Here is a 288,358-nt window from a genome sequence, read left to right on the forward strand (position 1 = left end):
GATCCGGTGCAAATGCAAACACTAATGCGCCAACGTGCCCGTAAGTTTCTGATTTTGTCTCTCTGTAAACATTTGGTCACGGAGGCCTGATTGCACTTTAATTGTGGACAGAAGAAGAAGCTGCCGGAGGGAACAGGGACACGAGGTGAGCAGAAGGGTGCGAGAGGACGATGAGTGTGTCTGCTACTTGTAGAGAGCGAGAGCGGCGATGGGACATGGAAACAGAGAGAGGTAACAGCTCTGCCCTCCCGACTGGCCGCGGGGGGAACACAACAATCTAGGCCTCCCCGCGGAGCAACTGTGTTTACTGGTACCGCTGTTCAGCTCTGCAACAGTGGATCCTTACTGCTGGCCCGGCGCTTCCCCGTCGAGACTGTGAGTGTTAATTCAATTAACCAGGCGCTTTGTTGGGGCTCTGCATCAAACATCTGCATGTGAATTGACTTGCTCACCTGACTTATGAATTCTGCATGATTACATTTGCATGCTGTTGCACCGCAGACGGGTTGGCCTGTGACAGATGTGTAGTCTGGCTGTGCCGCACATACATTTAATGCGGGTTAATATTTCACAGCACGAGCCACACAGCGGGGAGGAACCCTGTTAGAAACGCTACTCACTTGTCGTGGGCCACGACGGGTCGGAAAGGCAGACCCGCGTCTCGTATCCTTCACTCCTCCGGTCGAAGAGGGAAGAGAGCTCCACTCGCTCTCTGTGTCTGCAGGTCTTCAAGGTCCTAGACCGGTGGGCAGCGAGAACGGATCTATATCTGTGACCAGCTAGCCTCGAAGAATAGAGAACATGATGGACGACCGAGAAGGGAATGAGAAAGTAGAGAGGGGAGAATACAGTCGCGGGGCAGCGGAACTTGAAGTGATGGAAAGCAGCGCAGAGTGGAAGTTGTGTGACGCACGCTGAGTCACTAATGAGACTTGCGTTGCCGATGGTGGCTCAAGAAAATATTCACATATTTGAAATGGCTGAGATGAATCTAGGTAGTCGACCTTTTTTCCCCCTTGAAGTAGTCATGAATGTAGATATATCGTGTGCTGGACAACAGTTCCAGCTGTTGCTCCTCTGCTTGTCCGTCAGTACGTATTGGTGTGATTTGCACCTGATCGCTCATCAAACCACCACTCGAGTCTTCTGAGGTGACTACAGCAACAGCTGGAACTGTCCAGATGAGGAGACACATCCGCTCATCTGTTACTTGAAAAAAAAAAGAAGAAGAAGAAGTTCTCAAACTGCAGCACGAAGTCGATAATCATGTTAACTCTCCAAGCTCGGCCGCGGAGAATAGATGCAGTCGAGGTGGACTGTTCTGACTTTGTCCGACTTCATGCGTCAAGTATGAACATACTGACGCCAAATCAGACAACTTCTTCCTGTAGCACGTCCGCCGACGACAACGGCCGATCTGAAGTCTTTTTTTTAGTATTCATTCACAAACAACATGGTCACCAAAGGAGCTTTTTTTCTTCTTCTTCTCCCTTGTCAGTTTAGAATAAGGCGTTGTTTATTTTCAGTTTCCCTTCAGGAGAGGCATTGGTTATTTTTTTGTTTTGTGATCATTTAACTACAAATTAATGAAATTTAACCTTAACTCAGCATTTAATGATCACGTTCTCTTACAATTAGTCTTTTTCAATTATTACTATTCCCTCCTCATAACGGCTAATGTAAATCTAAATATTCAAATAACACTCTTAAATTGAAGTAATGATATAGGGTGTACTGTTCACAGACGGACTGATCTTGATATTTACCAACTCCTCTGTGATTAACTGTTCATTCTTGACGCCATGAGAGGAGAAAGACAGACCGACCGACAAAGACGGCCAAGGGCAGTGACGACGGCCGACAGAGACACTGGAGAAGGGGAAGCTGGAGCCACGGTGGGGGTGTTGCCACTCTGCCCCGCTTGTCCTTGCATGAGGCTGAAAGATAATCTGTATCCAGTGGCGACAAATGAGCAGAGGCAATTTAAATTCTTCCTTCGTTGCATTGTGCTCTCGCTCACAAACGGGCGTTGTACTTCATCATCGTCGAACACCCGTTAAATGCACAGCTGATCAGTGTGTTGCCCACACGGTCTGTTGATGCCCAGTACACTGAAGGCCTCCGGGCTATCTTAGATCTGACTGACTATCCACACAGTGACCACCATGGCAACCAAGGTCAATGTGGGCGGACTGGACGGAAGTGGGATTTAATTACAATGCACACAACTTCACACGTCTACCTGCAGTAGCACACATTCATATCAATGCATCTACATGTAATATAGAGTCATGCATGTGCACTGACATGGATGATAAATACATGCAGGCGTTCGCATGGATTCAATTTGTCACATACACACGGAAACATGCAGAAACACAGAAAAGGACGAATGATCACAAATGTACAAATGCATGGATGAGTGCGTATAAACTCACAAACACAGAGATGCATGAATATATACTCATACTCCACATTGTGCACACTTTCTATGACTCATCTCACATGCTCTCCATCACTGAGAAATGCAGACACCGGCCCACAAACACAAACACACACATCTGTTTATCTGCTGACCAATCTCGATCGGAGCCCTTCTTCCTGTCCACCTCCCGTCCCGTCCCTCCCCTCCTCTTCCTCCTCCGTCATCCGAACATTTCTTCCCTCGTCTTTTGTCCTCTGCCCACCTCCTCTGTATTTTCTATTTCGGCCGAGTTGAGTCGACCTTTTCTCTCTCCGTCTATCTGTCGGAGAGATCCAGAGATCTCAGCGCGGCCTCTCCGCGGTCCCCCCTCCCGCTCGGGTCTCACTCTCTTCGCTCCTCTCGTCTCCTCTGTCTGTCCTTCTCCAGTTCGCCTTTGTTCTCCGTTACACCAAGTGAGAGGGACGGAGGGTTGGGACCTGCAGCGGCGGCGGCTGCTGCGGAGCAGAGGCTTTGATCAGACGGGAAGCCACGAAAGGTCGCTGGCAGACTGTTAGAGCTCATCCTTGGCAGCCTTAAGACGTGAACTGTAGCTCAATCCATTAAACACACGGAGGAGAGTGTGCATTACACAGATAACAGGGGGGCTGTGCCTTTAGCTGTGCTACTCATACGTAGTTTTGATGATGATTCACCCAGTTGCTTTCTTTTATTATACGAAATATGTGTCTCATAATTCAGATCAGCATTCTTGCGCTGTTGGAATTACTGTTCATGTTGCACCACAGGCTTTCTGAACGTTTTCATTTTCACGTCACAAAACAGCGTATTACACACTGTAGGTTCACGTTACCGAGAAGCCGCTAACTATTTATGGGTTCAATTGTTAGAAATGATAATCTTAGCTCACTCCGCTGAGACTGTTTCCAGGCAGACAAACAGACCCGAGGTAACACGACAGGAATCGCAAACTATGGAGAGAAAGTCAAACAAGTTTCCAAACAAATCAAACTGCGGGGGCGGAGGTTTTGAAAAGTGGCACAGAACTTAACTCATATGTTCAGAGATTTGAAAAGGTTCAGTAAATACTGTCCTTTGATACACAAGTATACTGTTTATTATGAACTCATAAATCTTCCCCTTCATTGGTTCAAGTTTATTATTGTGACCAAAAGGTAAACTGAGTTATTGTCGGTGACTGTTTGATTAAAGCCATGTGAATTTCCACAGCAGTTATGGGAAGTGAGGAAAATCTTGAAAGTGACCGAAACTTTCCTCAACACTGGAGGAATCACTGAATATTTAGTTGCAGCCTTCCCGACTTACTTTGAAACTTAATTAAGATGAGTAGACGTGAACTGAACTCCCAACAGGAAGCTGCAGAACTAGAATGCTAAGTCAGATTTCTTTATTCCCCAGTGATCGGGAAGACGCCAATGATGTTGTGTTTTTTTTGTTTTCTCCTTCAAGTCTATATGAATCCCTTCTTGCTTTATGTCCGTCTCCAAAATGCAGCCGTTGACAAATCACAAATATCTTTTGCCAACCGAGCAAGTTGCAGCATGAAGTCCTTATTCCAAAATATACACGACAAAGAAAAGGCTTGTTCTGCCTCGGGGGCCTCGAGTCTACTAACCATAGGTGCTTAAGCTGTTGTACGTCATCTTTTACTGTAAATAAATTCTCAAATGAGGAGTTGATAATACCTTCACTCTTCCCACTGCACTGGTGTTTCAGCTCCTACTCTGAAACTTGCAAAACGTGATTTGCCTCCCAGTGCCTGCAGGGATAAAGCTGCACGTTCACACGGTTCAGAGTTCAACGTGATAAGTCTTTTACTACTAGCTATTAGAAGGATTTTTAAAATGTACACATTAGTCTTTTTTTTCTTTCTCCACTTCAATTATAATCTTAATTCTGAGACGAAAGGCTCCATTTAAATGATGTATGGTCTAGAGCACATGGTGCAGGTGCATCTAGGGAGTGTCCAAATTCAGAAAACAAAAGTCCCTGCACCGGGTGCACGGTTCAAAGGGACTGTACGTAATCTCTTAATTAATCATGTGTGTTTTGAGCATAACATGCAATAAACTTATCAGTGTCCCATCTCCTATACCCTTTTAAAATCCAGGTGTGCTCGCACCTTGGCGGATTCCCATCATAAGGGCCTATATTTGCCTTGCAGGAGAAAAAGGTGACAACGTTTATTTGTAGAAGTTTAAAAAGTTTAGTTTCTTTTGCGCATTCTCACGGTCACAAGCTCACAGGCAGACCTGTGTGTATGACCATCACAGTGTTGGTGTGTTATTGTGTATATTGTGCCCCGTGGAATTCTGCGGCATTGACTTCAGAACAGGTTTTTTGTCGGTCGACTCACGCTCCGTTGCCTCAGGAGCAACGCACCAGCAATGTTCCTGACCAAACCTAATTGTCAGACCAATAAGCCCACGGGGAGATTCAGATGGGCTCAAGTGCATTTGCTTTTTTAAACAACTTGAATGAGAAAATTACAACGGTCTGTCTGAAACTTGCGAACGCACTTGCATCATGCTTCGCAGCAGGTGTAAGACCTAAAACTACTTGAAAAGGGAACGTTTTTGACAGCAGAATATTAAGTTCACCCAAAATTGCTAAAAGCTCCCAATTCCCACAAAAGAGAGAGACATAGCTGCACTGAGCAAAATTACATCATCAGTTTTTAGAATGACAATCAATGACTATTATCTACTATGGCAAAATATGTCTGTAGGGAACAACAAACAGTATTTTCTAAGTTTTGCTGACGAGATATAAAGGACAGGACGGGCCACTGAATGTGTATCTAATGTCCAAGGTGAGGCAGAATACAGGAGTCGGCATTCTGCTGCTCTCGTACTGAGAAGAATGGCCTCCACACAGCTCCAAGGTTACATACATCAGGTCCAGAAATACCTGAACGCTGTGTGCGCAGCGTTTGTCAAAGTGTGTTGTACCAACATCACAAGTGCTGAGTCCAACAAAGGAAGAGGCCTGTTGAGACCTGCGGAAGTCGTTCTAAAGGTGGGACAATTAGGATGCTAAGAAAAGCATCTGGAGCAAGAGACAAAGGGAGGAAATATAATGAACAACTGGAAAGTGAGAGCGAGGACGAGCGCTTGTGCGAGAAGTGTTGTGGAGGGTTTCACTCCCACAGGGCAGCCGGGGCTGAGTCAGGACGGAGCACAGGTGAGTGCTGGCCCAGGTGAAGCTGTAATTTCCTGTCGGTGGCGTGTGTGGGCTTTGCACCTGCAGAGAGACATCCTGGAGCACAGCTGCTCGCCTTCAGTGGAGCCCAGGCCAGCGAGGTGATAAAGATGGTAACAGTACGACCAACTCACATGCTCCCATATTTAGCTCCAATCTGTGGCGTTCATCTGAAACCCTGAGTGTCTCCAGTGTGCGCTGTGCTCAACGTTACGCCGCCAGTTGACTGTTCCGTTCAGCAGCCCGGCAAAGAGGAAGAGGAAGTGGCGCCAGACCAAATGGTACATTTGTACTGAACAGCACAGACACATCGGCCTTTTGGTGAACATTAAGCAAATGCTTTGAACAGCCGGTGTAAAAGAAACCAATCACAGTTGGCGGTCTGGAGAGAATACTAATGATGTGGTTTGACCATTTGAACATCAGAGAATGATCCAGCGACGCCTGCAGAAATCAAATTAAAGGACACTTGAGGCTGAATAGCAGAGGAGTGGGTCTGTCAGTGCTTTTGGGCAATTAGAATGGGCCGGGTAACTTACATCATTAAAATGCTTGAGATCATTTTTTTTTTTTGTTCAGTCTCACAATTACCTTTTGCATATGTAAATGGAACATATGTTTAGCCAGTAGCTGTATCTTCTAATGTGCTGTAATGCTTTAGTGCTGATGTATTAGCTTCATAAAATGATTATTACATTTAGTTCCATCCCGAGTATGCTAATCACCCTGAAATGTTATACAACATCTGGGGGAGAATCTTCAAATGATATCACTGCACAGTCCGCTTTGGTGTGCATTTCACTGGTATGAATATTAAAACAGACACATACACATGATAAAATAGTGATGATTGAGGCGGGGCCCTTAGATGTGGCTGGAATCAGAATTGTCAGTTGTGCACTGGGGAGGTCTATAGGAACATCAATAGACAATAGGCCCCGAGGTGTGACTGAATAATTCACAAAGTGAGGAAGTGACGTGAGTTGCCTTCTCTCTCCCATCAGGGAGACACACAGTGTAAGAGCTTGGCTGCATTGCCTTTGATCGCTTCCTGTTTCTGGAAGGGGAAAACAATTAAAACCATGAATTAATAGGAAGCGTGTCCACTGGAAGGATGTGTTCTTTAATCCAGTTAGGAGTATTAAATGTGTTGGTGTTACAGGGCTGGACTGGCCTGGCAGAAATAATACATTCCCAGTGGGTCAATAGGCCTTTTGAGTGACAACTGCCCATTTCTATTCTTAAATGACACTGGGCCGGCCCATTCACTTCTTGTGAACCCCTCCCTCTATGGGCTCAGTGCCGTCATTAAAAAGCGCATCTGCAGAAAAAAGGAGTGCCAAAATGGATACGAGACAAAACACAAGGGAGGCGCCGAGAAACCGAGGGGCCAAAAAACAGTCAGGGCCAAAAAACAGTCAGGCCCTTCAGGCAGATGCTGCCGAATGTGCAAATCTCATGTTTGCTGCAGGACCTTCTTCAGCAACCGCAGCCAGGGATGGTGGTGGCGGGCACAGCGAGGGGGGCGAGGACAGGGAGAGAAATGAGGGGGAGGGTGGAGGGAGAGCAGAGGCTCACAGGGCTGCCTGCCTGGCCCAACAACATGCGATGTTAGGTGATGATGCTTAGCGTTGGACTAGGGCCAAGATGAGCAAAAAGAGGTGCAAGCGGCAAGTCAAAATACGACAAATTGAGACATCCATGCATTTATTGATTTGTGTTTTAATAAGCTTTTACTCCTCTTTCACCTCTTCGTCAATGAATCTAATAATTCTGGACCTGATTGCATCATTTTGCCATGTCCCGTTGCACCAGCTCGAGCAGGCATCAAGAGTGTCCGACTGCGGCCCTGTGCAGTTACAATAGCACGTCGTAAAACACGCTGATAGAGATCGGCCGAGACGGACAAACGGGCCATTTCAGGATTTGCTGACAGCAGTAAACAGTAACCATCTCGCACTGGACACACTTTACAGGATAGGAAAATAAACTTTGTTTCCCGTTTGTATATTTTATTTACAGCCGATGTGTCGTAGCCTCGTTGGAAATCACTGTAATCCTCTTGTCCTACATTTCTTTCCCACTGCTGGAAACAAGCCTCAGAGAAAAGGATGACACTGTTTCCCCTCACACTGTGTTCCCAACCAGTCCGTCTTCCTCCCCTCAAACTATATATATATATATATATATATATATATATATATATATATATATATATATATATATATTTATATATATATTTATTTATTTTTTAACAAAAAGGGTTGTTCTATATTTTGATGAAAGCAGTTTGTGTTTGCATCGGGTCAGCGTTTTTTTTTTAGTTTTTTTTTTACTGCTGGCTGCATGAAGCGAACATTTTCTACCGCCTGAGGCAAAGTACTCCACTGTTTGATCAGCTTCAAAATGGCTCAATTTTCCTCAGAACACTGGAAACAATCCCCAGTCACTGGCCTCCAGAAATAGTGGCCGGAACAAGGTGCAAATACAAAAGCAGCTCCTCTTGGCGCATTTGTCCGTCCGATGCGATCTCCGTTCCACGAGCCCTTGAGTGTATTTTGCCCGGAGTGCCTGTTAATTTTTTGGGTGAAAGCAAAACATTGGAAATACTGACTGACGCTAACAGTTCCACCTCGTCATCGGCGCCAGAAAATAAACCCCCTGCTCTTGCTTTTCACAGTTTCTCGTTTGTCGTTTTTTTCCCTGTAACTCAGCAACCGACTGCCTTTCTGTTTGCTCGGCTCGCGCCCAGTGGACGTCATGGGTCACGTGATAGACGCACGTTTTTCAGGGTAGGGACGGACATTCAAAGTGATACGGAGCTCTGATGCTCGACTGGACACAGATCGTTTTTGTAAGGACGCAGCCCAGCCTGCAACTCAGAGGCCTCCTCAACGCGCCAGAAAGAAAGAGAAATGAATGAAGACAGGTTGGAGGAGGGAGGGGCTTGGAACTGGCGGAGGTGACAGACGGAGGATGAAAGGAGGAGGGGGCCTCACAGTAAGTGGTGCTCCTGCGCAGAGGAGGTGGGGGGAGAGGTCAGGAGAGGGCTAAGTGAGGTAATTGGCATAGGATGCAGGTGCAGGTGTTTTTTCCCTCAGCTTCTCAACTTGAAAGCTCAATTATACACACACACACACACACACACACTCGACGACGGTCTTATAAAAAGCGAAATGCCTGCCTATTCACCAATTAGCTGGTGGTGAAGGTCAGCGTGTGTTCGAGAGAGATAAGTTTCCTATTAATGGGTGAGTACCTGTACTTGATTGTAGAGGGTCTGAGTCACACACACACACACACACACACACACACAGACACACACAGAGACACTTAGCGTAGGTATTCGTGCTGAAAAGGCATTCTTGTATTCAGCCATTGTTTTTGTTTATTGACTTTCCCACAGCGCCAGCAGCAAGTCAAAAATAGAAATGTCTTTGAGACAGAGTAGAGCCGACTATGCGTCTCTGTTCAAATGATCAAAGAGAAATGAATCTGTCGATTGTGTGATACATCTCTGTTTCATAGCTGCCATCACATCTTACAGTGCGTTTACCTTTGGTTTAAAACCTATTGTTCCACATTTATATTTGACTGATGATTGATTTTCCGTTTTTAAAGGAACCACAACTTCGTCACAGTTCAGAGAATGGGGCAGTGGAAAATAAACCAAAACAAATATCTCACAAATATCTCTTTGTATCCAGTTAGGCTTGATATCTGTACGGGCCGTTTGCAATGCGTTGCATCATCCGTACCCTTATACAAGCAGATGAGGAAATATGAGCATGTTTCCAGACTGTTGCTTGTTTTTATTAATATTCACCAAATATCAATGGCGTTCGGTCATCACACAGTATATAATCACAGAGAAACTATATTACTTACTTTAGTTTTTAACATATTCATGGATTGATTTTGTTTTTACATGCACCTTTTGGGTTGCGGGTATAATAAATAGGTCATATTGGGTCGATCAGTCTGTTTCTGGGTTGAAGATTTTCTGCAATAATAGGCTCTTGATTTGTCAACGGTGATATCTTCACATTCTGTATCTGTTGTTTTTTTATGAGAATGTATGCACTGTTGGAGGCTTTGACATACTGAATGTTCATTCTTTGTGGGATTCTCCTTCTCTCTATCTCACGGGGTCTCTTGTGTCCCCGCCACGTGAAACAACACAAAAGATTTAGTAAAATGTCACTATACTATGCCACAATATGATCACAGTCTGAAGGGAAGCATCTGGCTTCAGGTGTTTGGGATTCGACAGAAATCAAGTGACAGGATCACCTGCTCACATGAATACAGCAGCTGTGAGTTTTCTAGACACTTAAATGAATATATATATATATATATATATATATATATATATCACAGAAACAGAGCTGCAACTTTTTTTGTCCATAAAATACAGACCTCGACAGACACAAAGGGCCACACAAACACTCACACTCCCGCAAACTTCCTCTCTCTTGTGCAACTTTATTCCCCAGCTCTTCCCGCTGCTTCCCTGCCTTGTCACATACGTTATCGCCCTTTATCACTTTCTCCCTCCTCCCGCCCACATACCACGGGTCTACATCAGCTGGTCAGAGACGAGGGTGAGGGAAGAGAGAGAATCAATAGACTCTTTACCCTGGCCTGTGGCAACGCTCCAAATCAATGGCAACGGGAAATGAAGTTGTAGTCTTTGAATAAATGGAAGACACCGGGGCACTCAGAAGAACAGCTTGGTGCAAAATGAGCAAACCTGGTCGGATTAAAATGTAAAGGAGGTTTGTTAGGCTAATCTGGAAATACTTTTGAGTCCAGAGACTCTATTTGCTCCTGCGTACTGTCTGAGGGGAGATACCATAGGCCTTTGTAATGCGGGTGTCGGGGCATAAAAAGATAACCGGTGCACTGAGTCTCCCCAAAAAAGAAGGAATGGGTGAGAAAAATCAATGAAACTAGAAACACCAGGCCGTGTGTGACAATACAGGTAATATATATATGCCAGCCAAGAGGGAGTCTTGATAACGGAGACAGCGTTGTGTCGGGACTTGGTTCTTTCTCACCTGTTTTACTTGCAATTCAGACTCTCCGTTTATAAAAGACAAAATAACTCCCTCTGGGGTTCGAATGACGGAGGCGAGAGCGACGTGACATCTTGAGCAGAGCACCAAACTGAAAATAAAAGAGACACTCTCACTCAGTATTTTTCACAGTGTTGGGTGTGAAGAACAAAGGATGCTATTGGAAACTGCTCTATGAAGTTAATTTAGTATTTACTGAACTAGTCATGCCAAGAGGGTGAGCGATGACGACTTGTGGCGTGGTCTTTTCTTCGCCGATTAAGAGGTAACTGTGAACCACTGAAAATCTTGAATAACAGGAGTTTACCCATCCCTTCAAAGTCTGCACCATGATCAATAATTCATTCCAACCCTGGCAGTTTATTCAAATCAGTCGGCTCGGAAAAAGAACATAAACAAAAAAAAAGGGGGGGAACAAGAGAGCGAGACACAGGCGGAGAAGCAGCAAGAGGGAAGGGGGATAGAGAGATCAGAATACTAAAGAGAAAAATCAGAGAGACAGACGGAAGAGGGAAATAATAATAAGACAGAGAAGGAGGGAAAGAAAGTAAAAGTCAAACAGAGGGGCTGTCAGCGTGTTGACTGAGAGAAAGAGTTAGAGAGAGGTAAGCTCTGTTTTTTCTCCGAGGACCTGTGTGAAGTAGCTCATACTAAGGCCTCTGGCACCACATCACTCCAAACTGCTTAATTGCAGTCCAATGGGAGTGGAAAAGTCTTGTACAAACCCAAAGGAAAACAGCACCAGAAACCAGGAACTGCGTGTTGCGTAACCAATTATTCTTATACAGTTTCCAGGATTTAAAAAAAAATTAATTCTGCCTGATATTTTTTTTCCCCACAAAGTGAAACTGGCAATATTTTCCACAGGTTCAACTTTGTCACTGCACATGTTTGGAGGGAGGCTGGTGCTCATGGAGGACAGGGGTCTTCTAGAGGTGGTCAACACAGAACTTTGCTGCTAAGTATTCAGGGCCATGTGAATATGCCACCATGCTTCAGCTACATGTTTAACATTTTTGGACGATCCTTCCAGATCACAAATGCATATATTATCATCAAAGATAACCATTGCTACCAAGTCAAAGAGCAGACCACTGTGACATTGACTTGCAATTATCATCCTTCCCTCCATCAGTTATACTGCTGTTCCTCTCAGGGTCGCAGGGGGGCCGGAGCCAATCCCAGCCGACACTGGGCAAGAGGCGCCGGCCTATCACATGGTCTGACACACTGTAGAGACAAACAGCCATTCATATCCTGTGGAAGGAAACCGGAGAACCCACAGAAAACACATGCAGGCATGGGGAGGACATGCAAACTCCACACAGAGAGGCCCCGCAAACAGAGCTTTCTTGCTGTGAGGCTACATTGTTAACCACTGCACCACCTCCACTTCCTCCCCGCCGGATACGGGTGCTGCCATCCTGCTCTGGTGATGCCGTTTGGAGCCAGAGTCTGTGTAGTAGTTATGGTGAAGTGTCAAGGTCCTGCTGATAGACCAGCACGACTGTCAGTGTCCCCGTTGAATCATGACATCTCTCGACAATGTTATAGCATCAATTAACTCATCAAAACAAAAAATGACAAAAAAAAAAACACAAAACAAACATCAGAGTGACGAGTACGAAGAATTAAGAAAATTGTATTTGGTGCCCGCGTCCCATCTGACAGCCTCCAGGGAGCGATCGAGCTGTTGGGGAAGCTGTCATGTCGTCCATTTTTATCTATAGGCATTGGCACTACCGTGCTACCCAGCAATTATCATCAGTCTTTGTGATTTCATTGCATCAGGAACCAAAACTACGGCCAAAGATACCGCTGAAAAAATATGATTTCTTTTTTACACATTTTTGCTTGAGATAAAAGCAAAAGCAGTGATAAAGATGATTGGGAAATCCTGCAACATCAGCATGTATACGTATTCAATGTAAGGCCTTTGAGGGTCCCCAGACTAGACGAAAGCGATAGCAGAGATATGAGTCCAGTTAAAGAATATTCATCACTGTCATCCCCCCACATACAGTACAGACATCTGTGGCCTGGAGGCTACTGGTTCCCAGCCAAGGTCTGTGGTTTCATGCACGTATATACTGTATGTCGTAAGAGTCATGTGGCTTGACGGATAGCTGGCGTCTGGAATGTGTCTGAATTATTGAGCGTCTCTCAGAGCAGAGGTGTGATACATGTGTATGGATTTAACTATGCGTGCGGCGAAAGCTCTTTTACAGACAGCGTCGGTATTTCTGAGAGAGGTCAGCATGGTCTGCCAGCTGGTGTTTTGACTTGGTGTTAGATTTCCGATTTTAGTCTCACTGTAAAAGTCATGTAGCAGATGTCTGCGGAAGAGTCGTCTTGCATCCGTTCTGAGCCTCTCTCCGCCCACGGTACGATGCGGTTTTGAAAAAGTAAGAAGCGGCAGGTGTGAAGAACAGAAGAGAGGCGAGGTTCCGAGACTGGGCCACGTCAAAGAGAGAAGAACGGGGCCGGCGTGGTTATTTTACACACTGCAGAGGGACGGACGGGGACGGTCCAAGCCTCTATGGGGCCCAAAGGACAATTTGATATGGAGGCCCCCATCGCCTCGGTGCCACCAATGCATTTTACATATATAATGAACAAATTAATATATAGAATTTAAAAAAATATCTTTCCTGTAATATTTTAAGCACTCTTGGTGGCCATCTAGTGACCACAAGCTGTTTAGGTGCTTAATTCACTTACTTTTAAAAAGTAAAAACCATCCATGTGTGGTTAAAAACATGTATCACAGACAGTACACTACAAGAAATTCAAAACGCAAATATCCATAGAATAAGATAGTTTGTTAGCACCTTCTCAGCAGCATCAGCGGTGATAGAAAAGTGATAACGGTACCTCAGCCTTGGCCGCAGTATCATTTTATACAGCAATCTTTTTGGATTAAACGTAGTTCTACGCTATCTACGATATATTAATAGAAACCGTTTATTCTGGCATTCAGAGAACTTATCTGTGAGAGACGGGACTAGTTTGTTTCAGCCCACTTGACCCGTGTGTCTTCAGGTGGTAGGGTGAATCCCACAGGGGACGCTGGGGGATCATGTAAATTCCACACAGAAAAAAAAAATCCCAGCTGGCAATGTTGGAGACCAGGACCTTTTTTTGTCTGCAAGGCCATTGTGCTGACCAGTGAGTGTCAAAGTGGTGTATTTGAAGCTGGATCATTTGAATAAACTCTTAGTTTGACCTCCTCCTCTGCTGTGCCAACCTTCTGCACCCATACCACTTCTTTAATCTCTAACTCCTCTACTCTCTCATGCTAGTACTGATCCAGAGCACTGTACTTTCATGGCTACTCTGTCTTTCTCTCTCAATGTTTTCTTACTGTTTTCCTTTCTGGTCTGTGTTTGATGCCTGGTTCTGTGATCATGTTGTTCTTCTCTGTGACCTGCTCCTCCAGCAAGCTCACTTTCTGTCCCACGGTGTCATGACCCTTTTAAAATTGTTCCCGAGAGGAGCCCGGGTCCTGTTTTTGTCCTCCAGACAGGCGTGACCCTGACCATGTCTTCCTTCCAGAAACCATCCCTCCGAGGGGATTGCAGTTCCTTTATATTCTCTCTGATCTCCTCGGCCTTCTTCCTGATCGTGATTTCAAACTGTTCTCGTCTGGCCTTTCATAACCTGCCTGACATCCTGTTTACTGTATGATGAACTTTTTCCGCTGAATAAATAGTTTCTTATCTTCCGTTTATTCATTTCTCACTCCCACAGACAATCATCTTCCCCGTGGCTTTATTTCATCTGTTTCCTTGACCTCACAAAACCAAAACAAATCTCATACTATTGGTGTTCTTAAGAGTATTAAAAGGATGTTCATAATGAATCTTTACAAAATTGTAGTAACATAATGCTCGGTGATGAATGGATGGACAAGAGATGCATACTTTGGTATACAGAAAACACTGTTATGTTGCTACACCTGCAATGAGATGTCTGCTAAGTACCCAGAAATTGAAGCATCAACATAAATTAGTTCACATTTGAGCGTGACTTTAACGCATACAGCTATGACAGGTACGCTTTTCATCATCTTATTACAAAGGTAGACAATGAGCAACATAATCAGGAAACTATAGGACACATTCATCTGTATAGATATTGCTCATCTACTGAGCGAGACTAAATTTTCAAGTCAGTGCAAACTGGGAATGGCAGAACAATAATGGGCTTGTGTTAAACATATTCAGCGTTGTCGTCCCATAGGCACATTCTATATGTACTGTATGCACAAATTAGATTTCTTCATGTTGTGTATGTATGTGTGTGGGTCTATGGGTGTGTGTGCACACAGGGAGGATGCACATTAGAAATGTCATTCTCTGCAAATTATGGGCGAGGAAGTTAATTTAGTTAGAAGCTAATTAGCATGAATAAAAGATTGCTCGGAGTCCCTCAGGGTACCACACACTGTCAGGCTTTCCTTCAGACTCCCTCTGCTTCCCCCAGCCCCCCCTCCCCACCCTTCTTCAAATCCAGTTTGACTACATAGAAGGCACATTTGGCTTGGACAACTGAAACTTTTTGACTTTACAGTGCCACTAATGCTCCTGGTAGTCATTTGGTAAAAATAAATGGATAGTCAGTTCATCAACAAAATGTCCTCATCCTTTAAATTGACTAAGCACTACAGTAAATGGGCCAAAGCTTCTCATTGGTCGAATCACATGAACTCACAAGTAAATGTCATCCTCAGTTTTTTCCCTCTAAGAGAAGTGCAAAAAGATCAACATCTTAAGTTAATTTCTTCATCTTAGAACTAATCCTTTGATATTACATGAGAGCAAATATAAATAAGAGAAGCTGCAGTTACCAGTCATTGCAGTTAATAAGATGTCATCCTGACTTCTTCGGGCAGACCCACGACAAAACCATACCAGTGATTTAACTGCAAAGCCAAAATCTGCGGCAGGGATTTCACATTAATCAACAGCTTTATTTACTTTCAACATGAGTCACAGTGAATCTAAGTGTTTTAATTTAGTGAATATCAAGTGTTGTCATTGGAAATATTTAAATGACTGAGCAGGAAATGTAATTTATTAAACATTTAATCCTTTGAACATAAAATGATTGCTCTCCATTCCAGGGCAGCAAATATTTGATGGGAATGTTGTGACCAAACAGAATGGGTAAACAGCTATCAACCAACTCTCAGTTCAGTTCTGCAGGTTGTGTTAAAATTAGGGAAGCGTTTTAAATCTCTCTGTCAAGTGGGCTCTTTCATCTGAAGGATCTGATGAAATCTCACAGAGCCTCCGGTCTTTGCTTTAATACCGAGCGGGCCCTTCGCAGTTTAGCCCCCGCAACTCCACCAATACCAATCACCCTCACATAAAAGAGGACAAAAGCAAGTTTGGATTTGGATGGTCTAAAAAAAAGTCTTTTAAACTGGGAACAAAATATCACTTGACATAGGATCTCGCTGATTGGAATCCAACCAAAAACAAGAAATTCTACATACAATCATCATAGAGTCATTATCATGATTTTACTTAACCGAAACATTTTCGTATCAGTTGTATAGATAATAAAGTCTGTAATCAAATTGTTAAAGAGACTGCCAATACCCAACCTGGATTTGTCTGCAGTTTCTAATTGTCTGATTTCCTCTATACTGATTTTTCATTCAATAACTTAATATATGGACGCTCCTTCTCCGTTAGAACAATCCATCCAATCGATGTCATATGAAAACTCTTTTGTTTAGTTTTGTTATGTACAGCACTTTAGTGACATTTCCCACTCTCTTCCCTACTCTGACATTCCAGATTCCAGATTCAAGAAAACTTAATTTATCCCCAGGGGGTAATTAAGGTAAGGCACGTAGAGCAGACAAACAACAACAAAAACAAAAAACAAAAATGACTAAGAATAAATAGATACATTTGTATGAACAGAATAACATGATCCAGGATTGGCATAAAACAAACAATGAATAGGTTGTCTTATGATTGGATGATAGAAGTTGCATTGAAAACGAAGCCCCAGTCAAGCCCTGCTGTCATGCTTTTAGTGGCACCGTATCTAAAACCAACCATCACGTCATTATATACCAACAGTAACATAGCATATAAAGTCAGGTACATAAATGTTGATTACAGATCTGTATCAACAGGAGGGTCATGCCAACGGACTTGAGGTAAGTTTTATGATCCTAATTACAGCCCTGTAGCTCCAGGAGGGTAATGTTCCCGGTAGTAGGGATGCAACAGCAGATGTGTGGTGTTTCTCTGTCATATCTCATGTCTTCCACTGCGTTCTGCCTGATAGATGCGATTTATACATAGCATGGGGGAAGAACACTTCTCCCCTCTGACGTTCACACCCACCACACTCCTACGAAACGCGCACGCCGCCGTGTACGCGCTCCGCCGTCTGTTCACAATTCCCAAATCTGACATTTTGTTTCCGCTGTTTTGCATTTTCTGAACTCTGCCGAGATAATTCTCACTCGCTTCCCCTTCCGCCTTCCCTCCATCCCAGCAGGCACACGGCAAGGTGACAGCATCCATCACCCATCAACCATCACATATCATCTGCTGACTGGTGTCTCAGAGTGAGGAGTCTTCAATAAAAGTCACATTCATTTCCAGGAATTGGATGTGAAACTTTGTGTGTGTATTTATGTGTGTCTGTATTTGGCCCATCACACCAATGAGTGTGTGCTATATCCCCTAGATACCCTCCGTAATACATGCAAGAATGCCTGAAACACACACACACACACGATCACATTCCTCTCTGTCCTTGTCACATAGCTGTCAATTGTGTCATTGCCTGACCTCCACGTCCGCTTGCATACGTTTGCTCTTTTCCTTCATTAGCATGATCAATAATGGCTTTCTGCATTAGAAGATGAGTCAGAGTGTGTGATGAACGAGTGCGAGCAGTGAGTGCACAAGGACATGGAGAAGCACAAACAGGAGAAATGCTCAGTAATCCCCCACACATACTTGATAAATTAATACAAACACCTCTATGTCTTCATAAAAATGTGTGTCATTATACCTTCAAAGTGTCAAAAAAATCCCACAGTTTTTTCAGTGTTGCTGACAGGGAAGGGATGCAGGACTGCTGGTCTGTCCAAGTGCCTTTGGTGAGGAGGAGGAGGCTGCCTCCTCTGAGAATATCACCATGTTTTGTCCGTCGCAGACACGCTGCCCGGTCGAGACAACAACCCCCTGACAGGCAGAATGCAGTGGAGACACACAAATTCTCACCTTCAGTCTGAAGCCGATAAAGAACTGGGCAATTCGTTCAAAAGCTGCACGTGAAGAAGCCTGTGGACAGCAGAGGAGGGGAGAACAATTCAGCTACAAACATCCCCGGAGCGAAGCAGTAGACGGAGAGCGGTGACACATGAAGGGCTTAATTGGCCATTTCAGTGAAAGAGACAAACTATCACTAAGCTGACATCTTGGCTGACGTCTCTGGAGCGCAGCGTCATATACAATCGGGATGTGTACAATAGGCAGACTGACATACACGGACACAGAACTCTGTACATCCACTTAACCATCCGCAAATGAGATGTATGACATTGTTCTCAGTAAACATCAAGCTGGACCAAATGATGAAGTCCGTGGGCTTATCTTGCAAAATGTATTTTTAAAGGGTCAGTTCATGAAAAAAACCAAAACAACAACTACACTTTGATCTCTATTTTTCCTCAACTTTTGTTGGTTTCTATAATTTTTTCTTTCTTTTGGGGACAGTTTTTCAGAACCAATGATTACTATGCGCAGTGGGATCAGGGGAATATTCGGAGAAACTGGGACGTGGTTTCTGGAAAGAAATGTTGACATTAAAAATTTAAATGCAATTTTTTTTCAATTCTGTGAGCAGCACATTCAATTTCATTCACCTCCATTACACTAGGAAAGTGGTAGGAACCACAGAGAGAGAAGTCTCAAGACCATCTGGCGAAATAAAACTCAAAATAATCCCAACAGTTAAATGCATCTAGGGGAGTCGGGTTAACTGAACCCTGAGATACATACATGCAGGTCTGATAGGAAAAGCATCAATTCATCCCAGGCTGCACACAGGTTTTAATACATATGTGGTTGTTCATTTCATTCCAACTATTTGTGTGTTTGCATTCCAGTTGCGTGTGTTTGTGTGTATATTCTCCTATATGTGAAGCACAACAGTAGCTTGGGAATGAAATAAATCGCTTTTGGGTTTGTATCCTGTATGTGTGCATGCGTGTATGAGGCTTTGTGTGTATTTGTATGTGTGAAGCGTATGCTCTTAAAATGCGTGTGTGTGTGTGTGTGTGCGTGTGTGTGTGTGTGTGTGCAACCCACTGTATCAGTTGGAAGGCCACAGCAGCTTCATATCCAGGCCCGGAGATGGGGAGCTACCCAGAGGGATCACCTGCTCTTTAAAAAAAAAACACAGCCACACAATCTCTGTCAGTGGAGCACAAACACAACACAGGTTTTGTGATTAGAGAAGGAGGGAAGCTGGGATGGGATGAAAACAGTCGAGAGAGACGAGATGACGAAGAGACGAGCGCTGCACTGGTATTCCCATGGTGCGCAGGAATGTGGAAATGGAAAGAAGATTAAAAAGAGAATTTGACATTTCACTGTCCCCTTTTCTACTTGAACGCCTACTGAGGGAAACATCAACACAGCTATTTAAAAACATGCCAAAATGCCTTTTTACTGAAATTAACAAGAGCATACAGTATTTTTCTTTTTCTCTTTTATTTCATACTAAATCAATCGCAATGTTGTTGGCAGCCTCGGGAGATTGAAAAAGAAGAAATCTGCTTTACTCTCTTTTCTGTTTGATGTGTTGTATTTTAGACCTTATCACTGCAGGGAGTTGCCTAACTAAAATTGAATAATTATTCTCTGTCAGTCTCTACCCGTTTCTATTATCCCATTCTTACATTCCTACACCCTGTCGGCCATCATAGGCTACGAAGACTCAGCTGAGTTAGAAATAATTAGCCTCCACCCCCCAGCCCCCTGTCCTATATTAAGGTTTTCCTGAAATTCGCTGGAGAGTGACGATCTCTGAGCACAATCTCTACAGCAATGCTAAATATAACAATGGATGTTCTTGTAATAAGTGCTTGGAGAGCAAGACTGAGCGGGTTGAGGAGAGGGGATGGTGGTGGTGGTTGGAGCAGCTGGCGAGACCTGATCTTTTAACATTTCTAAGGTCAAATGTCATGTCAAGTGTTTATAACAGCTATCAAAATCAAAAGTTCAGGTTGTAAAGATGCATTTTAAGCAGACAGAAGGTGAAAAAAAAACCATAAATTAGAAGTTGGGTAAATCATTTGAGAGAGTACTTAAGCTAAATGCTAATTGTGGCATGAATGCTAACATGCTTACAGTAGCAATGTCAACATGCCAATGTTTACAATGTCCCCATCTTGGTTTAGTTAAGTTAGTTTTGCTTAGTTGAGGCTGATTCATTCCTCAAGGGAGGAAGGAGGAATTCACTGTTCATAAACCAGAGCAGATTGAAGTCTTGACTGGACGATGGCTCAGATGAGGACCATTAAAGTTCTAACAAGACACCATGTCCTCCTCAGTCAGGAGACAGCAAATGACATGGACATTAATCTGATAGTTGTTATTGATATTTAACTCAAGAAAAGGGGGAGAGAGGAGCGAGGGGGGGAGAGAGAATACAGAGAGATACCAGGTTGTATAAGTGTTGTTTTAAAGCACTGTCAGACTGGTTGTTATAATGACGATCACAACTGCAATATCCATAGATATAATGGTGTGAACCACTGCAAACATTGTTACTGTCATCAGTATTATTGGTTGAGTTGTAGCGTTATATCTGGATCCTGCAGCTGCAGGGTCAGAAACACCTGCAGAACGAGGACAGGGAGGAGAAGCACAAACTACAGGAGAGGGCAAAACACAGAGTTAATGACTTACAGTAGTGTGATATAAATACATGAGGGAGAGAAATACAGACAGAGAGAAAGAAAGAAAGAAAGAATATGTGCAGCATGGGAGTTTCCCCCAGCAGTCTTGGTCTATAGCAGGATAACTAAGGGATGGTCCAGGGCTCACCTGAGCCAACCCTGACTACGAGCTCAATCAAAGAGCCTGTAACCTTTAAATGCAGAGAGGATGTCTGCCTCCTGAGCCCAAACTGGGACAACCACAAGTTACAGTGGGCTTTAGAGAGCCAAGTGAAATATTTAGAGTTCTGTAAGATATGATGGATCTTGGTCATTAAGGATTTTATATTTAAGGGGAAGAATTTTTTTCCATTCTATTCTGAATTATACAGAGGGACAGTGCTCATGCTGCAACACTGTGGATCATCTGGATGAGTTATTGGGACATCCTGATAATAAGGACCTGCGGTAGGTTAGCTTTCTGCTTTCTGGATATAGCCGGTGAGAACTATAAGGTACAGTCAGGTACTGACAGGGTACAGAAATAGCATCTATCCACCTCCACTTCACCCGTCAGTCAGGGACACAGTCACTTAAAGCACCTGGATCACAGTGGGCGTCGGCGGCGCCCACAAAACCCACAGCTGTGAATCCCTGGTGGCTTTCATCAAGGCAACCAAGCTGCCGACATCAAGCCAATAATCTGCATACATAAATATCCCCACATTACGCTGTACTCCCCCATGCCAGAGGAAGACCTGTGATTAAATTGTACATCCGGATATAGATCACTGTCATCCATCTTCGTGAATCGCTGTCAGAGGAGCACTAGCCTTACTTTGCAGTCGACAGCATTCTCTTGTCCCAGCCTTGTGGAACCCCCCTCCGATCATATCTGCTCAAATATCAACTATCAAACTATGATTCATTAATAAAAAAATCCACGCAGCATTGCTGTGAGCCTCGAGCCTCCAACCTCAACATATTCCACTGTTTAGCAGAAGCTGCTTAGTGAAGAACAAGTACAATTGCTCACTGCACGCAAGAGTTAAACTCAGAAATAATTACCCAAGTCAATGGGTGCTGCTATCTCCGTGAATGGTTGAGTGCTCAGGCGAAAGCTATTAAGTTTTTCTTTCAATTTTTTTTCCACAGGATTTCAATTAAAAGCTGTGGGAAGTGGTGGGCCTATCTTTAAACGATAGACCCCCAGTCGAGGGAGGACCTATTGTCATGTCCTCATCAACACTCCAATTAGAGTTTCCCTATTATCTTTTATCAACAAAAAAAAAGAGGGTATTAGTACAGAACCACCGTATCCTCCTCTCCTAAAATAACTCTTCAGCTTTCACCCCATAATTCCATTACAGGAAGATAGTCATTCATCAATTAGAATGGTAATTTTCCTTAATGACGCCCGGTCTCGCTGAATATTGAATCAATTGTCCGTTCATTTGGATCTCATGCTTTGGCTCAGTAATATCTCATGTATATATTATGAGATATGAATGTAAATACTGGGGATACATGTGTGAGAATGCAGGGCAATTGAGAGAAAAACAAACAGTGGGAAGTAAATGTAGAGGACAGTTATATGGCGACACTTAACAAATCCTCCATATCAAAGTTCAGCCAGGACCCCTGAAGTCAAAATGTATTCATTTCAATGATCAAAATAAGTTGTATTTAGTGGTATGGCTCTGTTCTGGGACCTCCCTGCCCGTCCATGTTCACAAGTGGTAAGCATGAGGGGGGGCGAGCACCCCTCTCTACCCTCCCAGGAGCCTTCATGGATCGTGAGGTAGGGAGAACAGCAGCTCAAGACCCCTGGCGCAGAACAGAGCAGGCATCAATGACAACACATGACAGTGATTATGTCAGATACTGCATGAAAACGCGGTGCCGGGTCAGAGGCGGGTTGTGAAGTGGCTTGCAGCTGATGTGGTCTGGCATTTTCTCAGCTGATGAACTGGATCGTGGCTGAGCTTGACTCCGTGACCTGACTGACCTATATGCTCAATTATTATCTTCATACTATAATTAGCTTAGCATTCTGTTTCCAGAGACTTACAAACCATCCTTGCTATTCCAAGTTTCATAAATATATTTTGACCCTAGATGACCTACCTCTAATGCACTCTCTGTACCTTAGTAAGCATATTACAAGGCAACATTTATTGAGCCAACATCCATCCCCCTTTCACAATTTTCTCTATCACTGTTTGAGAGGGCAATCAACTCTCAGTCAAGTATTTCCCTTCATCCGTTCTACTCAAACAGAACTCTCAGAACACAATCCAACGTGAGAAAAATGAAGTGTTCAGGGCAAATAAGCAAACGGCAAATTCGAAATTTGTCATTGGTTGTGTTTTCTCTACGTCTTTTGTTTTGGGTTTCTTGGTTGAAACACGTCATGGTGATGCCATTGAACGAAATAGCCCTTTTCAGAAACAAGAAAAACTGTGAGCGTGACTCTGCCTTCCGGAGATGATGAAATGAATTTGTTCCGAGGCCTCGAGGACGATTGCTGAGAGCACAGCCTCCGTAAAGTGGAGGTAAGTCAATGCAGAGGGCTGCGTCACCGTGAAAGAAGCCAGACTATCAGAGGAGAAGATGTCAGGGAGGCAGCACGAGTCACGTCACTGGTGACTTTCTGGAATGAACAGAAATGGTTTGGGCTTCATGAAAGACACCTGCTACCTCAGAAGACGTCCTCAGACTCATACACACAACATCAAGGGATGCGTGTTATCGGTTGTGACACATGCTGCTTATTTGTTTGTCTCCAGTAATTTGCTGCACAACACAGATTTTCCCAGCGGCCCGCAGGTTTGTGTGCAAGTGTGATTTGTGTGTTAGTGTGTGTGTCCTGCTGAGGCACCAGTCTGGGGTGTCTATTGGTCCCTCAGTGCGAAGGTTCCCAGCCTCATTTGAAGCAGTTTGACTGTGCGTTTCTGCGATGTGTTTACCGACTCACATGCGATCCACGGAGCGAAGTCACGCTCCCCATACAGAGTGGAGGGCAAGTAATGGCCGCCTAATCGCGTTTGGACCCACTTGGCCAACCTGGTTTTTACTTTGACACGGTGCTGTTATCTGATTTTTTCACATTGTTGTTGTGTCTCATTGTCTGTTGATGTATTTATATTGAGAAAATGTTTGCTTTGCATCCCTTTGTCCTAGTATTTTTGTTCTTTACCTTTCTTACTCTGAAATTTTAAAATAAAAACCGAAGATCTGTTTCTGACCATACAGAATATGAAAAGGATTTTTTATTTTTTTTTATAAATGTGACCAAAATTCAATTTACCCACCTGTCACTAAATGCACCGTAGCGTGATCAAATGATGAATGTTGCATTAACTCAATGCACTGGCACAGTCCGTGACCCCTGTGACACAACATCAGTCAAACCACACATCTATCCATCACCTCCGAGAAATGGTTCTGCCACCCGCTTGGAGAGAGAGATACACCTTTCCCACCTGTTTCCATTTCCCTCTGCGTGAGATGGAGGCAGGAGAGCGAGGAGAACCTGGAGAGGAGGAGGAGGCGGAGGCGCAGCGGTGGCGGCGGCGGCTTCGGGTTGAAGGCGTGCTAACGGGGAGAGAGAACAGTCTTCCACACATCCATCCCCTGTGCTGTCATGGAGCATCAATGTGGAACACTGACGATGGGAGCCTCGCTCCCTCCCCGCCCCGACACCTGCTGCTCCTCCATCTGCTGCAGCCACACGGCCTCATGCTTCTCCGGTTCACCCCCGTCTGCACATTCATCCATACATCCATTCATTCACCCATCCTCATCAACAACCAAATGAGAGAGGAGAAGTCCTGGTATGCAAAGGAGTTAGGATGAAACGCTTCAACCGGTGGTACAAACTTTCAAAGACTCTGCTGCAGCTGCTCCCGGATCCCGTTGCGTATACTGGAAGAGTGACACGGAAAGTACAAGCAGGGAGTCACATCGTCCGCACAGGCTGCACACTGATGTTGAGGAACTGCCGTTGAGTTCATGATTTGGCCCTCAGGTACACACACACAAAAAGAAAAGGCAGGTACTTATCAGCCAAGACATTCGCATCGCTGCTTTCGTCTGAGACTAAATGAGAAGGAGCAGAAGAAAGAAAAACACACCTTCATGATAATCACAGTTTGTGCACCGAGTGGTTGACCGCAAAGAACGGGTAGCATTTGTGTTGTGCCTGTGTAGCGTCTCGTAGCATCAGGTGTAGTCGGTGCCTCTTTTCATCACAAGCCCTAATGAGCAGCTGTACCGCGGCGAGCGTGCGCTCGCCGAACCCCAGCTCGACTCCTTGAAGAATGCGCCGTCTCGGCTTGATGGGTCCGATGAGAATCTCGAAGTTTCTTACAGGGTCTCTGCAGTGGCTGCGACAGGCTGCATGGCTTCAGTTATAGTCCATTAAGCCCGGGATTCAAAGAATATCACAGTCCGTGGGATTGTGTGTATGTGCGTGTATATATTCAGACTGGCGCTCTCTCCTGTTCTGTGCCTGTCTGAGTTGCACTCATAATATCGGGTCTAATGAATAGGTTGCTAAGAGGCGTCGTTGTTTTTTTAACCAAAGCGAACAGCGTGAGCGCATACTGGGGAACTCGCTTACCCCCGGAGCAAGCTTTAATTTTCTCATGAATAATTTGCGCTAAAACAACACCATTTTCAAACCAGCACCTCAGATTTTATGATCGAAAAAGTCCTAATTCATTATTGAATAACTCCCACCGAACCGCGATTAAACATTTATTTCGACCCAGTGGAGAAAAAGCGTTGTTGTTGTTAATGCTGCGCGTCACGGCACCGTGTCAGCCCTAATACTACATCGTGTAGTCTATTGTAGCTGATGTAATTCAGTTTAATCGTGGCAGAACGTTTAACACGGCTGATATGTTTACACTCGCGGGCAACGAGAGAAGTAGCAATGCAGCTGTAAGAGTTTATGTTGAGTGTTTGTGTCATTTTGCCTGGTAGAGGAAAATAAGTCTGGTTTGTTGGCACAAGGTCTGACTGAGGTCACCTCTCCTGACTGCGTCTGTCTGAACTTTTGGTTTGTGGTTTTTCTAATAGAAACAGTTCAGCTGATCCCCTTTGCCAAAGGTTAGTCTCCCTGGCTCAAGGGTAAAACTACCTTGGGTTACTCACTGCACACACACACACGCACACACACACGCACACACACACACGCACGCACACACACACACACACACACACACACACACACACACAAACACACACACACACACACACACACACACACACACACACACACACACACACACACACACACACACACACACACACACACACACACACACACACACACACACACACACACACACACACACACACACACACACAGGCTCCAGAGGAACAGTGACAGGCACAGATGCCCTTGGTTTGACCTGGGAACGCTGCTGCCATGAAAAGGGTGTGACAGCCTCACTGAGCCCTCGTGTATCACTGCTGGTTCATTTAGTAACACATATCCGGCTGCAAGCACAGATGTACACACAGGCATATGCAGTCAATGTCACCACACGCACACACACACACACACACACACACACACACACACACACACACACACACACACACACACACACACACACACACACACACACACACACACACACACACAACCCTCTACAAGGCTGTACAGTGACTTAGGCTGATGCGACTGTAATACGTTTATATTGACAATTTTAACATGCAGTTAATGTTTTCCATATTCTCCATTTTAGTTTAGCACGAAAGCAAGCACAGAAAAGCTTAGCGCTCATTTGCACTGAACAATGAGTACAATTGAAGCTAATGTCTCAGAGTTATACACTAAAATACGAAATGACATATAGATGGAAAGTAAAGAATCACAAAAGCCAAAAGGATGCATCACCTAGACACGATGGATGTTATTTGTCAGATAATTCTCCCATACGATACGTATGAATGTATTGTTTTGAGATTTCTTTCACTATTTCTCAGCACTAAACTATCGCATGCTTGTTCTAAACCCTCAGTCTTGGTTGATGTAAGTTATTTGAGTTATTGGTTATTTGGCTATCTCACCATGTGATGGACTTGGAAATAAATGGATGAAAACAATGTGTTTTTCCTCGTAGAATAGTAGGGAGCAGAAATATGATATATACCATAATCAAAAAGGTGGATCACTTCAGTGACTCCCTAGTCGGTCCAATATCTAAATGTGTCCTTCTGTGGCTCCCTGGCTCTGTTCTTTTTTATTTTCTCACAGTGAGTCCACATGCTGAGCGTGATGAGCAGAAATCTAATGAATGCGCCGGTTATTGCAGTGCTGACGGGCCGGGCGGGTCAGAGGCAGGTGCGCCGAGGAGCTGAAGCCCTGCAGAGCAAATGTTTGTTCTCCGTTTCACACAAGGAAGAGTCAACACGACCGGAGAAACCCACTGGACCTTCGTCAAACATCACTGACCTCTGTCTCTTCTTCTCTATCTGTGTGTGTGTGTGTGTGTGTGTGTGTGTGTGTGTGTGTGTGTGTCATACGGGGGGCGGAGGAGGGCGCATAAGTAAGAAGGACCTTGAAATATTTAAATGCAGCTAAACCTCCTCCTATGCATGACTCTCCTACCCCTGCTTTTTAAAACCTAATATCAGGCTCCGTCGGATGTATTGACAGATAACACCGCGACTTTGCGTGAAAACCAATTCACGGCTTCAGGTATTAATGGAAGTAACGTCTTGCATCTGTCTGCCAAATGTGGCAAACGTGGTGTTTATGAATTGCTGATGTGACCTCGTCTGACTGTGTGTGTGTGTGTCTGTGCATGTGAGCACGTAGTTAATAGTTGCAGGTTTGGCATGTGACACGCGGCTTTGTCTTCATTAGAACAACATCGGGCGCATGCACCATCCGGCACAATGGCTTCATTTAGCCCGGCGATCGGCTGAGAGCTGCTCTGTAATAACACAGGTCAGGACCTGAGTGGGGAGCGAGGCGTCCCACTGCCGCCCTCCCACCTCCGTGATGAAAGACGCTGTCAACAATCCCCTTCGCTGCCGCGCTAATCCACGCTGCTAATACACGGTGTGTGAGCAGCATCCTTCCCCCCTCTCTCTCTCTCCAAGCTTTCCCTCCTCGCGGTGCTTCCGGCTCTGCCTCTCTGTTCTCCGTTGCCGTATCCCCGCTGCCTTTCACTCTCATCTCTTATCTGCCGCGCTTAATCGTTCTTTTATTCTGCAATCTCCCCTTACACACTTTCCCCCCCCCCATCTCGTTCTCTATTCCCTCTTGAAGCTTTGCCTCCTTTTTTCGTTTTCATTCATTTTCATTCAGCCTTTTTAAGTCACTTTTCTCTATCTGCTTTCCTCGACTCCTGTTACTTTTTCTCGGTGTGCTCTGCTGCGCACAAGAACAAATTCGGCTCCTCTGGTTCTTGCTCGTCAGAACTTGGAAAGTGCCTTTAACAGTAAGTGCGCGAGCGTGCTTGTAGGTTGCTTGAATATCTCCATTTGGTTCAACTTTCTACTTATTTCACAGCACAGGCACATTTTTACGGTTGCGGTCGGCTTTGCCTGTTCGAGACATGTCAACGTGTATTTCAGAGCGAGTCTTTGAGTGTCCAGCTCACAAGGCAACATGCAAGTCTGTCAGGTTTCTGAATGCTGACCATTAAAATTTGACAACTTTTGAACAGCTTCCTTTCAATGTGATAACAGTATTATCTCCCCAAGTCATGCGACTGTGCAAGACCTGTCTACAGGTGCCTGGTTTGTTTTTTTATTGACCATGGATTATACCAGGTCAATAAGGTGCTGAAGCGGATACAATCCTATCGATTAACCTAACCGTGAACAAGGGTGGTCGGATTCAATGACATCTGAGATATCTACAGGATTAAAATATTCCTCTCTTTAATTATCTTGCCGATAATTCAAGCCTTTTCTTTTCAAGGGAAACTTCTACTAATTATTTCTGCTTCAAATACTAAAATGCACTCACTGCTAACTACCTCAGGATAGTGCTTTTGTTAAGACCTGTGTTTGTGCTCTCGCTTCTTGCACATCTATAAATGTGTAAAAGATCTGAATATGTCTTCCGCCACAGCTGTAGAGGTGACATTACATAACGCTGCATGACACTGTATCTCAGTCAGTCAAACAAATTTGTGTTTTGTGTTGTAGAAATGTGAAGTGGACAGTCTGATACACACTGACAAGGCTGACAAAACAAGTGGAGCGCTGAGACATGTACACGACTTCTCTCTCCGCTGCTCCGAATGTGATGTGTTCAATCAGAAAATATCAGTCTTTCTTGTCAACATTCATTACCCCGACTCCCTGCCACAGGATTTTGTGCTGTGTGCAAGGCAGCGGTCATAGTGCATCTTTTTGTACTTGTGTGTATGTGCATGTCCATGGTTGCGTGCACGTGCACGTGCACATGCACACACGCACACGCACACACACACACACACACACACACACACACACACACACACATTATATAAATCGAGCAGGATTGTTCCTACTCCCTGATGGATAAAGGTCTTTTACTCCAGATAGTAGCTTTCATAGAGATTCATGAGCACACACACGATGACAGTTGGAGAGATGGGTGAGCTTGAAAGGAATGAAGGGGGGGGGGGGGTTGGAGCACGAGGCAACCTGTGAGCTACTAAGATATAAACAGGTGAATGATTTTCTGTTCCCCCTCAGATTGTCTCCTCATCTCTCAGCCTGGCCCCGGTCCACAGAGAGACGGGCTGGAACTGCAGTGCCTTACTAAGCAGCCTTGGTGGACTATCTGGCACAGACATACAGCTCAGCCACTGTCGCTCCTTCTTGCGTTGCTGGCCGCCGTGCGCCACTGGCCAAGCTGTTAAAATGTACAGCCTTATTCCCGGCTCTGAATCGCATTCGCTCTGGGGCTGTCGTAAACTGATACAAGCAGCAGCCCTTAAAGGTACAAACACAGAAGAAGGCCGTTTGTGTGCACACGTAGTCTTTCACTTACACACACACACACACACACACACACACACACACACACACACACACACACACACACACACACACACACACACACACACACACACACACACACACACACACACACACACACACACACACACACACACACACACACACACACACACACACACACGTGCACAGTTACTCACGCATACACATGGTTCGGCCTCAGACGACTGAACATGAAGAGCATCCCGGAGGACTAAATGCTCTGACCTTTTGCAAAGATTCATCTGATTTCCTTGAAGCACTTTGGTTTCGTCTCCATTTTCCTTTCCAATTTGGCAAAAAAAGAAATACATTAAAGGGAAGTTTGATGTGAAATCCGGGAGTTACTATTCATGTGGTCAGATCCAATCAGAGTCACTATGCAGTGTGGACAATGAGATTTCCAGAAAAACACCTGCTGCAGGTTCAGCTACTGCAGGGACCGAACAACATCTTTTCTTTTCTCTGACTGACTGAGGGAGTGTTGGAAAGTGAAGAAAAGCCGTAACAAAGTATGAAACTAATCTAGTTGGTGTGTGAGTGAGTGAGTCAGTGAGTGAGTGTGTGTGTGTGTGTGTTTCAGGAGGCAGATTTCAAGTCATGTGTAATAAAAGTTGGGTTACTTACTACTGACTGCAACTACAGCTGCTCGCACCTTTGTCTGTACACTATTCACAGCATGTGTGTGAACGTGATTCTGCATTTTGTATGCGCATGTTGCTTTTGCATATAGTTGGTAAATCCTTTAACTGTGTAAGTGTTTCATCTTTTGTGTGTTTCTCAATTACCTCGGGGATTACATCTTCTCAAGGGGAAAATAGACGTTGGTTTCCAGGTAAAATCAGTAACTACCAAGTACAAGATGTTTGAACGGGGGATTTGTGTTGGGAACGAGGCTTTCTTCTGTCCCGTCTACAGGAAGCCACGGTGAAAAGACTAAGTGAACAAACAGGCTGAGACAACAGCCAGCCTTTCAGACGGAGTGGCGGTGACACCTCTCTCAGCTAGTCCCCGAGCTGTCAGTCCCGACAGGGCTGTCACCTCCCCCCTCTCCATATCATTGACTTGCCACTGACTTAAAAGCAACGTTTGCCAAGCCCCCTCTGAAGTGATGCATTGTGCTGGAGGAGTTATCATAGGGGACAATATTCTCCCGAAACACAGTCTGTAAGTGGAGCTGAGAGAAAGAGGCTGGCTACTTCACTTTCTCTCCGTGGTTGCTAGGTTGGTTTTCCACACAGGATCACTGGGGCCTCCATGGGCAGCTTGGCGCCCTGCGACAGCCCCCCGCCTCCGACTGCCTCTTGACTGTGTGTGTGAGAGAAAGGGTGGGCAGCAGGGAGAGAGTCATTGCTCTCACTCAGGGTGGCGTGCTAGGACTTCCAATGTCCCTGCCACCCCCTAATACCCCCTTCCCTCCAGCGGCACTCCCACAAGTGTGGCTGGTTCCTGCCGCTCTCTGGCGCTGACCTCAATCCGTCTTGTTAAACCATAATTGGAAATGAGCTAGACATTTACCTCTCTGGATATATATCTGTGAACTCGCCCCTCATCTGGGAAATGTACCTGCGTGCCCCTCTCGCTAAATCAAAGGCTGGGATTTCTCACCTCCAGCTAAAATCATTTAGGCAGATCTGAGCCGAGGGGGAGGCTTGCACTGTCACAGGGAGATACAGTATTTCAAAGAGGCTGCCCCAAGGCACTATTTTACAGCTCCAGAGACAAAGGGGGCAAAATGACTCTGAGTTACCACGCGGTATTCTTTTAGATGACAAATTGAGGTGGGATGCTTCACCCTACTCTAGCTTTTTGCCATCATAAATGATTAAAAAAATGATGCGCAATCGATGCTTACCGGCGTGCTGTTCATTCTGCGACAGTAGACGTGCTGCTTTTCAATATTCTGCTCTGCTGCATATTACATGAGGAGATGTCCCATCGCTGGGACAAAGGGGATTCTCGTTGCCCTACAGGCAACACTAGAACCAAAAAGCAGACACTGCAGTATCAGACTCCTGCGTGTTAATATTCATTAGTTAAGTTGCGCTCAAATGGATCTGTGTTTTAACAAGTGAGCGCTCTCTTGTCATGAATGCAATAAGATGTCGGAGACAAGGATACATGAAGGGACAGACGGACACCTTTTGTACACACACACACACACACACACACACACACACACACACACACACACACACACACACACACACACACACACACACACACACACACACACACACACACACACACACACACACACACACACACACACACACACACACACACACCCTCTCTATGATGCTGCCTTTCCATCCCTTTCAGAATAATCCAGTATACACCTGCAGACTGACCGCCTCCGTCAGACGATCGATAGCAGTGTCCTTGGATCCTAACACCACAAGGTCAGCTTTCCCCATCTCTTCTCTGGGATATGTATGTACACAATATGCAGGTCGTTCAGTTTTTTTTTTATGTGCATAATCAAACGAGCGCAAGCCATATACGCAGTATGTGATAGAGCACTTGTGTGTGTGCATAGACTAATAAATTAACAGGATTTCTCCTTTGCCTTTTCCAAGCACCACTTCAGAGAGAAACATGTCTTTATGTATGCATGCGCAGTACATATGTAAATATTCATAATTACTTGGTGATGAATGATTTGAAGTTTGAAAAATAATACTGTGACTGGAAGGACAATGGATGGAAATACCTACAGAATGTTTGCGTAGCTCAAAATGTAAAATGTTTGGTGGCTTGAATATGAGAATCTCTCACTATTCAACCAGAGAAGACAAATCTAACAGGCTGCCTCTTCCTCCCGCTGCTCCTACTTTCATTCCATTCACTGAAAAAGCTCTTAAGCATCCACATATATCATGTAAAAAACCAAAGCAAACATAATTGGCAAACATAGAATTACAGATATTTTTCATGGGCATAAACATAAAACAATGACTCTTTTATCTTGACTCTGAACATCAAAGAACACCATTTCTATCAGGGTGAAGCACCCTGAGATGAATCTCACGCCTGAATAATAATAAGCACATTTTTCTAAATATACGGACCTGTTTATCCCCATGGCTGAGGAAAATACATATTTATATGCACATTGCCGTACACTCATTCACGGCGCATGATGAATTTATATCTAATCCATATTTTGTCTTTATTATTGTTTGGGCCATAAAGAACCCGATTCAGCCCAGCAAATCACAATATGAGCCACAGTGAGGGCATTATCAAACAGGTGAAGTCAAATAAAGCTATGATTGGTGTGTGAAATGAAATTTATGTTTGCTCCCTCAGCACCTTTACTGTCGCAGGGAGCATAGAATATCCTGTGCAGTGTTTTGCCAGAGGGGAATAGTTTGTATGCGTATGCGATGGTGGTTGCATATAAATGGACTTTTATCATATCTTAGCTCTCTCTCTCTCTCTCTCTCTCTCTTTGCCCTTTGTCATCTCAGCTAGAAAGCTGCAATCACACTGCTATACGGTGTTAATTTAGTTTTAATGTGAGAAAATGTAAAAGTTAGATATTTTTAATAATTTAAATTGACGAAATGTAATTATTGCAAGTAATTATTAAGAAAAAATTAGGTTTGATGATCAGAAAGATCAAATTTCCTGCCTCCTCCCAGAAACATAAGCCTCTTCACTCTCCTGAAACCAGCGACTGACCTATTTAAGCCTCATTACGATGATGAAGCTAATGACGAACTAACGACCAATTCCCTTTTGCAATAGACAGAGCTTCCCCGTATGGTGGTGCAATGGCGTCGGCTAAATGAACAAGCGGCTAAATGAACAAGCCGGCATCGGTTGTTGTCTGACACACTCGTAGTCATCCGCCCACACCGTCCAGCAGGACATAGTAAGAATCAAGATCATTTCAAATGCAATTCATGTGAATCAGCCCGCTCTCATCTCACTATAGACCCAGCTAGGTTTCTTGTCGCGGGCCGAGGCGCTGAACGCATCCGATGCAGAGTGAAGAGGAAGACGAGGTGGGGATGGAGGGGATAAGGGGACGTTAACTGCTATGCTAAAGCAAGACAACAACCCACTCAGCACTCGTTACAAAACATCAACCCTTTCTGTTTATTTATGCGACGATGTACAAGCATTACTTCACTTGCCCCCGTGCGATGTGATGCGTGTACATCGCTTTGTAAATAAACAATAGATGCACTTTCAGTCATGCCCCTGTCTGTTCGTTTTTGTGGCTCGCATCCGATTCTGCCCGTGCTGCACTGTCACTGTCAATCTGTTGCCGGGCTTTCAGTTCCGCTGCCATATTGACAGCTGATCTGAAACCATCTCGTCCAGGGGCCTTCGGCGGAGCCGAGCATCACAAGACGCGGACGGCCGCGCAACACAAACGGGGGAGATGACGCCGGTTGTCAGAGCTAGTGGAGCAGACGAGACGAGCTGGAATCGGATTAGTCCATTTTGATCTGTTTAGCTGCTACTCGGGGGAATACAAGTGGGCCCGCGTTTGGATGGCACGTACAGTGCTTGAGTGCAAGGGAAGGGTTGGCAGAAACTGCCCCTTGCGCCATTTTATCAGCGAGACAGAGCAGCAAAGAAGGACGAGATATGGACTGGTGAGTGTGAGAGACAAGACAGAGACAGAGAACGATTACCAATTCTAGTTCTGAAGTCTGAAATATTTAGCTACTAACTCCAGTAACTCTCTTACTCCGATATTTTGGGAAGCAGGCTGATGTGTTGCCTGGAGTCGGGCGGAGGGTCACATCTCTTTTTTCCCTGGTTTCATCCTAAAATCTCCTCCTCTGACATTATTCCACAGTTCAGAATAGAGCGGAGGCTGTGGCCCACAACTCTTTGTGCTCACTTTTCAACCAAGTTCATCCTTGTCCTATCCTCACACAACTGCAGCCATGTGTTTGAGACACTGTTAAAAAGTGTGGGCTGTTAAGCCCATTTGAACAATTATAATGTTTGGCCATTTTCAATGATGACAGGTTTTCCACCCTGCCTCTCCAGAACGGGTCTTAAATACGCTTGTCATGGATTCCCCGCCTTTTCAGGGAGCAGGGGCTGGAGACCAGATGATGTACCTTGTCTCTGCCAACAGAGGAAAAACACACCCGTTGGTGATTCCAAATTTGCTGTAATTACGTGATAGTTGTTCTGTCTAGTAAATTGCAGGTTCATCCGGCGATCACCTGGGTTTGGTTCAGAGTTGGGAAGGTGGGTGGGTTAATGTGCAGCTTCATTGTGTGAAGGCACTTTCACAGACCTGGACTGAGTTTGTGAACTGATGTATACTACGATCTAGTGCACTAATGTGATTATCCTCAATGAATAATTAATAATTTGTAACACTTTCCAAGTAACTTCGCCCCAATTTCAGCGACACAGGCACCAAGAAGAACGACTTCTGTCTCTGACTCTTTACTCACATGCACCCATACAAACAAGAAGGGCACTGTATTGAGCATCATAAACTCACAGTGTCTTTAAAACAGTTGGTCTAGCAGGGCCGTCTGCCCCACCTCCCTGTACCAGTTTCTCTTTTCATACTAACCATTACTCATTCCCTTCAATCCCAAATGTTCACACAGTCTCGGCCCAGACCACTGGGACGGTACTGCAAGCGTATTTCCCTGACGGGAGCCATCTGCCTGCTTCTCTCCTCCTGTCATTATCCCATCTCTGAGATGATTCCCAACACATATCATTGGCTGCAATCTGTCTGTCTGCCTTTACCGCCAAGCGAACATCTGAACAGCCGAACTCTCTGATGGGTGGAGGGCTGGAAACTTCTCCTGTCCGTCTGCCTGCTCCACCATACCTCCCCCTGTTTCTCCTCATTCCACCTCTTCATCCTTCCTCATCTCTCGACAAAACAACTTTTGTTTTGCTCAGTCATCTCCAACCATGTTCTAATTTCTATTTCTCTGTGGCCTTCCGCCGCTTCTGTTTCCTATTCCTCCTCCGTCACCCTCCTTCCCATTTTGTTCCCGCTGGCAGGGCGCAGCCATATATTTGCCTGTTCCTGTGAGGGAGTGAGCGATGTGCGTGTCGCCCATGGTGGCAGTGGGAGCAGCAGAGCCTAACGTGAACATACGCTGTGAGAGCTCCCATTTATAATGCCTTCTCCTAATGAGCAACACGCTGAACGCAACACGGATGCAGTTGCAATCAGTAACTCATTTTCTAAGGGATAAACAACTGTCGTCACAAAGTGGAAAAGTCAAAATGGATGCTAATGGCCCCCTGGCAAAATAATTATAGGAAATTGAACTTCCACGTTAAAGAGGCCAGCACTTGGTCTGTGGTAGATGGGTTGCTCTCCGGATCCAGGCCTGGCAACCTGAAGCTGGGTCGAGTCACAGCCAGTTTTGCCATCTGCATCCCTAACCTCACAGTGTGTGTCAGCAGGCAGGCTCGGACCTCCCTCCTCTGCTCAGTCATCATCGCTGTTACTGTTATCTTGCTTGCTCACATGAATGGATCAAAAATTCATGGTTTTTGGGCTTGGAAGTTAGTTAAATATCTTCTGCTCCATGTTACAGTGCTGAGATTTTGTGCTCAGATTTTCTTTGCAGGACCAGATGGAAAGAAAAACTCATTGTTTGTAAAATGTTATGTTATTTACAGCACAGCCAGGCTAAAACTCTGTCTGTGAAATAAAACACGCACAGCAAAACAGGTAGGTGTGCATGAGTCTGCATAAGTCTCAGAAAATGAGAGTGACCACAATTAATCCTCACGCTTCAGAGCTCAAGTGGCCAGTTGTCATCTGTCCTTTCTTTCCCCCCACTTCCACTCCCCCATCCCCACCCCCGAAATGTACACAGTAAGGAGGCATCAGTAGGTTAATTAGCAGGAAGAATATGGTTGGGGGCTTGGAGACGGTGGAGACAGACAGGAGGTACTCACTCTCCTTGGCCCCTCTCCTCGCTGGCAGATGCTGCCTTTGCCAATGCCACGACCCCACCCGGCACACTCCCGGAGAGAAAGGAACTGATGTTTCAAGGGAAAAGGAAACTGTTGGAGCAAAAGCAGGGTTGGCCATGTATTAAATGGATGGCTAGAGAGATTTTATCAGTTTCCCCTGAAAAGGAATTAGTCTTTATGTCGTTTATGCGGAGTGATGGTAACGGAGCCATGTCCATATGGTCGACTTGCATGGCGAGGCACTGTAGTGAGAGACACAGAGGCTCCCCAGAGGACCTCACATTCTGACTGGGCTGTACGGCTGAAGGATCTCAAGGTCATTCAGTGGAGAACCATACAACATGACAAGACAACAGAATATTAAGTGACAGAGCATCATTATCAGTCCACAGTGACGGACGGTGTGTTTTCCCACCACGCTGGTTATGAGCTGCTGTGAGCTCTCGTAAAAGTAACAAGTTACAAGTGAAAGACAAAATATGCAGCAAGAATGAATGTTGTCCTTAAGCTGTGCAATGTAGCTCGTCCACCACCGTGGTCTTTTGTCCTTTTAGTGAGGAATTGGGAGGTGGGTGGCAGGTACATTGATAGAGTGGCTTCATTACCTCAAGTGAAGGGCAATCTTGCTTCATGTAGAGAGGGCGAGAGAAAAAGAAAGAAAGAAAGAAAGCACGGTATTTCTCTCACCTTAAAGATGTTTTACATATATTTTACTGTAGTTGTCAGAAAAGACAAAACTCCCTCGCATTAAATGTATTTTGTCAGTGAATGTGATCCATGGATTTGCTGGATTATTTCATATCGGTGTTCTGTCTGATGACAGGTTTGGATTTCGAAATGTAGCCACTACAACTAAGAACAACAATTATTGTACTGTGATCAGCTTTAAGTCTTCACACAGATCTTATCTCACTGTCTTGGGCTTCCATTCCGGCAAACAAGAATTGGTGCAGGCAAGGTTCTGATTACATTATTATGGGCACACACACAGACACACATGCACACATGAAGTGGAAAAGTAAAGCTATACCTCCATGGATAAACCTTTGTCGATGGAGTAATGGGCTTCCCTGATGGCAAGGGACCATAATAACCTCTAAAGAGGTTAGAGCTGCAGACTGGAGAAGGAAGAATATACAGTAGTGCTACGTGGGGGAGGGGAAATACCAAGACAGACTGTAAACACCCAGAGACTGGCTTCAGTCTAGCATCCATGATAAGTGATGTGCCTTTGTCTTCCATATCTCATTGTTGCTGTAAGTCTCCTTCTCTGTTTCCTCTGCACTCGCCTATGAAGAGGCAGCTCACTTGGCATATCCAGAGAAAAGTAATGATCTGTCTATCATTGTTCAGCCACTGGCCACAACTCATTCAACTGTGGAAGCGGTACGACGCCGGAGGAAGAGAGGGAGGGAGGAAGGAAGAAATCTAATGGGAATAATCAATGCCACTATTTCTGATGACTTCATTCGCTCTGCCTGTTTGCTTTGATTTAAGTGTGCATAATTCCGGCAGCGGCGAATTCATTGAATACGACGGTGAATCGATGAGACAATAAACCGTGATGAAGGAGGCGCTGTGGTCAATTGGAGGGTACACTCGGGAGGAGTGAACACTTGAAGGATACGAGTGCAGGCGGCCAGGAGAAGGCGAAATTTGTCGGCCCTCTCATCTTGGCCGCTCTCACACTCTGCTGAACATCATCAGTGCAGAATTACGACTCGCACTGAAGCAACGCACACAACTCGCTCTCTTCAGGTCCAGATATTGTCATTATCGGAGAACAGAGTGAAACTCATCTGCGCTAGATGACTCAGATCATCCAAATGAAAACTCACTGGCCAGACGAGATGACATTGTGAAACAAATTTTTCGGGGGGTTGGAAATGAGGACGAGACATGACGCAGAGAAGATATCGCTTCATCTTTTTTTTTTTTTTTTAAACAATGAATCAAAACAAAGCGAGTCCACACAGACAATGTAAAATCCAAATCCTTTTGGAAGGGCTGCTTCTGTGTGAAGCAGGATGTCCCTAACAAGGCATGGCATTTAAAGGGAATGGTAACCAAGTGTGTTCTCATGAGTCGCTGGCCTGATGCAGAACAATTCCATTAGCCCTCCTCCTCCTCCAGCTGAGAGCCCTCTGTCTGTCATTCATCACCAGCTGCAGCACAACACAGTAAAGAGCAGCGATGACAATTTCCCCGCCGCACTCATCCCTTCGTCTATCTCCCTCTCTCTATCCCCTATAACTTTCTCTATCATAACTAACCTCTTATTCATGCCGTTTCTATTCCGCGTGTGAATAACAAATGGGAAATACTGTCTTCCCATGACATCTGGCCACAAGCTGCTCCCTCTTGATACTACAATTACAAGGGGGAGGGCGGAATATCAATACCAACAGCATCGGCTCCAGTCCAACCCACTGCATCAGGAGCCGCTTCTGTTCATGAAAGTGTAGTTTCAAACAAGAGAATGACAGGATACCACCGTCAGTGGGAACAGCAATTGAACGTGCTTAACTTGTAGAGCGGCCGCGTTTCTCTGTGCCAAAAGAATATGCAACAGAGTGTAACTCTATGACAGGCTGTCAACACACAGACACACCTTAAAGCTCATGACCAAGTCACTCGCTCATTTTATATTATCGTCCTCTCAAGTTCACACTCTCTCCGTTTGTCATTTCTGTCTCTCACCTTATTTCTCCATCGATGTATCTATCGATGTACATCTCTTCACCCTTCTCTCCCTTTACCTCTCTGCGGTCTCCGTTTGCCATGTGAGTGACATATTTGGTTCGTGGTTCAGACGGCGAGAGGCTGGTTCTATTTCACAGGCCTTCAGTTCATTCCAGTTGGATCATGACTCGGATGCGGTGTGATCCGAGGCGCTGCTCCACCTCTGAAATGTTGTTTTAGACTATCACGAGAGTCTGTGCGGAAGCCGGGAGGCCGTATGCGTGAACTGTAAGTCGGTGTGGCTCCAGGCTGAAGAGATGAAACAACATATGCAAAGAGGGGTTGTGCTGAAACATCGTTAAATAGTCAGTTTGCTTAAATCATTTTACACAGGAACTCACCTTCACCTGCACACAAACGGACACACTCAAATTAAGATTTACTTATATTATCATTCTATCTATATCAGCACATACTAAGTTAAACTGTTGGCTTTGATTTTTCAGAGATTTCCCATTTTAGTTTTTGTGATTTTGATTTTTCTTCCCTGAAAGTCATCTTGGGCCACTGTGGACTTGTTAAGTGTGTAAATCTCATGCTGCTTAGGAGCTTACCCATGCACGTGTGTTTGTGTGTGTATGTCTTTGCATTTGCACACCAGTGTACATCTAACTGGGCCACTGGGTGGCCATAAACTCAAGGACACGTTAATTAACAGTTAGAACGTGTGCGACGGGGTTGCATCATCCCGGAGTGGCCATGCAGCCATGTGTGCACAACGGGGAGGAGAGCCACTGTCTCTGAAGGGCAAGAGGCAGAGCGGTCCCTGGCAGCTCCAGAGTGGAGCCGGTCCAAACAGTCCTTTGGCCCATTGTTATGCAGGATAATCCAAAATCTGGCAACCAGCAGCAGCAGCACCAGGTGGTCCCATCAACACACAGAGGAAGATGGACTGGAAACGGAAACGGAGCCTGCCGGGCCCTGGAGGAGCGAGGGTGTCTGAGCAACACCAGCCGACACAGGAGGACATAAGACTGATGTGTGGCTTTTAACTGAAAAATTAGATGGCACATGTTTTTTGCATTAGTGAATAGGGCCTGGTCAAATGTGGGCCTCTGTGTATATATATGCATGGATTCATGTGGGAATGAGCAACGAGTAGAGCAGAGACCATGTTGGTCGCATCACTGTTACAAGAAAAATGGGAAACAATTTATGTGTGTGTGTGTGTGTGTGTGTGTGTGTGTGTGTAGGGTGGTGGTATATTCCTGTAAATAAAGATTGCTGTGTAAGATTGCTCTGACACAGACTGAATCCAGCTCTAAGTGAGTGTGAAGGAGGGAGCGATCTCCAGTGACTGTACCGCAGTTCTGCAACCTCGGGGAATGTCCGCGGAACAGCTAGTAAACAACAGCAGGGGGAAAAAGAAAGAAAAAGAGAACACATGACCTACAAGCATGACGATCCTAAATCCACCATTTCAGGCAGCTGATGTGAGCTGACACTGGCTGAATGGGCAGCGGGAGAACAAGAGGGGAACAACAAGAAAACGCAGCTTTGAAGCAGACAACCTTACGCCCATGGTGGGTCACATGTTGCGAGCTTGTCCTGTGCTTGTCAGAGGGTGAGGCCGAGGAAAGGTGAGTTTTGCCTTTCAGGCGGACAAACCTTGCACGTCTGAGAGTGTTGCTCTTTACTTGTGGGTATGACTGTGCTCTTATTCAAACCAGCCTTGGACCGTCTCTGATGTCTTTGGGACACATATGTTTGCTCTCCGCGCGGCCCAGTATAAATGATCCAGCCAAGTGGAGCGCTCATTGCTCACAGGCTGCGCTCATATACCGTTAGTCAGCCCCGATCGGCTGGATCTCCACCTCCCTCCCCGTTTGAGGGAGGCAGGAGGAGAAATGAGCAGAGATAAACAACCAAACAGCCAAATTCAAAGAGCTGTGGGAGCGAGGGAGACACACAGAGACGAGGAATGGGAGGTTAGAAGAAAACAGCGAGAGACAGATACAAGGAAGATGCGGCAGATGAAAGGCTGGTGGAATGGATATCATTTACTCAGAGAACAGTGGTGTTTTCCTTCCGTTCGTCCCCTAAGAAAATAACTAATTGATCTGTCCACTGTGCGATTACCTCTCATCATGGGCTGACTGACTGTCTGTCACACACGCTCACTCTCCGAAGGCTCAAATGCACAGGGCATCCGTCTCAATCAACCGCACGCACCGCGCGCGTGTACACGCGTGTGTGCACTGAAACGCACGGGCCCTGACAGGCACCTATCACACGTCAGCATCAGTCCCACTCCTCTCCTCCTGCAGACGCAGGGAGAGGAGACGGCGGCGTTTGACAAACGACGACAGCATTGTTTAGATGGGTGACGTCGAGATTGTGTCCCAGACGGGCTGACACACGGTGGGCGGTACGGGACATCACCTGTGGGGAAGGGGATGGGCTGGAACCAGAGACAAACACTGGTACACGGCAGATACATTTTCAAGCTGAATTACCAGTCAAGAAAAAATGAAAAACTGACAGAGAGTGAAGGCCTGGCATTGAAACCTGCTCAAGATTGACACTGCTCATTTTCAGCTCAGATGCTCTATTATCTGACCTTGAACCAGCAGTAGTGGCACAAGTTTTTTTCCAACTCTGAAAGAAATGAAAGGAATTGCTTTGGTTCATGAGCGCAGCATTTGTCAGTCTGAAGAGCACAGGCTGAAAATGGGTTGACCCCCGAGGTCAGTTTGAGGTGAGACTTGCTGTGTCAGGGTCAACTGAGCTATGGATGTTTGCTGACGGAGTGGAGAGCTGCGCAAAAGAGAGGAAGGAAAAAAATATCTAATTCATCCTCTGACAGCTGAATGTGACCCACAGAGCAAAGACACAAGCAGCATATTCCATAGCCTGCGTGGAGAAAACAAAACGTCAAAAGTTTCGAATAAATGCATAGATGCATGATCAAAGTTTGTGCTTATTATAGACGGAGAGGACAGCAGAGTCCAGAGCTAAAGAAAGCCTGCAGTACATTTCAAGCGAGTCAGTGTAATGTAATTAGGGCTTAGCTGGTTTTGATGTCTGTTGACATTGAGAATCTCCGCGTCTCAGCTCTGACATATTGCATGCTTCACGCTCCATTGTTCATGCAGTCAGAGGGAGTTCAGGGGATCGCTGTCAGAGGCTCAGCCCTTACAGGATGACTGTAAGGGTCAGAGGTCATGTCGGGATATGGATAGTGGAGGGAGATGCGTTTCCAGGCAGTAGTGTACAGTGGCTCAGAGCTCCGTTTCCGGGCGGAGGACGGGACACACTGACTGTCTTTCCTCTGAGCTCCCCACTGCCCACAAGGCTGTTATCATACTGGCTTAATCAGTCTGAAGGGGCCTCAGCAGATAAAGTAGATTCAAATCATCCAACTGTGAACGGTTCGAGGCCTAGCCCATGAGAAGTAGAAGATATAAACTGAATCTGACCTGATCTGAATGGTCAGCTCTATTATTATCTCTCTACTATTTTTCTTAGTCATGATCTTGTTGTGCATCTCAGAAGTTCCAAACACTGACGTATTTACTTTACTGTGTTGCGGTGTCAAATCAAACTTGTGTTTGTACAGTTTTGCTGATCATTTTGTGAAATAATGTATATTTTTCTTATATATGAGGCAAAATGGATTTAATACCAGACTACCGTAGACAGTGGCTGCATCATTATTCTTTACCTTATGTTGAAAAATGTACTTTATTAATGCTAACTAAATTAAAATCCCTTCATAATAACGACAGTAATTATTGTGACTGATTTATGTGGAAATCTACGCATCACTTGTGTTTTTCTCAGGAGTCACCGAAACAAAAGCAGACAAAAGGGGTTTAGTTTAAGACACCGAACATACGGCACACACATCTGGCATCTGTTTCCTTCTGCAACTATGCCAAAACTTTTTCCAAGGATAGCGAGGCGACTGGAACTTGGTAAGGGGTGTGCTTGAGTTCCACTGGTCCTCTGAAACAGGAAGGAAGAGAAAAAACATATAATGAATGTGAATGCTCAGAAACACAAAGCCGCTCAATGGCAATTACCACGCACTGCCTGGCACAGCTGACAGTTCGAGAGAAGCGCTCACAACGCGTTTCAGTCCTCGCGAACAAAGGACAAAAGACAGTCTTACGCAGATGTAAAAGAGCTCAACTGCCAAAGCAGCTCACAGACTGTAGTCTATTCATGCAAAAAAGAAAAGAGAAGAAAAAAAAGAGTTAGCTGAGTTAGCCGGCGACCCTGTACATGACCCCTATAATCCCCTCATGACCTCCAAATTTTTCTTTTTCCAGCGGAAGTGTTGGTGTTGCCAATGTAGGTCAAACCTAGAGACACAAACGTCTTCTTCTTTCTTTGAAGTGGATTGTCTCTCTGTCTTGACAACTACCTGAAAGTCTCGTCCGCTGTCACTTTTCACCTCACGCCAGCACCTGCTGCCATCACATAACTTCCCTCCCACTCCTCTCAGTCCGGTGCCACTCCATTCCCCCCGGTTTACTCCTTCGCGTGTTCGTCAGCAGCTCTGACTAACTGCGACCAAGCGCCTCACTGCTGTCTTTGTCTCCCTTCCAACCCCCTAACCTTTGAAACCCGCCACCTCCACCGCCTTTGTCGCCATGGCACGTCAATCCGAAAAATCACACGCACCGATGTGGGAATCGGAGGGGAGGCATCGGTGTGGGTCGTCTCGCTGCAGCTTCTACTAATGAGCTGTAATGGTGAGCAGCGGGAGGCGATGCCCCATCAAGGAAAGATCGCTGTTCCTCAGTACATTTGTTCGCTAACAGAGAAGGAGGCAGCCGATCGTAGGTGCTAATTTCATCGAGAACAAAGGAAGCAGAGGGAGATGGTGTTAGGGGAAAAAAAAGGAAAACTTTGATCATTAGTTTCCTGTGACATGGGGTCTATTTTAGATGGAAGGTGAGCAAGCTGGGCCAGTAGGTGGAAGCAAGAAGAAGTTCAGAAGTGGTTGCTCTGTGTCAAATATGCAGGTCCATGGATCTTACATAGAGTCCCCTTCCCCTAGTAAGGATTCCTTTCTCCAGCACCTCCATTCTTTTTAATGCAAAAAACCCCACTCACATCTGCTTTTTCAGGACAGTGCGTCAGACCCCACGTTTGTACCACCTCCCCACCGCGTGTCCTTGTGTTTCATCACCCACCAGGTCCGTCTCCGATGTTTGCCACCCAGCTCAGATCTGCTCGCCGAGGGAGGCGACAGAAATGCCAAACGAGGCGGATGAGCTTTCAAGAAAAGAAAAAAGAAATAGATATACGCCATCGTGAAATGATCCCTGTTATTCATCCGCAGCCTTGAAAATACGACGCCACCTGCGTGAGGGGAGCAGGAAAAATACGTTCCATTGACAGCATTGACTGCTGTGGATGGAAAAAAGGTGTATGTCCACAGCGACGAAATACTTTTTTTTTGGATTCAAAACCTGCCTTGGAAAAAAAAGAGGAAGTGTCACTAGGGTACCAGAGGAAAACAAAATGCTTCAATGGAGAAGGATGAAATGAGGAGAGGGCAAGAAAGCAGGAGGAACAAGCAGAGGGAGGCTGAGCAGTTCTTTCCACCTCAGGGTAGCTCGCTAAAAGCTATGTGCTCCCCTGGTGACAGAGCACAGCACAAGTTCTGAGGCTGAAGAACAGGAGCTTAAGATAGGCTTAAACGCGCACACGCACACACGCACGCACACGCAAACACACACACACACACACACACACACACGCGCACACGCAAACACACACACACACACGCACACGCAAACACACACACACACACACGCACACGCACACGCAAACACACACACACACACACACACACACACACACACACACACACACACACACACACACACACACACACACACACACACACACACACACACACACACACACACACACACACACACACACACACACAAGCACTCCTCCCTTACCTCAGTCTTTTCACCATCAATCCCCCCCCCCTCTTTTCATCATTTCCCATACAGTGGCTTAGCCTGGCCCTTCACCCGGCCTGTCAACACTTCATTAGCAGGCATCTGTTAGTCAGTAATCTCATCTTTCTGCAGTAGAAATACCAGGCCTCACACACACGCACACACACGCACACACACACACACGCACACACACACACACACACACACACACACACACACAATTCTGCTACCCAGAAGCAGGGAAAGAGCCGGGGCTCCAGCGGCAGCCGCAGTCGGCTTCAGCCACAAAACAGAATCATTCCTGCTTTATTACATGTCGGCATCTCTTCCTTTCATTTTTTTGTCTGGGGGAAGAGTTTACGCCCCTGGCCAGAAAGGCTGTGTGTGTGTGTGTGTGTGTGTGTGTGTGTGTGTGTGTGTGTGTGTGAGGGGTTGTTTGGTGGTGAGAGGAAGACGAGAAGGGGAAAGCTCTGGATCTCTCATTGCCCAAACCACAGGTGTTTCTTTAATGCCTTTCTTTGTTGCAGGTGATGAGGAAATGAGGGGGAGCCCCCCCCTCCCTCCCTCACCTTGCTCCCTCCCTCCAGGGCTCCATCACATTCTCTAGATTTCTCTCTCCTTTTAGACAAAGCCAATTTCGTCTCCACTTTGCAACATATGGTGCCGCCCTCCCTCCAACACGCCTGTCGCCCCGCGCACAAAGGCCACTTTCTCAATACATTTTGCTCCAGCTATTACGAGATTCATCAAAAATTTAAGCGGCAGTCAAGGGAGGCTTTAGGGGAACACAAAACTCCCGAAGCGGGATTCGCACTGCAGCTACGAGAGTGAGGAGACGGAAATCTGGTCCGCTTCCCCAATGTTCGTACAGAAGCACACTTCCACATATGGTGGGAGAAAGCTCGGTTGCCCTGTTTGTTGCTGGCAGGCTGTAATGTGTGACTCACTATGTTCATATTCAACGTGCCGCGCTGCTGCCACCCGCCCTCCTTCTCTTTCTCATCTCACTTGGTGATAAATACGAGTAATAAAGGAGATACATTAGCAGAAGATTGTCTTTTTTTTCATTTAACTGGGTGACAGAGATGGATATTGATCACGTGGTGAGACATTGTCTCAGTGGGCCAATCGGTCTTGCACGGCAACTGGTAACACATCAGCAATAATGTACAGTGCTACAGGGGAACACTCGCTCTTCTGTACGTGTTGATATTTATTTTTCACGTTTTGCAGAGTGTCAGATTTTTTTTTTTAACCTTTTTATGACCCTCATACATTAGAATCTTGACCTTACACCACTCTCTGTGCGTTCCAGGTATCTGTTTATGGATTTACTAATGTACTGTTTCATATTCATGCCCTCTCAAACTTGGAATTGCACAAACATTTTATAGCCCAGGGATTGCTGTGCTCATAAATTCTGCAGGCAGAATCTTTGTTACTCATTCCTCCTGTGACAGAGGTAAGACCCAGAGCTGCATCTCATGCATCCTCTCTGATGTCCAATCGTATTTTGCATAAATAGCAACCGTGGCTGTTTATCCATGGTTATGGTGTAGCAGCAACATACCATGAAACCATGAATTGATGTGGCAAAAGTTAAACTCTGTGAAGATGAACACACCAGTTTGACAGGTAATCCGCTCACACAATGCACTCACACAAAAAAAAAAAAAAGAGAGGAGGAGGAGATTATGCGCGAACAGGCGAGGATTTTTACAGCTTCAGCAGCAGGAAGCACCTGCGCCACAAGTGACCTTCTGGATGTGTCTGTCAAATCTGCTTCCCAGGTGGCAGCCTAGTGTGTGTGTGTGTATGTTTGTGCAGACGTGTGCATGAAAGCGCTGTTAAAATCTTGTTGACGGAGTGTGCACACCTGTCTGCATTTGTTGGACAGGCAGATCTGTTCGTGTGCCCTTGTGCCTGCATGTGTTGTGTGTGTGTGTGTGTGTGTGTGTGTGTGTGTGTGTGTGTGTGTGTGTGTGTGTGTGTGTGTGTGTGTGTGTGTGTGTGTGTGTGTGTGTGTGTGTGTGTGTGTGTGTGTGTGTGTGTGTGTGTGTGTGAGAGTGTGTTCTGTGTGTGTGTGTGCGTGTGCGTCTGTGTTTGACCAGAGGTGTTCACCCAGTGAGGGATAGACAGAGCTTATACACGGGTCAAGCCTGAAGGCAACCAGGAGGACGTGTGCACCGAGCTGTGACCAGTTTTCTAGGCCTTTACCGTCTCCATCCCTTCATCTCTCTTTCCTTAACATCATCCCCCGTTTTCTGCGCGAGCTACAGTAGGACACAGACGGTCTCACTCCATCAGCCAAGACTGTCCAGCAGCAGAAACATTTCCTTATGTACTGCTCCTCTCGGCTCAACAGGTATACCTGCAGACAAAATGTCAGAAATACAAACGCAATGCTCTGCCATAGTTCAGCGGCGCCTACGCCCCCACAAATTGAATGGGAGGCCGGTCAGATCCATCTGCCAGAGACAATTAAATATGAGCTTGTTGATTGTTGTGGGATCCATGGAAAGGGGAATCAAAGATGAGGTAAGGGATTTAGTGGCCATGGAAAAGAATGTATTTTATCAACTTTGGACGAGAAATAAAAAGGAGCTCACAATAAGAACTATACCGTACAGAGTTCCACTCCATTTTACATGTAGTAAAAACATTTCAATGATTTCAAGTCATTTCTCTGATCAATGCATCTGCAGAATTAGAGCTGTGGCACGTTTGTGGCTCCACAATCACTTAAGATAATCAAGTGTCACTTTTGATTTATTGACTTAAGTCGGTCATCGGTCAGATTTGATTTGTATCTGTCAAAGCTCAACTCCCACTCAGATATGGAAAACTGACACTTGTGCAGGCAGTCTTTAGATGGTCTCAGTCAGCCGTTGGTCAGTTTTTCCTCTCCATTTATTTGACTTTACAGTTTAATTCTGCTGCGGATGATAACAGCTCTGAACTGTACATGGCGTTTCGGTGACTAGTGGGTGAAAACACGTCCAGGCATCTATTAAAACTGAAAACCGGTGGATGACATTCATACACCTTAATAGAACATTTTCTCATCTTTATCGTGACGTATCATGATGAAGGAGATGGAGATGAAAGAAAGAGTCGATGCCACAAGGTCTTATTTGACAGACATCCCAAGCATCTTTTGGCGTTACACCACATAAATCTTACATCTTACACAACATCCAGATAGTTTCTGGAACTTTGTTTTGATTTTGTCCGTCTTCATTTATTGTCTCTCATCCAACGTTGTGAGGCTGAGGCTGTAACCGTGGAAGGATAAAGTGGTATAGATGCAATGCTTCTTTTTTTTTTTAAACATCAAATGTAGAAGATTGTGTTGCAGCCAGATAGTTTATTTGTATCTACTGCAAAAGGAACATACGCCAACAACACTTTTGTATTATGCAAGAAGCTTCATGATTTCAATGCATGAAAAATAATTTCCGCACTCACAAAGGGAGAGACGCGCTGTAAACAGAGCGCCAGACAAGTCTGAGACCAATTAAGGCGTGTATTTTCAAATATAGCTGCAGCTAAATGTGTGGCTCTGTTGCCTACAAGAGATTCTGCTTGTCTCCTTGAGAAATGCGATGGATTTCTTTGTATACAAAATCTTTCACTTTTTTTTTCCCCTCTTTGACTGCTGCGCTCCCACCTGAAGCAGAGATTGAACTTTGCAAGCTCTCCTTGTTTTCCCCCCACTACTCAGGGTGACGGGACGATTCCACATTTTTGGACGGAATGCATTTTGGCTGCCAGGCAAAGGATGAAATGCACGGCACCCATTGTGAAGGCGTTGTGAGGGAGGCACTATACCCATCCTACAATTCAGCATTCATGACAGTATGTTCATGTGGTTTCACTCACCAATTAAAATTCCATTTTTAACAAAGTATTGTGTGCAAAACACGTCTGATTTCTTCAGTCCAACTAGTCCAGCAGACTAGTGGGTTGATCTTAACAAAGAGCCACCTGGCAAATATTCCCACTCATAGAAGTCAGCGTATTTATGTCAGATTATACACAAAGAGATATATTCACAGAACCATCGTTCTCCTGCTTGCACATAAGGGGATTTGATTTAAATGGATTCTTAAATGATATATACAGCTGTAAATCTCCACGCCTGGAGAGCTGCAGAAAGCACACAGGGACTGCCAGGTGAAAATAGAGGAGTGGGGGGGGGGGGAGCCGATGTTATTCATGGTGACGACAACGCTTCCTTTTCCAGTAGAGGAGACAGTGGCTGATCTCGAAGTATGCACAGCGGGCAATGAGGAGACGCCTGCAGGGAGAAGTTTCCGTTCACCAGTTAATTGTGGAAAGGTGAAAGAAAGACGGACCAAACATTTCATGTCACACCGCTAGAAACTGTGCTGCCTGTCCCATTATTAACGAGGAGAAGAAATTATGTGAAAAGGAAACATTCCTTCGCGTGATAAACATCATGACCATTTGAGTTATTTGCGCTCTCGTGAAATCTTTTGCTTCAAGACAAGGCTACCTCCCATCTCAAATTTGCTCCTGCTGCTCCCAACTTGGAACGGCCCTTCTAGTATTTCAGTCCACCGACTATAAGTTGCCTTTAAATAAGGCATACTTCAGTGGCTATATGTAGTGCTGCTGCGAAGCAAGGCTGATATGTGTCAGAGATCATATTCATGTCTCACATCTTAAAAGCCATATCAATATTCCATATCCATCGAAGTGTCTGACCATGAGGGATGATTGATGCGTTTTTCTGTGGCAGTGGTTAGAAACTGAGCCTGGGGGGGATGTGTGGGGGCAGCAGTGAGGGAGCAGGCCTGCCCAAATGACACAGAACTCCATTTAACCACAACACAAACACAAGACGGATCGCTCAGACGGTCCCAGCGTTAACTAATGTGTACGTATATGTGCGTGTCACTGCTGATAGATGTACACACAGCATGCAGACGGGGGAATATGCGAACGCTTGGGTGATTCATGGACAACATGTGAAATGTGGGATAATTATATATTCATATGGCTGTGCTGCAGATACTACTAGTCCCTAATAGCACTTTAGATGACTGTTAATATTTAGCATTCTGGAGACGTCGCAGCTCACCAGATTAAATATTTTTAAAAAAAACATTGCATGCATTTGATCCATGTCAGGGTTCTTATGCAAAATGGACAACCCAGGCTCTGGATGTATAATTACAATCATTTGTTATCGATGTTTGCAACGTGTCTGCACATGGAGTATACAATATTAATACATAGAAGAACAGTTCAATCATGTCTACAGCAGCTATGGTTGGAAATTGCAAAAACATTTTATGTATTTTTGCGAGATTATTAGACAGAAAACGTAAAGGTTTGCTTAAGTATCCGTCACTACTTCACTCGGGCAGCACACACACATGGGCGGCTTTCCAGTTTTGAACATATTTGGATGCATTTGTCGTGCAACACCTAAGGCCATCCGGCCTCGGTCAAAGCAGAGGCAACATGTCACTTGAAATTGTTTTGATAAATATTAAAGTACGGCCGAGCCCAAAGGGCTCAGATCGAAACCAAGGCAGCACACAGAGGGAGGGAGGGAGAAAGAAAGATCATAGAGATGAGAAGACAACACATTATGACATAGAGTAGCCAACATTTATAAAGTTGTCCTGATGACAACACATGAAAGGTCATGAATGTTTTTCAGTTCATGCATTAAAACATGAAGCTTATGATGGAATCAAGTGTGAATACATACTCTCTAATGTCATTTTTAGATTTATTAAGATCTTTACAAAGGCAAAAAGCCCAGTTCCTCTGCAGTCACACCATTCAAGTACAGTGTCTTTGTGTCAGAGCCCAAACTTCGCTGTATCAGTCACAGTGTGAACTTTCACATGACTATTCTGTTTGATCTGAGCACAAAACTGAACCTCTCCCTGTATCCAAGTCTGAGCTTTAACCTTCCCCACGGTCTGAGCCCGAGACAGTTTCTGCTTCTGAACATGAGCCTGAGACTGTTTAAAGCTGGTCAACATGTGCCATGATTGATTTCTGCTTCCTAACCTGAGCCCACTTTTTAAGAAGTGTCCATTCCTGCTTCTCAGCCTCTCTCTGCTCAAAGAGCTTGTCTGTTCTGTCCATCCGTATAAGACTATATCTCTCTATCTTTATCTGCCTACTCTCAGAGTCTGCTCCAGTCTCTCCACCAAACTTATTTCATGTTTCTTCACCAGTGGCTGCTTCAAGCTTTGGTCCAAATACGCCGGTGGCCAGGAGTTTATCCTTCAAGTCCAGTCCTCCAACATCCATTGATTTTGAGCCTTGTTATCTTGACTATAGGTTCTTCCTTTTGTTCTGCATTTTCATTCTCTCTCTCCAGTGTGGCAGCTTGCCCTTTTGGGATGTTTCACATGTCACTCTGGCCTTGCAGTGATTCTCTCAAGATTTAGATCCTCAACCCCTTGGTAGCCTTTGCAAACAGTCCTGTTCTGCTAAATCCACTGACCTCTACAAGGCCCAGGATGCCTCACAGAGCACTCAACCAGCTCCTTGATTGGCCAGAAAGGCCTTTCGTTTTCAGACACTGCGGCTCACCGTTACAACCTCGTGCAACAGGGTTGGTTGTGCTCCCACACCCTGTCACTTTTTATTGTATCCCACAGGCTGACACCATAGTTTCTGGGGCTTTTTACAACTTGGCGAACACTGCCTCCTGCAACCAAATTGGTCCATTGGTCACTCATCCTAGGATTCATGTCTCCTGGGTCAAGCTTGTCCTTCTTGGTTCTCATCACCCACATGGCTTAGTGCTCAGACCCAGCTTAGATTGTATGGCTTTCATCATTGACGCCCTTGAGCTCCCACCTTCTCTGTGTCTCTTCCAGTGTGTCTGTTCTGGGATTTTCCACATCCTGACCTGCTTTACTTGTCCTCCATTTGCCCTCAGTCACTCTCCCCCCTCTTGAGATCACCTGACACACTGTATTTATACATGTAAGTTTTCAGAGAGTCTTTACCAGATGGTCTCTGTTGCCATCTAAGCTGCTATACCTTTCCAGCCATTCCTCACCTCTACCTGTTGGCCCATTACCTGCTTATCTGTTTCTTGTCTGATTGCGCGATTGCCTGTTGCCACCGTCTTACTACCAATTACTTGACATCCTACCTCAGCCTCTTTGTAATCGTTTGATTGCCTGCCTTTGAGCTCTGACTGTTCTTTTAACCTTAAGATGTTGTAATTCCTGTCTTATACCTCCTTCATCATCTGCATTGGCTCCAGTTACAGAACTGTAACATGACTCTGCCTGCAAGTCTTTTTCTCTGTGTTTTCCACACAGTACAACAGTGGCAGAAACAGCAAGTAGTAGCAACACGGGTCTTAATGAAAGAAAGAGTCCGAAATCCAATAAGTGCATTGTCCACAGTGGCCAGCCTGTTATGGGTTATCTGTTCAGATGTGTGCGTTGGATTCTTTTGTTGTAACTCCCACTTTTCTTCAGTATGAGTCATGTACATCAATACTCCAGCCTGTACCCGCTCGCCCCAACTCTCACACAATTACACCGTATGCACTTCTTGTAAGGCCATAGGCACAGAGAAGGAAGGGGAGGGTTGTATGTGGGTGTATAGGTAATGTTAATGGGAGACATGGGTTGCGGAAAGACAGTGCTACAAGACAAAAAACAAAGAAAGAGAAAATATTTTCCTTGCAGCCAAATTAAAAAATGTTGCCCTCAATCCTAGACACAGAGACGGGCTGATAGAGCTGCGTTTTGATGGCCCACTCCTGGTTATTCCCTCAGAATGTCCTCTCCTGCCATGTACAGTCCTTGGTGCGACTTGCAATAATCAATATCAAGGACCACACTGTTCGTAATGAGAAAATAAATGCTCTTGGATAGTTTTGATGGATAATGTGCAAATCTTACAGTGGCAACATGCTGGATTCATCCATTTGTTAAATGTCATTACATTTCCGCCCCACATTCTTTCTTTTCTATGTTCACCTGATACCACATAAACACACTGTTCCCAAAAACAATCACACATACAAACCAATGCATGCAAACAGGGAGAAGGAATTAATTATATTGTGTCCATTAAAAAAAAGGGGTCTGTAGGAGCTTGAATCTCCATTTAAGCACAAGCTCTTACTCATTACTTATTATACAGCAGCTCTTGGTCGATATACACATAGGTCCGTTTTTTTCTTTTCTTCAGACATTGAAACTGCTACAACAAAGGCTTCTTCCCTGATCTACTGGCACAGCCCTTGTATTTGGAGCCGTGTGTATTCAGCCGCCTTGACAACATATCTGAGAAAGTTTACGATTGATCTTGCCATTTATTCAGCTTTAAAAATCATTATTTTACAATAGATAATAATCAAGTTGGCTCCTGGTTGGGGATTTAATCTCTCTAACAATGCCACACTAAGAAAGCCCAAGTACAGCTGCCTTCAGATCAATTGATCTTGATGGCAAGTAGAAAGTATTTGAGGAAGCGCTCCTTCCCGCAGTCATTGGTTTTAGCTGCACGGCTCTAATTAACATATTGAGTGTACGGCGTGATATCGAGCGTTACCTTAGCCATGATAAATAACACTAGCTTTATCTCACACACTCCTTTCCCCTAATTGAATCAACAGAGAAATTGACATTTTTTTTGTTCTTGCTGAACAGGACATTCGATTTCTTTCTTGGTCTGATGGTGAGAAAAGCTGCGGGGACTGAGGTGGTCGGATGACCTCTGGGCGTAGAACAATGAAATGACCTTGGCTCAAGAAACAGGAAGGAGCAGACGGAGGAAACACCCAGTTTGAGACGTATGGGGCGGCTTATAGGACACTCTCTCACTCTACGACTCCTGTTTACGGTATAGACGCTATATTATGAACACTAACATCCATCTAGTGGAGGAAAGTCATAGCTTACTTCTGTAAACCTAATGGGTCTGATTTGAATACTTCTGTGGATTTAATTTTACCCATGTCACAGTGATTGATAGTTAGAGGGGGAAAAAAACATGTCTGTGCTACAAATAACTGTTGCAGCAACACAATTTCACACAAATCTCGTTTCAAATTTTCGCTGCAGTCATAGTGCCAATTTGTTTTTCTTTTTTGTAATCTTTCATTAGAGGAAATCTATTGAAATCAGGCTCTAATTTCTTGTGCAATTAAAAAAACATTTGTAACACTTGAATTGAATGCGGCTCCAATCCTTTCCACAGTGCCGTTGTGGTCTTTATGGTGTCCAGCTGACGGAGCTACAGACGGGTTTGGATTGTAGTATTTGTTATGACAGACTAATTGTTGAGTGTCATGTGTATTTACACCGAACGAGCACAAGTGTGATCTTGTTTTGAGGCTCAGCATCTATTTGACCTAGTTGTTTTAACATTCCTAAAATAGAGACAAGGAAATAGACTCGGGGCATCCAGGGGCTCCCATTTATGAGCACTTCACTCGCCAGTAACATGTCACAGCAAATTCAATGAACTAAAATGGACTAAACTGGGATGCTGAGTGCCAGATGGTGACGTTATTGCTGAGCCCCCCCCCAAAAAGCTTTTTTAATATCTGTTTTTGTAAGAGGGATCTGCTCCAAACTGCTAATTTTCGATTGAAACATAAATGATCACAAAACTACAACAAAATAGCTATTAATTCTAATGAAAAATAAATCAATCTTAGTATTTTAAATATTGTCGATGTTTTCACATCTTTGCCTCCTTTACACTACAGTCTCCCCCCTCTTCCTGTTTTGGGTGACTGGATTTCTTTACATTCTCTTTAAAACCACACTTGCGATTTGAATTTCTGCAAAGGAGGAGCTGGGGAATTTCAATGTTTTCTCCGATCCAACCTGCAATTAGTGGAGTGTTGGGTCGCGTAAAATTGGGAAGAGGAGCAACAGTTAAACAACATGCATGGAGATCTATTGATGCAGAAGCACAAAATACCTCAAAAGCAACCAGTTCTAAAATTACGGAGCTTTTATATAAAGGATTTACAGTATTATGTTGCACCAAAATGCTTTTCTCATACTCAAGAAAGCCTATTTACCACAGCTATGCACAGGAAATGTTTTTTCAACGAAAGAAACTGTGGCTGTGAAGTACGGAGCCAGACTGCACCAGCATCCGCCCACCTGCATGAAGAGAGATATCTGTAAACATCATTCATTTACGCTTCAGCTATTTTCATAACACAATACGAATAATGAAGTTCAAGCAGGAAATGTGGAGAATCGAGACACATTTATTTTGTCTTGGTTGTTTTTCAAAGCTTTGGCCAACCATGAAGTCAACTAATATTAAAACCATGTAAGGTCATAAACTAAAAAAAGCAATTTTTTTTTTGTACATGGAATGGACGCTGCGTCTCTCTCATCAAACTTTAACAAAGTGATGATCTCCTCCTATAAATAATAAGTGTTTTGTGATATTGGGTATACCGTCAAAATACAAATTATGTACCATTAATAATTCATCCAGTTCTAAATCACAGTCACATCATCCCAACAAGGTCACCTCATAGAGCGGGAGGGAACAGTAACATCTGTGTTTAGCTTGGCTAAACATCTTATGGATCTATTGTAGGGCTGCAAATAACGAATTTTTTCATAATCGAAAAATCTGTCGATTATTTTCTCGATTAGTTGTTTGGTCCATAAAAATGTCATAAAATTGTGAAAAATTACGACCCTTTCCCCCCCAAACACAAGATGATGTTTTGTTTTGTCCACACACCAAAGATATTCAGTATAATTTCATAGAGGAGCGAGGAAACCAGAAAATATTCACATGCAAGAAGCTGAAATCAGAGAATTAAGACTTTTTTTTTCACCGATTGAACCGATTATCAAAATAGTTGGCGATTAATTTAGTAAGCGATTACTGATCGATTAGTCGATTAACTGTTGCAGCTCTAATCTATTGTGTGATACAAATATAATCGAAAGAAATATTTTCAAATAATTGAAATTCCTTAAATGTAAAAGCAGGACTATTCCTCATTATGAATATTACAATACTATCAGAACTTTTTTTCAATGCTGGACAGTGGAGATCATATAGACGGCACACACACACACACACACACACACAGACACACACACACACACACACACACACACACACACACACACACACACACACACACACACACACACACACACACACACACACACACACACACACACACACACACACACACACACACACACACACAGATGGCCTTGTGGTAGATTTTATAGATTGGGTTACAGGACAGAGGGAGGACACAGCAGTAGAACATTACAATGCCAAAACAATTTCCTCGACAACTGGCCTTAAACAGCCAGTCAGCTGTCCTAACTTATTAGGATTAGGAGTGACTATGAGACACATTTGGCCCCTTACACCTGGCACTGTTATTCATTTTCCTTTCAGCAGGACAGTTAAAAAATGAATAAAAAACTACAGTACACAGCACAACAAAACATCGCATCTCGCAGGACTGCTCCAGTCAGGGAGCTCAGGCTGGGAATCACAATCCAGCTCCAGCTTGGCTTTTTTGGCAGCACCCAGGCTGGCAGTATGTAATCTATCATAGCCAGACTATCTACATTAGTTAGTGCCTGGCCGGGGTGAGGGGCAGTGGGAAGGGACATGCAAGTGCTGGCATGGAGTAAAGACGTGTCCTGGTTTGCCTCACTGACGTGTGCAGTGGAGACATCACAGCTCCACACGCATGCAAACAAAACAAGAGGTTCTAAATCGTAACCTCATGAACGAGAGGATCTAATGTCTGTTTCAACAAAGGGACAGTGAGGTTGGTGTTGCCACGCCTGCGCTGTTTGTTGGCGAATTACTCTTCTCTAATGCCTCTCGAGCGGCGCAGCAAGATCAAATAGTCATCCACAATAATCACATCAATGGCCATTAAACAAGGCCAGTGATTAGGCCTGGGAGCCATTTGGGAGATTTGTAAACGAGTCATCGGCCTTCCCCCCACCTCACAGGACAGGCACGGCTCTGCCGCACTCCCGTCTGTCCAGAGATTCCTGCATGCATGTACAAAATGCATTGGGTGGCCACTGTGCTCCTTAGAGAAGTCAAGTGTAATTGTCGGGGGCACAAACAAGAAACGGTTTGTCCTAAAAGGGTATATTCACTCTCCATGGTCTGGTAACTCCCCTTTATGTTCCCCAGACTCAATCATAAATGCAGTTTACAGTCCCACAATAGTTGGTGGAATTGAAGCGTGGACAGATATCGTTCAATTTGCTCAAACTGATGAAAGTGATCCAGCAAACCCCAAACTGACCAGATGGGTTTTGGAGGTTTCCGTTCATCCTAAGCAAATTCAAATTAATCAAGTAGCAAGAGTTTGTGGGGTGATCTTGTGGATTGGACTGGATGAAGAAATCAAACAAAGCAAAAAATATCAGACAGTTCAAAAAGCTGTACAAAGAAATTATTTTTGAGAGACACAGGAATGAGGAAGGTGAATTTAAAGCACACTAATGGGGATATTGTTGTGGTGATTTGGATTATTATTATTTATTTTCTACACTTGAATATGATATAGAAACTATTGATTATTGATTATTATCAGTTTATTAAAATTATAATTGTTTAGAATGGGGGTAGGACTGGATAAGCATGTTGCTTCTACTACTCCCTTTTGGACAAAAAAAACCCAATGTATTTATCATTTCTATTTTTTTATGTTTGTATTGAAGTATTTCAATTCAATTCAATAGTTTGCAAATTCTTGACAAAAATTTAATGACTCGATTTCTTTTCAGTCCATACTTGAAATGAAAATTGAAGTGACATTTTTTTTAAGATTACCTGACTTACTTACTTACTTATATTATGGAATATCTCCGCAGATGGCATGTGCTAAATGTGCACAAACGACAATTACCCATAGTGTAGTGACAGATAACATAAGATAAGATAATCCGTCATTAGTCCCACTAAGGGCACATTTGTCGTGTTACAGATAGAAACATCAGTAATGAATAAATATATATATATAAATATTTATTAGAAGGGTAAGCCCCTTAAGATGAACCATCTCATTTTCAAATGGGTAGACATGCAATATGAACACATGTAAACAGAATATATGCAGAGTCAACAGGATTTCACATGAGACACTGAAACTGCATAGGTGGAAAATGAGTATGCAGAGTTAAATTGAGGTAAACCTGAGAGTTTTGGGTGCAGATCCAGAATCTGGTGTTGGTGGACGACTGTCAGCAGCTGCATGGAGGAACGACCTGCGATGCCTCTCCTTCAGACACACTGGGCGTATCTATTAACCTATTTAAGTACTATAATATTCTCTCTCACCTTTTCACCCCAGCAAATAATGTTCTCCAAAAATCAGTGAGCAACACTATGCTCGACTGTGTGTGTGTGTGTGTGTGTGTGTGTGTGTGTGTGTGTGTGTGTGTGTGTGTGTGTGTTCTCCACAGGCTCAGAGACTCCGACACCAAGGACGCAATTTAATTAAGCCAGGCTTCAAACACCGTCTAAACAAACAGAGAAGCTACAAACAAACAACAAGTCCAATTACAGCAGTGTTAATATGCAGGGCAAAGCAGCATTAGACAACCACGAGAGTGGGAGGCAATAGGAAGAGGAGGAAGAGGAGGAGCTGCTTTGATCCACGCTTGGAGATCGGAAATCAACGCCGCTGCTTAGTTCAGCGGGGATTCGTCTAATCCAGAGAAGAAATAGTCCTGTTGCTAATCAAAGGGGCCTCGTTGGATGCTTCAGTCCAAGAAATCCTTTACAAATAATGGTCAAAAAATATCATAGAGGAATTGCAATCAGAACCCTGGAGCTGTAACACATTTGCAGAGGGGAGGGAAAAAAAAAATCAATCCAGAGTTTGAAATTGTGGCGATCACAACAGATAGAAGCAGGTAGTTTTCCTCAATCTTCCTTCTTTATCTGGTAACACCACATACTCAACTCGTATTGATCCGACGAAACTTGCCCTTGAACTTGAAATGGCTTCATGGGAGAGCCTCTACAATATCCTTTAACTTTAAAAGGAGATCCACTGGTATTGTCCATAATAGGCCAGGGGTGTATCAATTCTTCTGATTGGATATCAGGGTTGTGGCCTGAAGGGATGGAATCATCCGATTTATGTTTGTTTTTTTCCAGTGTGCAACATTAAGAACAGGCACAAACACACACACAAGCTAAATAAACCTATTACCCTCAGAGGAAAAAGACGTGATGTGATATTAAACTACGTTTTCTAATAACTGAGAAAATAGCAGTTAAGTTGCCTTCTGATATTGGCTGATCTTGATGCCAGAGGCCACGTCAAACTGTGCCATTACTCCTCGACACTCGAAATGAGCATCGCACCGTGGATGAAAACCGCCCCGAGCCGCGTCTGCCCAACTGCTGACCCAAACAAGGATTTCATGTGTGTCACTGACACTCATGCGATTCCGTACACGGGTCCAATTGTGTCAGTCTCTTTAAACGCTGTGCGCATATGTGCATTCATGTGTGTTCTCCTTGGAGTATGTAGGCCGAATGTGGCATTTTGAATTTTCAGATACACCGAGGTTAATAAATATACATCTTGAGGCAAACTAATTTAACTCACGAGAGACTCCAAGTTCATTATGTGTATGTGCGTGTCTGTGTCAGTGTTATCTTTGGCCTCATTAGGAGTGAGTTGATGGGTTGGCAGGGTTAATGGAGATTCATAATCTAAGCACAGCTGCAACCCCCACGCCTGTATAGGCTGGTTTTACACTGGTGTGTATGTGTGTGTTTAATCTTCATGTGTGCTTATAGTCATGATGATTTTTTATGGGTGTTTGTCTCTCATATTTGTGCGGCTCTGCGTGTGCTCCATAATCTGGTTTACAGAAAAACACATCCTCGCCACAGCCAAACACATGGTCAATTTCCCCCGACCAGTCCAATCATTAGCCCGGGGGCCTAATCCTTACTTATAATTCAGATGATGGACTCTGTCAGTGGGGGCAGGCTAATAAGTCACACAAATCACAATGTGAATCTGAGACTGGGTGGAGGCCCCCGCAAAGTCGGCCATTTTCCCCATCTGCAAAGCTCAATGATCTCCATGTTGCTTGATGACCAGTAAGGACCTATGAAAAGGGCAGTTACACCACACACCCACACCCACACCCACACACACACACACACACAGACAGAGTGGCAATATAAAACAGTTCATGCTCTGAATACTGAGCGTGGTGAAATACTGAAGGAGTGGTGAAGCTGAGCAGTGGGGGTGATTCCGCGTTAGCGTGTGGAGAATGCTGGATGGATTACTTTATTCTAGCAGAGAGATTTATTTTTCCCACACTCCAAACTATTTTAACAAATTTAAGGATCAAAGCAGGTCATTCGAAATGGAAAAGAAAACCTCCCTGCCTTCATAATCGCTTTCTGTTATTTTTCGGCGACAACCTGCCCCAGCTAATCCATTTTTGCATCTTATGACTGAGTCACCTTAAAGTAGGTTCAGGCTTTTGTGTTGTACGAGATCTCGTATCAGAAAAATCCCCCTGTGTTAGAAACAAGATTAACAGACCCGCTCTGATATGAGATTATCGCGGCTCTCTATCAGTCAAGGGATGTCTCCGGATTAGATGACACACCAGAGATTAATCCAGGACAATCTGTTACGACTTGATTTTGTACAACAGGATTACTTCTTTGACATGTATTTCACTTTTTTTAAAGATCTAAAAAACGACATTTTTGTGAAATTAACCCGGCAGACAAAATGTTCTCCCGTCTCTTGGGATTCACGCGAAGACAATGTCCTGTGTGTTAAAGCCAGCGGAATCAAAATTCGACTCAGCATCTCACCTCACTTCATTTGAAAGAGTTGTTAAGTCCCTTCCGTCTGAAGTCGCTCCGAGGCATGAGCTGCCCGAACTTTACAACGGCTGTCCAGTCTTGCAGAATGATGAAAGAATAGAAATGTCAAATCCATCAAGTTTTAAATCTTGTCTGAAGTTCTCCCAGGGAGCAAGATTGCTTATTAGGAGCTAACAGGTGTAAAGAAAGGATGTCAAGGTTTATAAGATCAGTACACATTAACTAATATATATAAAAGAGAATTAAGATTTAATCCCTCATTTTATGCAGAAAGGAATCCCAAGGTCACATACTTGCTGGTTTTTTCGGAAGTGTTGAATAAATTCCGATTTCAGAGCTGATGACACTTGTCCTGCCATAATAATTTAGAATCAAGATGTTTGAAGAAAAGATTTTAAGTGAACGTTCTGTTGTTTTTCAAAAAAATCGTGCAATAAGTTATAAAACTCCTCTCCCAACAGAGCCAAAGGAAATGTACCACTAATAAAAATGTTTTGTTCCTTCTTCTTTTTTTAACACTTGGGAACATAGAGCCAACAGGGCAATGCAGAATATGTTTAGTGCTACTTCAGCCTCGCTTTGCTCTGCGTTGCATTGTAATGATTACTGGCCTCTGTATTTAAATTTTTCAAAAGGAATACGAACCTTTAACCATTAGAACAGCTCCCTCCCCCGGTTCTCTGTGTGTGTGTGAGTGTGTGTGTTTCATCATTTGCCTCCTTCCTTTGCGCTAATCAAACATGCACCTAAGCCTTTACTGCATATAGAGAATGTGTGGGAGTTGGACGTGTGAGCTTGCGCACACGCACACACACACACACACACACACACACACACACACACACACACACACACACACACACACACACACACACACACACACACACACACACACACACACACACACAAACCCACACACACACACACACACACACACACACACACACAGCAATGTGGACATATTTATTTCTATACAGTTCCATTGAAAGGGGTTAGAAAGAAAACGGAAAATTAAATAGTCCTGACCATCTGGATAATTGAGGAACTGTCCTTCTTCTGCTTTACGAAAGCTTACGTGATGCTTCATGCTACAAAACTACTGTACCTTCTACTTCTCTGCCTTGGCACACACACACACACACACACATATAGACAGACAGAGACTAATCGTCTATTGTCATTTCTTTTTTGGCATTATGTCAGAATACCACTGGGCAGTACAAAAAGGATTCTCAGTAATCAACAGTGAAAAGAAACACAGCAAAAATAATAATGTGGGCACCAACAAAACGGAACGGAACAGAAACGGGAAAAAAGATGGAGCCCCACGCGAGGCGGCGAAAGTAGGAACGTACAGGAAATCGCTGGGAGCTAAGTGACTGTGGGTGCCTGTTAATATGGAGAGGGCGAGAGAACGAACACCCTGTAATGAGTGAGTTGTCCACCACCTGCCGTTGACTCTGGAGACGTCGGCACAGCAATTAGTGCGCTGCGCTTCAGAATCCTTCACTAAAAAGAGAAGTCCTCCACCACCGGCAACAGAAACTGTGCATCCTCCGGCTTAATTCTCCCAAGTTTTGCTCGAGAGTTTGGGGGTTAAACCCGACAATAACAGCCTCATCCACGACGTGGGGGAATGCTGAGAGCCCAATTAGCGCCACACTAATGCAGGTCATAATCGCAGTGGCTGAAAACTTCACGAGTGTCTGCTGCCGGGCTCTCTGCCGTACGAGAAGGTATTTACAGTATAATGCTAACTGACATATAGAGGTCTCGGGAGCAATAGTTACACTGACAGAGGAGGATTAACTGGCTGCCTCAACTCTCTCCCTCGCGCAAACATCCCTGCCTTTTTCATTAAGTGAATAAACCATCCCTTCACTCATTGGTGTGGGGGGATAAGAGGAGAGGCTCGGTTTGTTGGCGGGCAGTCTGACATGACGCAGGAGAGGCGGAAACTTGTTCCAGGGGCGACGCAGGAAGATTCAAACTTTCATTTTCATAATGGCGGGATTAGGTTAATCCCAAACATGGAGAGAGGATCTGACAAATGCGTTATGTGACTCAACAGGAATTAGGGTGTTAAACGTTTTCAAACGGTTGCTGTGGCTCAGGGAGAAAAACAGAGGAAAACTTACAGTATGTGGATTTACCATGGTCTTTCTAACACACACACACACACACACACACACACACACACACACACACACACACACACACACACACACACACACACACACACACACACACACACACACACACACACACACACACACACACACACACACACACACACACACACACACACCTCAGCGTTTGTATATGCAAAGCTATGGAGTTAACTTGCGAAAACGTCAGCAATTTGGCAATGTTTTATACTGGAAAGTCCCACAAGTCAAAACGGCAACGTGTACTGTGTGGTCGTTTAATCGAGTTACTGTGGAAGATAGGATGTAAACATATTTTCTCTCTCTAAACTGTGGCTGCACGTAGGCAGTTCTTTGTTTTTTTTTTAAGGAATTTGCTATTTATTCCTGGATTTATTTCGTTCTAAAGTTGCTGTTGCACGGTCATATACGGAGCGCGGGTGGCGACGAGGGTGCAGGTCAAGCTGTAGAGCTCGGCCGCAGCTCGGTTTAAGAAAACAGCGAGGTGTACTAATAGACTACTTCTTTTAAATACATGTTAGCCAGGCGCTAGCGAACCGTGAACCCAAATGGCGATGGGAAGGGGGGCGTGCACCTCAGTAAGTTGCGTGTGCAAATTACTTACTCAAGTTATTTAACACCGCATGCAGGGTTTAAAGAAACAAAGACAAACCTACGTCAACTCCCGGGCTCTGTAGCGTAATACTCTTACTGTACAGTTTAAAACTTAAAAGCTCTTACATTTTGCCGGGCCTATACTTTAACAGCTATTTGAAGGAAGCGATTGTTGTTTGTGCCTAGATTTATCTATTTGTGTTCTTTTTCAGTTATGATTGGCAAAACTAGACAGTGAAAGAAGCCCTGCATTCATTCTCTGCATGTATCTGTTTTTCGAAGGGTTTAACCGGAGCCAGGTCGTACAACAATGAAAACAACCAACACTTCCATCCAGGGTTAGTAGCATACAGCTGTTAAAATGAATGATAAAATTTTGTTTTTCCCCCCAAATGCACTAGTATTGAATCAGCCCATTCGCAAAGTCGATGTATCTGAATCAGTGTGGGGAAGGGAAATATGGTACTGGAACATCTCCAGTTTGGACAGTGGGTTGTTCTTTGTGATGTCAAACACAGGTAAGATGGAGATGACAACATTTTTAAACTACAACCTGTACATTTACTGCATGTGCAAAAATGACTTTATGTATTTGAGTTAAACTCACACAGCTGGTATTTGAGACAGTAGGCCATGATAGTACCTGTTTGCTATCTCAATATTAGATTGTCCTTTTCTCTATCACTGACCAGCGTCTACTTCAACGTTATAATCCCCCAACACGTAGCAGGTCTACGGGAGAATGTACGATGCGACTCTTCCGACGTGGAGGACAAAATACCTCGCTCGGTTTACACGTGCGTCCACGTTTGGTTAGTGGCTTATCCTCATGTTGACATATTTCACAGTGGAAAATATGAGGCCGGGAGAGAACAAAAAACAAGGAGGAATGATCTAATATGATCACAGCTTTGGCAGCAGACAATGAGGTGCTAATTAAAACGCAAAAGTGTTTGTATGCAAATATGCATGAAAGCACACACAGGCCTCTCTGTGCAACAGCGGGGGATTTACCAGGTCGCATTAAAAACTAACTCGCAAGGAAAGGCAGCCTGCCACAGGGAATAATGTCTTCTTTCTGTTTGAGGAGGGAATCCTGCTGTGGGGATTCTGATGCCTGCATGACATGACTCTAAAGCCTGCAAACCAGACGGACTCGGTTTTAGTCTGCTATTTGATGTTTTTCTATCTCATTGCAAAAATGGATTGCTGGAATTTTTATTGTATTTCTGATTTTACTACTTGAACCGATTAAGCGATTATCAAAATAGTTGCCGATTAATTTTAGTAATCCATTACTAATCAATTAATCGATTAAGTGTTGCAGCTCTAGTTTTCACCATGTCTCGTTTTTGTCAGAATAAAGAAGGCAGCCTTTGCTTTTCGATTTTGCAGAACTGACATCAAACCTGACATTAAACTGAAGTCATTAGATGATTGTTGACATCGCTGTTGGTGCATCTGGACATTACATCATACCATCACACCAGTTAGTATGATCATAATATCATATTAATATGATATTTTTCTTTTTTAAATGTCACTCAATCAAGAGTTATCCATGGATCCACGTGTACTTTCAGAAGTACAGGTCAGGTTGTAAAATTCATGAGTAACACCGTTGCCAGAGAGAGAAAAATGTTGATGAGCTGCTGTTCTTCCTCTGGATATGGAGCTGGCAGCCTGTGAGGGGGTTGACGTCCTTCTCTGTACGAGATGAACATTTCTGAAACTGGAGCTAAGGAACCTCACCAGCCCACAGTCATGCTAACAATTCATCCTCATTTAGTTAATGAACATCCTCCCACACTCCCCATCTCTTTTGGTATCTCCTCCCCCTCCCCTTCTCCGTCTCCTTTCCCCTTTGCCCTCCATCTCTGTCTAACTTGCGGTCGCTCCTTTCCTTCGCTGTCTTTGTCTGTCTGGCTGACTCACTTTGCTTGAATCTATCCAAATCCATCTCTCCTCCTCCCTCAATTCACCAACCCCCTCGCCCCCGTGCCACCAATCCTCCTTGTAATGCTAATGACGGTAACATGAAATCATTAGGCCAGCCATCACAATATCTGCCATGGTAATTCCATAATCATTACCGTCTCTGCCTCCAGCCCTTGCAGCTACACAGGACTAAAGTGCAAGACCTGGACTACCTGACTCCATCTACACACAGTAGCAATTAGTGATGCCTTATTGCCTGGAATCTATAGTACCGGTAAACAATGGAACTAATGTTTCCGTGTATGTCCACATTACCCTTAGGAAAGTGTCTCAAGTGCTAGTCATCAATCGTAGGTCTATAGCGAGCGGCAGTGTCTGCAGGTACTCGTGCCCAGCGTGGACACGTGTTGGAGGATAACAGATTATTTAAATAAAAATCACATTCAAAAACAACCTTGTGATCCAAGAGGTATAAATATTGTTGAGAGTAGCCAGAATAAAGGCCGAACATACTGTTATGCTTCAAGGACGAGTTCTCCTATAACTACAGGTGTCGTTTCATTTCAGAGCTAAAATGTATAAACTAAAAACAAAAACCTTTGGCCATCTCTTGTCATTATGGTATTGTGACGCAGCGTCAGAAAGTGTATGTTACTCTGCACAGATTACTCTCAGCACACTTGGATTCATTTATTTTTGTCTGGAGGGAGAGCCTTTAACTTACAGTATAAGATGATACTGGGAATTCTGTTTTGTTTGGATTTCTATGTATTTTATATGATATGTAATTGCCTAATTAATACATGCAAAGTCTTGATTACTTGATTGGTGGTGATTAGCTGATTGCTCGGATGCGACGCTGGGAGCACAGGATGAATACGCTCAGCGAATAATACTGTACCGGTCTGACGGAGAAAAGCTTAATGTGCTGTTGGATATGCTGCGTAGAGATGACCCCTCTCTCTGCATGTGTCCAGGCCGGCCATGATTCTGCCTACATTACCCTTGAGTCGAGGCAGCCAGAACAATGGAATTTTAAAAGAGGCTCCCTCCTACTGACATCTACTTGTATTCTCGACCAACCGTGGGTCTATGAAATTTCTCGCTACCCCGTTTACATTTCATGAGGTGTCAGAGCCCGACACAACACAGGAACGACGCCGTCAGCAGGGACACAGAGGGTGCCGGCGTGTGGACACCGCCTGTGCAAAACTCACACATAAATAAAACACAATCATGGGGGAGTGTTGTGGTTTGATTATGATTGGCAGGTGTCTGGGGAGCTGACAGGTATGATGGAGCTGACTATTATCCATCAGAGAAGTCAGTTCCAGCTCATACCACCTGACACACTGCAAGCTCGCCATCGTTTTGACCATATGCCGACCTGCAATGGCTCACGTTGCTGCATGCTTGTCACATCATTTGGGTTGCTGATCCAAGGTCTGACATTGCGCTTCCCCTTCAGTCTCTCAGGTAATAATTGGTCGTGAGCTGTAATCCTGGTGTAAACCTAGGCTCAGTCCCCGACAAGGGATTAAGATGACAACGTTGCCAAAAGTCGTGCTTGCATGCAGGTGTGTACACACACACACACAAACACACACACACACACACATATACACACACTGTCCCCGCTGTCCTCTAATCTGCATTTCCTCTCCCTTGTCCTGCTCTTTTTCTCTCCACAAGGAGTCACACAAACACAAACACTCGCACCGTGGAGGAAGTCTGCACATCAGTATTTATGACCTGAAATCTCCTGTTGACCATTGTGAGTGTGTGTGTGTGTGTGTGTGTGTGTGTGTGTGTGTGTGTGTGTGTGTGTGTCTGTCTGTGTGTGTCCTCAGCCCAGTGCTAACATCAGGTAGAAGCGGATTAAAGGATGAGAGGGAAATAATGAAATATGTTTTTTGACCTCCACAGGAAGAGAGAAGTGGACACTGACGTCACACGCTCGATTCTGATGCGGTTTATATTAAGCTAACTTTTACAAGGGAGCTCCTGATCCCCCCCCCCCCCCCCGTTATTTCCTTGGAGCCGTGGGCTTGAACAGGAAGATTGATAGTCTCCATGGCCATAGTAGTAAGAACAGCATTTCCATTAGCTTGATGAGACCTGACACTGCACTGATTAGAGTGGACCGATCTGCAAAAACAAATAAAAGATAGCATTTGAGAGAAGATACAATATCAAAATAGAAACTGTGGACGACAGCAAGAATGAGTAACTGAGTAAATGCAAAAAATAAAATGAGTAGTAAAAAATATGAATCTCAAGTAGAGACTGATAAATTATTAATCTGATTATATTATTATTATTATAATTAATTTCAAATACATGAAGTGAAATATTTCAAATCATCACCAATTATTCATTACAAAAAACGGAAACCAATAAAAATGTCGTAATCATATGGAGATGTTCATATCTATATGGCCAAATGTTACTTTTTGTTTAGGTTTCAGTATGTTTAGTGGTATTTAGATGTTGATATACAATTTTCTTTTTATATCTATTTTAACATTATTTACTTCACAGGAAGGTTCCAAGATAGGAAGATTGATCAATGGATTAGAACTGGTGGTATAGGTTTTTAATAAAAAATACTAATATAAAATCCAATAATATGATACTAATAGACCTAGAGGGGGCGTCAGCTACTACACAGCAGTCACAAAGGAGGATTCAGAGACGCAGTAATAAAAACAATCACAAACGTTCCCGACTTGACCTCTCCCTCTAATCCAGCACACTGGGATTCTCTCTGTGTGTGGTGTGTGTCAGTAAAAGAAGAAAAAAAAAAAGGGGGGGAGAATTATTGAAACCAAATGGTTTCTTCTTGTCTCGGACCATCAAAAGGACTTGTGGTGAGGTACGCTCTGTCACTGATACCGTGCCAGTGCTTCACTCAAAGAGTCTCGCAGCCAAGGGAAGCACGGCAGTGGGGTGGCAGGCAAACAGCAAGAGGAAGGGAGTGGTTTTGGCACAAGCATCATAATAAAAAAGGCTTTCGATTCCACCCTCCACATCTGAGGGGAAGACAAAAACAGAGAAACCTCAACCCAACCACCCCCCTCAAAACACAGCGTTGCAGGCTAATTTTTTTCTCTCTTCCGAATCTGCATAATGTGATAAAACCACACAGAGAGGCAGGTCATCAAATAGGCAATTTTAAAGCAATGATTGTATTTAATAAAGGACTGTAAGGCTTTCCCATTTGTACACAAATACATACATCGAGTCTCTCACACACACACACACACACACACACACACACACACACATCACAAGTATCTATAACATGCAAACGCACAGAGGGATCCACCATTACTGGATAAAAGCATCACAGGGGAGCGCTCCTTTCGCTCGTCTCCTCCTCTTCCTTTGAATTCCACGGGGAGGAGATTCAGCATCGATGCCTACTTGACCTGTCTGGTTTACGTATTCATAAGGAGATGGAGAAGATGGATCGGGCCTAATGTTCCATTTGCTCTAACTCAATTCTGCCCCTTTCTTTCTTCCTCTCTCTTGCCCCCCCCACCCCCCAACCCCACCCCTCACCCATCCAGGGTGCACACAGGCCTCCACAGCAGGAGGCGAGGGTAACAGACAGCAGGGCTGCTCCTGTCAGACTTTTGCCAGTCACTGCATGTCAGCGTTTCTGCGCAGGCAGGCAGCAGCACAATAAATGTCACATGAGCAGTGATGCCTCGCTGCCACTCACATATTGTAACTCTGTTATATATGGTAATGGCTTGATTCTTTTGTTCTGGTATAGATAAGTTACTGTGCTACTTGTGCGAACGTTCATTAAGTGTTGGTCTCAAGCTGCTGATGTCATTTTGGTGCAGGCACTGGTGCACACCTCGATAACAACTTACAACTCTGATCGATCATCACCGCTGTAACTCCCTTATTTAAATATTAATACTCTCGTTATAGTTACATTTAAAGATGTCTGCTATTTATTATTTATTTAGGCTATGCACAATTACATTTGCTACTTATTTTCTGGCGATATATAATATATAGACACATACATAAATACTATGTCTATTGTAATCATTATTTCAATTATTATACCATATTTTACGAATGACTGTTAGAATGGCAAAGTGACAACTACAGTGTTATATATTTAATTTATATTCCATAATTATTCAGAACAACCTTATTGGGATTACTACATTACTGATCCCAGTTTTATTCTCTCTGCTTTCTTTATTGTTCAGTATTTATTATTGATTATGCCACCCACGGTTACTTTTAATTGTGTTTATATACAGGTGTGCACAAAGCATCCTAATAGCTTGTAGTCATATGCAACCACACCCACCGCAGAAGTCTTGTTTTTATCTTCTATGTTATGTTGGACTATTTTCATACATTTTTTCCATGAGAAATGACCTGTCGTTCAGCCGTATACTTTTCATGAAGATGAATGAGAGTAAAAGTTGACTAGTATTTCAACTTGAAATGGCGAGTAGGTGCAGGAAGGAACCTAAAAGGACGAAGGAGAGTGAGAGAAAGGAAAAAATGAAAAAAGGGAGAGAGAACGAGCATGCAGATCCTAGAGGTAGAGCATAAGGAAAGATTGTGTGTCAGGGCTTGGCATTGTAATGTGCGCAGATTGGTGGGGGAGGCGGAAGCCTATAACTCAGCACGATAATAACCGAGGCCAGAGACCATAGCTCACCTTGCTGCGGCTCTGCCACAGCCCACCTTTGTGGGCTAAACACTGCTCAAGTGCCATCTCTCTCCCTCACCCTCTTGGCTAATGTACATGCAACTGCTATGTTACAACACTTAACATGACAGCGGTGGTGGTGAGCAAATAAGTCAATTTTTCTCTTGTGCTTTTGCAGAGTATGAAGCCGAGGAACTTTACTTGAGTAGTTTGATTTCATATAACTCTATACTTTTGTTTTACTACATATCATATAGTGATTTTTCTCCAGATTATATCTTTGACTATTACAGTTACTACTTACTACTAGTTACGGCCCCTACTGCTGTATAGAATAGGATTTTACATACAACACATATGGTCAGTTTATAGTACATGATGCAGGGTGGAGGTCGGGAGGATGGATGGGTCAACAAAAAATTGAAATTTCACAAGGGAGATCATACGCATAACCAATGTCCCATGAGTGTTTATTATTGAAACCATAATGATTAAGTCATTTTAACTTAATCACAATCTAACCTGGTAGTTTTTGTGCCTATCAAACCTAAGCTATAGTATGTGGTTGCATAATGGAATGTACGGATTATTTATTATCATAATGATTATTGTTCAAGTCTGATTTGAAACATGTTTGAAAGGCACAGGTTAATTATGTTGTCCTGACAACATAAGGGCATCGAATCTGAACTTGTTTTTGTGAGCCATTCATTCAAGCCATATCAGGGTTTTTTTCCGTGGCTCACACACAAGTATATTTTTCACTTGTTTAAAAAAAACCAGAGGGGCTACTTCATGGCGGCACATTCCCACAAGCACCCTCCTCCCTAAAAGTGATATTTTGGTATACCTCAGCTGATAATAATGACCCCACAGAGAGTTGCATCAGGCCATTATGGCCCTAATCGCTCTTTGTCACTCCACACTGTCCGCTGATGTGCATGCAAACAGCCCTTGTGTGTTTGAGCCAGTCTATGGCTCCTGTGGGAGCTCCCTGTACGTGCCTGCTCAGTGCCATAGCCAGGATGGATGGCAGCTCAATTGAATAAAGGGGCTCACCGCTGCACAATACAGCCGACGTGCTGAATTCACAATAAGGAGAGGATTTACACCCCCAGCCTGTGTGTCTGAATTAGCATATCTCACCCCCTTGTATGTGTGTATGTGTGCGCATGTGCTTTCATCTCCTACTGGGACCTCTCCATAAATGCTACAGGCAATAAATCTCAAAGCCCCGGAGGGAGATATCGGTCTCGTTACAGGGCAGTGTCCAGGCTTTAGTGGACTGCAGTCCAGACTGCGAGTTGGTGAAAGAGAAACAGGGGAAAGATGCCACCGTCACAACTATCAGATTCATACTCTTTTGATAAATCTGGGCTGCTGTGGGTGTGGCAGGACGGAGTTACCTAAAAAGAAGCTTGGCAGGAGGAGGAGGGAAAGATTTAAGTTAAAGTGAGCGAATTTAAGGTACTGACATGTAAGGTTACAGTCAGCAGGACAAAAAAGAAGAAGGTGATTCTGACAATCTGTCATGGCCCATGCAGCGGAACACAAAGGCAAGCATCCATCCTCACTGCGAAATCCACTAATGCTTACAGGCGTTCATGCCAGGCAGCAGTCACAGCTGACATCTTTGTTTGAGAGTCTCCGTCATTGGGATGCTGAAATTTGGCCCAAAACTCGAGAGAAGTTTTGTTCTGAAGGAGCTTCCACAGCAGCGCCGTGGAAACAACTTAGACAATGGTAATTCCACACCTGCCATCATTATGCTCCCTATTTCCACGGCTTCCTCATTCTCTACAACAATAAAGGCTAATTGCATGCCGCAAACACTCCTCTAAGGTTTTTTTATGCCTGTCAGAAGGCAGGATGCTCAAATTGACTTTGCGGAATGAATATGAAAAAACAAAAAACATCAACCCCTAGAAATTAGCAATGATAATAGCGTTGAATATCAGTGAGTGTATCTTAACACACTGAAGCGACAGCTCTCCGCATTATTCTCACTTACAAACAACTGACCGAGAGAATGACGGGATCAATTTGTCTCAGTCGGTTTCTGGTGTGAATGGAGCCCACATTCCCTTATCTCGTGAAAACACTGAAACTCTCTGCCCGCTCTGGGCAGAGATGCTTTCATTATTTGCCTATGAATCAGTATTTAGGGTGCGAGGGGAAAAAAGCCAACAGAATGTGGCATTATCTGAGAGGCATGAAACACTCCAGCTGTGTGATACGGAAACTTGGAAAGGCTGGTACGTGTGTGTGTGTGTATGTGTGTGTGTGTGTGTGTGTGTGTTTATACGCACACGTGGACTTATCTGCATGTGGTGTATATGCATGCATTGAGTTGAGCGAGAGGTCCGGGATCAAGTGTGTCTCCATAGATCCCGTCCAAGAAATATATCTCTGAACAAAAAGCACTAAAACCCACAGACACACACACATACACAGACTCACATACGCACGCACCGCACTACGGTGTACTCCACAAAGCAAAGCCGGCACTCTGAGTAAAGCTTCCCGTCTCCTTCTTCATCTCCTCTTCCCACCGCTCTCCTCCTCTTTCTACTCTTTTCCCCCCCTCTGTGTCTCTTATCCCTCTATTTCAGTCAGTGGACGCTCTTACGACTCAATCAGACTCACAAAGACGCACAGGAGCGAGTACTCTTTGTCTACCGTCACCCCGGCTCAGAAGTAAGTCACCTTTCTGTCTTTCTTCTCTTTGCTCTCTCTCTCTGTCTGTGTGCACCAGCTTGTCCGTTAAAACATAAAAAGGTGAGACTGGGATGTCACTGGACTGCTCAACACTCTCTCTCTCTCTCTCTCTCTCTCTCTCCTCCTCATCCTCCTCTCTGTCCTCTTTACTCCTCACTGCCCCGTTTGCAATCTCTTATGACGGGCTCGTGCGCAGACTGATGAACAACCAATCTATATTCTGTGGAGGTTACCGAGGCTTTGTGGAAGTGAAGGCAAGGAGAGCATCATGTGAAATGTAAACAGGAAGACGATGGTTAGCTTTCTGAACACTGATGTGTGGTTTTGTCGATTTGTGTGTGTGTGTGTGTGTGTGTGTGTGTGTGTGTGGGTGTGTCTGTGTTTCTGCGTGCACGTCAGTCCATCACTCCGTCTGCCTGTTGATGGCTTTTGACCGCTTGCGTTCACTGACGCTCTGAATGTGTTGCCTGACTTTTTTCAGGTGCGGCACATTAACATGCCCAGCCAGTCACAGATTAGATTTGGTTGCATTAGGGATTTGATGCAGCATTAACATATGTTGGACAAGCATTGCATCTATGATTCATGTTTTTTTCTTTTTTTCAACATGGGCTTCATCGTGACGCCTTAGTGTCCTGCTGGCTACAAGGACAACCTAATCGGGTTGCGACTGGCATCGCCGCAGGAGTACAGTTTTTGCATCTGGTTGCTTATTTCGTTGACTTACGGTTCGGATTGCTGGCAGCCTATCAATGCAGAGTAATTACAATAGGCCACTGTGAGGCTGAATAATTGATGTGCTTTTTTGGAGCTGATGTATGCTGAAAAACCTATCTGCCTAGAGTCCCGTCAGTAGTTTATCATGGGGTGAGAGCGGGGCGAGTGCAGCCTGACTGCCAATGCTTAGTGCTGTGGTAATGATGCAGGTCTGGGCCTGTCAGCAACGGGAACACTGGGAATTAGAGCCAAAGCTGGTTGCAGCTCAGCTATCAGCCTTGGTCTTAACACAGATCGATACCTGGAAGAGGAAGTAAAAAGATACTCCAGAACTCTTTGGTGGTTGGTCAACCTCCATCATGTGTGCCGAGCAGTGTCAGCCGCACATGAAGGCTCCTTACTCCACCTTATTAGATTAGTGACATTGTAATTCGACAATTTGCGATTTTGATAGGAGATTGTATCAAATGATCAGCGGATAACCTGTTTCAAAGAACAGATGTCCATGGATATTTTAACCAAACATTCAGAACAAAAATGTGAAACCAAACACAAGGAGCTTTCCGGGGGCGTGTTGATTCAGGTACCACTGACATGATGGAATGGGATCCAGGAGGACTGGTTTGAGAAATTGATTCACGAGTTAAAAGGCTTTCGTGATGCCAAAAAAAAGGAAAACGAAAACGGCACAGTGGTAGTATTTCATCCTCTGTCACAACTATTGCGAGGTAAACAGAATATACTACACAGAGCCTCGTCGTGCCTTGTGTTGCCGCCAATGAAGCTGAGCCTGGTTCAACTCCTTTTGCCAGATGACCCTGCATTTTCTTTGTTGAAGCCCCTTGAATCTGCCCCACTACTGTGCTAACATAATAGTTTAATGTAAATGAATGAAGGCTAATGTCAGACTTAATGTGGCCCAACACTGTTACAGTAGATGTCCTCTGTGAACCTGTACAGTCGTTACTTGTCTGATCCATTTCCACATTGTTTTGTGATACATGATTTACATTTCAAATGAGAGGGACAACGTTTGTGTGTTGTTCTTGGGCTGAATTCCTCCGTGTCCGAGTTGATCAAATGATGAGTCTAGATGATGCATTTACCCATGAAGAAATCACAGTGTACCTTTGGGCAGTCATCAGAGGGAACAAGGAAATGATAGTGGAACTGTGGACATGTTTTTTTCAGCAGGGTTCTAACTTGCTTGATAGCAGATAAACAATTTTTTCCCCTCAACATCTCTTTATTTTTTGATGTATGACACAGTATTGTATTCCATATCATTCTGTGCCAGACAGGGGTCACAAACAGAGGTTTCGCTACTGTCTACCATGATTTCTTCTCCTTTTCACTGAGGCAAATAATCTCTCTTTTTTAGCTGCCAAGACTTGGCTCAGCCTCTCGGTCAGTCTGCGGCTCTCGGTCTCTCTCTTCTCTTCTCTTACTCTATCACGCTGCATTGCCCGCAAGCCCCTTAGCCAAACTTCACCCTGACTCACTCGCACAGCATCCATTATGTATCGGGCCAAAATTGAAGAATAACAGGCTCAGGGCGACGACTCCAAACAAAAATAAAGTACAACATATTAGGAAAAAGGAAAGCAGCATTGGTTATATCTATATTTGGGATGCTGTCTGACTGTGTATCCCCTTTTCAGCTTCATAAAACGACTGATACTAGATGAAGTTACCACTGCAAGCACGGTAAGTAGCTGTGGAACCACACAATGGAATTAAAATACTCAAGGAATGGATATGAATATATATATAGGGTGAAAGTTCTGCACCCCTTATATGCTTGTGTGTAAGAGCATATAAGAGCGTCATCATCTTATAGGGCCATTGTGGTACATGACCAACTCTCCCGCCGGTCGTCTGTTTCTCACTATGAACGCTTTATTGTTGGATGACCTAGCGGTTGGATTTTAATTTGGATGGATAGGCCAAAAAAAGTCCACTGGTCATGACTATTCAGCAACCTTAATTACCTGTTTATTCTTTTAACCATGATGATGAAGGTTCTCAAACCTTTAGAAAGGACTTCCCCACACTGTTTTAGCCCATCTTCTGTACTCTCCTTAACTTACGTGAAAGCTCACTCTTCTAGAAATCCTCTTGTAGTGCTGCAGCTGACTGTAGCATACATTCTTCCGTACGGAAAACTCATAGAGAGGATCTATTTTCACGAACTGTGTATTTATTCCCTGGTTCACTCGGCCCAGACCAGTTTTCCCTTCTAAAAAGATCTCTATCGTGCCTCTTCACATTTGGCTTTCATTTTATGCAAAGAGAACCCACAACCACATGGTCCTCCCTCCCGCAACTGGAGATGAAGCTCCAACAGGCTATAGGACATGCAGCCAAAAAGTCTCCTCTTTTGGCTGGAAAGGGAAAAGGGCTGCTCATATTCATGCAAACAGAAAATTTGAATTAATTTACAATGCAAATTACAAAACAGGCACAACTTCGTTTAGATGAATGCTCATTTATTATATGGCAGAATTCTAATGATGAGCCTACTTTGCTTCAAACTGAACTGCTTTTTTTCTCTCTCTCCAAAATACATTAACTGGGGTCTCGGGCAGCAACAACAGGGTCTTTTTTCGACAAGCCGCGCTCATTTCAAGCTGCACAAAGAAAACTGATTTTGTATGTCTCCCCCTTCTCATCAACACAAAGATGAGGGTCTATTCTACTCCATCTTTCATCCGATGAAAATACCATCTTCAAGGTTCTCTTCTTTTAAAGGGGAATGGCATCCATTTAATACATTTTCTGATATATTCTTTTTGAAAATCCCCATGCACACTTTGACATACTACAGTATATCTCTCCCATGTAGGCAGATCTTTGCAGAGCTGGGTATAAAACGATGTATTTACTTCGCCCAAGGCAACTGCTGGAAGGCAGGCAGGTATGCATGAGATCACATGATGGATATTAGCCCGTTTAAAACACACACACACACACACACACACACACACACACACTGCTGTCAGCTGTCATTCTGCTGCAAATCAGTTTGAAGTGGCTGAATTCTGACACTATGTAGTTTAGCTTTGATTCACTCAGGTATTGGCGATTTTTCCCTTGTTGACAAAGAACAGAAAGGAACAACGGGAAAATTAGCGACTCGTTTCTCTCACCACCTGCCTCTGCTGCCAATCCAACAGCAGTCGCTGATGACGGCCGACTAATGCCAACAGCGCTGGACTCGATGCACAAACTCGGGGCAATCGTCGGCCGCAGACACTCAATGATGGCTCAATGGCACCTGATTGCTATAGCAGCTGTAGACACCACCACTTTTTTTTCTCTTCCCCAACTTTGCTCGGTCTTTCTCAATGACTCATTACATATCTGTAATAAAGTTTTATCTCATATCTCACTCTCTGGTTGCACATTCGTAGCTGTTTAACGCGAGGCACAGAATGCATGTGAATGAGAAGACCGGTAGATTCTCCTCCTCTCCAAGACACTTATTACATCGTCATTCCATTTTACTTTGGCTCCATGCAGCAGAGAAGACGTACCTTTCTCGGTCAAAAAAGGAGAAGTCATACAAAATTTTTAATTAGCTTGAATAGGAAATGGCTAAGGAGGTAAAAAAGAAAGTCAATAATGTAGAGCATTGGGATCTAGGGCTTGTATAATTAATGTACGGTAGCTTTCCAGCAATAGATCTCCTTTAACACGCAGTGTGAAATATATAATGGAAGGTGGTTGAGCACAGACTCACGAGGAAAAGTTTGGTGAAATAAAATTGCATTAGCATATTTAAAGTCTCTATGATTGTGAAATGAAAGTTTCATAAAAAATATATAACCGCATCAAGAATGTATGTGACATGATAGTAGGTGTGTGACATAAAACGCAGTACACCATGTCCAAACTTGACCCCCTGTATCACTCAGCCCTGAGAGACATCAATAACTGTGCCTTCATAACTCATCTCCATACTGTATAAAGCTTGGTTGGATGGTCATCCCTCACTTTGCGAAGGCTTCAACACTGGTACATTTTAATCTATAAAGTCATCTCAGGCAATTTTCCTTCTTGCTTAGGTCGGAAGTTTTCATTCCTACAAAGCTGTCATAAGCCATTTGAGACATGAACTCCGGACAACGTCCGCAGAATTGCGCCCGGACATTCTCCAGAGTTTGTCCGAGGCAAAGAGAGGTTACAAAGTAAAAAAAGAAAAGCATCTGAGGGGTGATGCTCAACCTGTGTGCACTCTGTATATGATGTACCCCAATCAGGCCATACTTTTTTATAAATGTATTAATGCCATGTCATGACTACGTCATCTTGACGTCAACGTGTCATGATGACAAATTAGAAAAGTCTGAGTGAAAGCATAGAGTATGAAAAAAAGTGTGAAATGAAACTCAGTCATCATGAAGACTATCGATCCATTTATTCTTCAGTCAGTTGCTGTCAGACACTAGACAACACTCTAGTGTGCGTTTGCGTGTGTGTTTGTGTGTGTGTGTGTGTGTGTGTGTGTGTGTGTGTGTGTGTTTGCGTGTGTGTTCTGTGTGAGCATTTGGGGTGGCAGTGCTGGCAGATAACCTAACCAACTGGAGGGCTGGAGACACCAGCGGCCCTGAGGTGGGTGGAGACAGTGAAGACGGCAGAGGGAAAGTCAAAGTGACACCGCCGAGGGCTGAGGGCCTCGGAGGCACCACTGCATCTTATCTCCCGCTGCCTTTTGGTCGACCTTCAGCCACCATTCAGATGCAGGTCATTTAGAGGACAGAGGGCAACTCTAAATCAAAGCAACTAGCCTCCTGAATCCTCCCCTCCCAGATTCTGATTCAAATGAGGAGAGATGTCCAGTGGCTGTGTGGCTCAGCGGTTAGCACTGTCGCTCACAAGAACAAGAATCAGGGATTGTGTCCTGTCTGAGTGTGTGCATGAGTGTGAGTTTACTGTCCCTGGTAAGGTTTAGTCTAACAGTCTAAACAATCAAGGAGGACCGGGGACTCTTGAATGTGTCCAGGTGTTTGCCCTCTTACTATCCAGTGTAGTCGGGCAGTATTCCAGCCCCTAGAAATTGAATGAATGGGAATCCATGAAGAAGTGAGTGTAATTGGACAGCTGGACGGATGTTTGAAATTATTCAGCAGAAGAACCTTTTTTTTCTGCACCACCCTGCAGCCCTGCCACCGCCACTGATGTACCCATGACTCGTGTGTGTGTGTGTGTGTGCGCATGCATATACTGTACTATACTGCAGAGAAGAGTGGATTTTGTGCTGTTTATTCAATATTGCCAAGAATACCACTGCTTTAAGCCACCTGGGCAAACAGGTTATTGCCATATCAATCATTTTCAGTGACACCCAATGGTGGAGACCACAGACAATATTGACCAACAGACTGACAGAGATTAATGCTGCTGCTGCACATAAACAGGCCTCCTCCACCCATCCCTCTTTCCAGACTTCATCCATTTCTTTTCTCCTCTGTTTTTTCCCCGCCAATCATGTTTTTCTCCCCTGCTCTTTCAATCATCCACTTTCTCTCCCGTTCTGTTCATTTTCCTCATTCTCTTCTATTGTTTTTGTTATCTATTTCTTTTCCTATTCAACTAAGAACATGAGCACTTCATTTAATGCCTGTCGTGGCATGGGGCCTGACACTTGGAGCTGTAGAAGGTTGGATTATATTAAACATTAACCAAAATATGAATAGAAGACTGTAAATACTAATAATCAACTCCGGTTAAATCCAGTTCATTTGAATCAATAGGCAATTTCTCAAGTGTAAAAAAGGCACAGTCAAGTCACAACTGATTCACTTAACAACCGTTGCTCATATTTCACTGAACACATAGTACAATTGTCAAATCTGTGATCACACTCATGTATGCAGTGGTGCACACATCTTCAGAAAGTTCTGGATTAAACAAATATTGATTACAAGAAAGTGCAGTGTGCTCTTGTCAACGAGCCTGACTGACACTGACTAGCATTAATGAAAAGAACGCTACAGTCATGCAAAAAATGTTGTAGACAATGAGTAACCGTCATGTAGATGTAAAGTAATGCACGTGTGCATATGTCAATTCAATTCAATTCAATTTTATATGTATAGCACCATATCACAACATACATTGTCTGAAGGCACTTAACATAGTGAGGTCAATATTACAATATTACAGGGAAAACCCAACAAGTCCCACAATGAGCAAAGCAATGCACCTGCAGTAATCTGATATGGAAAATATGACATTTGTTGAAAGACTGACGGTTATCTTAAGGTGTTAACAGTGCATGAAAACATAACCGCAAAGTTTGCTTATGGTCAGGCAAGGCTCAATGGGCATTTCAAGTATTTCATATTTTGTCAACAAAAGAAAACTTCAATACACCTGAGACAATCGCGCTGTTTGTAAAACACTGACGGTGGAGAATTATGATTAATTTGGTATTTTAAACATCTAGTTTTAAAATGTCATTCGTTAAGCTGCAAAGTATAAGGGAAGTAATGTAATATAAACCACTCCCATTAGTTCAATGATTGGCGATGTGTCCACTTAAACTTCCAGTCTGACTTTCAGAGGATGATCGATATCCATATTTATTTATTTATTTTTGTTATCCTTTCCAGGTGCCTTTCATATGCAAATAAACTGACATATTACTCTCTCTGCATGGTCGAATTACAGTTAATTGACTTCTTAATTTTCATTTTAATTAAAATTGGTTCAGGTTTTGATTTGTTTTATGCACAGCTGTGCTTCATGGATTACTCCAAGTGTAATATTTCTCAGTGGATAACTGTATGTGTTGCTGCATTTTCTCTCGGTACTTACTATGGTATTTTTTTTTTCCATATCACTGGTTTTCTCGCTGTAAAGGTGAATTTGTTGAGTGAGGGGAGAAGGAAGGAGATGTTTTAATGATAACGTCATCCCCCTGTGTGCGAGGAGCCAGATGAGTAAATCAAGTGAATCCAAGTGTTAAATGCATGAGAGTAGAGCTGATATATTATTGATGACCGATGGCATCGCATGACCAACCATGCACACACCACCGTATTAACACATGTAAACGTAGAAACCACAAATAAAAACACATACCTTATAAAAAAAAATTCACAGTCTAGTTTACTGTATATGTGGCATCTAGTTCCCACTACACAATTTTTTTGCCCGATTGCTGACAAATTTTGGAACTTACTGGCAAAACCCCAGATAAGAGCGAAATTGGTGGTTGATGGACAGTCACCAGTCACTATGTGTCAAAGACGCAATTCCAGAAACTTGCCAATAAATCGCCTCCTCTGACTGCATTTGTAGCAGGCTAAATACTTAGACAAATCAGCCACAACTAGAGCCAATCAGACTGCAGGGGTGAGATAAATAAGACGTCATCTGTGAGCAGGACGATCATTGGAACTGTCACCTATTGGGCCAATACTGTAGCAATTTTATTTGCGCGTGTGTGGAGAGTTGTTTTACTGTATCTCAATCCGTGTGTGCATAATCAGATTTGTATAAAATAATCTCTAAATGCGTACTGAGATCTGCGCAAGGACACTGGAATCTGCAAAACAGATGCAGGGGGATTCAAGCGAAGGGAAGGACAGACAATGACATGGAGCGGCTTTTTTTTCCTTTCTTTTTTCTGAGACCAGACATACTATTCGGGGGGTTCGCTCCTGGTGAAAGATCGTGTCGTGTGTCCTCAACCTGTCGCCAGTTAGTCTGTGAAAGTTGTGTAGTTTGAGCTTGGCATAACTCGAATGATTCATTGCTTTTGTAATGTGAGACGGTTCACACGGAATGCTAAGATAGTATCTAATGAAGCAACGAGTGAAGTGAACATTTTTTTCTGTAAGAATTCATCTCTGTTTACTGCTGCCGGAAATTATTTCAATTAATTTGGTTCTAACTATTTTGCCCTTCAATTTTGTGCAACGGCAAAACAGCTGAAAATGTTCCAATTATTTCCCATTGAACCTCAGCTCACCTCCTTTGAGTGACTTTTTCTTAATTGGAATGTGAAATTAACATATTCTCATGAAATAGCTGACGGGATCCAGAAAAAGAAAAAAAAACAATGACAGGAATGACACATCTTGCCATCAAAAGGGGAGGCAGTGAAATAGAAGACGGATGCTCTGGGATATTTTTAACCTCTATTTACCCTGCTTTGACTGCCTTGTTATTTTACTGCTCAACCCTGCTACAACCTTGCATCGTTACACATATTCTCAGCTGGGAGCATAACCACAATCTTTGACTGCAACCATTCAAAAAAGAACTCAGAGTTGTGTTTACGTGCCGTGCTCAAGGGCGAATACGCCGCGATGAAAGAACAGTGACGCTAAGAAACAGCAACATTCATCCCGCTTTCGCTTCACCTGGAAGGTTTTCACGAAAAGGTCCCTGTCATTTCTACAAATATCACCCGTCCCATTAGCGAAGGGATCCATTAGATGGGGTGTAATGCTGTTGTTAGACTGAAAATAGCATTGCATTTAAAAAATACAACCGGCGCCGTTGGTATAAGACAGGCTTGTTCAAGTTGCAGGTTCACACTAGCGCACATTTATCACACCCATCTTCCACTTCTTCCACCAACCAATCAGAAGTGTTTACCAGTGCAACAACAGTGTGTGACATAATCCCTCACCAGCTTCCCACAAACATTAACATCTGTGCTAACAGGTGAACTCAGCAAACAAGGAAGTTCCACAGCCAGGTGATAACTCCTGATCCAAGGATTGGTTGGCTGGGTTGGTTCAATCTCTAGTGCCGACTTCTGTGTTGTAAATTTTCAAGAGGAGAATGGGGGGAAAAAAGAAGATCTGTCCACAAGTGCACAGGTTTTTAACACATTGCAGTTTGTGGGGATCTCAAGCCTCCAGGACATTATTAGAGAGACGTTATTTTCCCTGCTCGTCACTGAGCACCCCACGACTCCTTATTAAATTCCCCCCTGCATTTGTGCTGCAGGGTTGTAAACCAGTGAGCTTTGTCATTGTCTAAACCTAAAGAAAATCTCCATCGTTCAATGATCATACAGTGCTGCACGTGTGTACAATCCAATCTGTGATGCTAAAATGCTTTCAAGGATAAAATTCGTTTCTGAAGTTTTGTAATTGACTTTCTTTTTTTCAAGCAACGGAAAGAAAAAAAGACGACAGCAAAGTTTTCCAGTCGACGGCAAAGTTTAGAGTTTGGAACCTTCATGCAAAAACACCTTCAAGGCTCCTAGTGTCCCCAAAAATACATTCATATATTCTGCCGACATGCTGCCACAATCCCACACACACACAAAACACAGGTAGAAAGACAAGACAAGCAGAACGGAGCTGTGAGGAAGACAAGGGAAGAGTTCAGTGATAACAAATTAGAGCAGTTTGCTCCGTGGCAGAACAGTGGTTCCCTAGATTATCTCTAATTAACCTCTGTGGAATTGAACCATCAAGCACAGAGGGATTAACGCACAAAGGCATGGTCTTTGTGTGTGTGTGTGTGGGGGGGGGGGGGGGGGGGGGGACTCAGAGAAAATCCAAAGACCCTCAAGTACCGTAGTCCCAGACTTTGCCTGCTACACATCCTCTCAGTCATCTGCCCTAACAGTAACAAGCTTCATATAGCTTTTATTAACCCTCGGGAGCAGCGACTGCTCTCCGAGCAACACTAAAAAACATCAGGACGATTCAAATCCAAACACAGCCAACCTTACCCCCAACTTTAACTCTCACTTCAGAAAGAGAAACAAACAGAGTCAGGACCCTTATATCAAATTGCGGGGTACTCAATCACACACAGGAAACAGGGTTAGGGTCGCGGAGTCTTGACACTAGCATTAACATTAGAATAACCGACTACGTCTCTAATCTGTAAATGCTTCAGGTGCCGAGACAATTAGTTTCACGAGTAGAATTAAAGAGAGGTTGAGTGAGTCAAGACCAACTTAATGTCCATCATGACCAGCGGCCACAGACATTTACTGCATTAGACTTTTTTTTTTTTTTGTCTAGCAAAAAAGCTGCTAGGGGGGCCATTTAAAGTGTGTAATTACAGAATTGTAATCATCACACAATGAATAAGGGTCAGTTCTTGGTGTTGATGGACCACATGTCCTTACTCATTTTAAACCTCTGAATAACCTGCCCTGAAATACTTATCATGCTGGGACTGTTTTTTTTCTTTTCATTTTATCTTAGACAAAGCCACACACACTTTATCTGGCTTAGGCTGCCAATTGCTGTACACAGCTGCCGGTTAAGTGTCGAATTTCCATCATGTTGAGACGTGTGCCATGCCTCTCAATAATCTGAACATGCGATGATTCCTATCGCTCAAGTGTGTTTCTAACTCCAATTAGAAGTTGGACGTTATTTAAAGAACAATAAGCATTTTAACTTCTCCAGCAAAATGCATTCACGTCGTGCAAATTTGTTTTCCAAATAATGCTATGTCACATGATGAATACAATAGGGAAACTGACTCCCATCCCACAGGAATTCTAGGACCCACAGGCTTCCCGAAGAAATGTCAGCCTCTAATTTTCCCAACTTGGAACATGGTAAAAAAAAAAGAAGAAAAAGGGCTGAGCCGAGCAAGTATGGAAATGAACCACAAGCAAAGTGGGGCACAAATCAAGGAAGGAAAAAAAGCAGGTGAACAGAGGTGAGCTATTCTTTTCTTGGGGGGGGGGGGGGGGGGGCTGTTAAGAGAAAAGTGGAGGAAGAGGCAAAGAGGGGAGGGGATTTAATTGGTCATTACATCAGTGATACAATGGGAACACATTAATCCAAATGGGCTTTTTTTGTTCCCTCTTCCTTACAATTGTTCCTTCAATCCAACACTTGCTTGTGTGTATGTGTGAGACAGCATGCTGTGATGTACCTGATCACCACAAGATATAGAAATATTATTAGAATTAACAAATAAGAACAATTGATTTTTAAGCCAAACAAACCCACCCACCCACCCACATGCATTCAAATACTTCATCATCTGTGGAGGATGAGGAATTAAATCATGTTACGCACGCACGCACACACGCTCATTCACACACATGAATAATAGTCTGTGTTTGCCAGATCCCCAGTGCAAAACATGGTATGTTTGAACACGGCAGCCTGTTAGAGTGTCTGATTAGACCCGTGTTTGAACAGAGAGTGACAGCGACCTATCAGCGCATGGCAGTGGCCGGCATGTCACTGCAATGGCGCATCAGCTGAGGGTTTCTGCATCTATCCGGCTCACACACTTATGCATCATACACAAAGACACACTGACTGGGAGAAAGACATCTAAAACAGAGAGAGACACAGGCACACAGCCAGCAGGTTGTTGCCCATCATACATTTCACCTTACCCCGGCTAAAATACCAGTTCTCATACGCCGGTTAACAGACCTAGATAACTCTTTTAGGTACCGGGGTATTCGTGCATGTGTGCAGTGTTGTCAGGTTTTAAGCGACCATGGCAGCTTGACTTGGGTGACAGACCCATTTGTCTGCTGTCACGTAGGTGGCGGCAAGTAGAGCCGCTGACGCAACGGCTTCTGCCTATGCCATTTTTGTCCCCGCGTCTGTGCTAATGAAGTTGTCACCATTACAAATTAATGAACACTCAACTGACACTGACTGATGATATGTGCAAAAATAGGTGACATCTTCTATTATTGAGTCTTTTTGTCACTTCATGCCATTATTGGACGTGGATTACTCAACGAGTCTCTCAAATTAAACAACCAAAGATGATATTTGTCTGTGTCCTCTAGAAGCATACATTCTCTGATGTGACACCCCCGTCGGCAGGGCCACATCATTTGTCTGCGTCTTCAAAAACAGCAATAAATCACTGGGTTTTCACTCAATGAATCAGTCCTATGTTTTGACAGTGCTACAGTTAAAGTTTGGTTAGATTTAGGCACAAAACAACTTGTTTACATCTTGGGAATGACCCTGTTCTGGTTGGAATAAACGCGGGTAAGGGCTGGGGACAATCGTGGTCGTGCTCAGAGGAAATCAACACTGACTTGCATTATGAAACACAACATAAAAAGTGGTCTGCTGTGGTGAAGTTAGCCTTTGGTTGACCCATCCAAGCATCCCGACCTTCCTATCCCTCTGTGGAATTTGTCACTCTGCAATAATGCCACCTTCCTCCTTTGCCCCCATCATAAATACCGTGTCTACTATGGGTTTCATCCCTGGAAGGTATTTTTACCAAGCTTTACCACACACGCACACAGAACGCTCGTACAGAGCAGGGCCGGTGTCAAGCTGAGGTCTGCCTGCTTCTGAGAATTGTATGCTTTTTGGCAGATGGCACAAAGTGCGTTCTACCGAGGTTATAAGGACTTCTGCCTTCCAGCTGAAGACGCTAAAAACTTAATGGATGTTTGAACGGGGCACCAACACAGCGATCAACAGCAGAGGAAGAACGCTGCACACAGCTCTTTAATAAAGCAATATGGCAAAACACTAAGTTAGAAAAATTTTTTAAAAGTAATATCATGAAAATGTGGCAAGGCAAAAACGGTATATAAAGTATATATTTAGTAGCCTTAATACAACATTTACAGGGTATGCATCGCCCCTCCGGTGAAAAAAAAAAGCTAATCATGGTATTAGGTTTCCTTAGAAACCAATTTGCTAATTTAATTATCTGGATTCATGCTCACTCAACTTTTAGGCAACACAGTTGGACGTGAAAATGAGATGAGGCAAAGCAAAGCAACGCTTTTGATCAGTTGGCTTTCGGTGGCCGTTGTTCTAAAAGGCAGACGGAGGGGATTGTAAAGAGACGCCTATTGTCTGAGTGAGCATTAGGAGGAAGGATCTGGACGTGGGGGGTGGGAATGACTTCTCCTTGACTGCCTCCTCTTTCTGTGACCGTCGTCTACGCCAGCAGCTGAGTCTCCGCGCGTCCTTTAACTCCTTAGTGCAGGAGAGACAGACAGTCTGTCTGTGTCGGCGGGCGCTGCTCCAATCTCAGCAATGACCCTTCACATTGGGCCGTCTCTAGAAGGACCCTTTCTTAACCCCCTCACCATGGACTCGTACCTCTTTGCCCCTCTCACCTCCACACACACCCACGTCCATACTAAGTCGCCTCTCTGTCCACACTGCCTCGCTGTGTTTTGTTTTTCTTTCTGTGACAAAGTCACCCCACCGCTCTCGGTCACCCTACCCTGTACCCCGTTGTTTTCTTCTATCTCGCTTCCACTGTTCCGTCCCTCTCTCTCGCCCTCGCTCTCTTCAGGTAGCCCCAGCTACATAATTAGGCATCATTTGGCCAAACGAAACAGGACTTGCAGTCAATGCGTATGGCGTTCTCAGACTCTTTAAATCTTTTATAAACAGAAAACCACTCAGTTATTTGATTTGTGTGACTTTCAGTTGAATTGCAGCATCTTTTAAACGCTGAGGGCTGAGCACTTTTTCAGGATTGTCATTAGCTCACTGTGGTTGCAGTGGGTGGAGAACTGAGCTAATGACTGATAGAGATCTCTTTGTTTTGCTCTTGAAAGAAACTGGCTTTGGCTTGACGAGGACCTTGTGTTGCTTTATAACCGAATGATTGACTATCAGGGGAGAATTTACGAACACGCTTCCTGCGGTCATTTAAAACTTTATACGATGGACTCAGAGACAACAGGCAAAGGAGGGATAATAATTTGATTGAGTGAAGTGTATGATTATGTTTTAATGAGGAAGCCCTGCACGTACAGTTGTTGAGTGATTGCAGTGCCTCGCTTTTTGCTATGCACATAAATTACTCATTGCCTCTAGAACCAGACATTTTGATAAGCACCTCTTGAAACATTTGTCTTAACAAAAGGCCACTTATCCTGAGTGCATGCCTAACTTTGACCTCGACTGGAGCAGGCTGCGGCAGGAAGCGAGTGACTGAGAACGAGAGCAAGCAGCTTGACAAAACTCGAGGTAGACAACATCTCTCGCAGATCAAACTTTTGTTGACTGAGCTTCTGTTCTCTGAGCACATAGCATGTCTACGAGGATTGCTTCAGCTAAATTACAGAAGAAAAAAATTCATAATTACCTATGCGACATCTAGCTTGTAGATAGGTTGAATTTCATTTGCAGTAGTTTTGGGATATCCATCTCGAGCCCCTTTCACACAGCCTATTCAAGGCGGGAATGTTGTGCCTTTATTCCACCTTGCCGTTCTGTATGAAAGATATAAACACAGAGTTAAGATGGCAGTGGAGATCACACAGAGCCATTTGTGTAAAAGGAAAAGCTGGCATGGCACGACAGACGTCGGGGCTGCATTATGTCGGCTTTGTTTGGTTGAGTGTAAACAAGCAGCCCAATGACATGGAGCCATTTATCTCATTCATGCTGCTCTGTCCCATTGGAAATTTAAGAAATCAATTGCAACAAGATTTTTTTTCCCTACTGTTTGTTATCCCACGGAATACAGTTAAATTTTTTCATAGGCACTAAGTGGAAAGTACATTGGAAGAAAACTATTGACAGTTTGGTGGATGAGAACAGGGTTACGGGCAAGTTCCATTTACAGCCATTGTATTGTGGGGGTCCTAGATTGATCCGTCAAAACGTGGGGAAACTAAACACCAACTATCCGGATGGCTACCAGCCCTAGAGGAAAATTAGAAAAATGCATTTGTCTGTGTAATGTGTGTTAACTGGGTTAATTAAAGTAGAGTACATTAGACAAATCAAACAGTTTTGGTCACAAATTGAACTTTGTCAGAGAGATGACGCCACATGGGGCCATGTGACATTGCTCTGAGCACTAAACGTGACCACATCAATCTGAACTTGTAGAGAAAACAAAGGGGAAATGTGCACTGCGAGTATGATCTTTACTCTCGCCGCCAATCACCACCAGCCACAGGCGAACAGAGGACGATATTGTTTGCCAGCCCGCAGCTGCTCCGAGGAGGGGAGGCGGCTTTTTTTGCATTTCTCCTTCATCAGTGAGAAGACAATTCGATACCGGCACGCGCAAATACTGTAACGCTCCCCTTCCCGTGAGTTTCTTTCACCCACAGCACATACCCCACCCATGCCTCTCCCTCCGCTGAATTGCCTGCGTTTGCCTGACTTGCGTGCCACTCCCACTCTCATCCTCCCCTCTGCATATACCCTGCACATGCCCTTTTCCATCCCTCCCTGTGGTCATCTAAACTGCCCATTCTGAGGAGTTGGAAGCGTCTCTATATTTACTCCATCTCCACCCTGCTTCCAGCCCGGCAGGCAGTGTTATGCATCTTTCATCTGCGGGGCTGAACGACCTATATTCTCATGCTGGCCCCCATGCAGCCACAGTCGACCGCTGCCGCTCTCTGTCCCGCTGCTCTCGCACCGGCCCCAGGCTGCAGCGGTGGGTGTGGCATCCAGGCTGGACCAGAATGGACACTGCAGGCACAGGCTCACATTCAAAATAATCCATCTCGGCCGACTGTGGCACAGTGAACTTCAAAATTAAAATGACAAAACAAATTCATATTGCCCTGAGAAGAAGCCGGAGATGGAGGTGGCATAATAAATATTTCAACACTGTTTGGGAAAAGTAGCTCCACTAACGCTGCAGAATATAGGTCAAAAAAAAGCTCTTATAGCTCATGACCCAGTTTACCTTTTTTTTTTTTCACAGCACAATTATTGTATGCTCTAATATGATTCAACTAATTATCACTTGTTGTAAGATTTCTGTAGACTTATAAATTCACAGACAGAATAGATCAAACAGAGTAGAGAGACGATTCTGTAATCAAGCTAATTTGCTCATCAAGAATGCAATCTTGATCCACTGCTTATTATCCTTGACACAAAGTTTTTTTTGTTGTTGTTGTTTTTTTTAAAGTGAATATGCAATCATATTCCCACTTATCCAGGTCAGTAGGCTGAGATTGTTCTGTGTCGCTGATGAAAAAATGCTGCTGCACAACAGCAAATCACTGTTTTTGCCATTTGTTCTCAAATGGAAAAAAAAGAAGAAGAATACTCTGTTTTACACAATAATGAAATGTGCCGCCCACATCATACTTACAAAGGCAACAGAGCAGGTGTAATATGGACATCTGAAAATGTACTAAATGAGGTTGGTGACATTTGGATTAGTACAATAAATGCAGCATTACAAAATGAGACAAAACTATCTCCCCGTTTTTTGTTCAATTAAATGATGAACAGCCTTTGATGAGACAGCGCCAGGTTTTGGCATGAGGGAGAGCCCCGACACACACACGCACACACACACACACACATACATACTAATGCATAAGCTTAACTTGTTTATCCATATGCTAACAGGGTTTAATCGTTTACTGTTAATCCACAAAAGCTGTTTAGAGGGTTTCTCTTTTCACCAGATGTCAGCGCACTGTGCCTGTTTATATTTCTGCCTGAAGGTCTGTCTCCACACAAGTCACTGTTTTCTGTCCATCCATCCATCCATCCATCCATCCATCATCTTCCCAGTGAGTTCAACCTTGTGGAAACAAGGGAATCATGTAAAGTGGACACTAGATAGCACAAATGGCTTCAGGCGAGGTCCATCTCGATGACCGAGCACTTCCAACCAATTTGTTAAGTGTGCACTATTTTGTAAATGGGGAGATAGAATTGCTGTTCGTCAACTGTGACCCTGGTGCATTCAAACACCGTAGACGGAAATTGAATAAAATCAATCTTCAAGGCCACCGTTTCAGGTTGAAACGCCACATTTATATATTAAGAAGAATCAATGTCCACATTCACTTTCCCATACACAGTAGAGCCATGGCAGCAGCAAGAAAGAAAAAAATGATTATCAGATGCTCTTTTCCCTGCGGTATGATTTGTATTGCTAATGTAGCTGCCCTCTGCACCAGAGCTGCTGAGTCACAGTCGTTCCCATACCCCTGGAAAGTGACCTCCCTTTGGACTGGAGACAGGTGTCTGCCCCTTCCCCCAATGGCAAGACCCCCAGCTTGTGTCACACACACACACACACACACACACACACACACACACACACACACACACACACACACACACACACACACACACACACACACACACACACACACACACACACACACACACACACACACACACACACACACACACACACGCATGAATACAAACACACAGGGCAGCTTCCGGGTTATAGGGTCACTCTGACATGCACAGGCCAAGCTGTCATGTCAGGCTTTATTAAGAGCCTGAGAGTCTGGGAAATGTAATTACTGTGTGCTATGTGAGGTAAGTCCTGTGTGCAGCCTAGGTGCTGGGCTAATGTAGGGTCTAATAATATGTCTCCGACTGGAGCAGGGCCAGGTCTGTAAGCCACCAGTGACACACTGGCCTAGCTTTCCTTATTTGGATGTCTAACAGATCACAAGTGGACAGATAGAGAGCAATGGCCTGAGGAGTTCACGTGAGGCAAGACAAAGGCAAGGTGCCACAGGGGCTAGTACCCGGCAAGCACAGACTCAGGTGCTTCCTAAAGATATGAAATACAAATTATGAAATACAGCCTCGCTTCACAATATTATACTTGCAACTATCCCCCACAAATTACATTGAGAGTCCTAAGAGGATGTGGCTAAGACTGCACATGATGTACAAAGAAATGGCTGAATTAAATTACAAAATCAAATTTGGGTTTAATCTTCCCCAGGTTCTGAAATTTCTTCCTCCAAGGTCTCCACCCCTCCACCGACAGGAAGAGACTTAGACTGGTTAGGAAGGCCCAGACGCGGAGGAGGCGGTGGCATAGAGGAAAATGATGGCTCAGCCATTATCCCCGTTGGAGAACATGTCCTAAACCCCGTACAGGGCACCAGTGGGCAGCTCTTTCGGGGACAAGTTACTTCACCTGCAGTGCGTTAACAAGAGATGTCACAGGGTCTCTTCTTTCCTTCTGCTGTTAGACTTTACAATCAACAAAGCTCCTAACAGACCGCTCACACCAAAACTGACAATTCACTCACATGCAAGATACATGTACATTGAATGGATGAATACAAATCTGTGCTATATCAATATTCCCAATGTGCTTTAATGGGAATTCCATTGTCAAGTGTTATTTATTTCACCTACTTGTTATATCTTGCTTTTGTGCTAGCCCCTGTGCTGTTGTAACACTGAACATTTTTGCGTGGGTTTATTGCACCGTATCGTATCATATCATATCGTATCGTATCATATTGCACCATATCGAACCATAAAGTATCGTATCGTTTCATATTGTATCATATCATATCGTACTGTATCGAACCATAACGTATTGTAGCCTACTGTATTGTATCTAAACTGTCGCCTCGAAAGATTCCACGTCAAATATTCAACAGCAATATTTCTAACCAAAAACAATGTGTTCATTACTCTGGACAAATTAACAGACTTTACTGTGGACAGTTCTATCAGTTCAATTCTAATCCTTAAATGACCTTTAGACGTTCTTTCCTCCCTGTGTGTCTTCAAACACCATTTGCCCCTTAAAAGCTACACCTCACTGCAGTTTTGTTGTAACTACTGCCATTCTGCTCCAACCAATGTGATGATATGAACAAGTGGATGTGTTATTGTCGGTGATATGCCGGTGAGTGTGTAGCGCATGGCTCTCCAGAGACAACTTTGTCTGTGAAGTAGATGCCAGCCAGCTAGTTGGATGACTGATCAGCTGTTCCTGAAATGGGTATGAGAAGCTATCAGGGATTTTAGCTCCACAGCCACAGGCAAATGGTGTTGTTTACACACACATACACACAAATACACCAGCATAGATGTCCATTACAGAACCTGTTAAGCACACACATAATACAACATGTGTGCATAAGCATTCGCTCATGCAAACGCGCGCACACACACACACACACACACACACACACACACACACACACACACACACACACACACACACACACACACACACACACACACACACACACACACACACACACACACACACACACACACACACACACACACACACACACACACAGAAAAACAGTCACTGCCAAAAACGGTCTGACACAGATCCTTAGACACAGCTGGGACAGGCAGCGGGTCGAGCGTGGATGATTAAACACACGCGCACTCACACACAAAGACATCGCCCTCTCAGACATGTTACATTTCTGTGGCAATAATTGCATTAGTGCAGTAAGTAAATTAAATGAGCATATGCTTCCAGGACGGAGTGCTGGTCTCTCCCTGTGTCCTCTGCTCCGCTGCTGCTGCTGCTGCTGGTGGTAGCCCTCCCAGGCCTTGCCATGTTGTCGGCTTCTCCACTGTCACACACCATTACCTGCAACCGGCTACCATTTCACAGACACACCGGCACATGTGCGCACGCACGGACACACACACACACACACACACACACACACACACACACACACACACACAGACATTGGTAGTATGTGTTTGATTGTACATTTTTTTGAACTTTGTCGAGATATCATTCAACAGCACATGCATTATTCACAGCTCTTTGCCAACCAGCCTTGTGTTTCTTTCGTTCTTCTGTAGCTTAGCACACACCTGAGAATACTAAGTAGGCAGCCAAGCAGATACAGTACAGCTGGACAACGCTGGAGCAAACTTGCCTGCTTGTCATTATGTCCACACACACACACACGCACACGCACACGCGCACGCGCACACGCACACGCACACACAGGCAGGAGAGTGATAGTGCGCTGATAGCCAGGTGTAGCTGTTTTAAGCTTCATCTGTGTCAGTATCAGGAGTCACATCACGTCAGGGGTTCTACTGGTCAAAAGCTATAAGGGGCTTAGCCAGCTGGACGCCTGTGACCTGCTAAACAGCTGATAAGCCCCGTCAGCGTGTTACCTGGTGAGCTTTGTGCACATTACAAACAAGATTATTTAAGTAAGAAAAACTTTTGTTTATCTTTCAAAAGTCTGGGATATGGAAACGAAAATCATGAACTATTACGGTCACATGGAATTGAATATCATGCTAATTGCTGTAGAATGCAAAACTGTTCATGGTGCATCAACACCAGAGTGCAGAATTGGGTTATTATTTAGCAATTATTAAAAAAAGAATCAAATATAATTCACTGGGTTATACAAGATAATTACATAGCAAACTCTTGAACAAAATACTAGTACTCAAAAATGGCATTTTGGGAACAGTTAACACTCGACTTAATAGACCAATCATTTCACAGAGGAATTTCAGCTAAATTCACATCCAATTGTGGATCCTGACCTAGATTTAAAGAATAATTCCATGTGTTCATCAATTGATCATAATCAGAAATACAGGCTTTGGGTTTCTTCCAACAAGCTCGACGTTTTGTGTTATCTAAATATTAATGCTGATTCAAAAAGCAAACCTCTGTCGGATCTGGGACTAATGTAAAAAAAAAAGAAAGAAAAAAAAGGCTGAATTTGAATTTCATTTTTCTAAATGCAAACTCAACACGCAGTTAAAAACATACACGGCGATCAATTCATGGCTTGTGTGTCTGGCACTCAACGGACAGACCTGGAAACGATATTGATTTGATAATGGTTGGGACTAATCAGACAGAGAGGGAGCTTTCACAATCGGGGGGGCTTAATATCATATGAAGCCATGTATATCCAAGGAAAAATCCATAGAGTAAGATAATGGGACCACAGTGACAACAATCCACATTTCTGCTGTCACATCGAGTTGAACAGAGGTCTTGATATCGCGACTGTCCCTTCCCATTTAGACACGGGATCCAGGCTATGGAGACAGTGGCAATGCAAATGAGCTGGAACTAGATCAAACAAGGAAAATAGCCGCAATTACCACCACAGCCTGAGCTGGCATCCGCCCCGATAATTATCATGCCATCTGATGTAGCCTGAGCACAAACGAATATTTTCGCCCCCCCCAAACTATTGATTGAACGAGGTGGTCTTCTGAGGCGTGGCAGCTGGGAGTGGCTTGCATTGTTTTCATAAAAGTGCAACATTTTAAGAATTAATTTATGTTTTCTAATGAAAATAATTGTTCACAACAGGATCAAAGAGAAAGGGTTTCTAGAAAAGGTAACCGCAGTCGAGAAGATAATATCAAGAAAAAATATTTTTTCCTGAAAACTCTATTCTCTCCAGGGTTGTCTCCAAAAGGAGATGGTTCATTTATCCATCTTGTAACTGTGCTGTCTGCTCCAATTTTGAACTGAATATGCTATTGTGGTGTGACTTACAGTGTGTGTGTGTGTGTGTGTTCGTGCGTGTGTGTGTCAAGCATCTGAAGGTGTCTTTATGCCTGCGGCAAACTGGCACACTCAGCAGATGGGAGAGAGACTGATCCCCTGTTTGTTGACAGCGCACTTAAATGTGCACCTCTGTGTATGTGCATGTGTGTTTGTGTGCTTGTGTGTACGTACGTGTGAAAACTAATATCACAAACCAGCTCCAGTGAATAGTAAATAAATAATAAAACAAGTCGCTCGATCCAAAAGACCGGTCAGATCCTCTCTCTTCTTTTTTTTGTTATGTCTGTGTGACAGTGTGAGTGTGTATAAGAGAAAAGGGGGATACATGTACAGGCTTATTGTATTAATATTGTACATATTAAGTATTGAGGTTAATACATGCATGGGTTTTTAACTTCCATGGATAGAAATCAATCTGCAGGACTCTGGAAAAAATCAGATTGGCTGCAAGGGAAGAAAAACCCAAAGATACACACAGGTGAGTCATTTTAGAAGACTGAAATTCATGCTTCTATCTGATGGAAAGACAGAGAGCCAGGCCAATGGAGAGACAGAGACACTGATAGAGAAACATAAAGAAATGACGTCCATCATGAATGTTTCATAAAGCTCTCAGAACTGTGAGGGATTCATCGAATCCAGAGGGAGATATCTGGCCTTAGTACCATTCCCTCCTTTTCCTCTTCCCCTCCTCGTCCTTTTTTACACAAAACACGCGCCGGCACACACACAAAAAACATGCGCGCGCACACACACACACACACACACAGGAGTTATACATTAGAGAATATAGAATCAGCTTCAGAGTTATCATCTGGCTTGCCATTTACCAGCCCTATTAGCCCCATTACCCTCAGCCAGACCCTTTTCTTGCCCTTCTGCTCCCTTTTCACAGCAAATCCATGATTATCTTCCCGTCGCTCGTCTATTCCAAATGTATTCAGTTGTTTCCCACAACTCAAAATGCTTGGCTGAATGTGTTCTCTGCTGTCTGACATGCTTGTTTGCTTCCTGTCCAGCTGGCTGGCCACACAGCGTGATGGTGGCTACCTGGGTCATTTGAGCAGCCTAAATGATGAATTCCACAGTGGATGAGGAGCAGGTACACCAAACAGGCCTCGGCCTCCAAACAGGGGAGATGAACTGACAGAGAGTCCCTGTCTCACTACTGCACCAGAGCTCAGAGCAGCGCGTGGCAGAGCACGGCCCAACACACAGGAAACGCATAATGTACCCAAAGACGCAAAACAGAGATTATAAATTATAATTGTGTTCACAGATCTTTCATGTAGATCAAAGCAAGTTGGCACCAATTTGGTCACGTTCGTTACGAGCCATGTATAATGCATGTCAGATATTTTAAGGCCGTCGGGTGTGTTAACGCAGTGCTGCGTGTTTGGACAGTCAGAGGAACGCAGTTAATTATGATTCCAACGTGTAAAATGTTTGTGCACATATGATGATATGCATAGATAGCTTCATGTAAAACTGCTTGGTATGTTTAACAAAGACAACACGACCTGAGTGTGATGTGTAAATGAGAGTAACGGACAACAGGGGAATCTCCCACTGCCATAATGAGACTGATGCTTCCCCTGACTACAATACTGTTACTGTCAGTCTGGCACTGTGATCTCTTATTGCTGAAGAATCTTTGCTGCCAAAGGTTTATGCAGTATTACGCTTTTTTTTTCTTACATACTAAAACAAGAAATACCGCACGGTGGATACATCGGCGACTAAATCTTCAGTGTGTGTCTGGCAGTGTATCTAAAGAGCATATATCTAAATATACTCAATGTGCCATTTTATTTTTAGTCCAATATATAATATAATATCAAGGAATTATGTTCATACTGGAAGAGTCTGCACCTCATGATTTGTGTCCAGTGCCAACATTCGGTGCCAAAGCAGAGAGTAATAAGCAATATATAAAGCGAGGCAGTAGTTAGGTTGCAGTGGTTGCTGTCAATGCTGTGTGGTTGTAGTCCGACTAGAGTTTGTGTCCAGTCACAGACCTGAAAATACAAATTGCAACAGTTTTGCCTCGATCTGAACTGTAGAAAACGTTGGCATTGGATGTAAAGACGTACACAGGCATTGGATGTCATCCAGGGATTGTTGGAATCGTCCAATGTCGAAGAGATGGAGGTGGCTTCTCCGATATCAGGGGTGTTACATTTGCTGTCTATGGCTACATCCATTCTAATACATTTTCCTTTTAACACGCAGTTTCAAAACAATAACGATCTCCGTCCAGAAGAGCATTTTAGCTCCGCATCAGTTTTAATCTCTGTCCAAACTAACACACCTGAAAACGTATTTCACGTGACATTCACGTACACCGGGCATGCGCGTGCCGGTGTAAACCTTCGTGCTCACTTACAGAAGGTAGTATGAGCGAGAAACAACAAAAATTAAAAATAAGTGGAGGTGCAACTGTTACTGAGTCGTGACTGATAAGAACCAATCAGGAAGCGAATGCGGGTGAATGCATCATCGTTTCCAAATGTCTTGTCTCCTTTCTGCCCGTGAATACTACAATGCAGGCCCGGAGATGCGGGATGGGCAGCGCCTTCCAAACCTCTCTAGGTTTAGGCGCTGGGAAACTCCAGAGTAGTTAGGCTGCCAGGCGAAAACGTGGCAGCAGTGATGCATTTTAAAACGAATATGTAGCAATGTGAATGTAGCCTATGTGTTGTGGCCGGAGGTAAATGGTGTTTTGGTAATTCAGAAAGTTACATCTGATCAAAGCAAGAATGATGCAAGCTGTAATGGGATAGTTAAGCTAATGTGCAGCCAATAAGCCCGTGTTTCCAAAGCACACGTGAGCACCAGCATTGATTTTTTTTTTCCATTACAGATCAGGTGTGTTAAACATCTGCTTCACCTGTGGTGGCTCTGCTTTTCAAATCCATGTCATTTCGAGCCATGTCATTTTAAACAGATCAGCAAGATGAATGAGGGAGAGGAAGGATTAAATATAGACAAGTGTGGCCTGGGGGAGGAACGTTGCATATTGTACCTTTAAGAACATGCCACGTTTCCCTGATGACAGAGGATATTGGAGAACGAGCGCTCGGGGCTGTGTGAGAACAGGACATGACCTCTGGTAGAATGCACATGAAAACAGTGCGAGTTAGGAATGTGAGTAGATCCCCCTTGTCTTGTATAAGCAATTGGGGTCCTTTTCTTTTCTTTTTTTACACAGCCAAACAAACCCAGTATGTTAAATCTTTAATGGCAACAAGTACAGCAGTGTTGCGAACTATCAGTCCAACATGACCAAGCCCCTTATTATCCTCTGAAATTGCCTATACAAACATTTCATTTAGCTAAACATTGCCCCTACCCTGTCATGGGGGAAAATCTATCCTGCAGACAAATAAAATAGGCAAAATGTCTTTTAAATGACAGTGGGCGCTTGGAAGGACAGTAATAGCCCCGACAAAAGGACGAGTCTGATGGAGATCAATAATAAATTAAAGACTTCTCGAGCCACTTCACACCAAAATGAGACCCTGGAGGTGATGCCGACAAAGTCTCTTTATCTCTCCTAAGGAGCCATTCGCTTGATTTTATCTTCCATCCCGATAGACTGCATGCTCCTGTGCTCCTGTACTCTATTGAAAACATTACAGAATACATTTTTGGTTTCAAATCATAGAGTTCACATGGCCACATCCCAACGCCTGCGATGCGAGGGCTTGGCCTGCCTGGGTTCTTGACCCCGCCTCCCGCTTAACTTGACATTGCATTGCGAAGTGATACCCATCTCTGCATGTGGTGTCGGTCGAATGCAATTTCTGTGCGACTGTGTCCGGTTTCCCCAATCCAGGTGAGGCGACGCAGTGCCAAAATTCGCCTTCCATTTGGGTGTCGTGAATCTCTCTTTTTCTTGCCTCTCACCCTGGATCAATTTGTCTTGGGGGACCCGAACAGGGGCTAAAAGAGGGGAGTCTGGCTAGGGGTGGGAGGTATCTCGAATATATCCGATGTACATGAGATGTATTAAATGACTATATCGCGAATACCGTCACTACAAATTTTGTAAAGGCGCCAGGATACGACTTGCTTTGAAGTTTAAAATTGTCCCAATAGAAACCATAAATGAATATAAATAAGATTAAAGAATGTTTTAATACAGACATAGGTTGCAGGGACTACTAGAATCATCACACTGGTGTGATTGTATGCATCAATGGGTTAAATTGTGCATTTATGAAGTGCTTTAGAGGAGATTTTAAAATATCACAATATATATATTGTGTATCGCGATATAACTAAAATATATTGCGACATTACTTATTGCACATATTGCCCAGCCCTCATTCTGGGCTACCTTGCTTAACAGACCCCAGGATAAGTGGCAGAAAGGTGATGGGAAAAATGTATTCAGATCAAGATATTTCAATCAAGCAATTTTGTCATGATTGAGGTTTATTTAGATTATTGGTGGAATTAAAGACTAAATGAACTCAAGAGAACTGACAGGAAATACTGTTTCCAAAGAAAACTCTTCATTGTTTGATGAAATGATAAAATAACTGCAAAATGGCTGACTCTGTAGCTCAGGTTTAACATCTTCAGTCACACACTCGCCACCTCACCGGTGGCCACTTTCTCTTCTGAACATTCTGCATCAATATGTCCCGTCCCCGTCCCCCCCCCCCCCCCCCCGGCTTGTTTTCTGCTGTGACGGAGTGTGTTTATTTTGTGGTCTTTGTGTAACTTGTCTTGGCCTTTTGCCTTTTTTTCTAGCTCACGTCATCCCCTTGAGATGACAACAGGCTCGCAGGGTGAGGGGGGAGCAGCCAGGTGGCCAAACATGCAGGGGACGAGAATCCCTAAGCAGGGGCTTGCTCTGTTACTTGCCAAATTTACTACAGAGGTGTCCGGCATGTGGTCGTGCCAGCAGCTTATTGTTCACACGGGTCAAGCAGGCCATCCCCGGCCCAGTCAGGCTCCCGCCAGCTAAGCATGCCGCATCTACATGAGGCTGCAGATAAGAAAAATGACAGGGGAGGTCATTAAAAACAGGAACATCGCTGCTCTCACCCCGCCTGGATACCAATCATGCGGCCAACTTGGATATGCAAAATGTTTAGACACGTATGATGCTCAGGAGAGGAAGCCTTTGCCTGTTGCTTGACGCATTGGCTCTGTCTTTTCTGGCAGGAACCGCTGAAATGCAGACCGAGGGGTATGGATAATGGACTGTCCCACAGTGGCACAGGGCTCCACACGCTCCCCGCTATTCCCTCAGACAGCCACTCCCTCTGTAGTCCGCACGGCACATTCCCTCTCTCTTCAACCCCAGGGAGGTGCTGGCGAACGGCCAACCATCACCGAGTGTGCTAGTGACTGAATATGTGCGTGTGTGTCTGTGCGTGTGTTTTTGTGTGGGAATGTAGGAAACACTCGCCCGCCGAAGAGCTCTGCTTATTAATGCCCTATGGACTAAGTGCTCTCCTTTCTCTCTCTTTTGCTCTCTCCTCCACTCCTCCCCAACTTTGCCCATCTCACTCGCTTTGTAAATGGTCATTGCTGGGAGAAAAAGGAGGGGGTGGTGCTGGGGGATGAGCCGGGGTGCTGCAGGGAAGTGCACATACAAAGCAGAATACGGGAGGCAGTGCAACAGTGGGCTCCGACAACGCTGAACCCTCTCGCTGTCTTCCAGCTGCCTTCTGCGTTTGATGCTGGGAGCGATCGATACACAAAACTCAGAGCTATGCCTCCGATTGTCTCACACTAATCAAGCTCACCTCACACATAACCCACCGACTTTCAACATATTCAACAATAGAGTACAAGACCAAACACACCTGGTTCCCTCAAATCAAGTGCCAGTTTTACACAAAGTAATATGAGTGAGTCATGAACGTTCACACAATCTGCAAGTGCTTCCCTTTTGCAGGATTCACCAGGAGATCCTCACAGTTTTTACTCTGCTGAAATGTTGTTGCATGCACTCTCCCGCATGCACGCACACGCGCACGCACACACACACACACACGCGCTTAAGTTCCTCCATGAACTTGTAACACGTACAGGGAGTCACAAAATTTCTGTGGTTGCCTTTGTGCTCAGGCGTAATGTTGTTCCAATAGTTCAACTTACACCAGCTGAGAGTGTCATAACTCTATACGAGTGTGTTCTCTGGGTGTGTGTGTGTGTGTGTGTGTGTGTGTGTGTGTGTGTGTTAAGGTGTCTGTGTAATGAGACACCTGGGGGACGAGGCATAAAGAGGCCCATAGGTCCCGTCTGACACACTGAGGGTGGAGAGACCGGGGCTGGTTTTAAGCTTTTTTAAAGGCACCATAAAGAAAACTGCCTCTCTCCCATCTACTTGAAATATGGTGAAGGCCAAGTCTTGTTGTTTTTCCTTGCTTTTTTTCCATCGTGTCAACCCATCCCCCTTTGCTCAGCTTCCACTTATCTCTATGTCTCCTTTTCACTATCTTCGTCTCTTCCTCACCATCCGTCTCTCGTTGCGCTGGGCATGGATGGCGGCGTGCCACTTTGCCCTCTGGGCACTCTTGTCTGATTAAGAAGAAGAGGTTTTTGTGGCCGTGGCATCTGGCCGGGTCGCCCCGCATATGTGAAACAATGTCGTATACATTCTCCAAACAGAGAGAGACGCCCCCGCTGGACTTTGCTGAAAGAACCGCATGAATGCAAACAGACCCGGCACTGCAGAGTGGACCCCCTGAATGAGGGGTCCTGTTTGATTTAATTCCCAGCAATGCGCCCTGAACCTCACGCGCACACAGATTTCACAGGCATTACGCGGGGCCGCTGTTTGCACTGAGGCTACAGCACAACGCAGAGAGAGGTAACCCACTGGGGATGCCAAAGGTTCGGATTTTCCCATGATAGCAACCGCTCTCACTGGATAGAGGGTGAGTAACCAGGAAGGAATCTGTCCCTTTTCAATGGCCACTGAAAGGGGAGCTGTGAAATTGTCCGAAATTTCTGCGTGTAAACAGAGGACTGAGAGGGGAACCCAGAAACCCTGTCTGGGCCAGACTGAACAGCTTCTCTGGACTCTATCTATTTATCTCGCTCCCCCCCTCTCTCTTTCTCTGTCTCTTTGCCACACCTCCCATTTTCACCGGCTGCTACGGTCTCAAATTCATTTTGCTCTCTTTCGGTCCCCCCCCCCCTCCCCACTGTGAACACGTCCCACACTGTGAGGACACAGGGGCATTTTTGCACGCTACTCTCAGACGGCATTAATTAGTTTTGAGCTTTTCCTATCGAGAGACAGATGATAAATACTCCAGTAATAAGCGGAGCGCAGACTGTGTTTACCCTCCAGAGCAGAATGTTGCCTTACAAACACACACCAGTCGTTTCTGCCTCCACTTGCAGTATCTTTTTCTGAAATAAACTTTATTCGACACAAGTGCTCAAAAGTGTTGGTCCTGTTGTTACAGTTAACGAATTTTGAATCCTCAACCGCTTTGAGCGAGCATAGCCACACGCAGGAATTTCCCCTAAACTTTGCGCTAGTTGCTAGGTGACGGCTTCAGCTCCTGTGAGCATGCTGTGTGAATGGGGGGGGGGGGGGGGGGGGGGGGGGGGGGGGGGTAGCTAGTGTCCTCACCCAATGACCACGCTCTCAACAGACGGCTCTTGTCCACTTAAAAAAAACAAAAAAAAACATTATGCTATTTCCACAATACAATCAAAAACACACTGCGCTGGCACACACACACACACACACACACACACTGCAGACATGCACAGGCTGTGAAAGGAGCTCCAAGAAGTTAAAACAACTGGATATCAGTGGGAGGAGGAGTAAAAATGTCTACCAGTCCGTGTGTTATATATCTGCTTTCAGACTGCCTCTGCAGAAGTCCTCTCATCTGTATTCCCGACAGACCGGAGGTTTTGCCCATTTGCTTTAAAATATACATTTGTGTCAAATGAATGGCACTATAATCAATCTCTCTGCCAATGTCAGAGCCAATGACAAAACCATCCGCTGTCCCCTTTAAACTCCACTATTTACCATCAGAGAAAAGGAACCGCTAGATTGCGACTCCAGGCGGCCCACTGCTCAGTTTACTCCATTTAAATGCATTTAATTCATCCTAACAGGACAAATGTGGCAGGGAATACAAGAGATGACTTAAGGATTGGAGCTGTGCTCCACAGCTAAATCATATTTTAGAGCACTTACAATACCCCTAAAAGCCGGGGTGATGTGTCCTGATAGTGAGAGTGATGGCTCGCAGGACCGTAGGGCAGGAGGAGCAGCTTAAGACTGCTCCTTGCAAACCTTGAAGCCGACCTAAAAACCACAGACGCGCGCGCTAAAATGCTCCTTCAAAGTGCTTCTGCCATCCCTTTCTGAAAGCCTGTGTCTGTGAAATGCAATGTATCAATATTCGTGAGTTAAATCCATCTTCAAAAAGTGACGGCCGTAAATGCGTTTTAGATTCCGACCACCGGATGGACAACATTTCAAAAAAGATGAATTGAAATCCTGCACATCTTTCTGTAAAAGAAATGCTCCTCATTTTGTCCGCCTCACCGAGATGATGGCGGCTCATTTTGTCGGCTATACGCAGTCCATTTGTTCATTTCATCAACTTGTCTGGGCCTCGTGCCAGCAATCCTTTAATGCTAAGGGCCGTAGTCAGCTAAGGGTGTGGTATGTAAATCTCAGGAATTGCCTCCATATGTCAGATTTCCAACTTTTTTTTAATATATATAGTAATTTTCATGACTTCAGCTCAAACGGAACACAAGAAATAAAGTTAAACTCATTGCCAAGAATTGATTATTAACCATTTACCGCTACTATAGAAATGACTTGGTCCTTCACATCTACAGTATGTGCACTTGAGGCCGTCCGAACTGCCACATCCCCTTTGTCCATTCCCAGTGAAATGTTTTCTACACCAGGTGCCATGACTAATTATTTGTTAAAGGTTTATTGAAAATGCAGATATCAAACTCCTGCTAATGGAGAAATCTCTCGACATAGTGGAATAGAAAATCACAGATATTGTTGGCCTCCATGTACTTTCCAGATAAAGCAAACACTGTACTCTGAAGTGTGTTTGGCATCTACGAGTTATCACAGATTTTGTTGTCTGTATGCTATCGTACGATAAATTAAATATAGAACGAGTAATGGAACAAGCGGTGACTTCTCTGCCGTCTCTTTCAAATTTCTTGAAAAGGATTTTCCCATTTTCTTTCGGTGAGGAATCTCACACATTTAAAGGCCGGCGACGAACACACATCCCTAATGCGTAAATGATGGTGCTCCACTAATCATTAAGAACGCTAAAGTGAGTGTCATTAGATATATCTTCACATTCATACTACGCGTCATTTGTCAGTTCATTTAAAAAAAGATGTAAATGCCCATTGAAGTAAAGTGTGCAACTCGAAAGAGGAGGCAATTTCTTTAACTTCCATCCCTTCACGAATGTTCATTACGACATCATTTCCGTTCTTTGGGTTGTGAGGATTTGTTGATATTGCATTTGTAATGACGTGTAAACCCGTGATGCTTTTGTTGTTGTCACTTGATTTAAGTGTCAGTGTCTGAAGTGCCAACAGGGTTTGTCATTATCATACCGACTTGTGATGTGGTTGTTTAACGCTCTGATCCTTTCTTAATTTCCTCATTGAAACTTCCTCTGAGGGCGAGTATGGTGGCCACATCAGCTCAACGTTAATCCAGACTGCGCCTCAAACTTCTGGAATGGTTATTTTCCCAGCTCTTATCTGAAGAGTTGCTCTCTATAACAACATTTTTTTCTTCTTTTTTTTAAGGGCGGGCATAAAGAGGCTTAGCGGCGGCAGTGCTTTAGTAGCCAAAAGGTCACTTTTGCAAATTGGGTTCATTAATCTTCTGGTGTATGGCAGCCCCGACGGGACACTCTTCACACACAGGCGCAGATTAAAATGGGGAAAAGCGCTCATAGATTAGCCTGGAAAAAGAGACTCTTGGAATGATAAAGACTCTTCAGACGAAAGTTGAGACTTGGCTCTCTAAAGTCAGATTGCCACTTTCACTCATATCAGAGAGAGAGAGGGGGAGACAGAGCACTGCACTGTCATAAGAGAGGGGGGGGGGATATATGAGCCTGGAGTGGAGTTTGACTGAGCTATGATTATACCATCACGGATGATTATAGTTAGGCGCTCCTCCGACCCAGCGCATGACAGAATCTCTCACTGTCCTCTCTCCCTCCTTCTCTCTTCTTCTCTCTGGGTGAGATCCAACTCTCCCACAGCAGTAAAACACCTGCTTAAGCAAAACGGGACGATATGAGCCCCTCGCCGGCGCCGCAGAGTGGAGGTGAGAATATCTTCTGACAGAACCATGGACGCCAGAGATGGACTGGTTAAATAGATAAGGCCGGGACAATAGTTTCCCATCCTTCATGTCTGATCAGCTGGTTTCCTTTCATCACGCCCCACCCGCCTTATTCCAAATGTGTTCATTTCAATCAATTTTCAAAGCGGATGCTAATTCACACATACAATTGGATATTGTTCTAGTGTTTAAGTTGATTCAGCTAAACAATCAAGTCGTTTTAGTTATCAATTTAACTGTTTACCCGTTCGCTTTGGCTAATAATTCAGTTGTTTACTGAATTATTATCAAAGTATTTATCTGCAATCCCTTCGTTTTAGCAACTCTCAGTTGTTTATTAATTATTTTCAGCTAACAATTTTAACTCCTGTAATCACTTGCTATTCTCAAAAACTACTCTCAATGTTATGTCAGCTTTAGGATGTTAAAACTCATTTAGCATTATCATATACAAAACATCTAACAATTGATTTATAAAATACTAAAATTGTATGCATCTAAAATGACATTTCCACGTTTTCAATTATGTGCAGTTTTGGTAAACATGTACAACTCCTATGAACACATATTTCATGATGTTACAACTGTGTTTTACTCTATTGTCATCGATTCAATAAAATGTTTACCTGCCTCCACTAATTTCAACCCACAGTGGAATTTAAAGAAGTTAAAGAAGTTGACATCGAAACAACACATCAATAAGCACTAATATCAGCTTAGAACTATATTATGGTGAGTAACAAACATTGAATTAAATGTTTATATAGTGCTTATAATTTATTTAATCGTTGAGCTGCTCCTAATCTTGCCACACGCTGTGTGAAAGCTGCAGAACAAACCTCAGGATGCAAAGTACATGTACCTCCGGCTGATAATCTCTGGGCCATGGACGAACTCAGTGGCCAACCAGTGGTGCAGTTATCACACCACAAAAATAAGATTAGTAAAGACGGTATGCCCGCTCTTTCATTGTTCTCATAAACCTAATCCAACTCCATTAAATCTTTACTATATCATAAAAGTGAAGCGCATTATCATAATATTGTAATGACCACACTTCGAACGGAGTAGCTCAGGATCTGAGGACGCCGACGTCTGTGCCACGCTTCCAGCATGCTAATCGTCATCTTGAACCCAAGCCCTGTCGGGGGAAATGGCGACAGATAGCTGTGTAAATAGATCGAAACCTACCGATAAACTTAATCAAAATTGAATTTATCCATTTTGTTTTGACAAACCATCCTCATAGTTCTGATGGTGTCCTGCGTTCCCAGTCGCCGTTGTGCCGTCATGAGGCTTATCCATAATGTATGTCTCATAAATGACTCATCGGCTCCTTCTCCACTCGTCTTTTCTCTCGGTTCCTTCCCTCTATGTTATGGCCCCGTGCACGCTATAGATGGCCGGCACTGGTCCACTGAGCCAATCAAAATGCATGACCGTTCTACAGCTATATAATTCCCTCTTGGTAATAAATGGTGTGTTTTGTTGTTTGTGGTAGCGCTTCCGTGAGAACGATTATGGTCGTGACACCTGGATTTTAAGTAAAGCCACATTTAACAGAGTCGGCTGAAGAGTTGTCTGTGCACACAATAAAACACGGGAGATTCAGGCCATGGCAAACTAGTCATTACGCAAATAATGAAGATTATTCTCACCTAAACATTGTCATTAAGGAGAACTTTAAAGGCTCTAATGAAACTAAACTCAAAAAAGACTTCCTGTAATGATCAGCGAGGGTGCAGATGGGATTTGTTGCTGCTTGCACACACGCAGACACGCGCACACACACACGCAGACACTCGCATTCAGAATTCGTATTTCATATTCTATCCACTGGGTGTGTAATGACGCCCGTTATTAAAGCGGGTAATTGTCTTGAAGTGCTGCTGCGTTATTGGATCCAGGGGCAGTTCTGCAGACACCATCGGAGGCAACTGGATGTAAAGTCGCTGAGCAGTGAAATAGGGAGCAGGGCTGAGCAGACACACGGGAGATGGTATCAGCATCAAAAGGAGATGCTAGCATTGTGCTGTCTGACCCTTGTGAATGGCAGTCTGCCCACCTGTTACCCTATCCCCCCCTGAGACTCTCGCTGACTCCGTCCTCTATCCCTCCTGGAACCAGACACTCGGTTTACTAGAAAATCTGATAAAGACCCCGCGCAGTGAGATTCAACCATCAATGACATCAGGCACAGGAGCAGAAGTACATTGTACCTTGGGGCAAACTGGCTACTGCAGTTCCTCTTTCACATATCCACAACAGATCACATCCGTACAAAGGCATCTATAGATAAATAGCTCATCCTCACTCTTGTTGTACGATGTAGAGGCAGAAATCAAGGGGAAAATGCTCATCTTTTTGTTTACAGATATATTTAAGTCACTTTTTAGTTAGTTGAAAACTGAGTCTATCTGACAAAGAATTTATCCCCCGGCTTTTACCACTGCTTTCAACTCAACTCGCCAGTCTGCCTGCCAGATTTGCCATTAGGCTGCTGTCATTACATTTGTAATCTGCTCTGCAATACTTATCCTCATGCTTCACATCTCAGTCTTTTAATTTTTATTTTTTTTTCAAGCTCTAATACAAAATCCCTCGGAGCAATCATTCAAAACAAAACAGCATAAACCGGAGAGTGGAACATGTGGTATTAGTTTCCGAAAGGAAAATGCAGTGCCATGTGTAACACACACACAAGCATGTAATAATACATTTGTAAGGTATCTAACATTCCACACAAGGTACATAAAACAAAATAAGACAATACAAGTCGCATGCAGCATAAAAGTAAATCAAATGAAGACAAAAGTAAGAGGACAAAATAAGAAAAATGTAGAATGAAGCCAAAATGAAATTGGGGAGAATATGACTGATGAAAGTAAAAAGAAAAAAGTAAAACAGAACACGGCTATTTTTTTTCCAACAGAGAACTTTACATATAATGAAAATGCTCAATCGTTAAGATCAAAATGGCAGTAAAGGTTTATGCATCATAATTAATCAGTTGAGCTAACCTCGCATGATAATGTGTCTGTATTAGAGGTAATGGCACTAACCTTAAAAGTGGGGCTAACCACAGTGTAAATCTGCAGTTAAATTGATGAGACACTTTCAAAATTGCAGCAGCTTGACCATAAGCCTACAAAATTTTGCTGCAAGCAAACGATTATTGTCAGGATTCGTGGCCTTACCGTTGTCTGGAATGTGCTGCAGCTATATTTAAATCAAAAAAGCTTATTTTATTGAATTTTGTGTTGTTGACCAGCCCAGAAAAACAAAGTTTAAAATGAAAAAATAAAAAAGCTAAACGATCTGTTACTTAGGTAATGAATGCTAGAGGATCCGGTTCTCCAACTTCAACAAAGATGGAAACTATTTATACTGTAACACACTGAGAGCTACTTACGAATGCACCAGCTGTCTAACTGAGGGTGTTTACACCTTGAATATTCCCGGCAATTATATCCGTGCGATGATGATGTTTTATAGTTGCATCATGGCCAATTAAGTTAAGTGCCTGGGCTTTACTTTCAGTTTAATTTTTTTTTAAAGTCTATGAAATTATGTCAGACACTGAATATCAAAGACCATTCAAGATGAATTTATGAATATTGTTGTGGTGCCAGAGATTGTAGAACACGACACATGATGAGGACATCCGTTGCTGCCAAGGAAGAGACAAAGACCAAGCATCCCTGGGAGGGAGATGATTTCTAATTAACCAACAATGGCCCTGGACGCAGGGCACAAACACCCTCAGATTCGGCCTTTCATTGCCTCTTTGGTTCAACAAAAACAAACCCATCCTCCGCCGGAGCGTCATTGAACTCTTGTTTAACGCTGGCCCCACAAACAACATTAATCTAGTTCCCGTCCAGCTGTGCACAGTGTGAGGTGGAGCTGGCAGGAGAAGAAGGAGGTGGACTCGGGCAGCCCCATTACCCTGCGGTCTGCACTCTAGCCTGCCAGCTGGTGTCATTGGAGCTCTCCTGACTTGGACCACAAAGTTGAATGCTCAGTAGTAGTTGGGTATGGGGGTTGGGGTAATAGCTTAGGATCTTAAACACAGCTCTTTGCTGGAGCCGTTCTATCAGCAGGGTGTTTTCAGGAACAGAGTCCATGGGCACATTGTTACGGGAACACTTCGCCCACAAAAACTCACATTTACACATGTCCACACTCCACAGACATACAACTGCACCAATCTGCCGCTATACCCGCCCCATCTGATGAGACCCGTCGTGTCGGAGTTAGGTGTCCACGAGGAGAGTCATTCCGCGGAGAGCCTGATGGTGTTACATTCTCACTTTTCGGAGGACATGGGGCCGGAAGCCGTTATGCCCGTCTGGGTCTGTCCAGCAGACACCTTTCAAATACCACTTTTCGAAAGTGTGAAAGCTTCTGTGCCCAGAGGTAGCAAACACCCAACCAGCATCCAACACCAGTGCAATTTCACAACTTCTAAGCAGAAAAATGCCCTGTGTGGATTAACCGTGTATTTGCTCGTGAAATTAAACATGCACTGTAAAATCAGTGTTGCTGTGTTTTGCTAAAGCACAGTGGCACACTTCTTCTAGTGTTTACATTGCAGCGGGAAAAGCCAAGCTATTTCCTTTTTTTTTTTTTTTTTGCCAGACCAAAGGCAGCAAGGACAGAACAAACAGGTCTTTCAGTCCATCCTGTGGGGATTGTTGTCCTTTTTACAAACCACCACATGGATTTTGACATAAAAAGGTGAAAGGCAGGATTTTCTTTCATCCAAATAAATAAGAGTAGGGAGTTTCCTTGCCTGCTGTCTTAATAAATCCAAAGCCATCAATAAGCCAGAGCAGGGTGGGAGAGAAACAGAGACTGAAAGAGGTTATCAGTGCAAAAGATTGTGATCTGGGCAGTGCGAGAATCAGTGAGGAGCAGGTGTGCAAATCAAAAATTTCAATCGTATAAATTGTGCATGTCACATGACATCAACAGTGATGTCAGAATGATCACAGGTGAGCATGCATGATCCCGAACCAACATGCACACCATGAATGCACAGTCAAGTTTTCAGGAATCCATGTGATTTGTCTACAAAGTGTCTCCCCATCTGCTCCATGCACCTCAGTCACATCCATCACATCAAGCCCACGTCTCTTGTCTCATGAAAGGCAGTCCATTATTGCATATTAGCACCAGAGTGAGGCAGGGAGATAAGGGAGGCTGCTGATCAAACACAGACAAATCGCCAGTGACAGAAACACACATTTGTTGCTCAGCGTTTAGCTTTGATCTCTGACTCCGCCAAGAGCCGAAGAGAGAAGTGAGTCTCAGCCTTTGAACCGGAGCTTTCCAGAGGAGGGTCTCTCGCTCTCTCTCTCTCTCTTACAGAGATCTGCGTGTACACTCTTACACAGCCATCATTTGAAATCCAGCTCCACGACTGGTATGGCCGACATTTTCAGCAGGACAGTGAGGGGATGGATACAGAGCAGGGCGGTGCAGTGCATCCACTTCACTGAGAGAGAACATGACACAGGTGATGTTGATGCTGATTGTTTGAGACGCTGGGCCTCTAGTGGGCTGACAGTAACCTATTACAGTGGAAGGACTGTTCAAGGTTTAACGCCAGTGTCCTTATAAAACCTGTACACACAGTGGACCCAGCAGTGGTATCAACAAGTTGTGACAGGAGGACTGGGTCAATGAAAATGTTTCGACCTTCTGCACGCAGGCTGTAGCATGTGTTGACATATGCATAAAGTTCTGATCGGCCTCTGCTGTCCTCTAATCTTCTGATCAAAACTTATTTTGTTTATCTCCTCATAATCACGCGCAAAACCAGTGCACATGTGCGCGCGCGCGCACACACACACACGGGGGAGAGTGAGATTGTTTTTGCAGCATAGTAATAACAGATAAGTGGCTGCTGTGTGTCTAAGCTGTCAGCCATGGATCATCTCATTTCCTGACCAGGGCCAGCCCCGGCCCCCTGTGTGTTATTACAAACAGCCCGGATCATGTGACAGGGGAGGGAGATTACTGGGCAAACTAATTGAGGCTGCTCTGTGTGTTCTCGGGTGGAGAACAGTGGGGTGACTGTTTGGCCAGGCGGCCTGATACTCGACCCTCTCGTGTCCCCTGCGACCACAAAATGGCTACTACGAACAATGACCCTGTCAAAGCCAACGGACCTGGCCAGTCCGTAGTGAACCAGATCGCTCTTTTGAAGCTTGGGGATTCCCCCGTTATTCTGAAGGGGGGAGTGCAGAGGTATGGGATTAATAGAGCATGCACACACCTGGCTCAACATGTCATCTGATTTGTAAGATCTTACTTACGAGGCAAGTTTCCCAGTTGTGATCAGACTGAGAATGTTCTCCTTGCAGTAGCGGAAATGAAACACAAAACAGCAAAGAAATATTTAATGGATCTTGCTATTCCAGTGCTGTAGGTTGTAAGTTCCCTGATGTCAAGTCAACCTTATATAGACACCGCTCTCTGCTTTATCCTCCCCCCTATGCCTTGACCTATCTACATTATTTATAGTGCATGTTGCTATGGCTGACGTGTACTACTGCCGCGTCCACTGCATCACCATCTCTGGCTCAGTACCATTCAGTGGTATTGTTACTTACAGTAACGTGGCGCTGGGGAGAAGCCACCAGCAGCAACTGGAGTCCACTCGTCCGCACACAGGGACAACTGTCAGCCAGCATTTGCTCAGAGTGGAGCAGTATGGCTGTCACACAGTGCTATTATTATGATACAGCACTGGGTCAGGCTGGGCCTCTGGGATGAAACAAAGTGATCCTGTGTCATCACTTGCAGTCCTGTTTTTCCATAGAACAGTATAGTGTCAGGCCTTTGTGAAGATACATCCACATTAAGAGCGACACAAAGTCCCTATTGACGGGAAAATACACACTTTGAATGATGAAAAAGAAAATGCACACAGACAGGAGAACTGCTCTATGTTTATCAAGAGGTGTGGGAGATATGCATAAACAAAGAACCCCTTATTCAACCACGCTTCCACAGTGACCCCTGACACCCACTGCCCTTGCACAGCATAAACAGTCGCATATACACATCGGGACTTATAACCACATCCCCAAACACACTTCTCGCAGGAGAAGATCCAGGCCAAAGCCAGCGGAGCAGACAGTGGGGGATGGGCGTGTGGAAGAAGTGAGGGGTTGGATTTCCACTCAGGAAACGGTACCTGTGTTTTTATGTGCAGGCCGGCCCAGTTCCAGCCCGGTGCCCATGCCAAGGCTAGCACAGGCGCCAAAGCTGGCTGGACAGGTCTGTTAGTACTTGTACAAGTAGGAATCTGAGAGCCACTGTGCCCTTAAACCTTGGCTACTTGTGCTGCATCTCAAATGACACATTCTCACCACCAATAAAGCAATAATCTTGCCCACTTCTGTGTCAAGTGGCTCTCTGGTCATAAGTAATGCACTATATGCGAGTCTGGGTGATCTGATCTGGGCTCTTGGGAACGATCGTCCTTCATGGATAGGACTCTGGATTCCGTAGGAGTGGAAATGGTGATTGATCCTTTACAAGTGCTCAGGTCATCGTTATTGGAAGTATTTGCTGGGCAGTTGATCATTGAGTTGGTGGCCTTGTCAGGTCTAATGGGAATCCCACCTTTGACTGAGTGGCTTCTATTCAGTTGTTGCTTTTAAAAATTCTTATAAATTGAAAACTGATACACATTACAAGCTGCACCCGATACTGTTAACTCAACAAACCACCTCGAAGAACATTTTGCTTGAGGCATTCCTGTTTCTCCGTACCAGATTTTTAAGCACAACATGTTCTCCTCCTTGCATTGCTGCCAATTTACTGATCCACGGACTACTTGTGCTGGCATGATTTTACAAATTACTCTGGAAACATAAAAAGTAATTTTCTGAGTAGCCATTAGCTAATTTTCTCTGCAAAATGTAGCTCGCAAGCCCACAGAATTGCTGATGATTATGCAAGTTGAAATATCTAGTTTCAGAGGACTGGATAGCAGTGTATCTTGCACATGAAGCTGTGGTTGTCCATGCCAGCATGAACAACAACCAACCACTGACAAATACTCTCTATCTGGCAACACCCTTCCCATACACTGTCATGACTTCACTCCCCGACACTGATGCACACTGATCTTGATATGTAAGCAGCATACATAAAGCAATGTCCCAGTGGAAAATCAGTGTGACAGAGGCAGCAACACCCGGGATATTACTTCCTAGAATGGGTCAAGCTCAAAAAGCATTTGATCCTGCACTTCCCACATTGCATCTTATTGTGTCTTTCACAAGATGCCCCTCCTAAGTAAGCACACATTTCAAAATCCAGATCCCAAGTTTGTAAAGATAAATACTTTATTGACAGTAATGTGCAATTTAGTGCTGACAGGTATTAAGCAACCATACACTGAAAAACCACACTAATATGTCTTTGTAGAGCTTTTTTTGATTCATGCCACCGGTGCTCCACCCAACAGTCTTACAACAAAATCTCCTCCTTTACAAATTAATCACGCAATACATCCCAGTCTTTTAAAAACAGTGTAAACTCCGGGTCTGCTTGATTGCTAAAGTCAGAGGCCATGAACAGAGAGGAGAAAAGAGCAGCACATGCAAAGATAATCCCTGGATGTCATGTCATTCTCTGTGTTTGAAAGATACTTTCCCTCTCACGCACAGATGATAAAAGAACTGTAGAAACACTACAGCATTGGCATCTTTGAAATAAATAATTCATTTTGTGTGATGTCCACCGCATGTTCATCAATGTGTCAGTGGGGTTTTCTCTCAACGGCAGCGGCTTAGCACTGACAACAGATTGCTTTAATGCTGCAGAGTTAATTGGAGAATCAAATAATCGAGAGTTAAGAGGCTCAGAAGACACATCCACCTGCGTTGAGGATAATGTGGCACTCCCAGCAACATTAATGCATCGCTCCCTATTCCTGACCCCTAACCATTGTTCCCCCGAGGTACTTTGATTATCCCGCTGATGTGATGTGAACAGGTCGGTGTTTTACACAGATTGGACATATTAAAACCAACATGCTCGTGGACATGGTGCATAAGTGACAGAGGCAATTAGAGCAAAGTCACAGGTACACGTCTGATTCATTACGGAATTATCATTGTCATTGACCGTTTAGCGGTGCCATAAAAATAATCACACTTCATTATGAGCAATATTGTGGTGGAGATATTTAGTATTCCACATCCTAGTGAAGTGAATTTGTTTATTTACGGCCGGCTGGCTCTTGATTACTCAACATTTGACAAGAACAAATTCACAGTCATGCCAATTTTCTTCGGAACCATCCGGCGTGATAGAGACAACAGGGCTTTGATGGATTCTCTCAGGGGACTGATCATGTCAGCGAGATAACAGAACATCCGTTAAAGGACACATACCGCTTCTTTTGAACACATTTGATTAGGTTTGTAAATTACTTGCATTCCTAGTGGAATTGCCTTTGGGAAGTGCGAATTTAAGTCAGACTGTGATTTCAGCTTCACATGCAATTACAGTGACTCGTATTTCCCCTTACTGTTGACTTTTTGGAAAAATTGGCATCGCTACCAAACACATAAATGTCCCATAGTGCTGACAAATAACCTTCGGTGAAGTGACAGCAAAACTAGCTGCTCTAATGGAAGAATCATGCAGCCTTGATGTATTATGACCAAACAGCATATGAATCAGGCAAGGAAATAGAGAGTGAATTAGCATCGGGACAGGTCTCCTCCCCCAGCCTTCCGCCAGCCTCCCATCATTCATTATGATGATCTATGGCTGCTCTTTATGCCCTGACTTGATATTTCAGACTCATGTGAGGTGTGGATCATTAGGGAAAGCTTTTACCATTAATAAGCATACGTTGTTTACATGACTAATACTCCAAGAGGCAATGAGGTTGAAGCATTTAGAGAAGGGCATTCATCTTCCCCACACCAGTAAATATCACCCAGATGCTATTGATATTTACTGGGCTGTAAGAAAAGCAGCTGGAGTGGGCGGACTTCGTCATTTAAGGCAATGTTTGAGGAAGGAGGGGATGGAGGGAAGGAATGAAGTAAGAAGTAGATGAAAGAAGTCGAGGATGGACAGAAAATGTTAGGTGATGTTAAGTGAAATATCGTAGAGGAGGATAATCGGAAACTTGTTTGATTAAACCAAAGTGAAATACAGGACAAAACAGAAATTTTAAAAGAGTGTATTAAGTGTATAGGTATCTGAGTATGTTTCGGGGAAGGAGTGACTTCGGTTGGGCTGTTTGCCAAGGGAGTCTGTCGTCTTTGCCGTTGTTCTTATCAGACCAATTAAAACCCAACCAGTGGTAAACAGGCCACGGTGCAATCAGCTCGCTAAGATACCGAGTGATAAGGCAAACTGTTGAGTTCACTCATGAGTATCCAAACGCATGCACAGATGGATGAACATTAGCAACAACAATGTCACACAGAAGGGTTGCATAGTAAAGGAATTTTGCAGACTTCTCCATACAAGACATAAGCTACATGTTTACATACAACGGATTTGTTTGATCATTTATGTATTGAAAAGGAAGAGTAACGGCTGTCTGGATTCTGTTTGTTGACGAGGTTGTGTTCCAGTGATGGTATAGTGAAGTTTCAGATGAACGAAGGTGGATGTATGAAATGTTTCTCTATCATTAATCAAGCACTTTGAGTGACGTACAGTACCTGCACAAAGGGGCTTGTTATGCTTAAGTTGCTATACAACAGGATGATTAATTGCAGAGCAGATATGATGGGAAAACGATGATAGAAAATATTTTAATTTAACATTCAATAACCCTGACAGATTATCGGTCAAATGGGTAGGACAATTACGTTAACTATGGGCTGTGGACTTCCTATGGGAGATTTTGGAGGGACATGTGAGACAGCGATCTCTACAACCATTGTCCAAACAACAAATGAAAGAAAAGCTTTCAGGAGAACGGTTTCTAATCCCTTCAGGAGAATGTCAGAGACTTGTTGAATCAATACCAAATGGTGACCCATGTTGGTTTTTACTTTAATTTGTCAACCATCTGTACATGTGTGTGCAGAATCTTACATGCCTACACATGCACACACAAACGGAGCCTTATCTACAGAGATTCTGACACTAATTAAAAGCTCTTTAATAAGGTTAGGGAAAACAGATGCATCTCTTGACCTCTTTTCTAACATCATCATAACATGTAAACTGAACGCGGGTGTGAGGAAACAGACAACTACATTAGCATGTTCTGATGGTAACATGGATGAGGTGGGCCACAGCAAATTACAAACTGGGCACTGACAACGATTCACCAAAAAGCAGGGGTAGATATATGTGGCTTTTTGTTTCATAAACACTGGGGAAAAAATTCCAAACAGCCCTACAAATAACTGTGATACCCAGTCATACAGAGAGCGCTGCTCCCATATAAGCTGCATACATGGGTAAACATCTTATGCATGTATTTGCCGAGGAAGGAAGCCTGACAAACCAGGTACCAGAAAAGCACAGCCATCAGGCTTACACAAGGCACTCATATCTCCTGTTGTGTCTGTAACTGTGTTACATTGCAATCATGTCCTTGTTCATGCTGTAATAGAACAGGGCGTGGAGGAGGGCGGGGGGTGGATGCTGAGGTGGGGGGAGGTGTGGAAAGACCACAGGGGTGAGGCGCCTTGTAGGGACAAAACAGTTGTGTTTTGTAATTATTCCCGTTGAAGCTGGCAGGGGAGTTTCTGCTAACCGATAGCTGGAATCATTGATGACTGATGACAGCAGAGACATGTCCTTCCACCCTATGGCTTATTGAGATTAGCTTTTAGGACCGCCTCCACGCCTCAGACCCAACCAGGAAAGGAGAGTGGCTTAACTTGTCATCCCTTCGGAGAATGATGTAATTAACAGGCCCTGATGAGCAGCTCAATCTCCACAGACAGGAGGAGATTGGCCTGGTTTTGGAGAGGTGTATGTGTGTGTGTGTGTGAGAGAGAGAGAGAGACAGAGAGAGAAAGGGAGAAAGATGAAAAGAGAGAGGAAGAGGAAGAGAGACGTACCTGGCAACATCCCTGAGCTGATTCGTCCTTGAATGCAACCTTGTGGGTTTTCCTCGGATTTTGTCGTGTACTTTCATTGACTTATGAGTTTTAAATGAGCTTGAATTTAAACTGTGGCAGTACAACCACAGATTTCTGCCAGCAGAAGATTACCAGTGGCATTACTACAAATTTCCAAATGCATTTGACAAATCTGGAAAGTATAAGGTAGTATTAGCTTGTTGACTTGTTTAAGGGAGCGAGCTGAAAGAGGGAGTGCTATCATCATGCCACGGTGCCAAAGAGCAGTGCAGCACTTCCTCCTGCGTCTCCTGAGGATAAATATTTGAAGCAGATTACCTGCGTTATTCCCGTCTCTACCAATGACGTTGACTGTTGACATCAGAGGAAACCCTTTCACACACGGGAATATCGCTTCACCCGGAATGATGTATTTTGAAACGGCAGTAGATGGGGGCGCTTAAAGAAATTCATAATGCATGGTTACACAGTACATCCTGTAGATCCAAACAAAACACGTCATCATCACTTGTATGTACTGCAGGACTATTTTCTGAGCTTGTATTGTGACTGTAGGTCTATGAAAGCTATAGGGAATAACTGAAATATAATCCTGGCAAAAAAAAACTTTCAATTACACACTACTTGGACAGGAAAAAGTGAAATAATGTTATATAGTTACATGTGACGGAATTAGCAGCTGATCCTTATGTTTCAATTGGGTTTTTAAACCGTATACAAGAAGTTATATTAACAAATTGGTTTAAAATAAATAGACATAAAAGACAACTAGGATTTGTAGTATGATCCTAAATTCTAAATTTATAAATATAAAATATTCCCTATGAAAAATGGTTACAGTCTGTTCTGTGTGGTTTGTGTGGGCCACTGTTTCTGGAAAGAGAATTTCAAAATACTTCTTTAAGCAATTCAAAGGAAATTTCATAAGTGGTTATAATGGCTGGATAGATGGATGGATAAAAGTAGGTTTATGTAATGGGCTGCCCTTGCACAAGCCGCAGTGGTTTCTGGGAAAGTTAATACATCTCAGTTCCTTACTGTAAATTTTATGTAGCTTCAATTACCATTCCATCAATTGTCTTTTCCAAGAAAATGTTTTTTGTTTGTTTGCCTTTTCTGATTCCACAAAGAATGTCCCTGAGGCCGTCTCGCCATCCAATCTAATGATGATATAATTTACCCAACCTCATTTGAAATGTTAAGGGGATGTTGTGGACCATTCCTTTTAGTAATCTGTCAATATTGAGACAGTTGCAGCACTTAGAAGGAGACAGAGTTGGGAAAACACAATATAAAGTGTTTTAGCTGCATGGGCCTGACCTTAAGTGCTTCCAGTTATGGGGGTCTTCACCCACCATTTTCATTATTAATCTGCCTTGAGGAATTTACCTTGCTCATAAATTGAGTGAGTATTTGTTTCACCTCAGGTACAATGTGCAGCACACAAATGTTCCGTTAGTAATAGAGATAGTGTCAGATATCTAATTGTGAGTCTTTTGCCAAAAAGGTTACAGAAAGTGAAATGTGCAGTAGACTGTGCGAACAGCTCAGAACTATAACGGTGTTTTCATGATTTATGATTTTTGCCCCTGTTTCTTGTCCTTTACGTTCAACTGGGTGAAATATGAGCCATGAAGCTGGAGGATAAAAACCCAGGAAACCAAAAGAGCAAGTAGACACATGAGTAACGCAGATAGTTCTGGCTCAATTTGAGTTTACTGTGGAATCTCTTTAAATGCAGAGTCACAAAATACCTACATTCTGTAATCTGCCATCCTCAATACACAAGTCGTTTGTGACGAGCATGCTTCAATTTTTTGTGGGAGTTTTCTTATCTCTATTTTCTATGCTCTTGTTAGTGGATGGAGAGCTCAATCCAGTAGAAAGGTCAGGCCTTAAACAATAACTCCACACCAACAATATATAGACAGCAGGACCTTTAAACAGGTTCAGTTGTTGAGTCCTGTGTTTCAGAGCCACTTTATCTAAAGACATAAAGTGTAGACTGTTGAACTGAGAGCAGAGCATTAACTGGACATTGGACTCAGTGATTCAGGTTGGTGTGAAACACGAAAACAAAATCCTGCGAGTTAATCAACCTTACAATTACAATTTACTGTATATGGCGATCAGATATGATCTGTTACGCTATTGCAACACTTCAGTGACTACATGTTACAGTTTAAGGCACACAATGAATTCAGGGTGCAATAAATAAATCTGTCTCGAAGATTGAAGGTCGTTATTAACAGCTCCAACCAACTCTATAATTATTCCGACAATGTTGCAGCTTTGACCTCTCACTCACTTTCTCGACACTTTCTCCACAAACTTTAACATCTTATTTCACACTTTGATCTTATATCATCAAACAAGTCACCTTCTGAACTTTCCGCTCCAGCATCCGGCCGTGTCCACACACAGCTGCCACTGAAACATGCACTTGGGCTACATCCACATTACTACCTTGTTTTGTTTTAAATGCAGCACTGCTGCTTCACTTACGACTGCCATCCACACTACTAAGGCATTTCCGAGCACTTAAAACAGAGAAGTTTTAGTTTGAAAAACTCCTGGGATGTGTTATAGTATGGACGATAAAAAAAAGAACAGAGACGTTTGGAAACGATGATGCAGTCACCTGCATTGGTTCTTATCACCAACGCCTTAGCGGTGAAGGCCAGACGTTGCAAACACTTAGGCTTTGTAACAGTTCCACCTCGCCGTCGGTCCATGGAGAATTTAATTCCTTGTCTTACTTTTCATTACTGTTGTTTCATGTTTGTAGTATTTTCTGTACATAAGCAACCGCAGAGTAGACAATCTGCTTCCTGTTTACACCGGCATGTGCCTAGTGTACATGAATAGTCACGTGATATGTGTTTTCAGGTGTGTTAGTGTAGACGGGGATTAAAACTGATACGGAGTTAAAACGGAGATTGTTTTTGTTTCAAAATAGAAACGTAGTAGTATGGATGTAGACCACACACAAGTTCAATAATCAAAGCTCAAGCTCAAGACTGTAAAGATAATCAATATTTAATGATGTGACAAGTGTTGCTGAACTTAGTTCCATATGTCTCAATGTCTCACTTTGCATAAGCTTATTTATTTAAATATATGTGCACCTTTATGATGATTAAACTAAATCCCTCTGAGGCATTTGCTGCTCTTTCAACTTCGCACCTTTTTATATTGTTGTAGCTCTCTGAATGTCTCTTGACATTGCTATTTCTGCTTCCACTGGATTGCAGTTACCTTCTAATCTCCGTGTTCCCCCAGTGCACCCTGGGTGCTGTGTGCAAATTTGCAAACAATGTGAATCATCACTGACTGTACACAAATACTTTGTATGCACTGCTGTTTTTGACTGTTTGCATAATTTTTGAGCAGGTAAAAGGTGAAAGCTGTAAAAAAAGAAAAGAAAAAAGAAAGCTTTCTTCAAACTTTTCTTTACGGTTGTCTGAGAGGTTTGACTTTGGGTAGATATAAGAAACTCAAGGGCCAGGAGTTTAGGGGATGATGTACAAACTTTCAGGGCAGCAGATACCAGGTCACGACTTATTCATTCACTTTCTCTTCCGGAAACGGTGTAGTTAATATTCTCTATATTTTATAACTCAACACATTATGTGTGTGACATAAAATTGTAATCTATTGCTGTACTGAGCCTTAGATTGTGGAGGATAAAAACTAGAGGCAACCTGAACCCTGTTTCAGTTCACGTCTAACGCCAGGCCTCGTTAACCTCCCTCCTCCTCTATGACATCATCCTGTCTGGGAGTGAGGTATGTGGTTGACCTTCAGACATCTTCAGACATTACAACATACCCATTATATCCCATCCACTGAAAGCCCTGAGAAAAAAAGTGTATATTTTGCATATATTAAGACCATTCTATGTAAAACTACAGGAGTTTACTTTATATATTTGCAGTATTGTCTGACCACTGTAACCTTGACCCATTACACTTATTGCTATTCATAATGTTGGCGAATGGAATCATATATAAATGTCTTTATGAACAAGAGACCCAATGATGCCATCGTCCATTTTGTTTGTGTTAGGCAATTTATTTTCATTGAAGGATTGCAATGGAGCTTGGCAATATCAACACATGATTTTGAATTTGTTTTTACATTTAAAAATAGAGTTAGTCTCCATCAGAAAAGGCTTCACTGAAGTTGTGTAGGATGTGGCGAGCTAATGCACAGTCATACCACACTACTTTCAAACCCTGAATTTCACTTTGCCAGGATTTTAGACTGCTGCCAATGACTATTGTTTACGAAGTGTTTATGCCACACGCACGCACACGCACACACACACACACACACACACTAGACTGTACTCATTAGTCATTCTGTCGTAAAACCAGTGTCAGTGTGAACAATGAACATGGCTCATCCAAAACAAGGCTTTTGTCCGTCTAAAAGAAATAGTGTTGGCAGGAATCGCCTCTAACAATGCAACAACCAAACAGGGCACACACACACACACACACACACACACAGAATCACACACACACAATCCTGCGCTACATGTCTGATTGCCTTTGTGATTGTAGTGGGTGATAAAGGAGCGATAAATTAGCCTATCCACCAGACCATCTGTAGCTTAAGCAAATAAGTAGATGTTGGATGAAGACAAAGGGGGGAGGAGGCAGATTAAGCATACAGGAGACCAATTAAAGAGAGACGAGGTCAGATTATGAGGAGGAGGCGGTGAGTAAGGAGGAGGAGAGGGGAGGAGGAGGAGAGTGGATAAAGCAGTAAAAACATCAATATTTGCTTACACCTCCGCACAAGGGTGACGGGGTGAAAGGCATTGCTAAACAGGTAAGATAAGATATATTCACAATGTATGCTAGATATAAGTAAGGGAGGGAGAGAGAGAGGGAAAAAAGGAACAATAGTACTGCTGGGAAATATGTACATTTCACACACCTTTAAGCAACAGGGAAGTATCTCCTGCTCTGATGTTCACACAAAGCACATGGAGTCAGTTCAGCCAGAGACCAGAAGGTTCAAAATTCTCTCACACACCATTGCGCCATCGAGCATGCATGCTAGTGAATGTTTTGGGGGGCTCGCAGGCCAGACGCCACACGGGCGATGGCAGACTGGTTCCAGCGGCAGGCCAGTGCCCGGATGCATGATTAACAGGCCAGTGTGTGGCGTCTGACAGCCACAGAGGTCACGGTGTCCTCTCCATTAGCCGGGGCGCCAATCAGCCTGTGGATCACCTGGACATGCGTCTTTGTCCCATAGCAGATTGCCCAGAGGACATCAGTCACATTATACAACCCAATCAGCTGCCGGGACTCACACGGGAGCCTGAGCAGAGGCAGCCAGAGATAGAGTACAGGGGTGATGTCTCCCAAATGAAGCTGAGCCGCCACTCAGGACAGATGGGGGGGACAAGAGAAAAAGCACACCCTGCACAAGGATGCGACCTTCCCCACGAAGGAGCATTCCTCCGGCAGCACGGAACAAAATTCGACCAGACGGATAAACACATTGTCCGTGGCAATCAAACCGATTTCTTTACTCGGCGCTGGGTAAAGTCTCCTGAATCAGATTTGCTGCAGTAATTCCACTGATGGCCGGAAAAGTGTTTCTTTTAAATGTCAGTCCCTCGCAGGTCAGTGTAATTGTGTTTCTGAAAATGCCAAAGCAGGTGTCACCAGCATTAATTTACCTTGGACATTTTCTGGCATTTTGTTGGGACGTGTTGAATAAGTTTTGCAATATCAAAATAAAATAAAAATACATTACATAAAGTTTCGTTTGAGGGCCTGGATCCAACCTCTGGCCGGCCTTACAGTCATAATAGTTCTGCAGTCGCTGCTGCAGTCATACCTTCAGTTTGATGGAAGTTCCAGAGCTACTTCAGGCCACTCACCCAACAAACCATTTGTTCCCACTCAGATTGCAGCTCTAAATCTCTGGGCTCCCATTGACCTGGAACTGGGCCTGCACACAATGCTGAAAGACTCCTTTGAGAGGGCCAGTACGGCAGGAGGGGTCTGAGGGCAGGGAAGCCGGGCAGGGGAACTGTTCGCTGAGAGTTCCTTAGCTCTTGTTTCCCAGCTTGGAGTGATAGGCCCAGGGAGATGAAAGACCCTCAGACTCTGTGAATTGAGCTCTAGACAGGTCTCACAATACTAGACGTGGTAACACAGGGCCTCCTTCAAGACCGCAGAGTGATTGCTCTCAATTGGCATCCCTATTGTGTTTCTGAAGAAAGCCGCCATTTGACTTCTATTACGCAACTGCGCAGTGGATGTGCGGTATTGTCATGGCCAAGTTGAAGGCTTCATTTAGGGGGTTTGAAGCTGTAAGGTAATGACAAATTCAACTTTTGCCCCTTTTCCAAACGGTATATTTTGCTTTGAGTTGAATTAATGCAACCACTGACTTAGATTTAAATTTAGACTTAGGTTTTAAAACGATATTTAATGAAGAGGTTGAGTTCAATGATCCCATGACGGCCAAATCTGATGAACCAACTGCTGTGATCAAATTTAAAACTTTTCCTTGTACCTTTACAAGGGGTGAATTTTGTACCTTTCCTTGTGTTTATCGTTGTTCCGAACAGCCGCACAGGAGGGCGTGTTGTAAAAGTGGCTGTCATGGACGTGATATGGTTTAAATACCGGGGGAATGGTGCACATTTTCAGATAGTCGTTCCTGAAAGGCATTCATAGTGTTGCTCTTGGTTGTTCACATAAAAAAAGTGACAGAAATATTAGTGTCAGTAATAAAAAAAAAAGCTGAGAGAGGTTCAACCATCACTCCTTTCTCACCTCTTTCACAGATGACTCATGGCTCTGATGGTGTGAAGTGCATGTGAATGTCATATTGCCAGTTTTGGGGGAGAAAAACAAACAAAAAATACACAAAAGTTGTTGGACACAGCCCAAGTTGTACTGAGGAAGATGTCCTCCCACTGTAATTAGCTGTAATGCACTTACTAGTTAATATTCATAGGAACTCACTCAGAATTACACTGGTGGCAGCAGGTTAATGGACTTCCTGTGTATGATAATAATAATAATAATAATACATTTCATTTATAGAACACTTTTCATTGCTAAAAGCAATCTCAAAGTGTATGAGGCTGTGTACGACTTGCATCACCTGCGGACCACAGCGCAATAAGGAAAGCCTCTAGGACCACGTCCACACTAAGCTGGCTAAATCTAAAATCACATCTTTTTCTCTCCATTTCAGTATTCCATCCACACCAGTGCCTGGCTTATACTTCCTCGTAGGCTCGACGCATGGTGTAGCCTACACAAGTGGCCTTCACCATTCTGAGCGCTTTAAAGAAACACCTGAGTGCAACAAGATTAAATAGGCAACATTCACATGCCATGATCTCATCATATCCCTCTCTTTCAAAGGTAATGTCTGTATTATATTATTTTGATGTCTGCCACTCAAGAGAAGAAGAGTGAAAAAGAGTAGAATAGAAGAGTAGAAAGAAGGTTTGGCTTTTCAAAGCGGACAGAGATCTTTGTGGAACAAGTACATGTTAACTGTGTTTTCAGACTTAGAATTTGCTGTTGCTGTAGTTTGAATCCTTTTGCGTTTGAAAGCAAAGGCTCATCTTTCAGTGTGTGCAAATGTAACGACAGCACTATGTGACGTCCCATTGTGAATCCACACCTTTGTGGTAACGGACAAATGCATTCTGGACCTGTCAATACCCACATAAGCAAAACCATGTCTTTGAGTAACAAAGGAGAGTGGACCGCACGACCCCTCTGACCTCTGTCGTCCAGTCTCCCTTTGCTCTCCCAGCCAAGAGCCTCCCAGCCTCCACAGAGCTCTTCCCACACTTCCATCCTACTTGTCTGTCAGCTGGCTGAGATGTGAAGGTTTTGTCTCTACCCTGAAAGTGTATTTAATCCTCTCACAAGTCTCAAAGCAGTTGGCTGGTCCGTCTTGATCATATGATGAAAGGTCTTTTTTGTTCCTCTTTGAAGATAGAGATGCGGATTAATGGTAAGCGCAACATAAAGAGGTTGGCCGTTAAATTGTACGTTACGAGACTGTTCCTAAAGACGGATGTGGCTCACTGTAGGAGATAAACACTTCAATTTGCATGTGTTGTGATCTGTCGATGAAGATGTGAATGTGAGGCCAAATGCTCAGTGTCTGTCTTCCCGCTCACAGATCAGGACCTCTTTTAAATTGAGGGAATAAAGACTCAACTGCAGTTAACCAAGTTTAAATGCCTTCACTTATTCATTTGTGCATGCACACACACAGGCCAATTAGTTGCATTGGCCACTGCCATTCACATTCCAATGAAGGAAGCTGTCAGTCTGAAACTTGTGGAGAGGGATGATCTTCTGTCTCAAGAGATACCACACACACACATAAAGAGGTTAAAGCAGAAAGTTCTTCTTAACTTCTGCAATTGCAGAACTATCAGGTCAAAGGAGTAGTTTGGGCCTGGATACATTTGGTTTCTTATGCCTCTTTCACACAAAAATTACTGTGTAGACCCGGGGTTTTTTAAACGCAGGTCGACCCGCTTAAAATTGTCAATTGGCCACTTTCACACTGCGAGCAGACCAGTGTCTGATGATGGCCAGTGCGTGCCATAAAACAAAGAAGAAGAACAGTGTAGTAAACAACAGAAAGCAGCCAGCATGGAAGCCAGTGAGACGGTGGTCAACGTTACCTTATATCTTAAATCTTTCAAAGTATACAAACTCAGCGCATTTACCGACGAGGCTTAATTGCCTCTGTCATCGCGCAAATTAGCGCGTTCACCCGGGTGTGACAATAGGTAAGTTGAAAACTTTTGGTGCTAATTTGACAAAACGTGTGGAAAAAAACTATAGGTGAAAAAAACAAAAACGTTATACTTATCAGCCGTCATAAAACAGTTGTGTCAAAAATTGCACCAATGTACTTTCACCACAACGACTACTGTATATATGTGTGTGTGTGTGTGTGTGTGTGTGTGTGTGTGTGTGTGTCTGTTTGCTGAATATATGTTGTCCCAAGATAGCCTCCTGGGCCCAGGCTTTATTTACTGGCCAAGTTGTGTGTGTGTAGCGGGAACACGGCCGCCACAGATCACTACATGACCTTAATTATGTTATCAGTCAACTCTGGGAGTAAATATCCCGGAAAACGTATTGGTCTCAGTGGGAAACATGTAAACATCACAATAACTAACACACACACACACACACACACACACACACACACACACGCGCACACAGACACACATACACTCAGATACAGCAACTCACAAACTCAGTCAAATGCATCCAGTCCTTTAGTCACAATAAATCACAGCCTATTTCTGCCACCTGGCTGATGTGCGTGCATGTGTGTGATCAATACGTCTATGGAGGTACGGCGTGCTCCTTATTTACAATCTGGGCTTCTCACCGGGTCAGGAGAAAGCGGAGGGAGGGTGACAACAGAAGAAAGTCGGAGCCTGCTGCACAGGGCAAGCACAAGGAAGAGGGGGAGAGCGAGTCGGATGGATACACACTGGGCGAGGAAGAGGGAGAGAAATGGTAGAAAAGAGAGTTCAATCATTGAACCCAGCTTCTTCTCAAGGACTGCTCCAGGCAGTGCTGCTCTGTCACAAATTTAACATTTATCACACACATTTATCACACACATGCACACTCTCTCTCTCACACGCACGCACGCACACGCACACGCACACACACACACACAGAGAGACACACACACATCTTGACATACTTCAGCATGAGTTGGACTGTCAGAGTCAGTGTTATTTATCCTCGTGAATATATGAAATATGGAGCAGGGCTATGTCAGGCGGCCCGGAGCGATAGAGCCTGTATCTGTGGGATAAATAAACGTCCTGTGCCAGGGAGAGTTAAGATTTGTTTTCAAAGGACGCTCCAGCCAACACTGCTGTTTTGGCTCTGAGGACCTGCCTGGACCCGTGCTGCAATAATAACTCACACTCGAGATAACTTTCAATATTTTTCACCTCCGCCGAAGAGAAAGCAAACAAACGAAAGAGCGAAGTGTAAGGTATCGTAGCTCCCGAGACATTTGCTGCTCCGCTGGAAGTCAAGAGTTCAGACCCCACTTTTTAATTAGATTCATGATTTATTTCTGAAGTCGATCAGTAATGTCTCGAGTGGCTGACAGAGCTCGACTTAAGGCAACACATGCAAACAGACTAAACACAAGCAAATTGGGAAAACATCATCTGTTTGGCAAATACAAATAGATAAACATGCCGCAAATAGCGCAGACGACCATGGACCCCCCCTCAAACAATAAATAAATATGAACCCGACTGGGACACGCAAAAAAGCTGAGGCTAAGGTTCACAGCTGATATCTATGATATCTCAATCACGTGTTCACGATGTTAAAATAAACCAGAAAGACAAAGAAAAACTGCGGTTTAGCTCATTTTCCAACACCACTGAGGCGTTAGTGTCCCGGCTGGGTTCGTCATTGTGTTTGTGTCCATGGAAACACTTCTGTTGTCGCCCGTGCTCCATGCAGTGCATTTCTGTATTCCGTTGTGTTGCGTTGTATTTGCAACCTATTGTCAAGTTGACGAAGATTCCTTTTTTTAGTAGAATGAGCTCCCATTTCAAAAAAACCCCCAAAAACTCTGCCCTGCGGCTCAAGCTGCATATTTTTAAGAATGAATAAGACATCATCGGCTTCTACCTATCACAATCTACCCCCGGACTAGCCAGCAGCGAAGACAACACATCGGAAACTGTGCATCTTAATGACGCGTATATTTGTCTCTGCGGTGTGTTTGAGTGTCACCGGCCTCGCTGTGGTGACAGACTAAATGCTACGTGTGTGTGACCCTCTCCCATTCTGTGCCGTCCTGCTTAATTGTGGTTGTCACCACGACTTCCGCTTAGCTCCAGATAAGAAGCCACTGGATGCTGGTACACGCAGACTTGAGTCCCTTTTCACAGAGGGCACATCAGGAAGATAAATGTGTTTACTAATAACTCTCCCACAGCTTCCATTCAGGCTGTTCGTCGCCTGCTGGCTGGTGACTCATTCTCGTCAGCACGGGACGGGCCGAGGTGTGATATTACAGCTGTGTGCAGATCGGTATATATATAACGTTTAATGAACGGCAGCGACGGAAGGTTTTCGAAGCATTTATAAAAGAGACAAATTTGGCACAAACTCGTACAGCTATGCTAGAGACTGGTCATTATGTTATCCTAACACAAATCTTGACAACATGCGCTGCACTGATTGGAAGGCCGAGCTGTGTGTGTGTTTGTGTATATGTGCAAGTTTCTGACCCTCTGTTCATCGCGAGTGAGGTCAACAGCCAAAATGTGCCATTAAACCTTTGATTATATAAAGAGCCTTGCATAAAGGCAGCAGTTAGAGACAAACACAGAACCCAGTGGTTTTAACCCTATATAAAGGTCTGCCAGTGAATTATTCATTACGAGTCAAGTATGACAACAACAACAACAACAAAACAAAAAAAGGCAAATTTACGCAACAACTCAACTCACGTAGCCGGCCTGCCTGCTGAGATTTAAGGTCAGCGCTGTAAAGTGCTTTGAACAAAGTTTGCAGCTGTATTTTTTAGTAGGCAGTAAAAGGCAGGGAGAGGAGAGGCAGCGCTCGAGATAAGCGGGAAAATCTGGCTGTGAAAGAGATAGACAGGAGATTCACGTTTTGCTCTTTGGTTCGATCTGCAAATTCAACCGGTGGCTGTCTTTGATGCCGCTGATGTGAGGACCCTTGTGTAAGCCCACGTGACCCAGTGTTGTCTGGAACACTGACGAATACATGTTGAATTTTAAAAAAAAATCATTTTCATCTTCATTTCATTTTTCACAACAACGGAGGGGGACGCGTGCTCTCGAAGTAACTGCTTGACCTTGCCGCACTGGGGACGAATTCATCATCTGCTGGCATTTTCTCCGCATGAGCGTTCGTTTATGCAAACATGAAGCTGCGTTCACAGACTGCCGTGTCCACACAATACTATAAACACACACACACACACACACACACACACACTGAAAAGTAATCTTCACATATTTATCTGAACATTGAACTCCTAACAGACGCGGAGAAGTTATCTTTCTATCTCTCACGCTTTCTGTTTCACATGCGCAAGTATTTCCACATCCAGGAAAATTAAAGAAGGCCCCTCACTGTATCTGAGTAGAAACACCTAAAACACCACATCCCAACCAGGATATGTAGCCCCCCCCCCCCCCCCCCCCCCCCCCCCCCAAAACAAAATAAATAAATTGTTACCCTACAACACTGATCAAACAAGAAAGCTAGTGTTGTTGACGGGACTCCGAATGTGCGTTTGTGAACAGTTAGCTGACCCTGCATCTGTGCCCCATACCCGGAGGGGAGCTGACGGATGGGATGAGCGGTAGACCACTTGGCCAAAGTTGAAAGCCCTCTGGCTTTGGATCCTGGTGGGTCTGTTTGTTGGAGCTCGGAACACTTTGTTTGACTGTGTTTGGATGTAGAGTACGTGTGTGTGTGTGTGTGTGTGTTTGTGTCTGTGTGCATGATCCTGGCGTGACCTTCCTCACAACCGAACCAAAGATTGTGGATATATGGAGGCAACCTTCTGATCCAGTTTGTGGCAGCGCAAATGACACGTCCAGGCGGGAGTCTGAGAGATTTGTCTTTCCCTATTGATGTGACTGGCCTCTTGATAATCCGGGCATGATGGGACACTATTATAAGTCTGGATGGTGCAAAATGAAACAGCCCTTTGATGTATATAAAAGGTTTAACTTATTTACTGCAGGAGTAGTAGGAGTCCACAGATTGCAAGTGGGTGTGCGTGAGCCTAAAAAGTGTCCACTGCTGTATAAAACTGTCTAAAAGCACAAGAGACTTTGGGAGGAAAGAAGAAAAAAAATGAACATTTTAGGAACCATAATGGTTAGCAGAGTGGGCAATCCGCTGAAAATTTCCATCTGGATCTCATCATAGGGAGGCAGAGAGTGGCTTGCTCTTACTGCGGTGACTGAACTCACCGCACGCACAAACACACACACGCACGCATGCACACACACACACACATGATGACTCATCCGAGACAGGAAAGGGAAGTGGCGTGCAGCTAAAACATGTATAACTGTACCTAAAATTAATTTTTGCATCCTAAAAAACACAGTTTAAAAGTCAAACTAACCACACAGGGACATTCCTTTGCAGGGCATGGCCCCATTGATATACAAGTGTGGCTGCCACCATGTGCACCATGCAACTGGCACACAAGTGCTTCATTCAAGCTTCCATGTTAGGAAATCAGGTCTCGGTTATAGGTTTGATAGCGTTCCTTTCAGTGCGTCTATTGTACTTCTAACATTTACATATAATGCGCTAGGTGTTCGCTCTAGGCCGACAGAAGACCGCTTAAATGAGCTGATGAGGGCAAAGGAAAGAAAAGTGAGATATCCCTTTTGTTCTCTCCTCTCGGTCTTCTGGGCAAGCAGCAAGCTTTCTTCCCTCCTCCTTCAAACCTCCCACCTTTCTGCCTCAGGCAAATTTACTCCCACCTTAATCCACATTTAAAAAATATATATCAATTCCAGTAAAGATTCGGAAAAACACTCAGTGTTTGTCTGTTGCAAATTCCATCCCAGCAGACCACCACCGCACGCTGAGTGAAACTGCGAAGCTCAATGGCTCCGTAGCAACCAAGCTATTTATTTACCACCTGTAATGTTGGTTCTACACAAAGTCCAGAAATAAACTAAATACTAAAAAAATGACCTCATCTCATAAAACAATCATATGGCAGTTTTGCTTTAAAGTTTATGTATCCAGAGCATTTGAACACAGCATGGACAGTTACTTGCATTCACATACACAATACATAGAGAGAGGGTCTAAATATAGACTCCTCTGTGATCTTTAACAGAAACGATTGTCCCTGCTCAGACGGCGGGGGTTGCATCCAAAGAGAGGGAAAGCTGGTGTAAGTGAACGTTTATCAGGGAAGAAATTAGAGAACAGAGAACAAGACAGGTGGAAAACGTCCGACTCAGTTTGCTGTTTGCCCAGCCACTTGACTTTAAACTGTGCACCCTGCTCTACTTTTTTCTTTTTTTTTTGTTGAGAACCCTTAAAGAAAGATAAGAAAGAAGATAGCGGAGCTTGCACAAAGGGCAGAAGTCCTGTCTATGTAAGAGGCCGTGGAATAGAGAGAGAGAGATTCTCTCCCCTACTCCGCCACATTACTTCCCTGACATAAATATAATTGTAAGGATCATCAAAAAGTTCCTTCCCACTCACTTCCTGCTTGCTATAATTAGACTTGTACTCTCCCTGGCAGCCACCACCGGCACTGGAAACCCTCTCTGCCCTGAGCAAGCACAGACACTGGTCCGGGGTCAGATTAAGAGCGTTCCCCTTAGAGGACCCGGACGTTTTTTGAAGAGGTAGCTCTGGGGCCTGTACTGCGAAGCGAGTTCGACATACCCAGGGTATGTTTTCGTTATCTGGTTTGACTTAATCTAACATTGACTATCTTGAATAACCTGCCCAGGGTTTTCCTCTCCGGTTACGAGCCCGTTCATGTGGAAGAGTCGGTAATTACGAGCGGCATCGCCAGAACCACGAATAAAGTCTTTAATATGATTTGGGAAGAAACGCTGATACGCGCAGGTCGATTTGGTTTAAGCGACATGTAAAAGTGACTTTCTACAAAGTGAAATTTTTTAATAATATGATCAAACAACTAAAAGAGAAAAGAACCACTCCAAATAATTTTAAGTCTGCCTAAAAGTATGATGTGAATAACAATAACTCTTTGTATAAGGATTTTATGAAACGTCAATGGAGTGAGTGAATCGGAAATTCACTTCCGGAAGCAAAGGCGTTCCTAAAGTGGCCGGTCACGGTTGGGCTCAATATCTGCTGCGCTTTATTCATATGTCACGTTAGTCTAAACTCTTTTGTCCCAGGGAGGATCCCGTAGATCAGAATGTTGACTCTAGCTTTCCAGTGATCTGATTGGTCAGTAGCTGGACTGGTTACTGGCTTTGATCTCTTCATCACCTCTCTCCTTCATCATAAGTTACCGTGGTGATTTAAGAAGAGACCCAGCTTCGCAGGATGGAGATGCCAGAGTTAAACATGAAGGTTCCTGGATAAACGCAAATCTCGCTTCGTAGTGCTGCCCTCTGATCTTAGCATCTCATACCACAGGCTGCGTTTATCTGGAGTCTGGGACCTGCAGCTTGTTGATGGGAACCTGAGGGACTCCAGAGCAGCTCTGGCCAGGAGGTAGGCGAGCTTCAGTGTGACGTGGTAAAACACTCAGCTAACAACCACATGGCCTCAGTCACACACACACACACACACACACACACACACACACACAATGCAGATCATTAAAGAGGGCACATAACAGCCCAACAGTTTGGAAAACCAACTGTGTGAGCTGCAGCGGAGTACATTCCCATGTATCGAGCGTGACTCTGCATATGTGTGTGTGTGTGTATGTGCGTGCGTGTGCACATGCTGTGTGTGAGAGAGGCGGAGCTGAGGCGCATTTCTATAGAGCGAAAACAAACAGTCTATAAAGAGGCCCTGCCACTCTCCCATTTCAATGTAAATGAGTGTGACTCTGTTAGGAGGTTAAAGAACTCTCTAGGGGCCTGGCGACAGCCACCGCTGGGGTCACACACGCACACGCACGCACGCACGCAAGCAGAAACACAAAACACACAAATGCACAGGCACAAACATGCACACATACACAAAAATTCTGAAGCGAGAGGCCCAGATAAAGAGCTCAGAGAGCCTGTCAGAGTGTCAGCTCCCATTAGGCCAAAGGCTGCTGTGTGTGTGTGCAAGCAGGCGTAGTGCTTTTTACATTTTATTCAGCACACACACACACACACTCTTTTTCTCTCGCACACATCCTCCCAGAGCCGCCCCGCCTGGCTGACATGCTGTTTCAGACAAGACACACAAAAGACAACGGAACCCGCCTGAAAAGACAAACATCTCCTACATTTCCTACATCACACACAGAATGAAAAAAAGAGAGAGGAAACAAAACATGCTCTAAATGATTTTAGATGAGCAGAGGTTGTGCTGGAAAAAAAAAAACTGGAAGCTTTCAAGGATTCCCCACATGATTAACCACTCGAGCGAGCAAGAAAGGAAACTTCCACAGCAGATGTGTTGTTTAGGTTTCTAGTTGGGGAGTACAGTATTCGTTTGTCATGGCAATGTAAACCGTGATGCCATGCATTATTATGCAGTAATTGAGTGGAGAGCAGCGAGTGAACCACATCAAAGAGAGGGAGGCGGCGGCAGAAAGAGCGGGGAGACTTGGAGAGGCTGCGTAACCTCGGTGACCTGCACAATTAGTCCTGCGCTCCCTTGGCTGGCTGAGGCCAGAGAGTTGTGGTTGGTTGGGTTGTTAGGACACAAACACAGAGGACAGGAGAGGTGAACTCCTCCCAAAGAGCTCCCAGAAACATATTACAACCTGAAGAGGAGGGGAGGAGCAACATAACAAGCTAGAGAGAGAAAGGAGTGTAGAGAAAGAGAGTGGGGGTGAGGAGGAAACTCCTTTTTTTTGAGGCCGTGTTCAAACCAAACTCCCGTAAAATGAATTCTATATGCACACGCCCACCCGTCTCCAGCCGTGCGTGCCCTGACTCAGCTGACTCAGGCAGGTGTGTCGCTGTGTAGCACAGCCTGAAGCACTGGCATGCTCAGGCAGCAATATCAAGTCTACCCACACAATAAAAAGTGCCAGTGCTACATGGAATGGCTGGAGAGACTCGGAGTCCCCTTTGTGCTCCTTTTGTTGTTCGTATCCCTGGTCTTTTAGATCCCGAACTCCGTGCCGTCCGTCTTTCATGCCCAGAGAGTGAGCAGACAGCTGCTGCTAAAAACAGTCATCTGAAAACAGTGTGCGCTTGATCTAGGGGGAACTCCAGCCACCGCAGAACATTCATCCTATACTCACAAATCGCCAGTCATGCTACTGACACACAGCTCAGTTTGCCTCTCCTACCTAATCGCTCCCTTATGATCAAACGCTTGAAACCACAGCCCAGACCCCCTTGGGCAAGAGTCTGATTCGCAAGCGCCGAGTCAGAATCTTTCACATACACATGCTCAGAGTGCTTATTACCGAGTTTACTTTTCACCCACATGCATCTTCCCCAGGTCTAGGGATTGGCCGTGCATCAGTCACGGCCCTACGTGTACGCACAGGCTTAGACCAGCAGGCAAACAGACAAACAAACACACACAAGATGACACACAAACTGCTCATTATGGAATCACTCTTGACTACACGCTCACATAGGGCCGGCAGCAGCACACGTCCATGTGAACCATGTGATGCAACATTGGACCCCCCCCAGGTCTGTCGGAGATACACCCAGGAGCTTAGTGAAGAGTGGAAGAGGCCAAGTTTGACTGTGCTCCCTCGTACCGATACACTGCAACTAATGAAATAGGTATTTGAAAGTGGTTTGGGCTTTTCAAGGCTCCGGCGCAGAGATGAAAGAGCCCACAGTAATGGAGCTGGCAGGAGCTCACATAAGTCTTTAAATATAGCTTTTCAAATTTAGAATTATAAAAAAGAATTGGCAAATTGGAGTTGTGGCACAAAAAGTGGTTGAATTTAGGAAAATATGTCATACCTAGAGAATGGGAAGTGGTAGAGTAGATTGAGATCAAGTGTAATTACAGATGACATGTTAAGTATTTAAATAATCTGCCCCTTTTCATTTTTTAAGATATGGTCAGTGAAAGAAGTTCTCAAACTTTCATAAATTCACATAGGTAATGCCTTTTCTCATCCAAGCTCTCCACTCAGCTGTTCTGCTCAACCAATTTTAAACCCCTGTAACGTCACTGTCGCACAATACCTGTTGTTCCTGACATTTGGCTGCAAACACAAGGACACACTACTGCAAAAAAAAAAAAAAAAAAAAAGGCTCCCATTCAGCTTTGTTTGTCACAAGGCTGCAATTCAGCAACATTTACCTCCCGACCGAAATGAGAAAGCCAGGGGCACTGGCCACTGGCCCAACTGCATCCCTGCCTATGAAGTATGATAACTGTTTTGAGAGCTGCTGTCTCATTTCCATATCTCCATAGCAGAGGATATGATATAGCAGAGTGGATCCACTGAAAATGGCAGACTGTGTAATAACCCTCTGACAGCTACATACTGGTTAGCTCTTCTCTTTCAAAAAAAAAGAAAAAGGATTTTGGAATTAGCAGGATTTCAGGGAGATAAAAGAAAGAGGAAGGAACTGAAAAATGAAGAGGCTGAAAAAAAAAGCAGACAGACAAAAAGAAGGGCATCAGAAAGGGAGACAGGGAAATTTAGAAAAGCACTGAATATAGAGACGAAATTGCCTAAGATAAGGCTCATCAGTATGACTTATCATCTGCTGGTATCCATGACTGCAGCTGTAACCTTTGGTAAATGACTCTACTTAGTCGACGACACGGCCACCAGGCCGTTGGGAGATAAAATTTACATCCCACTGCAATAGTGCGCTGACACACATGTACACTTAAGACGCACCTAAATGTCTCCGCTGCAGGGATTTAGACACACACGCACAATGTTTTTCTTTATTCTGTCTTAATCAGAGAAAATACTCACTCCAGCCCGACGCGAAAAAACTGCGAGTAGATGAAATGTGAGAAGAAAAAAACTAGAGAATAGATGAGGACACCAGGATATCATAATTTAGCACATTATCCCATTAACAGCGCCTGGATGGAGAAAGAGGAAGGGAAGATGAGATTTAATGTGAGGACCGGGGACCCCAGAGGAGGCGGCTCAGAAGATGGAAAGACTTTATTTAACATGCAGGATACCGCTCGTATATAGCCTCAGGTAGGATAGAAACATAGAGATAAGCTACTTCAGCACTCCATCCACCAGGAAAAGTGCAGAGGAAGGGTTTTCCCTCTAATGGAAGCCATTCATTATCACATACCCTTATACTTTACAGTCATCACTATCCTAAGCTGAATCCTTTAGATGGCAGTGTGTGTGTTGTCACAGAGAAGGTTTCTCTGGAAAGCATCTGTGTCTGCTCGGACGGAGCACACTTAATGGCCTGGACACACTCTGGGGCTGTCTGATGAAACGGACTGATGTTATCAACAGACGAATGGCCATGCAGGTCAAAGGTCAAGTCCAGCTCCATTGTTTTGACTCTGAAACCCCCGTGTGTTCGCTCTGCTTCCTCTCCTGTAATCCCCACCAGCTGTGTGCAGACATGCACTTATGTGCGTGAGGCTAATAGAGAGAGAAAATAGCTGGAGTCACAGTGGGTGAGTGTGTATGTGCGAAGCTGTGCGCCGCAGCCAAAGCCAGATGACTCGCAAGAAAAATGACTTGGGCTTACTTCATTTAAATATGAATCAACCTGTGGGAGATATAAGACGTTATTTTTATTCAATGACAGCTGGCATCCAGCAGGAGCGCCGGGATCTATCGAAATATTCATTTGGCGCAACACGAAGGAGAAATCAATCCCGTAAAAACAGAGCACTTAATATAGTTCCATTAAAGCAGCTCTCAGAGCCGTGCCAAAATGGCCACTCCACTGCAGTCAGGGCACCGAGAGGCCATGTTGTCTTCACCAGGCTACAGTTTAGACTGAATAAAGTCATGCTACATTTTCAGCCAGTCCTGACAACTGCTTTTTAAAATGACACCCGATACCCTCACGCCCCCACCACTACCATTTGGAGACACACTTGAAGAAGGGTTTTGCGTGGGAGGGGGATGAGAAATGGATCAGTGGTGTTGTGGAGGAGTGTGTTAGGGGTCAGACGCCAGGGTTGCACATCTCTGTCCCGCCACCACACACGAGGCTGTCTCCAAGCGTTTGTGGCAGTGTGTGTTTCACATTCCACCTGGACGGTGACAGAGTGAAAGTCTCGCACACATATTCCCAATCCTTCACACTATAGCCTGAGTGTAAGTGAGACAGGAGTATCACTGTGGAGCATAAATCTAAATATAATAATTCTGTTTCAGTCTTATTTTTGTAGTTTTCACTCCTTCTGGATTTTAATACGGCCGTATTCACAAAGTTAGATGCTGCGATTTGGGAAGAAAATACACAAAAAGTGAAGGACATAGAGTAAGAAGACTAAAAGACTAAGATCAAGTTTGTTGTGACAGAAAGGAGCAGAAGAGTTCACAGAAAAGTGGTTTAGATTATCTGGCTGAACTGTTCATTCGTATGGTCACAGACCCCTCGGTATTTGCCTCTTTGGACTTCTCAGATTTCAGGAATTACTTGGGTGAACAATGTTATAAATTAAAAACTTGTCAGGCAAATTAGGAGATAAATCTTTTTTTTTTTTCCTCCATTCTGGTAGCTATTCATGAAGATTATTTTGGTTAAATTTGCCATTTCTTAGCAGCACACTGGGGGCAAATATAATTTTGTCTGACAGTGTGTTCTGTGGGTTATCCAGAGTTACCAGACACTGAACTGATTTTTTGGAAAATGTAATTCTTAATGCTTTTTGTAAATTGGATTAAATTCATTTTTAATAATGCTGACACACTGGCAGGGTGTGTGAAAGTATTTGGTCTGGCAGTGATGAAATAGGACTGGCATCAACAACACATATCTACGGAAATATGACTGACTCTTACGTGGTTCTGCGTCCCGTCTAATCCCAGCTACTCAACTATGACATATACTCAGGACCCGAAGCATGTTGAAGCTGGTCAAACCCCAAGCGAGGAGGCTGGAAAGTATTAACCCTCTAACGGCTGGCTGGAGATAAGGGTGTGCGCTGGCGTGCGAGTCTAAGAAAGGAAGATATCCCTGTTGGTGTGTGCTAATTAGGCTGAAGTTAGTGGGGCCTGCTACAGCTTGTCTGATAGCTGACCTGGAGAGACGGGATTACCTTTCTCCAGCTGCTCCCTTCCCTGCTACCTCCTTTAATGCCACCTTCATTAAAGGGACAGGTGACACTGGCACTATTTCTCACTCATCCCAGTTGGGCTATTTGGTCATACGGTGTGTCACAACCAACTGGGCATCGGGCACAATCCAAGCCGGATTCGTAAAGCACCAGCAAAATGATGAAGGACTGATGAGAGAATATTCCTGGTAATAGTAATCCCACCGTGCCTTCCTGTATTTCACAAATTTACTGGACTCTTGTCTGTACACGTTGGATCTTGGAAGGAGTAAGAGTGGAGCTGATAAAACAGTAAATGGAGCCAAATGCAATGGGCAGAGTCCATATAGGGAGGGACTGTGTGCTCTGCAGGCATGATGTGGGTGTGAGCATGAACATTTGCTCTGCAGTTGAGGGGTATCTGCACATGAGCAGTTGATGTAAACGTGATAAGAGCTGGGGACGGTCCACTGAATTCCAGCATACTGGTCTTCCTTGTAAATCCCAGCATTTGCTATTGTCATGCGGGCGAGGCCATTCTTGTCATTTCCTCTCTAACACACGCACACACCCTGGCCGACTGTGTGTGGACACCTGGTCTGGATCTAGTAGCCGATGGCATCCCTGAGGGCTGGGAGCTTATTCCCCAGATTAGCCCATACAATCCACCCCAGGGTTAATCGGCAAGTAGCATCACATCCCAACAGTGCAACTTTTATGTGCACCCACACAAGTAGGAATAGAAAAAAAATATATACATAGAAGCACAGATGTAAAACAAAAACAAAAAATTATAAGATGTATAAATATGCTTAAATGTATGACTGTGATATGATTTACTGCACTCATAAACTATATATAACGTGTTTGCCACCTCGGCGAGGTAGAAAAGATGCCATTTGCAGCATTTACGGTATTTTGCTGACATGGGACATATGCTCGCCCCAGCCTGTAGAGAAAGTCCTGGATAAAGGGCTTTTCCCCTTAAATCCCTGATAGCCTCCGAGCTCCAAGAAGGACTTAGCTGGCGACTGACAGCCTGGATGGGTGGTGGGACGTGGTTTTTGCTCGGGCTTAGGACTGGTGCTGGGATTGGATAAGAGAGTAGGTAAATATTTGGGCCAGCAGTTGTGGTTTAAGTGCCCCCTTTGGCAGGTTGAGGTGCTGGTTGGGGTCAGAGCCATGACAGGGCTGTCAGAGATATACAGCTGCAGGATATTCCTTCAGTTTTGGGATGTGCGGTCAACACGGGGTCATCTTACTGTTAAACTCGATGGTAGAAAATAATTATGGAGACAGTGAGTTCTGTGTGTGTGTGTGTGGGGGGGGTCAGTTGGCTTTGGGGCCCTTGACTGGCACCTTGCAGCTGCCCCCTGTGTGTGTGTGTGTGTGTGTGTGTGTGTGTGTCCGTCTGTCTATGTCAAATGCTGCGTCCGGTGGTGAGGTCGGAGAATGCAACAGCTACCTCCCAACGCGCCCAACACAGGCTCCTACCCACAGCTGTTCACCAGACAGTCGGTACCACACACAGCACCTGTCCGCATGTCTGCATTTGTGTGAGTGTCTGTGTATTTTTTGTGTGCCAGTCAGATCACACGCGAGAATAGACCCATACTCCAGAGCGTGTGAACCAAGCAACTTCCGCAGCTCTTTCCTTCCTGTTCACACTTGGTTCAACCTCACCCCTCTAAATCCTGCTTTTATCCCCTTCCAACCTAAATATAGTTGTATCCTTCCTTCCTGAAAATGTTGACTTCTTTGTTAGCTCATTAACTTCATTACGAGATCTTGGATCATCTGCGTGGTTGACTGCTATGTTCGGAGCGCTCATTTAATGGAGCTACAGTGATTGATTTTAGCAGAGATGTTATGGGATCAATGCTGTAGTGAAGGGCGCGGTGTGTGGGAGGAAGCGTTTATTATCATTATCAGAAGTAATAAAACTTTTGCCCTCTAACAACGGGCTCCCGCCCACACCGAGTGAATGTCAGTGTTAGTGTTGGGCCAGGACACTGTGCTTCATTGGTGGAAACATTGTCCTAATGGTGCCAAGGTGGCATTGCATTAAGGACAAATCATCACTCATTTCCTGCGTAAGACAGAGGGCAACCGTGTCACCATCAGCTCAAATCCGGGAAGATTTCGTATAGCTCTCCTGCGTGAGCGCTTCGATAACCAAGCTGATTAAAACATTCAGATAGGAACAGAAATGGGATCAATAAATAATGAGTGGAAAATGTCATGTGTGTCACTCAATCATCTGCAGTTCACATTGATATGGCGGCTTATCGCAGGCTGCAAATTACCCACAGCGCTGGCTATGAATATGATTAGCATTCTCATTTTCTCCAAGAAAACTCTAATAAACACAATTACATTATATCAAAATTTATCACATACCTTTCTGTGCATTCCCTTCAGTAAATGTGGCAGTCATCGGGTTTGCATCAAAGCCGACTATGGAGTCATTTCCTTATATTTAGAGCCGAAAGCAAGTTATGACAAAATAGATTTGTTTACCTCCTTCCCTCCTCTAAAAAATAATCTCATCAAAAAAGGGAAGGTGAGGGAACAATATGTGCAAACAGAGCACAGGTCATTTCACGGCAAATTACAGATATATGTTTCAGCCCTATACCTACAGTCGGTGCATTAAACCGTGGGCTATAAAACTTGTCACCTTTCTCTGACCTTTGGTTAAGATGAACTTTCTATAAAAGCAGCCAATGAAGTAGACTCGGAGGCATAATCGTCAAATCCACAATCTGTGACATGCCGCTCACCCAAAGAGCAGTAATAATATAACTTTGACATTTGTATCTAAACAGTTATGGACTGCTCTTTACCTAAAGTCAAACTGAAATTTGAATTATGCTCACTTTTTTCTGTGTATTTAAAAACAGTTTTCTGACATTTGTGGAAACAACATCACATCATCTATTTTCTGGTTGAGGGCCAGCAATGTGCAACTTTTTTCAACAACTCATGTAGCATTGATTGTGTACCATTTGTAATTTAGGATGTGAACATGAACATTTTTTGGAATTTCCTATTGTGCTTTTTAAATAGCTTCTTAGCCTAGCTGTCTAATGTTGGCTCTGATTCCCTTAATATAGTGTTTCTTCAAGTTATAGCAAAACCTGCTGAGTCATCAGCATCACTCAGTGGTGTTAATCCTACATTGTATACAAAGGAGAGGGTGGTGACTCTCTCTCTCTCTCTCTCTCTCTCTCATGGGTTCAGTTGTGGTGATAACCAATGACCAAACTATCAAAAACTCACAGTAGTCCCTATAGTCTGTGTGTCTGTATGGCTGCTTTCAGACATGCACTTGAGTACTGACATTTTCCTGAACTTTTCCGGAGGGGCTTGTAAAGGTCCCCAGTAAATGTCTGCAACTAATTTTCTGGTGTTTGTCTGAAAACAGCTTATGTTTACCCTTGCTTCAAATCAAAACTGAGAATAACTAACGTATGAAATCACGCGCTAAGACAGGAGAAAAATTATTTTTAAAATTCCTCTGTCGAAAACTAATTTTAATAATCTTAATTAGTCAATAAATTTAAACAAACCCCAACAATAAAGCAGACCAAGATGAACATAGGTATGGTTTAAATTGGATTTTTAAAAAACAGATTGAGATATAAAATTTGAATGTGTAGTACACACATATATAAATATATATTCATATATCAGTGCTGGGTATTGGCAGGAATCTTTAAATTATCAAATTCAATGCAGTTTCAAACCACCAAACATAATACCGCAGTCCTCAAGTGCACCACTATTTTCTTCCCCCACTAATATATGATATTTTTGACATACCATTTGGCGTTTGCTGTTATCCAAAAGGTTGAAGACCAGAGTGGGAGAACAGATTTTTGACATGGGTGGCCCTGGTGGAATCCGGCTGAGTTGGGGATTTAGAGAAAAGGTCTCCATGTAGATTGGAAGACTCAAGGCTTCTCAACAGGACTGCACAGTCAGGTGACAAATGGTTCCCCCGGCTGAGCGAGTGCCAGAAATGGCCTCTTAATCAATCAGAGGTCACCATGGAGGCTCAGCCCTGACTCCATCCAGCCTGAGAGGCAGCCATCTGATAGAACACTCAATGCCATGAAGAAGAAAAAGAAACCCACAACCTTTTCTCCTAGTTAGCACACCACTGCTGATTTTCTGTCTTCTCATCGGCTCTGAAAACATGTCCACTCACTTTGTTTTGCTTGTTAAAATATGAATTAAATCTGCCATGTATAAATTCAATTTGAGTACCTTTTTTTATTTAAGATGTATCCTCTGTTGAGACTTTATATTCTCAACCCTCTGATGAGCCGGTGGGAAATGGTGACGTAGTAGTAAAGCCCTGTGGTTTTCTGCATCTCTGGCCACAGCCTCAAGTCTGCCGCCCCCATCCTTGACACATGGCCATCTGTACCAGCATTTCAGGCAGTAAAAAAAGGCTGTGTGGGGTAGTGCACTGCCTGGTCGCCCCAACCTAAGGCCAAGCCCTCACATTCTCCTCTGAACCCCAAGGCCCACCCTCACATGTCCCGGGGGTTGACCTACACGCCGCAGGGCCCCCAAGGGAGTATATCAGGCTTTAGAGGGGAAGCAGAGGCCTTCTGTCCTCCGTCTACCTCCACCCTCCACTCTTCCATCATCCATCTCTCCATCTCCCCGCATCAATACATTCATCTGGCCATTCCCACTATCACTCCAAACATACTCTCAGACTCAAAGACCTTTGTCATCCACCCATCTGCTTCACAGCTATATTCGTAAATTTGTCGCCAGTTAATCAATTGTTTTTCGATTTGACCCAACATTCAGCTCAGTTTTGGCAGAGAAATCAAAATAATCATGCAACACTATTTTTGGCATCTTCATTTCAATGTCCTTCTTAAAAAAAGAATTGTTCCAAAACAAAATGTTATATTTAAGGGACATATAGATGTCAAACGTTAAAGTGTGAATTATCCTTCTATTAATCACTGTGCATCTGTGACAATTCATTTTAACTATGCCACAAGCAGATTAAGAATTGTAAAAGCCAAAAGTCATGCACAAAACCCATTAAAACCTAATGAAACGGTGTCACATTGCCATTACACTTCCAATAAAACTGCCATTTCACTGGATAAACGACCAATCAATACATCTACCAATCACCAGCCACCCACAGATCCATATATCTATTCACCCATCCTGACATTCAGTAGCTGCGTCCACGCAAAATCTTCGACACATCGATCCATCCATCTTCCCCATCTGCCACGGCAGTAGATGCCCGTGCTGAATCAGTCCCCACGGGATACTGGAGCAGCACACAGAAGTAACGAAGGAGGGAAGGAAACGTTGAGTGGCAAGATTGAGACTTGAGAGACGAGAAAAGAGTGAAATGAAGGCCACATCCACACTACTACGTTTTTGTTCTGAAATGGCATTTTTAAACTGAAACCATCTCCGTTCAGACAAGCATTTTGGTTCCGTTTCAATATTAATCCAGTTGAAAACATTTATACCACGTCCATTCACATACACTGGGCCTGTGCATACTAATGTAAATAGAAGTAGGTAACTTAGTTACAGAAAATACTACAAATGAGAAACAACAATGGTAAAAAGTACGCATGGATTTCTTTTCTTGGACCGATGACAAGGTGGAGCAAGTATTTGAAGTAAGTGTTCACAAAGTTTTGCCCTCACCGCAGGTAATCAAGTCGTGACTGATAAGAACCAATCAGGAGGCAGAAGCGGGTTATTGCGTCATCATTTCCAAACGTCTTTTTTTTTTGCCAGTCCTTGCAGGCCCGGAGTTTTCAAACTAAAACGGGGGCTCGCAGCGTTTCCAAACTTCAATGTTTTTTAAGGCGCTGGGAACCTCCAGAGAAGTGTGGACAGCATCAGTGATAGGTTGTAAAACAAAAAAACATAGTAATGTGAATGCAGCTATTCTATCAGTTAGGATAAAAATTGGAGGGGAAAAAATGAGAACTATTGGGGGCCTGAGGAATGAAAAAAGTTCTTGCACACAAAGAGACCGGATTGTAACTCAAAAAAACACAAAAAAAAAAGGAAGAGAGTGGGACGAGTGAGGGTCAAGGAAGGACAAAGACGAAGAAGAGGACGTTCATGTGGAAGAGATTCTCACACATCTGCTAACCTGGTTCTTTAATGGGGTGCAAATGGGCCTCCATTGTCCAGCCCTGTGGACCTGGCTGGAATAACCTGACACTTTCAGCAGCTTCACATGCAAACGTGAACACGTACTCACACCGATGCTTACATGCACGTGTGGAAAAGACCTAATGCCTTTGAATGGAGCTCGCAAATGGAACACTGAATAATGGTAATTCAACATTCCTGCAGAGATTAAAAATGTCTGTAGCAGAAAAAAGAAAAAACATACTTGTGGTATGTATTTTTTTTTTTGCATTAACACAGACAAAGGCATTTGATGGAATATTTGCAAAATCTTCCAAATGGTAAATTAAATATTTATTTAATTATTGTTTCTCTGTTGAACTTTTACTTTATGACATAAACGATCGACCGCGGGATATTTGTGCAGAGGCAGAGGGGGAATCTGTGCTCTAAACCATCCTCCCCCCTTCTCTATCCAAACATGTCTGAAACTGTTTTACTAAGTAGTCGCTGGCCACAATTCACGGCTGAAACGATTTTTACTAGGCGCTCTTGCTGACTTGGAGTTTGGGGGCGAGGGGGGATGGGGTTTAACAGAAGGGCAGGCAATACGGGGTCACACAGGAGGAGAACCGAGGGGGAGGGGGTCGTTCTCTCTCTCTCTCTCTCTCTCTCTCTCTCTCTCTCTCTCTCTCTCTCCCTCTGTGGGCTCTAGGAAAGAAAGGAAGGAAGGAAGGAGGGCAGGGCAGGGCTGAGGAGACAGGGATGGTGGGGGGAGGCGGGACCGCAGCAGGAGCGCTGCTCATTGGTCGGCTGCGGCCCTCTCTCTCTGGGTGGATTGACTGAGCACGGGTCAAATTACACCGTTCGCCGTGCAGTAGTTTGTTTTTCTCTCAGCCGGGAGAAGTTGATTCACTACGACGCGCGCAAGATCTACACACACACGTATATATATATACATATATATATATATATGTATATATATTTTTTTTTTGGTGGGGATTACGGCAACAGAAAAAGGATACAAACATAACCATTTCAAATGAGGTGAGTTCCGTGGGGCGCCGTGGACGCAGTGAAAGTCGAGGGGAGAAAGACAAGTCCTCTCTGGGAATCAAAGTGTTTCGTCGCTACGCTGCTCTGCAAAAAAACACCGATGCTTGCAGAACAGAAACAGTTCCGGAGTCCGGACTGTTTATTCCTGCTCAGTTATTCTAACTGTCCATCCATTGCTCGCCGAACAGCCTGCATCTGCAGCTCCGAGGCGCCTCTCCCCCGCTCATACAGGGAGGGCAAACCCGGTCCGACCTGCCTGCTCTGCTCCTCGTCTGTGAGATAGGTCACCCTCCTTTTTTCAAGCGGTGGTCAGTATTTATGATGCCATTTCTACGCGGTCGCCTCGTCCGACCCGTCTCACGCCGATGAATCCAAACTTATATGAACGATGCCTGCTGGGAGAAGCAACCAACAGCAAAGGGCTTTTGCGTAATGCTGCTGTTTATTTGTATGTGTAGTCCCGGTGCATGTGCGCCATGTCATCCATTCGGTGCCTCTCGTTGTTTGAAAGCGGTGATTGTGCGTGAAGTGAAGTCAGAGTGCGCGGCGAGGATAGCCCGTCGTTAGTGTTTATGTCTTTCCCCTTTCAAAGTTAACAGTAGTGGAAGGGGATGGTGCCTGGGGGGGGGGGGGGGGTGGTCGTGGCAGAGCTCTGAAGATCAGTCATCAGAGCGCAGGGGCCCGGGGACGGAGACAGAAGCAGGCGGAATCGAGAGGCTCGTGTGTGGCGAGCGGAGCTGAAATCTGTGCGCAAACTGGAGACGCGTCGTCCGGACGGAGGACGAACTGACAGGACTATTACGCGCTGGCTGTTTTCGCTTTAAATGGATTACCACAGGAATACTATGACATGCGTTCGGATCGCCCCATTCGTGAGTGAATTTGGATACTCAAGGTAGGTGTCCTCAGTGGGGGGGGGGGTTAATGAACAACTCGATACGGGGCGTTTTTACGACACGAGTTGTTTCATTAACATGGATCCCGGCTGGAGTAAAGGCTATATCACTGCTGGTGATTCGGTCCGTTGACAGAGGATCGAAATAGTTCATATGGAGTCAAATATAAAAAGCATTAAGATAATTAATGACCGGCAGCGAAATCAGCGCCACGCCATTGTAGTCCCTCAACACACCTTACGTGCGGAGAAGTGCCCTTCGTGTACGGTTCCAGGAGCAACAGCACATCTCTATTGTGCACTGGTCCAAATAGTGTTGAAGGGCTGGAGTCACAAATGCGAAGGGATCTTTTTTAATTTCTTTTCCTCGGCTTCACAAACATCCAACCTGCACGGCACAGGACGGAGCGCGCTGGTAAACCCAGGGGCCACATTAAACAATAAAAAAGACCGGCACGACGGGTAGTTTGACTCAGAGGTCGACCACTCCGGTGAATATGTTCTCGGCTCCATTTCGGTCCGGTGTATTGCTGCGTGTTGAATTTGAGAAGCGCCCGTAAGCTCTTCGGAGCCACAGCCCCGTGCACCGTGAAGGGCTGCGGAGGCAGTTCGACGCTGCCCCATCACTGTTGTCACTCCACCGCTGCAGCCCCCCTCCCCCTGTCTTTGTTGTCTTTTGTATCAGTCCTACATGTGGACTAAAGGGGCCTGAAAGGATTTACCACGGGTAAAAACTTGAATGCCTTTACGCACCCAGTACGCACAATGCAAGCGGTAGAGCCCGGGCTGCTGCGTGGGCTGCGTGCGCAAAGAGAGGAGCGGAAGCTCTCCGAGCAAAACTTGAAAAAAAAAAAACAACCAAACAAAAACAGCAGGAACAGAAATAGAATAATAAACCAAGAGGCATAAACACGATGAAATATGTGATAAAGTCATTTTGGATTTGTTTTCATTATTTGGCAAAATTGGCCAAATAAAGTATATGAGCGAAATGAGATAAACCAAAAGGGCTTATTCTGAGGTTGTCATTATAGACCAACACCATCCGGTGTGCGGAGGAAATTTTTATTCGATAAAAAGAGGCTCGGTAAAAGTGCACATTGTTGTTAATTTAAGTCTGTGGTCAAAATTGTGTTCCCTCAAAACAGTCCAGTCCCTTTGCAGAAAGAAAGACATGGAGTGAATTTATTCCCAAAAAATAAATAAACACCAGATGTGTTTATTTTGCCGAAAACCAGGAGTGTCTGAGGAGAACCCCGGCTTAGTTACCGAAACTACAAACTGGATATTGGCAGGAGCACCACACTCCGGCCAGGTCAAACATCAGAACCAGCCATGGGCTCGTTGACAGCACAGCTGGCCGTCGGTCTCACTTCGCCTCACTGGCCACGGGGTCAGAACTCAGCGACCAGAACGACCACCGTTAACCTCCACTACAGCCGGCCGTAACCCCGGAACAACCGCCGTTAAACCATACAGTCATCAGTATTGACCCTTTACAGCCTTATGGTCTCCCCAAACTGCCGCCTCAAATCATATTGTTCGATTCTCCAATGGTGGAGTGATAAATGTTTGACCTTGTGCACATGTGGAGTCAAGATGTGTGGAGAGTTTGTTTTGTTTCCTCCGAACCCCCTTTTACGAGCCCCACAACAGCTCTCCGGAACATAGGTCCACTGACCGGGGGTGGGGTCCCATTGTGTTGACTTGCCCAAAGCCCCTTTTGTTTCCTGGTCACACCTGCAGCTCAGCTCCTTTGTGCTCTACTATAGCAGAACTACCGCTGAGAACAGCCGTTCTCCTGTTTCACTCCTCTTGCCAAGGTAGAGAAGAGAAGGAGGAAAAGCACTGGCACAGCCCTCTCCTGTCGACTCTGTGAAGCAACAAGTTCGACCAAGCCTCTCAGAAAGGCTCCTTTAGGGTGGTGGTTATTAGTGAAGTGGGGAAGGGAGTAGTAATCATTTCTGGGCTTGTGTGGTGGCTGCTCTAATCATCTGGCTGAATCACCGTCCTATGTGGCTGCATCTTGATTACTTTCTCAGAGCCACGGTTGAGAGTCGAGACAACACTGTTATAGGACACATCCAGTTTTGGACAAGACACGTCACGCATGCTAACAAACGCGTTTTGAAAGTGTGAAGAGTGAAACGCCTGAAACTGAACTCCTGCGCTATCTGATTTCCCGTGCTGTTGAGGTTTACAGCACTGTATGGTGCAAGATGACAAGCCAGGCTGCCTCAAGCAGCGGCAGCCATTGTTCTGCTGGGATTACATCCACCCATCAACTCACAAAATCTCACGCACCGCTGTTGTTTGCCATCCCTTTATTAGCCCCAATTCCTCCCAATAGGGCCTACCTGCAAAAAAACATCCATTCTGTGTCGATGTGGAGGAGAGGTTGTGGCCGACATACGCCAGTGAAAGCACAGCTAAAAGGAAAATGCGTGTTAATCTGTCCTTTTAAGCTCTGGACACTAAATCTCCCGCAAGAAATGGGCTACAGACCCCCGCACCCACCATAGGCAGAAACAGTATTTCACCAGACCCCCTCCCCACGTTTAACACCGTGGACCAGAGCCAACAACATCAGCAGGGAAAGTGCATGGTTGTAGGACAATCAAAAGCCTGTAATAACAGAGGTAGAGCGAGGCAAGGCTGAATGGCACAGAGTTGCGTGACAAGCAGTGTTTCTATGCTTGTTGAGGCCTATGTGTGCACGCACACGCACACACACACACACACACACACACTGGAGGGCAGGAACAAGAGAGTGCAGAGGAATAGTCAATAGAAAACATGCTGGGCTCACTGGAGATTGAGAAGTAATTTTAGATCGCTGACCTCTGAATGTCTTCTGTTCCTGTTTTACATTAAAGTTTCCGAGGAAAGCCTTCGCCTCCGCGGCGCGGCTTTTACCGCGCTAGGAATCATGGGAGATCAGAGCTGAGCTTCTGCCTCTGGTTGGAGTGATTTTCTCCAGAATTGTTGAGCAAGGGAGAATGGCAGGAATAAAGTGGTGTGAATGCGTGCACTTATGAAGAAGCGTTGCAGAGCAGGACTCTAAACTCTTGACAACCGAGGAAATGATTTACCCGTGAACACAGCCAAGTTTGGGCTCGAAGCACAGCCTGCAGCCCCTGTGATAGCCCTATATAATTGAAATGTGAGCAGGGTTTATTTACCTTTCATAGCTCCTCTTTTTTTATATTGTGCGTTAGGAATCTATTCCCGTCCCGAGCTTCTCCAAGAAACTCAGCAATTTATTGCTTGGGTTTTAACACAGCGCATTTCTGGGTGTGAGGGCATCCGTACCAGGTAGTAAAAAGAAATGCCTGCTCTTTGCAAAGCAGTATCATCACTTCTTGTTTGGACTAAGCTGCCTACAGTTGGTTTTGAGTATGGATTGGGAGCCTGTGTGCATAGATCTGTGGATTGTTCGTGTCCAGAGATTGTACTGACTGCCTCTGCATCGTTATTGTTCGTAGCTGTTGAAAGAGAAATCTTTTTATTTTGTCAAACCCGTAATTAACTATAACGTGGACTGATTAAGACGAAGCGTCTTCCCGTCCAGGCCTCGCATTAACTCAGTCATAATGACACTGCTCTTTCAGAGGCCTCAGTATCCCACAGAGAAACCGAATAGCCAGGATTACACACAGCTGATGACTAAAACACACCAGCATTACTCCGATTCCATCTCACCACCACGTCCGTTCTTTTTTGGTGACACATCATCGTACAGTAACTCTACAGACCAAAATTGGGTTATTTGTGTATGTCTGAAAAAAAAACGCTGTTCACTTTTTATCAGCATGCAGGCATGCAGACAGTGTGGCCACTTCATATGTTAGATAATCCACATGCACTTTGCTGACGTATAGTATGTTATTGCTGTCAGGCAAATGCCTAAGTTTGTACTTGACAACCACAAGTTTAGAAATCGAGTTTGGAGTTCAAAAAAATGTCAGATTTAGAGCTAAAAGAAGGAAAGAAAAAAAAATCACATCTGGCAACAGAAGTCCATATATATATATATATATATATATATATATATATATATATATATATATACTGCCTGTGCTGACTGCTGATCTGCCACACTTCCTGTGTGGATCAATCAAAGCACTAATGGCTTGGCAGGCCGGGCTCACTGACAGCACTGGAGCAGGTGTGCTTTGGGGCTAATTGAAAAATGAGTCAATACCGTGTGTGTGCGTGTGACCGTGTGCGTGCACACACCCCTCAGTCTTTGCATTACACCATTTGAAAGAGTGATTATGTATGTGCAGCCGTGTGTCTGTGTGTGTGTGTGTGTGTGTGTGTGTGTGTGTGTGTGTGTGCGTGTGTCCCAGTGTGCTCCCAGCTAATCCATCCCTCTGCCTGTGTGACGTCTCCCAGTAAATTGTTTATATCCGTTCAGGCTTTGCCCACATGAATAATTTGTTTGCCTTCTAAATATTTCAACATACACCGATCATTAATATTCACATACACAGTCTGTCTTTAATGTACTTCTCCACACACTAACATACACGCTAAACCTCTGCCACTCCCACGATAAATTAATACCAACATGGCTGCTGCCGCTTCATGCTCGACATTCAGATGCCTTGCAAACTATTATCCACAAACACGACTGTGTCAAAAACAACAGAGCGCGACTAGACCCTCCTAACACAGAGCTGAGTGAATCATTGCAATAAAGCTCGCCAGCCCCATGGAGAGGCTGGAGCAATAACAGCCAGCAGAGCGCTAATAGAAGTCAGTGAAGGTCAGAGCAGAGGCTGCACTAGTGATGGTGATGAAGTTGCTATGTGCTAAATTAGTGTTGAGCCTGGCCCAAGACAAACCAGTCAAAGCACAGATGCACAAACGCAGCAGGCCGGCCACGTTCCTAACAGAGCGGACTTCCGCTGCAGCCAACACACACGGAGACACCCCGCCGGTCAGCTGGCTGACCTTCCCTTAGACAGCAGATGCGGGGAGAGGTAGAGGGGAAACGCAAAGCTCAGCCACTGAAAGCTCCGTCATCTATCAGTCAGGGAGGGAGCGTTGTGTGAGCGCTTTCTTTGTATTTAACTCACTTGGTGTGTAGAGACAGGAAAAGAAAATCTTAAATGCTGCAATTGTACCTTTTTTGCGTTCAACAATATTTTGGGATTTTGCTCACGAGACTACAGTTTGCGCCAGCGGGTGAAATATGAAATGTAATACATACCAAGCATTATTTTGTGTGTTGTGTGTGTGTTAACAGGTAACAACTCCACCAGTGTGAAACAGGAAGTGTCGTCTGTGAGCAGCCATGGGCCAGAGAGCTGCGCTTCTGCTCAGTGAGCTGCTGCTGCTGCTACTGACAGCCTCACGCACTCTCCTCGCAGTCAGCTTCCCAGAGGACAACATACCCCTCGATGTCGTTGACGCACACTGTGAGTACATGCACGCAAATTAACACGGGGGGGGGGGGGGGGGTTAGAGATTGCTACTATGAAATCACAGAAAAAAGTCCACAAGTATCCTCCTCACTATGCCGCTTTAGTCCCACAAGCTGCTATGTTGTCAGGCATTAGACAGAATAAAGACAAATACCGACAGCCTCCTACTTGTAGTCATATCCGCAGTTCAGACACAAGCATGCCATATCTGTAGTGCTAAAATTTTCATCACTGTGATTTATTGGAAGAACGGAGAGATGTGCTGACATATGCAGCCATTATCTAATGCACAAACACAACGCAATAACACATTTTTACTGTACCATTACTTGCAGGAGGATTTGGATAGAGCTCATATACAGCCTGTCTAATATAATGTTAAGTCAAATTGAGAAAGAAGTGAGTGTGGCTTTCCCAACAGTTTCTGCTTCTACCACCACGAGATTCCCATTAACATTGTGTGTGTGTGTATGTGTGATGTCCTCACAGTTTCACGGAGGTACCCTGTGTTCAGAGGCAGGCCCTCTGGCAATGAGTCACAGCATCGCCTTGACTTTCAGCTGATGACCAAGATACAGGACACACTGTTCATCGCCGGCAGGTAAACTTAAAACACACACACACACACACACACACACACACACACACACACACACACACACACACACACACACACACACACACACACACACACACACACACACACACACACACACACACACACACACACATCAATTATGTCCATATCTCTCTCGCTCTTTCACACATCCCCCCACATCAATATACCCAGTCATTCCTTGGCAGGTAAACAGTGGCATAAGGGGGGTAAAAAGCTCTTAGTGTTATTGGATATGTGGCTCCTAGGCCTGCGCCTGATGTATATTGCCCGCATTGATCCAGGAAAGAGGTCTATCATTCGGTCTGACGCTCCGTCAGGGGTTTCTTGGCATCTTTACATGTCTTTTTGGTATTTATGGACACTGGGATTAATCTGACCGCCAGCACTAATATTGTAGCAGGAAATCACCTCGACATCCACAGTATAAAACTCCCAGCTCCCGAGCCGGGGTAATCACCACCACATGTATCACTGTTGTCAGGTGGATTCTCCCATTGCCAGTTCAGAGTACTCACGTGTTTACTGAAAGTGAATGGAAGATGTCCTTCTCTATGGTTTGATCAAATTTGATCCCAATAAATGATGCTCATAGTTCAGAAAATACTCTCATAATTGCAAATAAATACCAAAAATAAGCAAACTGGGGAAATGAACTGCTGATTATGCACCAATAAAAAGCTCAATCTTGTGGTTGTGTTAAAAATCCTCAGAATTTCATAAGAAATAATCGTAAGAATTAAATCATAATACTAATTTAAATGAAAATCAGTTGTGCTGTGTTACTAAGCTGTGTTGTGTTGTTGTCTGTCCACAGAGATCAGGTGTACCTAGTCAGTCTGAGGGAATCCTACAGGAATGAGATCATTCCTTACCGGGTAAGATTCTCGTCACACAAGCTGCTCTCTCTCAATCCACAAACAATAGAAGGTCTTCATAGAAAATACAGAGCCATTCATCACTAAATGGACAGGTTATAAAATGAGAAACTGGAAAAGGGAAGACTGTGTGCGCGTGTGCGTGTGTACTGCACAGTACATGTGTCTAATGCTCCATGTTGGTTGTTACAGAAGCTAACATGGCGATCAGGCCAAGCTGACAGAGAGACGTGTGCCGTCAAGGGAAAACACAGAGTACGTATTAATAAAAAAGATCATTCACCTCGCAGCTTTTGTTTCATGTTCCAAAGCATGGACAAAGACTACGAACAAGAAGCTGGCTGCTTCTCAAAGCGCGTTTCTGTGTTTTTTTCTGTTTTCAGGACGAGTGCCACAACTTCATCAAAGTGCTGGTTCCCAGAAACGATGACCTGGTATTCATCTGTGGTACCAACGGCTTCAACCCCATGTGCAGATACTACAGGGTCAGTATCCAGTGCCACACACAAAATCTGGACTAGCAACGCCCGCTTTATTTCAATTTCCTTTAAAATACATCTGCCTGGAACCTTAAATGCATTCGTTTGCATGCTGGTGTTTCAATGTCTGTGCCTTTTTCACAATGTGTCTTGACAACCTCCATTAATGTGTGGGTGATCATTGTTTTTCGCTTCAGCTGGATAACCTTGAGTTAGATGGAGAAGAGATCAATGGACTGGCACGGTGCCCATTTGACTCCAAGCAAACCAATGTTGCCCTTTTCGCTGGTAAGGGTCAAACACACACCCGCCTACACACAGAGTCTTGCCGAGGAAAAACGGATGTGTTCCTACTCATGCTCTCATTATCACCTCTGTGTCTTTGCCACAGTAAAACTGGGCCTGCAGCGATAACAACTCAGCCAATTAAGCCTTATGAAAGAAGAACAACAAAGCACTGAAGAGATGTGAATTTAGTTTGTGGTGACAGTCCTCCGTGTCGTTTTGTTTTTAGAAGGGAAGCTGTACTCCGCCACTGTAGCCGACTTCCAGGCCAGTGATGCTGTCATCTATCGCAGTATGGGTGATGGATCGGCCTTGAGGACTATCAAATATGACTCCAAATGGCTGAAAGGTAAGAGAATGCTTCTCCATCACCCTCAATATTCAATTCTCTCACCTTGCCGTTCTTGGAGATACACATGTCAACCTGCCACCTAGCTAAATGCCCATTGGTGCCTTTGCATGGCGTATGTATGTAAGTGGATGTCAGAGCAGTTTTTGGAGTGATACACAGCTCTCCTGCCTTGCCAAGCTCCGTGGGGATATGTCCTGTTCTCTCCCAGGCAATCTAGGTCACCCCCAGTCATATACAGCCTTGTTCAAATCCCTGAAATATTCAACATGCACAGTGGTGGTGACGGTGCAGAAATCCACTTTGACTCTGTCTGTCTCTCCCTCAGAACCTCATTTCCTGCACGCAGCAGAGTATGGGAATTATGTGTACTTCTTCTACCGAGAGATTGCAGTAGAGCACAGCAATCTGGGCAAGGTAAGACGACGTGCAATCGACGTTCATAACGCATTACATATTGCAAGAGGCAGGCCTGCATCCAAACAAAAAAGGCTTACACCTCTCTCTGTGCATGCATCTCTGCCACAAATAGCCCCGGTAGTAATGGGGCCCATTCAGGCGATGACAATACATCGCATTAGAATACACGAGAATTTTCAACAGGAATATTCTGCTGATGTAAAACCATTACACAGAAGGAATATTTGTCTCCCCAACCGCGCGGGCTGTGTCTGTATCTCCTTACGACACGCACGCATGCTAAGGGCATTAGGATGTTCTGTTTGAAGTCAACTTCCGATGTGACCATGCCTCATCCCCTCGTGTTAGTCTGGCCAAACTGCAGGAAACCAGCATCCTACATCAGCCACCATCTAATAAATATTTAAAACCTACTAATGTGGGGGTGACACCTGGCTTCTGATGGAGGTTTGCGCTGGTAAATTATTGAAGATTTCCAATCCCACTCCTTCGCATACTTCATTTGTACCCCATATATGATAATATACATGCAATCAAACATACATTCAACATGTGCAGGCCATTGGATGTGTTCACTCTCTATGTGCTCCAGTCAGGGGAAACCATCTCCACGCACCAAGTTAAAGATGAGAGTGTGTGTTGGCCAAGTCGTCTGTGCAGAGTTGCATTATTCAGTGTGTTGAAGTGTTTTTAGCGACGCTCACTCAGCTGCTTTCCTTTTCCCACCTGCCTCTGTCTTCTCTTAAACCCCTGCTCCTCGCAGGTTGTGTATTCTCGCGTGGCCCGGATCTGTAAAAATGACGTTGGTGGGTCACAGCGAGTGCTAGAGAAGCACTGGACGTCTTTTGTGAAGGCGAGGCTGAACTGCTCCGTGCCAGGGGAGTCCTTCTTCTACTTTGATGTGCTTCAGTCCATCACCGACATCATCAACATCAATGGTGTTCCATCGGTGGTGGGTGTGTTTACCACACAGATGAACAGGTGAGCCACGGCTGCCGTTAGTTGTTGAATGAACCAATGCAAAGGACAGAACTAAGACATTTAGAAGTCAAACCATGACATTGGTATTCTTCTCCACAGTATCCCGGGGTCAGCAGTGTGTGCCTTCTCCATGGCCGACATAGAGAAAGTATTCTTGGGCCGGTTCAAAGAGCAGAAGACTCCTGATTCTGTGTGGACTCCATATCCAGAGGAGAGACTGCCCAAACCCCGGTAGGGATTGAACTTCTCTGTTCCTCAAAACATTTCCCACTTCAAAAGCCTCTAAAGCCCACAGAGCCAAGAGTTAGGAAAGAGCTTTAATCTGTAAATTTAGATTTTGAACACGGCTCTCTTTGACTTTCTTTGAGGCGGTGGCACTTGACTCAGCAGCTGTTTACCACCTGTCATTTCTCTCCCTTTTTTAACCATTCTTTGTCCAGGTCAAACCCAATGAAATCAAATCGTTTAGTGAGGGACCAGGTTATTAGCTTTGACCCAGCAAACACATTCACCATCTGCTGATGATTAAATAATTAATTTGGCATAATTAGACGCGTTGCATATTTAACCTGTTTACGGTCAGCACGTATATTTGTAGCCCTGCCCTGTGTCTGAAAAACAAAGTCCACAAAGCACCTCATTACCCCAGTAAATCATTGATGGAGGATAACCACGCATATGTATATTTTATGTTTCCAGCTGAGGCCTTTTTTGTGATCCTAATAAGCACCTGCTCCCCTCCCCATGATCCTCTCATTGCACTTTCCATCAATTTCAATGCACGTTATTATTGCTCTCTGGTGTGTGCTCGTATAGGATCCGATCTTTGACCTTTTGCCCCGTGTGTGTTTGTGCGCCCTTCATCCTAGACCCGGGTGCTGTGCAGGTCATGGTCCAGCTGCGTCCCTTAAGAGCTCCATCGAGTTCCCGGACGACACCCTGCAGTTCATCAAGTCCCACCCCCTCATGGACACAGCTGTGCCTTCCATCGGGGATGAGCCTTGGTTCACCAAGACACGTGTCAGGTAAACAGAGGAGTACATGTGTGTCCCGTGCAGTACACAAGTTTTCATCTAAATACCGTACTGTGAGGAATAAGAACACATACATGTTTTTTAACATGAATATGAACACTACAAAGCACCTTTTATCCATCTAACAAAATATGCTGAATGTATCCCATTGGATCATGGGATTCCATTGTCACAAGAAATTTGTCAAAATAAAGTAGAACAAAAATGAACAAGTAACAATGTGACCAAGCTTTCAATTAAAACTGTAATAAATCAAATCAGTCCGTCCTTCACTTCAGTACTCATAAAAAGAATATGGTTCAATACCCAGCTGATTGCTAAACCATTAACCACACCGTATGTAATAATTTACTGGAGTTTGTTGTACACGAAGATGTAAAGAATATTGAATCCTGCCTCTTAACTTGTAACATTCAAAACGAAACTGATGAAGTACAAAGAAAAGTTTGACCTTCAGTAACTCGAGAGCTGAATGGGATACCACCTACTGTGAGTAACGCATGCCTCTCTGCTGTGTGTGAAGGTACAGGCTGACAGCGCTGGCTGTGGACAATGAAGCAGGACCCCACAAGAATTACACAGTGGTGTTCATCGGGGCCGAGTCAGGTGTTGTCCTCAAGGTTTTGGCCAAGACCACCTCAGTGTCTCTGAATGATAGCCTGCTTCTAGAGGAGATCGACGTCTTCAACAGGGCAAAGTAGGGATACATGCACTTTTTTGCCCTCTGTCTGCCTCTGTTCTGTTTTTCTCTTCCCTGTCCGTCTTCTGGCTGGGGAGTCAGCAACTCTGAACCTCCTGACACAGACAACAGTTTCCGATTGCTTTAAGTACATGCGCAATATGTGTGATCGGGGGTTTTGTCAGAAAAAAGCCTTATGTCTCTTCACCGAACAAGTGACTAAATCTGCTGAGACTGAAACGCTAGACAGACTTATCTGATAAACCTCTCTTCATGTTTCTATTTTACCTCTCCAGGTGCCTGTCTAACCGTGAAGATGACAAGCGTGTCCTCTCGCTGCATGTGGACAAAGACAACCACAGCCTGTATGTCGCCTTCTCAAGCTGTGTCATCCGCATTCCCCTGAGTCGCTGTGAAAGGCATTCTTCTTGCCACAAGTAAGTGAAGTGCCGATATGCGCATGTTGGGGGTTAAAATGCGCTTGGTGCGGTCGGTCATAGCTTTGTGACTTCAGTAAATGTCATAAAAGGAATGATAACAGGGCCAAGTGGTTAATGTTCAGTCACAAATTATTACACTGCACCTTCCACAATGATTAAACCTGTGTGTACGTGTGTGTATCCAGGTCCTGCATTGCATCAAGGGATCCTTACTGTGGCTGGAAACCTCATGGAGCTTGTGAGAGGATTCAGCCTGGTGTTTCGTAAGTTCATGCCCCGTCTGCAATATGAAGTGCAAATATTACAGTTGCGAAAAAGAGATGCCTTTTTTTTATAGTTAAACCTCTCTGTTTACATCTGTCGTCTTTTCTCTCCCTTTTCAGGTCTGGATATGAGCAGGACATTGAGTTTGGAAACACTGCACACCTGGGAGACTGTCAAGGTACAAAGCTCATCTCTATGTCATGGCATCTATCCTCAGTAGGGCTGGGTATCGTACCACTACTCTTGTCGATACTGCTTATCGATCCGGTACTTTAACAGCACTCTTTTCGTTTTTTGTTACCTTTTAAGGAGAAGAAAATAAAGGATAGAACGGAATGGACTAATGCTTTGTTTTTCATACTACACATAGTACGTTGTTGAACATTGAGCAGGACTATTTTGAAAAAATAACTAATATATGATGGCACGTCTCCTCAGTCATTCTCCCACTAGCTGCAGCTGTGAAGGGGCTTTAGGCTCGTCTTTAGCTTGGACCAGCAGAAGTAGAGTGTAATTTCACTTCCACTAAATGTTTGGACAGATTGCTCGTGTTACACTTGGGCTAACGAGCGTTGACTCCATCAATTTGGTGAAGTACAACTAGACTTTCGACGGAGCTCGCCCCGCTCCCCACACATGACAGGCTCCGACTGACAGACACACAGATCTCTATTGGGAATAGCCAAGATTCGTCATAAGCGAATTACTTAATTTCTTCAATACCGTTAGCAGCACCGAAAATGTCGGAGCTTATCAATATTACAGTCTGTCATAATTTAGACCCTGGCCCCGTTTAATACCGGGTTTCGGTACCCATCCCTAATCCTCAGACACATGCTTACAAAGACACAGATACACACACTGGCACACAAACTCATTTCTACGTACACCATGAGCCTCTACACTCACACCAGTAACCACTCCAGTAACTCGCCCCAACATAAGTCTATGTGCAGTATTAACACACATTTACATGCAGTACATGGCCACCTGTAACTAATGCTGCCTGCCAGGCACCAACATGGACATGTACAATCAAGGTTCATGCTCAGCTGGTGCAAATGGTAGAGGTGTTTGGATCACTGATGGCCAGAAAATGTGCCTTTATTGGTTTTACTATAAAACGTCCACCCCTTCGTTTGTACCAACTAAACATGACCCAGGCTGAACCTCAGTATTGATCAGAACCAGAGGGCTTCCAGAGACTCCCGTGAGAAAAAGACACTGTTAGCGAGTGCTTTATATCTTTATTGTTAAACTCAGTATACTGCACTCTTGGTGTCTCTTACCGATTTTATTTTATTTTTTAAGCTTTTATTTCTGAATTCCTTATACTGATTTCTTGTCCTTTTTAATTCTTTTAGCGTTTTTGGGCCCTACTTCAGCGCCAGATTACAAATCTTTTGGCGACCCTACCTCTGGTTAGTTTGATCTTTTACTCAAATGGTTTCTTTCCTTGAGTTCAGCATCTCCAACCCTGTCTTTCCACCACTACCACCATTCATCTTTTCTTACCAAACACCTCCTGAATGCTGATGTCACATGCTTCATTTTCATCATCACAAATGACAGTTCCTCCAGGTGTCATTGGTGCTCTATCTCAGCACAGATTCACTTCCACTTTTTCACTCATCACTTCCTCCTCCCACTTGCATGCCCGATCGCCACCCCCTTGGCTTGACTCCTTGGTGTTGTGTACCAACTCCTCTTCTAAGTATCCCCTCTTTATTTTCCTATCCAAACTGTTTAAACAAAAAAACCAAAACATTTCATTGGTCTGTGAATGTCAATATTTTGTTAAAGTTTAACTCTGATGAAGTTTATTCATTATCTGTTTTGACACTAACCTTAAAATTGACACACTGCCCATGCCTACTAACTGGGATGATAACAGTATGCTTTACCCACATTTGCACAGTTTGTTAACAATTTGTTTGTCACCACAGACATGGAGTTTTCATCTGCGCCAGTCACTGTCCAGCCCAGTGGGCCCATACACCCCCCACAACTCATACCCACTCAGAACCCCAGCTCTGGGCCTGGGCCAGAGCTCTACGGCTCGGGCTTTGTGCTGCAGGATGACCCAGCAACATCCCATTCTTTAGACTCTATCCCAGGGGGCCAAGAGGGTAAGGCCCGCAGGGAGGCAGCCAGCATACTGCATTGAGCCTGATCTGATAGCTGCCCACTACTTTCACTTATCCACATAAATCCACACATAGACTCACATATCCAAAGATACACATGCACATAGTGGCACCTATTTAGGATCTTGTATCACATATATAATTTAGTCTTTTTCTTTTTCAAATAGGCATTTTCATACATAATTTATCTTGTTTTACATATTTTCATGTTAACATTGTTTTCTTTCATATAAGTTGTATTTTTCCAATGTTCTTCATTTATTTTAAATCATTTATTTTCCAGACACTTTCTTTACACTCTTTTGTTTGCATTTATATTTCATCTCTTCCATATATATTTATATTTTAACTATAGATATAGTTACACTTAACCCTGGCTGGTAGATCATTGACTGGCTGCACAGTGGATGACTAACTCTTTCAATGTCTGTGGTTACTAACAAACTTTCAGTAGAGCAGCAGCTATCTCAACACCTGGAAGACAAACACTGCTTCTCTTTTCTCTGACCAATTTCCTTCTGGTTGATCGCTTGTGCGAAAAGACTGATTTGGTTCTATCTCTATAAAAGTGCACTCCTAACTCTTCAGTACCACTTCAACGCATGACAAAGGGCCTCTTTGGAACGTGTATCAAGGCAACACAAAGTCTTCCCTTCTGAACTAACATAGCATTGCTTCTTATAGATGGTGAAATGGATGTGGGTACCTAACAACTTCTGCCAATTTTCACCATATTTCTTCTTCATCTGGGTTTAGATGAATAGGAATGTGTCCATATTTATGGAATTTGGTTATGCGTAACTGGCTGCTTTGTATGGGTGAGATGTAAAAGCAGAAACTGATGCATGGTTGGGTTCAAACACAAACATGTACATTTCTGCTCTTGAAAGGGGGGGGGGGGGGGGGGGGGGGGGCTGACTAAGCAATTGAACTCTTGTCACCTTAACCAATGCCTCAATGTTTTATAGGTGTGTGGGATATCCAGGCAGGTGAGACCAACCAGATGGTCCACATGAACATCCTCATCACATGCGTGTTTGCTGCTTTTCTCATGGGTGCTCTCCTAGCTGGTCTGATAGTTTTCTGCTATCGAGACTCATTCCTTCGTAAACCAAGACATGTCCACAAGGACGCAGAGTCTGCACCATCCTGCTCGGACTCCACTGGAAGCTTTGTCAAGCTCAACGGTCTCTTTGACAGTCCTGTAAAGGTACAGCCATATAAACAGCTCCAGTGCTACATGAAAGTCTGGATAGAAGTGATAGAACAAGATGAGAATATGCCTCTAATCTTATTCTTTTGATTTCATCATGACATTTAGGAGTACCAAACCAACATCGATTCTCCCAAGATGTACACCAATATGCTGAGCAATGGCAAAGACCTGAATACACCCAATGGTGATACCAAGACCATGATCCTACGGGAAGGCTGTCAGCCCCCAGAGCTGGCTGCCCTGCCTACACCCGAGTCCACGCCTGTGCTTCAGCAGAAAGGCCTCCAGCCCATTAAAAACCAGTGGGAGAGGGCTCAGGGCAAGGTCAGTGGGCCTCATAAGGACTCCAACTCATCAGCAACAGCCGTTAGTCCTCAGTTCCTTCCTTCCTCCCCTGCTCCTCCCAACGCCAACCCCCACCATCCTCACCTTGCCCTGGGACACTCCCACATCCCTAGTGCAGTTGTCCTACCCAATGCTACACACGACCACCCTAACCTTGACAATGGAGATGATACACTGCCACATTCGTCTGAAAAGAAACTGAAGAATCCTGATTCTAGGGGAAGTAGGAAAGACCAGAAGAGATCTGTGGATGCCAGAAACACTCTAAATGACCTTTTAAAACACCTCAATGACTCTGTGGCAAACCCCAAGGCCATTCTTCAAGAAGGATCAGGGCCCCGCCCAAGACAACATCTCACACTGGAGCCCATGGAGGAACTGACTGAATTACCCCCCAGGGTGCCCAGCCGTGAGGCTTCCCTGTACTCTCCCTCCTCCTCCCTGCCGAGGCACAGCCCCACCAAGAGGGTTGATGTGCCTATGCCCACCACTCCCACCACACCAACGGGCAGCCTGAGCATGGGGGGCACTATGGAGAGGCAAAGAGGGGGGTACCAACTCCACAGGAGTGCTTCTCACAGGCAGTCCTTATCCACGTCACCAAATGGTGTAACTATGGGGGTGTCTGTGTCTCGCCAACACAGTATGAACAGAGGGGGTTACATGCCCCCAACACCCCCCTCTAGACTCGACTCTCATGGTGGAGTAATGGGGGCAGGAATGCACTCAGCTCACCCACCCTCTGTATCACGACAGAGCAGCTACAGTGGGTATGGCTCACTCCCTCGCACTGGGCTCAAACGGACCCCATCGCTAAAGCCAGATGTGCCCCCCAAACCCAATGGGTTTTCACCACAGACTCCACAGATGCGAGTGGTCAACAAGTACAGTTATTAAAAGAGCATGGACACTTCTCAGTGAGCTCTTGGCCTTGACTGTAGAGCTTTGAGCCCTGCGGGCTTGGGGGGCTATGGATGGGGTATGGCCTAGTGTGTGTTTGTGTATCGACTTGAGGTGTGTTTGCCCTTTAAATGATATGCACAGTCACTCATACTAAAAAGGGAATATCACATGTGGCCAAAGATACTCCTTGGGGCTTTTGTGCTCCCTACGTCTCCATCTCCCGCCGTTGTCATAGTAGCCTCGAGATATGAACAGTGGGCAGTGGTAAATCTGCTGCTCCCCGTTGTATCTGGGCTTGGGCGTCGCCCATTCCCAAATAAGGTACAAGGTTTAAGACACCGCTACGGTGTCTGTGCGTGTGGTACCACGTCAAAACAGTGGAATACTTGAAGAATGGGTGTCATTTGTCACTGCCCTTGAGCACTGTCTTCCCACTAATGTGAACTGAACAGAGAGGAGAGGCCTTTGTTAGTAAGATGGCTGGGGCAGAGGAGAGGAGAATCAATTATCATGGAGTTTGTGTTGCTTAAGATACATATGACTACGAACAGCTGAATCAGGCAGCAAGCGAACATAGCGAACAACATGTGTTGATTGATAGGAAAGCAGGCTTATCCAGAGGCAGCACACATATTAGGCCTTCACACTTGGTAATCAAGACTGATGCCACATGCCAGAGGATGCACTTTAAGTCCTGTCCAAGACCCAAGTCACTGTCTTTCATTTCAACAATATTATCTATTTTCTGGTCTTATTTGAACCCATATGAAGCAAGCCTAAAGCATATTTTGTGTCACTGTTTCTGGTAATTTGGTTTGGCTGGCGTTAGGTTGGTTATGCTGAGTGAATACTGGGACACGGACACCAACTCACTGGGAAATTGTACTTAGTATTTGCTGCTATTTTAGACATAGGTGTTTGTCTTTGAGGCATTTTTTTCTCCACCAGACTGGGATAGCCCCTGGTATGGGTGTGCACATCTGCTTGGCGGTGAGCGTGTGTGTTATATTCGAGACAGAGTCAAAGTTATAACGTTTTTTGCAACCAAACGCACTGTTAAAACTGATGCATGGGGTCCTCTCCAGGACTGAAACCTCCACCAACCTCCACTGCCCCTTATAGGAATTTTACTGGTGGTTCAAGAGACTTCTTACTTTATGTAGCTGAAGTTTTAAGAAAAGAAAAAACATTTCTCATCCCACTCTATAAATTAATTTTGAACAAAATTATTTGCCTTCATCATGTTTTACTGTCTTATTTAAGAAGATTCTACCATATAAAAACACCAATGTTTTAGCTCATGCAATATGGTTTCAACTTTTCAGGGCACTTCTGCTGTATTAAACTTTTGTGTCCTGTTGTAGGAGAGCACTATAATTTTCCTCCCACATAAATCATATTTAGGATATACTGAACTGACTCTCGAACAATATGTGGATGTGACATCTCAGTCATCTGTCGTGCCCCCTTTGCAGCTTCCCTGCGAGTGGCCAGTGTACAATCAACACAACATTTACCAATGTGTCCAAATGAGTCATGCTGGGAATGACAAGATCCTGTATATACTTAAATACTTTAAATAAGGATTATAAATATTTTTAGGCAAGTGAACCTGATTTTGTGCATTGTGTGCCTTATTCACAAAATGAACTACTACAGTATATAATATTGGCAATGTCAGTTGGTCCTCTGTTTGTTATTGTCATATACTATATGGGGATTTTTTTATACAAGCAATTTGAAATTCAGCAGAACGTGCGTTGGAAAATCACCACCTTATCTAAACTGAATTGATGTTGAAACAAATTGACAAACACACCACTTGTGTGGAAAAGTCAAAAATCATTTGGGGTATAAATCCATTTTTTCTCTCCATTACTCCCGGTGTTGAAAAGAATGGTGTTAATCCACCACATTGAGGTGCCATGCAGTGAATGTATTTTCTTGACAGTGGGATGTAGGGTGGTTATATCTTGCACTGTGGAGCATTCGACTCAATGCAGCACATCCTGCCCACAGCCAATGTATTAACAGTGTTCACATGAAAGCCGTCTGTTGGCATTGGCAGCGGTCACGCAGAATCTGTAAATCCCCAGGATTGAAGTGACAGGAATTGTTTCTGTTGGCTGGTAGGGACGACTAAGGGGTCATTTCTCTTAGCAATGGGTACACCATTTGGGTTACATCCGCAATCTTATCCAAGTATCAATTGCCTGTTTAGCCCAAAGCCACATTTTGTTTACAAGTGATGATTGTATGTAAAGACTTTCCGCCTGTCATCTAACCAGTGTTTGGGCTCTTTTCTACTCGACACATGCACACTGACATTACAGACATACACTCAACATACACTGCTCAACTGCCTTGTACATTGCAATATGAACTGGGTCTTTCTGTTGCAATCTAAATTTGAAGCCTTTATATTTCAGTCTGAGCTCTGTGTTATGTGCAGATGAACCGGATTTTGTCATGTAATTTTTAATTTACATACTGTGCAACATGGTGATGCAAGGCCAGCTGTATATATGATCTCCAGAGTATTTGAGCATGTAGATAGGTTGTAAAGTTGTACTGTGAATGTGTAAATAATAATGATGGTCTTTGTTTCATGATACCGTTTTGTTGATTTTTTTTAACACAGCATGTATAGTTGAAATAAAACATTACTGCACAGAAACAGGTGTTGAGGGATTTTTCGTGTTAAGGACGTGGGGCTTAGCTTGGCTGGGTTTCAGAATTCAGCTCCATATGTTGTGTCTTGTGTTTACAGTGTGACAGAGCATGGCAGAAAACTGAATATGATCTTAGTGCTATATGAGTCCATCCGAGCTATGTGATGTATTCCGTACCTAAGGCATGACTGTGATGTCGGTAAAACTTATCCTAGCTGAGCTTGCTGAGCTGACTATCGGACATTAAGAGTCTGCAGAATGATTAAGGGCTTCAAGCTATTTTTAGATCTGGGTTGTTTTGAAGTTTGAGGCCAGCCCAGAGTCAACCACTCCAGATAGCATGTGGGAACGTTTCCAAAGTAGTATGTTCCTCTAGACACCAAACATCTGGACCAAGTACTGCTCAGGGCATAAGATCTAAGCCACCAATGAGCTGTGTAAGAATGCACACACTTGTATACAGAGAATTCAGATGCATGCAGCACAAACTCTAGTGCAAGATGTTATGCACAGATCGGGCTGCGATTAGATTAGCTGGTAACAGCAAAAAATAAAATAATCACTTTTCATGTGGTTACGATTAGCAGAGGAAAAAATAATTAAAGGAGGAATACTCAACCCTCTCAAAGAGACAACCATTCACATACAATCACTGCAGCACGTATGCTTAATGTGCAATGGTACTGAACTTCTTACAAGCATTTATGAAGGTCATACAAATACACACATGTCCAGAACAACACAATGTGAAATCAGGATTTTGTGAAACAGAAACGCAGACGCATCTGTCCAAGTTGTTTCAGATCACAAACATGGGATGTCATGGTGGCTTAGTGGTCTACGAAAAACCCTTACCTAAACGCAGCAACATTTCCAATTTGAATCTGGTTGGGAACCTTTGATGCATGTCATCTACCCTCTCTCTCTCTGTCTGAAATACATTTCATGTATGCCTCTTCAACAACAACTTTTTACCAACATATCCAATCCTGGAAACATTTGGTCAGATATCAAGACTGAAAGGGAAAAAGGTTTACCATTACACCGATCTGCACACATACAGTGCAGGACGGCTGTTAGTGTGCTGCTCCTGCTTTTTTGCAGGGAGGTGATGCAGCCTTTTGGACGTTCGGCTGGGAGGCTTTGTGGCTCATTGCTGCCGTCAGAATGTTGACACAAGTGCTCCTTCATTTGCTTTCAACAGGACCTCCTGAAAACTAACACCTCCTAGCAACCCAGCTCCCTGTCTCTCTCCCACACACACAAGGGAAACATTCTCCCCTCTGGGTGTTCTGACGGGGGTTGGGGTGTGATTTGGTTGGGAATGGGAAACAACAAAGAGGCGCCTCTTGCTATTCTGATGTACATCCCATCCTCTCAATTTATCAGATGGTCTCTTTGAATTAGTGGAGGCAAATCAAACACAGCTAGTAATTCTGTAGCTGTTTCATTCATTTGTCGATCCGCCTAGCCACACTTAGTCTCATTACTTGCACCGACTGTTCTCGGACAAAAAGCATGTGTTTGTTGTCATACGTATGTTGTGTGTGTGTGTGCGCGCGTGGGTGTGTGTGCATTTAGTGTGTGTATTCCACCTCTCAAGGGACAGAGGAAGCAAATGTTTAAAAAAACCACCTCTAAATTTAACTGGAACACACTACAGCAAGGTCACTCGCCTCGATGCAGGAGGATGAAAGCAAATTGCCTAAATTGGAAGTACAAATTAAAATGTGCTTTAAAACAGCAACGGAGAAGACAGAAACACCACCAGCACACACTGGGATTTGGTCCATTTCTCTGCTTTTTTTGGCTTTGAGTGCAGCATCTCTTTAGAAATTTAAAGATGGTGATTAGAAGAAAAAAAATCAACTTTCCTGTCGTCTTTCCTTAAAAGCCCAGAGGTGAAACCAGCAATTACATTTACAAGTTTTTGGTCGTGGAAAGGTGCTTAGAAGGATTCTTTGTGGGCTATAGCGAAAACAAGTTCTCCCTCTTTCCCGGTTTTTCTCGCTCTCTGAGTGTCAGAGTAATGCTTCATTTGAAAGCGGTATCAAATGACAGTGAAGAAGCCAAAATTTCTTTAGTATTGAATTGAAAAACGCATTGACGCTTTTGCCGTGCAGGCTACACAGTCCAGGAGAGCCATCAAAATGTAATCCCTTACATTGACAGTTGCTTGCCCCCCGTTGCAGAAAAGCAAAATCAAGAGAGCGCAGTCAGAAACTCATATTCCCTGCATTTACAAGTAGATAAAGATATTTGGATGGTGGATAATGAAGAAACAAAAGCATGGCACATACAGGGATATTCTCCCTAAGTTTCAGCCAAGCACTACAATCAACCACAGATGACTCCACAGAGAGATAGAGACACTGGGAGAGATGGAAAGAGGGAGGCAAGTAGGCTACATAGATTTTAATTCATTGTTATATTAAATAATGGCCGCTAAGATTTCCCTGCAGTGAATGGCTGATGTGTTCCCAGTCGACCTTTGGAGAATAACGTGACAACCTTTTTTTTATGCCTGCATTTGCACTGCCACCTGTGCTGTATCATGAGCCATAGTTATTCAGGAGGAAGATGGATTTGGATTCAAATGAAAATAATTATGTTGCGTGCACAAACACGGTACATACAAAAAATAGAACATTGTTGTTATTACTCAGTTTTCTTTTTCTTTGTTTTCTTGGAGTTCACACACAGTTAGTCTGTTGCTAAATAACCAATTTATGTGTTATACTAGAATAATGTATTTACTTTTTCAGAAGCATTTGAAGATCATGTTTTTTATTTTTTATTTTAGTAAATCATGAAATAAATCATAAATAACTAAATTGTGCTTCTGTTATCCTGCCAATCTCGACTTCACGACAGAAAATAATCATAAAGAGACAAAAACAATCTTTGTTAAGTAAGATGACACGGCAGGGTAATAATAATAATACAGGGGATTTCTATAGCGCTTTTCTAGCAACTCAAAGCGCTTATGTATTATATTAGATATAAGATATTTAATACCGATGTAAGCGTTGTGTCATAAGGCCAAAACATCCATTCACAATACCATCCAGATGTCATTCAACTAAACTGCACATTTTCAGATGTTCTCAGGGAGAACTAAATTATACTCATTAATGACCGCAGATCCCCATTGGTTTGCCTATGATTTAGTCACATGGCATTGCCTACAGCAAAACAACCTTAACCGTAGGCATATATATCTTTTACCAATTTTTCCTAATGTTCAGTGCCCTAGTCAGGCAGGCTGGGACAGTTGACATGAAACACGGCAAACAAGACTAACAGAACCGAGTTTCAAGTGTTTACATTATTAGGACAATTTTTTGCCCGAACATTTAATCATTCATGGCAGCCTGCAAACGTCAGTGACATCACGGAAACCTTCGAAGATACCACCCACGGCTCGGAAATATGTTGGAAGCAAAGAAATCCGTGAGCAGCATATGGAGTGCGTCATAGAGGGGCGAGTGCCATCTCTGGCTTGTGAAGGAGAGTGGAAATTAGAGTGACATGGTATTGAATCAAGATATGCGTCATTCAGTATTAAAATGCGTACAATCAACCCCACAGCGCAGGCCAGGCTGCGAAAAAAGAGACAAACGGAAAACAATGTTGAGAGCAGGAGAGAGATACATATCTGTGGCTCTTTAAGATGCTCAGACCAGCTCCAGTGCCCGGGAGTAAAAGTGCATATGTGTCAGATTTCGTGTGTCTGTATGTGTTTAAAATGTGTGTTTGGGAAAAGAGGTGGTTGAGTGGGGCGAGTTGCAGCAAGCCTACCGAGAGCACAAACCCTTACCGAGACTGTAAACACCTGAGAAAAATACTCTTGTTGCAAAAGTATCATGAGTTCAGGTTAGGGATCATCACAACAGATTGTCCATCTGATTGCGATATAATGCTCAACTTGCTCTATATAGGTCAAAATAAATATCATTTCTCGTCTTTCTTCTTCTTTGTTTCTTTCCACTCTCTTTATCCACCCCCACTCCGAAGCTTGACTCAGGCCCGTTGCAGTGTGGGTGTTCTGAGAGCTTTGTTGGTAAACCAGAGGATTATCCCAATTGCTTTATGACTAAAGTCTAGTCTGCTATTATGCTGCTCTGTCATTGGGAAATCGTATCTTCCCAGTCACGCACCCTGAGACACACACACCCTTTCACCCGAGGGGTGACGAGAACATGCACACCACAGCCGACGGGACCCTGATCACCTGCAAAAGCCTGAGCCTGGGAAAGCCCCTGGTGCACAAATGCATAAAGACACACATAAACAGCCTTTCGTGTAAACCTCCCCTCAGGCAAATAGATTGGCTGAATGAGCAGGGTGCTGTAATAATGATAAAAGCTTACACCATGTGCAGCTATATTTCTTTACATAACAAAGAGCCCTTTTAATTGCTGATCAGATAGGAACGATAACACCAGACATAAACTACTGCGCACAGACAGGCCATGAAATACGAAAATACAAAACTATAAGTATATCTCCTGGATCAGATTATGTGGGGCAGTACTAAGTGCAGCACTCTGCCTTTGTTACCGGGCTTAATTGAACATAGCTTAGATCTGACATTGGCTAACAACATGAAGTTAGCTCCCTCCTGCATTAGTGCCAGAACAAATTAATTCTCCCAACAGATCAATGGGCCTATAGTCTATACACATCAACACAGAGAGATTTCACAAGCAGGCTGCTGTATCAGCTGCCTAATTTACTCTTCAGTCATCCCCCAAACCAACCTTGTTCATCACCGAGAAGAAAATTAGATCCCCCAGATCAAGGCCAACACAGAGAGAATAGGTTTTTCCAGTTGTTTCCCTATTTTTCATCACTATGGACACAAACACAAACGTGCCCTTGCTGCCCTACACAGAGTCCAGATCAATACATAATGGGCATCACACTGAGCAGATGAGCTCTCTCTCTCTCGCACTCTTCCCATCCTGATTGAACACTATCTCTTTGTGTTGTAAAGGCACATTCAAAGTCTCAGAGAGAGTGAAGGATTGACGGAGGGTAGTTGGAAGGAAAAAGACGAGTGAGCACAGAGAGAGAGAGAGAGAGGAAAGACGATGGCACGAAAAGGAGGAAGAGCTGCGTGCCAAGATGTTGCACAACAACCCCTAGTCTTTCCAACAGGCAGAATTATCATTCAGGGCAAAAAACACATCAATAACCATCCAATACCGTGGACTCACAGGATGCAGCTTAGCGCCACCCCCATCCCTAACAGCACATACCCACACATAACCTAATTGAAGATTTCAGTTATTTTCATCGCGGACTTTATCAAAGAAAAATTATATTTCATAACATGTCTTTAGCATTTATAGTAACCCTCAAAGGATTACAAGTTATTTTGTGTTTATCTTAATAGATGGGAATTAATAATTGATGTTCAAGTTCCCATCCACTGCTGGTGATCTGCCGATTTTAATTTGGTCCTCTCGAGGGACATTTAATTTACATGATTCGTGCACATCATGATTTAGTCAAATAAGCTGCTTTCAGACACAAGTCCAGGACATGTGTGAGAACGCAAAGGTCGCTCCGGACATTTTCTGGAACTTTTCCTGCACGCCCCTAAATAAAATTTCCATAGAATGTCAGTTCTGTAAATGTTACTGTTGGTGTAAACGTGTCTGACTCGGACAATCTCAAGCTAAGTTCATCATTTGTAAACTTGGCTATAAAAGCAATAATTGGGAGAAAGATCTGTTCATTGTTGATCTTGTCATTTTTGTGGGATTTGTTGACAATGAAAATAGAGCATTGCTTGATTTTCCTTTAGAACAGTTAATCCTTCAATAACCATAGAGATACATGGATTTGATTTAAAAAAATATATTTTGGATGAAAAGCAAAATGTATGATAATATTCCCAGACAAAGTGGAACTAATGACATTTTAATAGTTCTACAATGTAAAATCTAGCTTCGCATTTACTATTCTTTCACAGAATTGTAGGCCTCGACCCAATTTCAGTGCAGAGAAACTACCCGTTTAGAACTACCTGCTTTCACAATACCTTTTTTAATGCTAAATCTTCATGCATCAAGTGCTTTTAAAATCTAAATTATGTGGGAGAAATGGCCAAGAACCTTTAGACCCCATCAGTCCGCCCTTGAGTGCTGCTCTTACAAGACTGGTTAGTCAGAGCTTTGCTTAGCCGTTGCGCCTCTGCATGATGTGGAAAGTTAAAAGGCTGTCGCCTGGCCTTAGGAGCACTTCAAAAAGCCCAAAGCAGTGTGAGCTGCTGCAGCACAAGTGACAGACACACACAGGGGCTGAATGGCTTTTGTGTGTGCGTGCACGCGTGTGTGTATGTTTGTGTGGGTGTACTGTGTAGTTGCATAGGTGCGTGTACTTATGCATGTGTGTTTGTATGTATGTGTGTTGGGTGAGGGGAGGCCTATTAAAAAGCTGCCTGAGGAGAGGGCTTTCAGTTGGGAATCTATGGGGGGGCAGAGAGGATGGCAGGGCCATTGTGTGTCAGAGTTCCATCCTGAGAGCTGGAATTAGAGCCTTTCTCCTCTGCTCGGCTGGAAGACTCTGTACCACCACCGACCCCGTGTTTAATTAGAGCAGCTCTGGAGAGACAGCCGGGAGAGAAGAGGAGACGGAGGAGCATGAGTGATGAGGACGAGAAGGAGACAAAGGAAAAAGAAAACATGATCATTGGGGGAAAGAGGGCGGACGAGAGAGGAACAACTTGACTCACACCGCTTGGCACTGCTGCGCAAGTCTGATTGGAAGCGTAATGGGGTGAATGATAACAACATGATGTGGAATATGATAAAGGGCTGGCCCTGGTGGTGTCAGGCGAATCTCTGTAGCGTGCCACTGATTTGAAATGGCAGCGAATGTGAATAACTTTCACAGGGTGTATTCGACTTTCAGTTCAATTTGCTTCCACTTGTTCAGGGCTCCTCACATAAACAGCATTGAGGAGTGCACGGCCTGCCTTTGTGGAGGTTATAGTCCAATCAAATTAGGCAAACAAACATTAACGGATGATAATGAACGTGAGCATTATCTCCAAATAGAGTGGCCATTAATATTGATGACTGTTTTCGTCCCAATGCATTACCGACCAGAGCAGCATCAATATTTGTCAGTGCGAATGAGTGCAAGAATGTACATTTATCAGTGACTGGATTACTAAATGAATAGATGGAGGAGATAAACGCAGGCCGCAGTCTACTCTGCTGATGATCCATCCGTGCAGGTTTGTAAGGTTCATTTATGTTAAGTAGGTTGATTGTTATGGGAGGTATACAAGGTGTCAGGCTTTATTCCAAAACAACTCATTGACTCATTCTGCTTAAATGTTAATGCCATTCAGGGCTGCTGGTAAAATGCTTCGTCTTCAAAAGAGCTGCTTGTTTTGACTGGCAGTGCGATTAATAGGGCTGTCCTTGTGTGAGTGTGTGTGTGTGTGTGTCTTTCAACTCCCACCTAACATAACTCCAGAAAAAAAGGGTTAGTGATGTCGATGACGGATGTTCCAAAACTCAAATCAGCGTGAGGTGTGTGTTGGCCCTTTTCTCTCTCCAGTGTGTTTTAATCCTGCTGTCTGCTGTGGTTACACCTGATGAATCTGATCATTCACTCCTGACAGACCCATCGACAGACCCTGTTCTTAATGCTGGCAAAATGAGCACACAGACAAACAAATGAAGATGGGCACACTGACAAGCTGACTACAATATGAAAGGGCAAACACAAAACAAAAAACAGCCTGAAGAGAATGACGTCTTGGCAGAGTCACTCACAAGGTAAATATCCCATCATAGCCTGCAGTTACCAGTGTCACATATCACTTCACATGGTCAGTTGCAAACACTCGCTCATTTAACGTTCAGGTGCGCACACACACACACACACACACACACACCCACAATTAAGGCTGGTCGACATATATGAATAAAAAAGCGTTCCACACCAATATATGCATAATGAACCCACATATATTCTCCTGGGGGAGAGATCGAGAGGTGAATGAACTCAGTCGGCCAGAAAGAAAATGCAAATGTGAGGTACGACCGTGGGGCAGAAGCTAGGATTCTCATACAATGCCTGAACAATATTGTCCTTCGCCTGCTGGGATCTAAAGCAGTAATCAAGAGGCGTGGAGAGCCATTGCGACTATATCTGTGCAGGGGACCTTGCTGACTTTGACTGACTCCCTCAGGCTGCAGATGAGAGTCAGCGTGCTCTGTGTGCGTGTGCGTGTGCATGCGCGCGGGCGTCGACAATAGTGGAACTCCCTGTTGTTAGACACTCAGCAATGGACCGATGAACCATAAGGGGACATTTTAGAGGTCCACAAAAAGTCTCAGATTATATCAAAATAAGAAATAAAAAATTGTACGGCCTCACAATATGGCACATTTAAATGAATTCAATTAAAAACATATTATTATTATGATTATTATGGTGCCTGAGGGCTGCTTTGAATTTTCCAATGGAAATGGTCGGTTTTGAAATCCAATATCCAAGTAAATATTCTAAGGCTCTGGGAAATATGGGTCAGTTGTCTGACCAAATATCTCTCAGTATTGAATGACTGTCCTGAGGAACTGAATTCTCAAATTAAAAGCCAAAAAATGGAGCTCAAGTGTTTCTCTTCAAACAGAAAGAGGGAGTAAAGGGACTAAAGATGGAGTTCTGACATCTTGGGCTCACTCCTCGGGCCGTCATCAAAAGTCAATATTCAAAGACTCAAGGAAATGAGGGTCAGTTGTCTGACGAAATAGCTCATAATGTTAGAGGACTCCTTGGTAGACCGAGGATGTGAGTTCAAACATTTTGAGGATCAGTGAACTTTGAAATCCAAAACGCAGTCAAGACTGAAATGTGCTGTGAGACGCTCCCAGTGCGAAAGCCACACGATGGTGTAAATGAGTTTTTTCGCAACCTCATGGTGCCAGTCGTGCAGTGTTTGGTTTGAATCTTGCCCATATTTTGTACCTGGATTAATGCAGGGTGTGAGGGGTGGGCAGGAATGAGAATTGTGGGGTCTTATACACACAGGTGTGTGTGAGTGTGCCTTTCTAAACTATGTCCAATTCATTAAGTTTGCCACAGGTTGCCTGAAGAAAAAATTCAGACAAACAGGACGCACTTTTTGGATAGGTCCCATAGCAAAGGGTTAGAATACTTAGTTAAATGAGAGATTTTATTTTTTAATTGTGAATTAAGTCTGCATACATTTCTAAAAATAATGTTTAACTTTTATTATTAGGTGTACACTGATTTGATAAACCTAAATTAAACTCTACAAAGAAAAGTGTGCAAGAAATGAAGGGGTCTGAACACTTTCTGAAGTCACTGTATATAAATGGTCCCTGATTACGTAACGTGGCACTACTGACATCGGGCAAAGGTTCAATTCCCTGGTGGCAAATCCTAAAATTACCTCGACCACAAATCCCAGCACAGTCTAGACCGCGGAGGAAAGTCGCACAAAGAGCCGTGGCTGCAGTATGGAGAAGGTGAACACAAACAAACTTTGTCAAGTGATTCCCTCTTTTCTCTCTTATCAGCGCAACAATCCTCCTCCAGCCCGAGGCCAAGATCCTCTTTGTTTACACCCCGGCACACAGTGTTCGACATGACCCCACCTGAAGCCAGGGATTCATATCTTTTTCTGAGCCACAGTTCAGCCACAGACCAGCTATCCCATTGCCTGGACAAAAGGAAGCTTCACTGGGATGTTAACTCAGGCCTGCACATATAGAAAGTGAGGACAAAGCCTGCTATACTCTTCTGGCAACATCAACACCTTTTTGTGTGCTCTCACAAAAGAAAACAGTGCATTTTCCAGACAGAACTAAAAGGCTCAAGAACAGCTTCCACATTTGATTAAATTAGACACAAAGACAATAAGCCATGGAGCAACAACCAGTTGGTTACATGTACATTTAATCTGTGAGGCTTTGTGAATGAACATGCAACTGTCCAGAACAGTTGAGGGGGAGCTGAAGATACTTGAACAAGCCAAGCCACCACCCACCCGCCTCATGATATTGTGATATTGGTATAAAAATAAGTGTGACGTGTCCCTAGAACCGGTATTGGCACTTTTGTGTTGTAGTAACACAGCTTCAATTTTTAATTTCTTAAATAGAGAGGACAAAAAAAAACGTCAAACAGCAACATAACTGGATTTGTGCAAAAAAGAAGGTACATTCTTCATTTGTCAGCTGATTTGAGGGGATAACAGTCTTAACATACAAGATTCTAACATAGGAAAAGAAAAGAAGTCACACGTGCAATTTTGCAATTAGGTTCTTATCTAAAAAAAATTGTTTCCCACCTGCTGCTTATCTGACAGTTATGTGAGTGCTAGTCTGTGTAAAATCATTTTGTACTAAAAGAGATGTTTAGATCACAAGAAACCAGTGTGATTATTATTTAATTCCCCGAAACGTGTGTGTCCTTGTGTAGTTGGGGCAAAACACGATAAGAGAAGTCTTTGGGTGTTTTGCCCGACAATAGCATCGTCAGTGTAGTGATTCTACTCAGTCAACAAATTTCAGCCAAAACCACATCTGTTTAAGTTATTAAAATAAAACCTGGAGTTTGAGGTTTGCAGATTTTGAAGATCAAGAGAGTAACTGGTCAAAAGTCTATCTGCTGATTTTAATTTTTGTGCACACCAGCGGGTTCCTAAGAATTAAACATACCCTGTTCTAGGGCTGGGCGATATAACGATAACGATATGCATCGCGATAGACACGTAATCAATATATATATATAATGCGTTCGATAGAACGTTTCGATAATTTTTTTTCCTCGTTGGAAGAAACCGGAGCAAAGAGTCTGGCTACGCCGGCACTCGTCCTCTGGTACCTAGCAACGTATGGAGTGACACACCTAATAGCCAATCATGTGACAGTATCACGTTTGGTTGCGCCATCTCGTTGGCTCGTGTTTGTGTTTCTTAGGTCATAAAAATGATCAATAATTATCGATATCGACCGATATGAAACACTTATATCGTGATACAGTCTTCAGCCATATCGCCCATCCCTACCCTGTTCTAGATACAAAGATTTTCGGAAGGAAATTCTAAGAAAAAGGTTTTGTGTGACGAAATAACTACAAATAACAATATTACAATGATGAAAATCCAATACTAATAGGTCTCTCCTATCTGCTGTTCCAATTTTAGCGACTATTTCTTTCATAATTAAAAAGAAGTTCAGCCATGTCCTAGCAATGACCCTTGGTGTACAAAAAAAAATAGGACAAACCTTCCAGTGACTTTTATTAGCAAACCAAATGGCAGCCACAGCTTGTGGACAAACTGTGCAGGGAAGCCGAGGCAGGCCTGTGACAGATGGTCGGAGTGAACTGGTAACTGTTGACAATGTGTTCAGGAAAGCACATTCAGCACGGTGACACAGAAAGGCACAGAAGAAGCACCTGAAGCTTCTGTTGTGTCACTTTAGACACATACATACAACCGCACAGTGGATGGAAACACGCACAGCCATGCACAACGAGACAGGAGAGAATACCACGCCGGCAGGAAAAGACAAGCGGGGACAAGGCAGCCTGTAACCTATTTGCTGCAAACACCCTGGGACTTGTGCAGAGAAATAATTCTATTTTTTTCCCCTTAAACTCTGTCTCACCTGCTTTCCACCTTCCACCAAAATCCCAACACAAACATCAGCCCCCTCCAACTCCTACGTATTGCCTCTGTTGCTTTTCTCTTTGTCCTAGTAGCTCTTTGCAATTAAGCAAATGGGTCATTAGTTAAACGCCGCAGGCAACAGGTCACACAAGGAGCTAATCAGACAGGATGGATGGACTGCTGGGAAAGAGCATGACACACAAACAAACCAACACAATCTCACACACACACACACACACACACACACACACACACACACACACACACACACACACACACACACACACACACACACACACACACACACACACACACACACACACACACACACACACACACACACACACACACACACACACACAACACACACACACTTTCACAAAACTATTGACATTTCTGAAAAGTGAGCCTCCAGCAAGATGTGCATGAATAACATTACAGAAAATGGCAGGAGTTGATGAAAAGCAGCTTGATCATTGATTCATGTCGTCCAAACTGTGCTGAGTGGCATTTTCTTCTGTGAGGAAACTTTGGTTGAAACCTTGCCTGAGGCCATCAACATTCAGAGTGAGACAAGAGGACATTTTTTCCAGTGTGTGATGGTACACAGCTCAATCCTCGAGCCCAAAGACTGCTGACAAATCATTTCCGTGAAACATATACAAATGGGGCTATTGATGGGACGTACCAAAGAGGATTTATATAGACTGGATTCACACCGAGCAAAATGGTTCGACAACCACAGGGCTGGTCCCCATGTAATGTGTCGTCCCACACAGGTGTAGGTGTCGAGACAGAGGATGATCGCAAATGTGGACATGTTTCATTCTGACCTTTGGTGGGGACACAGACATTTTTTCGTCTTTTTCCATCTCCCCCTCCTCCTCTCTCGTGTGTGTGTGTGTGTGTGTGTGTGTGTGTGTGTGTTGTGGTAGGACTGAGCCAATGACATGCACAAATGTTGGGAACGTTTGGAATCTGTTCCAGCAGCAGAAAAATCCTAGCGATGCTCACACCCCCAATACAGCAGAAGGGAAAAAACTATTAACTCCATTATTTATGACAACAACTACATCAGGCTGCAAATAAAAATTATTGTGTTGATTAATCAGCTGATCATATTCTAGAACCCGGGAAAAAGAAAAAAACATTTCATTCATTAATATTTAATAGGCATGATACATTTGTTTTCAAAGGTATCTGGTAATGAATTTACTGATAACAAAGTTTAAATTTTTTGATATTTTAATGAGCAATAAAAAGAGAATTTATAAAATAGAATTTACAAATTAAATATTAATCCATCAATTAAGAGGAAACAGGGTTTACAAAATCCCCCTTTGGGGAGATGTAACAAGCTCCCTGATTGGTTAGAGATCTGTTCCAGCAAGAAAAATCTTATGAACACGAATGTAAGTGCCTAACCCATCCAATGGCTAATTTGCATAAGTCTCAAAGTCCCAGAGTCACAGAAAGGCTAAATGAGAGGTTCCAAAGGAGAAACTAAATAACTAATGACAAATCAATAGCCAGCATGAAAAAGAAAAGCAGCAGGGAAATAATTTTCCTAATTGGAAAGGAAATTGCCCTTTTAAATGCCTGATTAAAATTTGTATCCTTTATTCAATTTTTGAATCCATTTAATCATTTCTTTATTACTTTCTTATTTAAATACCATTATTTATTTTATTTCAATATCAAATAACAAACAATTTTGTAATCAAGTCTACTGATTCATATAGTTAAAAAAATATTGAAGCCTATTTTTATTGTACAATTAGTTATTAATCAACAAAATGCTTTATCACCATTTCTGCGACATGTGTTCCTCCATATTCTACAAATTCTATAAATGTTCCACAAAGAAACAGACCAAGAAATTAAGACGTGAATGTGTTTCCCTTCATTTCTGAGATATAGTCAAAAATACCGCAGTATTAACATTTCTCCAGTAGATGGCAGGCTTTGAATCATTATTTAAAAGACTATTTGGCAGCTAAACAAAACTAGATCAAGTGCGTAAGACAGAGCGCTGAAACTGGTTATAGAAGGAAAATGGATGAAAGGAGTAATTTTTTTCACCTACAGTTCAGTCTTTTGAACCTTTGGGACACTGACACTGATAACCACATGACACAATTTCCTTCCCCTGCCATTGAGTTACAGGGGAAGAGGTGTTTCGTCTTCGGACATCCTCTCTTTTCCTTTAACCTCACATGTCGGCCTGCCTGCCTGCCTGCCTGCCCTTTAGCGGTCCGTCAGCAGCAACAAAAGCCGGCCAGTGCGTCAAAGGACAGGACAGGACAGGACAGGACAGTAATGACAATGACACAGGATGAGAGTTGTTTTGTCCAGTGCACTCGGCACTATCTGATCTGCCAGAGGGACGACAAGAGGAAGGAAGGGCTGAAAACATCAGACAGGAGGCCAAGACTCTCACCTGGACAGACTCGAAAACACTGCTGCTGCGTTGCTAATATTAAAGTAAATATATGCAGAACATGTGAAGTGGACTTCTCCTGATTAGATAATACCGGCAGCAAACATCCCTGCTGCACTGAAACTAATCAGCCAGATATGAGCCACTCGAACCATCAGGAAAATGTCACGTAGATTTTAAAGAAGAACACCTATTGGCCAAAAGACATACAGCCTGCAGGGAGGAAAGAAAGTTGTGACTAGTATTCTCAATGTTTGCGCTTCATTAATGAGCCAAATAAATTATATAGAAAATGTGGATTAGGGGATTTTATTTATTGCATGAATTGGGGATTTTAGTGTAAAGCAACTTGTGTGAGCAGTAAGAGAAGAAAATAAATGTTTTATGTTAGTTTTATGTACTTAAAAAAATGTCTCCTGGATTCATTTTTGTGTTATTGCACTTTTCTAATCAGATTTCCTCCCTTCATTAAGATAATTACTCAGAGAGTCTGGGACTAGAGAGCCTGAGAGAGGACCAACTACTGTAATTTAATTAGAACGACTTCTGCTTTTGCTCTGCTGAAGCTGCACTGCAGAGGGAGAGGATGGCGGCGGGAGGACAGATGGACAGAGGGACAGATGTGTATCCGTGTGCCTTGCCGTTTCAGAGAATGAAAAGGAAATGCATCTCACCAAAGTCCCCGGTGTTTCCTGAAGGAGGGAGCTCTTCAACTGGGCCATTAAAGTGAACAGCCAGTAAAATACTCTATTTCATTAAGGTGGGATGTGTTACTCTGCATTTTCCACTCGACCAATAAATTACCCTCGCTGCTAAGGACCAAAAATTAAAGGATGGGACTGCTTAGGACCATGCAGTTATACCCTTGTTGGGAATTCAATCTAATTTGTTGCAAGTAGACAATTTCTCCACCAGGTGGTGGTGCAGGGCAATCATAAACACAAACACAGTCCTGCTTCTTTTTATTATCGTTTTCTTTTCATACAGTCACAAGCACCCAGCCAGGATTATTTGTTGCCATGGTAAACATGAGACATTTACCGTGATTAGACAGTGGAGGAACAGATAAGCTCTCAGGCCACTACAGTAGTTAATTCCACTGTTTGATTCCTATCTGAAACGGAAGGTCAAGTGTGGCATTAAGAGTACAGCCGCCGACTAGTATGCCATTAAATGAAAACCTTCTGACTCAATTTTCTCTTTAACAACTGCAATAAATCAGAGGCGCATCACCGCTGAGCAGTGTGCGCCTCTAACCCGGGGCTTGCTCGTTGTTCCCGGCCTGGCCAGTTACATCGGTATTGATTCTCTGTCTGGCTGCGAAACCACTATAACCATCTGACCTATGAATGCTGAGGTCACAGCACAGGGCTGAAATCAAGTCTGGATTTGGCCTCAGAGGGGAGCACAAAACACCAGGAAAGATGTGTAATGCCCCATCTAAAAACTTCTGCCCTTGGCTCTTTCCCTGTTAGTCTTCCTGCATCGTTCACCCTTTCTTCCCCTCGCCATGATACATCTCCTGCCTCGACCACACTCTCACATACACACACACACACACAGACTTGTCTCATTGGCAGCTTTTAAAGATTTTACTACGCTAGATGAAAAAAAAAGCAGGATGTTGGAGTAAAAATTATGATTCCAAAAATGTTATGGGCAAGGAACAAGGATTGATTACCAAGCATACCAAAGGAGCTAGTGCTTAGGAGCCTCTGACCACAAGGGCCCCAGACCTCGATAAGGAGGCCCCAGACCACGATAAGGAGGCCCCTTGGCACAGAAATTGATATTCAATAATTTAACATTTTCAATATGAGAAATTACGTGATAAAACAAATCAACCCTGAAGGGCACTCAGAGTTCGCATGCCTCCACCAAGGATAACGGCCTATCTCGCCATGTTAAAGAACGTGAAAAACCTGCAAGTTTATCCAGATTAACCCAAGTTAAATGGGTTCTACCTTGGATCATGCCCCACCCCTGCCCAAAATTTCATGGAAATCGGTTCTGTAGTTGTTGAGTATTCCTGCTGACAGAAAGAAAGACAAACAAACAAACAAACAGAGATGAAAACATAACCTCCTTGGTGGAGGTAATGAGTAAGCACCGTGGCAGCGTACTATAGAATAGTGATTCCCATCATGGGGTTCCGGACTTCTCAAGGGCTGAACAGCATTTTTTTTTCCTGAAAAATATTAGATATCTTCGCCTCCTCAGGTCTGAAATAAAGAGAATAAATTAAAAAAAATCTAAAAATCACTATGGTTCGACTGCTCACTCAACTCATGTCAACAAAGAAAATCTGTGCTGAAGTGAGCTGGGAACCTTTAATCGATAGAGAACAAGCTCATTTTACAATTTATCAGTTGGTCATACAAGCCAAAAGTCCTGACCGATGCTGAAAAACTTTGAATGTATCTTCTGTATTGAAGCACAATGAAAGAGAAAAAAATGATTAATAATATTCACATTCCATTGCCTTACAGCTGCACATCTCTGCTTGCTCGGTCAGGCCCTTCTACTTATGTGATATGATGATTATCCAGCTCATGCTCAGGGCGTGCATAGATCGGCTCCCACCTGTGCAAAGGTAATTACAGTTTACAGGAACAAGACCATAACTCTGAAAGAGAGACACGGCTGCCACACATAGATCTGCCTGATGTAGAGCAACACACCTGTATTCACACTGTATTTTCCCCCTCCACACACACACACATTAAGAAAACTAGCACAATCTTTGAAGCATATATAAAGTAAAGTTAGCCTCATTTTGAGGAATTTATTACATTCTAATAAGCATCAATGTGATTTATTACAGCAAGAAATGTACATTTTTAACTGAACAATTTAAGACTCCTGGAATCTGTTAAGCAGTCGTGAATATGATTTAATATAGAAAAATATAGTAAGAAATATATTAAGTACCATAATCAGTATATCCCCACCAGCAAACAAAGAAACGAAATAACTATTCAGCTTTATCATTAACCGAGGGACACACTTAATCTCGGAACTGCACGAATCTTAAAAGTCTTTCCATAATTTACCCACGTGAGATTTCGGAGGTAGACCGATAACAATTTGTTACTTGTGCATGAAAATCATCTGTTTACAGATGAAATAGTAATGTACATATTTTATATATTACCTTTACAATTACAGATAGAACTTCATGATTTTTTGAGGCAAATCATCTACAGTTCCGACGACATTTATTCATAATTCTGCAGTAATTCTATTTCTGAAAGTAGCTATAAACCCAACAGCAATCATAAAGTACTTGAAAATGATCTTTTGGTATGTGGTAAACATGTTCCCATGGACCATGTTTCAAGGAGTCCCAGGCTCTCGGGTGATGTTATTAACTCATCACAGTGCAATGCGTGTCATGCTGCATTTCAAGTCCAGGGTGTGTTCATGAGGGTGTGTCTATAAATCAGGCTTGGTAACTTGACAGTGAAAAGAATGGGGGGAAAACAAATAAAAATACTCCCGTTTGAAAAGATCAGGGGGACACCAACTAAGAGAAATACATCCTGCTCTGAATTCTACAATATACTCTGAAAGACAATGGTTGATTGTAAGGGACTAGCAATGCTAGCTGACGATGCTCTGCTCCACTTTCTCTCTGTGTTTTACAATGCAAATTTGAAATATGACACCTGCATCACCCCAGAGCTACTCACTTTTAAGAACCTATTGTGACCAACTAAAGGTAACTCCAAAAACACGCCCAACATTTAGCAAATAATTACATATTTGCATCGAGATGGATGCAAAGAAAATGTAGAGGCATGCAAGCTAATTGGACAAGGTCCATTAACATTTAACCTCCTTGGAAGATTTCTTTTTTGAAAATCTGAGAAGATGAAGTGTTTCTCCTGAAGGATGATTAAAGTTGCTGTTCTGCTGGTTCATTGTATCCAAGAAATGATGTATTTCAAACAGGGAATTGACAGTGTCTCGGTTGCTGTTTTGCTTCTGTTGCTCATCGTCTCGCAGCCTCCGTTTCGTCCTCGAAGGCCCTGTTTTCATAGAGATTCTGATGTCTCCCCGGGTCAGAGCTCGCTGGGTCAGTCAGTGGGACGTTGTAGAGGGTTTCCTCTCCTGCCACTGTGATCACAGTGACATCTGCTGGTGAGTCACTCTCTTTGGTCTCATCCTCAATTCCCAATGCCTTGAGGATGTCACACTTACACATGGGGCAGTTCCTCTTTTCCAGCAGCCAGGGCTCAATGCAGGCTTTATGAAAGATGTGGTCGCATGTAAGCACCGTCACCACCTCCCCGGCCCTGTAGGATTCAATACACACGGCGCACATATGGGAATCAGACGTAGTTTCCTCGTCGTCTCTCTTGAGCGTGCGTACTCGTAGACGCCCAATCGCCTTCTTGGCGTCGGATTTCAGCCTCCTCTCCGAACGCCTGTGCTGTCTCAGATTGTAAAGACGATTTGCAGAGATAAACACAAAGTAGGCGATGGAGGCGGCTGTCACAATGAAGAAGGCAATGGACAGGAAGTAAAGCCAGTAGGTGTCCATCCAGGGTCCATGCGGGCTGCCTACGAGAATAGTCATATGCACATTTGTCCCATTCTTCACCAGCCTGACAACCTCCATGCCCTGATTGTTGCCGATCATGATAGCCACAGCTTCAACTGAATCGGAGTGTGCCATGTGAGTGGTGCTGTTACCAGTGCCGTCCACGTTATACACCACCACACCAACTGCTCCGAGACGTCTGGCAGCATTGATCTTCTCACTGAAGGTACAGTTGCCTCTTTTAACCAAGGCTATCCATTTTGGGGAACTGGAATTGCGGTTGTAGACGGGACCTGGGCCACAGCCTTTGGTGTCCTCCTTGGGAAGTGTCACAATGCCTGACACCGTCTCCACTGCAGAGTTACGACCGTACACCCCACACTCGCAAATTTTGTCCACAGTCTCATTGTTGTTGTTGAGATATCTTATTTCCATCTCGGCTGTCCAAAACACGAAGGCAGCTGAGCAGCGAACAAGCCCCGACAGACACAGCAAAAGAAGGGGAAAGTGTTGTGTCGTCTCACCCATGGTAACGCTCTTCTTGAAACAACAGAGAGCCCTGTGTTAGCTTCTTTAGCTTCTTTAAAAATCCTTTGTTGCTCCCCGGTTCCTGGTTTATCCGAGCCCCAGCGATCTGAGTACGACTACAGTTTCACCCAACCTGCTGTCCACGGTAATCTGATATGAGCCTTTGGTAACATAACACGAGCTATGCGTCAGCCACTCACCTCTCGTTATCTTCCTGAACCTTGAACAGTGAGCACTCCTCACAGAGGGCAGGGTGCTGGTATTCAACAAGTTGAAGTGCACAAAACACACAGACCTGTGCTGTTTCCAGAGGTAAGGAACAGCATACGAGAGGGCAAGACGCCGATAAGAAAATGATACCGATGTGTGGACTTAGACCAGTCACACTGGGCAAGCCAGTAAAACTAAGAAAAGCAGCTGACTGTTCCTCGGGTAATGATGAGTAAAGAAACTACCCGGACCAACCAGTGTTTCTGGTTTGATTTGTTTCCTTTCCCTTTACTATTGTGACCTAGACCAATGTTGTGAAAAGTAAACTGACAAGTATTACTCCTCTACTGTTTGCTTTTTCACTCTCAAAGAGTGAGCTTGATTCCACACATCTAGCATACCAGCGACAACTGAGTTTGGACAGGCTCGTGTCAAGTTTCCACTGTATCGCCTTGCCCACAAGTGAAAGCACGCACGCGCACACACGCACACACACATGCACACACATACACACAGGGACATTCACAGAAGTTTCCACTGACAAATAAGGCTGAAAGGTTTCTTGCCAAGCTCAGTTCTTACACACACATACACACACAAATTTAGAATGTGCTATTGAATAATACATCTCGTCGGGACAAAAATCCGTCAATAAAAAAGAGCCAATTTGTTCTTAGTTTGGCTGCAGCTCACAGTTCTTGATAACATGAACAATGGTGCTGATGTGACCCTGACATTCCTGAAACTGAAATAATTACCTAGACAGAGCAGGAAGTAAAACATGACGCGAGATCAATACAATTTTAACTATTATGAGGGTGTGAATCAATGAATCACATTTACGAAACACCCACCCTCAGACTTTGCGCAACAATACAAGCATCTGCTGGTTGGTAAAGCGTCTTTTTAAAGAAAATGAGCTGCTACAGTAAGTTAAGGTCACCGGGGTCCTTCAGAAATCAAGGCCCAGAAAAAGTCAATAATGTGTTTTTTTCAAACATTGGTAACTTCAGAAGTCTTCCATAATGTAGAGATGAATCAACACCAACATATAAAAAGGCCATTTAAAAATAAAACTTAGACATTATTACATGAATAATCTTTGCACATCAATATATGTTGTGGCCACAAATTGCAAAATGGTCAAATTTTTTTCCTAGCCCACCTTAAAGAGTCATGTCCTCCACTTAGAAGTGAAAAGTGATATTATTAAATAAAATGGTTATCAGGGGAAGGTTTTATTTATTTTTTTAAATGCTGTATTTTGCAATATAGACTATTGGAATTAATTGAAAATGATCTGCAAAACAGTCTGTCATTGTGAAGAGAAGCAGGATGAAAAGCTTATTGTGAATATGAGCCAAGTTTAAAAAAAATGTTTGATAATTTCAGTTAAAGTTGTATTGCACAATTTTTCATAAAGTCTTATTTATCTATTTGTTTAATATGACACACAGACTACATAACCCGCACGTGTCAAAAAAACAAACACCAGAACCGATCTAATCATACCACAGAGGGGCGCCATTTACCTGCTATTGTGTATTTGTGAAAAAACAGTTTAATTTGTTGTCATCCGTCACAAAGAGGAAAAGGATGTGCAGCCTAATGAGGCTGATGTACTGGGCCAATACCATCAAAATTCCCAGTAGGAATTTATTATTATAATATTCAGTATATAAGTGTCATTCATATAACCTGCTGCTTACTTCAGGCACTCTTCACAGTATAGTGAAGTGACATCGGGGGAAAAAATACGAGTAAAGTAACTGACTCACCACTTCTCCTGCGGCTGTGTGACTGTCCATCAGGTCCATGTGTCAGAAACGCAGAGGTATCCTGAAGTGTGCGCGCGCACACACACACACACACACACACACACACACACACACACACACACACACACACACACACACACACACACACACACACACACACACACACACACACACACACACACGGGTCATTGCAATATTTTTAAGATCCTTGTATCACAATAATACCATGGTTGGAGCTGCTTCTAATGGAGGCATCTGACGTCAGATGGCAGTGATGATGATGGTTCTACTCACAGCTGGTTTATGCCAAAACAATTTGCTCAAACAAATCATCACCGTTGGAAGTGCCATGCATGGCTTGTACAGTAATTCATGCTTCGTATCTGACTATGCAGTAGTAATAGCAGTGTTTCCCCTACCATTACGATGGGAGCTCCCGCCCCCCCTGAAAAGTCAAATTAATTTTTAATGTGTATATTTTTTTTGTGTGTGTGTGTATTTCACATATAATGCCAAGCATAAATAATTTAAGGTCACTTTCCTTATACACCCTATTCCCCATTCCCGTATAAGCGATTGTGGATGAAACTTAACGTGATTTGTGAAACCTAACCCTAACAAGACCTAACCCTAAACCCCCTCAAACCAGTAAACCTAGGGGGAACACTGAATACTGCATTCACGTGGTGTCTGGCTGACACAGTTTCAGTTTCACGTGAATTCGGAACGTCGTTTTGGTACATGAGCTGCCAACTTGATTCACAGTTGACATAGTTTTACAATCATCTCTGAATATTAGCTTTTATTACCTGTCATATGTATTTTGTCACTTGCAAGCGCCTATCTTTTTTTTTGCTTTGCTTTTCCTTTCCTTATTATGCTAATCTTGGAGAAGCAACTGATTTGAGCCTTTAAATGCACATTTATGTTTACACTTTGTCAAATAAATTGTTCTTAAAAGTTCGATGTGTCTGGCTGTGTTTGTATTTTCAAATTATAGTTATTTATGATAAAGTTCATGGTTAAACTAAAATCCCAAGCCTCAATTACATGTCTTAGCCATAAAGGTTTGATAATGACATCTTAGGAATCATTGACCAATTTAAAAAACATATATGCCAATGTATCGGTATGGGGAATCTTGAACTCCCACATATCGTTATTGGCATCGGCCCCCAAAGTCGGCCTCTAGTTTAAACTATAAAGACACAAATGCAACACATATTGTTAACAGGGTCCATGTTTAGTTTAGTTTTGTTATGTTTTCCCACATAGCAACTTCAGAACACATGAACACACCGAGATCGGATTCTCAGACCAGGGAAGTTAGACTTTACGAGGAGCACGTGAACGCACGATAGCCCCACGATCAAAGATGGCGGTGCTTCTTATGCCAAACTTCGTGTGTTGTCCTTTTTTTCTTTTCTTTTTTTTTTGATGTATGTGTGTTGGATCAACTCTTTGTCTGGTCCGAGCAGCCGCACAGCGGCGACACGGTTCCTACACAAATCCTCCTTCCGAATGAGGTTTTCAGCTTCTTAGCCGTTAGCTCGTTCACCGCCAGACGTACCTGCGTCACATTGTCTGTGTCGGAAAACCGCCGGAAGAGCGTCAACTTAATCCAAGATGTTTGTACTTGTCCTTCATTCGTGGTTAAACGTTTTTTTTTGTTCTTCTTCTACAATGACGTTTCATTGCAGCAACGCATCGTTGTGAACTTTTACTTCAACAACGACGTCGGAAACGAGAGTTCTGTCAGTTTCCGTTACGACAACGGTCGTCGCCATGTCGCTCGTCAGCCATGACACCTGACAGGTGCGTGTGTTTCCTTCACCCTGACCGTGACCTGACAGGCAGCAGCCCGCCGGAAGGGTTCACCGCGAAGGACGCGTCAAGTCTCCTGCTGTCTACATTAACTTGTTCATTTTTAGGAAATATTGTCATTTAGCACACAAAACTGTTTTTCTTTGTTTTCCTCAATAGTTTCTTTTTTGTGAATTGTCTGGCTGTCAGACACCAACCCCCTGTTATTGATGACGTCATACCACAGGTGCATTCATTCGTAATAATCGGAACAAAATTCGTGTCCGACTGGAAAAAAAAACCCGTGAACGCCACGTTAGGTCAGTGAAATGATATTTAATTGTGACGGTTCGTTTCTGTCCTGGTCGAGTGACCTAGATTAGTTAAGAGAGAAAAGATATAGATATATATAGATATATATCTATATATCTATATATCTATATATATATTCTTTCATTCCTGTCACATCTGCTCCGTGTTGTGCAAATATTGGAAATAGGCGTCAATGTGCTTTTTAATTGTGGATCACGTGAATCCGCAATCAACATAAATCACAGCACATGACGCGATCGGTGATATGACAAATAAATACATATTCTGGCAAATATCATACCTTGGGCTGTTTATAAATATTTACTGGTAGGTGGATTTGTGTTTAGATTAAGCAACTTAGCCAGATGTCACAGATATCTGTTATTACGAAAGAAATGTATAATAAAAAAACACATTTGGATTTCCAGCCCTGATGCGCTGCAGGGTTCAGGTCGACTGGAATGACTCGCAAACTCGTGATCCCCCCCCCCCCCCCCATTCCTTCTATGCTCAGGCCTTAAAGTGATGCTTTCTCCCTCAACGATCTCTCTGTGTGCAGCCTGTAGTCTAGTAGTAGTGTTAGATGTGAGCAGCCTCAGCCCTCGTTTCATCTTTTTTTTTAGCAAGCTCTGTTAGAGTAAACAGACATATATGACTCCTGGGAATAATTGCTAATTCCCACTCAAGTTACCATGAATACGGCTGCACCTCTGCAGAAGAAGAAGAAGAGAAAAGATTTCATACCGTACTTTCTGGGATTTGTGATATTCCTGTATTGCACGGTCCATCTTGTGTCGTTTACAGCCAACACAGCTCAGGGAACCCACTCTGCCAGGGTGCGCCGGGCTCTTGGTAAGAACATCAACTAAAATAACTGATATTTTACTTTACTTTGCAGTGTCTTTAAATGTCCCGTGATACTTATAGAATTTTTATGATTATGATGATGGTGATGATTATTATTATTCTAATCTGTGTAATGTTCCATTATAAACGCTTGCGGCTCATTTTTTTGTGTTATGAAAGTGGAGAAATCAATTGTGGCTCAGCCACTGTGACAGTGTTTGCTCTGGTAAACCCTCACTCATGACTTTATTGGCATGAAATACCGTGTAACTGCCATGAAGAGGAGTTGAACCTCGAGCAACAGGCTGTGTGGGTGATAACCACAAAAGCTGTGTGTGTGTGTGTGTGTGTGTGTGTGTGTGTGTGTGTGTGTGTGTGTGTGTGTGTGTGTTGTTTCAGAGAATGAGACGGAGTGCATCTCGCCCCAGTCGTCCGAGTTCCCTGACGGTTTCTTCACGGTGCAGGAGAGGAAGGATGGAGGGCTCGTCATTTACTTCATGCTTATTTTTTACATGCTTTTGGCCGTCGCAATAGTCTGCGATGATTACTTCCTGCCATCCCTAGAAGTGATCAGTGAACGTGAGTGACATGACGTACATCACCAACGTCATCATCAACGTCATTGCATTTTTCCACCAGTTGTTCTACAAAATACTGTAACAATGAGAACAATCAGGATGTATAACAATATAATCACATTATGAGCTATATTTATTTTTATTATGTCGTCAAAGTTCACTTGCCATTTGGAGGCCAACTTTATTTGGGGGGTAATGTGGTATAAAGGATTTTGAAACCAACATCCGCAGACATTATATTTTGGGATACGGTTGGACTATGCAGATATTGAATAGATATATTATGTAAATGTAGAAATCTGTAAATATAATACCCTATGTAAGAGGCCGACAGTTTGAACAGTTGTTTTAGCAGAATTATGCTGAATTTGAAATAACTTTTCAAATTCACGAGAATGTGTGTAGCTGGATCATCAAATATACTGCTAACATTGAACTGAACCAGGTCTTCAACAGTATTTGATTAATCTATATTTTCTTTAGTGAATTAATTCATCATTTAGACCATGAAAAATCTTCAAAATATTCTGTTGTAAGTAATATTATGCTTGTTCAAATTAATGTATCATCAGAAGTAGGGCTGCAACTGACGATTATTTTTCATAACCGATTAATCTGTTGATTATTTTCCTGATTAATCGATTAGTTGTTTGGTCCATAAAATGGTGAAAAAAGTTTGACCGTGTTTCCCAAACCCCGAGATGACCACACACCAAAGATATTTAGTTCACTGTCACAGAGGAGCAAAGAAACCTGAAAATAGTCACTTTTAAGAAGCTGAAATCTTGACCTTTATTTTTCTTCATAAAAACTACTTGAACCGATTAATCGATTATCAAAATAGTTGGCGACTAATTTAGCAGTCAATTACTAATCAATTAATCGCTTAACTGTTGCAGCTCTAATCTGAAGTGTGGCTTTTCATTTCTGACAATTGACTCATTACTGCGTTGAATAAACACTAATAACATGTAAACAATAGATGAACCTAGAGGGAGTGGATGAACTGGATAAGACTACAGGGTATAGATTTGATTATTAGATGAAGCCCTTCAATAAATAAAGTGATGGTTGATGGGTAATTTTTGGAGGTTGTAGTTTGTGTTATTGTTGAGTTGAGTTGCATATTATCATGTTGTTTTTTTTATCATTATTCTTTGTGTGTGCCATGTAAATGATCACGTATTGTTGGTGTTTCTTGTGTCTCTCCCAGGTTTGGGACTGTCTCAGGATGTAGCAGGAGCCACTTTCATGGCAGCTGGGAGTTCTGCACCAGAACTGGTCACAGCCTTTCTGGGTAATCTTACACTAGTGTAACAATAATTACAATAAGCAATGTTGAGGATGACACAGACGCTGTGACTTCACCACCACATGGGAGAAGAGAGAGTTTGTTGCCATTGATTAGGACATTTTTCTTTTAGTACTTCAATATCCTTTCGTTCTTTGTCATCTGTGCTTCCACACTGTCCAAGTATTCACAGATAATATTTGCTGTTTATGCTCATTGTGTGTTACTGTAGGTGTGTTTGTGACAAAGGGAGACATCGGGGTCAGCACCATCGTGGGATCAGCAGTCTACAACCTGCTCGGAATCTGTGCTGCGTGTGGAATCTTGGCCCCTTTGGTACATTGTCACAATATTCAGTCAACAATCACCCACCTATTTGTACAAAAGAGCAGAACCTCTACTTGGTCAAAGCAGAGTCATTGTGTACATTGTGTTGTCTGAGCTATAAACCATTTATTTCTGTTTCCGTTATCAGGCAGGGCGTCTCACCTGTTGGCCACTGTTCAGGGACTGCCTGGCATATGGCATCAGTGTTGCTGCTGTTATTGCTATCATTTCTGATAACAAAGTGTACTGGTGAGTGTGCATTTTTGTACCTTATCACCGACCTGTGCAAAGTGACCATAAAAGACAAGTCAATTGCAGTTGTTCATTGTGTCTGACACTGAGAACAACAAATTAAAATAGATGACGAAAAACAACTGTGGAGTACAGCACTGTGACAGCACAACGACCCTTAAATCGAACAATGTCACAACATGAACACAGCCATTCCTGTGGCATTCAGAGTTTATGAAAGATTTCCACAGGGACTGGGGGGGGGGGGTTCTGTGATATAACAGAATAAGCTTTGTTATGGGCAAGATATGGTGTTGTGTAAAAACAGAACTACATTTGTTGTAAAATAAAAAAAAGAAATCTGAACCAAACTGGAATAAAAAAAAATAACCAAAAAAATCTAAAAGCAATGTCCACTTGATAAGCTATTGCCTGAGCCTTTGACCACAATCCATGGCCCTCTTCAACAAATGGAATTTGCTCAGATGTTATCACATGGCCAAGGTCCTGTATTGTCACAAAATGAAACTCTATTTGCTGAAGAAGGCCAATCTATTTGGGTCAAAATCAGAAGGAAAGCTAAGTAAATGGACCTTTAGCATTTAGAATAATAACCAATTACATCTGTCCCCAAAGGTGAGGAATGAATCGTAATGCTCGAACTGTAATGTTTTGTCTGCAGGTACGACGCTGCCTGTCTGCTGCTGATCTACGGCGTCTACATTGTGGTTCTCTGCTTCGACCTTCGCATCAGCGAGTTTGTGCTGAGGAAGGTGAGTCCCTGCTGCACCTGTCTGGGTAAAGGTCCCGGGGAGAAGAAGGAGACGCAGCCTCTCATTGGCTGGAATGACGACACCAGTCTGCGCGTCCACAGTCGCTCCAGGACAGACAGCGGCATCTTTCAGGACGACTCGGGATACTCTCACCTGTCCCTCAGCCTGCACGGCCTCAATGAGATCCCTGAAGGTAGAGTACACTTCTCGGTGATACAAAGTGCAGTGTTGCCTAGTGTTTTGAACACGTTATACCGTTGGTGACGGAACAGGCTACACAATTCTCACATCCTATTTGTCGGCTTGCATCCCAGGAGAGCAGAAAAGTGTGTTTGCCGTGCCAGAGAGTGACCTGAAACGGATCCTCTGGGTGTTGTCTCTGCCCATCATCACTCTACTGTTCCTGACCATCCCCGACTGCAGGAGAAGGTTCTGGAAGCAATGGTACATGGTTACCTTCATCATGTCAGCTGTCTGGATCTCAGGTTTCACATACTTGCTGGTGTGGATGGTGACCATTGTGGGTAAGGTTGTTGTTTCAGCTCTGTGTGCACTCTGTGATGAGCTTGTGTGAAATGTAAATCAGCCCCCGTCACTCGCTGGCCTCTGCGGATCACAAGTGTTTGAAACTTGTGAGAGAAAAAAATGACTGATTTGCAGAGTAGAATCACATGTTGGTCTGCTGGCTAATTCCTGAGATGCCATTGTCCTGGAAAGTTAAGAGAGGGGTTTATTGTAGCTCCAGTGGGCCTTGTGCTGACCCAGCCACAGGATTACAGCCTGCTTCACCCCCCAAGGAACCAGTCATGTGAGCAGTGAGTTCATATACAGAACTACCCAAAGGCACAGGTCCTGGAACAGCTTCACCCCTCACCCCACCCCCTTCCATTCACCAGAGATGTAAACTATATAACTGACCTCAGATCAGGCTAAAAGCACAACTTTATCATGTGACGGTGGTAGTTCTCCTGAAGTATAATGAGATTATTATCCCGTAGATGTCAGATAGGCTCACATGGAAGTAACGTTTGGTCTTAAGAGCAGGCATGAGACCCAACAGGTACAACTCTGACATACAGTATGTGATTGAGAAAATGTTTTCTTCTTTTTTTTCTCTGTGGCTCTGTGCCGAACAGCGCCGACTCACCATCATCACACTGCGTAGTTCAGAGACGGTTGATTTTAAGATAATATTCAGACTTCATGAAAATGATTTTTCCTGCAGCGGCCTCCAGTTGGGTTCACAGCAACCTTCGCGGTCACAGTTATCACAATTTCATTAGGGACTACACGATCTTCAAACCTTATCACCTATCGGTGAAAGGTGGCTATAAAAGACAGTCAGTTACATTTGTTTTATTGCGTCTTGTGACACCGAGAACAAAAAATTAAAATAGATCAAAAAACATCAGCGGAGTACAGCACATCATAAACACAGCCAGAGTTTATGAACGATCTCCACAGGCCCTGGGATTTTAACCTTTGAAGACACATGGTATAGTACCATGGAAATGATCTTACGTCCAGGGATTACACTAACACACACACACTACGCCTGTTGTTTAGAAAAGAGCATTCTAATATTCTTAGACTAAATTTGACAGTTTTTAGGGCAAAATAATTAACGAAAGGAATTTAGTACAATCCAACCTGGCAACAGCACACGACGTGAGAGAAAATATTTACAGTACAATGCAACTGAACAATTTTCTTTGGTGGGCCGTGTTCTGCTGGGTAAATTTTGGTCTCATGATTTCAGTATTTAAAAAAAAAAATCATGCTGGCTACAGCCCTGCATTCAGCGATAATAAACTTAAAGTGCAGTCTTTGTTAAAACCAGTAGCTGTTTTATTCATTGCTTGGTGTTGCTGGAGGACAGGGGAATCTGATCTTGTGTTGTTGGTTTTATCTCACAAGGTGAGACCCTCGGCATCCCGGATACAGTTATGGGACTCACTCTGCTCGCTGCTGGAACCAGTATACCCGATACCGTAGCCAGCGTGATGGTGGCCAGAGAAGGTAAACACTTTTTTTAAACACAATTCACAACAGTCCTCCATGGATATAGTCATTTGAGGCCTGTCAAAACAACTCAATTAACGCTCATTATTAATAAGCAACACCAGTGAGTCATTTCCTAGCTAATACCCAGATGTAGCAGCTTCCCAATACACTCGTCTGCTATCAAATACAGGCAACAAGTCAATCTTAATGAAAGACCTTAATTGTCAATAACTCATTGCGATCGCATCAGCTAAAGATACAAGAACAATCTGAACTTGAATACAGAAATTATGCAACAATCAAATCCAATGTTTTTTCTGTTCAACAGGGAAAGCCGACATGGCCATGTCCAACATAGTGGGCTCTAATGTTTTCGACATGCTCTGTCTGGGGCTGCCGTGGTTCATCAAGACTGCCTTTGTGGACACAAACAACCCCGTTGAGGTGAACAGCACTGGACTGGTCTTCATTTCCTCCACACTCCTCCTTTCCATCATCTTCCTCTTCGTAGCCGTTCACGTGAACGGATGGAAACTGAACTGGAAGTTGGGAGTCGTTTCTCTCTTCTGCTACGTCCTCTTCGCCACTCTGTCCATCCTGTATGAGTTGGGGATTATTGGCAATAATCCTATAAGATTGTGCAGTGACTGAGATCTTACCTTTCCAGGACTGAAGCCATATGCTCTGAGACTCAAGTCCAAAAACAATAAAAAATGTCAAGCTTATAGATCTTCAAATGTCAAGACAAGGAGGCGTGGTCCCACTCACATACCTACAGATATTGTGCCGTGGCTGACGCGTAGGTCACATTTCAGGAAGATAAAAAAATCTATATTGGCAATATATTTCCCCAAAGGTGGAAATATACCAAAGAGCAGTTTCTTATTATATGAGCCTGCTAAGATCCAGACCCCAGTCTGTTATCATACAATGAAGACCCTTTATCAAGTTCTGAAACATCTTCCGTCTTGGCTCAAAGCCCATAAATGGAAAACGTGCTGTTCAAGGAGCGACTGCCAGGTTCACACATCGATTCAGAACTGTCAAGTCAGTGTCAACAAAATAAAAAGGTGTCGACGAAACTCATTTGACCTTGTCCTCCTCTTTAAAGTGAATGAAAACAAAAGAGGCATCATCTTCAAAGTGTCATAAGCTTTTATGAGCAAGTCCTTATTTCCTGTAAGGAAGAGTTTTGGAATGAAGTCATAAATAGTGAAGAACAAACAAGAAAATTTCCACTTGCCTGTTGGTTACCTCAAGTTGAAAGACTAACCTTTTTATCAGTTGTTTATAATTAACTCCGCAAAGCTTACATGAACTTCAGACACCGGTGTTCACCAACACCATGATGCAAAAATGATTCAAAATAACAATACGTTCCTGCTAAATCTACCACAAACCTTTAAGCTTTGGGAATTTAAAAAAAAACTTCCAACTTTACTTTAATTGCTGCTTTTGTAATCATTGTGGTATTTCCCAACTTTCAGAGGGGCCACTGTATGGCAGTGTTGAGCAATAAAACACTTCAGGTTCACTTTACACACTGAAGAACTTTGATCTCAGATTTTTACAACCAGCAGGTTTTAAAAATTAAAAAGTTTATTTGTTCAAATTTTTTTTATTTGCCAGACAAATTAAAAAGAGTTTACAAAACAAAGATAAAAGAGCTATGAAGTATATATAAACAAACAAAAAAAACACATTTGAAACAGTGGACATGTGGGAGATATGAAGTAGTGTTTTTAAAACAAAACAAAAGCTCATTGGCAAAAAGGGGCTGAATGTGGAAGTGTGTTAGAATGACTCCTACATGAGCTCTAGGCGTTGCGATCGATACGCACATCGACCTCTCGGCCGTTGATCTTGGTTCCATTCATCATCCTGCAGGCCTTGTCAGCACTCTCCGGCGAGTCGAACCTCACAGTTCCACAGCCCTTCGACTTCCCGTTCTCCATCTTGATCTCTGCGAACATCACCTGGCCTGCAGTACAGGACAAAGAGGAATGAATGCCACAGTGTTTCACGCAGTGTGGAGAAATCTAAAGACTGAAATTTTGCTGTCTACCGCCCATGTGTCAATATCAAAAGAAACTTATTCTGTTTGAGTGGTATCTGATTTTTAATGCATCAGCAGGAAAAAAAAAGTGGTTGTTATTGGAGGAGACATACCGCAGTGACTGAACTTCTCTTTCAGCTTTTGCCACGTAAGATCATAGGACAGCTGCAACAAAGATATTGACATTTCAATTTATATATACACTTGTTAAACTGAAAAATATGTCAATTGAAAAACACAACTGTCAAGTAAAGCACAAATTTAATTTATATAAAAAACCCATTTTGAACTACTAATTTACAGCACCATTACCGTTTATCTTAATGCAGTCTGGGAGGTGACATGGCCGTAATTTTAAAAATATATAAACTTTACTAATTCGGTCGCGGTTTATGGAAGTCACGCTCGCTTTGAACATCCCCTTCTGATCTGCATTTCAGTTCACAGTTCACTGGCGCCTGGGTGCAGCTCGACTTAAGAGAACGGTAAGGTACACTAATAGCCTGATTGTTTTGAATACATATTAGCCTGGCGCTAGCGAGCTGTGAACCAAAATGCCGATGGGAAGGGGGCAAGCATCTCAGTAAGTCACACTTGCGATTTACTAAAGTGACCTACTTAAACCACGCATGTAAATTATAAACCGCATGCACGGTTTATAAAAAATAAAATTACATCCAATTTTGAGCTCTGTAGTTTTGTCATTCAAATCAGTACATAAAAAGTCAAATCACTAAGAAAATGTTTTTGGAGTCACCAAAAGACTTAACCAAGTAGTCATTGGGTAAGGGGGAAGGTTTCTCATTCTCTAACCCACACTTACATTTCGAACAAAGATCTGACAGCCTGCTTTGGAACCAGAGCCTCTGTCGGACATGCCTCCACCCATGTGGCTCGGCCCCCCACCTCCTCCATAGCCTACAAAGCCACGGTTCATGTCCATCCCTGACATGCCCATGCGGTCAAAGCCGGAGCCCATTCGGTCCACTGACATGTTGCCCATTCCGCCACCTGCAATTAACACACACAAAATGAGACATTAGAAAAAAACTAAGTGAGTGCTGAAATGGCTAATCCAAGATTTATATGGATTAGATATATCAATAGTACCAGCACATCAAAACTGCCACAGTTAAAACATTATGATACCTTCCGTCATCACATAGCATTTCATTAACTTATCTTAAGACATTACAGTGAAGTGTGTATACATCTGCCAACCAGTCAAGGTGCAGTTTACACCCATGTCTGTCCAGACTATAATATATGTAGTTTAGACTTCAAATTAAATTAATTAAAGGTATTACGTGTATTTTTATATATATATATATATATATATATATATATAAAAATACATAAACAAAAAGATGATTTGAATTGACTTTTTTTTCCTTGTTCCACTCTGTTGTGTCACAGATTCAGCATCCGACCAAATGCACACAAAAAAAACCCTCCACTTCTGCAAGTTCACCTTTGAACTTTGGATTTGAATTCTTGAGTTATGGCCAAAAAAATATTGTTTTTGTGAAGTCAATGACCTTAACAAAAGAAAGTAAATCTAGAGAGGTGAAACATGTTTGCTTTACATAATCAATGTAACATTCCAATGCACATTCAGCGCAGATGCCATAAAGGGGTTTTCCAGCTTCCTTATTCTTGACAACATGGATGGCTACCAACACAAAATAATATTATACAAAAGTAAAACATTATGTCACTTGTGCTTATTAGATGCACATCAGATCTAATGGTTCACACATTTCCTATTCTTCATAATTCAACAGCTGGTTATTTGATAATACATGTCCATGGGAAATAGTCATAACGTCACACGTGCCTCAGTGCTGTCAAATCAGATCACTATTCAGTATATATCACACACATAAGGTCACAAACTTCATATTTTGTTCAAATGAAACACTTGAGCAATGCCAGTACTTGTGCTTATTGAAGTCTCTCCAACCACCAGACTTCTATCATAATGGATAATATCATCACCCATTCAAAGAGCTGATGGAGTTTAATGGCTCGCTACCTCGTAGTAAACTAATGCGCATTCCTCCATTTACATGATTTGTGGTATAGCTGTCAAAAGACTATAAATGATAGGGGCTAATAACTTCCAAATGTCAACAGCAGTAAAGGTGCCCGTGGTTCTGCTGGAGAGCAAGGGGAAAAGCTGATATATAACCGATTTATAAAAACTATGGATGGAATAATCTCATGTACCTAATCCAGTCCCCATGTGCCCCATGCCACCACTGCCCATGCCTCCTCCATAACCTCCACCTAGAGGAGAGAACATAAGTCGGTGCAGATAAAATTAAACAAATCATAAAACTACAATGTCACAAAAGTAATTTAAGCAGTACAGCCTTTAAACAGAACAGCACACAAAAACTGCCTAAAAACCTAGAATAACTCAAGCCAAACTACACAGAGGAAAGGAATTCTGTAGTCAGAGTATCACTTACCCATTCCTCCAAAAGAATCCCCGAACCCTCGATTCACTGGCATGTCACTGTGGCCAAAGTCCCGATCCATTCCACCCAGCCCTGATCGGTACATATCTCCACACAGAGGGGAAGAAAAGGAAACCTTAGATCGAAAGTTACCATCTCAGTTGTTACAGTACAACATCCTAAAATTGGACTTCATCTCTGCCCAGCGGGAGGAAACTAGTGCACTGACCTCCCATCCTACCAACTGGCGTCATGTCTCTCCCTCCAAAGCCTCCCATGTTGCCCATGCTATCCATGCCCCCAAAGCCCCCACCACCACCACCACCACCAGTCATTCCTGAGAGAAAAAGCACCAGGTTACAACCTCACCCTTTCCTTCATTCAACAAAAAGTAGACAATGGTCTTTCACAGGGAAAAAGCAGATGTAGCGAAAACCTTACCTCCTCCGAGTCTGTTCATTCCACCGTAACCTGAAGCATCCATACCTATGGCGGAAAATGTCAGTCAGGGCATATATGGGAATGTATGGTAATGTACCATGTGTGTGGACTGATTATCAAACAGAAGCAAAAGGTGCTTTAAGGCACAAAAGATGGTCATATCCCAACAACCTAGCGGTTTAAAAGTCCTGGATCTCAGCTCTGCTTGTCTTATCTCTTTAACCCAGATGCTGCAGAGTCAAAAAGAAGAGCCACATAAATGTCGGTCGAGAGCTGCCGAAATTAATTATTAGCAGATGAAGAATGTACTGTAGTTGTTGCTTAATACTGCCTTGTGGTAAGAACACATTGACCTGCGACTGGACACGCACCTCAGTCTCTTTGATAAGCGTTTGCCAACAGAGGCGCGCTCATTTGCAACACTGTATTGTGATTTACTGTCCATAGCATGTGTGAAAAGAGAGGTGACTGACCTCCAGGCCCCATGGATCCCATGCCTCCTCCACCGCTCAGACGGTTAGCATTAATAGGCTGCCCGCCTGGCCCCAGTCCCATGCCGATACCACCAAGGCCCCCTGCACACAAAACACACGATGAAGAAAAAAAAGGGGGAAAGTTGAACAATGTAATTTACTAGCACTAATAGCAGAGTGGATCACATCCCCTATAATCTGGTTATACGCATCGGATTTCTTTTAAATCCTTTTTTTTAATGTTTTTTTTATTTGTTTTCTTTTAACCCAATGATTTGACAGTTTAATTTCGCCTTTGCGTAGCACTTTGTAATCTTAATTTTGAAAAGTGCTCTTTAAGTGAAGATTATTATTACATCATTATTCTAAAATGTGTTCACTGCTCTTTTAATAATCAAATATGCTTGAGACACTTAAAACAAAGCAAGGATATGCATGTGCAATGCACCGACCCTCCAGAATGGAAGACGTGCTGCTGCTCAGGAAATATTTTATATATATATATATATATATATATATATATATTATTTATTTAAAATCACGGCCACAGGGGCACTGATGTTGGGTAGAACAGCTTTTATTGATTCACCCATGCAAGATAATTTTCAATTTTCCACGTCCTATTTCTTAATTTCAGTGCAGACATCATACTTCTAGACATTATTAAAGCTAAACTCAAACTTGCAAACTCAAACATTTTTTGTTGCAAAATAAAACCTGTTCAATTACTGTTTTTTCCCACTATGAAAAAGCCTGGCCCTTTGAATAAAATACTGAAGCTTTTCAAGATTATTTTTTTGATATTTAACAGCACTTGCAACCGACATTTATTTCATCACGTCTGTATGTGAAGATAACAACAAGCCTATAGCTGTTCAACAAGTAGGAAAGAATCAATTGCAAGCCACTTAGCATATTGCTTAAGCAACAAACCTCATGCGTCTTACTTAGTGTTAATGCGATTATTCAATTCACTGAGATCTGATCTCCACAACTGACAGGGGGATAAAAGTGTACTCACTCGGTAACTGAGCTGCTTTTTCAGTTTGACGGAAATCGTCAGGGAGAACAGATTTTTCATCCTATAAAATCGCAAAAACAAATGTAAAAAGATGAATTTTCAAGTCTTCTGTACAACTTCAGCTAAATAATATCCAAATGTAGCATACCATTTTGACGTGCATCTGTCTATCAAAAAGCATCTGTCCGTTGAACATGGCTGAGTTCAAAGTCAAGGAAAAGGTAACAGTGAATTTCAACAGTATTGCTGTGTGCTTTTTGGAATTTTCTTTCGGACTTTAGTTTTCGTTTCTGAAGGATACATATGGCCTGCACAGCCTCCAGTGACTGCTCAAACGTCACTGTTCCCATCCCCCGGCTCTTGCCATCTTTATCCTCCTTTACGTCGGCACGTTTCACCACACCCGCCATGCAAAACACCTCCTTTAACTTCTTCCAGCCTACCTTGAAATCCAGCTGTAGAAACAACAGAAAGACATCCACTATTTTTAATCAACCTGTAAAATAATCCATTAATAAACCCATTAGATTTGAAAGTTGTTTATCACAATGTGCTCACATTGGCCACAAACACTGTGGTGCCCAGTCGTCCAGCCTGCAGTGCATGGATGACCTCAGGTGGGATGTTGGGGTTGTTGGCGATGGAGGGTGGAAGGTTCATCCCACCGGGCCCCATGTCCTGCCCGCGACTTCCTGGTTGACCTCCTCCTATGCGTTGCAACACACGCCGGGCATGTTCCCCATCCGGGTCCTTATAAAATTATAAAAAATAAGGACTTAAATTTATTATCATCTGTCCTGAAGTATTTGTGTAGAGTCACATGACAAATGTCTGTATAAGTATCCAACCAAATGTGAAATATTCCAAGAGAATATCACATGACAAACAACACACAATGTCTGCTGTTCATCAAAAAGCATTTTAAATCCTGAAAATCTTTAACCTCTTCAAGCCAAAACAAGGTGATGAATTAAGATCATATGCATTTCAAATTTTGCTGTAATCATTTAACCATGATTTGTTCCCACCTCCTTGATGTTGAGTGGCCTTCCGTTCAGCTCGTGCTTATTCATGGTTAATATCGCCTTCATCACAAACTCTTCATCTTTGAACTCCACCACTCTGTTGAAGAACAGAAAACAATTAACCCATGCAAGCACGGAATTTAAAAAAAAAATCATGTTTGAGGTGATGACAGTTTTTCCTACCCACAACCCTAAAACAAGGGGCATCATGAGTCCAGGTAGCAGACACGTCCAAAGATGAGGGAGTGAACAAAATACAGTTAAAATCAAGACGAAGCACTGGAACCTCATAAATGAAATGTATCAACATGCCTCTAGTAGGTTCAATGGTGCCATGTGCATGTTGGTCATATTCTTACCACTGACTTAAACCAGCAGTTTTTTGGTTGTGTTGAATTAAAAGGCCACTGAGAGAATATTCTTTTTCGTTATCTGAAGCGATGTTGACACTTAATTTTTTCAAATAATAATTTATGTTTTCGAAATATTTTGGCACAAATATCTGGCACTTACAGATACCCACTCACTGTAATTTACCTGAAACATTTTAATATATTGAACTGGACACAAATACAGATTAAAGTATTGACATATTAATTACATTGTTTAGGATTACTTATTTTTACCACTACAACAAAGAAACATTGTAGCAAAACTTTACATCTTTAGTAAACAATTTTTCGTTAAATTAAAAAATACAAATAAAATAACTCCAGGATCAAGAATGTTATGTTCCTCTGAAGTGAGAGCTGTGCCATATAGCAGAATTGTAAAAGTAAGATTTTGAGACATGAGGGTCAATCAATAAGACAAATCGCACAACCCACATTCCCCTTTGGAAAAAGGCCAAACAGACAAACTTTTAAACTAATTGAAATGACAACAACAAAAGCAAAAGGTGTACTCTTAGATGAGTTCATTGGGCTACTTTTCCAAAAATCAACAGGACATCTCCCTTTCAAATGAATATCAATCATTAGCCATCTATCAGGTTCTAAACACAACCTACAGTATCTCCAGTTCAGTGACATAGAAAGACCCAAAGGATCAGAACCTAAAAGAGCACTTGATTAATGAGAGCCTGCTGAGGGCATTTAAAACCTCGTGCAGCAATTTGGCCACATCACTTACCCTTGACTTTCCTTCTGCATCCTTAAAGAGCTCCACGTATGTAACCTCACCAACTACATGAGACATACAAAGGAAAAATACCAAAAGAACAAAGGGAATTTAAGTCACCAAGTCTTCAAGTCGCCGGTGGCCTTGGCAATGCCGCCAAAGATGGAGATGTCCCATTAATGATCAACAGTCAGCCCAGACCAACATTCCACCAGACAACACCATGAATTTCTGGGCAGTGACTGAGACACCCAAAGGCCAAGGACAGAAACACAGCTACATTAAACCTGGGAAATTCAAAGACTTCAACGTGATCAGTTTGTCAACAGATCCCGTTCATGGCGGTTGCAAGGTTTAAGTGGCCCTTTGACCTTCTTGACACCCCCATAAATCAGAGTAAAACAGTACAATATTTTCATTCATATAATGAAGCTTCACCTTTCAACAGATGCAAACGAAAAATTTCAACAATCAATTCTACGACTGGTTTGAGGTTACATTTTGGAGCTGACAATGCCATAAAACAAGTGACAATAGAACTAGGTTCATCTTCCTTTTCTCACAGACATATCAGCCCAAACTGAATAAGTGTCCATCCAAAATAATTTATTAAAACTCCAATAAGCTAATGTCACACTATATTGCTTCCCCACTATCTTCACTAAATACATCCAAAGAAAGCTACAAACTAATTGACTACAGCTAGAAGCAGAATGCTCCGTCTGGTAACAAGCGAAAAAAGGGTGAAGAACTTCTAATCAGCTGGAGAGATAGAGAGAAGTGGAGACACATCCCATCACCAGGGACTTTACCTTTCTCACGCATTAGATCTTTAATTGCCTGCCACTTCATATCATAGGGAATATTGCTGATGAACACCCGATTTCTATGAGCACCCTTCTTTTCTCCACCATGTTTCTCTTTGTAGGGATGAAAGCGGCTTCCTCTTCTGTTGCTGGAGGATTTCTCTTTAGCATCCTGCTTTTCTTTGGGGGACTTGGTCTCTTCACCATCCCTGCGAAAAAGACACAAAGACTGCAAGTCAGAGAACGGCCCATCTCAACACTGCATTCCGGTATCCCAAACTGAAGGGAAGCTCAGGTAATGTAATATAATTGTGACAACACCGATGTTACCAAGTACACTGGGCAATTAAAAAAATGTGCAGCTCAAAATCTATCTAGGACTGTATTTCAATACTAGGCTTTGTATGGACGAATGCTCAGAGCCACCTTTGCATGAGATGATTATTTGACAAAGAATTTGTCCTTTAGGGAGCGGAGTAAATGAGTAAATTTAAAGCCCCAGTCTGTAATTTTCTGGCGACACCTAGTGGTAAAGTGGTTACCGCAACCAACTGAGCATCCGACAGGGGACACTTTATGACGGCGCACAGCTAATTCCATGTCCGGTTTCCCACAGTGCTGGAAATTCAACGTGAATGCGATGTATTCTGGACCGCTTTCTGCAACCGTAATTATTACTGCGTTGCATTATACCTCTCAAGAACCGCTCGGACCCCGGAAGTCGGGGTGGTGATTTGACGGAAAGTGGCAGAGGAACTGGAACGCAGCACAACGCGACGAAGCAAAGATGGCGATTTACACGGCGGCCGTTCCCCCTCATGTTACTATATGTAACTCATTCAAAGTTGACGGAAAAAAAAACTTGGGTCTTTGTTGCAGGTGATCAAACATGTACGAACACACAATTGTGGACAATATATTGAATTTCTGTTTAGAGGTTCTTCTAAATATTACACACTGTAGCCCCAAGGTGGTCACTAGTGAAGACCGGTTTCCTACGTGTATAATAACAAAAGTAGAAATGATCTTTTCTGCATCTTATAAAGGGAAATGACCTAATCTGTTGTTTGAAACGGCCCTGACTTTTACAAACCACAAACACTTCGCTAGAGGAACTGCCCTGCTATAAATAGAGTGCTAGCTAACGTAGCACTTAGCCACGTTTGTTTTTGCAGTGCAGCGTCGCGCAGCCGGGTTCGCGATCCCCGGCCCCAGTGACACGGTCGGCCCGAACACCTGGAGCACCGGGGGATGCTAACGCTAGCATCGAGTGCGAGTCAAATGCGCGCCCGGCTGCAGACATGGTTTCAGATCTCACCCTCACGTGTTGACACGCGGGAGGATGTCATGTCAGAACCGATGTTAGCCAACAAGACACACAACAACGCAGACACCCCCCCCCCCCCCCCCCCCGGGTGCAGGTTGTCACAAAGCACCGTGATGGTCGAGCCCAAAGCGAAGCAGCTCCAGCCCGCAGACGGTAGCACGAGTCCGGTCGTAACGTTGGCCACAAGCCCGACAAGCTCACCGACCAGGAGCTTCGCGGTGGCGATGCGGTCCTTTAGCCGACCAGCACCTAGCCATGGACCAGGACGCCATTTTGGCTCAACTCGCTAATGGCTGCACCGACCGGGGCCGCCGGCACCGCCCGAGAGTCGCACTCACGTCTTCACGCCGTTGGGTGTTTCCTGGGACGTGTCGTCGGTGTCGGACTTGGCGGACTCGTCCAGCTTGGCCTCCTCGTCGATGGGCGAGACGTCTGCCATGTCGAGGTCGCTGTACGTCTCCCTCCTCGCGCGACGCAAGATGCGCAGTTCAAAATGTGCAGGCGAGACTTCGCGCTGTCCACGCGAGACTTGGGAGCTGTTGCCTGGCAGCAGCGCGCGAACAGAGCAGGGGGTGGATAGGATGTTTCATGCGAGGGACCTGGGCGATGGGTGGCGAATATTGTGGCGATGTTTGAAGAGATTGTGCCCGCGAGTGCTCTGCGGTGGGCAGACAGTTTGACGGGGCGAATGAGGGATCGTGTGACCACCTGTAAGTGTGAGCAGAAACTGACCCTTTTCTGTTGAACCCCAGACAGATCCTTGAAAAACCATATCAGGATGACCTGTCCTGTCCAAACCAATAAAGCAGTTTTGATCCATGCACAAGACAGAGTCTGAAAATGGTGTTCCAGTGGTGGAAGCAGTAAGTCCCCCGCATACTCCTAATGATACTATATATCTGTTTTCTAATTTTCCGACAGTCTAATTCATAGAGGCAACAGCAGTAATACACATAACTTACACCATTCCAGGTGGCACAGTCACAGTGTCAGACTGTACTTGAGTCTTGCCCTTATTGATTATAACACAGAGCCAAGCCAGTTCATCATTACCGAAACTATTGATTGATGCAATTTTACTCTTTCTGGAGGAATGACTTATTTGCTTGAGCGTTTGCAGAGAACCTGCTCAGCAAGTCTGTGCAGATGCCACGAAAAAACACTTTTCTAAGGTTGATTAAGTGGACATAAGTTATGATAAACAATAAATTCATATTTCAGAAAAATTTGATTATTGACAAATATCTTCCACGTGAAACTTAAAGCCGTGTTTACAGCAAACCAAACAAAAACACAATCGGAAAAGTAACGTTGTCTTTTTTTCAAGCAACGACTAAGTCAAACTGGAAAGCCATAAATAATGGCACTTTATTTATGGTGTGAATACCATAAAATAGTACATCATAAACGTGGTCCCTGTAGGTCATATGTCTGATATGGTTATAGAACGCTTACTGAAGACCTTGAGCTTGTCTCTGACCACTTTAGGAGACGCATACTTTGACACAATGGTGTGCTGTGGAGGTCATTAACATTAAAGGGGAGCAATTCACAGAGTTTTAGTTTTTACAGTTCCCAGTATCAGTTTTGCTTTTGATCTGTTGTCATGATAAAAGTCTAACAATCTTTATCCATATGTCCTATGAATACTGTATTATAGTCTAACATTCTTTATGCAACACGTCTAGATTGTCTCAGCAGCTCCTTTTTCAGAGACTAAAGAGTCCAAAGCACATTGGCAGACCTTGACACTCAGACTGTTGACAGACGTGATTAAGGCATATTCAGAAGCAATGCTCGAATGTAAGTCTTTAAACCTCTATTCATTTTCTCATTCATAGACTTATGAAATACTCTCTGACAGCCAATTCACTGTAATGGATTTATAATGATGACATGCGACCTACACTGACTGTAACTTGACCTTATCACTAATGACCAAATACTATTGTGCTATGACCCAACAGTTATCCATTTTGCCCTTGTCTTTTAAATTGACACGGGGGCGATGCCAGAAAATGTCTAACAAATTTCATCATCTGTACAGTGTGCCATCACCTCATCTAATTAAGAAGAGTTGTCCTTGAAAATGAATGTGAAATAAAACTGTATTTATGAGTAGCCGACTTGGACAGCTGTGGTTTATGACCTAGCTCTATCCAAATGCAGCCAAGTAGCAAGTATCAACAGCAAAGCAAAGACTAGAACACTGCTTAGGGAAAAGGGACATTTCGAAAATTGCCGAGGCATATAACATTTTGAAAGTCAAAGTAAAAAAGAGAGAGTTTGATCCACCTCTGTTTTTTAGATTCTCTCAGGACATTTTCCAGCTGTTGACAACTGGAAACTTAAAAAAGGAGCTCTCTTTAACACTTTTAAGCCTTAAATTATTGCACATCCCCCTCATGGCATGTTTTTTTCATTCTTACACGAGTCACTGCACCACTCTGACAAAAACTACATTGCTGATATAATTTGCTCTTCAAACCAGATGGCCAGATGCTCCGCTGCTGCATTCTGTTACGGTGGGCGATCAGACGACTCGCCCACCGATTTGTTTTCCTGCACAGTGCAGCGTTTTGATTCACTTCAGTCCAATCTATTTAAAATACCTGTCTCTTCTCCTTCAGCGCGTCCAGGGAGCTTGCATTTGTGAGCCTTTAATCAGACGGTCTAAATTCAATTTGACCACCGCAAACTGCACCAATTAAAAACACATCATCAAAGCAGGAGGACAGTGCTGGGCTGGACCAAAAATACCTTTGCAGCAGCATTTACTGGCCGGGAGCAGTGAGAGGCAGCATTGCTCCCGCTTGCTTAGCCATGGTATTCCTGTCACATTTTGGTAGAGTCATTTTGAGAGGAGTCAAATGAGCTGGCGAGGGGGAGGATGGGGGGGGGGGGGGGGGGGGGGGGGGGGGGGGGGGGGGAGGCAAACTGCTTTTTTTCTGTTGTGGTGTCGCTGAGGGGGGAATGTTGTGAATGACTGAGGCAGCAGAGCAACTGAGTGAGACTAACAAGTGGTTGCCATGCAGCAAGGAGCAAGCGTGCGTGCTTCTGGAGGGGGAGATAGAGAAACAGAATGATAATGAGTAGGAGGCAGCAAGTAAGGGAGCATGAGGAGAAGGGATGCATCTGAGAGAAGAGACACATATCATAGCCTGATCAAGCCTCTCCCTCGCTTCCCCCTTTCTGTCTCTTTATGTCGAGCTTTTTGTTTGGACGAGAGGTTAGCCCAACACATCCGCTATGCCGGCAATTGATGTATTAATGGATATATGTCTGGGGAGGAGTTGCTCGCAGGAGGCAGCAGCAACAGGTCTGTAAGGATGGAACGATAATGACGGTGAGACGCCTGCTTTTGTCTTTCTCACACATCCACGCTAGAAAATCTGTCATTGCAGTCTCTCCCTTCTCTTTCACCCTACATCACTCCCTCCCTCTCTCCTCTCTCTCGCTCTCTCTCTATCTCTCTCAAATGCACACTTGTGCAGTGTCTTCCTCGTGAAGCTACTTCCCTCTGCCTTATCTGTCTTTCCCAATTCTCTGTGTTCATTCCCTTGTTCCCGTCTGTATGTGTCCTCCCTCTCTCATCTATACCCCCACCCCCCTCCCTTCCTCTCACTTGAGCCACCTGCTGCTTGTGTTCATATGAACGATTTGTGGGCATAAAGAATGACAGGAGCATACTTCCACTTGTGTGACCACACCAATTTCCTGATTATGTTTAGTCAATCACCGTCGCTTTCCTGCCTGGCAGGCATCTGCTCACACGCAACAGGTAGAGATCCCTTTCTTCTTAACCCGACATACATACAGTATATCACATGTGTGTGAGATGTGACGTTTTACATTAATACCTGCAACAGCTTTGCTTATGTTTAAGAGCTGGCTATGCACTGCGACACAGCGTAACTCTAACCAGACTTAAAGGAATGCAGTCATGGCATTGGCTCATATTCCTGAACCCTTTTTCCTGCAGTCCCCCTCGATCTTCTGTTCATGTTTTCTTTTTGTATTTTTTTTTTTTTTGGCAAAGGGAGAGTGAGAGAGAGAGAGATCGAAGTCTCCAGACATCTGTTTGATACCACACTCAATAGAGGCTATTTATAGATACCTATAACCCTACTCAATATTTAATGTTTCATTTCTGTGTTGCCTCTGCCACATCTGAACGCTTATATGTATGCATCGTATGCATTAAGTGAGATGTTATTAAATGGGTTGATTTAATGGATCCTCTCTGCACAACAGACGAGACAGCACTAATCTGAAGCCGTCATGTTATCTCTGCCCAGGTAACATGCAGGCTTCTAAACGCCTGACCCTATCGGAGGAGAGATGAGGCACCTCGATGATGGTTTACCATGTTTAGCGTCCACTACAACCACTCCCTTGCTGCCATGAGCGGAAACGACATGATGGCGCACTCGCTGACTCTGGAGCAGAAGACAGCATTCGCCTTCGTGGGGATGCTACTGGTGTTCCTGGGGCTGCTGATAGTGAGGTGTTTCAGGATCCTGCTGGACCCCTACAGCAGTATGCCCTCCTCCAACTGGGCCGATGGCATCGAGGGGCTGGAGAAAGGGACGTTCGAGTATGCCCTTACTTAACACTGGGACACACACATCCACAGATGTCCTCGCGATCAGAAAATGCCTATAGATACACATACATATGGATACACACAGACACAAATAATGCTCGCTTGAATACATGCAAACACACATAAACCACAGCCCCACTCAACCATTGCTCCTGACACTGACGCACCATCAAGGCAACTCTCTGTGACAGACTCAACTAAGAGACTGAAGCTGTGTATGTTGTTCAATGTGCGTGCGTTGTTAGTTCAGAGCCAGTGTAGAGTCTCTCTACTGTATGTGACTTACATGTCTGTTGTGTGTCTGACCAAGTGTGAGCAAGATGCTGTGTCATATTCTCTGCCCCTCTGTCAGGGCGTCGTGCATTTCCGATCATCGATTGACAAGTGGCGATTGGAAATGGCTGGAGGCCCCTTTAACCCATGCCTACAAGATGAATGTCTGTGTGAGGTGGATGCTTGTGGGAAAGGATGGAGAATTTGGGTGCAGTGGGAATATTTAGATACTGTTTGAAGACTCAGGGACAAGATTCCTCATGCGAACTCAGCATGTGAAACAGAGTGGTTCCACCTCTGCACAAGAATGTATACTGTACGGTTGGATACAGGGTATTATGTTAAACTATTGCTTTGTGGACAAATCAAATCCAAGCTGTTGGTGATCCAAAGGGATGCTGCTGCCGCTGCAGTGTGTGTGTGTGTGTGTGTGTGTGTGTGCAGATTGGTTCTTTTCTGTGGTGTCTTTTTTTTTTTTAATCATGCAGTGAAAGGCAACTGAACAAACTGTGATTTTCATTATGGTGTCACCATTTCTAAATGATGCAAAAATAGCTCTTGAAGGGTTTGTATTGCTGCTGGTTTTGAATGATGACACGGTGTATGTTGCCAAAAGTACATGTCTGAGTGAAAGAAAACCCCCCCCAACTGTTTACGCTTGACAGTATGTCTGCAAAGACATATGATAATGTTGATTCACGGACTGTCAACATTTCCATCCGTATAAAGTTTGGCTGATGCAGCCGAGCCAAAGAACATTCTCGGGAAATGGGGATTAGAAACTTGGAGGAACTTTCTCTCTCTTTCAGCGCTTTTAGTTTTGTAATGACGAGGAGAAATGTTCACTACCTGTCCGCAGAGGAAAAGGTCACATGGTAAATAGGGGTGGGATGTCTGTCAGCGCTGCACGGGAAAACCTTCTTCCGCCTGTTCTCAGCCATCCTCACCCATTCACACACGCTCCCCTACCCTCCAGACCGAGGAAGACCGGACTGAACAGAGATTCTGTAATACAGCAGGCTGGTCCAAGTCTTGAGTGTTCCTTTGCTAATTTCTACAGTCTATGGTTTCTCCTTAGTGCTGTGAATCTGCCTTACTGTGACCTTGAATGGGTTTATGTGCCTTCATCTAGAAACATTAGAGCACCTGTGTGTGTGTGTGTGTGTGTGTGTGTGTGTGTGTGTGTGTGTGTGTGTGTGTGTGAGTGTGAGTGTGTGTGTGTGTGTGTGTGTGTGTGAGTGTGAGTGTGAGTGTGAGTGTGTGTGTGTGTGTGTGTGTGTGTGTGAGAGTGTGAGTGAGTGAGTGAGTGCGTGCGTGCGTGCTTGCAGGCATGTGCGTGTGTGTTTGGCATATCATGATGACCGACAGTGCATCTTGTGACCCGTTGCTTGCTCAGCTGGTGGTAGAGATTTCTCGTTGATATAGATTTGATTCAATGATGTGAAATAAATGGAATTTCTTCACTTTAAAATGCTGTTGGTTAAACCATTGCTTTTTCGGGGTCTCTCAGTGCAATCTGCGGAGCATGTAAAGAATAAGAGATCAGTTTTACAAATTAGAATGAGACTTTGGGTGACAGAGAGGAGCACTGGAGCAGGAGAAAAAGAGGTGATCAGAATTTTTAAAGCGCAAGCAGACAACTTATTGGCTGAAATTCGTGATTGAACAGCGTAATGGCGTTAGAAAAACCACACCATCTGCTCTTGGCCACGGGCTCGTTCTCTCTTTGGAGAAATGACCACTCGATTTACGGGCCCAAAGGAACTGCATCGCCCATTGCGTTACCCTACCTTACCGTCCTTGTGTCTATTCCCAGTGATGGAAATGGCAGGTCAGTGGAACAGCCAAATTGACAAAAAAAACAACTCAACCTCACACGAGAAAAAGAATCTGGAGAAACAAAAGCCGGCGGAAGGAGAGGTACAGAAAGAGAAAAAACAAGAGTGGACCCCTGATGGCCATTCACTCCACGGAGAGAGCTCGAGGACCTGAAGGGCAGACGTTTAATTTGAGGTTATTGGTTCAAATAGGGATTTTTATGGTTGTTTTCTGCTTTAGACAGTAGCCAGGCTGTTGGCATTGAGTTAGCCACTGCGGCTACTTAACATTAGGAGCCAGATAACAAATTAGAGGCTTCAGTGTGCGTACTTCCCTCCTTTACTCCGTTATCTCCAAAAGGGTGTTGACAACTTCCTCAGGAGCTCTGAAGAAAAAATACCTATCTCCTTACCGGCATCTTGCTACAGCAGCGTCTTTACAACAGCGACCAAACATTTCCACCTCAGGGGCAAGAAAATTGTCTGTTGCGTCTTTAACAATAATTCTAGTAGGAGCTAGATTCTCATACAGTCTATGATAAGTGGTGGCAGTTAGTGATACACACAGATATCCACTGACAGTCTTGTGGTGACAGAGCAGGTGTTGAGGCCAGACCACTGAACACCCCCCCCCCCCCCCCCCCCAACGCCAATGCACATCACTGGTCAGGAATGCAATCATTATTGCACCATTATCTCTGTCCCCTATGTGACATCCTTATCTGAGAAAACACTGCCATTTTCCTCTTCGGCCGAAAAAGCCCACTAACCTCAGAAAAATCAAATCCAACGTTATAAATCTATCAAATTGTTGTATTACTTCTGTATCAAAGTCAGCCAGCCAAGCTATACCAGCTGCTGTTTGACTTCACAGTTGGACTTTACCATGTTGCACAGCGTTAGAAGCCTGTACCAGGGCTCACCATGACATATATTAATGTTTCATAACAGTTATCAATGATTACAGAGCTATTATGTTTAATAATTTACTTTTAATTGACTCAAAACGTCACTCCCCCATGATCTAATTTGCTCACTTCTTGTTTAAACTTTTGTTTCACAGGTGGAAGTTTTCTTTAAAAATATAAACAAAATATATATATTTAAAAAAATAATTGAACAGCAATTCACACTATCACAATCCAGTGATATGAACCTTATCCAATCATTCCTATTTAGCAAGCATATAATTCAATTACACACAGGAGACTTTAACATTTTTTCTATTTATGATTATTGTATAATTCTTTGAAATTTTTAATTCTTTAATACTGGCTTTTGTTTTCAATTTGATTAGCTGCAGGGCAAATAAACAACTAGCAGGCTGACACTTAGTGGACCAATAGCTGAGATGTGCTGAATAGGATAACCCCCCATTTTATTTATTGCAGGCCCTTTAAGATAAAGTATCAGGGATCCCGTCTGTCGGTATCTGTTCTTTTGTACTTAATCACTTTTTTTTACACTGCAAGGTTTGATAAATGGTGCAGAGGTATGTTTTTTCTTCCTCCTTTGAGCCCTTTGGACATTAGAGTTCATATTCTCTTGTTCTCTGATCCGACCATATGCACCCGCTGCCACAGACTCACCATAGTGGCTCCACAGATCTCCGAGCAGCACTTTAGCATCACTTTTACCTCAATTCAAGGGAGAGACAGGGTTTCTGCAATGAGACAACTGCGATGTCACACAACAAAAGACCTTGCCCTGTGTTGAACACAAAATAAAGTCTAACTCTGACAACAAGCTGAAGGTCAGTATTGCTGTTACCAATAAAAGTGATCTCTTTCAGTCTGATTATGACAGAGGAAGAGGAAGAGGAGTGTTGTCCTGCAGCCGTCATTACATTCCAGGTGGAAAATTTTCTTTTATAAGCATGACTCATTCACTACCATTCTTATAGGAAACAACAAGTTTCCGCCACTGTTTTCTGATAAGTCTTGTACAGTTAATTGCCTCCTTTCGGGCTGCACATGAAAACACGTGCTGTAGTGTTTTCCTCAGCCTGCAAACCGCCAAGGTCATATTTTTTAGTCATTAGTCTGCCTTTCACTGCGCGCATAAATCACTGTGGTGTTTCAGTAATAAGGAAGTTTACCTGCTAAGAGGTATTTTAAAGGCAGTTTAAAAGTCATGTGGCTGAAGAGAAGTGCCTCCGGCATTGTCCTGTAATTCATGGTCTCATATTAACTCATATTTTCCTCATGAGCACGGCTGTTTCCTTTGTGACAACTGCCAACTTTCCCACTTAACACTTTGTGGCAAAGAAAATTGTTTAGAGATAACATTTATTTATTCATTCAGTCAGTTTAATTACACATATAGGTCCAATATCTTGATCACTGTGAGATGGATTTCCCTCTCGTTATCACACTAGCGCTATTAATTATATCCTATTAGTCATATCTGTATATTTCTATTACCCCATATTCGCTTTATGGTTTTCTGCTACACTCATACGTATCATAAAGGATCTGTCCGACTTGAAAATTTTCCTGCTAAGTTTTTTTGCTCGCGGGATCTTCCACATGGATGTTTCCCAGTGATTCATCCAAAGGGCTGAATGGTCTGAGGAAATACTGCCCATATCCCCATAAAGTGCAACCACGGAACAACATGTGCTGTTCCCCTGCACTTCAGACAATAATATTAGTAATCAATTCTCCAGGACCAAGGCAGTAAGCGCCTTTATCTCTCGTTTGGCGTTTATGACTTGGTTAATCGTTAAGCGATGCCTTTGTGTCCCCTAGGATGGAGCAAGGACATATCTTACACCCCTCGTCCAGTTTTCTGAGGGTTGATCCAGAGAATTAGCCAATAGTTGACAGCCAGTGTATGATCCCTCGGATGCAAGGTATAAAGGTAGGCCGTCTGAGACCAAATTAGTTTACTCACCAGGAGGTCGGAGGAGTAGAGATCTCTCTTTAAGTCAAACCCTAGACCAGTTTCTACATCAATAAAGAAGGATTGATGCAGAGCTCTGCTCTTTTGAAACACTTTTGGGAGACCAAAGACTTGAGACCTACGCTGCTGTTTTTTATCCTTAAATCTGAGAATCCTGTTCAGCTCTCCTGATGGAGAGGTTCAAGTCCAACGGAGGGGAGCACGTTAACCCCGCTTATGATTCCAACCTGGACGAGCCGCCTGTCTACCAGGAGGCCAACTTCTCCAACGGGGAACAGCGGACGGTGCGGCCCTCGGTGGTCAGTGCCTTCGGGCATGACACTTTGGACCGACTGCCCAACATTGACTTCTATCGCAACGCAGGCAGCGTGAGTGGTCACCGTGCCGTGCGACCGTCCCTGCAGGAGCTCCATGATGTGTTTCAGAAGGTGAGTGCATGTGTGCCTGTGAGGGAAGTTTGGGTCGAATATGAATGACACGGATTCTTGTCACGCAAGTTCTCATCTCATGTTTCAGTTTCCCCTGTAACATATTGTCTGCACCCATTTTATTCTTCAGTTACACTTGTTTGTCACTTAAACTGTGCAGAACGCAGCTTACACCAGTTTTTTTTTCTCCGATGCCCAAACCTAAGTCACTTACCCTGTGGCTGTCTCTGCTCTCGAGTTTCACAGTCCGTTCACTCAGGTTACAAAAAACAAACAGAGCCAATTAAGACTTTTCACCGTTGCTTAATGATTCTAACATAACCTTCATTGTGTCCACAGTTCAGTCATTATGTCTTTGCCCAAAAGAACACCGGAAGTTTTTCCATGAACTCAACAGCAAATCAACAAACTTGACGCACTTAAGAGTCTTAGTGCCTTTTATTGGGCTGGTGTTAAACTGCCTTGTGTTGCAAAAGAGATGGGGTTATAGGTCATTTGGGTTTTATAGGATGACCTAGATTAGCATTTTGAACCACTTTCTTCCTAAGCGGGACAAGAATGACATTATGTGCCATTCCATCTACCACCCCATTTTTGACATAAACACATTATGCCTAAATCTTAAAAAATGTTTCACCATAAACCACTGATTTGTGTAAGAATCCCCAATTCTATCTTGGAAGACTAAATACAGCGGAGTCATACTTTTCTTCCAAAATAATACATTTTGTTTTATTAGTTTATGCTTGATTTAGAAGATAGAAAATGGCAATGGTAAATTTACTTTTTAATATTTAGCTGTTAACGCTTTAAATTAATGAATTACCCTAACATTGAAACTTGTGATTTCAATGACTCCCTCGTTTAATTTGCTGTAATCACAAATTCAGTACCACGACTGAAATGCTCACAGCTTGTTCTTTCAGTAAATGGAAATGAGACACATTAGAGATGTCTCAATAAATCCGATGTGAGGTCACAAGTGTCAGGAGAGTTATTTAATATTTCCCCCTCATAGAAAGTAAAAAACAAGTTGATCTTTTTCTTTTTTTTTCCCCCTCTCGTTTTCAAGGACAGACACACAGCAGCATAATGTCTCTTCATCAATCTTCATCCAAATCAAATCACCACAGTTTCCTTTGCCTTTCCAAACTCTGTCCCGTGTATTACAGAGACGGCAGGCGAAAGCCAAACACCCATAGATGATGACTATATATTTATATTTACTCCTCATATAGCTCATGAAAACAGAGAAAGCCACTTAATAATAATAACGCTCTTTTTCTTACATATATATATATTTTTTATTGTGGTGTCATACCAATGCATTTGGCCCTTCCCTTCTTCACAAGTCAACCCCTAATTTTCAAGCATCTTTTTTCGGGTATTGAAAAGGCAAAACATGTGAAGAAGACACACACTCCAAAAACGTAAGAAAGATCAAAACAGATCCCAAAACAATATGATCATATATAGAACTATTACATATCTATAAATCTCCTCGATAGAAACCTTTTCCCCTCCTTTTTCTCCAGAGAACTGGCTAATTTATATTTTTCATGCCATCTCATCATCCATATTTAAAAAATCTACATTTTTTTTATCTTACAATATAGAGCGTCACGTTTGGTTCACAATAAAAGTAGAAAAAAACCCAGCAAATTAAAATTGAAAATGCACATCAACACCAACATTATTAAAAGCACAATCATCGTGAATATATCACAGTTTCGTCTATTAATACTAATTAATAGAGTGGTTCTTTTCCCTCATATTTGCCTCAAATTTCCCCCGACAGAATGGAGCAATCTCTGTGCCAGATACTGTGGAGGACGATGGCGAGGGGAGCGACGGGACTCCCTCTGACGACCTGGAGTCTGCCGTCCCCACTAAGAGCAACAAAGGACCCGTAAAGTTCGGCTGGATAAGAGGCGTCCTGGTGAGTTATGTAGGGTCATGCCGGGCACTGTCTGCTTTATAGAAGCAGGGTCACTCTACAAAACGGTGACCTGGCAAGACGAGGCTCCTTGAGTCTCAATAACACCGCAGTGACTAGTGGGGCTTTTGAAAAAAAAATGTTGCTTAAGAGATGCTGGTTGATCATTTGTGCCGCCCCCATGACAAAAACAAACAAACAATACATCAAAATGCTGTTCAGATGTTTCAGTCGGTTGTTGAAATTAGAATCTATGTTCCAGTGAGCATCCCATTAATGTTGACACGATAATAAATCACGACCCGCACAGACTTAAGTTGTTCTTCTCTTCCGCAGGTGAGATGCATGCTCAACATCTGGGGTGTCATGTTGTTTATCCGTCTGTCCTGGGTGTTTGGTCAGGCCGGCTGGGGTGAGTGAGACACGGACACGCGTCACTGGTCAGACGGGACACACAAGTCATGATTAGATGAGATAGTCCTTTATTCGTCCCACAACTGGGATATTTGGGTGATACAGCAGCAAAGTGGATGGCAGACATTCGAAAGAGAAAAGCGATAAGATATGTACAAAATATAAATACTGTATACAGATAAGCAGTGACAATAATTGCACATGGAGCATAACGTATTGCACGGTTGGTTAATTGCACTCAGTTGAAAAGCCGGCTAGATTTGACACACGATTCAAATAAGCCTGCCTTGAATCTATCAGTCACACATTAGCCCTTATTCATCAACGAAAGAGAAGAATCCCCCAGTTGACTCAGGACGATGTTGTCTGGGGCAGCGGCTGGCAATTCTATGCACGAGCGGCAGTCAAAGGATTATATAGTCCTCCACTCATTAGCAGGGGGTGATTGAACTTGGGCAGATTCAATTGAACTAGTCTTTCTGGCCGCCCATAGTAATCGACCCTTGCTGAAGGTCTATTCTGAGAGGCAAACCTAGACCTTAAGAGAAAGAGAGAAAGGGGAAATTGCGTGAACGGCTTCACGAGTGTGTTCATTGTTTAAGAGCCTATCGATCGGCGAGCAGCTTTTGTTCAGGAGGCGTAACTAAATGGTTTTGAGGAGCAGAGAAAAGCCACAGGCAGTTGGAAGAGCAGGTTTCAGCAGATGACTGTAACTTATAGCCTCCAGGCTCCTCCGGGGACTCTGGCTGTCTCTGTGATGAAAGGTGACTGTGGGGAGGAGGGTTTCATTTCACAATCATAATGTTTTACGGCTGACCGCCTAAATATAACGTCTGTGTAATCTGCAGTTAAAAATGATGATTTTTAAATGATGATGTTACATGTGTGCTTTTCAGGTCTGGGCATCGTGGTCATTGCTCTCAGCTGTGTGGTCACCACCATCACTGGCCTTTCTATGTCTGCCATTTGTACAAATGGCGTAGTCAGAGGAGGTAAGTCAATGCATTGTCAACACATATGAGACAGCTTCCTATTCAGAAAAGAAGAGTGACAAAAATAACTGTAGTCATCCTCTGACTAACCTTTCTTGGAGGCATATACTGTAACTCATCACTGGCCGCAACATTTAGAACATTTTTTGTAATTTTTATAACCTGAGATAATACACACACTCATCCTGACATAAAATCTATTTCACTGAGAGAAAAGAATGACCAGGAGGGCGGTGAGTGTGGATAAAGACACAAGGCCCCGAACTGCACCTGAATGTCACTTCTTGAAGAAGCCTATTCTCAGTTTAACAGCCTACTTACTTTCCCAGACATCGAATCAATGAATCAGTAAAGTGGTGATTAATCATCCACCACCTTCTGTATGCGTTGTATCATTTTAGGAGGAGCCTACTATTTGATCTCTCGCAGTTTGGGACCTGAGTTTGGAGGGTCGATCGGCCTCATTTTCGCCTTTGCCAACGCGGTGGCTGTTGCCATGTACGTGGTGGGGTTTGCTGAGACCGTGGTGGACTTGCTCAAGGTGTGTGGTTTCCTAACGATCGTGGTGACAGTAGAAGGATTCTTTCCTATACAGATGACCATGCACTTATCCATGCCTCTCCCCTGCCTTCTGTCACATTCAGGAGAACGCCGCCATCATGGTGGATGAAATAAACGACATCAGAATCGTCGGCTGTATTACTGTGGTGCTGCTCTTGGCCATATCAGTTGCTGGAATGGAATGGGAGGCCAAGGTGAGAGAGGAACATTGCGCTGGTCGCTGCCAATGTCTTGGCCTGTTGGGGTGAAATGTGCCACCATTACTTTAATTAATGAAAGTATTTCTCCCCATATAGGCACAAATCGTCCTACTCATTATCTTGCTGGTGGCCATAGTCAACGTATTCGTGGGAACTTTCATTCCTGCAACCACTGAAAAGAAATCCAAAGGCTTCTTCAATTATAACTGTAAGACACCCTCTCCAAATCATTTAATTTAAACATGTGAGGATTTGAGTCATTCACGGACCACTGCTCACCTAATTATCTCTCTACCTCTGAATTTTCTCTTCACTCACTTTTTCCTTTTTTTTTTTACAGCGAAAATCTTCTTGGAGAATTTTACTCCGGCGTTTAGTGTCGGCGAGTCCTTTTTTTCGGTGTTTTCCATCTTTTTCCCTGCGGCAACAGGGATCTTGGCTGGAGCCAACATCTCCGGCGACTTGCGGGTAACTATGTCATAGAGGTCAATGTATAAGGGCCATGCATATAGGAACCACTACTGTAGCTGTTACAGTACATGAGATTTCTGAACCAAAGGCTGGAGATGAAAAAGAAAAAGAAACAAAAACACTGTTGTACATTGGATCATTTTTTTTATTTCCCAGGATCCCCAAGCAGCCATACCTAAGGGAACCTTGCTGGCCATCCTGATCACTGGTGTCACCTACTTGGCTGTGGCTCTGTGTGTCTGTGAGTACAATAATCAATGAAATTCAACTCCAATGAATAATTTTGGTATATATATTGTTCATATAAAAACACCACCTTGCTGGAGAGCTAATCTTCGGGCGGGATACAGTCAGACTGACACAGTTAGGGTGCCGAGAGATGTATTTACCGCATCCGTCTAACAACTGAGAGGTTGGTTGTTCGACATTTACATCTCATTGCTGCATTTGTTCTGCTCTGTCATTGGCCAGCTGGCACCGTTGTCCGTGATGCCACAGGAAACATAACTGACCTGGTTATGCCCGGTGAAGCTTGTAATGGTTCGGCAGTAGCAGCTTGTGAGCTGGGCTTTAATTTCTCTTCCTGCGCTGTTGAAACATGCTCATTTGGCTCAATGAACAACTTCCAGGTACGAAGCCTCCAAACACTAATCTGCACACACAAAAGTTTTTTTTCTTTTTTATCTATAATCCTCACCTCTCCTCGCCTCCGGCACAGGTCATGACCATGGTGTCCGGGTTCGGTCCCCTCGTCACTGCGGGAACTTTCTCAGCTACACTTTCTTCAGCCCTGGCTTCCCTCGTCAGTGCTCCCAAAGTCTTCCAGGTCAGTAACTCGGCATATTTTCCTAAATGCCACGCAACTAAAACAGGGAATATTTTCTAACCTCGACTCTGTCTCTCCTCAGGCTCTGTGTAAAGACAACATCTACACGGCACTGCACTTCTTTGCCAAGGGATATGGCAAGAACAACGAGCCAATCCGTGGCTATATCCTCACATTCATTATCTCTGTGGCCTTCATTCTCGTTGGTCAGTTCACTTGTCTGTCAAGGCCTTAACATCCGCACATCCTCCCAACCGCTAACATATTATACTGAAATACAAACTGAAATAACTTGTGCAAGAATCTAAGGTGACTTCCAGTTTGACTGTTCTCTCGTCCCCATAGGTAATCTCAATACGATTGCTCCGATCATTTCAAACTTCTTCCTGGCATCTTACGCCCTCATCAATTTCTCCTGCTTCCACGCGTCCTACGCCAAGTCCCCAGGTGGGTCACTTCAGACAAAGTAGCTTACGAAATGGGAAAAACTGCCTGTAGTCTGATGTCAACTGTGCTTGATTCCATCCACTGATACCTCACTTTTTTTCAGTAGTTATGTATCCGTGACTATCACAAAAGCACCTGATTTAAGACATTGTGACATGTTTCCCATCACTTTCTGTTTGCACGCAATTAATCCGGGGTTCCTTCTGTCATGCTCCTCCCAGGTTGGAGACCCGGATACAAATACTACAACATGTGGCTTTCCCTGATGGGCGCATTGCTCTGCTGTGTTGTTATGTTCGTCATCAACTGGTGGGCTGCTCTCCTCACGTACGCCATTGAAATCCTCCTCTACATTTACGTGACAGTCAAGAAGCCAGGTGAGCTGTGTGTGTCTATGTTTGCATGCTTGCAAGTAATCGCAATGATGCCTGCACGGTAGGCCTAACCTGCCAGGACTCCTGTTTTCTCCCCAGATGTGAACTGGGGCTCGTCCACGCAGGCGGTGACATTTGTGAGTGCAGTCAGCAACGCTCTGTCTCTTTCTGGTGTCGAGGATCATGTCAAGAACTTCAGGTAAAAGTCTGCATTGCACCAACGTGGGTGCAAGAGCACAGTATGTTTCAAAACAACACGGTACAACTCTTGTCCTTGACAGTATGACACATGAAAAACTAAAACACTGAGTGACATTGTTACACCTTCCTGTTTCTCGTCCAGGCCTCAGATCTTGTCACTGACCGGTTCAGCCCGGGCCAGACCAGCTCTCTTAGACCTGGCTCACTCTTTGTCAAAGAACTATGGACTCTGTCTCACCTGTGAAGTGTTTGTGGTGAGAAAAAAAAATCATCATTTGCAAGTGAATGGATATTACCAAGGCCCTTCGTCCGAATCTATATTAAAATATTAACCTTCTATTCAAAGTGAGATTTGCAAAGCAAGCCAATTTAAATTGTGTAGCCTTCACGTACAGTGGATAAGCAAGTGAATATCAAGCAGGGTTGAGGGAAATGCCAACTGTCTAGATGCCTGAGACTAAAGTTTCAGTCTCAGTCGTGTGTTCTGATTATGAAAAAGGAGTATTTTTTTTCTCTCTCAACCAAATTCCCACTTAGACACTTAAAATGCTCATTAACCGATGTATGTTGGGATCTCCCCAGGGTCCAAGATCTGAGGCTCTCCCGGAGATGAACGGTGGCATGGAGAAGAACCAGCTCTGGCTTAGGAAGACTAAACGCAAGGCATTTTACGCCGCCGTGGCCTGTGAGGACTTCAGGGAAGGTGCTGAGACTCTTCTGCAGGTCAGTGTGAACAGGACTTTTCCGAAACATTTCTTCAAAAGGGAAGAAGAAAAAAAGGAGAAAAAAATGACAGACAAATCCATTTGATTAATGTGTAACCTGCTGGTTTGGAGCAGAGGGATTCTTTAGCCTCGCAGAAACTGGTTGTATTGACCCATTTCTTCCTCACAACACAGAGTATCTATTGCTGTGTTATGACACCGACACCAACTGTCATAAGGATCTGGCCAGGATATTAGTGCGAGAGGGAGAAGAGGACAGAGAGAGTTAATGAGGAGCAGGATAACAGTCTTATGGCTGTGGCTATGACACTCTTGAGATAAGGCCTTGGTTCATTGTGAGGATTGCTTACTTCAAACAGGACGGCAAATTAAAAGCTATAATTGATTAACGCTGCACTGGATGAGTCCCTGCAGACAAAATGAGATCTGCTGAGTGATGTGGTCATAATTTCTGGCAGTAAAACTGTTACACGGCCCTCTTGTCTAGGACATTTGGAAACTTTTTCTTTTCTCTCTCGGTTCTCCTCCAATTAATGAGGAAGCCAGGTTTTACAGGACAGTGCCGGTGTTGCTTCAGTTTACAGCTCCTTCTGGTTATGGTTTTTATCGCTGTACTTTGAGAGTCGTGTTTCTTTTTCTCACAGGCCTCTGGTCTTGGCCGCATGAAGCCCAACACATTGATGATGGGCTTCAAGAGGAACTGGAGGACTGCAGGTGCAGAGTCAGTGCAGACTTATGTGGGAATACTGCAGTAAGTCACAAATAAACACACACACACACACAAAAAAAATGACACTCAGTGATTAAAGTGTGTGTTGAGCCGGTGTCCTCACTCTTCCTCCTGACAGTGACGCCTTTGACTTTGAGTACGGGACACTGGTGCTGAGGATGAACCAGGGACTTGATGTTTCTCACATTGTCGAAGCTGAAGGTCAGTATGACCTTGGGTGCTTTAATCTGCAGGGACTTCTGCATCAGTATCACAGCAGTTATGTTTGCACTCTAAAAGCAAGCTGCACAAAGGCAGATGGATGAGACACGGTGGCAGGAAATAAATGGCCTTAAAACAACAGCATGTTATATATAAAGCAACATAGCAGGAAAATATAAAAGGAGGATGTGTAATCAATCATTGTGTATATTTTTTTTTTAAGAAATGCCATTCGTTAATTCCCTAACCCTGTTGTCAGATGCCACAATGCTGCTGCGATGTGCAAATCCTCACAACAACCTAATGTAACTGATGAGAATAAAATTACGCCAATAAATCTGGGCACTTTGTTCAGTAGATCACAAATTTTTCTATAACGGTTTGACTGTTAACACAGAAGCTGCTTTCAATAGCAAAGAGAATCCTTGCTTCATACTGATTGTCAATGGGATCATTTTCTGCCTTTCAGAGGATATGCTAAAGGCAGCAAAGGAGCAAGAGGAACTGGAAACCGAAATGATGCCAAATGGAGGGAAATCAAAGGGACTCTTTAGGAAGTCCAGGAAGTCCTCTCAGCAAGTGCTCACAACCAGAGGTATCCAAGCAGTCATTATTTCTGTCCAGTAAAAATCTCAGCTGATATTTCAGAAAGGCTTCAGTCTGAAGGTGTTTAAAGATGTGGAATAATCTACTTCACTCTCCCCCGCACACTGAGTCAAAGAAAAAATGAACACTCATTTAACAAATGAGAACAATGACACACAACTTTTTTTGTAAACGTCTCCACACTCCCGTTGGGATACGATCGAATCAAGTGTCCCCCACTAAAGATATCTCCGAGGGTGTAATCCAATAATATGGTCCGTGTTCGTTCCACTCGAAGAGCATCTCTTACGAGCAGCCCCTTTAACCCAGACAGCAGACGGTGCTTGCGACCTCTTACTCAATCTGTCTCTGTCTCTACATCACACACACACACACACACACACACACACACACACACACACACACACACACACACACACACACACACACACACACACACACACACACACACACACACACACACACACACACACACACACACACACACACACACACACACCACTGAGCTGCATCTTGGCAAGACAGCGATGGTCATTAGTAAACAATCTGCATCCCGCTCACTTGAACATTAGAGCTGAGAGATGGCTGCTCCTGCTGATGTAGAGTAAGCTCTTAATGTTTGGTTTTGCGATAGGTTCCCCAATCCAAGCTAAGTCTCCACGCTCTGTCAATAAATCACAGAGCCTCTCCCTTATCCCCCTTTCGTTTCTCCCATCTTTTTCTCCCTTAGTGTCAGTGTGTGGCCCTCCACCCCCGCAGGTTGCCAAGATGAATGAGAAGCTGTTGGAGGCCAGCGCTCAATTCACGAAGAAACAGCCTAAAGGCACGATTGATGTGTGGTGGCTGTTTGACGATGGAGGTAGGTGCTGGTCCCACTGGGCAGACTTCTCTTTTGTACAGACAGTCTGTCTTTACTGCAGACAGTCTGCACATTTTACTCAGTCATAATCTGACTGAGTAAAATAAACTACGTCTGAACAATTAGATGAAACAGAAAAAAAAATGGTAAACTAAGTAAGCACTGAACCATCAACACTTATTAGTTATTCTCCTGTGAATAATGTTGTAAATATAATAATCACCAGTATGTCCTGGTCCAAGCCTCATCTGTCCAGCACATTCACGACCAAACACGTAAACTGATAGGTGTAAAAACCATTTCCACCTTGGCATACGTGAAATACATAGATGCATACTCTGGATAATAATTGAGAAAATACATTTCCCCTCTTTCAGGTCTCACCCTGCTGCTCCCCTACATCCTCACCACCAGGAAGAAGTGGAAAGACTGTAAATTAAGGATCTTCATCGCAGGGCAGCCTGAGCGCAGTGAGCTGGATAAACAGGAGTGAGCAAAAATGTTTCAATATCAATTATAGCGTAATAAGTGCAAGTTAGATTTGGGCAAATTAATTTGCAAAACCCCAATATGACAATTCAATCTGTTTTCAGGACATGTTATTCAGCATTAATTGAAAGTTATTGCCAATATTTAAGGGAAAGTTCAGTGTGGGTTAATCTGTCTTGCAGGATGAAGTCTCTGTTGCAGAAATTCAGGATTAACTGCAATGACATCAAAGTTATTGACGACATCCACGTCAAACCCAGAGATGACAGGTAACTGCAATCTATTTTCAGCTATAATGTTGACAGATACATAGAACAATAGCAAAAAAATGTATCACCTCATAATATCAATATAATATGTGATTTTCCAAAGCAAGCTTGTGTTCTTATCTTTAAGCCGTTTTGCCTTTTTAATAAATATTTATGTACTTGCATGATTCTTGCACTTTTTTGGGGTAATATCTTCACTTCTTAACCTTACTTAGTTGTAAGTCGCTTTGGAATAAAGCGTCAGCCAAATGAATGTGATGTAATGTGACGTTTTCTACTTTCCCCCAGCTTGAAGGAGTTAGAGGAGATGATCGAGCCTTTCCGTCTGCGTGAGGGGTCTAAAGACAAAGCTCAGGCTGAAGCCATGCAGAGAGAGCAGCCCTGGAAGATCACCGACGAAGAACTGAACAGCTTTGAGGAGAAGGTAAAAGCACCGACACCATGTTGACACTTCAGATAACGCATCGGTTTGGTTTGGAGGAGGTGTGTTGAACAGAAAAATTGGGTCGTTCATTGCTGGAAAAAACGAAAACCTCTGCTTCTTTTCAGACCAACCTCCAGGTACGACTGAATGAGGTGCTTCAGGAAAACTCCAAATCAGCCAATCTGATCATTGTGTAAGTACAAGATAGACGGATAGATAGATAGGTACTTTATTCATCCAAGCAACTGCTGGCTGGATAAGTGCCAAGCCTAATCAGGAAGAGCCAAAGTCTAACCCGTGTCCTTACCCCCCTGCAGGAGCATGCCCATCGCTCGTAAGGAATCAGTCTCTGACTTCCTCTACATGGCCTGGCTGGACATTCTCACGAAGGACCTTCCGCCAACACTGCTCATCAGAGGGAACCACAAGAGCGTGCTCACTTTCTACTCCTGAGCACCTCGGGGACTAAATGGCAGCGTACTAGGTAGCTGGCGAGAGAAAAAGAAAAAGAAATGGCGGTACCATAATGATGAACCATGTTCATGGAGCGTACAAGAACCTGGATCATGTTATTCAGTCGTCCACAACAACAGCAGAGTATAACACAATCCAGCATTTTTAAGTTAATTCCTGGTCAGGGCCTCAGCGCTCCAATTCTCATTTGAGCAAAAGAGCAATAGAACAATGAAGTGTTTGACCTTGCAAACACATTAAGTGCTAAGCCACGAATAGAAGATAGAAGAACAGAAAAGTGTTGAGCAGGTTTGCTCGACAATGATGTCATTGAAACTCATATTCAGTCACAGCTTGGGCCTTATTTTTTAACTATTAACCCGATTTATAGCTTGGTCTGGTGTGAGCTCAGGAAGGCTTGGGGCAAGTTGTGCAACAAGCTAAACGTTTTAGCAATATACTTAATGTGTACGACTAAATGTGAATTTAGGAGCACAGGCAACAAGTACACACACACACACACACACACACCCACACACACGGTCTGATCCTTCCAATGAACAAAAACAGGGACAGGGGTGAAGATACCAGGTTACCTCCAGTGGTTACGCTGAGGGGATGTGTTGCCTGCTGCTGTAACTGTAAAATAAATGTATATAGTAGATGTCTGAATTCACTAGTGGATATTTTGGCGCATAAAAAAACCCTTTTATAAATGATTCATTTTGGTTTCATTGCTTTCTGTTCTTTTAAACTGTGGCAATAATGGTTTGATCATCATTCTTGATATTGTAAAATACACTGCCATCATAAAGCTTTTTACCTGTTCGAAATTACACAGTTTCAATATTTTAATGTTACTATCACAGCACACTTTTTGTTTGAGGAAGATTTAGTAAAACCAAAGATTGTAAACCCAATTTTTCTGTACATTTTTAGCCTGTTGCCTGCTTTCCTATTTAAATACATAATTGTGAATCTCCTAATGAAAGAACTAATAAAGATTTACGCTGTTCTTATTCTCATCTCTCTTGTTTATTTGGTGATTAGATGATATAATGTCAGCAGAAAAGGGGGACATTTTGATTGTTTTTTGTCTAGATTTTGTTTAGTATTTAATTTTTTTGAAAAACTTTATTCACAGAAATATATAGAAAAAGAAATAATCGAAAATACAATTATGTATTTTTCTATATATTTCAGAATTTTGCAAAATGTAAGAATAAAGTCTATGTACGTCATCAGCAACAAACACGTTTACTTTATTAAAGGTTTTTGGAGTCAGCGGTCATGTATGCAGGGATAAGGTGAAGGCATGTAAAATGGTCTCTTTGTCTTCATTTTTTAAAACACACTTCCTACAAGCTTAGTGGTGTGCTGCTCAAAACTTTAATTGCTGCCAAACCAGACGCCAACATTCCTTGCGACAGGCCTGACATGTTCCGACAGGAAGCCAGCAGATGGCAGAGTTTGTTTCATCATCTGCTAGGACCCAGTCACAAGAATCTCTGTAGTCAGTGAAAGCTATTTGACATCCAGTTCTTAACATCACAGACAAAGTTATTAAGCGAGATCAATATTCCACTGTTTTTTTTCTTTTTAAAAATACATACAATAGCTAGAACTATTTCATGCTTTATTCCTTTGGGCTGATAAGTGATATGGGAAGCAGGTGATTTATTATGTGTCTATTTGTCAATTTGTTAATCTGGGGTCAGAAGACAAGCATGACAAATTCACTCATTTTCTTTGATTGCACTTTGAATGCGTAATTAAGAAGATTCATTCATCAATAGACAAAATTACTATTTGACTCATTGCTTTGATTAAGATATTGTTCTTAAATTTGTTTGACTGTGAGGAAACATGAGAATACCTATTGTATTTTTTTCCTAAATAGGAAGTTTATGGTTAAAACAACAGAATCGGTGTCCTTGAACGTAATCATAATTGTGGTCCTCAGAAGGGAAGAAAAAAACAAATGGATACAGAAGCAGAGCATAATGTTGGAAATATTTTGAGCCTCTGTAAATGAAAACAAATAATACAAATGTAGACCACACCATATTAAACAGAAATTATTACTCAAAGCAGAGTATTTCCATTACAGGTGTTCAGCGGGGATCTTTAAAAATATGAATTGCTCTTTGAAAATAAAAGATTATCCATCCTCGATTAAAGGGAAGTGAATTTAACATTTGTCAATTTTTTCAACACAACATACATAATATTAAACTTTTTTTTTTTAATAATGCAACCAACATTCTGTCTTCCTCTCTCTATCTCTCTCTCTTGGCTCAATGTACTTGGTGATTTATTGACGTGGCCGTGAAGATTCCATACATGTAAAAGCAAAGGGCAAGAGAAGGGGTTTCACTCATGGTGGAAACAATTCAGATCAATTCCATGTATTTCTACCAGGACATTCTTTATTGAGCAGGTCTACAATGTTGCCCTTGACATAACAGTTTTGGCCCCAGTCTCCACTTGATGCCACTTAGTTTGCAAATTTGGTCTAGATATGTGGCTAACACATCAATATTTATTTTTTGTTTGTGTGTTTCATATCTAATTATTATGTTATTGAATTATTGGAACATAATCGTCATTTTGAAAGCTAAAGCATAGATTCCTTGTTTAAAAACCCAACCTTGTGAGGTGCCCTGGCCCCTGGTGTCAGTCACAGATTATTGCCTCAGGTGAGGTTCAGTTTAACCTTAAGATGGGAAACATTAAGAAACATTCCAGTGATTTGGTGAAAAGTACTGTTTGGTGCCGTGGCCATTCATCTCATTTATCCCTTGACCTAAACTGTATTTCTATTTCTTTTAACTTTGCACATTGCACTGACATATCTGTCTCCTCTTAGTATATGCTACATGAATTATTACATACATATCATGAGTCAACAAAATGAGCAATGAACATCTCGAGTATTATCATTATATATAGTCTTTTAACTGGTGGGCATTATATTATACTTGTACTCTGCACAATGACAATAAAGTTGAATCTATCTAATCTAATCTAATTGGAACAGTTTAAATATAGGCTTTCCTGTTGTCCTTTGCTACGATGTACTGTAATAATATCTATATTTTTCATATTAACCATGGATCAAATGAATTAAGTAAATTGCTGATAATATCAAACCCACTGATAATTATTTCCCAACTTTGCTGCGGCTCTCAGCTCTATGGAACATTTTTTTTTATCATCTTTCACACGTTTGGTTTTACTTTCACTGTTTTGGTTCAGTCTCAATCATCCCCTATGTCAGGGCTGGACTGGGACCAAAAAGCGCTACTTTTAGTTACTTTAGTTAGTTTTAGTAACTTTCGTTACTTTTGCTAATTTTTGTTACTTTTAGTGAATTTGCGCTACTTTTTCGTTACTTTAGTTGTTTATTTAATTATTTACATTTCATTATTAAGTTTGGTTGTATCGGCCCAAAGAGCGTCGGCCCCCCGAGAGAATGGGTCAGATTACCAGTCCAGCTCTGCCCTATGTTCATGTTGCAGTAAAATACTGATCACAACAAACGTTTTTCAGCGGCAATACACACAACAAAAATACATTTCCCAGAGTGCATCTGTCTGCAAGGGGCCGCTGCAGAGCCGCTGGCAGACATCAGCTGACCGGACGTGACGTCGTCCCAGGTGTTAGCATGTAGCACGACCCCGGCGAACGGTATGATGCGACCGTTGCTAAGGCTACTTGAGCTGCAGCTGCTACGACGCTCTTCGATCCTTGACGCTGCTCCGCGGCAATTTCACGTGCAGACGCTCAGTCCAAACAAAGGCAAGCGACACACTGGGATGGACGAAGCCGCCGCGGACGACATGTCAGCCGCTTGTTGACCGTTAGCGTCGCTAGCCTAGCATTTCGTAACGCTCACTGACCGCTTTGATCTTAGTGATGTTGCTCTCTGCGTCAGTTACTCTCCGGTGCGATGCGTAAGTTAAATGACACTGGACAATGTTGAAAAATGTGGAATCATCTTGTGACATACTTACTAGTTCATCTGCACCGCTCGCCATATCTTGCTCACGAGCGTGGTGATGACAGAGGGGTTGCTATGGATACGGACCATACTAGCTTTCTTTTCCGATTTGTCTGTTAATTAAATGAATAAAACATTCTACCGAGGCGTTAAATAACTGTTACGTGATAACTTCTGTGAGCTTTACCTTTTGGGGTTGTTTGAACAAACGATCTCTTTAAGATTACGTAGCGCAGAGGAGGAGCTTATTTGGCGCAACCTCCAGCCCGGGAAATCGGCTCATTCAAAAAAGCGCCAAGAAACTGGAGCAGAACCTCAGAGGCTTTTTTAAAAAAAAAAATTGCATTACATCAGTCAACTCTCGTTTTGTCTCCTTGTTAGCGAATAGTTGGTCTTTGCTCAGTTTAATTGACCTCGTGCGTCGTCTAACTGTGAGGTCTCCGACAACATGCCCGTCCTAGAAGATACAACAGACGCTCCTGCAGTTTCTCCATCGAAGAGGACGAGGACCGACACAAGGCCTGCAGACCAGAGAGCCGTCCTCCGGTTTGCCAAACTTTCGGAACATGCCAGGACCCCAACCAGAGGCTCGACCAAAGCTGCAGGATATGACCTCTACAGGTTGGTCATTGTCGAACGTGTACTTACATATGGAACGATGTGAATAACGTAGTACGTTTTAATACTGCAAGCATGATGTCTTTTAATTACTCAACATATGGGTGTTTGTTAAATCCGCCTGTAAATCGAACTCCCATTTTTTTGCTAAAGATTTGCCATGTGTTCTGACACAGCTCAAATCTACTTACTCCGGGTTTTTGCCCAGCGCAAAAGCATCTGTCGTAATAATGTACCCCTGTGTAAACCAGCAAAACCCCAATTCTGTGAATTTACAGTGCATATGATTACTCCATTGGTCCCATGGACAAGGCCATCGTGAAGACTGACATCCAGATCGCAGTTCCACACGGCTGCTATGGGAGAGTGGGTGAGTGTTTTACATGCTGATGCAACCCTGCAGCTCTGGCAGTACTGGTTAGTCCTGTTGCTTCTGCACACTGCTTGTGAGTTCAGTTTAGAATTATCTGTCGGTGGATAATCAGTGGCACGACAATGAGCCATAACCGTGTCTTGCCTATTTTCACTTGTCAGCACCGAGATCTGGACTGGCAGCGAAGCACTTCATTGATGTCGGCGGTGAGTTGACACTTTCTCTAAGATGAGAATCCTCGTGAATGTGTAAGGATTCAACCCTTGTGGTGTCGGTCATTCTGAGCTTCTTGTAATGTCTCTGTGTGTTCTCCTCAGCTGGAGTCGTGGATGAAGACTATCGAGGAAACGTGGGAGTTGTGCTCTTCAACTTCAGCAAGGACACGTTTGACGGTGAGTCGTGGCATCTGTTAAATTTATAATTACCTGTACATCGAATGTAGGAGGACTAAATGTATTAGTAGGTTGAGATCATTACTGAAGAGCTTGTTTGTTTTGGTGGTTTTCCGTTGGAGCATGACCATATGAGGTTTAGAATTTTCGCCCCTAGTTTAGTCGCATTCACTTCACCAATGGTGGATATGTGAATTTGCATAACATGTTGGAAGTTTAAATTTGCCTCATGCCTCTTGTGTTTGTGGCAAAACGTCAGTAAAAATGAATGCAGAATAACACACATGCACTAAAACTGCCTGAGGTGCAAATTATCCTCTCAATTTAGAGCACTACTGACTAAATGTAATAACAGCAAGTGTGTGGACTTCGCACCTCATCATCATTTCAAATATGGATGATGAGGTGGATGTCACATCACATCAGACGTCTCCTTTACTAATATTATTTCATGTCTCCTCTTTGTCCCCCAGTGAAAAAAGGCGACCGGGTTGCTCAGCTGGTGTGTGAGAGGATCTGCTACCCAGATCTAGAGGAACAAGAGGTAAGAAATGAAGATACATTTCTCCTGTCCCAAAACGTAGGGGGACGCCGTCAAAAGTCCAGTGAATGTGTCTTCACTGCAGCCAGTTTTGTGACATCAGAGTCATTATTGTATGTCATGTTGTCTCACAGACTCTGGATGAGACGGAGCGTGGGGCCGGAGGATTCGGATCAACTGGGCGTAACTAAATCCACCAACCTCACATGCACATGTATATGTTGAAAATATAAAGATTTTGTGCTAATAAATTTCTGTTTTTTTTTCTACTTTGCTCAGTCTGGTGGTTTTACTGGGAGCGAAGCCGGCATGTTTGAACATTGTCTAAATTTTTTGTTTCAACCGTCACACATCTAAAGTCTTCAAAGTCTCCACACGGGGGCACTGCAGGACAAGAATTGCCCATGCTTTTCACATTCTTGGCTTGGCTCCACAACCAAGTCTCCTTAGCTAAAACATTCAGAGTTCAGGTTGCACTTTATGGGGGCTACAAAAGACCGAAGAAGGATGACTGATGTGGAGCCAGCGGCTGCCTGTTGAACTTGTTGCCACAGTAATTCGATCCAGATAAAAGGTGAAAGCACAGCGGTAAATACATGTACACCAAAAATATGTTTTTATTGTGAATTTACAACTAAACCCTCACTGATGTGAACAGAGAACACAGACTGGTGTCAGGCTGGTCCATGGCAATGCAGCACTGATTGTACTTGTGAGAGAATTGTGTGGCCACGAAGACCTCAGTGCATAATCATGAAGGCCCAGGTTTGGCATCATCAATGTGTGTCGTGTGTGTGTGTGTCTGTGTGTCTGTGCAGGTGTGTGTATGTTTACACAGTTTACAAAGGAAGTAGTTGGTCATTATAAGCACCATTACAAACCCCTCTATTCCAGGGGCTTCCTCTAGTTTACAAATGCTTCATAGATTAAAAGTGGCAGTTGATTATTACAGTATAAACACAATTTACATGTAGTATAGAGGAGAGCAGACAGGCTATGAAGCTAGCTGTTACGGTTGCAAAGACATGAAACTTTTCAGAATGGCCGATGGGATTGTATCTTGTTTACTACTGAGTTTTGTATAATACGTACAGTGCGTTCAGAAGTCTTATGTGGATTTGTTGCTAGCACCAGTAAATATGAATTATTCTAGTCGGTAGAAAAGATGGAAAAGCATAGTTTAAATATGCAGTAGAAGTCATTCAAGCTCAGACATGGGGAAATCTCAACAGTCCATCATGGGTTCCTTTCCTCTCCTAACCATTCTCAATTTTTAACATTTTTTTTGGTCTTCACTCCATGAAATTAATATACGGGGAAGGCAAAGTGTGCTAACTTCCATGTATCCACGTTTGTTCAGTTATTCACCTGAGGGGAGGAAATGAATTTATTTCAGACTATTGGGACTCACCCTTTTTCTTCCACCTGAGCTGAGTTCTAAAAAAAACAAAAACAAACTCAGCCATTAAAGCTTTCTGCAGTCCACATGCCCTTCAAATGGCACCTGATTCAACATATCATTATAGAACGTTAAACCATACAATCAAAAACCATTCACACTCTCAATAGTGCTTTACACATAGCTGATGTGTGTCAGGGCAATATGTTCTTCATTTGATTGAAATATTCCATATTGCCTCATTCAGCTGGTATTTTCCACAGATTTATGTATGTATGATATGTAGAATCATCTTTGGTAATCAAATGACGCAGTACCCCAACCCCCACCCCACCCCCTTCTTGTCTCTTTGGTGGCGAGCCCTTTCCCCTTCGGAGCAGGTAGAAGTTGCCCCTAACCACTGACCCAGAGTCAGACATGTTTGGCCTTTTTTTTGGGGGAGTGTGAGCCTGACACTGGATTAGCAGCTGCCGGCAACATCTGCCTGTCTCAGTCTCGTGGCGGTTAATGGAGGATGATCTGCACCCTCATCTTCAGTACGTCTCCCAGCTGTCCTGTGAGGTAGTCTTTATCGTATTGGTCCTCCAGCTCAGCCAGATCCTTCTTCTTGTAGAGGGGCATACTGCTGATCTGAAGGGAGTACGCCCCTGGGGGGAGGGCCTTCTTCTTGGTTAGATGAAGGAAGCTGACACCCTCCCTCTGGTTGATCTTGAAGTAGCCGTCCTCGTTTCCATAGTCGATGCTGTAGCGCACGTGGTCGCTGAGTGTGGACAAGGCCGGGGTGAACTCCAGGATGTGGTCACGGTTACTAAGGTCGCTGATGTTCAGGTGGAGCTGCAGGGTGTCATCGATGTCTACGCTGGCCAAACTTACCATATCCTCAGTGAGCTACAGATATATAAATAAAAGAAACAGTCAAATTGTATTAACTGAAGAGGACATATTGGACCAACAGAATGTTTCTGCCATTAATCAAGAGACAAACGGACGCGGTTTAATGAGGGTACATTCAAACAGTTGTTGTAATTCCCGACATCACCGTCCCCTGATGTAAGAAGGCCTGTCCCACATTGCCAGGAGTTCACCTAAAAGTAGTATGATATACATATACTACTTTCTATGGCTGACATCACTGTTGTGGTCAAGCCAAAAATACCACCGAGGTGTCATCAGCGACAGACAGACAGATTACCTGCACGTCCTCCACAGGATCCTCTTGTGTTGAGTTGGTGCTGCGACGTTTGCGTCCCTTCTTGGGATAGCCATTGATCTTACATTCATAGCAGGCCTCAGGAGACAGAGAATTATCATCTTCCTCACCCCCCTGTCCACCACTGGGGCTGCCACTGGTGAAGCCCAGACCAGTGACACAGTGCCTGAACCAAAGACAAAGACATCAGTCGACTAGAACCATCTGCACCGAGCTTTCACACTTAGTCAGTCACTGACGTACCCTTGTCCTGCTCGGAAGTACCCGTTTGGACATCCGCAGAGGTAGCCCCCGTCCGTGTTGGAGCAGCCAAACTTGCAGGGGTTCTGGGTGGTGGAGCACTCGTTGATGTCCGAGCAGCCTCCGTTGGTCTGCTCGTAGTTGAAGCCGGTAGGGCAGAGGCAGCGGAAGCTCCCCAGGGTGTTGTGACACGACGCTCCCCCGCAGATCTGGCTGTTCATACACTCGTTCTCATCTGGGTCACAGGAAAGTGACGGGAAGTAAACAAGCAAGAGGTCAGTCACAGCGAAAGGACACAAGAAATACTGATAAAGTCTGCCATGAATGTCGTCAATTCAAACTAAATATAGAGCGTCTTGATAAACAAAAGCTTGTTATTTTGGGGCGTATGGAGAGGCATTTACTTTGTCCGAGATTACAGTGTCATGTTGCACCACCCTCCTCTTTTCACTTGGTTTTTATCCATAAGTTCATATGTCACGTTGTCCTTTTACAGTTAGAAACATTTTTTAAGCCGCCCACCCCCCCCGGGTCTCTCTTGTCACCCCCAATACTTTTTAAATCTGTGCACTTCTACCTAAATCAAGTTTCAGTTCTGAAACTAAAATCTGAAAATTAAGAATTAAATTGAATTAATTCAAATAGTTTAGTTCAAAGTTGATATCAAAGCATTTTTCCACACAAAATTGAATTTATGCCAAAAGGCCGAGAAAAAAATCAAGATTTTTCATTTGCAAGTTTAATTTTTCTTAATTCGAACCCCCTGTGGAGGGTTAATATTAACTCTAATCCTTCAACATTATTAATGACAGCTTCCCCAATGACACTTCAGTCTATAAATACATACACATGCTATACTATATATTCTATCCAACTTGAAAGCCAGAACATAGAACAGAACATAGGCTATGGTCAGAGCTTTGTTTGTGAACGGGAACGTCCCGGACACGGAGCGGCTCAGAGTTCCCAGGAGAGGACGCATCAAAAACTCCTGGAGCACATTGGACAACACCAATAGGAGCTGGCTGTTAAAATGAAACAAAACTAAGATGTCGTCACAAAGCCTTATTTCTTTTTATTTAATATTTAGAGCATTCGCAATAATCACTCAAACTCAGCAGGGGGAGGTGAGTGGGAACAGCTGTTTACAGCTTGCACCTCTCTCCCCTGTTGACGATCCCTTCACTCCCCGTTGTTTCCCTTCTGTGTTTGGATCGCTACAATAGAGGGAAATGGAATAGGTGCCAAAAGTTCTATCAAGCATTTTGTACTAATGAAAACTGGATTTTTTTGCTCACGTTAGACTCATAATATGAAAATCTGTAATAGGACAACAAGGCAAATTCAATTTTGGGGAAAAAAAATTATGAAACGGCTCAATTTCCGTTTTGAAATATCTGTTACCAACATTGATTTGTTACAGAATAGGAAATGGATTGAGGCAAAGTTACACAGATCTGTGATGAGCATTTAGTTTAAGCATAACATTTCCACGACTTTAGCACAGCAAGGGAAGTGTGGAAATTCCAGAGAAATGGGAAGGCATGTTGGACATATTTATATTTTAAGAGCGGCAGGTCTGAAGGACGGAGAAGTTTGTTTTAAAAAAGGTTCCAAGTCAGACTTTAGCCCAGAACATCAAGGCTGAATTATACATAGTTTGGAAACAGCGTCACCAGGATGCCCCAAAAAGGGAAGACTCTTTTGTAGTGGTTCAGTCGTATAACTCACCCACACACTGGTTCCACTGGTAGTGCTGCAGGTAGCCTTGTGGACAGCTGCACCTGTATCCACCCACCAAGTTCTGACAGCCATGCTGACACCTGTGGTTCCCGTCACACTCGTCCATATCTGACAGAGACAGACACACAACAACAGACTGACTTTAAGAGCCTGTTTTCTGTCACTAATCCTCTGATTTTGTTGGTACCGGTTGTTTTCAGACCTTCACAGCTTTGTCCGTTGGGATCTAATGAGAATCCGCGCTGGCAATCGCAGTTGAAGCTCCCCGGAGTGTTCTGGCAGACCCCATTGGAGCCGCACAAGCCAGGGTCACTTGAACATTCATTGTTGTCTACACAGAGAGGAGGAAAGGTTCAGACAAGGGTAAAACCGGAAACATGATATGAGTCATTTTCTAATTCGTGCTGTGTCGACGCTGGTCTAAAAAAAAATAATAGGTTTGATCACTATGCACCGTTGGTATAAATAATCTCACAGTCCGCAGGTGTTTAAGAATAAAATGTCTCACCTACTGATTCAACCAGAAGAGGTGATCATAAACATTTGAGTTTTAAAAAAATCCTTCTTGAACTTGGGAATAATTGTCTGACAAAATAATCCAAACTCAAAATCCACTTGTTTGCTTAGCCTGGATGTAATAAGTGGACCTTGAGTTACATGTTTCACTGTTGTGATTGGAATCTATGCAAATCTGAACATGAAGTTTAAGCTCCTTCGCGACTCCGATCAAAGCGGAAAAAGACGTGATCTCTTAAATGTCAGTTGTTGGATGCGTGATCCTGGATTTTAATGTGTTTCCCAGTTTCAGACCTCTATGTGGGATGTAGGCTGTGGGTACCTACTTTCCCTAAACACTACTCGGCAATCCAAACATGGATTTTCGAAATAGCAATGCTTTAAAGAAAAGAATCATTACTAGTCAGTGTGACAGAAAAACAGAAACTTAAAATATAATCATACTGGATGAGGACACATTTTCTTTCCTTACAGCAGCCGCTCGAAAGAGCAGATGTACTGGAAGGAATGAGGTCTGGAAAAGTGCTCAGTTCAATAACAATATTTTTGGGCTGCAGTTACTGAGGTACATTGTGTTTTATGTCACATCCATGTTTCTCCAATCTCCTTACTGCAGAAAAAACATTGACACCTTCTGTATGTCACTGGCCTTTCCTATAGTCAAATCTAAGGGTTCCCTGCCACTGACTTGATTTGAGATCATGAGACCTGCTTTATGGTGCGGGGGAAAAAAAAGCTTGTAGTCACGGCGATCCACTGCAATGTTCCATAACAAAGCATTGCTAAGCTACCATGACTATAAACCCGTCCGGCCTAATCAGATCAGTGTGATATCACCCGGAGTCCATTAACTCTGAATGGGACTTAGTAAATGTTAGACAAGAGGATTCTTCAGGGGTCTTTTATGAGCTCGACTGGAAGATACGATAAGAAACTTCATTGTGGAAAGAGAAGTTGTGTGTGCATTGTAGCATGTAGCATATCCCTTTTAGGTTTATGAATAATTGTATAAATAACATTTATAATGACAAAATATTTGGGCGTGCGGTATATATAATCTGCATGTGTATATTTACCAATGCAGGCAGAATGATGTTGGGTGAAGCCAGGAGGACATTTGCACGTGAACCCGCCAATGGTGTTGACACATAAGAACTGACAGTTGTGCTGTTTGGTCGAACACTCATCCAGATCTGAAAAGGAGTAGACGTTGTGTGACACAAATACATTTAAAAGAATTTAAAAGAAAACTGCACAGTAGAGTCAGAGTCAACACAGAGTCAAATTCCAGTCCGTCTACAGCCACTGACCTACAAATGAACTGCGAATGAACTAGACACATCGGAAACACGGAGGGGCACTGTGGAGGAGGGGGGGGGGACTACAGCGATGGTAAATAAAGATGAAAAACCAAACTTGAGACTTACAAACAAGCCTGATAAACACCGACACAGGCGGACGCACTGGGTCACAGGCCCCGCGCTCTGTAGTGTGCACGTTTATGAACAAACGTGTGCACGTGCACACACCGGTTCAAATGGAGCGTCTCGGGACAGTGAGCAGAACCCTCGCGAAGGTCCCGGCCCTCTCAGCACTGCAGTGGCCCGGACTTGGAAATCAAGTCAAGCGCGTCACTGAACTCAAATGATCTCAGTAGCCAATATTTATGGCCGAGCACTGACTGGTGCGAGGACCCCGTTGTTGGGCAAGGAGTTATTATTTTTATTGTTAAAAATGTATAAAAATTTGGTTGGTTCATGTAACTGGCCAAAGCCTACAAAAGGTATTCGCAGCCATAGTCGAAGCCCAACAGGAAGTCCACCATTTTGAATACAATGGGCAACTTTGGCCTGCTTTTTGCCAGGGGTCAGACTTTAACAAACTCCTTCTACAAAATTGATTGATCACACTTGATCAGTCTAGTCAGAGGTAGTGTTTTTCGTTGTGTCACCTTTGCAGCTCTTCCCATCTTCCTGTAGGATGTATCCGCGCGGGCAGGAACAGAGGTAGCCTCCCTCCGTGTTCTTGCAGATGAAGTTACAAGGCTTTGGTGCCTGTATGCACTCATCCACATCTAGGGAGCAGGGGATGGGGTGAGACAGAACGAGTGAGGGACAGAGAGAAAGAGAGAGTGAGTGTAGCCCGAAATTCCATAAGGGGAGATGATGAGACGGACAGACTCGGGCTGCATTTTTTTCAGAGGAGTGTGTGGGCAGTCCACCCACGTAGTTTCAGCTCTTTACTAGACAGCAGGAATGAGAATTGGAGGCCGGCATGGTAGGAAAAGGGTCCATAAAGTGGAAGTTCTGAAGGTGAAATTACTGCCTTACCCACACACTGCGTGCTGCTGATATCATTGGTGTAGCCAGGTTTGCAGATGCAGTTATAGGAGCCCAAAGTGTTGATGCACTGTCCGTTCTTGCACAAGTTCCCCATGACACGACACTCATCAATATCTGGGCAGAATAGAGAAAAGTTAGCTCCAGCTAGATTTCCCACACAACCTCAGGGGAATTTTGTTCTGTGCATCAGTATTGTATCAAGTATAAAAACAAAAAAACAATACTACTATTGCACTAATTTCTTATTTTAATGCCCACCACAGCTAGTACCCCCCCCCCAACAACATAAAGTTGTTTCCTGTATAATTACTGCTGACAAATTTATGAAGCATAACAATTGTGCTAGTTTTCAGGCAGAAGTTCTTCTGGATAGTTCCTAACATTTTGATAAAAATACAACATTAACTTGCACAGACCCACGACTTGTTGACATTATCCATCACCTTAAACACTTTAAACTCTCTACCATATTTTACTTCAAGTAACTGACATTAATAAAAACCAGTGTCTGTCTGCCAGGTTGGAGGACATTTAAAGGTTAAACATGGTGTCACTTATGGCTTAAGGTTTAACCATGTAACAATGCCACTACTGTGGCCATTGTAACAATTTCTGATCTAATACATCGTTTTTAAAAACCAATCCTGTGTCAATGAAAAAAATTACAGAAAAGTTGCTGTTCATTGTGGATTTTTCATAGTGATTCATCCAAACTCAAGTCTGTCCAACGGTGAGATACCTCTGCCATCAGTGGTGTACCCAGGCCCCAGAGGACACATCTTCTTGTACTGGGTGGTCCCAGGCAGGGGGCAGAGCTCACAATTGGTGCCCCAACCTCGGCCTCCATCACAGCAGCACTCTGACTTGGTCACCATGTTCCTGTTACTAGAAGTCATCTGGCACAGGGTGGTCAGAACTTCAGTGAAGCAGAAGCCTTCACGGTTATCTGGAGGGGTGGGAGAGATGGGGGTGGGGGGGGAAGGAAAAGCTCATGGAAAGCAGACCAAACCACCCAGACAGGACCTGTCCTCAGAGAACCAGACATAAATAGATAACCCACACTGTTCTATCAGTATTGTCTGTGAGGAGCAAGATAGCTGTAGAACCACAGAGCTGACAAAGCGTCCCTGGTGCTTTTCTCACAGAGTGCAGCACATCACTGTCTATCCAGTACATTTAACATAGGGAGGACGCCTTTGAGAGGATTTCCTTGCTCCTATCTTGACAGTAACAGCCACATGGTTTTTATTCTTGAAATGGTTAAATTCCCACTGAGGTTGAAAATGACTTCTTCACCCAGTTAGCTAAATTCAATTGCATAAAACAATATTGTTCAAATAAGAATCGGCCGCAAGACCTGTGATTTGCTTTTAATCGTCTTGGTAAATGTTCCTGGTTATGTTAAACTCCAAACTATTAATTTTCAAACTGCTAACTAATATGAGTGATTGAATGAGAAGGAAGAAGTCCCATATACAGTGGCTGTAAATAGTTTAATCAAATTTGTTTGTAATTTATAAACATTTCTTCTGGACTTCTGAACTGTCATCCCACCCAATATCAGTCAAGAGATGTGAGGACAGTTTATCTCTGTGTTATATCATTTCCTACAACGTGGTACGAGAAGCCCCTTTTGGACCAACTGGACAAAACAGATAAAAACTGACAATTAACTCAAATCTAAAAATCATACAGTGAAGAGCAAGACCAAGATATACAGTATATGGTACGTACCAATACATTCAGTCTGTGTGGGGTTGGCGACAAAACCTTGATCACACCTGCAGCGGTAGCTTCCGACCGTGTTCTCACAACGGCCGTTCTTACAGGTACCTGGTTTGGCTGTACACTCATTCAGATCTAATAGACACACACACACACGCGCAGTGTAAAGATAAAATGGAAATATTTTGTACACAGTACTTGATGAGTCCATTGCATGACAAAGACTTATTTCACTAGTATCCAAGACAATCCAGGATACACACTTCGCTGTGTACATTGTATTATATATTTTAGGCTAAGTGAAGCCTAGATTTTACACCGTAAACTTGGTTGGTTTACAATTTCCTACAGACACTACGGTAATCTTACCCATACAACCCTCTCCGCTGGGCTGGCGTGTGTATCCAGGGGAACAGATGCACATGTATGTACCAATCAGGTTCTTGCAGGTCATGCCTCTGCTGGCACAGTCATCTATACCATCTTCGCACTCGTTCTGATCTGGAAGAAAAAAAACAGCACGCAAAGAGTAAGAGGACGCACGAGTGTTAAGATATATACACGTATGCATGCATGTGCAACAGTTACACCTGTGATGTAACAGCCGCACTCCACAGTTTAATCTAACCAGCCAGTCCAACACTGAGTGTACGCAGGCATGTAGTGTGAGAGTTGGTGGTCTGTCTGCAGCGCTAATGTAAACAGTGACGCTATAGACACTGACATGTTCCTCCTGTCTCGAGAGCTTCCCTCCAAATACATCCGTTGCTATGGTGCCCGAGCTATCTGGGAGTGCGGAGGTGTAAATAGTTGCTGTGTTAGTAATTGTGTTTTATGTTCGTCCGAGACAGAGGACCCTTGAGGATCTTAGGGAGATAAGTGCGTTATGTAACTTTGTAGATGGGGCCAGCGTGTCTGTACGAGGAACTTATTTTCAACCAAAACTTTCCAGGAAATTGACCATGACTGAGACAGCTGAGTGTATGAGTGAGTCACGAAGTTGTAGCACCTTTGCACATCCTCTTGTCCTCGCGCAGAACGTAGCCTGTGGGACATTTGCACTCGTACGAGCCCACCACGTTAACACAGCGGAAGGCGCACAGTAGAGGATTCTGGGAACACTCATTGATGTCTGCAACAGAAGGCAACATGTCACATACTGCAGGACTACAAAGACAGCATGATGCAAGTGAGCTTGCATTCATAATATCACATACCTTCACAGGTCATCATTGGCCCAGGCTCAAAGCCATCATCACACGCACACTCAAACCCGCCGATGACATTCGTGCATGTGCCATTGCCGCAAGGATTGCCAATTTCACACTCATTAGTGTCTGCATTGAAGAAAGTTACACGTTAGTGTTCGATTAACACCTACCAGGTGAATGAATCAGCGAGGGAGACAGTGATAAAGGGAGGAGGACTGAAGACAATGAGACGGTGAGCAAACAAACCTTCACATCTGACCCCACTAATGTCCAGACGGTATCCCATGGGACATTCACAGCGGAAGGAGCCGTCAGTGTTGATGCACTGACCATTGATACAAGGGTCATTGATGCATTCATCAATATCTGCAATTATAACAAAAAACACGTCAACAACCAGCAAATTACATTGCAAAACGATAACGGAGAAGCAGGGCAGTGAAGGTTCAGTGCTAATGACACACGTACCTTTCGGGTGGTCTGGCCCCTGTTGATATCCCTCATTGGGACAGAGAAGGACGAAGCCCTCTGCAACCAAGAGATGCGAGGAGTCACACAGACCATTCAATAATGTAAGTGTTTCCTTGCATATGTGTGTGTTGTGTGCGTGTCTATGCGATGGCACGAGTCCGTACCTTCTCCCTTGCTGGGGCAGATTTCACAGGGGTCTCCCCAGCCTTGACCTGGCATGCCGGTGCAGCAGCACTCTCCCTTGGAAGTGTTCTGAGGCTTTGGAGCCAGGCAGCGCCCGTTGTCAAACTTGGTATAGCAGTAGTTCACACGGATATCTAAAGGTTAACATACACAAACACACACCCAGAGGACAAAACTGATGAAAAATGGCAGCGAGGCAATGAGGAAGAGGGGAGAGGGAGAGTGATAGATGTAAGGAGCAATGCCCGCCAAATCAATGTTGTTGACTCCGTCACTTGTACTTGCTCTTAAAGGGATAGGTGGAAATTTAGAAAGTTCCCTCATTTTGAAAGTTAAATGAGAAAATTGATGCCAGTATCATGTCTTGTCCATTACATATGGAGCTTCAAATCTTAACAGCCTGGTAACTGTCCAAAGGTTAAAAAAAAGAAAAGGAAAGTTATAGTTAATAGTTAACAAAATCATCTATCTTCAATCTGTTTAAAACAACACATATTCACATTTCGCTAATACCCTATAAATCATGTGAACGCGTCAAGTGTCTTGATAATCTTCTTAAATCAGGTATTTATCGTCTTGGTTCAGGCAAAAATATATTCAATGTAAGTTAAATCTGACAACAAAATCTTAATAAATTTCTAGCTCGGAAACTAAAAGTCTGAAATACTGAGCATATTTTATTAAATATGAATAATATATTAAATATTCATATACAGTATCTAAATGTATCTTTATATTAGGTTATTGTAACCAGGTTATTCAATTCCCTGTGAAGTAATTCAAAATCAAACTTTGGCTTCAGGCAAACCAGATTACACCGTATGAGTTATTGAAGAAACTGTTTTTGTGTTTCTGTGGTCAAATCGGACTTCGCTATACAGCTCATGTCCCCAATTTTACTAAGTGACTATGGTGTTATGCTTTCCTGTTGGTACTATAAAATGACCAAAACTACAACAATAAGACATATTTGAGTTTTTTTTACTTCTAAACTAAACTGGTGAAGTATTAGTATTGAGGACGGAGGCTGGCTGACCGTCGCCTCCCAGTCTCACTCTCTGTCACCCTGCTTCTAGGCCCAGGCAGGCACTCACTTGGAATAAGACGCACATGGTCGCGCTCTCCCGCTCGCACCGGCCTTCACTGAACTCAAATATGCGCTCTCTGACCACCATAGATCACACACACATGTGCACGCACACCTGGCTCAGAGGCAACGGTCACATGCATGAGCACCTGGTGCGGAGGAGAATGTCAAAAAGTGTCTTGTTACTTTCCTCCATGAAACTGATTTGTCAGTCTTTCCGCAAAAAGAGATTTACGGTGCCTCGTGCACAGCTGGTATGCATGTGTGTGTTTGTGTGTGTGTGTGTGTGAGCGCATGCACATGTGCATCTGCACGTGCACATGTCACTCTTGTGTTGTAGTTTGGAAAGGATATTTATGATACAAATGTTCAAATATTGTGATTTCCTTGTATGGTGACAGAAAATACCAATGCTATATAATTTTTTTTTTAAATCAGTGGCAGGATAATATAATGCAGGAGAAATTACATAAAAGTCAAAAAATAATTTAAAAGATGAAGAGATATTATTAGAGATAAATTAATGCTTGGTCAACAAAAGGACTGTAGACAATAGAAATGTGCTTTATAATCGAAAACACATTTTCAAACTATGAATCCTGGCAGCCAAATGGCGGAAACACATACAGTATGTATTGTTATGACAATATGCCAAATATGATTCTAGCTGGGCACTGATTGCATATCATTATCTCTCCCCATTTTTCCCCCTTCTATCTACTCCATCAATGTCGTCTATGTCCTCTGCACACACTGGCCCTTTATGTCTTATTTTTGTGATTTCATCTGTGTCACTGTCATTTAAAGACCGTTACCATGGCCAAATGTGACTTTGGCCAATTTGTTTTCGTACAAAGCAACGGTGTCCTTTATTCATCAGTCCTGTTGGACTGAGTTCTCCTCGGCCCAAAAGGAGAAACTTTCGTAACTATATCTCAACTTGAGAATCATTTGATAATAATTTTTTGTGTGTTGCCTGATGGCATACAGCACACTGTATAAATACAGTGGTGTTACATAACTGTGGGACAAATTAACATTAACATAACACATTAATACTCACACGCACTCATACACACATGTTGTACATAGGCTATATAGATTATATACAATATAAACTATATTTGTCCTACCACAATTTCATAATGATATTAATTTTCTTGTTTTTTTCCGCCGTAGTTTCATTGTAGAGCTGTGTGCAGCACTCTTGGCCCTGCTGTCGCTCTATCTCTCTCTCTCTCACAGACACATTTACCATCTCTCACAGTCGGACTGACCGTCAGCAGCACCGGGAGCAATCCCACCTGCGTCTGTGACCCGTTAAAACGTCCATAAAGATTTTTACCATCCTCAGAAGGTAAGGAGAGTTATACAGTTCTCAGCAGGCACACCTGCACATGTGTTAGTGTGACTGATTTAATCAGAAATATTCATAGTGTATATTATGAATGTACACAATGACGGACCAATGATTGTCATCACTGTTGCCATTACGATTTTCTACAGCTATAACCTTTTTAAGAAAAACACGCCTTTTCTCATTGCGACAGGATTAATCCTTGTCAAAAAAACTTGATCTCTTTCCGATGCCAATGTTGCTCACTCCCTCCACCCAGCTCCTCCTGTTTATCCCCCAGCCCTCAGTCGAGCCCCGCTGACACTGGGGAGGAAAGTGAAATACAAACTGCCGGCTGCCTCGCTGAACCGATGATGTCATCACTTCAGCGTTTTGAGGGGGAACACCCTAACGGAGGACTCAGCGTGTACCCACCCAAGACAGAAACATGCACATGTATAAACACACACACACACAGTCAGGAAATGGAAAAGTGATTTGTTCAGAGCCACCCTTGGCCTTGTTGAGGCAGCAGCAGCCGAACCAGCCTGAGCGCAGAGTGCTATCATGAAGGAGCAGATAAAGTCTAACACCACCGACTGCTGCTTAGTCTCCACCAGCACTCACAGACAGTCTATACAGATACACAAGAATTTACACTTTAAACACTGTACTTTAAACTTGATGCATAGGATGGCTTTATAATCTCACTCCATCGCTCTCTCTCACACACGCGCGCGCACATGCAATTACCCAAACATCTGCGTCCGGATTCAGAGATCTGGAAGCCTTCGGGACACAAGCAGGTGAAGCTTCCTTCAGTGTTTGAGCAGGTTCCAAACATACACATCTCAGGCGCCTGGGAGCACTCGTCAATATCTGACACACAAAGAGAAATGGCATCAACCACCTCATCTAAGAGAAGAATTTACAGACAAAATCGATTTTTAAACCACTCTTATTTTGTATAATTGGAATTTCCATCCAGCAGTGATTCTTTCGCATATTATTTTTTCCTTGAACTACTGTCGTGGCTGCACGGATGAGGTCACACCACTACTTCTCGGCCTATCCAAATGTGATAAAACAGAGCGTAATCTCACTAATGGGTGGTTGGATGAAGGCGTATTATCTGGATCGGCCTCCATGTCATGTTTTCGCTCATCACAATGACCAGCTGCCGCTATTACTGATGCTGAGAATTGAATGCTGTTGCTCTCGGCTTCCAGGAACAGAGCACCAAGAAGGAATGTGTTGAAGTCTGCCGAATATCTCTTCATCACCCCCACTGTATAAACAACCCAAGTGCTCTGGCTTGAACCTACTCCCACGTGTAAAAGGGATAAGAGGGGTTGTTCTGCTGGAGCGGGGCGATTGAAAAGAAGGAGGAGGCGAAGAAACAGTTTATTCTCTTCTTGCGCTCCTCGGCAAAGCGAGTCTGAGCTCTGATTTGTGCATGTGTGTGACATATGAGCAGGTGTTCTCTGCAGTGCTCGAGGTAAGATTCACTCATGCGTGCAGACACTGTATTTCATTACTCTGAAAAGGACTGTTTTTTTTGTTTGTCATTTTTTCAAGAATCGCAGAAAGGGCTGGCTTCAGGCCGCTGTACCTTCACAGGTTTCCTCATGGAGAAAGTAGCCAGGCGGGCAGATACACCTGTAAGAGCCATCCAGATTCAGACACGTTCCTGCACCACATGTGCCTGGATTCACTGCACATTCATTGATATCTGAGGGGGGAAAAAAGGAATACACAAGGGACGCACCGTAAAATATACATATTATATTCATTCGAAAAATTCAAAGTGTCACCTCCTTACCTGCACACAGTCTGCCATCTAAAGTGAGCTCATAGCCATCGTGGCACACACAGAGGAAGGCGCCCACAGTGTTCACACACTGCCCGTTTCGACACAGGCCCCTCTGCGTTGAACACTCGTCCGTGTCTGATCAACACACAGCCGCAGACACGTCATCACCACAATATGACACACAAAGACTGCAGCGCTCGTGTTTTTCCTCTTTTGCGTCACATCCACTGAGGCACGTACCTATGCAGTCACTGTTGTGTGAGTTCATAAAGCCGGGGTAGCAGAGACAGTTGTAGGAGCCCACTGTGTTCTTACACGTCCCGTTGCCACAGGGTTGTCTCTCGCACTCGTCCACGTCTGAAGCCAGAGAACATCGTCACAGTTTTACCTACTGTGAGCAGCCATCGCTTCGTTCACTAAGTGGAGTACAGCGGAAAAGGCCAGATGCCAGAAACAAGAGGAGACTGACAGGAACCGACGGAGCTTACCAACACACATTGACTGGTCCCGCGTTGTTTTGTAGCCATTGGGGCAGATGCAGCGATAGCTACCCAGCGTGTCAATGCACTGACCAGGATTGCATATCCCAGGGTTCTCAACGCATTCATTTCGGTCTGAACAAAGAGGAAAACGTGGTGAAATAACGGTAGGAGTAACAGTTAAAACAGTGTTTCAGCCACTTCACTGGCATGAGGCAGTTTCACCTGGCGTGGACTGAAGTAAAAGTCTGTGATGTTTCATCTCTTCCATTGGTATATTGTAAATTAATAATTTAAGCCCCGCAAAATGAAAATCCCATTTCTATATTTTATCAAAAAATCAAACCCATTTCTCTCCAGTTCTATGAAGAAATAATCAAAAGAATAATATTTTTTTAAGACAGATGCAGACTTGATGACTGACAGTTCTCTCCTTTGACTGGAAAAACACCCTGATTCTAGGAAGTCATCCGTCTTTGGGCCAATGTCAAAATCAATTTCTTAGCATAAATGATTCAATCAGATGAGTACGTTGTCAAGCTAAATTGACTTGAAGTCGGTTGTGTCCAAAACCAACTACAAGGCAAACCTGCAGATCAGAGTGATCCAAACAATCTATCTAATTCTTGGCATTTTTGTGAAATAACTCACTTAAAGTAATTCTAAATCATTGAATTAATATGACGATAATGACTTTAGTTTTGAAATATTAGTTGCAAGCCACAAAAAAGTCACTAATAGGGTTGGAGACTGTCTCTGTTGCATGATGACACAATAACTACCACTAACATTGTAATTTAATTACAGTAAAATATGTCAAATGTCCAACAATCCATAAATTATGATTGCAGCAATGCTTTTTTTCTTTTCTTCATAAAATGGTTAATCATTCCAGCTCCAGCTCCAGTATAATTTTTTATCTCACTGGAGACTGACCGTGAAGCAGAAGGCAAAACAGGATGTTGATTTATCATTTAATTATTGGTGAGGCTTCTCCAGAATGACAGCGACATGTTTCAGATATACTGCAGCACATGTTCAACAGCTCAACACATGCTTCACATTTTCTCTTCCTTAATAACAAGCCCACCATGAAGAATTCCCCCTCAGCCCAACTCTCACTGTGCTGCCTCCTTGGCTTTACCTTTGGAATATTAATGTCAAGAATATGAGCTTACAATAGCTCACGGGTGTAAGAGTTTTTTGTTTTAAAACATTCAAAAATTATATTAGAATTCTCAACAGAATGTGAAGAAATAACAGCTTTGACATCACGTCAACGACTTTTACAGTATGTACAGTTTTGTGCCCCCACAAGCTTCAAAATGATTTTATTAAACCTATACTTGTGAAACCAGACCAATCAGCGTCTCTAAATGACTATCTTTTCAAAAATACTGGAGAAAAGACATGTCTCAGCAGCTTTCGTTCAGCTTGTCCAACAATATCTGTTTTCAACCTTTTCAGGCTGCCTTCAGAGCGTGTCATTCCAAATTCGGGTATCTCTGGCCTGGCCCTCGCCTAATTTCAGCTTATTCTGATATGAATTAGGGAGTACCCCAGGGCTTTGTTCTTGGTCCTCTGCTTTTTTCTCTTTTTATATTACACATCTTGGCCAAATTATTCACAGTTGTGGAATTAATTTTAACTGCTACACAGATAAATGCTGACCACTCCTCTAATTTTATGAAATTAGGGGTCCGTTTGTCTGTTGTGAAAAGCTTGATGTCAGAACGTTGGTCATTGTCCCGGCCCGACATAGAAAACCATTGTGTCACCGTGTCTTGATCATGCAAGAGTAACCCTTGACAACTCTGTGATTTCTCATAGTCTGACAGCCAAGTACTCTGTGTCACAGTAGATCCTTACCTCTCTTTTGATGTGAATATCTAAGATATCACCAAGATTAACTTTTATCACCCATATGGAACTAAAATAATAAAATATGAATTCATACCTTTGCTTCGGGACTTAACTATGTAACTTTTGTTTTTCTGGCCTGCCACATGCTTTTGCTAAAAGTCTTCAAATGGTTCAGAATACTGCGCTGAGAATCTTAACTAAATCCAGAAAATGACCACATTAGTACATTTTTTTGCTTTCCTTTGGCTTTTTCCTTTCTGTGGGCTCCCTATCTGTTAGAAAATACTGTAAGTCTGCAGGTTGCAGTGCCTCTTACTCAGGGGCGCCCCAAAGGTATTAGACAGTCTGATAATGTTGAAGCCTTAAAATCCAAAACTTAAGACTTATCTGTAGCCTATGCCTTAACAGTTGCCAGGTGCCTTATTAAATGCCTTATTCTTTTAGTATTTCAGGCTTTGTAAAAAGGAAGGTTTTCCTCAGCACTATTTTCCAGTGCTTGCTCATAGTGGGATACGAGCTAGTGCACGGTCAGGAACTGTTCTATATGAAACATGCCCTAAGATAACTGTCTTGTAATACTCCTTTGTACCTCAAGAGTTGTTAAGCATCCAGTCTGCCGCCCTTATCAACACTAGCGAAGCTTTCTACCATTGGTGATAGCTCTTGCTGAATAAAGGAATTAAGTTCGCTGCTGAACTCCCATTTTTGTTATTCTAAACCTGTAAGTTACATTGCAGGTGAAAATGCAAACGTTGACCATGTAGCGATAGCCAATACGTACATATAGCAAGGTTAATGAGGCAAACACAGCAGGCCGAAGAAAGACCCAGAGAGGTCAGCATCGTCCTCATGCGGGAGACGGTCATTTTTTCTGGCTGCTTATCTTTCTCTAATTCTCCTCCACGTTTCCCCCAATTCTGCGTAATCCCCTCTAAATTGGATGACATGAGAGCTGTCGACACCTTTTACCTCTCTAAATTCCAGGCCTCAGCCGATCACCACCACAGCCTTACCCAGACATTGTCCAGTGGGAGTGAACCGATATCCAGGTTTGCACTCGCAGCGGTAGCTTCCTGGCATGTTCAGACAGGCTGCATTCTGCTGGCACACGGGTCCATTCTGACACTCATCAATATCTAACAACAGACACAGATGTGTTCAAAGACTTTCACAGCGTGTAAAGATAAAATTAAAAAAAAAAAGACAGATCTGATACAACACATTATGTTTTGTCATCGCCTTCGATTGGGTAAAAGTCTTACCTTCACAAATCAGCAGCTTGTCGCTGTAGACGAACCCAATGGGGCACTCACACCTAAAGCTGCCGATCATGTTGATGCAGACGCCATTCTCACATACTCCTGGGATTTCCCTGCACTCATCAATATCTAGCACACGAGTAAGAGACGGGAGGAAAGGATGAGAACAAAACAAACTTTTCTTTTTAGCAAATAAACCTTACTGGATGGTTAAATCTCACCAATCACCCGTCCAGTGGTAATGTCAATGTAATATCCGGGTCTTTCACTGCCACACAGGATCGCAAACTCATCTGAGTGGAGACATAAGACACGAGTTTATGAAATTCTAGCTTTGTATGCTTTCCACACGTGTGTTCTGGTATAATTGTGTCTGAGCGCTCACCAGTGCTGGGCACAGGACACCGCTCACACGGTTTATTCCATGCCCGGCCTATGTTATAGGAGCAGCAGCACATCTTTTTGGTCATGTTGAAGGTCAGCTCTCCGTCACATGTCCCGTTGTCGGAGTAGAAGTTTCTGTAGCAGTAGCTCTTCCTCATGTCTGTGTGCGTTTATCAGAAACAGAGAGTGGGTCACGACAGCACATGACATTTTGCCATTTGTTACAGCCCCGAGAGCGCAGCAAGCGGACTTACCCATGCAGTTGTTTCCACCATTGACCTGCATATAGTCCACAGGACAGATACAGGTGTAGTTCCCGATGGTGTTGTAGCACTGGCCTGGGCCACAGACACCTGGGCGTTCACACTCATTGACATCTGCACACAGAGACAGAAATAAATGATTATCTTTTTTTTTTTAAATAAATAAAGTTTCTGATTCACATTCCTTTAGTTGAGGTGCAACCATTTGCTTCCTGTATTTAAAAACGTGAAGGAGTACCTGAGGTCTACAGGAAGGAGGAATGAGCTGAATATGGAATATTATCATGAAGAATAGTTCTTACATTGACGACCTAGAGAAATATCTGTATGTCTTGATGGTACGATGAATCGATTTAGCCATTAAACCTCGTAGGAACTTACAGCTTTCGCCAGAGTCACAAATTTAACATTTGCTGCACTCTTTTTCCTTTGGGGACACTTCTAGACATTGTGTCCTTAGGTAAGTGCACATCAACCCACAATTTCGTCGGCATCTTTTGTGAACATGCTGCACATCCCAGATCAAAAATGACAACTTCAGCCAGACAAGGGGTCGGATTAGCTTTAATTTAAAATTTTTGTAATAGCTTTTCTTATTTCTATACTTAAAACGTTTTACCACCGCATAGCAGACACAGCGTTTGTCCCTCCTGACCTGACAACTGAACTGCTGATTTACTGGAGACTTAGTGGATGCGCAGTGCCGGTCTTGACAGAGCAGACTCCCGGCTTTTGTTCTGCTGGCCAACAAACACATGTTCATCAAAATGCCGGCAGCCACATGTCATTGTCTAACCCTTGGCCCCCTCCACTCCTCTCTGTTAGCGTTTCTCTCTTCTAAACACCCGTCTCATTTATCCCCCGCCCCACCCATCCTCCGTCTTTTCCTCCCTCTGTCATCTCGGCCCTGTCGACAGGGGACTCAGTGTACTTCCCCGAGGAGCGGGCCGACCACATCAGAGCCTCGCTCCTCTGGTCACAGTTAGGGCGCTCATCACCACCGTCACTGAGCTTCGCTGGGTTAGCAACAGACGTAGAGTAGAGCAGACACATATTGAGAAGAATGAACTGCAGAGTTGTCAGTGGGACAAAGGGGTCGAGTATTTCTTTGTCTCGGAGCTTTTTCCTTTCTCTCTCCCTCTCTCTCTCGCTCTCTCTCTGCATGTGTCCTGGCTGAAAGAAGGGCTCCGACGGCTGGACTGAATTTCCTTCCCGCTGGAACATCCCAGGGCAAGAACTGGAGAGGGATAGGTCACCTGTGTGTTCATGTGTTTGTGAGTTTCTAATACCTTCGCAGACTCTGGTTTCTGTGTTGAGGGCGTAGCCTTTCGGACATTCACACTGGAAGCTGCCGAAGGTGTTGATGCACTGTCCTCCCTGGCACAAGCCGGGTAGCTCTTGGCACTCGTTGATGTCTGCGGGAGACAGACGGGGAAACACTCAGTGGCATTGCCTTGGGCGCCTGGAAGCGTGGACGGCAGCAACCTCACACAAACAGCCGATAGCTTGTTGTTGTCTGACCTTCCAAGATGACGGTGATTGGGTTCGGTCTGAAGCCTTCTCCTCCGGGACACAGAGTCTTGTACTCAGCTGTAACAAAGAACACCGCAACAGAGAAACATTAACCAGCAACAGTGACACAGCACACAAACCCCATTCAGTGTTGTTTCCCCCCAGATTCTGACAGTAACGAGTGGCCAATGGCGAGACAGTGAATTGGTCAGGTGCCTGAAAAAAGGCGTTTTCCGGCCATTGACTTATTTCCTGTTGCTCTCTGTGTTCTGCTTTTTTCTGTTGAGGCATCTCAGATCTCAGAGTCATCCACAGAGCGCGGTGGACCGGACATGGCTGCAGCTCCTCAGAAGCAAGCATTTCCTTGAGCTGAGTCATTCGCTGTAATGTTTTGAACCATCTGTTGGCAATTTCCGAGAAAGTTGAACAAAGCTGTCTCATCTTCACCAGCGACAACAATTAGAACAAACACATTTCCATCGCATTCCAACAGCAGAGAGCACATGTATCATGAGAAGGCAGCTAACTCGCACCCCTTATCGGGCCTGATGCACGTTGTGGTGTTTAGGTTATGAAAAATTCCTTGTGGCTTCTTAAAGAGGAAACCGGAAACCCCCCTTCGAGGGACTTAAGGGCAACAGGTGCCAAATGACTGACTGACGGATTGACTCGGCCCTGTGGTATAAAACAACTAGTTGTTAGATTTGACAGAGTTTTTAATCAAAGCCCTTAAATTACTTTCAACCACTTTAAGTCTTTGACTCCACTAATCGACTAGTACGTCTTTACTTATCCAGTTATTGAGGACTGTGTTGAGGACAATTCAGCTGCATGGACAGAAAGAGGCAGTCATTCCGTCATCGTATTATTCATTAGACATTTGTATCGGTTCCATTATCTGCAAGCTGACTTTATTGTGCGAATTCAACGAAGCTTGACAGATCAACGTACAGTATCAAGAGTTCTGTAGTTTGTATTGGTGGAAATAACTTCATGAATGTTGCTGTTTCTCGTGTTTGTATTAGATTCATGTTATTGCTCATTCCCTTGTTCTCTGTTGCATTTAAAGGTCTTATAAGGTTTGGTTTGCTAACTAACAGTGGACCTGAAATGCAAATCACAACAGCAGTTGTGTTTCGTCGTTGTGCGATATCTGACTTGCTGTTGCGCGTTTTAAATTTGTTGTTGTGTTTTCGTATTTGTCATCGTGATTTGCACTTCAAGGCCACCGTACTAATGGAAGGATTGGAAAACATAGAAAAAAGGAAACTTTGCATATACAGTAAATACAGTTCTAAATTCACTGTGTGTTGAGGCTGGTAGGCCATACATTCACAACAATCGTCAGCTGTGGAACTTCCCCGTGGCTGCCAGCCAGGAGGTGCGTTGTGTTACCTCAAGGCCTTCAATTTGGCTGTACATCTCTGGCTGGAGGTCACAAACACCGCTGTTGAGCTGAAACACGAAAATAAACATGCATAGTGTACACAGAGTCCGAGTGACGATGGGATGACTCACTCGAGTTGACGTAGGGGCACGATTCACAGGGATTTCCCCAGCCCTGGCCAAGGGAGCAGCAGCAGGATGCCTTCGAAACACCAACTCCGATCTCATTGGAGCAGTCCAAGCTCTCTGACGCATCTCCTCGGGAACGGACATCGAGGTAGCAGCTTCCGGAGCGAGTGTCTGTTCACGTACACATTCACAAACAAACAGGTATAGATGTGTGTCTGGCCATTGTGAAGTTGACACGGCAAAAATGGGTCGTGAGAGCGCGTTGAGTCTCACCTACACAGCCCACCCGCGTGGGGTTGAGTTCAAAGTCTGCTGGGCAGTTACAGTGGTAACTTCCAGGGATGTTGACGCACATTCCATTGATACAGATGGTTGGGTCTGCACATTCATTGACATCTGAGAAATTGGGACGAGGTAGCAGTCAACAAAATGTTTTATTTCAATTTTCCAATTTCAGCAGAGTTTTTCCTTTTTTGTTAGTAGCTCACTGTTCGCCAGAACAAGGAGGAGAGGAGCAGTGACCTTTCCCCTGTATCTCAGGGGTAGTGAGAGATTTGTTGCTCCACTCCTTTTATGTTCTGTCAAATGTACTCAGTCTACTGGGGCATGAAGAGAGCATCATCGGGGCAGGCAGCCGGACCGGCGTGTTGACTCGTCTCACCTGTGCAGTTGCCTCCACTCCTGTCCAGTTCATAACCAAGGTTACATTCGCATCTAAACAGTCCTGGCATATTCAGGCAGCGTCCATTGACACAGATGTCAGCAAAGGTACATTCGTCTATGTCTGTAAAAGATGAAGGGGGGGGGAGAGAGAGAGGGAAGCCCAGCTGTGAGGGATTAGTGGATCATGGGATCATGGTGGAAAATTGGCAGCCAGCAATAGGAAGTGAAGGCCACTCACCTTTGCTAAAGAATGACAGTTCTGGGGCAAAAAAAAATGCCCAGACATTTCCAGGCAGACACACACACGCACACACATACACAATCAGAGCAGCAGCCAAGGTTATGAAATTGTGCTCTTCCACATCATTAGACTCTACACAAGTCATTACTGTCCAGCCCTGCCTGAGCCGAGAGAGGGAGGACCGGACAGGTTATTTCAGGATGTTTGACACATCAGCACGATGAGGTCAGTCAGCTCATTCAATTGAATCCAGCGATGGCTTATCACTGGGAGCACGGATCGCGCTCGTCCGTCATAAACGTGTTCATAAAAGATGTCATCTCTACAGTAGCAGAGCTCGGCCTTTCATTCAAGATCCCACTTCAGTTACTTAGGTCTACATGCATTGTTACGTCTTCTCAATATCTTATTCTTTCTATATGAATGAATCTAAACCTTTTGAAAGCAATTGATAGCATGTTCTCTTTTTTAAAGAAATGGCCCTAAAGGTGCTGAAGAAAATTAATATCAAGCCTGTGGTAGTACTTCTTTATTCAGACTCCAGATATGTTTTTTTGTTATTATAACTTCCAGGAAGTGGGGACGGGAGTAGGGCGCCGATATCTTCTGTTAACCCACCATCACTTCAAGTCCATTTTTCTTCTGCATCAGGAAAACTCACTGATGATTCTCACTCTCACAAACTCAAAGAAAGAATTGCAAAGCTTAAAAAAAAACATAAGCCAGAGCAACACCTGGCTGATTTTGAATCAATCAACATAATACACACATTCATAGGTCTGGGGCCTTGATAGCCAGAAATGGCGGTGTTGCATTGTCTTACCCTCGCAGGCCTTGCCGTCAGATGTGGGGATGAAGCCCATGTCGCATTCACACCGGAAGCCTCCTGGCATGTTCAGACAGTGGCCACTCTCACAAAGGTTGGTGTTGTCTGCACACTCATCGCTATCTGTATCGGTAATCACACACACACACACACACACACACACACACACACACACACGTGTACACACACACACACACACACACACACACACACACACACACACACAGTCCGTGAACACAGAGTGCATTCATGCATTTTCATTTTCATTTTTTTTTTTAAGCAAAAGTGTGGCATTTGACATTGGTTTGGAATGTGTGACCTGAGCAGTAAAATCCATCTCCAGAGAATCCATCTTTGCACGCGCAGCGATATGAGCCCATGGTGTTGAGACAGTCAGCGTTGTTGTTGCACATGTGTGTCCCATTGGAACACTCATCCAGGTCTTAAACATAACAAAGTCAAACCAAAAAACATATTTTATACTCCAAAAAACAAAACAATGGGCAGGTCCTATATAGAGCTTATTATATTTTATGTATCATAATTATATGTTAGATATTCAGGGCCCTCAGCCTTACCTGTGCATTTGAGGCCGTTGCCAATCCACCCTGGGGCACAGTTGCATTTGAAGCTGCCAGCTGTGTTGGTGCACGTAGCATGTCCGTCACAGTTATGGGCTCCAATCTCACATTCATTGATATCTGACAAAGAGGAAACAAACAAGATGCCATGTGAAGAAAGAAAGAAAAAAAGACACTGCTCTGGTGATCTGATGAATTGAGTCTTAAATCCCATTTCTTGGCACCGTGGGAGAGTTGATGCTTGGTTTAAATTGGATAAAGACAGCAGCAGGACATGACTGAATCAAGTCTTTCTGACTCACTGTCTGCGTCCATGAGCAGGATACACAAAGAGATTCTCATGAACTCTGATGCTAATACCCAGACCCAGACTGCGTGTTATCCTTGTGCAACTGTGTCCAGAGTGCGATAAGAAAAAACATACTAAATCTTTAGTGTCTGCTCGGTCTGAACCAAAATTTCTGAGGTTATTCTGAGGCAAAGGTCACCGATCCACAGACACTGGACTCTCATATGAGGCTTTTGTAACTGCACATACAGACCTCCTCACCACCACAGCTGTCAAGTTAAGAAATTTTGTCTTTCCCAGATAAAATTGTTTTTGTGCCAACTCTGTGAAAAAGCAGCCCTTCGCTATTTTAACCCTGGTAACTGTATCAGAACTCAATGCCAATGTATGATGCCAATATGTGGTTATAAAATGACATCTTTAAATGTGCAAACCTGTTGCTGAACCCTGCATTCTAATAATAATGATTAAATCAGCTGCAAACGAATCCTGCTCTGCCCGTGAAAGCTGTTTACATCCTGCAGGGTGTAACCAATAGGGATGTCTATGAAGCAGCTGGTGGCGATAAGCGACCGTGGATGTGGCTTTGGCTCTGCAGCTCTTGTTCCTCAAGTGGTTCTGACATGATCGAGTACATGGCACAATGGGAAAAGCCTGCATGGAGCCACGACAATGCTAACTGCCAATCGGAGCTCAAAGAACTCTGTGAGAACTTGACCAACACAATACCTGCATGGCCCTGAGCCTGAGGTCTGAATGTTACGGCCTCTCACAGAGAAATACTATGTGTCACTGTACATCAAGGGAAATTCGATGAACTCAATTAAGATGTTGGGACTTATAAAGCAGTGAGACACACTCCTCTCTGTGCGTCTGTCTCTGTGAGGGTAGTAATTCAAAACACTGTCAATTAGAGATTAGTGCTGCTGGTTTATGGTCTTCCTGAGGAGAGGGTACGGTATATTTACACTGCATCTGATGACCGCGTTAATATGAGGGCTGGGAGCAAACGAATCTCCCTGGATTACAGATGGAATTAAAGATCATTTCCCCCAAGCCTTTGATGACAGAGCACACCAAACACACACATTCTCAAGTGGGAATGTAAAATGCAAACAGGCGTTGTTGCATGCGAGAAGAGTCTGACACCACAGCTGGTGTCAAAGAAGAGGGTTGATTTAACTAGGCTAACGGTTGACAGATTAAATGCTAAAAAGCGGTTATAAAAAGGAGGGCAGAGAATTACACATCTGCCCGTCAGGAGTGGGGACATGACTAGCTGTCTCCCAGTTTGTATGCCTGCCTCACTGTCTGTCTGTTTCCTTTAACTGTATCACTGCCTGTCACAATACTCTGCATGGCAAAATGTCTTCCAGTGTGGCGGCCTTTCTGACAATCTGGCCTTGCAAGAACGGGCACTTCACATGCAATTATCCTTTTTAGAGGAAGAGATGCACAATAAAGAGACATTTACATGTCTGCCAAACAACGCCATATTTTTCAGATTCTAGCGAAAAGAAAAGAGACTCTGGGTGTGCATCAGAAAAACTGGGTGTGCCACATTTATCGTCAGATTAATGTGCACCACCTCTACAAATATATAGCAATAGGCCTACATATTACATAATTCTCCACAGAGTAGAAGTGATGCCAGGCTCAAACTTTAAAACCACAACTTAATAAAAAAAATACTAACTGGGTCAAGTGACGAAACAGCGACATTGGACGAAGTTATCTTAGTCTGTATTTTAAACAGCAACATATGTGGCGACGAGTGAAATATTAAAATGTAGTACAACAAGTAGAGAGGACTTGTAAGATTAGTAAACTGACTCAGTAAAGTCAGTTACACAACAATATCCATCTAAGCTGCTGACACTAAAAATCACCAGCCACCATAAGCTACTGGTCGTACCACACCGAACAGAATGAGTTGAAGTCCATGTTTTCAAAGTCGCAGCCTTGCTTTAACTCACAGTATTTGACTGTCTTGTCATTTGAGCAGAAAGATGATTATTTCAACAGGCTTAACCCCTCACCCCGACCCTCTCTCTAAAGTTAAGAGGCCTTGTAAACTGCACCAGTACATCTCCACCCAGTCCTAACTTTCCAATGTACACTAGGACACAGAACTACTTAAAGTGTACATATAAATTATCACTCCCTGGGCCTGAGCTCTTAGTGTTGTGGAACAAAAAAAATTCTTGTGGAAGCTTCATCGAGAGCTGAATCAGATCTGGGCTCGAGAGCACCACATTCACACACACACACACACACACACTCAACATGCACACATGCAAGACGACTGAGTCCACAAATACCAACGTGGTCACGTAAGGCAATTCGACAATGGAAACCAATTTCTTATGCATTTTTTTTTTTGTTGTCAGGATATATTGGAAGGGGATCTTTTCCAAAAGGAGTAGCAGGTTCTGTTCACTTGTCTAAAGTAAGACATCCTGCCTGCCTGAGAGGAATTAGCGACCTGATTCCCTGGTATTCCGGGGCCGAAACTCCAAACCTGTGAATCAGAACCGCCTGCTTTACTGCAACCCGGGTTTCTCAAAACAAGGAAAATACTAAAGTGTCTGTGTGTGTGTGTGTGTGTGTGTGTGTGTGCTTGTGTGTGTGTGAGTTAGTGAATGGGAGGGGGTTTTGAATCACATACAGACAACCATGTATATTTACTGCTGCTGATCGTGTGTCTGACTCACTTCGATGACCGAGACGAGGGCCGATAAAGATCACTGCCCACGCTCATGCCTTCAAGCCCTAATTTCTAAGTGGCCTAATAAATCAGACTTCACTTGGCTGGACGAGAAGCGATTCCAAGCTAGCGAAGGACTCTCTATCAGCCGCATGGACCTTGTATTTATGCTTTCTGGAGCCGTTGCAGGTGATGACGAGCCGCGGAGTTCTTCCAACCATCACGTAATGTTTAACTGACCATAATGAAAATGCAACAAAGGAATAAACAGAGGTGCAATGTGATGCTCATATCTGACGGAATGATTGTGATCTCATTGCTGCTGCTGCTGCTCTTGTTGCTGATGGTGCGTGCGTGCGTGCGCGCGCGTGTGTGTTTCTCATCAAGTCAGACAGGAGCTCCTGAATGAGGGTGAGTAATGTCAGAGCTGCTGCTGGTTAGACATTCTCCCCGCAACCTCTCATTTCTCACCTCTCTTTTCAGTTTGCCTGCGCTGCCACACGCACGCACTCTCCTTCACCACGTAGCTGCTCTCTACTCCCTCCTTTCACTCCCGTCCACGTCCCTCCACTGACAGGATCTTTTTTTTATGGGTTGGAATGCTTGTGCTTGTGTGTGTGTGCGTGTGTTTGTTTCGTTCACCTGTGCAGCCGGTCGTTCCCTTGCGCACAGAGTATCCCAGGTCGCAGTGACAGATGAAGGATCCCTTAGTGTTCTCACAGTTCCCACTCAGGCAGATGTTTGGGTTCAGCTCACACTCGTCAACATCTAGACAGGGAGGGAAGAGACGAGTGAAATAGAGATGGAGCAAGAATGTTAATGTGCTAAACACGACTACACGGAAGGAAAGCTTATGACAAAGAATACAACTGAATTAGATCATGTGTTTTGCCTGACAAAAGGGTTATATATAAAGGTGACTCACAAAAGAATAACATCATGACCTATACTGAGGCTTTAAAAGGTGTTTGCCTTTAATAAATAAGGCGATAAAAGATCATGTGTTCGTGCAGAGACATTCAGAATGCCTTGCATCATTGGCGACAGGTTTTGGTTGTCTCCCTCAGTGGAACCAGACATCTAAATGTCACGTAGTCCTCCCTGCTTAAGCAAACTAACACAATGTTCACTTTCTTATAAATCAACAACAGCAACATGACTCTCCCGGCTCTCTCATAAACAGACTCAGGGAGTCATTAAGTGTTATTCTCATGACTCATATCTTGGATAACCATTAACATGATCATCACGCTGTTTCAGTAACTCCCAGAGAACCCCCTGGATTCAATAAGCACAGCGCCGCAGCGAGCGTAGCCGCAGCGAGCGTAGCCGCAGCGTCTTATTTGGGGTATGAAGAGGTGCATCCTTTTACCCAGGCAGGTCTTCATATCCTCAGACGACATGAAGCCATCATAGCACAGACACTGGTACGTCCCCGGGGTGTTTGTACACTGGCCTCCATCGCAGATATCTGGGCTCTCCTCACACTCATCAATATCTGAAGATTGAGGACACCGAGGCAGAAAGGCAAAATGGGAGCAGCATTAGTAGAGACGACAGGAAAAAAGACATTGTTAAATCTAATATACCTGGCTTTAAAGTTAAGGAATTATTGTGTTCACCATACGTTTTTTGAAAGGGTCCCAAACCTGAACCGTACAGAAAAATCATGGTCTCTCGTTTTTTTTAGTTTTTTTTTTATTCATATTCAATGACTGGGGTCAATTGAGGACAGAGCTTGCAAAATGAAGTGAACATTGTGCTAAGCAATGACAAGGTAGTTCTTCTTTTGCACAAATCATCCTCGATCTCTGTCTGTGTTCTTTATGGCAATTCAAGGAATAAGAGTCGACCAATGAACAACACAGGAAGCCGCTGTTGTTCGCTAAAATCCTCTCGGCCAGAAATACTGTTAAACTGACTGCTATGTTAATCAAAAAGCACCATCTTTTCTTTTGTTATCTCGTAATATTTAGAAGCTCATGACGAATGGACAGTCTTCAGGACAGTTTTGTTTTTTCTCCCTGTGGATCAGCGTATGTTGGCTTTGAATAAACGCCATTCAAATTACAGGAGTGTCTCTCTACTAAACACAGGCCTAGAAGTATTTACTTCCATATGTGTAATTTACAGAAAAACCTAAACTGTACCACTCATCACTGAAAGAGAGTTTGCTTTAGTCACCACATCTTGGCAAATAAGACAAAAATAATAATGTTTTTTTGGACAACAATATAAAGAGACACTCACCAGTGCAGCTTCTTTGGTCGGGCATCAGGGCGTAGCCACTGTGGCAGCTGCACTCGTAACTGCCCTCGGAGTTGGTGCAGAAAGTCTCGCAGCCGCCGTTCTCAATGGTGCACTCATCGATGTCTGACGGGCAAAAAAGAGACACGACCTGTCACATACCAGTGGCATGAAATTTCAACTGCACATTATGTTCCAGTGAAGAAATGAGTTGTCCAGCACCTACCGACACACTCCAGCCTGCTCTCCGTAGACTTGTAGCCCGTGTCGCAGGTGCACTGGTAGCGGCCAATCATGTTGACACACTGGCCGTTCCTGCACAGCCGGTCGCTCAGCTCGCATTCGTTGATATCTGTGATAGGACGGAGCCATCGTCAATGAGGGGAAGCTCACACGGTCAACACTGTCACTCAACCACGAGCAATGTCTGCACGATGGTTGGACTTGACATGCAAGTCAGGACGGGGTAACTGGAATAAGTCACATGATCCTGAACGTCAATTACTTCATCAATTATCCTGTTGATATGTTAAAAAAAACAACAAAAAACCCCCATTAAAAATCCTTGTTTCGTCAGCCAAACCTCATTGATATTCAACTTTTTGTAATTTTTGGTGTAATTAAATGACCAATAATTCCCGCTCTAAACACAAACTTAATTACACCATCGGTGCTCTTGCATTTACTCGTTAATTAACACCATTGTGAGACCGGTCAATTACAGTGAAGACCATTTATCAAGTGCAAACTGTGACGGATGTTTGCCGATGGATTCCGAACCTAATGTTAATGAATAGGACAATTTTCCAACAAGGAATCTGACATCATTAAACACGTTGCATTTCCCTCATCTGTATGAAATTTGCTATGTAACTAAAGTGAGTTATCATTATTTTCATCTTAACACTTCAGCAGAGATAATGAAGACCAACGTCTCAGAAGGGATGAGGTAGGCATTTCCCAGTAATGCCTTAATTGTTTTTTTATTAGTTTGGGTGGTAATACAAAAAAAATAGATGAGCTTATGGGGCAGTGAGTGTTACATCATGTAGTGAAACCTCAACACACTGCATTAGGTCATCAGAAGGACACCCAGTGAATGATGCATTTCCAACTCACTGCTGCAGTATAAGCTAAACATGGGAGTTGTGCAACCATAGAGAACACTCAAATAGTCGGGCCGGTTTCCTGTTCTTGTAGAAAGAGTTGCCAACACCACTTGTCATGTCAATTTGGTGCTGAAGTAACCAACATGTGAATGAATGAACTAAACTCAACAATGGAGCCCGACCGATATGGACTTTTGGGGGCCGATCGGATTATGGCAAAGAAATGTGACTGAGGCTTGATGTTTTACAGTTTGACCATAAACTTCATTATAAATAAAAAGAGTATTTAAGTAAAATATAAACATGGATGCAACATCTTTTCTGCATTGTTTACTCCATAGAATAAAAGTTTTTATATCGGCAAACATACGCCGTTACCGATGTCTATTAAAGGCTCATATTGGCCAATATTAACGGCCAACCAATATATCGGTCATCAACATGTATCAGCCACGAACTGCCTATATTTACACACATCGATGTGGCCAACTTTTCAATCATCCAATGAGAACTGGACACATACTATAAAGGCTGCATTGTCAAAACAGAAGAAATAAAAGAAATAAGGACAGTACCAAACACTAAAATGAATATTATAAAGACCAAACATGATATACCCCACACATAGACCTAACTTCAACACTCCCACACCCACACAGAGCCTCCAAAGCCCACTTGTCATTCAAACTGTCAGACAACATCCCCATTCACACTTTTTTTTCCCAGCCCCACCTTAATTTCTCAGAAAAAACACATTCTCTCATACAGATTCGTCAAAGAAGGGAGAAAAGCAAGACGTGTACAGGGGAGTCTCATAACTCACCGAGGCAGGCCGACCCATCAGGAGCGATCTCGTGTCCGTCAGGACACAAGCATTGGAAGCTGCCCTCCGTGTTTACACACTCGCCCCCGCGGCACAGCAGAGGGTTCCTCTCACACTCGTCGATGTCTGAGGGTGGAAGACCACACAACCATGTCAAATACAATACACACACAGACACACGTGGAGGAATGTGGTGTTGGGGTTCAGTCAAAGTTGTACCAATGGCTTCAAATATTTGTCTCACCATGTCGCCCACTGGATCGATAAATTCAGAACTACGTTTTCAGTTGGTACATTTGCGTATGAAAATGTGTTAAACTTTGACCCGCAAATTAGCGAGACTCCAGTTTAAGAGAGACTGTAGGACGTCCTGATTCAGGAAGTACTTGAAGTGAAAGAATAGGGGCGGCAGGTCCATGGCTGGCAGTTTAAAATGTATATTGACGGTAACAAAAAATGATTGAGTTTGGTAAAAAGCTGCATACATTTTTACTTGTTAGTTATTTTTGTTAGCCTTCTAGCCTAGTCAGTACCAACAGCTTATGATTGATACCCTGCCCACATTATTTCCAGCCAAGGATCCTTTTTTTTTATTTTTAGCCATTGCATGCAAGTAAAATTAGTCTTTGCCAATTTTCGTCAAATGGCGGCTTTGGGCCAACAAAAGTATTGAGGCTCTCCATTTTGTGTGTACGATTTTCCCCAAGATTTTAATCAAGCGGCGTCGGAGGCAAACCACAACAGAAATAGAGCATTAAGTATTTTCACAGATGGCAGAACATTATTACTCGTAGCCGCGCATAAAAACAGAGACAAAAACAGTTCGCTGGGCACTTGATTACGTGTCCCTCACATGCAAGTCACGTATCTAATAACGAACAATTATCTTTAAGACTTCACGGGGCAGTTTTGCAAAGTGATTGTGACAACAGTTGGGCTGCACAGGCTAGGCCCTCTCAACACCCCACATGGGTTTTTAAATAAAGTCAGTTTAACACACACACACACACACTCTCACATATACACAACAGTACACAGGCTGGAAATTTCGGATTACATCAGCCGTCTAAACAGCGAGTCTTCCAGGGCTGGCATGTGAACCCAAGCACCTCATCCAGAGCTTATGGCCCAAGCGGGAGCGTGGAGGAGATGGCTGGGTTGTGACTGGGACGAGGGTTGCGGTGCAGGCCCTCCCAAAACTTGGAGACCTTTATTGGTTGGCAAAGCCGCGCGCTCGCAGATACTTTAACGGTGTGTGAGAGAGGGAGATCAAGTTTCCCACTCACATCCTCAGACTAAATTATTTCACGTGAAAGTGCTGTGTCCGCATCTAACTGGACCCGATCGCGTCAAGCCGAAGAGGCGATAAGCTGTGTGCATTGTAGGGATGAAACGGCAAATGGTAAACCTTGGTAAAATTCCCGGGAGTTAGTAGTACCGTTTCAATTTCTAATTACCGTTAAAACCGGGGTTGATGCCAGTTGTGATTCAGTTGAATCGAGCAACGTGGATTTGTCATGTGTTGCAAAAACATGGTGGAAGAACCAGAAGGCAGTGACAGATGTACTGACAAAATGAATTGTCCAGCGTAACTATGTGACATAATTTGTAATTTGGCTGAAGTTCAGCAAATTGTTGAACTCATACAAAGTATTTAGTCAATGAGCCTGCTCTGCTCTCAGGGGGAGCTGAACACCGGAAAACGCTGCTATTAAGAAATATCGCGATGATACTGTTAACCGCGATAATATAGTTCACTACAATCGTGATTTGAAATTTTCAAATAGTTCAACTCAAGTGTATTCATTTTTATCGTGTGCCGGCGTGGGTGTGTGGGTGTGAGGATTCGTCACCTACCCATGCAGTTTTTCATCATCATGAAGCCACTCTCATAACCCTCAAAGCACTCGCATTCGAAATCTCCTGGTGTGTTGATACAGCTGCCCTGCCCACACAGGTCTGGAGAGATGCGGCACTCGTCGATGTCTACAGGAAAAGAGCAGAGTGGAGCGTCCCCATAAAAACAGTACTAACACCCATGCATGCTGTGAAAAACATTTTTAAAACAGAGAGAGATGTGAAATGTTAAAATGCAATGCTTTTCAAATTCAGAAACAAAGTGAGGTAACACAGAAGTGATGAACAGAGAAGATCAGACCCTAACCCTATTTAACATATGGTAAAAACCTGTTTTTTTTTTTAAAAGACTACAATATACATTTAAGGGGTGAATTAAGGTCTTTGAGCATATTCCGCCAAAGTTTAAATCTCAAAGACTGTTCCCTTTTGATCTTAATCCACATTTTGAAGACAAAGAGTGGGACATCACTCATTCGGGGTTAAAAGGTCCCTGGTATCATTTACTTACAAGGAGCCTATAAATTATTTCGGAATAAAGTAATGGCACTGCAATTTTAAACCTTAAATGATTGTGTGCACATTTCAACAGAGCAGTAATGTAGCTAACCAGACGACAGGGACCAGCTCCAACAAGTCCAAAGCAGCCAGATTCCCATTAGAGTGAATGAAGTTTGTGAATGTAGGCGATGGATTTACACCACTTTACTGTAATTAGTGTTGGCAGAGGGATTCAGAAAAGGGGGACCGATGGAAAATGGCTATACTTGTTGAGATAAAATGCAATTGCTGCAATGTTGTTGTAGATGATGCTGAGCAAACGCTCCAACCAAACAAAATAGAAGCTGGAGATGTTTCGATTTTACTGGCAATACATGAACTGCAAATTCAAAATGTAATCTTTGTTGTATTGTACATTTGATCAACTGTTGTCTGCTATACTGTGGGCTGCGTCAAATTATTATATTCATTCATCAGTCAACAACTTTTCAATCAATCAATTCATTGTTTAGTCTATGAAATGTTTGCCAATCGCAAAATGAATCCACAATTTCCACAAAATATTCTCAAATTGTGCTTAAATTGCCCCAAATTTAGAGCGATTCAGTTTTCAACAACTCTCAATTTGTTTTTGATCAATTTCTTTGCACCGACTAATTGACATAAAGATGGTTTGACCGATTCGTTCAGTGCGACTCACCGGTACAGTTCCGCTCATCGGAGTCCAGGGCGTAGCCGTTGTCGCAGCGACAGCGGAAGCTGCCGATGGTGTTTCTGCACCGCCCATTCGAGCACAGGGTGTTTATCATCCTGCATTCATTTATATCTGAGGTAAAGAGCAGAGGGAGGAAGACAGGTGAGAGACCGTTTGGTGAAACATCCCAAGCGGTCAATGATGTCTGTGGACAGCGAGATACCTTTCAGGAAGGGTCTGCCGTTGATGAAGTCACCCCTGTGTGAGAAGCCCGGGCCCCGGGGGCAGAGCTGGGAATATTCCGGAGCTCCCTTTTCCGGACACTCGTCACATTCGGGGCCCCAGGCCACGCCGACTGAGCAGCAGCAGGCATCCACCCGGTGCTTCCCTGGGATAGGAGCCCCACAGCGCTCGTCCTCGTGGGTGAGGTAACACTGCTCAGTACGCAGGTCTGGAAAAATCACAGACATACACACACACACACACACACACACACACACAAACAAATGGTAAACAGAAGGAAACGCTATCACACATAAACACCACATGTGGACTCACATACTGCACATAATACCCACCAATGCACATCCTGCCGCTGACGTCAACGGTCATTCCCGGGGGGCACTGGCAGAAAAACGAGCCTGCTGTGTTGATGCACTTGCCGTTGATGCACACTCCGGGAAACACTTGACATTCATCCACATCTGACAGCAGGCGACAAACAGAGCATCGTCAACGACAGGTCCAGTGTTTCACATTCCTCCAGTTAAAAAGAAGCGCGTGTGACTCTCCAGATCTAGGTGGCATCGAAGCGGACCTTACCTTCACAGACATTTCCTCGCACTCTAGCGAAGCCTTTACTACAGATTGGATCTGAATAAAGGAGGGCACACAACAGAATGTCGGTCATTGCAGATGTATATGGAAACATTAGCACGTGGTTCCTCTAAAGGTGCAACATGATGCATATCTATCTTCTCACCTTTTTCACATTTGGCACACGGGCTGTTCCAGGCCTCTCCCAGCGTGGAGCAGCAGTGAGACTTCAGTGTTGCCCCGTTGATGTTGACCTCACAGCGATTATTGACTATTTTCAGCCAGCAGGTGCTTTTAGTAGTCTCTGTTTTGTGAAAAAAAACAACTATACTTACTAGACATTTAGTTATATGAAATGAAATCATATGTGGGTCGAAACAGTTGTATATTTTATTTTAACAATTACAGGAATTCTGTAATTGATCATTAAATCTTACAATCTTAATAAGATTAAATGAATCTACATCACTTTTCTAAAATGAAGCACGAGTGCTGATTGGCTTACTAGTCAAGAAAGCACTTTCTCTGGACACCACTTGTTTAATCTCTCACTGGTTTTTTCCATGGTTTTTGTTACATTTTGCCAAGATTTTAAGAAGACAGGCCTGGTGCTTCTTTTTCAACCCACTTTTCTCACATTGTTTGATGTAGTTAATCCCTGACTTGCAGCAATGTTTTTTGTAATCATTTTTCTATTGAATAAGAAAGTACTTTGCCGGTTAAAGTTTCCTATTTTGGTAATTTGATTTAGTTCAAACAAAACAATGCTCCCTCACCGATGCACTCCAGCCCGGAGCTGTCCAGGGAACTGCCCGTTGTACACAAACACACAAAGGACCCTTGGCTGTTCTTGCAATCTCCGTTAACACAGGGGCTAGACTTGCACTCATTCACATCTGTGGGAGAGGAGAGAAAAAGCACAAGCGTTTGGCCTTTTGTGATCACTCTGACAGACACAGCACACGCGGTGCTGAAGTGACACTGTACTGCTCAACCGCATGAACGCGTGTCTGACCCTCGCAGACGTCCGTCTCCGAGTCGAAGCGGTATCCTTTGGGACACTGACAGGTGAAACTGCCTGGCGTGTTCCTGCACAGCCCGTTGTCACAGAGCAGTCGGTTCATCAGGCATTCATCAATATCTGAGGAGAAAACACACAAAGAGATGACTTCCCTGCCGTTTGATATTAACTTTATATTTACAATAGAGAGCAATTCACCCACCGACACAATTTTTGCCCGTCAGGTCGACCTCAAAACCCTCGTTGCAGGTGCATTTGTATGTCCTCAGCATGTTCTCACACACGCCGTTCTGGCAGATTTCCGGGTCGAGGGCACACTCGTTAATATCTGAGAAGGTAAAGAATAGCGTGTTGAACATCAGACTATAAAAACAACTGCCTTTAAGTCACATGTTCCCTGTTTGGTGTTTGCGCGCTCTGTGTTTTAATTCTAAAGAAACACACACAGGAGCTTGACGACGTCGTGGCCATTAATTACCTCTTCCGTCGCCGGTTATGCCAATGCTGTTGGGGCACAGTGCCAGGAACTCAGCTGCAACAGAGTGCACAAGCAGAACAGATGAGTTGATAAAAATGAGAAATCGTTTCTTTTTTTTAAAGAGAATATTGCATTTAGCAAAATCCAAAAGAAATCTCAAAGCAAGAAATTTATACCGTGCTATTATCCATTTCCATGCTTTCTCATTTAGCCTACATGTAAATAAAACCATCTCCTTAATGTGGTGCGGCTCTGGCGTCTGTTGATACAGAAACTTTAATTGGCAGGACTAATGAGAAGTGACTGCATGAAGCGTGCACGCGTGTATGCGTGTGTTCTTGTGTGTTCTTGTGTGTGTGTGTGCGTGGAGGCTGTCAGTGTCTCCGAAATGAAGGGGCGTCTTAACCGTGACCATTATACTGAAATCCAATCTGGTATGTCAGAGAAGACTGAGCGTTTGATCTGATCATCCTGACTTTTACAGGTGTGCTTTGAATTTAACGCTGTGTTTGAGTGCGTGCGTGTGTGTGTGTTTGAGTGCGTGCGTGTGTGTGTGTGTGTGTGTGTGCGTGTGTGTGCGCGTGTGCGTGTGATATGTGTAAAGGGTGGAGTGATTGGAGTACCCATACCAGAGCTTTGTGGTGGGCAGGGCTGGCAGGGCTCCCCGTAGGCGTACTCCGTGCTGGCACAGCAGCACTCCGACTTTGTCACAGCTCCAAATAAAGGCCTAACACACTGTCCCCGCTTGTAGCCACCATAACACGAACTGCGCATATGCGTGTCTGTGTCAGACAAAACATGACAGACAGTCTATGAGAAACGCAGATGAGGCAAGAGATCTGGAAAGAGGCAAGAGCCAGACAGAAAGAGGGAAAGGGGAGAGGCGAGAGCCTGCAGCTCCAATAAACAACAAGACTGGCAAAACAAATGGTTGTTCTCTTTCCATAATATCCAGGGATTTGCGGCATTCTACCGCACTGATATCATCCCGATGAAAACTCACCCAGGCTGAATAACAGCATTTCAATGCTTCTCACACAATTCACGTCTTTCGGGGGGGAAATGTGGGAATGTTGAAAATAAAAGGCATAAACAGATCTGGATTCTGACTGCGAGTCCGGGGGATTGAAGCACGAGGCAGCAGGGAAACATTTATCACTGTTGATCAACAACAGCTCATGAATGATAGTGAGCGTGTGGTTGCAACAGGATGGTATTCGCTAAAGTTTAATACGACATAATTATTCTACGCCTCATCAAGTTTTGCTTATTTCATCACAGAACTAAAGGAATATTTTGTTGTTGTGGTTGTTCTGTTGAGAATATCTGAGATTAAAAGTATGCCCACTCAGACAGGCACACGGAGACCATCCATTGTGAGGATTCACTGGAAACCTGAGCGTATTTGTAGTAAACTGCTGGAATTACCGATTCTTTATTAACGCAGTCAATGACCGACATGGTAGAAAATACTCAAAGTAAATCTGTATCATCTCTGTGCAACGGTGGAACACTGACAGAGAATCTGCAGTCAGACTGAAACAGAGGGACACCATGTCAGATACAAAACAAAAGGAAGTCTGTGTTGCCTTCAGCAACTCCTGAAGCAAAGGTACACTAGGGTATCTACCCTCACCTAAAGAGTTGTGTTGTGTCTGTGCTGAGATTGGTGTGAGATTTCTGTATGCCACGTTAACCAAAACAAACACGGGAACCATTCCTGGAAACAAAACTAAAGCTCCATTTACTCACCGACACAGACCCGTCCGTCCAGGCCCACCGCCATCCCAGCCATACACTCACAGCGGAAAGATCCCTCCGTGTTGAGGCAGCGGCCATTCATACACATGCCTGGAGTCTCGCACTCGTCAATGTCTAGAAACAGATGCAGCAAAATGATTTCTTCATACATTTCTCTTCACAAAACAACTCGTAATAGTCTAGGATCTATTAAAAGAAACCAATATCCTGTTCAAGCAGCGGATAATAAAGTCCTCGGGCATCTGATTCATTAAAAATGCTGCCATTACTGCTGCACAGTTTAAATTTTTATGACTTCAACTAAGAAAACATTCTTTTCCTTTCCCTTAATCCCATCAGTGTATTATAATGATTATCATAATGAGCGTAAACAGTGATATGGTATGCACGCATAACTGTGTGTGTGTGTGTGTGTGTGTGTGTGTGTGTGTGTGTGTGTGCGTGCGTGCGTGTCGGGGGACAAGCAGACTGTAGATGGAGTCAATGAGGTCCCAGGGCCCCTCAGACTACACATCTCATTAATGAGTGCATACATCAGCACACGTCACCCACACCCGACTCTCTTATTTATTTATTCTGCAAAGACTGAACCAGGTCAGTGTCTCTGAGATCAAACGTCTGTATCCGAAGCCACGGAGAGAAAAATCAGTGTGGGTTACACACTGAAAAGACTGTGCGAAGATTTATGGTACCACACTCCTTTTCTTTTAACATTATATCAATGCGATCTCTGTTTGATGTTGCCTTTAAGGTTCCACACTGATAGCATCATATACAACAAAATGGTTGATCAATTGCTCTGTGATTCACAAGTCTTTGTGTCCAAAAATCAAAACCGACGCCAATGGCAACACGTGTTGTCAATTTAAGTCTCTTTTCTGTTCGCAACGAACTAGTTTAGGAAAGACTGTCTGCAAGAATCTGAAAAATAGGCGGGCCCCAAATATTCACACGTCCAGCTGGCCTGCCAGGATGCGAAGGGATTTTTCCAAGGCTTTTAGGGGGATTTTTGCCTTGTGTGCAAAGACTCACATAACAGAACCACTAACATGCCAGAGAGGTAGCCACCTTCACAGTTAGCTGAAAATGCAGGTGAAAAGAACTGACATGAAATATATATATATATATATATATGTATACTGCGGATGTACGGCAGCCAGGTAACATGAGAATGTAGTGATCTTACAGTGTGCGAGCTTTGCGACTAACCCACCTACACACATGCGTCCACTGGAGTCGAGGAGGAATCCAGGTTTACAGATGCATTTGAAGCTGCCGTCCTCATTGATGCACAGTCCATTGAGACACATGTTCCTGATCAGACACTCGTCCTGGTCTGCGGAGGAACAAGAACAGATCGTTAGATTCCCAGCGTTGCACTGCATCAAGGAAAGATGGGCACTGTTGGTTAACAACAGGATTCGTGCATTATCACAGTCAATATGTCATGAAGCTCGCTTTCTCATACAGAAGTTCTTTTGTTGCTGTTGTCCAATGCAGTGGCAAACAAAACCCCATTAGTACTAATTACAAACTATTTTCTACGCCCACCGTGGTACATTCAAGGACATAGGACTTGAAAAGTGATAGCTCAATGTCAAATCATTTACATTTGCCAGTTATGTATGCTGCCAGAGAACCAATTCTCTATCACAGCAATACTAAGCCAAGATAAGGATCTGAAATTGTTGGACTAAAAATATTGCCTTTTGAGCAGCCAACTCGATAAAACTAGCTCTCCGAGGAACAGGCGGATTTTCTACTGACACTCCGTGCCTAAAACTTCATTCATGTGTCAGTAATATAACCTGACAGGAAAAATTATGAGGACCAGGGTCTGCTGAATCAGAACTACATTGTACAATGTGTTGTGTGACCTCTTTGGAAATCCAAAGTGTGCATAGCAGTCCCAAAAGGACGCCATGGACGGCAGGGTGAAAGGTCAGCCGTCATGGAAAGGGGATTTCTGTTCATATGAGAAGTGACAGAAACTGTTGTGTCAAGGATGAAAAAACGAGAACGAGAGAGTAAGTAGGCAAGTATTTCTAATCAAGGTTTGCTGTGATTGACTACCTCTCTTAAACAAGTTCTGTTCTCCAGACTTCATAGCAACTAAAATGAATGGAAACAAAAGGGTGCGTGAAAGGTAAGAAGGTACTTAAAACAAGAAGTCCTTTGTTGATTGGTTTTTGGTGATATCAATGCACATCCAACATTGGTTTTAAATCACCACCTCCAACAATGTTAAACATTAACATTACTCATATTGTGGTAATTACAGAGAACAACACTTCCAATATGTCCGTACAACATCAATACAGATGCCACAAATGGACAAACCTTGACAGTTCTTGCCATCTGATGTAATTTCAAATCCAGCATTGCAGACGCAGTGGAAGCTGCCCTCAGTGTTCACACAGCGGCCATTGTTGCAGATACGACCGTTGGCCACACACTCGTCCAGATCTGGCAGAAACAAACCGATAGCACAGGTAAAAAACAACGACATGCATCCTCGTAGAGTGTGCGCGTGCGTGCGTGTGTCAGACCTCGGCACTCCGTCCTGGTGGCTGTGGTCTGGAATCCAGCGGGACACTGACAGATGTAAGAGCCAGCCGTGTTCACACATTCCCCATGTGCACATGGGCTTCTCTCACATTCATCGTCATCTGGAGGGCAAACTTGGAGCTCAAAAACCTTCTCTGCCTTCACGTACCTTGACATTGGTATCAAGCAAATTCTTAGTCTGTCTAAACTTACCGATGCACTCTGACCTTCCATCCACCCTGTACCCCATGTTGCACTCACAGCGATACCCGATTACCGGCATGGGGATGCACCTGCCGTTCAGGCACAGGTTGCGGTAGGCCTGGCACATGTTGGTGATATTCTGGGTTTGGATAATAACAGGACCTGATGAAAAACATTCACACAAACATGTCATCAGTAAATGATAAAACCATATAATCAAAAATCCCCAGCGTCTGTCGTCGCTCCTTCATTCTGCACAATGCTGCTGACCATAGGACGTTTAGTTTGACATCTTAATTTGTAACATCTAACATGTACACACAGTAGTACAAGCTGAGCAGTATTAGAAATGTAACATATCACCTGCCCGGAAAAGCAAAACGCCATTTATCAGGCCTGTAGTTTTGTGGTGCCAGACGTTTGCACTGCACTAAGATTAAGCAAAACTTTCTATTATTCTCACGTTAAGAGGTTCAAAAATACTGAGTTGTTTGAATTTCTTCTTTCTATTAAGCCTCAACTCTTTGCACATATTTATCTATTGAAGCAAATATATACAAATGTTTTCTTTAAGATCGGACATTGTGTGAACATATTCTCTTATTATCTTTGCAACAAGACCCAAACGAAGCAAGCGGTACCGTGTCATTGCACAATTCAAATATCAGTCAAAGTTTTCCATCATGAACATGCAGCTTGTTGCATGAAGTGTTATTGTGATGTGTGGGTTGTTATTGTTGTTGCTCAAAACTGGGATTTTGAACATGGCTAAACAAGATCATTGGGAGGTGGAGCATTGTACATCCACTGACTCGGACCAGAAGGTAGGAGTTATAAGCTATTGTAGCACTCACTGACTTTGAATACAGAGAGTACAGTAGGAACATACCTGGAGCAGGCTTTATAGGTAATTGTCCTGGAAATTGCCCTGGGTATTGTCCCGGGAACTGTCCTGGGTATTGTCCTGGGTATTGTCCCGGAATTTGCCCAGGGATCTGGCCTGGAACCTGGATGGGTATTTGACCAGGCACGTGTCCAGGAGTCTGACCAGGATATTGAACTGGGTAGATGCCGGGTAGGTCAGGGACACGACCAGGTATTGGGACTCCACCATTCCCATCGGGTGTCTGGAAACACAGTTTCTGGTACTCTTCTAAAATGAGAACATGTGGACAACAACGGAGGGTTTAAGCCTGTGTTGAGAGACAGTCGAGGCCATGTGATGGTGAGGGACCCCACCTGTTGCACGAATGGGGCACATTTCAGGCGTGGACCCATCAGACCAGCAGCGTCCACTATCGCAGCAGCACTGCATCTTGGTCAACAGCTGCGAGTTTTGGTTGGCACAGCGCCCGTTCAGCAGACTAGCGTAGCAGTACCCACCACGAGCATCTGTGGGAAACAACAGGACATGCAGCTCGCCATGCTGTATGGAACACGGTATGTGTTGTCTGCTCGGTGAGCACACTGGCAACACTACAATCACAAGGTCACCGTTGCTTCAGATTTTCCATCATTTGGTGAACGGAAGCCATTTCCAAGTCATCACTTCCTATCCGTTGAGAACCGTTCCTACATCCTGCAGTTTCTGGCACTGTGCGTCAGCATGACTAATACTCAGGTTCCCTATTAACATTAATATATCATGTCTTGTTGCACACCCAGCCCTTACCGGCGTATTTCACATGGAGAAACTGACATGCAAGTTCGACAAGATGTCAGGAGAAACAGATGGCCCCTTTAAGGGGTCGAAGTCGATGGTGAGCCTGAGTGTTGCTGCATGGGAAACCGACTAAAATGTTTGGCGCAACAGTTTTCTGGAGCAAACGACTCAGACATTCCTTCCTCACAAACATCCTCTCCTGCGGGGGTAATGATGTGAGCGTGCGTTTGCATACATTTGTGTGCGAAGACTTGTGTGTACGCTTGAACACATGTGTGCGTATGTGCGTGTACATCTAATGAACTATGCTGACCAAAATTTCTCCCTGGTCTGTTTTGGGTCAAACTGAACTGAACTGTGTGTGTGTGTGTGTGTGCGCGTGCGTGCGTGTGTGTGTGTGTGTGCGTGCGTGTGTGTGTGCGTGCGTGTGTGTGTGTGTGTGTGAGTGTCTGTGTGTGTCTGTGAGCCTGCGCGTGCTCGTGTGTGAATATAAACTGTTTCAAACCTCCCAGGATGTGGACTGCTCAGCGACACACACGCACACACGCTGTTTACACAAACTGGCAGGCGGAACCAGCCATGATCTAAAAAATCAGTGTCACCTGAGCACAAGAAGAGTTTACTTCTCTCAGCATGGCCCCTCCTCAGTCTGAAGAGAGTTTATCCCATTGTTGTGGAACGAGAAACAAGCAAGTGACTACTGACCTAAATTCTACCAGCTGGAATGTTGGACAGATTTCAGTTCGCTCCGCTCTCAGTGCCAGCCGTGAAGGGAGAAGAACCAAAATGGGGTGGAAAAAGGAAACTGCCTTTTCTCCGATTTGACCTATCCCAGTAACAATGAACCGAGGAAAACACAACGCAGTAGATATTCCCTCGGAGAGGCGTGGCACCGAGGAGGACAGAGAGGACTCACCTATACACCTGGATCCGTCCAGAGAGGTCTGATACCCCTGGGGACACTTGCAGAAGTAGCTACCGACAGTATTGGAGCATTCACCCAGACCGCAGAGACCTGGAATGTTCGAACACTCGTCCAGATCTGAGGGGAGGAGAGGTACGTGTCGATGAAAGTGAACAAACTAAGAAATCATTTGAAGAGTGGCTTCGAGGGTGACTGGAGCACACGTTGGCCATCACAATGGAAATAAAGCATTGTCACGGGAAACCGAATCCAGGGGCCTCTCTCCCGTTAACCACGTCGCGCACGTCATCGTGCGAAAAAGTCAAAAGAAAAAGAAAAATACAAATCTGTCAAGAAATACTCTGTGACTTAGAACTGTTTCAAACATCTTTTACACAGTCCAGAAGTTTTCCGGCAATTATTTCTGGGCATAAAATAGTGCATATTTTTACTCTGCATCAGAGTGCCACAAAAACCCGGCGCAGTCTGTTTCACCAGAGCTAAACTTGGTCTGGAAGTTGTCATAATCATGTCTTAATGAGACAATATTTCTCACAGACTAACTGTGAGTCTTTATTTCTGGAAAAAGTTCTGAGAAAAGTTCTGGGGGAGTTCATGCAAACGTTTTCAGCCAGAAACATTAAAAACCATTCAAAGTCCATCAGTGACCACAATTATAAAGCAAGATTATAATCTATCAATTCTGAGAGCCAGAGAGAAATTTATAATTGGGATCCCAAGTAGACACAGTCCTCTGTCTCTTGATTTGTTGTGCGTGGACGAGAAGCCGTTCTATCTTCTTCCAAAAGTTAAATAGTCTCACGTTGACACGAGTACAGAGAAAGAAAGAATTAAAACATTTCTTCGAGGGGCGTCACAATTAAGTGTTGTACAGAATTACTGGGGGAAAACCTGTGCGCTACTTTGGCTTTAATTGAACTGATTTCCAGGGAAGGGCAAAGTGGCTTATGTGTGGTCTTTCCCCACGCAGTAATAATCAAAATACCGCGACTGAGGTGAAGTTAACCACAGAGGTACAGATGTGGCTTTTGACTCTACTTTCACATTGTTAATCGGGACATTTCAAAATAAAGTTTTTAGTCCACTCTGTCATTCAGACATTTCACAGTTTCACTGGGATGTGCTTCGAGCTGGATTCTTACCTTCACATTTCTGTGTGACCTCGTGGAATTTGTGCCCAGCAGGGCATTTACATTCAAAGGATCCCACTGTGTTGATACAGTTTCCTCCGTGACAGATGCCCGGGATGGCCTGGCACTCATCCACATCTGTATATACAGAGCATACAATTGATACACACCCTTACACACACACACACGCACGCATGAACACAACGATTCCTTTAATGTAGAAAAGAGAAATGACACAGAGATGACAAAATAAACAGCGGAAAGTGGGCAACACACACGTGCGCGCGCACACACACACACACACACACACACACACACACACACAGACAGAGAAGAGAGACTAACATGAACACACAAATCTGGAACATGGATGTGCTTGGATTGAAATTGTGTCTGTTTTAACAATCTGGCACTGACTTTTCTGCGTTTACCAAGTGAGGAGGGAAAAGAGAAAGAGAGCGAGGATTGTATCGTGCAGGAGGACGAGAAATTGAGGCCATGTCGACTAAGGAAGAGATAGAAAGAGGGATGGGGGAAATACAGAAAGGATCTGTCAAACGCAGGGTTATAGTTGTTACTCTAATGGGAATGTTTCCTTGAACAGGAGGGACATGATGACAACATTAGAGAGTTGACCCCGAGCACTGGACTTGTCCATCAACCGAACTTTCCCAAAAAACGGAACCGAGACTTTGCGTTACATTAATGATTACATGAAATGCATTTAATGAATTTGACAGATTCAAACGTAGGTCTTGGCTCAAAAAACTTCCAGGAGGCTGTGACCTGACGCAGTCTGAGGGTACTTCAAGTTCCTATGGTCCCTGGCTCAGGTCCGCCTCCCCTGCAGAGGTTCCGATGTTGTTGGGTCTGGAGTCGGCGGGCAGAGGGCCGCCGACTCCAGACATGAGCTCTCCCACGTGGCACCGCCACTGACCCGTGTTACTGACTCTGACAGTCCCACCGCAGCGGGTGTCCCTGGGCATTCCATACACATGTGGGAGGCACTGCCACCCACCCCAATTTAACCCAATTAGAACTAATCCTCTGCAGAGCGGATGGTGGGTAGAGGCGAGGGGATGACAGAGGGAGAGCGGTGGAGGCAGATGATGAGGGAGAAGGAGTTAAAACAGCCAGAGGGAACAGACCCTGCAATGTACTCAAAGAAGGAGAGGGAGGGAGTGACAGAGACAGAAAGAAAGAGACAAAAACAACAACAGAAAAGAGACGGAGACACCGAGGAGCAGACTTTACCTTGGCACGCCCCGGTGCGGTGGTTTGGTATGAACCCTCTTCGGCAGGGGTGAGGCTGGGCTGGACACATCTCACAGGGGTGACCCCAAGCCCGTCCCACTGTGGCACAGCACAGAGTCTTTGTGCACACAATGCCCGTGAGCTGGCCTTGACACATCTGGTTATTCACAGAGGCAAAACACGGCCCAGTGCGGTAGTCTGCAGAGGCAAAGCGGGGATTATTTTGTGTGCAAACATTGCATTATTTCTTTTTTTCCCCGTACAAGACACATGCAAAAAGGCAAGGTTTTGGTTTCCACTTGAACACATACAGTGGACAGAAAGAGAAACTTAGACTTCTTAAGCAGTTCTTAAATTATGTTGGATTTAATAAAAAATACAAAACATTTAGATGTAAAATCCAAACTTGTGGCTCAGAGGACAGAGCAGGCACACATATACTTCGAGGTTTATGCCTCGACGCAGAGGTCCAGGGTTCGAATCCGACATGTGATCATTTCCTGCATGTCTTCTCCCCTCTGTCTCCCCTTTCTCACCTAGCTGTCCTGTCAAATTAAAGGTGGAAAAAGCCCCCCAAAATTATCTTATGAATGAATAAACACTCTCTGAGGGAAAAGCTGTCTGGTATCCGCAAACAGAAATGCTATGAAGTAAGAAAAGATTGTGATCTAACAATTCTGAAAGCCAGTCAGCAGTTTATGATTAGGATCCTCAGCATCACATCCACAACACACGTATCGTATGTGGTTAAAGTACTGCAGAGAGGACAGTAACACAAACTCTGTAAAGAATGCATTGTCTGGCATTTTAATCTGTCTGCCTCTCAGGTACAGTGTGTGTGTGTGTGTGTGTGTGTGTGTGTGTGCATGTGTGCGTGCGTGCGTGTGACACAGAGAAAAGCAGAGATACGGAAGAGGTCTGGAAAACCTTTTAAAGTTGCGTAGGCGGCTGTGTCGAGTAATAGACACGGGCTAAAGTAAGCAAGAAAATGAAAAATCTGTCTGGTTGCATGTATTTGATCGTCAGCTCCTTAGTTTGTAGTATTGTGGAGTGATAAACTAGTTTTCTAGTAATGTAGGGAATAGCTCCTCATCCCCACGACCCGCAGAGGCTGACAGTAGGTGATTTCCACACCAGCTGCAGCAGTCCAGAATTAAAACTGAATAGCTTCGAAATAAATATGAGCTGAAAGAGTGTGAAGAAATTCCCTCCATCGAGATTTTTAATCCCTCCTCGCCTTGAAACTGGTTCAAAGCTCATTTCCCTGATCCCGCTGCTTGCATGCATCTATCCCCTCACTTCGTCCTCCGCCCAAACGCCACTGCGTAGTTGCAAAGTCCCAGTGGATTTGACAAAAATCACTGGCTCTTATCAGGTGAACCACTGGGAGATGGTGAAACAGATATAGGGACGGAGAGAAAGCGAGCGGGGGGAAACTCATCCCTCCCAAAAGAATCTGGCCACGATCCAAAGGCAAAAATCATTTCCACATTTCACGGCAGACAACAGACAGCGAGAGGAAAGAGGGAGACTAGTTCCAACAGTGCAGTCGTTTAAAACAAACGAGACATTGTGCGTTTCCCGTGTGGACCGGGGCCCGGCCCAAACCCGTCACGTGCACCACAGCCTCCACGGTCGCTCTGTCTCCAGCGCTGTGAGAAACAGAACTGGGTCATCTCTCCTTCTCTTTCCCTCTCCCTCCTGCTCCGGCTCCACTGGAGACCGAATGCTTTCGATCCTCCGTCTACTTGGTCGTCCGCCCCAGAGGCGGAAAGTAACCTGGTACATTCACTTCGTACTTGTACTGCTCGAGTATTTCCATTTTGTGCAACTTCTACATCGTGATGGAAATACTGTAGCCCACTTCTAAATCCACTACATTCATTTGAGAGCGACCATGAATTGTTCTTTCTTTGAGGATACAATTGCCAGCTGAAGGCAACGTGGAGCTCAGATGATATGAACAGAAACGATGTAGGACAACAAGTTTAACAGAGCACCAGCCGGAGCAGCGACTACATCGAAGGAGTACTCCAACATTTTGGGAATAATTCAAGCTCGTTCCATCAGCCAGACAAATACGGTAGCAGAGAGTTGACACAGCTAACCTGGCTCTGTCTTAAAGGGGCAGTGGGCGATTTTGGAGACGCTGGCCGGGCCGCGAACCCAAAGCCTCGGGTACGGGGGCCGAAAACCCGGATTATATTCGCAGATTTTTACAAAATGTGATGAACATCGAAGCGATAAACGTATATAGTATAATATATATATTTATATAATATACTGCCCCCTTAAGGTCAGTCTGTCCTAATCAGTCCTGAACAAAAGGCTCTTTTTCGACAAATTAAATGAACAACAAGCATTTGTTTTACAATGCCAACCATCTTCTAGATCCAGTTTTAGGTTGAAAGAACAGATATGAATGTGGTAACTCGAAGCCAAAAAGAGCTAATGTTGGCAATTCCCAAAAGAACTATTCCTAAACAGGTATCAGTGATATATCACACTGTCAAAAGGGGCCAGTCTGCTAAATAAGCACTTTCCCATGGTAATTTATTTTCTGCAAAGTCTTCTGTACTTTTACTCAAATTTTTTTATGCAGGACTTTGACTTGTAATGGAATATTTTAACGTGTGCTGTATTTGTAAAAGATCCGAATAATTATTTTAGCGAGTGCTTTCAACATCCAGTTGCCAGTATTCTGTGACTGCTTCTATTTTAAGGTTACATAATCTGCCTTACCTTACCAGAGGAATACGGCGTATATAGGAAAAGCAATTACAGGAGCCATGGAAACTTTTTACAATGGCGCCCATATAAGCTGGGCACAGCAGACTGTGTGTAGAACTCAAGTTTCTCTTTTCCTCAGATTAAGCTTTATGCATTATTACTTTCAGACTGCCACAGGTAATCCATCTGACATAATACCTGCTCATTAGATCTCTAAGTGGAGGAGAGCGAGCACCCAAAAAACAGAAAAGATCTGAGCGTGAAATAAAGCAAATACAATCACAGCACTTAAACAGTCAGCTGAGGTAAACAGGGAGAGGCGGACAGCTGTAGGGGGAAAGTGGTGTCATTTCATCCGTCATCTTACTGTCTCTCTGTGAACTGCATACAGCTGGGGGATCCACCCATGTCCTGTACATCTGGGAGCAATCGCACTTGTTCACACACACACACACACGCACACGCACACGCACACACAGACACACACGCGCACACACATGAAATGGCACCCAGTGTCCCAACCCCTCATCAGCAGTCTAGCCAGAGATGATCACAAAACAGACCAAACCGTACAAAAATGTTACCCTTGTTTCTTGTTTTATTGCTCTACTTTTGAGAACCCACTCGCGTATCCGATGCATCAGTAAATATGCATCTTAGTGTGGGAACAGGCCGTTGTTTTTTCACCCTCAAAGGCAAGTTACTTTTGGAACACAATAGAAACGTTGGCTTCATCAATGACCGATGAGTTTATGCACAACAACGGCCTTGGCGTGAACAGGAGGGAAGCCCGTCGGGAAGTAGGTCAAAAGAGTTTCCTGGATTAACTCCAAAAATGTTTGTACACACACAGAAAAATCTGTCCACCTTTTCCACATCCACCCTTCCTCTGCCTTCCCCTTGCACATATGCTGACAACATCCTTACATGCCTTGACAAATGTGTTATTTGCACACATGCATGTTTGAGTGATTTTTTGTGTTGTCGTGCAAATGTGTAAATGGGTCTAATATCTGGGTGCGGCTTTCCCTATTGGCCCGTCAGCAGATTTCTCCATTCTCCCAAATACACACAACAACACACACACTTAGTTATATATCCATTGAGGTTTGCACTGGGCTAGAACAGAGCCCAATAGGGGAAAGTCAGTGAGGCATTAAGGGACAAGAGAGCCCCTCAGCTGACTGTCCAACTTCCCTGTTGTGCTCTGGCTACTGACTTTTTGACTGTGTAACTCACGTTTTTTCCATGTTTCAGTTCGGCCCTACACCACCACCCCAGGTGAACTCAATGGCGTCACACTGAAAGCTCGTCTCTTCGTGCTAAACGACTCTGCGGCAGGAGCAATGAGCCCGGCATGCAAACAACAGCGGTGTGGCTGGATCTCACCGATCCCACATTCCAACCTAAATCACATTTGTAACCAACAAAGAACACGTTGATATACCAAGCTGCACTTTTACTGAGGTCAGCTGTGCCTGGTGGTGGGACCACTGGTCAGCAGATCACCAGTCACTTTGGCAGCACACACACAGCTCGAAGGCACACAACCCTCTCAGGAGCGATGATGTTCGTGTTGAGCCATAATAGTGCCGGGATATTTCCACATCCAAGAAAATCCCCTGGTCCTAAACCTTGAGTGCTTTGCTAATGTGATAAGATCAAGTCCTAATTGGACAAGGTTCTGTAAACTACATTCAAAAACAGAGTGCGTTTGTGCATGTGCACATGGATGTGTGTACACATGCACTCTATGCATGTGGTTGTGTTTGAATGAGAGCACAATGGCTTTCTCCCGGGAGGTGATGGATTCCAGCCGAGGAAATTCCAGAGAAAGTAACTGAACCCAAAACGCCACTGTATCCATTGGTCCACCTTCTCTTCCTCTCTTGGGGTAACCAAACGCATGCTGCAGGGCCAAATAACTGATCAATTTACTGGGTGTCAAATACTGATCATTTTCATTATTGATCAATATGTTGATAATTGACATTAATAATTAATACATTATTAATGTGCCAAAATCATGAATAGTGCCCATCACAAGTCCACAGAGACAAAGAAGATATCTTCGCTTTGTCCAACCAACAATCAAACAAAACCCAGAGATATTCACATAACAATGATCAGAATATCCTTTCATTAGAGAAGCCGGAATCACAGAATATTTGGTTATAAAAATAGTTGGTGTCCATGAGGTACCCTCTCCAAGAGGTATATCTCACACACACACACACACACACACACACACACACACACACACACACACACACACACACACACACTCTGTGAGTGAGGGGCCAGTTTGCATTGCTTGTCACTTTACATAGTAAATCAACGTTTCAAAACCAGATGTGGTCATATTCTTTCTTATCATATCTTCATCAGGAATCTTTTTTCTAATGAGACCCCTTGTGTTTCCTGGAAAGTATGAACATCTAAATTAAGACAGAGCATGCTGGATACAAATGCTTTGAATTGGAATTCCTCAACAGTCTCACAAACCCCTTAGCCAAGCTTCCACAGGAAGGACTGGGACCCAAAGTCACAGCATGTAGAGGACTGCATCAAGAGACAAGACCAGATAGTGTCCTATTAGTGTCACTAAACCAAACAAATCCCCGCCAGACGCCAATGAAAAGCCTCTAAATCATGACCTCATTAAAAGAGACACTACTAATTAGGAGCGGTCAATCCAAATATAAGCTTTACAAGGTCACCGCTTTGACCTCTGGGGTCCCAACCTCCACGGCCCCGGGCACATGCACGGACACTTGACTCACAAACACAGTGCAGAGGCCACCCTCAGTTTGCGTGTGCCTGTATATTTTGGAAGCGTTTCCTCACATGTGCCAGAGAGCAACCACAGGAGGTTGGGAGGTCTTCGGCTAACAAACAGCGCACATTTAGAGAGACATTACATTCCCCGAAGCATCGTTTGAGAGCAGATGTGGAAAATAATGGTCACTTCGGAGCTCAAGCTTCACTTGCATGTGTTCCACAACAAACCAAATTCCTTGAGCCGGTGGCATGACTAAGCAGGAATTGTCTTCAATCACCAAACCCCCCCCCCAAAAAAACCCAACCACCATCCATCAGGTAACGTTCTCACACGAGCAGCACGTGTGTCTTTGACAACCACTCCACCAGAAGTGAGCCGAGAATGCAGAGCGCAGAGAAAAGTGGGATGTAAGGATGGAGCGAGAGAAATGCTGAGTCGCGCAGGGTGGCGCTCGCTTACCTCTCTCACACTGGGCCCCGGTGAAGCCGTAGGTGCACACACATCTGTTGGGAGCCACACACCGTCCTCCATTGAGGCAGCCATTTTCACAAACCGCTGTCCGATGAGAGAGAAACAAACAATGTCAAATGATATGAGGTCAAGACAAACTGGCTCCAGAAGTTTGGAGTTTTGCACATCATACATGTTGGTCTGGGAAGACAATGACATCCCTATAAAAAAGAAAGGAGACAGGGCAAGAAACAAGCAGCCGTAGAAGATATTTTGGCATATTTTCTTAACCAATTCATGTATTCATTTTGTGCACATACGACTACGGTAAGTGCACAAGGTCAAAGTTGAATCAGGAAGTTGGTCTTTAGACTGTGACTGTACTTTTTCCTTGCAAATACGTTTGACCAATCTGACCGCTCGTGTTTCTCGCCCCTTCATCTTTTTGGAAAGGTTGCCATGTTTACGTCTCAGCAAGTAACTGGTCAAGTTCGTTAGAGTTTATTGTATCAAGAAGAAGGGTGACGAAAAAATACAACAAAGACTAAGAGCATGTGCCAGCAGCTCTGTGGGGCAGCAGGGCTTTGTGCTAAATGCTATCACTAGTATGGGAACAGTGACAACAACATGCTGATGTTTTGTACTTCTAGTGCCTATGGTGACGTCCACCATTTTACTTCTGCGTATGCGAACATTTGCTAATCAGCACTGAACACAATCTTAAAAGGAGATCAATAAATCAATCTGTAATTATGCTCAAATATGCAGATAACTGTGTGATAATTTCAGGGCTGATCCTTACGTTGACCACAGTGGTTCCCCACGTAGCCCTTCTGACACTGGCAGTTGTCCTCAGCACACGTTCCCCCGTTCATACAGCGAATGTTACAGTGCTGGACTGTGGGCAAAACAGAACATGCACATAAAAACACAGACACACACAGAGCAATGTTGGAGTTAATTTCGGTGTACACGCACGCACACTGCAGATTAGGTTCGCAGCATAAACAAAAATGCACTCTGAGCTGTGTTGCTTTAAAGATGTGCAAAGATAAAATTTCCTATAAATTTATGGATTGCAAACAGATGAGCACATTTGAAGGGGCTGTGAGCTGCAAGAGAGCAACATGGGGGAGATGTTGACTGTGGATGCCGTCCAAAGCACACACACACCCAACCGACTCATAAACACGCAGACAACAACCCTCGAGATTGAACGCTATATGTCTGAACGTGATTGCGCCATATCAATTGTTGCAATCTCATAGTATCGGTATCTCATAGTTTTGCACCATGCTGGTTAGTGCTCATTACTCATTATGTGAGCGGAAGAAGACATGAAGGAAAAAGATTCAAATTGCACTGAAAACCCCAAATACAGTCTCTTTAATTTCTGACCTACAGAGGAGAAGATATGACAGGGCTGCATATTTTGACGTCCTCTGTCATCTGTCACCGCCTGCCATTATTGTTACTGCGTGATGAAATGTTTGTTTTAAGATTACAGCTTCTTCATATAAATAAATGCACAGACAGGGGTGTGGTCTTAAGACAGTTTCAACAGTTTTTACATAAACTATGCCATAGACGTGTTTATCTTTTGGCTTAGTACCAGTTATCCCCCTATCTATGCACACTACACAAACCTATCCTCGCATTAAGCCGATGACACAAAAAAGGCTTCAAAGGAGCTCGCTGTGGGAAAGTGGAGATGCTGAACGACCTGACTTGGATCCACAGGATGGGGCGATCTGGCCGCTGGGACAGGTGCACATGTTGGGTCTGGAGCAGAAACCATCTCCACATGAACTCCGGCAGATCGCTGCAAAAGGAACATGACACTCGGTCAAAAAAACATAAAAAATTATGCATGATAAAATAACAGCCCAGTGCTCGCCTCATGGCCCCAGGGAAATGTGCCTGAGAGAAAATTCATGTTATGTATCTGCGGCTTGCGAGCGTGTCCCCTGCAGGTTTTGACTTTAATGTTAGAATTCAATTTTGTGCAATTCAGGCCATGATCTGAAACTCATACTGGCTTCTCATCTACATTATTGAAAAGCTCAAATAGACCGCCGTCCAAATGTGACCAAATCTTCCTTTTAACCATCATCATGGTTGGGTTATAGAGGCCCACTTGGCAATGACAAGAGCTATTTTCTTCTTTGAGTTTTGTTGCCATAAATGTGTAGCAGTTGGCGTTTTCGGTTGGCGCTGGCCATTTTTGCTCAGTTTTTCTCTTTCCCACAGACTGTTGTTGGCATAGTCCCCTGTCCCCAGCTCCCATCAGGTAGAGTCCAGCCACTGACCCCTACTCACTGAACCCCACTGCTAAACAATGTCATTAGAGCTGCAACAGGCATCCTGCCAGCCGACCAGCCAGACCGCAATCACACAGTTCTACAGCCTCTCAGACCTTCCTGTCTACAGCGGGAAAGAGAAAGAGAAAGGAGGCGGGGGGCCGACAGAATACCAGAGTAAACGGACCACAAGTCCCACTCGTTTTAGTTGGTGTTATTGGCTCATCACCACTATAAGCCACACTAACCCA

At 43.7% G+C, this 288,358-nt stretch overlaps 8 protein-coding genes and 1 long non-coding RNA gene across 30 annotated transcripts in view; 5 read left to right on the forward strand and 4 right to left on the reverse strand.

Annotated features, from left to right (window-relative positions):
* Positions 1 to 17,845: 17,845 nt before the first annotated feature.
* Positions 17,846 to 188,633, reverse strand: LOC118302454. 2 transcript variants are annotated; one of them, XR_004790554.2, is made up of 6 exons: positions 188,500 to 188,633; positions 186,930 to 186,990; positions 88,009 to 88,135; positions 39,296 to 39,586; positions 19,071 to 19,145; positions 17,846 to 18,041 (listed from the first exon to the last, which is right to left on the reverse strand). It is a non-coding gene; the product is annotated as an uncharacterized LOC118302454 (long non-coding RNA). The 2 variants fall into 2 exon arrangements; XR_004790556.2 differs by lacking the exon at positions 39,296 to 39,586.
* On the forward strand, positions 132,673 to 165,761 carry sema6dl (sema domain, transmembrane domain (TM), and cytoplasmic domain, (semaphorin) 6D, like). 7 transcript variants are annotated; one of them, XM_035628577.2, is made up of 20 exons: positions 132,673 to 132,881; positions 151,871 to 152,042; positions 152,538 to 152,649; positions 153,482 to 153,542; positions 153,735 to 153,797; positions 153,926 to 154,027; positions 154,219 to 154,309; positions 154,536 to 154,655; positions 154,984 to 155,072; positions 155,839 to 156,056; positions 156,156 to 156,287; positions 156,926 to 157,081; positions 157,614 to 157,787; positions 158,066 to 158,206; positions 158,395 to 158,472; positions 158,593 to 158,651; positions 159,838 to 159,894; positions 160,420 to 160,602; positions 161,589 to 161,830; positions 161,942 to 165,761. In XM_035628577.2, exons 2-20 carry the CDS (start codon positions 151,919 to 151,921, stop codon positions 163,076 to 163,078), a joined length of 3,339 nt encoding a protein of 1,112 aa, XP_035484470.1. In that variant the 5' UTR covers positions 132,673 to 132,881; positions 151,871 to 151,918; the 3' UTR covers positions 163,079 to 165,761. The 7 variants fall into 7 exon arrangements, with proteins under 7 accessions (XP_035484470.1, XP_035484474.1, XP_035484475.1 ...); XM_035628578.2 differs by lacking the exon at positions 132,673 to 132,881 and adding an exon at positions 145,562 to 145,712; XM_035628579.2 differs by lacking the exon at positions 132,673 to 132,881 and adding an exon at positions 146,417 to 146,616.
* LOC118302450 (E3 ubiquitin-protein ligase RNF128) lies at positions 182,623 to 185,524 on the reverse strand. The gene has a single exon (XM_035628596.2). The coding sequence runs from the start codon at positions 184,939 to 184,941 to the stop codon at positions 183,862 to 183,864; it is 1,080 nt and encodes a 359-aa protein (XP_035484489.1). The 5' UTR covers positions 184,942 to 185,524; the 3' UTR covers positions 182,623 to 183,861.
* On the forward strand, positions 188,200 to 196,180 carry slc24a5 (solute carrier family 24 member 5). 4 transcript variants are annotated; one of them, XR_004790551.2, is made up of 11 exons: positions 188,200 to 188,744; positions 188,913 to 189,052; positions 189,849 to 189,896; positions 190,290 to 190,469; positions 191,682 to 191,765; positions 191,992 to 192,095; positions 192,235 to 192,335; positions 193,000 to 193,283; positions 193,405 to 193,534; positions 195,008 to 195,109; positions 195,423 to 195,453. XR_004790551.2 is itself a non-coding variant. In XM_035628592.2 (11 exons), exons 1-11 carry the CDS (start codon positions 188,731 to 188,733, stop codon positions 195,743 to 195,745), a joined length of 1,590 nt encoding a protein of 529 aa, XP_035484485.2. In that variant the 5' UTR covers positions 188,212 to 188,730; the 3' UTR covers positions 195,746 to 196,180. The 4 variants fall into 4 exon arrangements, 3 of the variants coding, with proteins under 3 accessions (XP_035484485.2, XP_035484486.1, XP_035484487.1); XM_035628592.2 differs by having other exon boundaries at positions 188,212 to 188,744; positions 193,405 to 193,614; positions 195,423 to 196,180; XM_035628593.2 differs by lacking the exon at positions 188,913 to 189,052 and having other exon boundaries at positions 188,232 to 188,744; positions 193,405 to 193,614; positions 195,423 to 196,180.
* Positions 196,181 to 196,231: 51 nt separating this feature from the next.
* Positions 196,232 to 206,343, reverse strand: myef2 (myelin expression factor 2). Of its 7 annotated transcripts, none has more exons than XM_035628587.2 (17): positions 206,163 to 206,343; positions 204,603 to 204,706; positions 203,704 to 203,756; positions 202,756 to 202,763; positions 202,576 to 202,669; positions 202,106 to 202,297; positions 201,849 to 202,002; positions 201,696 to 201,745; positions 201,548 to 201,608; positions 200,527 to 200,628; positions 200,054 to 200,098; positions 199,842 to 199,949; positions 199,625 to 199,720; positions 199,380 to 199,439; positions 197,974 to 198,161; positions 197,264 to 197,315; positions 196,232 to 197,075 (listed from the first exon to the last, which is right to left on the reverse strand). In XM_035628587.2, exons 1-17 carry the CDS (start codon positions 206,261 to 206,263, stop codon positions 196,912 to 196,914), a joined length of 1,632 nt encoding a protein of 543 aa, XP_035484480.1. In that variant the 5' UTR covers positions 206,264 to 206,343; the 3' UTR covers positions 196,232 to 196,911. The 7 variants fall into 7 exon arrangements, with proteins under 7 accessions (XP_035484480.1, XP_035484478.1, XP_035484479.1 ...); XM_035628585.2 differs by having other exon boundaries at positions 204,504 to 204,706; positions 206,163 to 206,342; XM_035628586.2 differs by lacking the exon at positions 199,380 to 199,439 and having other exon boundaries at positions 204,504 to 204,706.
* A 151-nt stretch (positions 206,344 to 206,494) lies between these two features.
* ctxn2 (cortexin 2) lies at positions 206,495 to 212,519 on the forward strand. 3 transcript variants are annotated; one of them, XM_035628598.2, is made up of 2 exons: positions 206,495 to 206,687; positions 210,123 to 212,519. In XM_035628598.2, exon 2 carries the CDS (start codon positions 210,192 to 210,194, stop codon positions 210,435 to 210,437), a length of 246 nt encoding a protein of 81 aa, XP_035484491.1. In that variant the 5' UTR covers positions 206,495 to 206,687; positions 210,123 to 210,191; the 3' UTR covers positions 210,438 to 212,519. The 3 variants fall into 3 exon arrangements, with proteins under 3 accessions (XP_035484491.1, XP_035484490.1, XP_035484493.1); XM_035628597.2 differs by lacking the exon at positions 206,495 to 206,687 and adding an exon at positions 208,775 to 209,170; XM_035628600.2 differs by lacking the exon at positions 206,495 to 206,687 and adding an exon at positions 209,223 to 209,605.
* Positions 212,520 to 215,393: 2,874 nt separating this feature from the next.
* slc12a1 (solute carrier family 12 member 1) lies at positions 215,394 to 228,045 on the forward strand. Its single transcript, XM_035628374.2, has 26 exons — positions 215,394 to 215,852; positions 217,651 to 217,791; positions 218,125 to 218,200; positions 219,099 to 219,194; positions 219,596 to 219,735; positions 219,839 to 219,949; positions 220,052 to 220,163; positions 220,296 to 220,423; positions 220,583 to 220,667; positions 220,898 to 221,055; positions 221,145 to 221,252; positions 221,335 to 221,458; positions 221,598 to 221,699; positions 221,921 to 222,076; positions 222,173 to 222,272; positions 222,417 to 222,528; positions 222,857 to 222,997; positions 223,644 to 223,750; positions 223,848 to 223,930; positions 224,400 to 224,525; positions 225,267 to 225,395; positions 225,773 to 225,884; positions 226,067 to 226,153; positions 226,442 to 226,577; positions 226,703 to 226,770; positions 226,895 to 228,045. The coding sequence occupies exons 1-26, from the start codon at positions 215,595 to 215,597 to the stop codon at positions 227,028 to 227,030; spliced, it is 3,132 nt and encodes a 1,043-aa protein (XP_035484267.2). The 5' UTR covers positions 215,394 to 215,594; the 3' UTR covers positions 227,031 to 228,045.
* Positions 228,046 to 230,663: 2,618 nt separating this feature from the next.
* dut (deoxyuridine triphosphatase) lies at positions 230,664 to 233,226 on the forward strand. Of its 3 annotated transcripts, none has more exons than XM_035628376.2 (7): positions 230,664 to 230,831; positions 231,495 to 231,654; positions 231,930 to 232,021; positions 232,186 to 232,230; positions 232,342 to 232,416; positions 232,890 to 232,960; positions 233,092 to 233,226. In XM_035628376.2, exons 1-7 carry the CDS (start codon positions 230,723 to 230,725, stop codon positions 233,146 to 233,148), a joined length of 609 nt encoding a protein of 202 aa, XP_035484269.1. In that variant the 5' UTR covers positions 230,664 to 230,722; the 3' UTR covers positions 233,149 to 233,226. The 3 variants fall into 3 exon arrangements, with proteins under 3 accessions (XP_035484269.1, XP_035484271.1, XP_035484270.1); XM_035628378.2 differs by lacking the exon at positions 230,664 to 230,831 and adding an exon at positions 230,838 to 230,986; XM_035628377.2 differs by lacking the exon at positions 230,664 to 230,831 and having other exon boundaries at positions 231,023 to 231,654.
* Positions 233,227 to 233,550: 324 nt separating this feature from the next.
* Positions 233,551 to 288,358, reverse strand: part of fbn1 (fibrillin 1) — a 58,262-nt gene continuing 3,454 nt past the window's right edge. For both annotated transcript variants that reach the window (XM_047331546.1, XM_035628278.2), the window contains 63 exons: positions 287,531 to 287,629; positions 286,610 to 286,705; positions 285,817 to 285,912; positions 279,846 to 280,043; positions 278,604 to 278,729; positions 277,453 to 277,578; positions 276,113 to 276,265; positions 275,763 to 276,026; positions 274,883 to 275,035; positions 274,672 to 274,791; positions 274,463 to 274,588; positions 273,336 to 273,458; positions 272,114 to 272,236; positions 270,991 to 271,143; positions 270,362 to 270,415; positions 270,086 to 270,211; positions 269,878 to 270,003; positions 269,639 to 269,758; positions 269,029 to 269,166; positions 268,869 to 268,919; positions 268,625 to 268,750; positions 268,270 to 268,497; positions 268,053 to 268,178; positions 266,852 to 266,980; positions 264,995 to 265,120; positions 263,289 to 263,414; positions 263,066 to 263,188; positions 262,188 to 262,313; positions 261,458 to 261,583; positions 257,817 to 257,939; positions 257,558 to 257,680; positions 257,236 to 257,361; positions 256,170 to 256,292; positions 255,782 to 255,904; positions 255,512 to 255,679; positions 254,003 to 254,071; positions 253,771 to 253,896; positions 252,473 to 252,595; positions 252,220 to 252,378; positions 252,056 to 252,127; positions 251,838 to 251,963; positions 251,589 to 251,711; positions 248,722 to 248,847; positions 248,474 to 248,590; positions 248,243 to 248,368; positions 248,033 to 248,152; positions 247,174 to 247,299; positions 243,979 to 244,131; positions 243,812 to 243,871; positions 243,590 to 243,709; positions 243,350 to 243,469; positions 243,142 to 243,264; positions 242,502 to 242,633; positions 242,142 to 242,267; positions 241,147 to 241,353; positions 240,396 to 240,521; positions 240,017 to 240,139; positions 239,142 to 239,258; positions 237,752 to 237,880; positions 237,538 to 237,657; positions 235,810 to 236,041; positions 235,549 to 235,732; positions 233,551 to 235,244 (listed from right to left, as the gene is read on the reverse strand). In XM_047331546.1, the coding sequence (XP_047187502.1) occupies positions 234,861 to 235,244; positions 235,549 to 235,732; positions 235,810 to 236,041; positions 237,538 to 237,657; positions 237,752 to 237,880; positions 239,142 to 239,258; positions 240,017 to 240,139; positions 240,396 to 240,521; positions 241,147 to 241,353; positions 242,142 to 242,267; positions 242,502 to 242,633; positions 243,142 to 243,264; positions 243,350 to 243,469; positions 243,590 to 243,709; positions 243,812 to 243,871; positions 243,979 to 244,131; positions 247,174 to 247,299; positions 248,033 to 248,152; positions 248,243 to 248,368; positions 248,474 to 248,590; positions 248,722 to 248,847; positions 251,589 to 251,711; positions 251,838 to 251,963; positions 252,056 to 252,127; positions 252,220 to 252,378; positions 252,473 to 252,595; positions 253,771 to 253,896; positions 254,003 to 254,071; positions 255,512 to 255,679; positions 255,782 to 255,904; positions 256,170 to 256,292; positions 257,236 to 257,361; positions 257,558 to 257,680; positions 257,817 to 257,939; positions 261,458 to 261,583; positions 262,188 to 262,313; positions 263,066 to 263,188; positions 263,289 to 263,414; positions 264,995 to 265,120; positions 266,852 to 266,980; positions 268,053 to 268,178; positions 268,270 to 268,497; positions 268,625 to 268,750; positions 268,869 to 268,919; positions 269,029 to 269,166; positions 269,639 to 269,758; positions 269,878 to 270,003; positions 270,086 to 270,211; positions 270,362 to 270,415; positions 270,991 to 271,143; positions 272,114 to 272,236; positions 273,336 to 273,458; positions 274,463 to 274,588; positions 274,672 to 274,791; positions 274,883 to 275,035; positions 275,763 to 276,026; positions 276,113 to 276,265; positions 277,453 to 277,578; positions 278,604 to 278,729; positions 279,846 to 280,043; positions 285,817 to 285,912; positions 286,610 to 286,705; positions 287,531 to 287,629 (8,462 nt within the window). In that variant the 3' untranslated portion in view covers positions 233,551 to 234,860. The remainder of the gene's footprint in view (positions 235,245 to 235,548; positions 235,733 to 235,809; positions 236,042 to 237,537; positions 237,658 to 237,751; positions 237,881 to 239,141; positions 239,259 to 240,016; positions 240,140 to 240,395; positions 240,522 to 241,146; positions 241,354 to 242,141; positions 242,268 to 242,501; positions 242,634 to 243,141; positions 243,265 to 243,349; positions 243,470 to 243,589; positions 243,710 to 243,811; positions 243,872 to 243,978; positions 244,132 to 247,173; positions 247,300 to 248,032; positions 248,153 to 248,242; positions 248,369 to 248,473; positions 248,591 to 248,721; positions 248,848 to 251,588; positions 251,712 to 251,837; positions 251,964 to 252,055; positions 252,128 to 252,219; positions 252,379 to 252,472; positions 252,596 to 253,770; positions 253,897 to 254,002; positions 254,072 to 255,511; positions 255,680 to 255,781; positions 255,905 to 256,169; positions 256,293 to 257,235; positions 257,362 to 257,557; positions 257,681 to 257,816; positions 257,940 to 261,457; positions 261,584 to 262,187; positions 262,314 to 263,065; positions 263,189 to 263,288; positions 263,415 to 264,994; positions 265,121 to 266,851; positions 266,981 to 268,052; positions 268,179 to 268,269; positions 268,498 to 268,624; positions 268,751 to 268,868; positions 268,920 to 269,028; positions 269,167 to 269,638; positions 269,759 to 269,877; positions 270,004 to 270,085; positions 270,212 to 270,361; positions 270,416 to 270,990; positions 271,144 to 272,113; positions 272,237 to 273,335; positions 273,459 to 274,462; positions 274,589 to 274,671; positions 274,792 to 274,882; positions 275,036 to 275,762; positions 276,027 to 276,112; positions 276,266 to 277,452; positions 277,579 to 278,603; positions 278,730 to 279,845; positions 280,044 to 285,816; positions 285,913 to 286,609; positions 286,706 to 287,530; positions 287,630 to 288,358) is intronic.

The sequence above is a fragment of the Scophthalmus maximus genome, chromosome 4, assembly GCF_022379125.1.
Source record: "Scophthalmus maximus strain ysfricsl-2021 chromosome 4, ASM2237912v1, whole genome shotgun sequence".
Lineage (NCBI taxonomy): Eukaryota > Metazoa > Chordata > Actinopteri > Pleuronectiformes > Scophthalmidae > Scophthalmus > Scophthalmus maximus.

Bases quoted from the DNA above. Each gene is read 5' to 3' on its own strand.
- dut (XM_035628376.2), top strand. From the start codon at position 230,723: ATGATGCGACCGTTGCTAAGGCTACTTGAGCTGCAGCTGCTACGACGC. The intron at 230,832-231,494 runs GCAAGCGACACA...TGCCCGTCCTAG, and splicing joins GACGCTCAGTCCAAACAAAG to AAGATACAACAGACGCTCCT. The intron at 232,417-232,889 runs GTGAGTCGTGGC...TTTGTCCCCCAG, and splicing joins CAGCAAGGACACGTTTGACG to TGAAAAAAGGCGACCGGGTT.
- sema6dl (XM_035628577.2), top strand. From the start codon at position 151,919: ATGGGCCAGAGAGCTGCGCTTCTGCTCAGTGAGCTGCTGCTGCTGCTA. The intron at 156,288-156,925 runs GTAGGGATTGAA...CCTTCATCCTAG, and splicing joins GAGAGACTGCCCAAACCCCG to ACCCGGGTGCTGTGCAGGTC. The intron at 158,207-158,394 runs GTAAGTGAAGTG...GTGTGTATCCAG, and splicing joins AGGCATTCTTCTTGCCACAA to GTCCTGCATTGCATCAAGGG.
- slc12a1 (XM_035628374.2), top strand. From the start codon at position 215,595: ATGGAGAGGTTCAAGTCCAACGGAGGGGAGCACGTTAACCCCGCTTAT. The intron at 221,459-221,597 runs GTCAGTTCACTT...TCGTCCCCATAG, and splicing joins TGTGGCCTTCATTCTCGTTG to GTAATCTCAATACGATTGCT. The intron at 223,751-223,847 runs GTAAGTCACAAA...TCCTCCTGACAG, and splicing joins ACTTATGTGGGAATACTGCA to TGACGCCTTTGACTTTGAGT.
- slc24a5 (XM_035628592.2), top strand. The intron at 189,897-190,289 runs GTAAGAACATCA...GTGTTGTTTCAG, and splicing joins CAGGGTGCGCCGGGCTCTTG to AGAATGAGACGGAGTGCATC. The intron at 191,766-191,991 runs GTAATCTTACAC...GTGTTACTGTAG, and splicing joins ACTGGTCACAGCCTTTCTGG to GTGTGTTTGTGACAAAGGGA.
- myef2 (XM_035628585.2), bottom strand. From the start codon at position 206,263: ATGGCAGACGTCTCGCCCATCGACGAGGAGGCCAAGCTGGACGAGTCC. The intron at 201,609-201,695 runs GTATGCTACATT...GCGATTTTATAG, and splicing joins GACAGATGCACGTCAAAATG to GATGAAAAATCTGTTCTCCC. The intron at 200,629-201,547 runs GTGAGTACACTT...TTTTGTGTGCAG, and splicing joins AAAAGCAGCTCAGTTACCGA to GGGGCCTTGGTGGTATCGGC.
- LOC118302450 (XM_035628596.2), bottom strand. From the start codon at position 184,941: ATGGGTGAGACGACACAACACTTTCCCCTTCTTTTGCTGTGTCTGTCG.
- ctxn2 (XM_035628598.2), top strand. From the start codon at position 210,192: ATGTTTAGCGTCCACTACAACCACTCCCTTGCTGCCATGAGCGGAAAC.